The sequence below is a fragment of the Canis lupus genome, chromosome 15 (assembly GCF_048164855.1).
Source record: "Canis lupus baileyi chromosome 15, mCanLup2.hap1, whole genome shotgun sequence".
Classification (NCBI taxonomy): Eukaryota; Metazoa; Chordata; class Mammalia; order Carnivora; family Canidae; genus Canis; species Canis lupus.
In genome coordinates this window covers 20,627,495-20,871,287 of record NC_132852.1, presented here as the reverse complement: position 1 = coordinate 20,871,287, position 243,793 = coordinate 20,627,495, and the positions used below count along the sequence as shown (strand labels likewise).

The window sequence follows — 243,793 nt, the reverse complement described above, 5'->3', positions numbered from 1 at the left end:
AAAGCAAATAAGCAAGCAAAAATAAGAAATAAGGCTTGCTTATTATTATTGCAACCTATTAATAAGCAAGACTTACATGGAAAAAATAGAACTGTGAATTTAGCTATGTAAGTGTTTAGCTACATAGCTAAACACTCACACACACACACACACACTCACACATACATTTAGGTAGCCAACATTTAGCTAAAGATATAGGATACAAAATAAACCTGGAAATGCAGACTTTTAATATTGTTGTAATACCAGCATTAACCTTAACCGATTATAAAGTATAATAGGGACCTAAAAGTAGACTTTCTGAATAAGTTGAAAGCTATATTATAGCATTCCTGGATGGGAAGACTCAAATTGTAAATATGACCATTCTTCCCCCAAACATAAATCGAATGTAATCATTATCAAAATACAATAACGTTTTTATGGAGATTGACAAGCTAATTCCAAACTTCATCTGGAAGAGAAAAATGTACAATGATAAGTAACAGAAGAACAATGATGGAGACCAAAACAAATGACAGAACATACTAGGTCAGTACCAATTAAAGCAGTCTGGTATTTCCATAGGTGTAAATAAAGAGATCAATAGAATAAAACAGAACAGACCCATGTGCATATGTAATTTAATACACACTAAAGGTCTATTCAAAAAGATGGAAAAAGGACCAACCGTTTAACAAATGATAACGTGACGTTGACCATCCAACTGGCAACACATAAAATTAGATTTCTAACTTGTGATACTAAAAACAGGAAAAAATTACAGATGGTTTTAAAGACCAAACATGACAACAAAATTATGGTTTTAGGTGAAAATACAAAATAGTTGGAAAACTGGAGGCAGAGAAGACCTACCTTAGGAGATACAAAACTGAGAGGCCATGAGAGATGTTACTGAAAATGTAATTGCTTAAACATTGGTTGTAACTGTTTGAAGAAAGACACGATTAAACTAAAACACCAGCAAAGGATTAGAAGAAAATATCTGCAATATGTATAACACCCAAGAGCTAAAGAGCCAGAATATATTAAGATTCTACTATTATAAGACAATAATAAAAATAACTCAATTTTCAAAAATAGGCAAACACAAGTAGCTAATAAAAATATGATAAAAAGCTAATTCTCAATAGTAACAAAAGGAATGGGAATTAAAAGAACATAATGAGGGGCATCTGGGTGGCTCAGTTTGTTAAGTGTCAGCCTTTGGCTTAGGTCATGATCCTGGGGTGTGGGGAGCCCCCCCTGCTCAGCAGGAGAGTCTGCTTCTTCTCCCTCTTCCCCTCCAATCTCCCTCCTTCGCTCATGCTCTCTTTCTTTCTCAAATAAATAATAAATTAATTTTTTTTTTTAAAAAAGAGCATAATGAGACCTCCCCACCCCTCCCCAGGTTGTAAATACTGAAGAGCACGACTGCGGGGGTCAAGCTGCTCCCAAGGAAAGCGGAATTGGCTGTAAACAGGGACAGCTTTGTTGAATTGGCAGTGTTCACCAAAAATATGAAAGATCATGAACTTGGCTGAATGATTTCACTTCTAGGTGTCTATCTTATAGAATTTTCATGAGCATCAAGATATTTTGATCACAATAGTTACTGCAGCATTTTTTGTAAAAGAGTTTTTTAAACAACCAAACTAGCTATCAACAGAACAACTACTAAGCCATGGTGCATCTTGCCTATGGACTATTTCATAGCTAGTAGGAAGTAGGGGACATGAAAGGGTGTTTTTACTTTTATCATGTTCTGTCATATATAATTCCGTGGAGGTTTAAAATATTTTTAAGTGGGTTAATTGAGTAATTTGGGGGAGGAGAGGTTCTTTAAATAAAAGAAAACATATGTGGAGCAACTGAGTGCAGCTCTTCATTAACGCCAATTCTCTTCCTATGTGGTGCCATCTGGTCTCTCTTCTTTGTCAACACCACGTAGGGGCTGATGGGAAGAGCTCCTGAGTGATTCTGGACTCTCCTCATGTCTGAATGAAGATTGATGCTCAACCTTCATTTCAGTCTGCATGAGGTTTTTTTTTTAAACAATTCATTATAATTTTAGCTTTGTTCTTCAATGGCTGCTTTTATGGCAGCCATCTACTCTGCGGGCTCCTACAAAAGGAGGAGCAGAGTGTGTGTCTGCTGTCCCCGTGGAATGGTGTGCAATTCCACTCATCTGGTTCCCTTGCCATCTTGTACAACATTGAGGCAAGTCACAACTCATTTGCCTCTAGTCTCAGGAGCTTAAGAGGGACAATTTCATGGCATCTCCAGTTTATAGGTCAGGCAGGCCCTGTTTGACAGCTTTTATCCGTCGTGATTTCAGCCCTTCATTTTAACCAGTAGAGCGAGGGGTTAGATCTGCAGATTTGGAAGTCAGGCAAAACCTGTGTTATGATTCAGCTATAAGTTTACCTTTGGGCACTCTCATCTATAACATGGGGACAATACTAACGATACAGCCTACCTTATAGGCTTGTTGATTGGATGAACAAGAAATGGATGCTAAGGGTGCATCACATTGCCTGGAACACACTAAGTTCCTAACAAATAATTCTTTCTTTCCAGAAACCGGTGGTGGAATACAAAATTTAGTAAGATGCACTTCCCTGCCTTCGCACTCATAGAATAGTGTAGGAGAAAGGAGCATAACAGATTCACAGCTAAATTCTGCCTTTTGTTCTAAGTGCTGTGATAGAAAATTTCATTATCTGAGAAGTGCTAAGCCCAGCTGGGAGGAGGCAAGGTCTGAGCCAAGTCTTGGAGGGCAAGCGAGGCCAGGATTTAGGGTGTGGTGAGAGGGCAGGCAGGTGGTATAACAGGGGAGGGGGTTATGGGGTGCAGTTGAACCCACAGGATGACTAGGGGGTGGGCGAGGGCAGTGTGCTGTTGCTATGGAGGGCATGACAGAGTGGCACCTGGTGACTGTGTGGAATTGGGGAGAGGAGGTGTGGGTGGAACCCAAGCTCCAACATAGAGTAAGAGGTGAGGTTGTCAACTTCATGGAGTCAGAATGAAAAGGGATCTCAGTGGGGGCAGACCAGGCAGATTTAGCACAACTGTGTGTGCTCCATGACTGAGAAGCACCCCATTACGGTGGTTCAAGTGTTTGTCTTCAGGCTAGTAAACACTCCATGAAAGAGCAAGGATGGCTCCATCTTCATAAGAAACACCTGGTAAACACATGTTGCACTAATCCTCTCCTTTACCAAGGAGAGAGCCCAAATCCTGAAAGGTTGAGGGAATTGAGGGCTTGTGGTGGTACCAGGACCTGAACCTTGGTCTCCCATGTTCCCAGGCAACAGTTCTCTCCACTACACCAGAGCTGGGGACGGGAAGCCTTGGTTCCTCTGGCGTGAAGTGGCTGATAAGTACTGGTTTGTGTTCAGCTTGTTTTATTCAGTGTTGAGGGAGAAGCTCCTTTCCTGTCATTTTGAATTAAGCTCACTTTAAGAGTAATGTTTGAATGAAGGGGCTAGGAGTCCAGACCCTGCTCCTCACCTGGGGGAATGTATCTGCATGCCTGTACCTGCAAGCTGCTTTGGCCATGAGTCTGCAAGCTCAGAAACCTATGACCCTCTCTGCCAAGACCCACATGAAGGCCTAACTCCTCCACCGCACCACAGCCCCCAGACATTGCCCCAGTCTCCTTCCCACACTCCTCCCACAGTGAAGCTACCCTTCCAGCCTGGCCAGCCTGTGCCACCCGGCCAAGTCGTGCTTTGTGCCTCAGCCCATGCTCTCCTGACTACTGGCCAAGCAATTGGTAAGGACGCACTCCTGACCCCTCCAATCCCTCCTTTACTTTCCAGAGTCAAGCCCTAGCCTGCGACTTCCTCCAACTTCACTTTCTTTTCTTTCTTTTCTTTCTTTTCACTGATTTCTTACCTCTGTGAACTTCACTACTAATAGCCTACATCACACCATTTAGCTTTTAATTATATTTTGGTTTGCAAAACTATCTCCTTTTCCTTATTTTTAAAGATTTTATTTACTCATGAGAGACAGAGAGAGAGAGAGAGAGGCAGAGACACATGCAGAGGGAGAAGCAGGTTCCATGCAGGGAGGCTGACATGGGACTCGATTCCGGGTCTCCAGGATCACACCCTGGGCTGAAAGTGGCGCTAAACTGCTGAGCCACCAGGGCTGCCCTCTCCTTTTCCTTTTAATCACCACCTCCTCATGGTTCTATCGAATACAGAAGGGTCCATGCAGCACCATTTAACCTGTCTGGGTTTCCTAACCTGCAGGAGCTGGGCAAGTTTGCTAGAACTGAGGACCCTCCTGAGAGAACACAGATAGTACCTTGAAAAGAAACCCAGAGTGCTGATTTGGACTCAGAAGGAGGAAAGATGTGTTTGTACATGTTGGGGACCGGGGGGCCCTGATGGTGTTACTTGGAACTGCTTTCTGGCACAGTCCCTCCTCACACCTGAGTGTCACACAGGGCAGTGGGATTTCTTTCTTCCTTTCTTTTCTTTCTTTCTTTTCTTTCTTTTCATTCTTTTCTTTCTTTCTTTTCTTTCCTTTCTTTTTTAGGGGGGACTTCTGAATAAAAAGGACCAAGTCATTTCTCCAAACATGTGTGTGCTGGGGTCCTGAGGAAGCAGCTGGCCTGCGTGGGTCCCTCTGCTGGAAGGCCAGCCTCCCCCTCTGGGAGCCCCAGAGTTCTAGCATCCCCGTGGCCGTGGCCGGGGAGATGCCGGGGTCCAGCAGGAACAGAGCCGGGTGCAGAGCCCATCTCTGGCCACACACACAGGAACAGTAAGAAACAGCTGAGGGCCACGGCCTTGCTAGTGAGCGCGAAAAAATCGAAATATTTCGAGGGCGCTTTCCACAGAGCATTACGGCTCTGCCCGAGCGACAGGGGGGAAGAGCGCTGGTGATAGTAGGACAATTACGGCTACATACGACCCCATCGGGACCTGCAGGGCTTACACTGAGCCTCGCCAACGTTTTGAACTCGGTAAAACCCTCAGGGGGAGAAATTCAAGGGGGGACGGGCCGTCCCCGCGGTCCTGTTCTCTGCGCACCAAAGCGCCTCTCCCCGCTGGCCCGCCAGGGGGCAGGAGAGGTCACGGTACAGGTTTTTTTTTTTTTTTTTTTTTTTTTTTTTTTTTTTTTTAAAGAAAGAAGAGGAAGACCAGAAAAACTAAAGTTTTCCCCCAAACTGGTTTCCACTTCATGAAACCGAATCCTCCGGCTGCGGCGCCCGCCCCGCCCCGCCCCGCCCCTCGCCCGCCGCCCCCGCCCCCCCTGCGCCCCTGCCCGGGCCCTGCGCCTCTGCCCGCGCGCTGCGGCCCCCAAGATGAACGTGTGGCTGCTGCTCGGTCTTCTGCTCGTGCACGAAGCGCTGGAGGATGGTGAGCGACCCCGGGGGGGCGGGGGGGGGCTACCCAGCTTGTGCCCGCACTGAGCCCGGCTCCCCAACCAGGATGCTCCCGCGGCCAAGTCCTCCAGCCAGCTCTTCCCGGAACTTTTGACCCTGCCCTGTGCACCTGCCTCTTCCTAACCTCCCTCTCTCCACCTCCCCGGGGCTCCCCTGGGCGGCGACCCCGACCCCGACCCTGGGGGTCCCCACTAGGGCCGCCCCCGCGCTCCCGGAAAGCCCTTGGCGGGCCGAGCGAGCATCCCCCGCAGCGCCTGGGCCTGCCCCGAGTGTCAACGTGTCCTGGGAGGCGGCGGCGGGAGCGGGGCTCGCCTCCACCCTGCGCGGGTGGCCTCCCCGGGGCTCCTTCCGAGGGCGGGTGCCACCCAAGCAAGCCGTCGCCGATGCTTTGGCAAGATTTGAAGCCTCCTCCTCCTCCTCCCTCCTCCTCCCAGCTGCAGTCTTTGATTTGTTTCCTATACCACCTTGGGCTTCAATCCTGCAAGATCTACCTAAATCTCGGACCAGATATTCTATGTATTAAACCCCAAAATGAATCAAAACCCTGCAACTGTTAACCCCTCTTAACTGATTGGGGAAAGATGAAGAAAATAATGCATTTTTGTGCAGCATATGGGCGCCCTTGTGCCTCTTTACTTTTTTGAATGTGTGCTTGTCCTGGGTCCATCCTGTTGTTTAGACTCACAACCGCAGGCTCAGGCTTTGGGTGTGTGTATGTGTGTGTGTTGTTCTTGTATCTATATTTTTATATATGACTTTAGCATTTGTTTGGTTCCCCCTCTTTTTATCCAAACAATGTTATTTATTTGTACAGTACATTTGGCGCCTGGGTACATCTTGGTATTCTGGAACCTCCCTCGGAATTCCTCAGCTACAGCCACGATTTTTGCTTAGTTTTGCTTGAAAGCCGCTTCTGCTGTTATGCAATCTCACTCTGGAACCACCTCAACCTGGCTCACATTTTATCCACTATTCCATCCTGAGCAGTTCCTGTATTTCCCGTGAAACTGGAAGCATTCGCACCCCCCCCCCCAAAACCACATTCTAGTTAGCAAAGTCCAAAATGGTCATGGAGTTTGAAGCTGAGGTGAGGACACTCCAGCCTGGAGACTTGCTGAATCAAGTGTAGGCAGTCCTTCTGCACCAGGAGCAACAGGCACCCTTTCTCCAGAGAGGAGTTGGCATGAGGTCACATTATAAAATGCTCTGTTAAAAGGCTCCTGGCAGGTCCTGGTATATGACTGCTCAAATGAGAGAAATGCAGATTCTGGTATCTTTTTTTTTTCTTTCTTTCTTTCTTTTTTTTTTTTACTAAGGCAGGAGATAGCCAGACAAAATAACTTCAAATAGCTCACTCACTTGGCTGTACAGTTCACCCAAGATACCTCCCTCCAAGCATCAGGAGGCAGGTTCACCCACTGCCTCCCGGATCTTTCCTAGCCAATATGTGTCCAGACCCTGAGGATGATTACAAACATCTGCTTAAATCAATTAGCATCCATTTAAGTCAAATGTAATTTATACCAGCAATAAACCTTTGAGACAATCAGAGAAAACTGAGCACAAACGATATCTTATGAGAAATAATTGATACATTTTAGGTGTGATAATAATACCGTGGCTTTGTTTTCAGAAGTATAGGTATACTAGTTATCAAGAAAATATTGAATATATAATTAGAAAAGTATATCTGCTTCATTAAATTACATAACGGTTTTCCTAAACCCATTAAGAATGTTTGTTTTTGTTTTGTTTCTATTTTGAGTTAACATGCTGCTGGCTGGGCCAGGAACAGGCCAACGAGAGAGGCATATACAGAAGCCCTTCCAGCACCAATCTCCGATGGGCAGGCTGGAATATGCTACACCCTGTCCACCCCAAAACACACACTGCATGCATAAGGCCCATGACTCAGCTCATCCTTTTGTTGAGGTTTTTGTTTTTCTGATCATTTCTAGAAAAAAATCTTCTAATAGTAAAAGACTTCCCTGCAAGCACATATTGGTTCTATATCTCTTCTAAGTCAGTGAGGTTTGCCTTGCCTAAACCTAAAATGCTTTATTTACATTTTTAGAACTAGTGTTATTTCTTCTCGTGAAGAGCAGGAGGCAGGAGGGCACGTACTACTCAGGTGGCGTGAAAGTGAGGCATGAAAACAGTTAATAAACAGCCCAAGATCCCACTTAGAGGCAGGCATGACTTATAGCACAGGATTGTCAGCATTTGTATAGGAATAGGTACCACTGTGTTCTTCATGGGGTGCTGCTATTTTTACATAAAAATGTAGAAAACCACAAGCATTTACCAATTTTTCATTATTTACTTAAATAGTTTTAATATATAATATTTATTTACTAAATACATTAAAATGGATTTGTTACTGTTTTGCTGAATTTATCCCAGACCTTTGGTCAAGCTAATGTGATCTTCAGTCTAACGTGGGCTTATTTGGTATCCTGGGAAAGGTTCTCTCTCTGGGAGGACTGCAGAGATTTGTTGTGATGTGAGGGCAAAGCAGTCAGATGTCTAAGGGGTAGAGAAGGAAACACGGCCAGTGATTTTTCAACCAGGACTCTGCAGCATTTTTGTGTCTCAATGTATTCCTTGGAAAAGGAGTGTAAAAATTAGTCCAGAAATCCTTATAACGAAAAAAGAATTGTGAAAATTCTCATCATTTATGGGTGCAAATAATGTTTCTAAGCATGTGGGATCTTGGCTCCTATGTTTGAGATACAAAATAATTTTTGATCTTAAGAGCCAAAAATGAGAAAAATTTGAGGGTAACACAGAGAGACAGGGCAGCGTGCCGGCCAGAGGACTGAGTCCCGAGGATTAATGGACTTCCCTGGACAGGGTTGAAAAGCCCTGACTTTGTGATGCCCGTAATCTAGTGGAGAGGACAGACAGTAGACAAGATGAAATATCAAGAAGTGCTAAGAGGCATGAAGAATCAATAGCCAGGATGTATTAGTTTCCTATGGCCACTGATACAAAGTACCACAAACCAGGTGGCTTAGGACAACGGACATTCACTCTTGCCCAGCTTAGAGATCAGAAATCAGAAATCTATGTGTCAGCAGGATGATGCTGCCTCTGCAACACTGGTGGCTTCTTGCCTCTTCCTGGCTTTTGCTGGTGGCTTATCTGTCCTTGGTGCTCCTGGGCTTCCAGCTATACCACCCCAATGGTCACTTCTGTTGCCACATGGTGGTCTGTCTTCCCCCATTTGTCTTTGCCTTCACATGGCATTTTCTTCTCTCTCTCTCTCTCTGTCTCTCTCTCTCTCTCTCTCTCAAGATTTATTTATTTGAGAGCAAGTAAGCAGGGGGAAGGGGCAGAGGGAGATAATCTTGAAGCAACATCCCCTTACCTCCCCACAACCCCACTGAGCACGGACCCCTACCTGCGGCTTGATCTCACAATCCTGAGATCATGACCTGAGCCATATCAAGAGTCAGATGCTTAACCCACTGAGCCACCCGGGCACCCCATGTGTCTTTTTTTATAAGGACAGCAGCACATTGGATGGGAGCCTACCTGGTGACTTCATCTTAACTTGGATACAACTGCCGAGATCTATTTCCAAAAAGGTCACACTCAGCTGTACCAGGGGGGTAGGACTTGTGCCCTTTTGGTGGGCACAATTCAATGTGTAACACGGGGTACGAGGATGGAAGGAGCACAGAGGGGAGTGAGAACTTGATTTGGACAGCAGAGTCAGATGCCTGCCTGGAGAGAGCGAGCATGTACACAGCAGGTGTCACGAAGAGCCAAGGGCACAGGCTGGGGGTGGATGGGAGGTGGGAGGGGCAGCGGCTTCCAGGCAGTCCCGGGCTCAGGGCTGCCAAAGGACCCTTAGGTGGGAGACAGGAAATGGCAAAGCCTAGTAGGCACAGGAAGACTTAGGGCTTTATTCTACACTGCAGGGTCTTGAGCAGAGGAGTGCCCATGATGCGATTGATGTTTTCAAAGGTAGGAGCTCTAGGGAGGAAGTTGGGAGCTTACCCAGGGAATAATTTTAATAGTTTCTGTGCAAAATGGCTTGGTGAGCGCAGCCGCAGTGGATGTAGGCCGTACTTCCTCCAGACAAGGTTCTGGTTCTATTAAGCCAAAAGGATTTGCTGCTGGATTGGATGTGGCCTAGGAGAGAAAGGAAAGAACGATGTGGGACTCTGAGGTTTTTATCCTGAGCAGCTGGGTGAATAGAGTTGTCATCTATGGGTAAAGAGACGCTGGGGAAGGAGCCAGCCTGAAGGGGCATCCAGAGGTCAGTTTGGACACGTTCAATTTGAGATGCCTACTAGCTTTCCAAGTGGCAGTGCTGAGTAAGTGGCAGACTGTTCAGATCTGGGGTTTAGAGGCAAAGTCAGGACAGGACAAGGCAGCGGCTCTCAGCATATAAATACTGCTCTTACAGGGGGGCTGTGTGAGGCCACTTAAGAGAATGAGTGTCATAAATGATTGAGGTGAGTTGCAAGGATTAAGCCCTTGGGACTCAGGTCAGGCAGGAAAGGAAGATGAGGAAAGGATGCTGAACAGAATTGTCAGCAATGGAGGTAAAAATAAAACAAGCCCCAAGAGAGAGCTCTGTGTATTAGGAGGCAGGAAAATAGAGTGCTTCAAGAAGACAGTGATCATTTCATAACACATACAAATAGCAAATCATTATGTTGAACACCTGAAACTAATATATCAATTATTTTTTTAAAAAAGAGCACAATCTACTCTGTTCTAATGGATATAATAATGTTTCAAAGTAAAGTTTTTGTTATTGAAATATTAACATACAGTATTACAGTATTACATTGATTTCATGGGTACAACATAGTGATCCAACATTTATATCCTTTATGAAATGCTCACCACCATGACTATAGTTACCGCACAAAGTCATTACAATATTATTGACTATATTCCCTAGGCTGTACTTTATATCCCCGGGACTTACTTATTTTATAACTAGAAGCTTGTACCTCATATTCTTCTTCACCTATTTCACCTGTTCCCTGCCCCCACCCGCCCACCCCGGTGTTAGTAACCTGTAGATTATTTCTTGTATCTATGAGTCTGCTTATGTTTTGTTTTAGTTGTTCATTTGTTTTTTAGATTCCACATATAAGTGAAATCTTACAGAATTTTTCTGTCTGATATATTTTGCTTAGTATAATACCCCCTAGGTCCATCCATGTTGTCACAAATGGCAAAATTTCATTTTTTTGTGGCTGAGTACTATTCCGTTGTGTATGTATAACACAGCTTTATCCACTCATCTATCAGAGGACACTTTGGTTTTGCTTCCATATCTTGAGGCTGTTATAAATAATGCTTCAATGGATGTAGAAGTGTATATATATTTTAGGATTTAGTGTTTTAATTTTCTTCAGATAAATGCTCAGAAGTGGAATTGTAGCATCATATAGTATTTCTATTTTTAATATTTTGAGGAACTCACATATTGTTTTCAATAGTGGCTGCACCAATTTACATTTCTACCAGTGGTGCAGGAGGGTTCATTTTCCTCCACATTGTCGCCAATGCTTGTTGTTTCTTATATTGTTGATTTTAGCCATTCTGACAGGTGTGAGGTGATAGCTCACTGTGGTTGTGATTGGTATTTACCTGATGGTTAGTGATGCTGAACAGCTTTTCATGTGTTTGTTGGCCATCTGTATGTCATCTTTGGAAAAATGTCTATTCAGGTTCGGTGCCCATTTTCTAATCAGACTGGTTTTGTGGTGTTGAGTTGCACAACATCTTTATATATTTTGAATATTAATCCTTTTTTTAAATTTTTATTTATTTATTTGTTCGTTTGAGACGGGGTGGGGGGGCACAGGCAGAGGGAGAAGCAGGCTCCATGCAGGGATCCTGATGTGGGACTCAATCCTGTGTCTCCAGGATCACACTCTGGGCTGAAGGCTGCACTAAACCGCTGAGCCACTGGGGCTGCCCTTAATCCTTTTTTAGATACATCATTTGCAAATATCTTCTCCTATTCAGCAGATTGTCTTTGGTTTCCTTCGCTGTGCAAACCTTTTCAGTTTGATGTAGTCTCAATTGTTTGTTTTTTCATTTGTTGCCTTTGCCTATAGAGAGATCAAAAAAATATATTGGTAAGACTAATGTTTAATAAGTTACTGCCTATGTTTTCTTGTATGGTTTCAGGTCTTACATTTAGGTATTTCATCCATTCTGATTTTACATAATGATTTGTATATTGATTTTTGTAAATGGTGTAAGAAAGTGACCCAGTTTTATTCTTTTGCATGTAGCTCTCCAGTTTTCCCAACACTATTGTAGAGACTGTTTTTTCCCCCTTATATATTCTTACTCCCTTGTCATAGATTAATTGACCATAGAAGGGTTTACTGCTGGATTCTTTATTATGTTCCATGGAGCTGTATGTCTGTTTTTGCACCAGTACCACACTGTTTTGATTATTGTAGCTTTGTTGTGTACTTGTAATCTGGGAGCATGATACCTGAAGCTTTGTTCTTCTTTCTCAAGATTGCTTTAACGAGGTCTCTTGTGGTTCCATACAAATTTTAGAATTATTTGTTCTAGTTCTGTGAAAAATGCCATTGATATTTTGATAGGGATAGTATTGAATCTGTAAATTGCTTTGGGTAATATAGACATTTTAGTAATATAAACTCTTATAATCCATGAGCATTTCTTATAATCCATGATCCATTTCTTTATGTCATCTTCATTTTCTTTCATCAGTGTCAGTTTTCAGAATAGATCTTTCACCTTCTTGGTTAAATTTATTCTTAAATATTTTATTCTTGGTGAGGCAAATATAAATGAGATTGTTTTCTTAATTTACTTTCAGCTAGTTTATTATTAGTGTTACAGAAACACAACAAATGTCTGTATGTTAATATTGTATCCTGCAAACAAGTAAATAATCTCTTTTGTCTGAAATAAGTATTGTTACCCCAGGTCTTTTTTTTAAATCTCCATTTGCATGGATACTCTTTTTCTACCCTTTCACTTTTGGTCTATATGTGTGTCTTTAGTGCTGAACTGAGTCTCTTATAGTAAGCACAGAGGTGGGTCTTGTTGTTTATATGTTCACTCACCCTATGTCTTTTGATTGGAGCATTTATCAACATTTAAAGTAATTACTGACAGATATATACTTATTCATTGTTTTCTGGTTGCTTTTATAGTTCCTTCATCTCTTGCTCTCTTTTGTGATTCGATGACCTTCTTTAGTGCTATGTTTAGAAATCTTTGTTTTCGTTTTTTTTTTTTGTAAAACTATTATAGGTTTTTGGTTTCTGGTTACTATGAGGTTAATATAAAACATGCTATGTAGATAGCAATCTATTTTAAGTTAATGATTGCTTAAGTCTGAACACATTCTATAAGCACTACACTACATTTTTACCTTCTCCATGTTTTATGTATGTGACATCATATTACATTATTTTTTGTGTGTATCCATTAAATAATTATTGTAGATATAGTTGATTTTACTACTTTTGTCGTTTAACCTTCCCACTAGCTTCATAGGTGTTTTTGATCTACTCCCTTTACATTTGCTTTTATTGGTGAGAGTTTTTTCTTTCACGATTTTCTTCTTCCACTTATGGCTTTTTCATTTCCTCTTAAAGTCCTTTTAATGTTTCCTGTAAGGCCAATTTAGAGGTAATGAACTCTTTTAACTTTTGTTTGGGAAACTTTCTCTCTTTTTCAGTTTTGAATGATAATCTTGTGGGGTAGAGTATTCTTGATTGCAGTTTTTTCAGTCCGCATTTGGAAATATATTGTACCACTCCCTTCTGGCCTGTGGGGTTTCTGCTCAAAAACCATCTAATAGTCTTTTGGGTGTTCCCTTGTACACAACTAGTTGCTTTTCTCTTGCTGCTTTCAAGTTTCTCTCTTTATCTTTAATTTTTGACATTCAATTACAATTGAATTGAATGTCTTGGTATGGACATCTTTGTGTTTTCTGTTTTTGAAGGGTTTTTTTGTTTAATACATCTGAAAAGAATGCATATACAAAGAATTAAGACATGAGAAAGTATTGGTTCAACACTAATGAATCTACAAGAAATAGGATTTGGGGAAGGGGAAGAAGATTACCTAAATATTTTTTAAAATTGGAAACTGTGACAAAAATAAGTGAATAAAATCCCTATTAACGCTTATGAAGAGTCTTCATAAGACTCCATAATTTTTTTATTAAACTAGAGAGCCTTAACTAGCTACTCTAGGGTTCCTAATATGCAAAACAGAAAAAAGGGGATTCCCCTAACTGGTCCCCATGCTGTTAAATGTTCTCCTCACCCCTACTCCCCAGCTTATTCATGAAACAGGTCTCCATCCTCCCAACTTAAAAGAGGATGTGTACCATCCCCTAGACATCTGTCTCCTAGCGCCACCTCTCACATTTCTTCGATTTACCAGGTCTTCAGTTGTATTCTAGGAACACCATATCATACACTATTAAGCTGGATATCTATGCTAAGCATATAAGACAATGACAGGGAAAAAATGTTTTTTAATTACATACTCAATCCATTTGATGTATTTCAAAAGATGCAATACTTTTCTTCATTTATCAATGAAAGAAGTTAGAAATTAACTTCAAAAAAAAAATTCAGCAAATGGCAAACAAATTTCCTTGAAAATCACAGTCACATATATAGTGCATCCTAGAAAAGAGAAGGGGCAAGACAGGTTCCACCCACTTTCATGAGTTTCATCAAATACTGGACCTACCCAAGGGTGGAGAGAAAAGGCAACTTTCAAAAAGGAATATGTTATTAAATGAGGCATTTACTACTCCTTCCTAAGAGCACTAGGTGGGGAACAAGTTTTCTAAACTAGATCTAGGAAGTGGAATGTGGAATCAATCCATTCTCCTCCCCTTATGGGCTGTCCAATGGTTAATTAATTTAAAAAACATGACTAAATAAAAACAAACCCCCCCACACACACTCCCTGCACCACCAACCCACCCCTGCAAAAAAAAAAAAAAGGGAAAAAAAAACCCTAAATGTCCCAGATCATTCTCCAGAGTGAATGGAGCCCAGCAGCAGCTTCAACAACCCAAATTAGTCTGTTACAGAATCATCACAAGCATGCCTTGCTTTTAAACAACAAAAAAAATTTTTTTGAAACAACAGAATAACTAGTAGTAATCACTTTTCTGACAATACACAATTACTCAAATTAACTAGTACTGAGAGGGGGAAGGGGACCATACCTATGGGCCTTGTCTCACATGAATGTGGGTGGGTAGGTGCAGGGCATTTGTCATTATTGCAAAAACAAATTTTAATCTTTAATCTTTAGTTTGATTTAACACTGCTTTTAGTACAATGCTGACACCAGCTGTGTGGAAAGGGCTCTGGAGAGATGTTCATAGTAGCACACACCTGTGGCTTTCTTTGGCTCTAGAGGCTCCAGGGCAGCCAATATTGCTTCATCAAATACATTCTTTAGGCCTTTTGGTACTAGTGCAGAACACTCCACATACTTGATCGCCTTCAGGTCACAGGCCAGCTTTTCAGCAGTCTCTGGAGTGATAGGCTTCTGCTTGTTCTTGGCAAGTTTCTCAGTAGTAGAGGGGTCACCTCGGAGATCAATTTGGGTCCCAACAAGCAAGAAAGGAGTCTTTGGACAGTGGTGAGTTATCTCAGGCACCCACTTTTCCCTCACATTTTCAAATGAGGATGGAGAGACCACTGAAAAACAGACTAGAAATACATCTCTTTGTGGATAACTCAGCAGTCATAATCTATCATAATCCTCTTGCCTGCAGTATCAAAAAGTCCAAGGGCATATGGCTCTCCACCAATCATAACCATGACTACATAGTTGTCAAAAATAGTTGGTACATACTCTGAGGGAAATTTGTTTGTCATGTCAGGAGACATGTTTTACCAATGGCACCATCACCCACAACAATGTACTTAATTGTCTCCATTGCTGAAACAATTTTGTATCCACTTTAAATATCTCAAATTCGATGATGACCTCAGCTTCTCCCGGTAAGGACATCTTTGGGTTCATCTTATTTGGGGCTTTCTGTGCTTCTTGAATTTGAATGCCTGTTTCCATCCCAAGGTTAGGAATGTTTTTGGCCATTATATATATATTTTAAAGATTTTATTTATTTATTCATGAGACACACACACACACACAGGCAGAGACACAGGCAGAGGGAGAAGTAGGCCCCATGCAGGGAGCCTAATGTGGGCCCAATCCCGGGACTCCAGGATCAGGCCCTGGGCTAAAGGCAGGCACTAAGCCGCTGAGCCACCCAGGGATTCCATTGGCCATTATTTTCCAAATAAATTTTCTGTCCTTTTGTCTCTATTCCTTCTGGAAACTCTATAATGCAAATGTTAGTATGCTTAATCTTGTCCTAGAGGTTCCTTAAGCTATTCTCATTTTTTAAAATCTTGTGTTATTTCCAGTACCCTGTCTTCCATATCACTGATCCATTTTTCTGCATTTTCTTATCTGCTATTGATTCCCTTTAGTGTTTTTTTATTTCAGTTATACGCTTCATCTCTGATTGATTCTTTTTAATATTTTCTCTCTTTGTTGCAGTTCCCACTGTATTCATCCATTCTTTCCCTGAGTCCAGTGAGCATCTTTATGACCATGACTTTTACCTCTTTAGCAATAGATTGCTTATATATCCATTCTGTTTAATTCTCTATAAGGCTTTGTCTTATTCTTTGTTTGGAACATATTCCTCTGTCTCCTCCTTCTCTGACTCTCTGTGTTTCTATGTTTTAGGTAGATTAGTATATCTTCCAGTCTTGAAGAACATAGTGTCATGTAAATGGCATTCTGTGGGGCCTGGAAGTGCAGTCCTTCTGGGTTGCCAGAATCAGACATTCCAGGGTCACCTTGTGAGGGCTGCATATGCCTTCCTGCTGTGGCTGGGCCACAGCTGCTGTGGGCACACTCTTGGGTGAGACTGGTCATGGGGAGCCACTTTGGGGTTGCACTGGCCCCGGAAGAGGCCAGCGACCTAGTGCAAGTTGGGCAGGAGCTATCAAAGTAATATCTTTATCCTGTAATAGAAGTATTTATTCTTAGAAATACTTTAAGTAAATGATACTTTAAGAAATGGCAGGAGGGTATTTTGGAGTAGAGTTCTCAAAGGGAGTAAGGAAAGGAAAGCCTCTCATTTTTACATTTTCATTTCCCAGTTTGTCATTTCTTTCCCACCTTCTCAGAGTTGTTCTTGTATTTTTGTGAGGTATTTCATGAAGAAACAAAAAATTGGAGTAGGGCATGTTCATCAGTTTATATAACTTGCTGGGGAACCCTGAGCTATTCAATAAATTTATAGTGTGGTTATTTTCATGCTACCCTCACATTAGATCAGATCTTCACCCTTAACCGTCCATGAGGAAAAAAAGGCAAACAGCTACAGATCTTTGTATTAATGATTGTATTCGTATCGAGTCCTCATCTGAGCAGCTGTTAGTGATTCTGCTAGTGAATTTGGCTTTTTTTCTTTCTTAACTCATGCAACGTAATTCTCATCTACAGAATTAGGATAATGGTCAGGTCACCTTTGTTAAAGGTTTGATTGGAATCCTCAGTACTGAAGAATTACAATCTTTTGTCCTGCTTACTTCTCGTTTTATAACATTTATTCTTCTTTCTTTCTTTCTTTTCCTTTCCTTTTATTTTTTTGGCAGGCTTTTGACCAGTGTCTCTTCACTTAGGGATTCTAATGAATGCCTGGAAAAGCATAACCAGTCCTTCCAGGAAGGTTGTACTCTTCTCCCTGGCATCATGTTCTGTTTGATTTGGAACTTCTTGTCAAAGCCTGGGGCATATCACACAAAGAAACCACTTAGACAAGGGTACTACACATGAGGTTTGTGAAGAAAAAAAAGAAGCAAAGAAACTCTTACAATATGCTAATCTTTAAGTGAATCAAAAGACAATAGCATGAATTGGAGAAGACTCTAGACTTGGCATCCAAGGGTCTGTTTCTTCACTAGCTTCTTAGTAACCTGGGATGAGCTACTTGGCATCTGTGATCTCAATTATTTCCCGTAAATTAGGAAGAAGAATAACTGCTTTACTGCCATCACAAGTTTATCATGGAGATCACCATGAAACATTATCATGAGACAATCACAAAACAGTAAGCAGCACTTAACTAGCACTTACTTAAATGGGTCTGACACTATTCTCAGCATTTTAAATGTATTAACTCATTTAATTCCCACAACAGTCAATGAGATGGTCATTATTACCATATAATTCTCAATTTACAGATGAGCAAACTGAGAGGATAGATAACTTCCCAATGTCACACAACTACTAAGTGGCAGCTAGGTCCTGAAGTCAATAATATTTAATGATTTGTGAATTTTGCCACCTATTTCTCTGTAAAATATACTATACTGCTATAGTCTCAAAAATGCAATGGTAATGGGCTTTCGTTTATCTATAATACAATTTTTTAGTCCTTCGGAAAATAATTTACATAGTTAGGTAGAAAAGTCATATTCCTTAAGAAGTTAGACATGGAATTTGGGAATCACTCAATTTCAGGTCTGTCTGGGTATCTGTGGGACCAGTAGGCTGGCTCTACTAATTTAGTGTCATTGTTAGCAAACCGTGGATCCATTCCATTTTCAGGCAGCTGGACAAACTATACAGGTAGACGTGTTGATAGGTCTATTTGGTGAACAAGTCAGATTACTTTGCAGGGATAATACCACATATTTGGATGCATAATATCCAAAATTAAGTAATCTAATGTTCCTGAGTAGCAGAGTCCCACAGGATCTGAGAGCTTAGAAGTCAGGTGAGTTGCACTGGTTGTCTAAATTCCGTAGGATTTACAGACAGTTGTGGTCATTTCTGATAGCTTGGATTCCTGTTACATGATAAAGAAAACACGTCAAATTAGACTTCAACCCAGAGGTCCATGAATCCCATAGGCACAGTGTGATCAAAATGCCTGTGGGGCACAGATGATGGACATTATAATGGTACACTTTAATTTTCTGCCTTGAGTAAAGTACTGTGACTTTGACTCTATTGCAAACTTAAGGCTTCTGTTCACAATAGATGTTGCTGGATTAGTGTATTCATGTTCATCTGACATGTTCCCAATGATTACAGTGCTTCTCCTTCTGGAAGGTTGGGGAAATATGTGCATGTGTGCCACTGCCCACCCTCCTCTGTCCTTAGAACTTCAAGGGTAAATAAGCCAAATGTGCAGGATCAGGAGAAATCTTGGCAAACAGCAGATTCAATGGCAGGCACTGGGGACTCACCTTGGAGACTGGTGCTCAAGAACACGATTCTGTTCCCTGGAAGAACTGAGAAAGTTCAGCAGGGCCCGTGACCCAGAGCAGCCAGAGTAGAGGAAGAATGGGAAATAATAAGGGACTCAGGCCTAGGAAAAGAAGGATCCCAACTGAACCTGAAGTGGTAGAAAAGAGCAGGGCTCAAGGAGCAAGGCATACAAGAAGGCAGCATGTTGAGGTGTTGATGTTGATTGATACTGGGTTCAGAGTGAGATTAGTTCCAGACTCTGGGCTCAGCTGAACTAAAAGTGGAATCTGAATGGCTCCTATTTCAAAGGACAAAGGGCAACATGCAAAAGAAGCCAAATTTATCAGTACACAGTTGAGTCCAGATCAAGTGAACTTTTAGTATATAAGAGTATGTATGGTTCCATGAAATGCTCCCAAACTGCACACACCTGTAACTAGCCCAGATCAAGAGAGTGTTCCTGGAATCTCTCCCCATATCCCCTCCTGGTCATCTCACCCATCCAAGGAAAATTACTACCTGACTTCTAACCTCAGGATTCACATATGAAATTTCTAGAAATTGAGTTTCTGATATTTAACAATCAGGAAATCTACATTTCTACCATCCTTTGAGGCATCAGGTCCAGCAACAGCAGGTCATGGCCTTATCAGGCCCACTTGGTTTACTTTGGCCACCTACCTGGTCCACTGGTATAAGAGTTTGCAACACTTACTTTTTTCCATTTTTTTATCCTAATTTCAGTATCTTTGTACTTTTAACCATGCTAAATCTGAAGTATACCACTTATTAGATAAATACATACATCAAAAAGGAAAAGATTTTCTCCTGATTTGTCACTTCTCCCCATTTTATACAAATGCCCTGTAATTCCCTCAATTGGCCAAGATTTGTGTGGCTATCTATTCAAAATATATACAGGATATTTATCTACATATAGTGAAATAAGCACTTGGGAGAAGAGTCAGAAGACCTGAATTCTACTCTCACATTCTGCCACTAACCAACTGTGTGCAACTTACTTAACTTTTCAGTATCTTCTTAATTTTTTAAGTCTACAACATGAGAATTTTACCTAAATGGCCTCTCAGGACCCTATAAGTTTGGACATTTTGTAATTTTGTGGGTATATAATGAGGTTGCCCTTGAGTTCATGCAGACAGATGGGCAAACTGAAACTGCATGGTCTTCTTTTCATTGTTCTTGCTGGATGGACACAAGTCCATGGCTGTACAGGCATGTCGGACATTTCAGGTTTCTGGAGCCCAGAGGCATACTAAGGGAAGGGAAGTGGAAGCGATCTTCCCTGGGTGCAGGCAATAGGGTGAACTCTCTATAGAGAAAGGAAATACAGTAATAAAATGGACCCAAAGTAGGTCAGCTTTTTATCACCCTTTGCCAGCAATTATCAGCAATGTTGGTGATAAAATAATCCCCCAAATCCCCAAATATTTTGTGGGCTAAGTTCTAAACCATTGCTACAGTTACTGTTGAGCTTTTAATAACTTATGTGGAAGCCTTAAATGAGCACAGGTTTGGGACACCTGGGTGGCTCAGTCAGTTACGCCAACTCAGTTTTGGCTCACATCATGATCATGGTCTAGGGATGGAGCCCCCTGTTGGGTTCCTCATTCAGCAGGGAGTCTGCTTAAGATTCTGGGATCCCTGGGTGGCGCAGCGGTTTGGCGCCTGCCTTTGGCCCAGGGCGGGATCCTGGAGACCCGGGATCGAATCCCACATCGGGCTCCCGGTGCATGGAGCCTGCTTCTCCCTCTGCCTGTGTCTCTGCCTCATTCTCTCTCTCTCTCTCTGTGACTATCACAAATAAATAAAAATTAAAAATAAAAATAAAAATAAAAAATAAAAAAAATAAAAAATAAAAAAGATTCTCTCTCTCCTTCTGGCCCTCCCCTCACTCATGTGTGCGTGCACACTCTCTCTCTAAATTCTTTAAAAATTTTAAATTAAAAATTAAAACAATTATAAATGAGCACAAGTTTAGGTCCTATTCTTTCCTAAGCTTTGTATGCTGTGTGGATGTTGTCCACTCAGATACACCCAGACTCTGCTGTGCACACTCATTTGGGAGACAGTTCATAGTGGTTTGGCCTATTCTGAGTGTGCTTGTGCTGTAGTTTGTGTCTGCGCTCCCTGGAGGCTACCTATTTCTGCATTTAAACAGTAAATTCAGAATGAGCAATGATAGCCCTGACACTGCAAGGACAGGAAACAGCCTTGAGTAGCTTTGATGGTTCCATTCTCTGTGACCCCTTAGAGACTGTGAGACAGGGTGAATTACAGGAATAGTCTTGTTGTTTGGTAAGTGCAAGTTTTAGTTCATATGTGCAGTATTTTGCTAAATTTGAATAAAATCTTTGAAGCTGAAATGTATTCCCTCTCAGTGACTCATTGTTTTGCAACTAAAGAATGAATTGAGAAAATAAAGATTATTCCTGAAAATAATTTTCATGGATGAGAAGAGTATCAAAAAGTTACCTGCTTGAGATGTTGAATCCTCTGGTTCATTACTATTTGAGTGCATTGTTCTTTCCTAACATTTGTACTAGTTACTGGCCAGCATCCTCCCAAGAACAAGCATCCAAAGGAGCCGGGAGAGAATAGAATCAAGCCTACCAACAAAAAGGTGAAACCCAAAATTCCTAAAATAAAGGACAGGGATGCAGCTGATGCTCCACCAAAGACACAGTCAATAATGATACATATGATGGATAAAGGCCGCTTCCAGAAACCCGCTGCTACCTTGAGTCTGCCAGCAGGGCAAACTCTAGAGCTTCGATGTAAAGGGAACAAAATTGAATGGAGTTATCCTGCCTATCTTGACACCTTTAAGGACTCTCGCCTCAGGTGAGCATTTATTTATTTATTTTTACTTGTGTTGGTCAAGGGTTTAGTGTTAAATACTGCATTGTTTCTGCCATCTACCACTTCACCTTAATAGCTTATAAAAAATGAAAGCTCAAAGAGCAAAAGCCTTAGATTTTCTTTGACCACTTTAAAAAAAATTATTGCAAATACTCTCCACATGAGTTAAAAGGGTGAAATTTTATAGGAAGCCAAAAGACAAATAATTGAATATGATGTATAGATATTTAAGAATTCATACCGTTAAAAAAAATGAGCCCCATCACCGGTCTCTGTTATTTTTTATGTAATCATAATGAAAACTTGAAATGACCTACTTGGAGATGCCTATAAGCGAGTTGAGGAGAAGCCAATTTAAACTGATTTTGAACTTTTCAACTGCTTCTGGTTTGTGTTTAAGTTTCCTGAATATGTGAGGTTTATGTTCAGAGCTTCAGTTGGTGACAGGACCATATTTGAGTGTCTTCTGGAGGTTGCACGAAAAGTGGCCCAGGTGATGCTTAGGAAAAGTGTTAAAAAGCAAGAACATGGAGCATGCTTCAGTAGGTCCTAGGCGGGGCCCCGGGGCCTTAGGGCTGGGGGTCCAGTGCATCTTTGGGGGTCCCCCAAAATCCCTGAGCCTCCCTTTCCTCATGCACAGAATGAAGGGACTCAGACTGCATGATACCAGGATTCTTTCCAGCCTTTTCTTCATATGACTTAGGAAAAGGAAATGCAGGATATTGTCTATTTGGGATGACTTGACTGGAGTAAGAATGGGGATCTTGGGCATTAAAACTTCTCTGTATTGCTGACAGGTTCATTTTCCACACAAACTCCACCCTCGCACCTCTTCCCCTCCCTCCAGGACACCTGCACCCACTCAGCGGCTCAGATGCTAAACTGAGGAGTATCCCTATCTCCTCCATCTCCCCTCCCAATCCCACATCCTCTCAAACTGTAAACCCGTCTGACCACAGCCCCAGCCAGTGTTGTCCCTCACTCTGATCTTGAAATGCAGCAACGAACCACACCCCTGTCCTCCTGGGCTCCTTGACACTGCGGCTGGACAAAGGTCTTAAAAATGTGGATCTATCCATGCCCTTTCCCTGCTTAATGGGTGAGGCTCCACTGGGGATACAGTCCAGCATCTTCACCTGACCAATGAGACCCTCCCTTAACTCAGAATCTCTCTCGAGTTGCTTCTAATCTCTTGATTAGCATCTGATTTCACTGGCCTGGGCTCCCGGAAGATCATCAAATGTGCCTGGCCCCGTCTTCACGTGGCTAACTTCAGCCTGCCTGCCTGGCTTTCTCCTGGAGGCCGTGTCCCACTCCCGGGGGTGTGCTTTCCCATGGCCCTGGGTACCTTCTCTTTTAATCACTCTTCATACTTATGACTCCTTTTGTTAATCTGCATTTCTCACAGGGCTTACTGGAGTCCTTGGCATTTAGCTTTAGCTATTGAATGATTAGGTAGTCTTCTCCCCTTCTTACACACATACACCTCGGGGAATAAAGAAGTTAAAATATATACAAGTAATATCTCTTCATCTATCTTCCCTTTTGTATTAAGACTCTTTCACATTTTATTCTGAAGATACTCTTCTGGCTTCGGGGGATATAATAGTGTAGAGTTTTCCTTGAGGGATATTGGGTTGGAAGAAGAGTGGTATGTGTGGTGTGTGTATATTAAAGTATGTGCATACGTGCCCTGCTTGGGACAAATCTGGAAAGATTTACTACCGTATACCTTTTAAATGACTTAATTTTTCAAAGTGATATTTACACACTTAAAAAAAAACAATTAACTCTTTTAACTTATTATGAACAGTTAGTCTTTGATTTACACATAGTATTTTAAATCTACATGATTTGGCTCTTGAAAATATAGTATTTTCTAGAAGTATTTTCTTTTTTTTTTCTAGAAGTATTTTCAAAGTTGTATTAGTCATAGTATGTTTGAAAATATCTTAAGGACTCAAAGTAAAATGCACATGAATCTGAATTGAAGAGAAATATCTGAGAGCTAAAAAAAACCAACTTTGACTTTTTAACATTAAATTGTATTCATTCAAAATACAGTCAGGGCTTTATAAGAAAGTAAAGACAGATGTGAGCCCCCAAGGACTTTACCAAAAAATGTGAAAAATGTGAAAAACATCTAGTCATAACTTTATATCAAACAACAACAAAATCATGATTTATTTGACACCAGAGAATCCACAAATTAACTCTTGACATCTTTCCCAGAACATGGTACCCTTGGATAGAGAGGTATTCATCCTGTGTTTTCTTTCCCTGTGCAATGAGTTCTTACCAGTGTTCTGACAGCTTTGGGTTTGGAAGCTCCCCAGGTGTGCTTCCAACAAACCCAGGTCCCTTTAAGCAATTTTGGTAGATTTCTGAAACAAAGTTCACAACGCTGCCAGCTTTGTCCAAATTCAGAAGAGGGAACAGGTTATGGAACAGAGAGGTCAGACAGAGGCATAGTTAGATTCAAATCCTGCCTTTACCACCAACCAGCAAAGCGATCTTTGATCAGTAATTTGCCTAAAAACCCACTTTCCTCATCTGGAATATGGAGATTATATTATCTATTGTAAACACTGCCTGGCCAATGGCAAATGTTCTGCAAATTGCAACTAATTGTTACTAAGCAGTGTATATTTCTTAAGCACAACAATCAAGTGATCTTTTGGGACAGTCAATTCTGATCAAGACTCAAATGTCACACAGCCAATGTAACTTTTAATATAGAGGGTCCACAAAAGATTGTACACCTCTTTCCTTTTTCATTTAATTGATTAATTCTTTACAAACTGGAGCCTAAGTCCATCTTCCCCCATGAAAATGTAAACCTGTAACCATGTTTATTTGATTCATCATCAGATTCCTAGCACCTCCAACAGAGCCTGACATACACCTAAACTAAGGAAATAGATTTTGGTTTCTCCATGGGTTTAACGGTCATATCAGAAGCCAGTTCCTGGTCATGCATTTGTACACTCAACATTCAGAGATAAATACATGTGTGTACTATACATGTAGGGCAGAGGGTGACAACAAAATGTGAATATATTTTATATCTAGGGTGATATGCCACCTTGGATCCATCCACACTATCTCAGAGCCTGATGTTGCTTCCCATCATGGAGCCATTTTGTTAGCTGACTTACACACACACACACACACACACACACACCGCCCAGCAATTTCTCCCTCTTTATCCATCTAGTCCCCTTCTGTGCTCATTAGACTCCAGGGTCTGTTGTTTCTACCAACCTCTTGGTAAACCTAAGTAAATTATGTTGCCCTCTGTTTTTTGTTTATTCCTTCTTGGAAATTTCCAACCTGAAATGAACCTGTTCACCCACTTCTTCTTGTCCACACTTGGGCACTGAACACTGATAGAGGAAACCATGCAAGTAGGTGGATGGGTGCCATTAGATTATGATCACTTCACTTGTGTCTGGCAATGCTGGATAGATTTCTCTAGAGAGCTCACTTTTTCTCTCTTTCTAAACCTCTGATCTTTTCCATCTCTCTCACTTTGATCTAATTCATTTCTCACCTAACGTATTGAGAAGTTAGAGCCCTTGAATTGCCTTGACTTCATCTTATCTCATCTCTTCCTTCCCTACTCTGACAGTTACAGTGGAGGAAGGGTTTCTCTTCCTAAGGCCAAACTCTGCCTGTGTCCTGGATCTCACCCTTGTATGTTTTCTCAGAAGCCCTGAGATATCAGTTGTTGCCTCCCTCTTTGGCATTGTCAACCTCCCCCTTCTCAATGAGATCTCTCCCAAAATCCTTCTCCATATTAAGAAACCCCACCAACCTTGGCCCCCATGTGCCCTCCAGCCACCTTCCTCTCTCACCTTCAGAGCCAGGCCCCTTAGAAGAGTCTCTGTCTACCCTCATCATCTTCACTGTCCTCTCCTATCACCCTCCACCTAAAGCACCTGACTCCTGCCCTATTTCACATGCACTTCATCACCAAGGTCAAGGTCATTAAGTACAGTGTTTACTTTCCAGTCACCATGTGACTTGCCCTACCACATCCATTCCACAGAAAAGAACGATCTGCTCTTGGCTTCTACAATGTCATTTTTTGCCAGTTTTCTTCCTGGCTCTTAGCCTCTCCTTGAAGTTTGCTTTGGCAGCTCTGCATCATCTACTCTCCAAGACATAAAATATTAGTTCCGTGTCTTCTTCTCTTCTCATTACATGCTACCAAATGTCCTCCATTGATCATATGGCACACCTAGATGTTTCTGCTGAGTTCCAGATCTGACTCTCTGGTGGCCTGCTCAACTACCTGAGTCTTTCTCTGAACAGAACCATCTAAAACTGAGCTCATAAGCCTTTTCCACACCCAATGTCCTTCAGTTCAGTGATTAGCACTAATTCTACCCAGTTGCCCTTGGTCAAAGGTCTGGAATCACCTTGGATGCTTACCTTTTACTTCCACATCCAATCAACGACTACCGGATGTCCTGATGATGTCGCTATTTAATTATTTATTGAATCTTCCTTCTTCTTTCCATCATGGAAGCAATGACCCTCGTCTTGTACATGGACTACAGCATAATCTTGTAACTAGCTTTTCTGTACCCAATCTTGAACCTGACCTTAGTCTTCTGCAAGCAGTCAGATCTTTCAGAAGAGCATATCTGGTCCTGCCACCTTTCTGCCTCAAGCCCTTCTACAGAGTAATTCTGTTACTCTTAGAATTGAGTTGAGGGGCACCTGGGTGGCTCAGTTGGTTAAGCATCTGCCTTTGGCTCAGGTCATGATCCCATGGTCCTGGGATCAAGCCCTGTGTAGAGCTCCCTGCTCAGTGGGGAGTCTGCTTCTACCTCTCCTCCTGGGCTCGTGCTCTCTGTCCCTATCTCTGTCTATCAAATAAATAATTCATTTTTTTAAGATTTTATTTAAGTTGAAACTCCTGATACATAATGTGGCCTCTGCCTTCCCCTCCTGTGTTGTTTCACTTTCCTTCTCTTATTCATACTTCAGGCTCTGGGGATTCTTTCTGATGCCTGGATGTTCCAGTCTCCTTCTTGCCTGGGCCTTTGCCCATTTGAGTCTTACTGCTTGTAATGAACATACTGGAAAAGCTGCTCAGCAATCTTCAAACCCAGGCCTGTCCCATCCTTTCAGCCCCCTGCTAGGCTGAGTTACACACCCTCACTGAAACCCTCATCACCAATTGTGCAATCACTGTTTTATGTTTGTGTCCCTGACTTAGCTGTAGGCTTGACAGAGATGATCATAATTATTCATCGATACACTCATGCCCTCCATCAGTATCTCAGTATGAGTATGGTGCGGGGGACTGAGCATAGAGTGGGCCGAATGTCAGGCCTCTCTGGGGTCATGAGGCCTGTAACTCAGGAACAAGTTCATGGAACTTGAGGGATCAAAGGAAGCTTAGTAGTTGTTATGCCTAAGTGCCTCTTTTAAATATTTTTTAATTAATTTATTCATGAGAGACAGAGGCAGAGACACAGGCAGAGGGAGAAACAGGCTCCATGCAGGAAGCCCAATGTGGGACTCAACCCCGGGACTCCAGGATCACACCCCAAGTCAAAGGCAGGCACCAAACTGCTGAGCCACCCAGGTGTCCTCTAAGTGCCTCTTTTTAACAAATGAGGAAACTGAGGATCATAGAATGTAGATGGCTTGTCCCAAGTGACAATGGGTGAATAGCAGTGTGAGCCTTAGACCCCGGCCCCTTGGTCCCAACATGGAGCTGCTGTTCTGCTCAAGTGCTTTAAGCTATGTCACATGGGACACACTTAGACCAGAGACCACCCTTGGCCTTGTGGAGGTAGTAACTTCAAGGAAGATAGATTTGTTGTTGACTTCGTTTCCTCCTCTTCTTCTCCTCCTCTTTTTTTTTTTTTTTTTTTTTTGGTTGCTTTTTGGATACTTTGATTTCTACAGTTAGGACCCAAAACAGATATAAAACATGATTTTCCAAAGGGATACTCTGATTTCTTGCTAGGATAGCTTTGAATTGAAAGTGATCAAAATTTTACATTGATTTCCATTAACCTTTTGGAAATCAGAATGTGAAAACATTACATTGGGCTACTTGAAAAGAAGAGCTCTGTCAGAAGGCCGTAAAGGATCCCTTATCCTGAAAGGTAGACGTTGACCATCAGGGAAGACCCGAGATGATGCATGCATGCTCTTGGGCTTCTTCCAGGTCTTCCTCCTGTGATGTTTGCTTCCTTCACATTGGCGAGCTCATGTCATTAGAAGGCCCACTAGATGGCAGGTTTCAGCTGTGTTACACTTCTCTTCCTTTCACCAGTAAAAAAACATTTCAAAGGAAGGTGGGTGGGGTAAAATGATTGCATACTTGTGCTGATGGTTCTTTCATTCTTTTGGGCTACTCAGTGGTCACAGTTTCAAGTTATATTTTAAGCAGTCTAGAAATCAGTTTCCTAACAAATAAAAAAGGGCTGGGCATTTTTAACCTCATGTGCCCACCCTAGGATAAATTCATTGGTAGTGCCGAGTCCTCCTGAGTCTTCCCAGAGCTCTGGGCCCTTGAACAGCTTGGGCAGAGCTTCAGAAGCTAATAGTAAGAGTCTGAATTTTTAGGTGCTAAAGTTGATTCAGATCAACTGAATTCAGTCCATTCCAGATCACATATATCTCCACTCTCTTTTGAGATTGGAAACAGCAAGGATATTTTTCTGACTGTGTTTGGTACCATTTATTGACTGTTCTGTTTCCTGACTCCTCTTCTGGCCCCCCTCCTGCTTTCCTGCTTTTGTCCATTCATCTTCCCCCACCACTCTCCCTTAATTTTTTTTGTTCTTCTTTTCCAACAATTATTATTATTATTATTTAGTATGTATGATGTTCAAGGTCCTATGCTAGGTAGATGCTGGAGATATGATGATGAGCAAGATAAACACAAAGTCCGTGCCCATAGATCTTTTAATAATAGGGAAAGACACTATTAAATAAGCAATTTTAATATATAGCTGTGTGAAGCACAGGGTCAGAGGAGAGAAAACTCAAGGTAATAACCCGAAGGCTGGGAGTTAACCAGGTAAAGAAAGGGGTGGGAAAAGAATGTAAGAGAATTCCAGAAGGAGGGAACAGCATAAGGAGCTGCCTAGAGCTCAGAGAGTATAGCACCTGGAACATTGAGGATGTGGAGGGGAAGACGGGGTAGCTTGAGGTAGTAGAACAGAAAGGAGGTGACCATGGAGAAATGATGCTGGAAGGTAAGCAGGAGTCGGCCTGTAGAAGACTCTGTCGGTCATGCTGAGGAATTTAGAGTGAAATGTAAGGGCATTATGAGTTGTTGACTTAAAGCCTTCACAAATACACACACGTCGAAAGTACAGAGGGATCTATACACCACACTGTGAGGGTTATTACTCCTCACTGCCTTTAAGAGAAAGACAACGTCACTTCCTAGTGTCAGGTGTACCCACTCTCCCTCCATGTACCTCACACCCATCTTCTACAAACTGAGGTCTACAGAAATATTCTAGGCATAATGTTTCCATGCAAATTAAAAAAAAATTTAAAAACTTGCTTTTTTCTGTTGATACTATAAAAAAAAACATTAATATTCTGGACCATCTGATCAACCTCTACTGGGCAAATAACATAAGTCATTTCCATCTTTTCTAGAAACCTTTTATTCCTCTCATAACACACTTTCAGAGTTTAGAACAGAGGAATCTTGGCATAGTATTGAGCTGGGGAAGAAAATAAAAAACAGGAAAGGTGGCCCAGATGATGGCTTAAATATAAATCAATGTTGGGCAAGAACAGACAGATGCTGTAGATTTAGGCTAGTTTGTTAGGGTTGTCAAAACTGTAAAAAACAAGCTGGGCTGATGTGGTCATAAAGAAAACCTGGCTCTCCTCCCTAGAAAATCAGGGCCCAGACATTGTCTTTCAGGATGTTTCTGTGTGTCTGGTCGGATGTTAGCATTTTCCAGTCAAGAACTTTAAGTTGGGAGGAGTGGGTGGGGTACAGGAGATCTCTCTGATGGCTGGTTCCTCTGAAAACAATAAATAGCTTCCAGAAAGAAGGGAGGGCACCGGAGTTCTCTCTCCACCACAGTGGGCAACAGCTCACTCCACCCGCAGACAACACAAAGGGAGGGCAGGCCAAGAAGCAGACAGCTGGCTCCAGGCCAATCTAATCCTTCATGGCATCACAAGGGAGTGTGGTCTGGAGGACATTTTAAAAGAAAAAGAGAAGGAGGTTAAGAAGTGTTTATAAACAGAAGAATCCCACTGTCCAGATTTTGGTAAATATTGTGAATAATATTCTAGTGTTATTACCGAGCAAGATGTCTTTTTTTTTTCTTTGATATATTTTATGTTAGTCAAACGTAACACAAAATTGACTATTATAAGCATATTGACCATTTTTAAGTATACGGTTCAAAGGCAGTAAATACTTTCATATGGTTGTGCAGGTTTCTTTTTAATTCAAACTCATTTTCCTTCAAAGCTCATTTTGCTTTATTTTCTGAGCAGAACAAATGACGGGGTTTCATGAAAATTCTGGCGCTCTCCCTCGGCTTTGGGATTTACCTGGATGTGCCCCTCAGGATCAATTTGCAGCAGTAGGAAATAGAAGCTATATTGCAACCAAACTCTGATGCTTACCTTCAAATGGCTCTCTACTCCAGAAAACAGTTGAATTAAAAGTAAATAGTAGGGGCACCTGGGTGGCTCAGTTGGTTAAGTATCTCTTGATCTCAGCTCAGGTGTCTCAGGGTAGTGAGTTCAAGCCTCATATTGGGCTCCCGGCTAGGCATGGAGCCTACTTAAAAAAAAATAAAAAAATAAAAAGTAGCTTATTGAGCCCTAAAGGTACAGCTCTCTCTTCCCAGACTCAATGGCGCCGGTGTCAGGCCTTCCAGCATTTCCAGAGATGGATTGGCGTGGGTGGCAGGGTACAAGACTTCTCTAGGTGTACTAGATGTTCTTACGGTGTTCAGATTGCAGAAAAACACAGCTCTCTTCCGTTCAGGACTTGGGTGGGGGAGGACAATAATAGAACCAGCCGCATTGTGGTGTTGTCAGGATAAAATGAGGTCATGCAAGTAAAGCTTGGGATACACAGTAAGCCATCTCAGTAAAGATGAGCTATTTTTATTCAGAAGACTACCCCCAAAGAAGTAAATCATGAGAAAACAGCCAGTTTCTCAAGAATTGTTTTTAAAAATTGTTGTAGACATTTATCTCAATCTGTACAAACTCTAGATGGTCTGCAATGCTACCGAGTGCTTACTGATATGTAGACTAATAGTCCTTAGTACTTGAAGATAATGTATCCTATCTCCTAGGCATTTAAGGTGGAAGATTGGGTTGAAGTGAATTACACAATTTGGGGGGAAAATGCTTCCCGCACTTATTTAAAAAGAATTGTTTTGTTAGCCAAAACATTTCATTTCCTGAGCGTTCTCATAAGGCTGGATTTATCCCAGATATGTTGCACAGTATCAAAATATAGTAAGATTACAGTAAAGTCGAGTTAATGCCTCAAACCAAAGACACTATAGGAATATCACAACACGTTCTTTTATCATAATTTTGGAGACTCTTTGCAAAACGGGGGGATTGTTTATAGGATAGCATTAAGTGATTGCCTATATTTAACACATGAACCCTGCTTTAAAAAAGACGTATACCCACCACACGCAAAAATGTATATATGCGTGAGATGTGGGATGTAATGTACAAAAAAGTGAAAACGGGTGTTAACATAATATGATCACCTTCTGACGAGTACTTAAATATGCAAAATGTAAATAAAGCCATTTTGAAAGGTATGTCAGAGAGGAAGCAAGAAGAGAGGAATTAAGGATAAACTATAAAATGGGAAATTTTGGGTTCACTGGTATATAAGTGTATACAATGGCACATTATAAAAACCAGCTAAACTGAGATGTCAGAGCTTGGCTTCCTGGTTGTGGGCTCAGCTCCCCTTAACAGCAATATTCTCTAGCATGGCCCTGGCTGTGGGTGGGCTGGTGTGAAGTCACTGCCCTAGAGGAATATGCCCAGATGCTCGGCTGTCACCTTCTATCATCCTACATTTGCAAACTGTCCACTCTGCCCTGGGGCCTCTCCTCTTCTCTTGCTTGATGTTTTACAGTGCAAGCCCTTTTATTTAGATTATTTGGGGCTTGATCTTGACTTTGCCCTGGATTCCATCTTTCAGATCACTTCCTACTGTGTACTGCCTTAATTCCAACCTCACCCTGGCTACCTCATAGTAGCCAAGTCCCCTGATGCCTCACTTGCCTCAGGGGAGATCAGATGGTGCAGACTCATACCTCCCCATTAGAACCTTGCGCTTCCTTGTGAACTTGACATAGTAGCTGGGACAAAGCATGATGTGGGACCCTGTGTACCAACCAAAAATTATATGAGAGAATATGCCCTAATACATTTATTTACGTAGGTGGCTCACAAAATGGTACAAGATAAGCAGGCCACCCTGGGAGAAGAGGCAGGTGACCACAACCGTATGTATAAAAGCAGAAGGGGGGACAAGGGCATGTGTGTCGCAGCTTGAGACTAATAGGCATTCAGCTGAGCAGAGTGTGTGCCAGAGAGACTTACTGGTAGCTTAATTTATGTATAAAGATATCCACTATGTCAGGAAAGCATATGTGAGAAAAAAAAACAAAACAAAACAGAAATGGTCCAGACCACAGAAACTTTTGAACTAGTGGAATAAATGACACACATACCATATGTAATTACAGAGCAACTACGGACAACTTGTGGTCAAGCGCGAGTATGTGGGGGGCTCATGGGAAGGAGAGAAGGTGGCTGTCAGCAAGGGCTAGAGAGGCAGATCAATTTGTTGAGTGATTGATTATTTGATCACAGCAGACTGGCCTTGAGGATAAGATGGAGAGATGTGGAAAGAACATAAAAGTTCTCCAAGAGGTCAGCCTATGCCATCAGCTTGGGGAACCACAGCTTCAGCCTGGACCCTATGTTTTATAAGTGATTAGGTTAGACCCACAGAGGGTCTAAAAGGGTTTCTAAAGTTTGTGCAGCTTTTAGTAAAAGTAAACTAGGCTTGAATCTAAATTCCAATGCCCTTCTAGTCTCAAGAAGGTAGTCTGTTTCTTCAGGCTCGTTCAGATTTACCAACCAAGTGGTATTAGTGTGAGTGGACACCTTGAAAATGTCAGCAAGATGGGAGATTTGGTGGATCTTTCTCTGCTGTGTATTCCTTGTGCAGGGTGTGAATGGGGCCTGGCCCTCAGGCTCTGCATTCACTATTATAACTTGGCCATAATACACTCACTGTGGCTGTATGCCAGCAGATTAGTAACCCACAGCTTGTTTTCCTAACAAGGGTGGTGGAGGCTGGCTCCATTGTCTTCTGCCCCTCCTCTTCCAGGGTCTATTCTTCCCTGAAAATGTGGTCTTGAGCCTTTAGCTAAGCAGAGCTGGGGAAAGCTTTTTTTGTGTGTGTCACTCACAGAAGTGCTGATGGGCTTCCTCTACCTAATATGATTAGAATTGCCAGAAATATAGTAATGTGAATTGTTAACATAAATAACCCCTATGCCTCAGAATCCTATGGTTGCCAAGTCTGAAAGATGACCTGGTCAGAGTTACAAGACAACAATGATCTGTTATTTCTACGAGTGTCTCCACATGGTGAGTGCACATCTGCTACGTTTATCTCTTACCGTCACCTGTAAACTTCCTCTAAGTCACACATGACATCAGAATTTGGCTATGTTTTGGAAATAATACATAGGTTTCCATTCCAGTGTACAGTGGAAAGTATGCCAAGGGAGTCCATTCCCAGCTCTGGCTCCAACTGGCTGTGTGACCTTGGGTGAGCCACTTGCTCTCTGTAAAATGAAGGATCCAACTAGATGATTCCTAAGGTCCCTTCTAGTTCAAAAATGACTTTTGGCATTTGTACTTAATATAAGTCAGATGGTGTGGGACCAGTGAGTAAGAACCTTCAGCTCTGTTTCACACACTGAATTCTGTTCTCTTCTGCTCAGTCACCTATAACTCTCATCTGTATAGCATTATGCCAGGCAGAAGGCAATGGGTACAGACAAACATGGTTTCTGCTTGGGAAGGGATCATTTCACTAGAGAATAGAAATAATAGGGAGTTGAGAGTTACACACTGCAAAGCACTATGTGATAAAGGTATTTTAAATGTAGGGTGTAAGAAGCTTTGATCAGTGTTTACTGGGGCCGTACCCAATAGCATCTAACATTTGTGGGCTGTGCCCACCTAGGCTGTGCCAGCGTCCTTCTAGGACCTTGGTCATTTACTAGTTTAATTCTCATAAACCTACAAGGTAGGGACTATGATTATCTCCATGTCTCAAACGAGAATACTGAGCACAGTAAGATTAAGCAACTTGTTCATGGTCACAGAGCTCTTACCAGGTGAGTTAGGGAGATCCCGAACCTTAGGGACTCCACCCAGCCAGAGCTAAAGGAGTTGCCAAATTTTCTTGATCTTATCACAAGAATGAATTCAAGGGCAAACACTAGCATAGTGTAGAGGATAAATAACACAAACAGAAAAGTTTATTAAAGTGGAAAGTACACTTTCAAGATAGGAGAGCAGGCGAGCCAGAGGGTGTTCTTCCCCCAAGGTTTGGGTTTCTAGCTTTTATCAGGAGTTGTTGACTGGGAGCATAATAGTTATTATTTGGGGCAGGGAAGCAGGGTTTTGCACTTCTTCCCAATTAGGTTGGGGGTATCCTGCCATGGCATCTGCCATCTTAGGCCTGTCTGGTTTGATCCGGCTTCTTGTGGAGGGCTGCCAAGTCAGGTCTCTGATCTTCCCAATTGCTGGCCCTGACTTCCTCATTGCTGACCTGTAGGTATCCTGTTAGACCCCCGTCTATCCTAATAGAGCCAGTCATAAGTAGTGGAGGCAGGATCTGAACCAAGGAAATCTGAGTCCTGAATGCATGCTCTCAACCACTCCTTGAAGAACAAAAATTGCAGGCAGACTTTAATGAGCAGAAATGGGGTGAGACAGGAAGTCATTAGGAAAAGAAAAGAAAGGTTTGTTTCAGGCAAGGTCGACTTCCCTTAGGGGTTATGGCAGGAGATCTTATCATACAGCTGACATCACAAGTGCCCATCAGGAAATTCCAGATTCATTGGTTTAAAATTCTACTCCAAGAAGAGACTGAAACTGCAGTTAGATTAGATATTAAGTCTTGGTGGAACTTAACATAAGTGACTCCATCTTGAGCTTATTATTTCTCTTTAACAATTTCCCCCTTTTGATGAAACTCAGCCTGAGAGATGTGATAAAGATTTAAGGCATTAGCACCACTCTCAGCTACCAGGTTGTTCTCAAAGCTTTCATGGCTCCTATTTTTTCCTGAATCTCTGTGATATTCACAGGTCATGACTTAGGGCTCACAGCTTTTTAGTCAACCATCCTCTTTGTTCCTCTTTTGACATTCCAGGTTTAGGAAGACATTTGCTTGGTGCTTGGTGCAGACTTGCATTTAAAGCTTTTGAGAGAATACAACATGCCAGAGAGATTATTATTATGGTAACTAAGCAGGCTAATTCCCAATGTTTGGAGCACACTTTGGAGTCATGGTCCCCAGGACACAAACCAAACAGACCCATGTAGATCGAGTCCCCCTCTTAAACCTCGTGGCTTGCTCAGTGACCTTATATAACTGAGTTTCAGCTATCCCTGAAGTAATAGACTAGGTACTGCAGGTGCTTTTGGCCATTGCACGGGCATTTTTTGCTCAGCTGAAAGATAGTTATGTTTTCAAAAATAATTTTGGCCAGAGAACCTAAGGATCTTTGCTGGGCCGTTAGTATCTTGGCAATGGAATTTGAAGTGTCTCTGAGTTAAGGAGAGGTTTCTAACCATATTCTCATTTGTATTTATTCCTAAGCCAGGGGTCAGGGAGGTTTTTAGTGCACATGGGAAGAGAATCTCCTATCCTGAAATAAAAGTCATCCAAAGTGCCTCACAAAGGTTAGTGAGATCTTGTAGTCAGTGGAGGTAAATCAGATCTGAATAATCATGGGAATGTGGAGACACAAATGTACTCAGATTTCCAGGTGGAAATGTGTCTAATTGGACACATATTTCTAAGGTGGGTCAATTGTAGTTGCAGTGACGTTGGGAATAGAGAAAGTGGTCACAGGGGAGACCAGTGCATCTCTTACACTAGGACAAATCTAGCAATCTGAAAGTTTATCCCCTTAGTTGTGCCCTGGGAGATATAGATGAGGGCATTATCATTCCAGGCCAATGATAGAATGAAGAAAAGAAAAAAGGAGAGAAGGTTTCTTGAGTTTAAGTATGAAGTCTTGATTGGGCATCTCATGCAGAAGTAGTCTACTTCAGTGTCAGCTATTTCTCTTCCTTGTCAGTTTGAGTTGTAGCATCTGTTCAGGGCCAAATGTCAGGTGGAGGCTTCTATACCTCGAAGATGTGAATCCAAGGCTCAGTGCTTTCTAGTCCTGCAGCAATGTCGGTGGTCAGAAGCACTTGTTCCTTCCAACAAGGCTCAAAGACTGTCTTCCTCTGCTGACATTTCTAGACTACCCAGTCACCAGGCTCTAGAAGGTGAACAACAGGATCCTTTGAATTGGGTTCCAAGAAAGCCTCTTTAATCTGTTGATATTAGCTTGAACATAAAACATTAAGGATGTACACTAGCTGATCATACTAACATGAGAGAACAAGGAATTGGAAGAAGTTGCATATCAAGAGACATTGGTCTGCTAATGACTATCTTGTATGGAATGAGTTTGTTTCCAGAGGATGTTCTATGAACAGTCAGCAAGACCGAATGCAATACCGTAGGCCGGGGGAGTCCAGTAGCTTTGGAAAGTTTAGAAATTTTAAATTTAAGAATCCCATTAGTTCTCTTGACCGTGTCTGATGATTGAAGATAATACAGACGGTGATAATTCCAAGAAGTTTGCAAGATTTCCCTTAAGGCTTGTATGATTTTCCCAGTGAAGTGGATGCCTCAATCTCTGGAGATTGAGGAAAGTGTACCCCAAGTGGAAAATACATTTTCTAACAGTTTCTTTGGCACTGTGAGGGCATCAGCTTTACACTAGTGGAAGGCTTCAACCCATCTGGAAAACACATGTATGATAACATGTTGATAACCACACTAAGAGTACTTTGAATGAAGCCAGCTGAAGCTGTTCAAAGTGTCCAGAGAGAAGAGGTCTGAAGCCTCTGTAAGCAAAAATAATCTTTCCAGGATCATGAACCTTTCAGGTAGACTATTTTGGTAATTTTATAGAAATCTCCCTGTTCCAGATTTGTGTGGCGCCTCAGTGCCTGGGTTCTTGGTTCTGCCTTTCTGAAGGATGAAGAGGTAGACCAGACAAAGAGTGGTAGGCAGCAAAGCAAAGTTTATTGAGCAAGGATATAAAGCTCCCAGAGAGAGAGGGGATCTGAGTGGGTTGCCCTCAGAGTTTCTAAGTTTAGGGAGTTTTATGAGTTCTTTTGCGGAGCTATCTTAAGTGATCAGGGTGTGCTGAGTCGTGCCAATCGGGGCCTTGGTAACACATTTCTCTACCTATAGGTTAATGTCCATGTGCCTTTTTTTTGTTGTTGAAATCTGGGGGCTTAGGTCTTCATTGCCCCTTGCCCATGATATTGGCAAATGCTTCTGTGGTTCGTTCTCTTATTTTACGATATTTTGCAGAAGTCATTTCTGCAAAGGCTGCAAAGCAGAATGCTAGTGTGGTCCAGTCTAAGCTGCAACACAGGATGACAGTGCAGTTTGATTTTAGCTGTCCTGACTCTGTATCTTCTTGTCGGGGACTCTGGCCCTGACTACCTACCTGTCCAACTCAGTCCTAATATCCCTACTAGTGTTGATTCATAATTTGAGTCATCTAAATGCACTATGGTGGGTGAAGAAATGCACAAAGTGAAAAATGAGGTTTGCCAGGGAGCCAAGAAGAATCACGCAGCTGTCTTGAGGTTCCTGTAGTCCCAAGTGGTCATTTACTCAACAGTTATTGTTGGCCCATCTTAATTTCTGTGACTCAGGAACAGATAGTTGCCATTTTATGAGGACGTCAAGATGGCAAAACTCTGAGATGGAGGGCCATTTTTTTGTAAAAGCAGGACGGACTTGATCAACATGTACTACAATCTTATGGATTCTTTTGGTTCCACCTCTGTAGGAAAGTCCGCTGGGGCATTTCCCTGATACTCAGGTCCAGTCCCTTTAGTGTGAGCCTTTATTTTGATTACAGCAATTATAGAAAGTAAAAGTATAGCAGTAAGATTATTTACTTGGGTCACCTGGGTGGCTCAGTTTGAGCTCAGTTTGAGCATATGCCTTCAGCTCAGGTAGTGATCCTGGGGTCCTGGGATGGGGTCCCACACCAGGCTCACCGCAGGGAGCCTGCTTCTCCCCCTGCCTATGTTTCTGCCTCTCTCTTTGGGTCTCTCATGAATAAATAGATAAAATCTTTTTTTTTTTTTTTTAAAGATTATTTACTTGTTGCTCATTTTTCCCTGGGGTCCCAGGGAAGATGTAGGAAAACCCCTTTGCTGCCATAACATCCCCAAATCATGAATAATCCCAAAGGCATATAGGCTGTCGGTGTAAATATTAACCGTCTGTCCTGCCAATAACTGACATGCTTGGGTAAGGACACAGAGCCCTGCTTGTGGGGTGGCTTTAGCTTGGAGGAGTTTTCCGCTTTTGAGTAGGTCATAGTAATAGCATAACCATCTTGAAAATTCCCTTTTTCATTCCTACAGTTTGACCCATCAACAAACAAAATTAGATCAGGATTAGTTGGAGGGATATCTCGTAAATCAGCAGTCACAGAATGGGACACTATTACCTCACAGTTATGGGGCTTTCCTGCCTTGAGTGCAGGTCGTAACATAGCAGGAATATGGATATTGCAGTGAGCAGGATGTAGAGTAGATGGTGAAAGCAGAAGGATCTCATAGGAAGTTAATCTACATACAGAGAAATATTGGATGAATTCAGAGTTAAGACGTTGGAGCACATGTGGAATTTGCAATTAAATGCCATTTCCTAGGGTCAGATCTGCTGAGTCCTCCGTTATCTTGCAGCTGTGGCTATAGCCTTACAACAGCTGGGCTAGGTAGGAATGAACAACTTAATCAAGTTGTATGCTAGGATGGGCAACAAGTCTATGTTTATTACTATGTTCCTGCGTGAGCATTCTCAAGGCTTGAGTATCCCTTTCCCGCACAAATAAAGTGAAAGCTTTTGAATAGTAAGCCCCAAGGTGGGTGGTTCTTACAGCACTCCTATTAGCTTAGTAAAAGCCTGCTCATGTTTGTCTTCCCAAGAAAGGGACTCAGGGATGGAAATTTTAGTAAGTTCATATAGAGTAGGGAAGCTAATAGAGAAAAATTAGGAACGCCTTAGTCTACAATAAGCAGCCAGGCCCAGAAATCCATGAAGGTGTTGCCTGGTTGTGGATCGAGGAAATTCCTGGATTAGTTTAATTCTTTTTGGAGACAGCTGAATTTCTTCAGCACTGATATGATGACCTCAGTAATGAACAATGCGTGGAGATAATGGCAATTTTTCCTTAGAGGCGTTGTGTCCCTTTCAGCTATTTGCAGCAAGTAAATGCAGCCTCTTAAGGGTGCCCCTTTGGTAACTGAGCACGACAAAAGGCCATGTCCAAATTGTGAAAGGGTCAATTTTGCAGGGAACTAGAGAAGGCTTAAATTTTGGCTAGATACTTGAGAAAATAAGAAAGGCGTCACTGAACTCTTGAGGCATAACCGTCAGGGTAGATTGTCTGTTGTTCCAAGTAAAGGCCAACAGACATTAGCTCTTGGTGTCTGCAGGGATGCTGAGAAAGACTTCGCAAAAGTCTACAATAGTGAAGCATTTTAAGTCTGGTGGAATTTGTGACAGCAGGATATCCAGGTTTGGGACTATTAGGCGAGTAACCATGTTATCAATAGCTCTCAGATCCTAGACAAATTACCACCTTACCTATTAGGTTTCTGGGCCGGCAAAGTCTGCCTATTGCAGGGACTAGTACAGGGAATGATTAGCGCCTGGGTGATGAAGTCTCCTCTGTGGGTGAAGCCTTGTATGGCCTCAGGTTTCATGGATATTGAGGTACTTTCAGGAGAGGTTTAGTTATATCTTTTCTGAATCTTTAGAGATTCTGCACTTTTTATTCTTCCAATGCCCACATTAGAAGTAACCCACAGATTTGTGAGCACCTCAATTAAATTAGAGGACTTTTGTTGGAAACCTTCTTCCTCTTTCATTACAAAGACAGAATGTAGAGAACATAAAAGATCAGGTTGGTCAGGAAACTCGAAGGTGAGGTCTTCACTGAACATAAAACATACTATGTTTTAATTTAGAAAGATCTCTACCTAGCAGACTGGTTAGGGTTGTCTCACATAGCAGAAAGGAATGTTTTTCAGTCAAAGGTCCCAGAGTGATCTGTGCTGGTTGAGATAAAAATTCTCTCTGAATTTGAGATACCTCCACTATGGGAACCCCTGTTTTACTCTAAAGGATTTGTTGGCCTATGAGGGTGGGGTTTAAAGGAGAAAGCAAAGCTCGAGTATTAACTACAATTTGGCAAGCTTTCCCATTAGTTTTGATTTTAGTTTCCCCATGGTTGTGTAAAGGAATTACTATAGTCATCATTTACTGGCAAATTCCTCAGTCCCATTAATTGTGGGAGGTCCTCTATAAGAACCCTCCTTTACAAGTAGGGATGAGGGCATTAGAGATGAATTTGCATATGACCTTGAAGAACAATCTCTTTTAATGTTCCAGTAGATCATAGTGGAGGAATCAATCTTTGGACCAGAATTTTGAAGGACCCCTAACAGGGTGCATTGTGGGAGCCCCAGGTATTGTTTGAGTCTCTGGCCTTGGAGCTCTTGTGGCTGTAAAGCTAATCACTGGGGCAATTTTTGCTTGGAGTCTTATTCCAGGGTCCTTTTAAAATGCTTAACTTAGGAGCACCTGGATGACTTGAACAGTTGGGAGACCAATTCTTGATCTCCAGGTCCTGAGTTCAAGCCCCATGTTGGGTTCCATACTGGGTGTGGAACCTACTTAAAAATATAAAAAATAAAATGCTTTGCTGAGACATGAATTCAATCAGATGAGTGGCCTCCTATCCTATTTGCTGTCATTTTAGAGCCAGTGGGGTGAACTTATTGTATGGAATCCTGAATGGCTTTAGTAAAAGGATTCCAAATGGGCTTTAAAGTATGCCACGGATTTATCTTTTTTGTTTGTTTGCACATCTATATTTTATTTATTTATTTATTTATTTATTTATTTATTTATTTATTTATTTATTATGATAGTCACAGAGAGAGAGAGAGGCAGAGACACAGGCAGAGGGAGAAGCAGGCACCATGCACCGGGAGCCCGATGTGGGATTCGATCCCGGGTCTTCAGGATCGGGCCCTGGGCCAAAGGCAGGCGCCAAACCACTGCGCCACCCAGGGATCCTGCACATCTGTATTTTAGATCAATCAGTGTAGGCAGGGAGGACTCTAGGAATGGCTTGTAAGGGTTCTGTTGCTGTTTTTCGAGCTTTTCCTGGTCCCCAAGATGTTAAAGATTGAGGATCTCAGATATCATCCTCAGGGTTTTGCCATCTTGCTTCCTGCATCCATTTTGGGTGTTACCAGGTCCTGTTCACATGTGTATAGGTTGAGAAAAATCTGGCTCCCTGAAGACATAGCCCCCCCCCGCCCCAAATGACTCTAACTTCTTCAAAACACTTCAAAAAAATTTCTTCAAAAAACAAAAAACAAAAAAATTCCTCCCTAGGCTTAGAAATTTCTTTAACAATGGCCCTTAATTTGGTCTTTGACCAAGGAATGAAGGATAACTGAGGTGGTTTGTCTACAACCTCAAGTAGTTTTATTTTAAAAGGTAACTGTCTAATAGTCTCTTCAGAGTGAAAAGGCAGTTCGGACAGAGAATTAGTAAAATGTGAATACTCAGGTTAAAAAAAAAAAAAGATGCGAGAAAGTGGGAGTCACATCCACCCTATCATCTTTTGCTTTAAGTACCTCTTGTGTTTTTAATTTTTCATTAGCCTTTTATAATGGATCTTTCAATGGAGTTATTTTGGGATCCTGAAGACTTTTGGAAGCATACCAATTAAAGGAGGCATCCTTTCTGTTTGTTCCATTTGGGATCCCCTGCTGTCAAGTGCATTTCTTAAATGCCACATCCTAGGCCCTGTCCAGTTTTTAGGTTGGACCTAGTCCACCTGTGGCTGGTAACCACCAGCAGTTCCCTATAGTGAATCTGGGGGTCGGGGCAAGGATTGCACTAGCAGAATCCAAAAATGGGGACTGATTCCAAACACATTAGGAGTTGCAGCCGCCAACAGCAGTACTCAGTGTGGAATCTAGGGATAGAACCAAGGGCTCTAAAGGGAACTACTGGAAGCCAATGAGATCTGGAGCTGGACGCACAGTGAGTGGAGCTCAGAACCAAGAGGAGCTTACCCATAGGCCTCAGAGAGGGTGAGAAAGAGAACACAAAGTGTTTGCGGCTGCCACACCCATGTTCTTGTTGTCCACAAAGCTGCTAGGAGTAATGAAGGAGAGTCTGAAGAAACGCAGGCAGGACAAGGGGCCCCTGTCCTAAGAGGAAAGTTCCCTTGCAAAGGAAAAAGACCTCATCCTGTTATTCTCAACTTCACTCAGTGTCCTAGCTTTAGGTCTTCCTACTGGGGGAGGGCTTATGACTTGTGACCAAAAGGAAGGGAATGGCCTTGGAATGGCCTTGAGCATCCTAACCCAGGCCCCTGGGGCTAGCTCAACAGTCAGTGGGATATTTATTTAAACAAACAGCTTGGTCTGGTGGCTTGTAGCTGGCCGGCATGCCTAAGGGCAGTAGTAGCCATGAATTCTGGATTCCAGAGGCTAGGAAACCTTTGGAAGGAGCCTTCCACCCTTTCCCTTGTGAACAACTCTGATCAGTAGAGGAGCTCATGGACAGAAACCTGACTGGGTGACAGGTGCATGGGGAGTGGGTTGTCAATCAGATTAAAAGAGCCCATACCAAAGAGCCTATAGAAGCTCCTAGATTTGAATGCCAAATCAGCAGTCCTCTCAGGTCCCCTCCCTCTTTGGGAGCTTTGTACTATCACTCAATAAACTTTGCTGCCCACCGCTCTTCATCTGGTCTCCCTCTTCATTCTTCAAAGCAGTGTGATCAAGAGCCACAGGTGCTACATGGAAAGAAATCCCACAGCAGAAGTCTCTGGCAGTTCTATGACTGCCACTAAATCTGTTAAAGAATAAAAATCTGACCAGGAATATTCAAAGATCTAATTGGTTTCACTCAAAGATTCATAAATCGGGTAGCATCTCAAAAACAAAATAGAAGAGGCTCCCAAGAGCTATACAGAATGGAGGGCTCCTGTAAGCAGAAATTGGGGGAGGGGTGGGGACAAGGAAATTATTAGCAAAAGAAGAGAAAGGGTAGTTTCAAGCGTGGTCACTGGCTCAGGGGGTGTGGCAGGAGGTTTATCATACAGACGACCTCACTAAGGCTAATCAGGAAATTCCAGATTGATAGGTTTAAAATTCCACTCCTAGAAGAGGCTGAAATTACAGTTAGGTTAGGTATTAAGTCTTGGTGGGGCTTAACATAAGTGACACTATTTTGGGCCTATTCTTAATATCACCATTTTAGAAGTGTCCCTGAACACAAATGATCTTGCTTGCTTTCTTTCTTTCTTTTTTTTTTTTTTTGTGAAATGGGAAACACTCAAGTAGACAAAGGTGTCTTTTTGTGAGCACATCCTGTTCTGTTTAAAGATTTTATTTATTTATTCATGAGAGACACAGAGTGAGAGGCAGAGACACAGGCAGAGGAAGAAGCAGGCTTCCTCTGGGGAGCCTGATGCAGGACTTGATCCCAGGATCCTGGGATCATGCCCTGAGCCAAAGGCATGAGCTCAACCACTTAAGCCACCCAGGCACCCCGCAAATGATCTAAGAATACAACTCTGAAGAATAAACAGGTTTAGCCCAGATGGAAAATAAGAGAGGCTTTCAGTGGGAAAGAGATGGCTGGAAGACTGGGATGGAAATAAACCAGTGTGTCTGGGGTAGGAGGGGGTTTTGTTGTGTAGAGAGGGGGGTAAATGATGGAGGTTTTGGGAGACTTGAATACCAAGCATAGATGACCACAGTTGACTCTCTGTGCTCCTGTTATTATAAAGCTGGAGGTAATAATAAAACGGTTTCTAGGAAAGTATATCTGACAGTTTTGTAGAATATCTGAAGGGGATAGAGGAGGCGTTTTACTGGAAAGATCAATTTGTTGGTTGATAAAACGTAGGGAATGGAAACAGCATGGAGAGTCATTGATGTCATGACTCAGCTTGATAATCAAGATTCAGCCTGGGTGACAGATGGAATTGTGGCTCCATTAAAAAACAAAAACAAAACTGAGAGTGGGAACCAGGTGAGAGGGGAGGCTGAACAAGATCTGGGAGCCTGGGAAGCCAGGATTAAGTTCCAGGGAGGTGGCACAGCCTGGACAGGTTACATGTGCAAGAAGAGTAGGGCAGATTTGAGAACAAAGTCATACTGTATTCAATTACGTTTACACTCCAACTGGCAATATTTTTCTTAATCAGAACAAAATAATAGACTGGATTTTTCGGGCCTCCAAATGAATCTCTACTGCTCCTGCCTTTTGGAATCCACATGCTAGAAAGGCAACATAAAAAAAAAAAAAAAATGACTCACCTCCAGATTTTTAAACTACAAAAGAGTCAACCATGACCACATATTTATAGAATATCTGTTCTAAAGTTTTATAAATGGTTTTAAGTTGCTTTGCTTTTATTATAGTTTTTATTTTGTTATTACCAAATAATCAAGTTTATATAATTTAGAAAGTTAGAAATTATAGGTTAGTAAAAAGAAGAGGTTGCTAAAAAACCCCAAGATCCACTGTTAACACCGTAGCATAGAATCTTCCAGCTTTAGTTTTATTTTTATTAGGTTATAATTAACACATAATGTTATACTAGTTTCAAGTGTATAATGTAATTATTCATCAATTCAGTATGTTACTCAGTGCTCATCATGATAAGCATACTTTTAATCCCCTTTACTCTTTCACCTGTCCCCTTACCTACCTCCCTTCTAGCCAACCAGCAGTTCTCTGTATTTAAGAGTCTGGGTTTTTATTTGTTTGTTTGTCTCCTTTTTTCATTGTTCATTTGTTTTGTGTCTTAAATTCCACATACGAGTGAAATCATCTGCTATTTGTCTTTCTCTGACTTATTTCACTTAGCATTATACCCTCTAGGTTTATCCATGTTGTTGCAAATGGCAAGATCTTTCTACATTCTTTTTTTTATAGCTGAGTAATATTCCACTGTATATATACCACATCGCCTTTATCCACTCATTTCTTTTTTTTTTTTTTTTTTTTTTATATCCACTCATTTCTTGATAAAACACTTGGGTTGCTTCCATATCTTGGCTCTTGTAAATAATGCTGCGATAAACCTAGGGATGCATACATCTTAGCGAATTCGTGTTTTTGTTTTCTTTGGGTAAATAGTAGTGAAATTATTGGATCATCTGATAATTCTGTTTTTAATTTCTCGAGGAAATTCCATACTGTTTTCCATGGCGGCTATACCAATTTGCATTCCCACCAATGCTGCACGAGGGTTGCTTTCCCACCGCATCCTTGCCAAGATTTATTTCTTGTCTTTTTGATTGTAGCTGTTCTTACTGATGATACCTCATTGGGGTTTTGACTTGCATTTCCCTGATGATTAGTGATGCTGAGGATCTTTTCATGTGTCTGTTGGCCATCTGTATGTCTGGCTTTCTTGGAAAAATGTCTGTTTAGGTCATCCACTCATTTTTTAGTCAGGTTATTTGTTCTTTTGATGCTGAGTTATATAGGACTTTATATATTTTGAGTGCCAGTCCCTCATCAGATAGATCATTTGCAAATATCTTCTCTTGTTCAGTAGGTTGTTTACTTTTGTTGATGGTTATTTTGGTGTCGTCCCAATTGTTTACTTTTGTTTTTGTTTCAGGAGAAGACTTACCTAGAAAAATGTTTTTATGCCTGATATCAAAGAAATGACTGCCTATATTTTCTTCTGGGAGTTTGATGGTTTCAGGTCTCATATTTAGGTCTTTAATCCATTTTGAGTTTAGTTTTGTGTGTGATATAAGAAAGTGGTTCAGTTTCATTCCTATGGATGTAGCTTTCCAGTTTTTCCAGCACCATTTTTGAAGAGACTGTCTTTTACCCATTGGATAGTCTTACCTCCTTTGTCATAGATTAATTGACCACATAAGTGTGGATTTATTTCTGGGCTCTCTATGCTGTTCCAAAGACCTATGTGTCTATTTTTGTGCCAGTTCTATACTGACTTATTATAGCTACAGAGTGTATCTTGAAATTTGGGATTGGGATATCTCCAGCTTTGTTCTTGTTTCTCAAGATTGCTTTGGGTATTTGGGATCTTTTATGGTTCTATATGAATTTGAGGATTATTTGTTCTAGTTCTATGAAAAATGCTATTGTTATTCTGATAGGGATTACATTAAATCTGTAGATTGCTTTGGGTAATATGGACATTTAAAAAAATATTTATTTACTCATGAGACACACACACACACAGAGGCAGAGACACAGGCAGAGGGAGAAGCAGGCTCCATGCAGAGAGTCCGACGTGGGACCATCCCGGGTCTCCAGGATCACACCCTGGGCCGAAGGTGGCGCTAAACTGCTGAGCCACCCATGCTGCCCTAATATTAGGGCAATATTAATTCTTTTATTTTAACAATATTAATTCTTTCAATTCATGAGCATGGACTATCTTGCCATTTGTCCCATCTTCAATTTTTTTCATCTGTGTTCTATAATTTTGGAAATACAGGTCTCTCACCTTCTTGGTTACGTTTATTCCTAAGTATTTTATTATTTTTGGTGCAATTGTAAATGGGATTATTTTCTTAATTTCTCTTTCTGCAGATTTATTACTAGTTTAGAGAAATGCAACAGATTTCTGTATATTAATTTTCTATCCTGTGGCTTTACTGACTTTATCAATTCTTGTAGGTATTTTTGTGGAATCTTTAGGGTTTTCTTTTTCTTTTTTAAGATTTTATTTATTTATTCATGCGAGACACACACACACAGAGAGGCAGAGACACAGGCAGAGGGAGAAGCAGGGTCCATGCAGGGAGCCTGACGTGGGACTTGATCCCAGGTTCCCAGGATCACACCCTGGGCTGAAGATGGCACTAAACCGCTGAGCCATCGGAGCTGCCCTCTTTAGGGTTTTCAATATATAAGATCATGTCATCTGCAAATAGTGAAAATTTTACTTCTCCCTTACCAATTTTGATGCTTTTTATTTTTTCATCTGATTGCTATAGCTAGCATTTCTAGTACCATGATGAATAAAAGTGATAAGAATGGGCATCCTGCTCTTGTTCCTGATCTTATGGGAAAAGATCTCAGTTTTCACCACTGTGATGTTAGCTGTGTGTTTATTATATATGGCCTTTATTATGTTGAGATATGTTCCCTCCAAACCTACCTTGTTGAGAGTTTTATCATGAATGGATGTTGTACTTTTTCAAATGCTTTTTCTGACTCTATTGAGATGGTCAAATTTTTTATCCTTTCTTGTGTTGATGTGATGTGTCAGGTTGATTGATTTGCATATATTGAACCATCTTTGCATCCTAGAAATAAATCCCATTTGATGGTGAATGATTTTTTAAGTATATTGTTGGATTTGGTTTGCTCATATTTTGTTGAGGATTTTTACATTGATTCATCAGAGATATTGGTATTTGGTTTCCTTTTTTGGTAGTGATTGCCTGGTTTGGGTATCAGGGTAATGCTGGCCTTATAGAATGAATTTGGAAGCTTTCCTTCCTCTTGTGTTTTTTGAAATAAGTTGAGAAGAATAGGTATGGTTTCTTTAAATGTTAGGTAGAATTCAGCTGTGAAGATCTCTGGTCCTGGATTTGTGTTTGTTGGAAGTTTTTTGATTACTGATTCAATTTCATTGCTGGTAATTGGTCTGTTCAAATTCTCTATTTCTTTCTGATTCAGTTTTGGAAAGTTATATGCTTCTAAGAATTTATCCGTTTTTTTCTAGGGTGTCCAATTTGTCGGCATGTAATTTTTCATAATATTTTCTTATAATCTTTTGTGTGTCTGATGTGTTGGTTGTTACTTCTCTTTCATCTCTGATTTTGAGTTCTCTCTCTTTTTTTCTTAATGAGTCTGGCTGAAGACTTATTACTTTTGTTGATCCTTTCAAAAAACCAGCTCCTAATTTCATTGTTCTGTTGTATTGTTTTTTAGTCTTTATTTCATTTGTTTCTGCTGTCATCTTTTATTTACTTCTTCCTACTGACTTTGCACTTTGTTCTTTTTCTATCCCTGTTAGATATAAGGTTCCAGTTTTATTTTTATATATAAAATAATTGTATCAAAATGTACAAACTGTTTTATGATTAGTTTTTTCTCTAACATATCATGCATACTTTTCTATGTTATGCCTATAATGCCATACTATGTTTAACTAAATCCCTATTGTTAGAATTTCAGATTATTTCTCACTTTTCCTATCTGAGTCATTGCTGCAGTAAACATATAGGTAGCTATGATTTATTCCTACAGATGGAATTGCTGTATCATTCTTTTAAGGTATATTTGAATTTGGCTTGCTGATACTTGAGAATTTTTGCATCTGTGTTCATCAGGTATATTGGCCTATAATTTTCTTTTTTTAATAATATCTTTGTCTGGTTTAGTTTTTACGATAATGCTGGACTTGTAGAATGAATTTGGAAGCATTCCTTCTCTTTCATTTTTTGGACTAGTTTGAGAAGTATGCTGTTAACTCTTCTTTAAATGTTTAGCAGAATTCACCTCTGGAGCTGTCTGGTCTTGGACTTTGTTGGGAGGTTTTGTTTACAATCTTATTACTAATAATCATTCTGTGCAGGTATTTTATTTCTTTCTGATTTTAGTCTTGGAAGACTGTATATTTCCAGGAATTAATTTTTTTCTTCTGGACTCTTCAAGCTGCTGGTGTATAATTGTTCATAGCAGCATCTCTTACTCCTTTGTATTTCTGTAGTATCAGTTGTAACCTTTCCTTCATTTCTGATTTTTTTGGAGCCCTTTCTCTTTTTTCTCCTGATGAGTCTGGCTAAAGGTTTATCAATTTTGTTTCTTTTTTTCCCAAGAAACAGCTCTTGGTTTCATTGATCTTTTCACTTTTTTATAGTACATATTTTATTTATTTTTGTTCTCCTTTTATTATTTTCTTCCTTATACTACTTTGGTTTTGTTTGTTATGCTTCTTCTAGTTACTTTAAATGTATGGTTAGATTGTTTATTTTCTATCTTATTTCTTTAGGTGGTCTGTGTCACTATATACTGCTCCCTCCAATTATGGAGCATTGTGATTCCATTTTAATTTTTCTCAAGGTATTATAAAATTTCCTCTTGATTTCTTCATTGACCCAGATTATTTAGTAGCATGTTATTTAGCCTCATTTGTGTTTTTTCCTGTTTTATTCTTGTGAAATTTTCTAGTTTCAGATTGTTGTGATTAGAAAAGACCAACTGCTTGATAAGATTTATTGAGACTTGTTTTGTTACATAACATGTTACCTAATTTGGAGACTGTTCCCTGTGCACTTTAAAAAATGTGCATTCTGATGTTTTTTGATGAAATATTCTGTGTATATCTATGAGGTTTATGTAGTCTAATGTTTCATTTAAGGCCACTGTTTATTTTTATTTTATTTTTTATTAGAGAGAGAGTGCAAGCAGCGGGGAGCAACAAGTAGAGGGAGAGGGAGAGAGAGAAGCAGACTTCCCACTGACCAGGGACTCAGTGTGTTATGGGGTTCGATCCCAAGACCTTGGGATCATGACCTGAGCTGAAGGCAGACACTTCACTGACTAAGCCATCCACTCTTTTGTTATTAATGTTCTGTCTGGATAATCTATCCATTGATGTAAATGGAATGTTAAAAGTCACTTAATGTCATTGTATTACTCTCAATTTCTCCCTTTATGACTGCTATTATTTACTTTTTATGTTCAGGTGCTCCAATGTTGAGTGCATAGATATTTACAATCATTATATCCCCTTGGAGTGATCCATTTATCATTATATAATGCCCTTTTATGTCTCTTGTTATAGTCTTTGTTTTAAAGTCTGATATAAATATTGCTATGTCAGCTTTCTTTTCATTTCCATTTTTATGGGATGTGTTTTTAAAAATCTTTTCATTTTCAGTCTAAATGTGCTTTTAAGTCTGAAGTGAGTCTCTTGTAGGCAGCACATAAAGGAATCTTATTTTTTTTTTTTTTACCCATTCATTCACTATATGCCTAAAAAAAGATTTTGCCTATTTATTCATGAGAGACACAGAGAGGCAGAGACAGGCAGAGAGAGAAGCAGGCTCCCGGCAGGATCACTACCTGAGCCAAAGGCAGATGCTCAAACATTGAGCCACCCAGGTGCCCCTCACTGTATATGTTTTGACTGAATCATTTAGTACAGTAACATTTAAAGTAATTCTTTATAGGTATGTTTTTATTGCTATTTTTTTTTTCTGGTTGTTTTTTAGTTCTCTGTTACTTTTTTCTTGGTCTCTTCCCTTTGTGTTTTTTTTATCATGAAATTTGTATATAACAACCTATGTGTATAATAGCCTACTTTAAGTTGATGGTCACTGAAGTTTGAATGCATTCTAAAAGCATTAAATTTTATTCTCCCTTGCCATGTTTTATGTTTTTGACATCATATCTTACATATTTTTATTTTGTATACTCCTTAACTAATTATTGTAGGTATAGTTGATTTTACTACTTGTGTCTTTTAACCCTCATACTAGCTCTATAAATGGTTGATCCAGTAGCTTTACGTATACATTTACTTTTATCATTGATATTTTTTTCATTCTCCAGTGAATCCTTTTAACATTTCTTGTAAAGTCTATTTAGTGGTAATGAACTCCTCTAACTTTTCTTGGTCTGGGAAACTCTTTACTTCTCCAATTTCAAATTATAACCTGGGTGGAAAGAGTATTCTTGATTGCAAACTTTTTCTTTGGCATTCTGAATATGTCATTTTCTTCTGGCCTGCAAAGTTCCTACTGAAAAATCAGCTGATGTATATAACTTGTATGTAACTAGTTGCTTATTTGTTGCTGCTTTTAAGATTTTCTCTTTAATTTTTTTTATAGCTTAGTTATAATGTGTCTTGGTGTGGACCTTATTAGGTTCATCCTATTTGGTGCTTTTTCACTTCCTGGGCCTGGATGTTTAGTTCCTTTCCCAGGTTAGGGAAGTTTTCAGCTATTATTTCTTTACATAAGTTTTCTGTCCTTTTCTCTTTCTCTTTTCCTGGGATCCCTATAATGTGAATTTTATGCTTAACGTTGTCTAGAGGTCTTTTAAACCATCTTTATTAAAACAATTTTTTTCTGTTCCACTTGGATGACTTCCACTGCTCTGTCTTCCACATTACTGATTTGTTCTTCTGCATCCTCTAATCTGATGTTGATTCTCTCTAATGTGTTTTTAAAATACTGATGAGTTCTTTTTAATATTTCTCTGTGTTGAAGTTCTCACTGTGTTCATCCATTATTTTTCTGGGTTCAGTGAACACCTTCACTTAACCACCTGAGCCACCCAGGTACCCCAGTGAACACCTTCATAACTATTACTTTGAACTCTTTATTAGGTAGATTGCTTATCTCTCTTTCATTTAGTTCTTTTTTTTTCTGAGGTTTTGTCATATTCCTCTATCTCCTCATTTTGTCTGACTCTTTGTGTTTGTTTCTATTTATTAGGTAGATAAGTCTTGAAGGAATGGCCTTATGTAGTAGGTGTCCTCTGGGGCCCAGAGAAGCAATCCTCCCAGGGTCTGCAGAACCAGGCACTCCAGGGGTGTCCCCTGGGTGATCCATATACACCTTCTTGTGGCTGGGCAATAGGTGCTGCAGGGCTAGAGAGTAGGGATGGCCTCTGGTTCAGCTAGTTGTGAGGACCAGTTGGGATTTGTGGTAGTGCTGGTGTATGTGGTTGTCTGGAATATGTGGCAGGCTCCCCCTTCTCAGGATGTGATTCATTTGAGGGATAACCATCCATACCACAGTTGCCCACCAAGTATGGCAGTTGAACTGGGGAGTACCAGCCCTAGCCAAGACCACCTCCTGGGTGTGGCAGAGTGGCAGCCACTTTGGTGGGGCATCTGCTGGTCAGATGGGTCCACAGGAGAATTGTGGAGGTGGGGTGAATGGTGCTAGCAAGGTAGAGAGCATGTGTCAGAAATGGCACCCATCAGTGTTGGGCCCCCCTGCAGGTAGATAGAAGGAGAGCAAAATAAAATGATACCTGCCAGCACTTTCCTTCCTAGATGAAGTTCCTAGGGATCCCTGCCCCTCCAGCCCTCACAAAAATTAGTCAGTAAATCTCTCTGACATATGACTCAGACACTTTTTAAAAAGATATATATATATTTGAGAGAGAGAGAGAAAGAGAAAGCACAAGCTAGGGAAGCAGCAGAAGGAGAGGAAAAAGCAGGCTCCACACTGGGCATGGAGCTCGACATTGGAATCAATCCCAGGACCCCAGGATCATGACCTGAGCTGAAGGCAGATGCTTGATTGACTGAACCACCCAGGTGCCCTTCCCCACCCCACCCTCCAAGCACTTTTCAAACTCCTGCCTCTGTGCTAGGTCTTAGTGGGAGTAATTTGTGTGCAAGCCCTTTAAAAGTGGAATTTTGGTTTTCTATAGTCTCTGGCTTTCTTGGAGTTACACCTTGCTGGTTTTCAAAGCAAGACATTATTGGGGCTCATCTTCCTATTTTAGGTCCCCAGGGCTGGGGTTCCTGATGTGGGGCTTGAAGCTCTCACTCCTCAGGGAGTACCTCCTCATTGTTCCAGGGTTGTGTGTCCTGACTAGACCATGTCTTTGACCCTTCTCCCTATCTCAGTGTGGCTTTTTCTTTATATCTATAGTTGCTTTATATCTAGTGTTGCTTTTTCTTATATCTATAAAGCTGCTCTGCTAGCCTTCAAGGTGTTTCCAGAGATAAGTTGTTCTATATGTAATTATAGTTTTGTTGTGTTCTGGGAGGAGGTGAGCTCAGGGTCCTTCTATTACTTCTTTTTTTTAAAAAATATAGAAGAATCTGGCATAAGTCATTATAGTAGAAAAATCCTGAGTCCCATTCACATACATGAACATAACCTGTTGTTGGAATAGAAATATGGTAGTTATATTGCAAGAGTTTTGAGTAGGTCCTTGAATAGTCCTCAAACATACTATAGAATAGAGGGGAAGAATAGAGGGAAGGAGGTAGGGGAGAGAAAGGGGGCAGTGAGGGAGAGAAGGGGGGGAGAGACAGGGAAGGGAGGGAGAGAGGGAAGGAAGGAAAGAAAGGAGGGAAGGATGTTTCAGCTTAGTTTCTGATATTGAAACTATATTCACTTAGTTCCTCATTTTGCATATTTGGTTCTCTACTAGTTTCTCATACATGTTTCTTTTCATCATTTTTTTAAAATCATAAACTGTGAAACTTTGGTATGTTTTACCAGCTGTCTGTTTCCCAGGGTTGTACTTTGTTGATATGGCTCCATTCCCAGAGTATCGTGGAACAATTATTTTCTGACACATTCTTAAAAAGAAGCTTAAACACAAGCCCTGTACAAACACTTGAAATATGAACAAGCAAATATACATGAATCTTTATCTCCTTTGATACTTGGCATAGTTCCTTGCATGTGGTAGAAGATAAATAATTAATTTTTTGAAGTGAATGTTGAACGAGGATGATTCTGGATTGCATCTTTCCCCCTTACTCCTTATGCTTCTGTTTCATGTCAATAGAGGCAACACAGTCTCCATTGCAAAATATCTGGGTTCATATAGTTGAGTGGCCCTGGGAACGTTATTCAAACCAACCTTCTAATTCTTCTTCTGTGGTTCTAACACTTAACTCGGGAAAGCTACCTAGCCTCTTTGGCCTCAATTTGCTCACCTATAACTTGGGGCAGATAATAGCACCTACTTCACAAAGCTTTTATGAGGATGAAATTAGTCAAAATCTATAAAACGCTTAAACCAGGGCTTAACACTACTAAGCACTACCTATGTATTATTATTAGTTTGATCATCTCCATCTCATGGGATTGAGAAAAAGTAATGTGTGCCTTAGGTGCTGTCCATTATACAGTAGATTTTTTTTTTTAGATTTTATTTATTTATTCATGAGAGACAGAGGCAGAGACAGGCAGAGGGAGAAGCAGGCTTCCCTCAGGAAGTCCGATATGGGACTCATCCTAGGACCCTGGGATCATGACCTGAGCTGAAGGTGGGTGCTCAACCACTGAGCCACCCATTCATCCCTATACAGTAGATATTTAATGACTAGTTGTTTTCCTGCTCTTGTTCCCTTCAATTACTCACTGAACTGTTAATTGGCCATTTAAATAGAAAATAGGATAGAATATTACTCAGGTAATTTAATCAGATCTTTTATGTTTTTGTTTGAGGTGTGTGTCCATATTCAATAGGATTTGCAAGCTAGTTAGAGGCACCATCCCTCAGTCAAAATTCCTTTAGGTTGCTTCATTTCAGTATGATAGAAACCCATGCCCTTTTCATTTACAAACATTTTAAGCTGAGTCTTCATAACACTAAGATTAGAAGCTCTACTGTTCCCACTTTGAAAACAGTGGACAGGATACTTCTCTAAGTTTCAATGTCCTCATCAGTAAAAGAGGAAAAATAACGCCTCCATCCTAATTGGTCATGAGAACTAAAGGACCATAATAATTAGCAATATCCAAAATATATTAAGCTCTTACTCTGTGTCAGGCACTGTTCTAAGTCCTGAACTTATTCAAAGGGCTTAGTGCAATGCCCCACACTCCTAAGCGTTATCTATTGTTAATTCAAGTCTGAAGAAGTAGGTGTGGTCAGCCTGTGAAAGGCAGGAGCTCTAGCTAAGGAGTCTGAAGGTACTGGTGGAGCTAGGCTTTAAATCCCATCAATCTGGCTCCAGAGTCTATGATCTTAAGCCTCAGGTGACTGCTGCCTGTCACCATAGACCTCTGTCCACCTATGTTCCAGTTAACTATTTCTTTATCATACGAAAAAGTACCTTTTGTTTCTTTTCAGGGGATCTCCTTAACTTGGAATGCATGCCCTCCTACTCTATATGTTGAAATCTTTCTTTTCTCTCAAGACTTTCTCAGCCCAGAAGCTTTTCCTGGTTTCCCTTCTTGGACTTCCATGGCATTTTGTATATGGGAAACTTGAAAGGAAGAAGCTATTTAGATAACATTGTGTCCCTTACTGTCTACTTTGGAATCTCTCATTTAATTTGCACTCATTAAGTATTTATGGGACTGATAATTATTTTGTAATCCAGAGCTTACCTACTGCCCTTGGCTTATAGAGTCTTAGGGAAAGGTTAGAACATGGACCCCACCATCATTACCTGGTCACTGGCCAGGTGAGATCCACAGTGGTCCCTAACTTTGAGAGTTATCAACCTCCTTTTCTATCCCATGACATAGCCTTCTTACCCCTCCAGAAAAGAGTAGGCGGGGCAACATGCTAGAAGCTTCAAGCCTCTATTAATAGGAACAGACTGTTTGTAAAGGCCACATGTATACTCATGTGTGGATGCACATACACAGCCCTATATTTTATTTTTTATTTTATTAAAAGATTTTATTTATTTGAGAGAGAGAGCAGGGGGAGGGGCAGAGGGAGAAGCAGACTCTCCACCAGCAGGGTGCCCAACACAAGGCTCAATCCCAGGACCCGGAGATATGACCTGAGCCAAAGACAGATGCTGGGTGACTGAGTCAACCAGGTACCCCCACAGTCCTAAATATTAAATACCCTTAAATTTTAAATACTCTCTGAAACTTGGACTTGCCCATCACTGAGCTCATTGGGCCAGGTCTGGAAGAGAAAGACCTAGCAGAGGTGTGCTGGGATGTTCAGAGCTGCCTCTAATTAGTGCAAATTCTGTTTATCTTAAATATAATTTGGGGGGATACTTTGTCATGACACCTCTTTTTCTCCACTCAAACTTTACACCATCCACTGTTCCATTCCTGGGGATTTGTTAAATGGTTATAAGAGAAGGGGAAAGTCCTTATATGAAGTGTCTCCCAGTTCTTTGCAGGGCTCTGTGAATCCTAGTCTCCATTTCAGTGTGCAGACTCTGTCCCCAGAGTCCTTAGGTCATAGTCCACCCCTTTGGGTAGCCTCCTGCTTGGACTATGTGAGACCATTAAAAGAAATGGACATTTTAAATCCAGGCATTTAAACTGTAATCCTGCTAAATAATTTGTTTCCTGTTTTATATTGTTTGCATACAAGAGGGGGTGGAAAAATCCAGAAATGTTTTCCAGCGGATTTCCTTCCTTCCACCCCCAATCCTGCTAAAGATACAACATGTAGATTTCATGATGCTAGGGTTATTCCCAAGTGCTAAATTTTTATGTGCCCAATTACTTTCCTAGTAGGAATGGCATCTTCTACTTTCTATCACTACAGTGCTAGCAAGTGTTGGGTCTGTAGAAGGTGCTCAACATTTATCAACAAAATACTGATTTTATACCCCAGTTCTGAGCTCTACAGGGAGTGTGGTCAGATATTTTGGTCCACCTAGGAAGATAACCACCTCTGTTTTCTCTCTACCTTTCCATTTTTTATCTGCTGAATGCCAGCACTATCCTCCCAAATGAAAATACCCTTTTGGTCATTGCCAGAAACTATCATTCTGCCAAATGAAGTGTGTGTGTGTGTGTGTGTGTGTGTGTGTTCATGAATCTCTCTTAAAGGCATATGAAGCTTTCAAGCATCCATCTTTCCTTTTTAAAAAAAAATTTTATTGGGATTCAATTTGCCAACATATAGCTCAAGCATCCATTTCTTGACCCTTATCCTTGAAGATACTTTCTTGCTTCTTCTCTCTTCTATCTACATTTCCTTTTCCTGTTGGGCCCCCATTTTGGCTCTAGATTTGTCCTCAATCTTCTATTTCTTTTCTATGCTTTCTCTTGTTGAGTTCATTCTTTTAGCTTCACTTTTTACTCTGGAGATGACTCCCCCAAATACAAATCTAGTACTGTTTCATCTTTTCTGTGTCCCGGCTTGTGTTTCCAACTGTCACATCAACTGATATCCACACTTCAGTGACCCAAATTCATCACAAATTCAAAATCTCCAGTGGCTGATCTATTATTTTGCCCCCTAATCTCCTTTCTTTTCTCAATGATTCCATCTCAGTTGGTTAAAACTCCATTCTTGCCGACACATAGAAATACAAATTAAGTGGTCATGACTAATATATCTCTTTCTTCCACCTCTTATACCTGGTCTGTCATAAATGTCTCCCAAGAAAAAATGCCTTGAATTTGCTTCCATTCTTCTGCCAACACCCAGACTGGCCCCAGCACTTCCCTTGCTGTTCATCACAGTGACAGGCTCTCAGTCCTACCTCCCCCTCTTCCTCCTGCCTCTCCCACGTGTGTTCTCCTCACTCTTGCCCTGGCTAATGTGGGCCACCACTTAACACCTCCAAATCTGAGGATCTCTGCTGCCTGTTCTCAAGCAGATGCCTGGTGACTCCCAACCCCCTCCCACCATCTCCTCTGTGATAATATATTAAATCCCCAAATCAGTATTGAGTGCCTTCCACCCACCAGGCACTCAGGCCATGGCATTGAGGTAAAATGAGCAGACCAGGTCCATCCCAGCCCTGCTGGTGCTGTAATTTCCTGAGCAAGTGAGCTCATTTCCCTGCCACTCCACCCCCGGCCTTTAAAAGGCCAGTTTGTCTCACCTCCTCCTCAAAGCTGCCTTCAGCCTCTTCAACCCACGGGGATGAATCCCTTTTCAGAATTCCTATTGTTCTTGTTGTGAATTCCCCTTTTGTCATTCCCTGATCCTTTCATGTATATTAGTCTTAACCCCTTGCCTGGATTGTAGTATCTTTGAGATCTACTCTTATTTGCTGTGCTAATTATCTCCAGTGTTGGGTGTGTATTATTTGTCATTGACTACATCTGGTAGTCACAATAGTTACTACTAGTCTGCAATTATATGTAATTAAGCTATAATCAGAACAATACAATGAACCTGGTGTGGCATGCAGTGCTTTATATGCATTTGCTTATCTAATGAGTGGCTATTCAGTACATACTTAATTGATTCAAGTTTTTTACTTAGTGTCCTCCAGTTGTGGGTCTCAAGAAAGTCACTTCTCTCTGAGGCTCAGTTTCTTCATCCAGTTTCTTCACCCAGCTCTCCAGTACTTTCTTTTTTCCATATATCACTGAATGGATGCCTTTTTTTTTTTTTAAAGATTTTATTTATTTATTCATGAGAGATACAGAGAGAGAGAGAGAGAGGCAGAGACACAGGCAGAGGGAGAAGCAGGCTCCATGCAGGGAGCCTGATGTAGGACTCGATCCCGGGTCTCCAGGATCAGGCCCTGGGCTGAAGGCAGTGCTAAACCACTGAGCCACCCGGGCTGCCCAGGATGCCTTCTTTTTAAGAGTCTTTCCAGTTCTAACCCTGTGGTTCAATTCAATTTCAATGCCCTCATTTCTAGGGAATCTTTACAGTGTGCTCTGCACAGATTTATTGCTTAGGGAATATAAAGCAAATATGGCACAGTCCCAGCCCTCAGAAGTTTTTACCATCCATTGTAATAACAGGAAGCCATGGGTGTCTGAGGCACCCATGAGAGAGCAAGGGAGCTAATTACATCACTAGGAGAAATCCAGAGTTGATTCTAATTAAAAGCTTCCTGAAGGAGGAGAGATTTCCGTTCGGTTGAAAGGAGGCAGTTGATGGAGTGGGAGTACAGAGGCACCTCTTGGCAGAACTGGTGGGCAAAGCAGCCATTCAGTGGTGAACCAGAACAGGGCTGCATTTAGGACCAACCTGACGTTTTGTTGTGTGCTAAATTTAACATGGTGACCACACTGACGTTGCTGCAAAATACAAACAGGAGAATCTCAACTACATCACAAAAGCATATGGACCTCAGAGGGGTGAGCCATTTAGATATTTGAGATGCATCCTCAGATTAAAACCATTTCTTTTGGCATCCCTACATGCAGAGGCTCATAAGCCGCAGGGGAACATCTGTTCCATTGATGAAACATCTGGGCTCCTGTCACAATATCATATAATTAATTACCATTATGATCAGCTAATAAAAGTGTTCAATGTTAACATTTATGTCTCTCCTCATTTCAGAAGGAACTGAAGCAGTTTGCAAACATATTCACATGCAACAGGATAAAAATACAAGAGACAAAATGAAAAAAATTAAAGTAGAAATAATAGTGTGTGAGGCTAGAGGAAAAGTTAAATGCCCCAAAGTTCTAAATACTGTGTCAGAGGTGGGCTGCATCACTGGGGCTCAGGATCTTAGCAACCAAGCATTTTCCCCCCCAAACTTCCAAAGGGAAGTTTTAATTTTTATTATAATAATGTGGCATCTCAGAGATTCCAAGCTCATATTCAGAGATTTATGCTTGTTGATCCCAGAGATCTTGCATACTGGATAATGGTGTGTGCTTTCATTCATGTTGACTGCTGTTTAAACCAACTCCTGAGAAGCAACACCTGCCCAGAGCTCTTTGGTTTAGTGTCTCTGGGTGTGTGGCTAATGTACCAGTGATTTTACTTAAACTCCAGAATTTCCTCTAGTTGTAAACATAATTGTCATTTCTTCTTTTTAGAAGCTTCTCTGACTACCACCCTACCCCTACAAACACGTTTCCCCCAAGTCTGCTTTTCGTAGTTTGTGCCCTCTGAGAGGGCACGCTGCCTGGGCCACCAGGGATTTACGTATGGGAACAGTGTCGTGGAGAGTGGGGGCTGCAAGGCCCCAGCCCAGGTGAGCTGGCTTTGCTTTTATTGACAGCGTGAAGCAGCACGAGCGCTATGGCCAGCTGACCCTTGTCAACTCCACGGCGGCCGACACGGGCGAGTTCAGCTGTTGGGGGCAGCTCTGTCACGGGTACATCTGCAGGAAAGACGAGACCAAAACAGGCTCCACCTACATCTTCTTCACAGGTAAACTCTTTGGTGTATTGGTGGGATTCTTCAGAATTCTGGACTGGGCCAGAGTTTCTGAGTATCTAATGATGAGATATTGAGAACACTCCCTGTTTGCTGGGCTCTGTGGATTTATGTCCATCATTTCATGCAAGTCTCACACCAACCCTCCAGGGTAAGTACTAACAGCATTTCCATTGCTTCCACGGGAAGAGGGGGTTTAGAGAGATTAAATACTTCCTTGAGGTCATATGGGTAAGTGACAGTACCAGGATTTGAACCCAGTCTGATTCCAGAGTCTGTGCCTGCATTGTCCAATACGGCAGCCTCTAAACATGTGTGACTATTTATTATTCATTTATTTTTGAGAGAGAGAGAGAGAGAATGAATGTGTGCAAGCCAGAGGGGTAGAAGACCAGAGGGAGAGACGGGATCTTAAGCAGGCTCCATGCTCAGCACTTGATCTCATGATCCTGAGATCACAGCTTGAGCGAAAATCAAGAGTCGGCTGCTTAACCGCCTGAGCCACCCAGTCGCCCCCATGTGTGACTACTTAGATTTATATGGAAATTACTTAAAATCAAACAATTTAAAACTCAATTTCTGAGTGGCACTCACCTTGTTTGGAGTGCTCCATGGCCACATGTGGCTGGTGGCTCCTCCTGGCCACTGCAGAGAACATGCCCATCATCACACAAATCTCTATTGGACAGCATGGCTGCAGACTCTTAGTCACTGTGCTCTCAGGACCTATGATGACCTTTCTAGAGCTCCATAGTCATAGGATGCTCAGTCAAAGGCCTCCTCACATTTGTTCCTAGGAATACTGTGAGTGGAAATTTGGGGGCAAGATTCCCAAAGGTTGTGGCCCTAGTGGCTCCAGCCCCATCCCTGTGCCAAGTGAGGTCCCTAAAAATGCACAGGTCAGAGGGAAACCTCTTCTTGGGCAGCCTTGGGTGTGTTTCTGCCAGGTAAAATTTGCTTTTGGAGAAAGAGGCATTGCTAAATAGCTTGCCAGTCTCCTTTCTCTGCAGAGCTGTCTACACAATGACGTTTGGGGCACAATGTTCTCCAACAGGTTCAGAGGTAAGGAACAGCTTTCCAGAATCCTACAAATGCCACCCTCTGGTGCTACTGTTGTCCTTAGTACTTTGGATGAAGCCAGAAGGCTTTCTTTTATGGGCTTTGTCTACATCCTGAATCCTTCCACCTTTCAGACCTCCACTGACGTAGCCGCTGTGACCCAAATGATCTTAAGACCTGGCCATTAGTGAATACTTTAGCAGGATCTCATGTGTGTCCCCTTTCCTCCCACATAGCTCCTCTCTAGCAAGAAGATGCATTAGCAGAGCGCTCTGCGATTTGGGAGTCACATGTATCTCATTCCGTTATCACCACACCCCAGGAAATAAGTAGAAGTTACTTTACTGTCTCTATTTTAGAAATTATGATGCTCACACCAAGACTTGAAAGGGCAAGGTGACTCGTTCAGTGTTCCATGTCAGTAGTGGGGAGAAAGAGTCAACCCTTATTTTCCTGACCTGGGATCTAATGCTCTTGCTGCCCTGATCCATTTCTAGGACAAAGTGATAGGTAGATAGACAGGCAGAAGGACACTAGCTAGCATAAGTGGTGTTGTCAGGAGAATTGCTAACAGTTGTTCATAGGTAATCCCTTGTGAGCCTCGTTCTGGAATGTGCTGCACAGAAATGCCCATGTGCCCTTAGAGCCTGTTATCCTGGACAAGGACTGATGCCATATCTCAAATTGCAGAATGAAGATTCCCTGCCATGATTAGCACTAGCACATCTTCCTAAAATATTGGGTTTTGAATTGAGATTTTGAACTAAAGGCCCTCCCCCACCCCTTGAGCTGAACATCCCACTAGGGTTAAGGGCTGTCTGAGTTTCAGAGCCAGGTCCTCATTCTTAATTTATGGCAAGCTCTTTAGTGAATCCCAGGAAGGCTAAAATATTTACTTCAACTTTAAAGAAACCTGGATGAAAAAGGGACATGACCTTTGAGTTATATCATTTTCTCTTTTCTCCACACCAAGCCAAGAGACCAATTAGATTTTCAGTATAGGGTTTAGCATTTATCTTTTCAGGCATGGGTGGGTTTGTGAAACCAAGATGAGCTATTCTGGAAGCTGAGCTTCCCGCTGCTGGCTCTGATTCTTTCAGAACATATGCTGCCCCGCTACCCACATAGAGAAATGTCTGGCATTCATTATGTTTGTGTGTTTCCCAGAGTTTGATTGCAAACACTATGAAGCCTCTTTTTGACTGTTGTTGATTTGCACAATTTTTGATTAAGCGACTGCCACATGTTCTATTTAATCTTTATCTGGGGTGGGAGGCTCTCAGGGTTATTTTTCTCTCTCTCTAAGCTCTTATTGAAGTATATATAAAGAAAGCTACACAAAATATAAGTATACAGCTCAATAAATTATCCTCAAATGAGTATACGCATGTAACTACCACCCTGGTGGAGGTGAGAACATTACCAACAGGAGGGCTTTCTCCCGGCAAAGCCTTGGGCACCAATTATCATATGTACTAAAACCACATTAATGCGCACTTTACTAAATATGGAGTTTGTTGAAATCTGGATTTGAATTTATAGCCTATGTAGTTTTTCTTTTGAATATCTGAATTTCCATGTGTTTAGTTTTCTTAAAGTAATGCTTGCCATCTACTTGAGTAGCTGCAAATGTTTGCAGGGGTCATATGTCATCTAAAACTTTTTAGATGAACTTCAGCAAAGTTTTTGTTGGTGGTTGATGGAATCTGCTAATTACAAATATGTCTTTTTTTCTGTTAAAGCAACTGGTGTGGTTACTTCTTTCAGATATTTTTTTTCTGTATTTAAATTCAATTTGCCAGTATATAGTATAACACCCAGTGCTCATCACATCATATGTGCCCTCCTTAATCAAAGACTGTTTTATAGTACAAGATCATATTTTTATATTCTGGAATTCGGATTATTCACTTATTTTCCTGGCTTTGTTTACTGGTTCAGTTCCCTCTATAAAACCTTAAAATAAATGTCGCTTCTAAATCTCACAGTCAGAAATTCCACAAGTGCTTTTGCTCAAAAGCTATCTTTACTACTCCAGATTCTTCTCTGTGCAAATGGGATGTAGAAGCACAGAGATTATGGTGATACATCCAAGGATATAGACTTACTCTGTGTGAACACATGGGTTTTAGATACAACATTGACCAAAGTGCCCCTTAACTTTCAGCCAATTTATCATGAAAGTGGCACAAATCACTCAGTGTGATATAGAGCCTTACAAAGATGGAGATTCACTGAGCCATGACCTATTTCAATTCCTTCTCCATCTCAGAGCCAGGGAAAGACTTCCCTGTCATTGAACTTGGCACTCATAGCCAAAGAACTCTTGATCCATGAAGACATTTGATGTTGTGTCTAGGAATTCTGTCCCCAACCTAAAATATCATATAACTGACACAATGAGGGCTGGTGGAGGAGACAGCCAAGAAGAATTATTTGTTTCAGGAACATTGAGAGGGAAAAACAGGGAACAACTTAATAAATGTTGGAGTATGATTACGTTCAAAGATTTCTCTTAGCAAGAACTATAATATTCCCTCACAGAATCATCCAGAAAACAAAGGATTTAATGTGCCATGCCAAAAACAAAACCCTAACCCACAGTCCCTTGACTCTCCTCAGGAATAAATGTATGGGCAAGCCGGTTCTTGTTTCTCTCATTTCTGTAAGACCAAATGCCATCATCAGAATTTAAAGTACAGGGAGAGTGATTTCAGAGCAAACAGGAGGATATAAGAAATGGACTGAATTCCCCAGCCTAGAGTTAGACAAGCAGAGCTCAGAACCTGAGACTAGTGAACTGGCTGTCCTTACTTGATTCTCTTTCCACTGACCTTGGCAGGAAATGAGGTCCTCTGGGTTGTAAGGACATATGAGGATACCAGCACTCTTGCTGGGCTGGGCCTCTCAGAGGTTCTGCTGGGCTGGGAACCATTCCCACTGGGCCATTACGGAGCATGTGCTCTGGGGCTAACGTCTCCAGACTCACAGCAGATTGTTCAAGAGTTTTAAAATTTCTCTTAACCTCCTAAAGACATCAGTCTCTTTCCCTGCTTCCTCAGTGGGGTAATTCATGGGCCTGATTCGGGCTTGATCTCAAACCTCTTTGTTTCCTTTAAGGAGATGGGAAGTAAAATCTGTTTTATAAAAAAAAAAAAAAAAAAGGCGGGGGGGGAAGCATTAAAAAAATAGCTTTTTCTATGCATAAAAACTTAGTATCGGAGTATATTGGCATGTCCCTTTTTGTGCCCTAAGAATGTAAAAATCCTTAAAGTACTCTTGTTTCTCCAGAATAAATAAATCTCTATCTTTCCCTTTGCAGAGAAAGGAGAACTCTTTGTACCTTCTCCCAGTTACTTTGATGTTGTCTACCTGAACCCGGACAGGCAGGCTGTGGTTCCTTGTCGGGTGACTGTCCTGTCAGCCAAAGTCACCCTCCACAGGGAGTTCCCAGCCAAGGAAATCCCAGTCAATGGGACAGACATTGTTTATGATGTGAAGAGAGGCTTTGTGTATCTGCAACCTCGTTCCGACCACCAGGGGGTGCTCTACTGCAAGGCGGAGGCTGGGGGCAAGTCTCAGATCTCAGTCAAGTACCAGCTGCTCTACGTGGAAGGTGAGCCTGCTCCTACCAGTACGGAGACTTTAGTCTCTTCCGGCTGGTCAGTATCATGTACTGCTGTTCCCAACTGTGGATGGAAATTAGGAGGCACAGAATGCTGCTCTTAAAGGCTCCTCTGCTGTACCGCCATTTCTAGAATTGCCTGTGACCTGACCCAACATGCCTCAACTCCCTTCATCCACTCTTCACTCTGGTACTACCTCTGTGTGATGGATCAGCAATTCTCCAGTATTTCCAACCTCTTAGAACATCCTCTCTGATGAGAGCATCCTCTTTGTTGTAACCAAAATCCATGGTCTCCTAAGGGCACCATCCCTCCCCAACTCAAGGTCAAGTTTTTCTTGTGCTCATTCTCACTTCCTCACCCTCGCCCTCCCATCCTCTGTTAGGAACCTCTGCTACTCTGAGTCTCATGGCTTCACCACCTTTCTCGTCTCCTTTCCAGTCACTGCCTTTGTTCGCTCGTTGTCCTCCTTGTCACTTCACTTTCTGGGTGACATCAACATCCACTTGGAGTTCATCGCGCCTGCTTCACTGACCACTTCATCCCTTCCACCTCGGGAACACCTCCTTCAGCTGCAACTTCAGCCTGTCCTCAGCCACAGCTGCTCTAACTGGATAGTCACTCGCTGAGTCAGACGTCCAATTCACACACAGCCTCATCCCTGCTCAGATCGTTGCTCAGTCATCAGTGACTCCGCTGGGCCTGTCCTCACCTCTACCCTCCTCCCCACATTTCCCAGTGCCCTCCTGCCCTTCCTGCCCTTCCAGCTTGGGGTGCAGGCCTTGACATTGCTATGCTTTCTGTCAGTGCCCTCAACTCCTTGCCCATCTGTTGTCCTCCCACTGTCCATGGAAATACCACCCTGGAGAACATGATTCTAGCCTTTCCCGTGCCAAGAGCTACTGGCAAATGCTATGGATGGGTAAGTTCAGTCTCTTCCAGTTGGCCTCATTTCCCACTTCTTGACACAACTGAAGTATGCTCAAATCTCTCTGGTAAAAATGGAACTATTTTTTGAGTGATTTTAGTGAGTTCTGACTCAGTGAGTTCATTCATGTATGAAATACGTCTTTCTCCTCTTCTTCAACTCTGCCATATTGAAACCCACTTTCCTAAGGGACGTGGGTCCCTTAATGATCTCAGTTCAATTCGACATTCAACAGGCACTTTGATTAGTAAGACAGTCTCATTCCAGTTTCTAACACTGTTCATTTAAAATCTTTAACCCTACATTTGACATGAAGTCTGCTTCTGCTCTGTTCACCTGCATGCAGGCGGTACTGGTGACTCCAGCATCTCGGAGTCGGTGGGGGGGGGGGGGGTGGGAGGGTTGTAGTGGTGGAGGGGTTAGAAGGAGAGAGGCTGCAGTCCAGAGGCAGTTGTCTCTTGGTAGTATTTACTGACCTGGCTTATCCTTGAACCCAATGGGACAGATGGTGGCTCCAATATCTTGCCATGGATAAGGAATTCACCCCTAAGCAGCCCCTGTCGGGCATATGCCTGTGTCGGATTCAACCCGATTCTCCTTTTGGGTCCTCTGCTGAAGGCCCTGCTGTTCACATGTACTCTTTGGTCCATGATGTGGTGTGGTCTCAGAAAGGATATAGCCCCTGACATCTCTATGTCCTTCTGTTCCCCTAACTCTGGAACATGTCAGAATGAGAAACTTACAGCAGAGACACAATCTAGGCCCCCTGTCCCTGCCCCGGTGGCACAGGAGCAGCCAGCAGAGTTTCCTACTGCAGGATAACATGTTGTCCCCTTAACAACTGATTCTTTTGGGGTTCCCTCTCCTGACTTCCAGGACAGAAAGCACCCCCTGCCCACAGCCCCTGTAGGTGAGTTGAAGAAATGGTTCCTTTTCATGTACTTTTCCCCAAGAACTCTTCTTTGACCAAGGTGGGTGGTCTGTGTGTGCAATCCTGCTGCTTGAGCAGCCCTGAAGAGGCATGAGTGGCCCCAAGAACAAATGGTTCTCCGAAATGAGAATGTGGACTCCTTATTGCCTCTCGTTCTCAGCCATGGGATTTAGCAGGCAATGGACCCCCACACGCCACCGCCAAGTAAGTCTACACCCTCCTTGACCATCGTCAGCCATCCACTAAGGTCTTCTCTTTATCCCATCACAGCCAAATGCCCTGAGAGGGTGCTCCCCATTCTCCGTGTTTCCTTCTCTCCTACACGCTCCTCATCTCTCAACCCTGTGTCCCACCAAAGCAGCTCTTGCTCAGGGCCTTGGAACTCACAGGCTATTAAATCCAGTAGATAAGTGTCCGTCTTCATCCTATTAGATTACATGACACCTATGTGAAATGCCTTTTCCCTGGCTTCAAGTTTTCCTTTCCCCTGACTTTTCACATTCTCATTTGTCAGCATTTTGCTTCTCCCCAGCTTGTGAATGTTGGAGGTCCACAAGACACTCTTCTTATGCCTGTTCTCCTCCTGGCCAGCCTCGGCCATATCCACACTCTGCTTCATGTCTGCTCACCGGTAGCTCCCGAGTGTGTGTGGCCCAGCTCTGGGAGTGCCAGCTTCTGGTGTCCAACCCCCAATCTGGTATCTGCACTTGGTTGCTTCATGGGCCCTGCCTCGAACTGAGTCTTCCTCCAGGACCTGGCTCTTCAGTTTTCCCAGATTTAGCAATAGCACTAGTCACCCATGTGCTGGCCCAAAACTGGGAGTCACCCTGACAGTCCTGTCTCTTCCCTCCCAGTCCTTTTCACTTCTTCCATCAAATCCTTTTCACATCTTACTTTTCATGCCCTATTTCTCCCCATCCTTACTGAAAAAAAAGTTCAAACTGTCGTCATCTGCTCCTGGGACTAATACAACTACATTTTCAATTGATTTCCCCATTTCTCTCTGTCCTCCACATTGCAGCTGATTAGAATTAAAATTAAAGCCATTTAGTAGGTTCCTGCTTTTCTCAGGCCTCTAGTCAGAATCTTGCTCGTGGACTCAAGTGCTTGCTGGACCAGCCTCTGCACTCCTCCTCCTCCCTGACCTGCAGCCCACCTGGCTTTCATCCTCCTCACCTTGGAGGCTCTGCACACTGTGATTCCCAGGCTGCGGCTACCTCCTAGCTTCTCCCTCTGTTAGGGACACCTGTTAGGCTCACCCTTCAGGTTTTAGTTCAAACACTGCTCTCCCAATCATGGAGGCCTTCCTTGCTTTTCAGACTGTTCTGAACTTCTAGAACATACTGGGCTTCTCCATCATTCATAATACAGCTCAAGTTTTACATTTACTGTACAATTACTTGCTCAGTGTCTGCCTTCCCCAGACCACGACTAGAGGCTCCCAAGGGCTCAGAGACCACGTCTATGTTGTTTACTGCTACAGTCCCAGCTCCTAATCCATTGCCTTGCTCAAGGCTGCCATCAAAATGTCCTGGGGGAACGAACCCCTAGTGAAGAAACGTTTCTGCAGTGCTGTGAAGTAAAGGTACTATGAACAGATGTAGTATTTGTGCCCCTCCTGCAAACGTCTTTTTCCTCAGATTCAGACATTCTCCTCTTCCTTCTGAGGATGGGCAGCCCCACACTGGTCTGTTTTTCACCCCTTCAGCTGCCCTCCTCCCAGACTGCCCCTTTCTGATAGTCTGCTTGCTCTTTCCCCACACACTTTCTTCTCATGTTTCTTATTCCTCTTATTGCCAGAACTTTGAGCCTCCTCTCCTAGTGTAAATATAATGGCTGGGCCCAGGAGTCCTGGATGAGTACCCCATCCTGGACCATCAAGGTAGAGAGGTGGCATCCAAGGAAACCAGAAGTGGTGGGATAGCCTAGGCCTGAAGCTGGCTGGGAAAGCTGGAAGGCAGGCAGAAATGTTACAGTTCCGTTCAAAGAACTAAGCAGGTCTCAAGATTTTTTTTCCGTTAGAGACAAACTCATGGATTCCATCTCACTTTCCCTGTCTCCTTTCTTTCAGTTCCCAGAGGCCCTCCATCAACAACCATCTTGGCATCCTCAAACAAAGTGAGAAGTGGGGATGACCTCAGTGTTCTCTGCACTGTCCTAGGGGAACCTGATGTGGAGGTGGAATTCAGGTGGATCTATCCAGGACAGAAGGTAAGGGTGGGCTCTCTCCATTCACAGTTTTGTCCCCCATCCTCACCCCTAAATGAAGAGATAGGAACTTAAGAAGTGTGAGAAATATGTGGAACTATGGTAGAAGTGCAGGCTTATTGGTTTTCTAAGAGATTTCAGTATATTTAAAAGTATCTTTTTTTTTTTTTTTTTTTAAAGGACAGGGAAGAAGTGGATTCCATTAGGCACTTCAGCATACTCTCTCTATAGGTTTTCTTCATAACCTTTTTTTTTTTTTTTTTTTTTTTTGGTTTTCTTCATAACCTTTAAGCAAGGATGGGGCCTCCCTCTTTCCCCACCCCCAATGCTGGGTCAATTGGAGGCCAATTAGTTTCCAGCAGAGTGCTCTCCCCATACAAACTGTGCCCTGTGGTGAGGACATCCACCAAGTGGGCATATAAGCCTAGGCCATGGCAAAAAGGTGCTATGAGGCCAGAGATAATTTTAAAATAGACTTTCCAAAGAGCGATAACTACCCATTTAGCCTCTGTGCCTGTTTTGCTCACTAAAATAAACAGCTTTGCTACCAACATGGAATAATTCCTTCATTGCCAGAAGAGATTTGGCCTCCCAAGACAGACTCAGTAGCCAATACACTTCTGGCTTACGGGCTATGATTGGTGGAAAATAACTCTCCCCAGAGAAAAGTAGTTTCCTGGTAAAGGAAGTGTTGCCACACTTCAAAGACATCAATGATGCTCAACAGATTTTTTTTTTTTTTAATGAGCAGAAAGGGTATTTATTAACATTGGTAATATTACAGTTATGTTAAACTAATCCAGAACACACTACATTCTTATTACCAAAGTTGGATGAAGCATCTTAAAAGTGACCATCTTACTTTCTAGAAATAGGGAGTTATGTCATCAAGGGCATCATGTTACCTATCCTCGGTACAACTTTTCTCCCCACTGGAGTCCTTTGGCATATTTGACTAATTCTACTTCTCCCTCCCCCAAATCTGAATAGTTAGGAGCTCTTATTCATTCACATTTGGCTTTAAATTCTGAGACTAAGAACCAGTGAGTGAGCAATGTAAAGAGGAGAGCAGTGGAAACTTTTTCTTTTTTTTTTTTTTTTTGCCTAATACCAGTTCCACATTCTTGGGGTTCCAAAAGAATAAATTTTGTATTAAGTAGCCATTTACTGAAGAGCAGAAAGAACGTGCCAAACAGAATAATGTTTATACAGCATAAAAGCTCCCCTGTGCTACACATACCAAATAGTCTAAGTACGTATTTTACACTTTGAAAAGAACACCCAACGGTGTAGGGTGAATGGGAGCTGTTTATAGCAGCTTGTTGCTTGTGCTTCAGCGCATGGGGGTGTCATTCAACAGGATGAAAGGCCTGTGACAATTCAAGACACTTGGCGGCTGATCCATAGAGGCCTGGGGCACACCACAAGAATCTCCCAGAGCGTCATGACAATCGAAGATTTGGAGACCACTGATGTAGGATATTATATTTGCACTGCTCAGAATCTCCAAGGGGAGACTACAGTTGCCACCACTGTTGAGTTTTCCTGACTTGGAAAATGAAGTGTAATGAATTGATGGAAAGTTCATTCGTATATACATGACCCGCTTTGGGGTTCTTTTGACTCATGCTTTGCCAGAGGCTGATGTCAAGTGCCAAACCCCACCCCCGGCCCTGTGAGTCAGACCCAGACATCCAAACTAAAAGGAAGTCACTCGGTCTAATAATAGAAGTGTTAACTCCTCTGACAGAAAGCATGTATTCTGATTGCTTACCTATGTACATGCATTTTCTACTTTTTTATAATAAAAAAGCATTGATGTTAAAATTAAAACTCTATTAAATGAGCAAGTTTTTATAAAAAATATTAAATGAGCCAAGTATTTGTTTAGGAAGTACACCCAGAAGGACTTGTTGGCAGCATGCCTGGGTCAATACTTAAGATACTATTTGATAACACAACCATAATACATGAGGATCTAAAAATGGAACAGTACATGGTTCAACTATGTATCATGCTGCATATAAAGTTATCAAAAAAATGAATTTAATTTGCTTTTTTAAGCTGCTGCACTCCAAAGTACTAGCTCTAGATGGGTCATTCTAGAGTATGTGTTTTGAAAGATTTTCAATACAAGATAGATTTCTAGATCAAGGAGGATTCAACCTCATTTAGGCTTTTTTACCATCTTCAAAAATATTTAGAGCTTAGCTCTTCCCATTTTCTTACCTTATACAGCAAAATTGTTAAGATCAGTCAAAATTTCTCCAATACACACAGCTTAGAATTCAGAGAAACTTACCTGTAAGTCTGGCTCTCAGAGCCAGATTTCAGCCTGTGACCAATTTGGTCATTGCATTGGAAGCTCCTGGGAAACAAATGGTCACCTGGGTCTTGAGAAGGGTGAAAAATTGGGTTCTTTGGAGGGTGGAGTAGGTCAGAGGTTGCGGTTCTTATATTGAATATTCCAGCATTATTTATTTGATCAAAGTAAAATACATTTTCCATCACTACAAACTGAGCACAACTAGTTTACACATCCATATTTTTATGACGTGCCAACATTTTGCATCCTACGTGAAAAACATTTGGTTTGGAAAAAAATCTTAAAGTTCTCAGTCTCGTTTCCTATCTACTCTCCTGTTGTCTCCCATTATCTGAAGACATTTTGTACTAATTGTGTGAGATTGATTTCCCCAGACACCTAAACAGTATGGAGGACAGCAAGGAACAGCACAAGATTTCCCATGTGTAGGAGATGGCAAACCCAACTTTGGCTAATGGCATTGAAAACAACCCAGAAGGGCAGGCAGAGAGATATTCCAGGAGGCAGCAGTGAACCCAGATTCCCATTTATCAGAAGCAAACATAGAAGGTTATATACATAAGAAGCTGTTGGAGGTTCAAGGCTTCAGACACAGTCACTAATAAAACCACCATGCATCCCACCATGCACCATGAATATCAGTTCGCTATGTAGTGTGTGTGTGTAAATGAGGACTCAAATATCCACCTCTAGTATCCCGACTGTTACTACACTATAGGGGTCACTTGTACAGCCACTGGACCTCAGCAACACAGGTTAGTAAATACTGACTTGCAGGGAGAAGGAGATAAAGCCACAATTCTTCCTTCTACTTCCCTCCAAACTATTAGAACTGGGGGAGGTAATACGTTCTGAAAAGAAACTGAAATATAACTCGGTAATAAGTTCTGAAAAAAAACTGAAATATAACTCAGAGCTGTGTATACTACATATTTTCTATTCATTGACTATTCTGCTACTTTCTCATGGCAGGATTCCTCAAAGGGTACATGGAAACTTAGCATTATCTTCCTCCACCACCCCCCAATTTTTTATTTTATTTTTTAAATACTGCATCACTGCCTGAAACAGGCTGTTGCTACGCATCAGTAAGCGTGCAATCCTACCATAGCTAATGACTTATTCTTCATCCTCTCTAGGGTTTCCCAAAATGTGTTCTATGAGAGCCAGGCCTTGGTTTGTTTGGAAAGTGGTTTTGGCACTTTGATGACGAGCTGGCTCTGGAAAAGCATATTCCTTGTCCCAGAGAAAAGTAGGTAGGAGGTAGAAGGTTTGCCTTTGTGGCTCTGCTGAGAGGTGGGGTGGTGGGGGAGGAGGTGTGGAGAAGAGGAAGGGGGGGGATGAGGATGATGGGAGAGCAGATAGTTTCAATCTGTGGGCATAGATCAAAGTAAGGCAGAAGCAAATCCACTGGTGCTGCCGTTTTTCTTTATACAGATTTTTAGAAAAGTTAGGGTTCTATATTTGCTCATAGCCTGAGAAAATAGATTGTAGACTCGTTAGGTTCACATGGGTACGTTACAAATCTACAGAAAAAAAATCTAAGTAGCATCAATTGACATGGTTCAACACCAAAACACTGCCAAGTTACTCCAGAAGGATACAGAACTGTGTAGACGCGGACAAGTCAAAGCCTTTCCTGTCATTACTGCTCCCCACTGTCAAGGGCTTGAGCTGAGTTGGTGCTAGAGAATCTTGATCCAAGCAACTATTGCTCCTCCTTCTATGGCTTTTGCAGAAATGCGTACGCTATTATTTGATTAGTACATACCCAGATATACGCGTTTGACTTTGAGTACACAGCAAAGGAGACAGCGTCAGACACACGACACTCCGGGCATCCATTTCATTCATACATCCCCAGTCAGACCAAAGTAAAAATCACAAGAAGGTGTCTGTGGTGACGAACATTATAAAGGTTATAAATCTTAACAGGCCCCTGAGAGTTTTTTCCCCTTATGCTTAGGTGAAAAAGGCAATGAACAAGACCCTCTCATTCTTTAAGTGCTTTGTGCAACGGTGTCCATGTAGATCCGTTCGGAGATCTTTGGGGAGGAGGCTCTTGGGCTGGGTGCAAGTCTTCCTGCAGCATTCCAGTCTCCTATGGAGCCTCGGGGGTGGCGACCCTCCAGTCCCAGCGTGGGCATCACACGTCCACCACTGTAGCTCTTGCTCCCGTGAGCATGGTGAGGGTCAGTCCCGCAGACCTGTACAGATGCTTTCGGACAGTCTCCTGGTTTCCAGAAAGCGTCATCTGGGTGAGATGCTGGGGCTGGGGAAGGAGCCGGAGTTCCTTGGGGACTGGAAGGGGACAGCGGCAGACGTGGGGGACCGCTTGGGGCTGCACAGATCCCCATTATGCAGCTTCCACAGCAGCTCCTCGTTCTCCATGGACAGTCTCTTGTTGACTTTGGACTCCTTCTCCAGAGACTCCTGCAGAACGGCCTGCTCGGTGGACAGTTGCCTTGAAAACAAAAAACAAAAACAAAAACAAAAAAAACCACTTGAAAAAAAATGCTTAGCATTTAAAATTTGAGCCCCCGAAACAAGCCCTTGGGAACAAAAGGGGAGCCCTGCACAGAACTGCTGGGCAAGGGGGTGTGGCTGCTGGCCACACACCAGGAACCTGAGCCTGAGCCAAAGGTAAAGTACCTTTGTAGGGGGGTAGGCTGGGGAGGGGGTCATGGTTGGCTGGGTGACCCTCCCACAGCCTTTCTCCATGTCTTCTGACTCTCTTATGTCTGGGGCTGTTTCTTATTTGGACTTGGGATGCTCCTTCCCCAAAAGCACGCTCAGGATCAATAAGCCAGGGACCGCAGTGGCCCACACTGTGGTGGCAAATGCACAAAAGTGTTCCCATCTAATTTTCCATGGGGCCGTGAGCACTTGTTCAACCAACCACATGCTTCAGTCCCACTTGCAGAGGCGCATTGCTGGAGCATGGTTGAGAGAGCAACACTTGTCACTCAAGGAAGGGAGGAGCTCAGGAAACGCAGGACCGTTTTGTTTTTTGTTTTTTTCTTTTTTACCTTGAAATTGCCATATGCTTGTCCATCCGAGCTTTTAATTCCTCATTCTCCTGCTGGAATCGCTTCAGTTTGTCAACCAGCACGGTGTTGTTGTCCACCTTGGTGTAAACGAGAATGCCAATGTTTATAGGTTAAAAATAAAGCCCCTCCCCTTCAGCACATTCCTCACCCCAGAGCACTGGGGCAGATTTAATTAAGGCAGGTTTAGTAATAGACTGAAGTATCTGCATTCAAGAAGAATCTAAAGCAGCAACACAGAACATCTAGGGATAGATTTTTATTATTTTTTATTATTTTTTTATTTTTTTTAAAGATTTTATTTATTCATGAGAGACACAAAGAGATGCAGAGACATAGGCAGAGGGAGAAGCAGGCTCCCTGCAGGGAGCAGGATACGGGACTCGATCCCCGGACCCCAGGATCATGCTCTGAGCCAAAGGCAGATGCTCTACCACTGAGGCACCCAGGCATCCCTGGAGACAGATTTTTAAAAATATGTATGCCAGGCCACTGAGACACCCAGGGGGAACGGATTTGTTCCGGGTCACATTGTTTTAGATCCGCTCCTGAGAATCGGTGCTCTGCCCTGGGCAGCACTGGGGGCTGTGCGCCTCTTTCAGTTTCAAGGTGGTAAAAGGAGAACAGCAGCTCGCCTGCACTACAGCTTCCTACAGTAAATTCGGGAGAAAAAAAATTTCCCATGTTCGAAGAAAATTCCTAGCAGGCCAGCAGTTAACAGTTCTTGGCAATGTCTACTGTGGCCCTCCACATGGTTTCCAGGTTCTCTGGAGCCTTTACCTTGGGGTGGCTGCACAAAGTGCTGATTCTCAAAGCTCTGTAGAGCACCAACCGGGAAGAGGGGCATCAGAGAGAGCCTCCCTCTTCGGTTCAGTGAAGAGACATTTGTTCTCCTGCTGGCCTGCCCAGGCTAAGCTTTCAAGGAAAACAAATTGATCAGGGGAGAGATTAAAAGTTATAATCCCAGAAGACATCTAATTGCTTAACGTGACAAAGAGTTGATTACATCCCATGACTTTCTAAAGGTAAACTGTTATTACTTGCTTTGGTAGTGACATCACAGCTCTGACAGAATTAATTCTAATCCCTGTCTCTACAGCGTATGACTCATATGACTCATCTGCTCTGATTATGACTTTTGGTTGGGAGTCCTGGTGTTCTTACCATTTCCTATGATCCAGAAAATGCTCGGGACAAGCCTGTCAGGTGGAATAAATTTCCCCCAAATGAGACAATGTAAGAAAAAAAGGGAGCCTTGGAACTCCCAGTCATCACAAAGGAATTCAAGATAAAACATGAGCTGGTGAGATTTGGAATGAGAGACTGGGCAGGGACTGGCCTGATAGTATCATCTCATCCAATTCTTCTTTTTATAGAAGAGACTAGCCCCGGTGATGCCACACAGCTGACCACTGGCAAAGCTAGTCTTCATACCAAAATTTTTGTGCTGAGAAAGCCTCCTTGCTTTCTACGAGCCTTATTTCTACAGAGGCTTAGAGTTTACAAATACAAGCATACTTCATTTTATCATATTTCACTTCCTTGTGCTTTGCAGATATTGTATTTATTTATTTATTTATTTATTTATTTATTTATTTATTTATTTATTTATTTATTTACAAATCGAAGATCTGTGGCAACCCTGTGTCAAGAAAGTCTACTGGCACAATTTTTCCAATAACATTTGTTCTCTTCAACGTCTCTGACACATTTTGATAATTCTGGAAATATTTCAAACGTTTTCAGTATTATTACATTTGCTATGGTGACTTGTGATTACAGTGAGTACTGATTACAACTCACTGAAAGCTTAGATAGCATTTTTTATCTAAAGTATGTGCACTGAGGTTTTTTTGTTTGTTTTAACATATAAAGCTATTGCACACTTAATAGACTTTTATATGCACTGGGAAACCAAAAGTGCATTTGACTCACTTTATTGCAATACTGGCATTGTGGGGTCTGAAACCGAGCCCACAGTAACATTCACTGAGGTATACCTATAGATACAACAGGTAAACCCGTGACTACTTTATCAATCAACTCATTCTTCTGCATATGTGCATGCAATGCTAATACCATGATAACCTCTTGGACATGGCAAGAAACAAAAATACTTATGGATCAACAAAAATTATAATGTCTTGATAATTTTACAGCAGAGACTGTTCTTCATGTATATGGTATTTTAAAAAGTTTGGATGCATGAATGGCATATGGGGCAACAAATTATTAACAAGGTTAACTGTATCACCAGTGAGCGCCATGTTAGCTGAGGTATCAGGCTTGATGTTACAGGATGCCCTTTGGCAGGAACTGGGGTCTACACTAGATTAGGCATGTTAATAAATCCTAAGAGTTCTTCTTTCCTTCCTTTAAAAGAAAAAATCAAAACTTCCTGGCAATTCAAAGCACTCATATATCCAGATGGGGGCTTCACCTTTACCTTCCCCTCCACAGTGAGGTAATGGTGTCTCTAGAAGAAAACTGACCCAAACCAAACACCAAAACCCGAACAAACAAAAAAGTAAACAAAGAGTTGCCTCTAGACTCCCTGTTGTCCAGAGCTGGTTTGAGCTTGAACGAGGCACTCAGTTACTCAATAATGAATCACTCATAACTAGGGGACAGAGGACAAGGGACAAGCACCGTGAGGCAGCTGGCACAGTCAAGAGCAAAGTACAGCAATGGCTGGGATCACTGAGGCTGCCTTGTCAAACCCTGTCCACTTGGTGAGACTCCTGGCTACCAGCATCTGTGTTCCAGGGCTGGGCGAGCACGGACTTCCGGGGAGACTTGTCATGGGTTGACATCAGTGCTCTGGCCTAGGGGCCTCAAACTCAGCTTCATTCATATTTTTCATAACATTTGCATTTATCCAACCAGATTAATTTTCTGAGAGCACGACTTTTCTATCACATTCTACTTCACGAGAGAGATTAAGAATTTAGAAAGAAAGTTGAATTGCCCTAAGGTGGTTAGCTTACATATTCAACTGCTTTGGGCATAAAGACACCAGCCTAGAGTTGGTGATATATTCAAGTACTGATTTTTACATGATTTTAAAATTCTTCCTAGATGGGTCAAGATTCACAGATGCCTGAAACAGAAGCCTAATTAGTTTGTTGTGATTTTTCCAAGGACCCAAATGCTGCTTTATGTTCCTTGAAAAAAATGTTCCAGAAGGCAGCAACAGATAAGCCTCAAGCAAACCCACAGAAGAAAATGTAACCTCTTCTACTGTCTGCACATTTCCAAGTATCTTTAAGCAGCAGCTAAAACGACTCCACAGTTCTAGTTCAGAGCTCAGTTCCTATGCCACAGACATTGTTCTATTGGGTAAAACTCTGAAAGAAACATACCAGTTTCTCCATTTTCATTAACTTGATGTCCTGTTGATGTAGTTTCTCATTCTTGATCTCCAGCACGGCTTTCAGGCTTTCTAACTCTTGCTCCAGATACATGAGCTGAGGGTTCTTCTGGAACAGACACAACAGAACACAGCTCTGACTGACTGCTTAACACATGTTGTTAAATTCTTAATAGAAAGTGTATTTGATTAGATTTAGAAACTGGGCAAACAAGTAGCAAGAGACTTTCTTACAGCAGCTTCAGAGAAAGAAGTGGAAAAAAGGGTTAAGAACCGTAATCTCAAAGGCTTTGGTTATAGGAATGAAATTAAACATTTCATCTTTGAAAACAAACATTTCACTCATTCATCAGAACTGAACATGGAAAAATATTGGTCGTACCAAGTACTTTACTGGAAGAGAAAAAAACCCATTGCTCACAATACAAAACAACTTTGGCTAGAGATGAAGCTATTACAAGTCCTTTACTGGTGTTTGGAGGGAAAAAGGGAATCATTGTTCTCTCTCAACAAAGTCAGTAACTGATCAGGAATGAAAAGGCAGTCCATTTATAGGGTGCTCTGCAAAACAACAAAATGACAATAATGTCCTGTGTCTTTGGGACTTTTATTACGATGGGACTATATTGGCCTGGCCTATACTTCTTTTTTATTCTGTGACCTGACCCCTATACGGCATAGAGCACATGCACTGTGAAAATTCTGTCCAAAATAAACACCACATAAGGGGAGACATCCTCTTGGAGCACACCACCAGGGTGCAATCCTGACTCCTTGTTTTATTTATGGAAATCCAAGTGAACCATTCAAAACATACAAATTGATAGCATCAGATCTACTGATCAGCTGTTTAATAGGGATTTTCTCAGACAAGTGTCAATAGTGTTGATCATCCAAACTATCCTGCTGGGCAGTGGTTAATGCTCCGGATCAATCCTTAAGGAAGATCAGGGAATGGGTCCTCGCAGATTACTTATTCAAACCCCTCACTTCATGGGAGATAGTGAGTTCCACAACTCAGACGCCCAGATCTGGGAACATGCCAGAGCCAGAAAGTGCCAGAGCAGGCGTAACACCCAAGCCTGCAAATCCAGGGCTCGTTCCCAAATTTCAGAGGTCTCAAGTACTGCCATCCTTTTACATATGGTGTTCCGCCCTCCCCAGAGGTAGCAAAATCCCATCTTGTTTTTGTTAAAAGGGGACAGAATAATCACTCCATCCATTTCTAATATTGGGGCATTCACAGCCCTGTCCCCACAGCAGCTCTGCCGACTTCCCAGCCAGCCTGTGCCTGCTTCAGATGTGCTCCCACAGAGGTCAGGCATCAGGTAACCCTGCTTTCCTCAATCTGTTTCCGTTCATTTTCAAAAGCTGCTGCAGTTCCAGGAAGCTCTTTAAAATCTGCTTCTGGAACCACTTGAAGGTTTACACCCTGCATGTAAATCTAGAGATTTTTTTTTTTTAAATCGCTGCTTTGTCTAAGAATCTTCCAGAATAAATAGCTTTGAAGTTTCACTGGAGATGATCTCATCTAATCTAATTGTAATCAAGTGTCTAGAGGGTGTCCTCCAAAGACATCAGCAAAAGATTTCACTGAGAACCCACATAGACGTACTTTTCAAGCTGGCAGATTTTAAGTGGCAAAATAACTTTGCTTCTGCAGTTCCGTGCACAAATATATGGAATGGAAATGGTGGTGGAGATAGAAACAGAAAAGAATTTCTTTTTTCTCAAAAGTAAGGTGGGGGCGGGGGAGTAAGGATACAAGTTGCAAGAGAAAGTTGAGCTTATGAGATAAATTTGTACTTTTTCAAAAGTGAGGATTATCCATAGGACATACCGTTCAGACATAAATAGGAACACATATTACAATATGTATCAACCTAGAGAACATAAGCTGAGTGAAAGAAGCCAGACAAAAAGGCCACACAGAGCAGGATTCTATTTGTATGAAATGTCTAGAATAGGCAAATCCATGGAGATAGAAAGTAGACTGGTGGTTCCCTAGAGCTGGGGGCAGGGAGGACATGGGGTGTGGAGAGGAAGGGGTACAGGGTTTCTTTTGGGGATGGCAAAATGTTTTGAAAGTAGATAACAGGTGACTGATGCGCAGCTTGTGATCCAGAACTGCACATCTAAAGAGATGAATGTCCTGATATGTCAATTATATCTCAATATACCAGTTAGTTAAAAAAAAAAAAAAAAGTGTAGTTTTCCCATGATACCCTAACTCTCATTGTCAGTTTTCTTGTTTTCCTGTGGCTATCAGCTTAGGCCACTTGCAATGTACTGAGCTTCATCTGTATGTCAGTTCTGAGGCTTTCTAAAAAAGACACCAGTAAACAAAGAAGCCAGTTTAAAAAAGTCATTCTGCAAAATATGAAAAGGACCCCAAACCCATATCATTTCTCTAGCTACTGAACACTTAATTGACCCTCCAAGGCAGCTGAACAGAAGAAAACTCGGTAGTGATGGAGAAGCACACACAACTTACTAAATTTGCTTTCTCTCTTGATAGTCTTTTTTGTTCTTCTGATTTCAACTTTTCATTTAAAGCATCATTTTCACTCTTCAGATCATTGATTTGTTTCTAAAACAAACAATGAAATGTGGAGCACAAGTTAACAGGCAGAGACCAGAAACATAGCAAATGTACACAGAAACACTGCCCAAACCACACAAACCTCAGGAATGAGGGTATTTTGGGGAAGCAGGTGTAAATAAGATTTACCTACCTCCAGTGATTCCTGCTTTTCGTGAAGCATATCCTCAAGTGATTTCTTTTCCATTTCATGGCTTTTCTTGATTTCTGGAAAGAAGGGATTTTTTTGGAGGCAATGACATCCTATGAGATCATTGTATTCAATAGTTGTTAAAGCACGTAGATCTAAGAGTTGATTATGAGGCCGTATGACTATGTTACTTTATATTTGTAAGATGCTTTTAAATGAATTAAGCTAGCTATTCTCCAATTAGGCCTATGATGGGAGGAACACAGATACTTCCATTTTATGATGGAGAGCACAGAGGCCCAGAGGCCACAGGATACAGCATGTCCATCTCAGGTGTGTGGGCCTCAAACACTGGCCTTCACACTCCTGCACTCGAGTTCCTGTGCACTTTTCCATTTGCTCTTCATGAATCAAACACAAGTCTAAAGTTGAACCCAATTCTAGCAGGAAGGAAGAATGATAATGTTTACTAAATATCTACCCTGGGCCAGTCACTTTTACATATTATCATCTCTGACTTCATGTGACAACTCTATTTTTCTGATGAGAAAAGCCTTTGCCAAAGGCAGGCCAGCCAGTTCTTACCCCGTGTCTACAGGCTTCTTCTATGGGACAAGCAGAGCTAAGTGTAATAACTTCCACTACCCTCTGTGTTCTTAAAGAAGTGGCTCCTTCTATTCTACTTCAATCTTTCTAATTATGATAAAATAATTTTTTAAAAAATTATTTCTTAACTCAGCAAGTGCCATGTTCTTTTCACAGCATTGTCTGTTGTGCAAGACTACTGGCAAGCAAGTGTTGCTTAGCATGGGTCCTTTACCATGTCCAGGATATAAACTAACACTTTCAACTTCCCGCAACTTCAAGTGGTAAAGAACAACCACTGCCAAAAAGACCTTTATGTTCTATAAAAGTTAGTCTCACATCTTAAAAGGCATTTGTGATAAACTATTATTTGCATCCGAAGGGGGAAAGGGCATCTGCTTACAATGAACAGTGCAAAAAGAAAGCAAAAACATTCCCAACTGAATACCACAGGGTATTCTCTGGAAGGGAAAGTTATGAATCATTTCCATTTTAAAACATATCATGCTATTCCATTAGATCTGATTCTATTAAAAAAAAAAAAGAATTCTTGCCTGAAAGGGAGGTTTCATAGGCCTTCTTTAGTAATTCAATCTTCTCTGAGTGGCTAGCTTCAATCTCCAACTTAGAAGTTTCATGGGCAGCATTTAAGTTGTCGAACTAGAAGCGAAAAAAAAATAGTTTACCAGTAAAATTAAAAGTCTTAAGTTGAATAATAAGCAGCAGTATTAGGACACTTGACACATAAACTTGCGTTCAAATTAAAAGGCTGCCTGACAATATGGATAGAACAACCCAAGCTGGATCTGTCACTCCCAATTCTCCACTCTCTCCTCGCTCAGGAACACAAACACACAGGTTCTCCAGGGTTCACTGATGCAAAAGGCCAAGTTCATCATAATTAATGATATGTTTCACGGTGATAGGACCACAGAAGATCCATGCCTGTCATACTGGTCTTCATATCTGCAGTCCCTGGCACGTGCCCAGCATATAGTATGCACTCAGTAAATACTTACTAAATGGAGAATTGATTTTAAAAGGAAGTGAGAAAATTAAAGAGAAGCTTATGATATACTATTAAATGAAAAATGTGGGTTATTAAGTGTCAGTTTAAAAAAGAAGAAATGCAAACCAATCATGTAGCAGTATAACATCAAAAGGGATTACTTCCAGGTAGTAAGGAAGGTTTTTTTTTTTTTTAACTTTTCTTTTTTTCTTTCCTTCTTTCACTCAACATTGCTTTGATCCTAAGAAAAAATCGAAAAACCTCTTTTCACTTATTTAAATAAAAAGAAGTTCAAAGGAAGTTCTTCATCAAACAATTAGAATTCAAATAGTCATGACCAAGGACATGATCAGACTCCAAAGGCACAGACCTGCTCTTGCAATTGAGTTTTATACTTCTCTGCTTCTTCAATATAAATATTCTGGAACTTTTCACATTCCCCGGTGTAAAATTCTTTAAGCCGATTCTCTAGCTCTGATAGATCGGTCTGGTGCTGCTGGTTCAGCTTCTGGACAAATCCTTCATAAGCTATTTGCAACTCATTCTTGGCTTTTTCTAATTTCTCACAGGTAGATGAAGCAGTGACTAAAAGAGGGGAAAAAGGCAAAAAAAAAAAATTCATCTGCTGAATATCGTAAATTCACCACATTCTCACATAGTTGTGAGGACTCTGGAAACATTAGCACAGTACTCTGAGTACTTTGTTGTCTCTTGACCAGATTTTCAAATATAATGGTATAAAAGTGAACGATAAATAGGAACAAGAAGAAATGGTCACTGGCAGCAAAATAAAAGCCCCATAACCACAAAATAAAAACCAAAACCAATACCCCTTTTCGACCCCCTCACCCCGCCTAACACACAACCATCTAGCAAGTAGTAACGTTAGTACTTGAAAAGAACCAGGTTTCCAAGGGAGAAGCACCCTTTGTGTGTTGACCGATCAGTGCAGGGGCCATAAGGAGGGGAGGCTCTGACTGGCTGAGGCGTCTCTAAGGCTGAAGAGCCTGTAGGGAGAAGCTAAGACACAAGGGGCAAGGAAGATCGGAGATAAGAAATAAATGGATTTTAAGCTTCTACTTAATTTAAGCTGATTTCAAAAATACAGTAATAAAAACAAAGTATTAGAGTATGTTGAACACAAATCACCAGAGCATACCAACTTTAGAAAGAACACATTTTAAAAGCTACAACATAGGGGTGCCTGGGTGACTCAGTCCCATAAATGTCTGCCTTGGGCTCAGGTCATGATCTCAGGGTCCTGGGATGGGACACCGCATCCGGCTCCCAGCTCAGAGGAGCGCCTACTTCTCCCGCTCCCACTGCCTGTATTGTCTCTGTGTGTCAAATAAAATCTTTATTAAGCTGAGTGGGAAAAATTAGAGAGGAAGATAAACCATGAGAGATTCCTAACTCTGGGAAACAAATGAAAAAAAAAAAAAAAGGTTGCAGAAGAGGGGGTGGTTGGGGGGATGGGGTGACTGGGTGATGGCCACTAAGGAGGGCACTTGATGGCATGAACACTGGGTGTTCTATGTTGGCAAACTAAATTTAAATAAAAAATAAAATCTCCAAAAAAAAAGCTATATATAAACATATCAAAAGGGTATTATTTTTAAAGACAAAGTAATCTGAAAAACATAATTTAAAATCAGATCATCTTACCTCTTCATCACCACTACTGAAAACACATAAGGATTAACAATACATTGCAGAACTTGCACATAACTGCATACCCACTCACACTATAATAAATCCTGGAAGATCTCTATCATTTCCCAGGAAGCTTGACTTTTGATTTTCCGACCTTCCTTTACCGACATTCAATACAGGTGAAAGGAGTGCTACTCTGTCAGGAAGATGCAAGTTCTCAATATCCTAAAATACCCATGGACTAATATAAAATCAGTACCAGTAAGTCAGCTGTTAGTCCTCACCTCTCTTTTGGTAAGGATTATATATTTCTGCAGCTGTGGAAGGAGTAGGAGTTTTAGGGCAGAGAGAAGGATAGGTTAGCTTAATGATCATTCTACTTAAGTCATGTGAACTGGCTGGTTCCTGGGATGAATTTCCAACAACGAGGTAGACTTGTTTTCTGGGGAATATGCCATGTGGCAGTAGAAATATTAGTCATGTGTCCCCTACTGGGATTCTTTCAGAGGCAAAATGGACCGTCTTGAATAATGGCAAAGATAGTGTCTGCTGAAGAGAACCACTGAGATTCAAATAAATCTATAAATATTTATTGAAAGGGAAAGGAGCATTAAAAAAAAAAAAAGAATAAAACTACTACTCAGTGACTGGCACAGAATGAAGCTCCCTACACATTATACGATCCTCCCAGAAGTTCTGTGAGAACCTCATCACTAAATGAACAAGGGAGCCAACAAAGGTTAAGTAGTTCGCCTATAAGCACATAGCTAAGTAAGTGGCAGAAGCTGGACTGTGGTAAGCAGTTTGGATTCTGATGGTCTGCACCCAAAGCCTGTGCTTTCTCCCATCCCACCCAGCTGTTTTTTTGTGCTAGAAACTAGTGAGAAACAACATGGAGCTCACTGGGAAGCTCACAGTCTAATTGATAAGACAAGACATATACTTTTGAGAAGCAACAATACAGGGCAGTACCTAAGGATCCAATAAATGGCCCTCAAAGTGGTTTACATCCAGCTGGGATGGTCTGGAAGGTTTGGTAGCATATTAAAACAAATTTTTGTACAGTTGTGGCAAAATATATACAACATAAAATTTACCATTGCAAATCATTTTTAAGTGTATGGTTCAGTGGCATTAAGTACACTCACACTGTTGTGCAACCATTGCTGCTATCTCCAGAACTTTCTCCCTTCCCCCAAACTCAAACTCCCTACCACTTAAACAGTAACTCCTCAATCCCTCCTCCCATGGCAATTATTTCTACCTTGTCTCTGCGAATCTAAGCACCTCATATAAATGGAATCATACTGAATTTGTCCTTTTGTGCCTGGCTTATTTCACTCAGCATCACGTCTTCAAGGTTCATACATGTTGTAGTACATGTCAGTATTTCCTTCCTTTGTAAAGCTGGATAATATTCTATCATATGGATAGCTCACATGTTGTGTATTCATTCAGCTGTCAGTGGACAGTTGGGCTGCTTCCACCTCTTGGCTACTGTGAATGTTCCCGTTATAAACACGAGCACACAAATATCTGTTCAAGTCCCTGCTTTCAATTCTTTTGAGTATGTACCTGGAAGTGGAATTGCTGGGTCAGCTGGTAATTCTGTTACTTGAGGAACCACCATCCTGTTTTCCATAATGCCTACACCATTTTATGTTCCCACTAGCAATGCAAGACAGTTCCAGTTTCTCCACATTTTCACGAAACTTGCTTTCCTTTCTTCTGAGCCATCCTAATGGGTGTGAAATGTCATCTCTCTGCGGTTTTGATTACGTCAGCACTTTAAAAAACTGAGCCATAGGATTATAAATGCCATTCTGATACTGAGAGTGACAACTATTCTACCGTAAGCAACGGTGGGAGATGATGCAGTCAGTGTGCCTTGGGAACTAGAACGTTCATGAGGCAGAACAATGGGAGATGAGACCCAACAAGGTAGATGGGGGCCAAATTATAGAGGCAATCAAATGCACCATCACTGACAAGCAGTCCTGTGGAACTAAATTTTGGAAGTTCTTTCTTTTCTTGAAAAGAACTTAATGAAAGATAATGACTATGCTGATGGTCACACAAAACTCTTTCCACTTTTCTTTTTTATTGTATTATTCACAATGATTCAAGTAGGCAAATGTTTAGGGGCGTCTGCGTGGCTCAGTAGGTTAAGCATCTGCTTTGGGTTCAGGTCATGATCTCAGTGTCCTAAGATTGAGCCCTGCATTGGGCTCCCTCCTCAGCCGGGAGTCTGCTTCTCCCTCTCTATTTCTTCCTCCCCGCTTGTGTGTGCTCTCTCAAATCAATCAGTCAATCAATCAATCTTTGAAAAAAGTGTTTTAAAACTTAAAGACAAATGCTAGTCAAGCAAGTACACACAACACGAGCTTCCATTAACCTTCCACTAACCTTCCCAAGTACACAAACAAAATGACAGCCCCACATGCTTTTGTGTGTGAATTCCACACACTATATGAAAGTAGCCAATAGAAAAATATTCTGCAAGCAGTAAATACATCAAACAACTTTCTAGTCAGGGCACTCCTGGTTTCATACAGCCTTTTCACTTAATTCCATTGGAATTTCAAATGTCAAAAAATAAAAAGTTATAGTATGCTTCCAGCTGATTTGAATGTTCCTTAATAGAGACAGAATGTCTAAGGGAACCTAAAACTAGACGATCTTGTATGTGAAGTTAACAGTATGTTACTTCTGCTGAGTTTTAACAGATTTATTTGTAGTGAAACCACTGTCAGTTTGAATGTATACCTATGGTGCAGACTTCAAAATCAAATAGGATATATGGAAATCCTCTCACATGAGCCACTGTTAAAAAAAAAAAAAAAGGCGGGGGGCACCTGGGTGGCTCAGTCAGTTAGTTAAGTGTATGCCTTCAGTTTAGGTCGTGATCTCAGGGTCCTGGGAACGAGCCCCCTTGCATCACTGGGCTCCCCAGGGAGTCTGGGGAGTCTGCTTCTCCCTCTCCCACTCATGCCTGCTCTCTTTCTCAAATAAATAAAAATCTTTAAAAAAAAAAAAAAAAGAAAACAAAACTTAAAAGTGTTTACATTTGGTTGGCCACTGTGAGCTAAGTGAAGCTAAGTGAGCTAAGTGAAGGGAAGGGGAAGGAAAAATGGGTCAGAATGGGAAGCAGAGGATTTACTGCTGTTAGTACAACAATCCGAAGCGCAGGCCCAACCCCAAGCAGTGACATCAGCCCACAGCTGTGCACAGACCTTTGCTCTGCTACTGGCTTGGTGTGCCATGTGGACGACAGCTGGGCTGAAATCATCCCTCACACAAACAGCTTTACTTTGAATTAATTGGCCCCGGGCTCCTGAAGGATCATTTTTATTTGGCTTAAAGACTCATGAAGTACTTTTTTAAAGGACATCCATGTAAACATCACATCAAGGGGTCTGAGTGCTCCTTTGCTGCCAGACACACACTGTGCGGGGAACCAGGGGGTGATGGATGTGACCCTCTGGCTTTAGTCATGGACTTTTTTTTGTGCTTGTGACAGTTTAGGAGAGATTACTAATGCCACCCGTGCTTGCTCTTACCCCTTGTTCTCAGCCTTGTCTCTTCCTCAAATACTCTCCAGAATTCCACTCCCTTTCAGGCAATTTATCAGGTACCCAACAAAAGCCAAAACAAGAGGAGATCTTTCAGAATTTCCAGTAAGCAAGCAAGGAGTTTTCACAGTGTTAGGTAATACTGTTTCAAGAAGTTATTGCACAAATACAAAGTCCATATAGTACAAAGTATTCTTTTTGTCCTGATATTTAAACATTTCTATTAGGTGATTGTTAAAAAGCCTGTCTGTGATGAAGGATGCCTGGTGAAGAGCTGAGGAACTGTAACTTTTGTACACATGGGTCAACTACAAAAGCCCTCTCCAGCAGTCCACCTTAGAATGAGAAAGAATTTTCAGAATTAGGAAAGAAAGAAACTAACTCATTTACAAGATCAGCCCTAAAGCAGGAGGCCATGTGACAGAAGTTGACATTTTCACCCTGGGACAAACCAAGCCTGTAAAGAATTCTAGGCCAGCGACAAAACAGGAACAACAAGGTTTAAGCATATATAACTGATCAAGGAAAAAATATTTCAGAAAAAGTGAAGTGCTAAAAATTTTCTCTTTTCATATAATTATCTGGATGACCTCTAGAAAAGGCCCACTGTCATAGTCAATTATAACCACTGAAAAATAGAACTGGATTCATCCTGGGCCCTTTAGCTATTAGTCCTGAGGAGCAGAAGCACAGCCATTACCTAATTAGTCCTTTCTGACAGGGGAAGGTTAGATTTGTATTCTCTCCATTTCATAAAGACCAATTTCCCTTTGGAGATTGATAAATGTACTGTTTACAGAGAAAAGCATTACACAACCATGGCCCTGAAGTTGTAATATTCTTCTGCAATGATACAGAGCTTTCTTCACTTCTATATCTGGGTAGCATGCTTCATCATGAGACAACCCAAAATATTTTAATTCTCAAGAACATAAATAAATGACTTAATAGAGCTGGAATAATTAGGTTTAATTCTCAGTCACACCATTTACCTGCCATGTGATTTGAGCAAATTACTTAAGCTTCCTAAGCCTTTATTTCCTCATTTTTTTTTTTTTGAAAAAATGGAGATAATATTAGTACTTCCCCTGCAGGATTAGATAAAGTAATACATGTGAAGCACCTGACCCAGTGCCTGACCAGAGTCAGGACACCATAAATGGTGCTGTTATTATTATTCCTGGTCTTGCAAAAGTCCACCAGTTCAAATGTGTTTGAAGAGTCCTCAAAGGCATGCTTGAGGTTCCATAACAGAATGTGATAGTTAAAAAGCAGCCTTGCGGGTCCCTGGCTGGCTCAGTCAGTTAAGCATCTATACCTTTGGCTCAGGTCATGATCTGGGGGTCCTAGTTTGGAGTCCTGCATTGGACTGACTACTCAATGGGGAGACTGCTTCTCTCTCTGCCCCTATCCCCTTACTTGTGTACTCTCTCAAATAAATAAAATCTTTAAAATAAAAAAAAAGACTTGCTTGTCTAGTATTCAAATACACACACACATACACACACACAAATGCACACACGATAGAGCACTATAATACCCACCCCACTTCCAATCTTCACTTCCTATTGCTCTTAACATTGGGTATAATAGAACTTTGCCAACTTTTAGATGATTTTATCTAAGCTGGACATAAAATCTAAAAAAAAGGAAAAAAGGAAGAGGTAAGGTCATATGGAAATCATACCAATTTTCATGATGCCACATAGGAGGTTGTAACAGAAAAAAAATAAATAAATAAAGAGGAGAATAAAAGGACTTCATTCCCCAACTAGACAGTCACACATTCTCTAGGTGCTTCCGGCAGGCCTGCTATAGGTGCCACCTCTTCTTTGAGCCGCGTTCCCCTTCTCTGCACTAGCTATGAGAGAGATGAGATGCTTTTGTCCAGTGTTTCTTGCCTGCTTTGGGTCCCTCTCTCTTTCTGGCCACTCAGGACGTAAGGCACCTGCTTTAAGTGCTAGAGACCTTTACTCCTTTCAGCTGGACGACTTTCTTACATCGTATAAAAAAATAAATTCAAAATGGATGACAGACCTAAATGTGTGATAGAAAGCTATCAAAATCCTAGAAAAGAACACAGACAGGAATCTCTTTGACCTTGGCCATAGTGACTTCTTACTAGACATGTTGCCAGAAGCAAGGAAAACAAAAGCAAAAATGAACGACTAGGACTTCATCAAGATAAAAAGCTTCTGCACAGCAAAGGAAACAATCAACAAAACTAAAAGGCAGCCTACGGAGTGAGAAAATATTTGCAAATGAGCTATCTTATAGAGGGTTAGTATTCAAAATCAAGAACTTATGAAACTCAACACCCAAAAAAACAAATAATCCAGTTTAGAAATGGGCAGAAGATATGAATACATTTTTCCAAAGAAGACATCCAGATGGTTACACATGAAAAGGTGCTCAACATCACTGATCATCAGGGAAATACATATTAAAACAATGTTGAGATACCACCTCACACCTGTCAGAATGGCTAAAATTAGCAATACAGGAAGTAACAGATGTTGGTGAGGATGCAGAGAAAAGGGGAACCCTCTTGTGCTGTTGGTGGGAATGCAAACCAGTACAGCCACTCTGGGAAACAGTATGGATGTTCCTCAAAAAGTTAAAAATAGAACTACCCTATAATCCAGCAATTGCACTAACTAGATATTTACCCAGAGGATACAGAAATACAGATTTGAAGGGGTACATGCACCCCAATGTTTATAACAATATTATCAACAAGAGCCAAGTTATAGAAAGAGCCCAAATGTCCATAAACTGATGAATGGATAAAAGGAGTGGTGTGTATACACACACACACACAATGGATTATTACTCAGCCACCAAAAAGAATGAAATCTTGCCATTTGCAACAATGTGGATAGAACTAGAGGGTATTATGCTAAGCAAAATAAGTTAGCCAGAAAAAGACAAATACCATATGATTTCATTCATATGTGAAATTTAAGAAACAAAAAAGATAAACACAGGGGAAGGGGGGGGCAAAAGAGCAAGAGGCAAACCATAAGAGATTCTTAACTACAGAGAACTGAGTTTTGATGGAGGAAGGTGGGTGGGGGATGGGCTAGATGAGGGGTGGGCATTAAGGAGGGCACTTTCTATGATGAGCACTGGGTGTTGTATGTAAGTGATGAATCACTAAACTCTACCCTTGAAAAAATAAAAAAATAAAAAAATAAAAATAAACTCTACCCTTGAAACCAATAACACACTATGTTAACTAACTACGATTTAAATAAAAATTTGAAAAGAAAAAAAAGTACACACTTTTCAGGGAAATACAATTGCTTTTAAAAAACTTTTAATTGTGGAATAATTTTACATCTATAGAAAACTTACAAAGATAGTACACAGAGTTCCTATACACTCTCCACCTAACTGTCCTCAAATATTAGCATTTTACATAATCATGGGGACATTTGTCATAATTAAGGTTTTAACACTGGAACAATACTAGTAACTGTACTATAGACTTCATTTGGATTTCACGAGTTTTTCCACTAATGCTTTTTTTTAAGGAAAAAATTTTAGATTAATTTTAGATCTTCAGAGAAGCTGCAAAACGCAATAATTTCCAGATACCTCTCACCCATTCTTCCCTAATAACATTGCACGTTACCAAGGGACATGGTTGGAACTAAGAAACCAACCTCGGTACAATATTATGAACTCAACTCCAAATTCTGTCCCTTATTTCTATTCTAGGATCCCATCCAAGACACCACATCGCCTTTAGTTGTCATGTTTCCTGAGTCTTCCCTGGTCTGTGAGGTCTTTCCTTTTTTTCTTCCCCATAATGGAGTCAGGCGTCCCTCAATTTTGGCTTGTCACATTTTCTCTGCACAGTCCACTGACCCAGCAATTCCACCAGTAAGAATTTATCTTATATTCCCACATATATAAAATGAAGATGTTTGAGGTTTTTCACTGGAGTACTTCCATAACAGCAAAACATCAGAAACAACCTAATGTCCACTAGGAAGGAACTGGTTAAATTAACTGTAGTGTATCCATACAATGGAATGTTTTCCAAAAAATAAGATTATTTAATAGTTCTTTAGACTGGTAACAGTTCTTAAAGTTCAATATATAAAGAATGTTAAGTGTTGAGAAGCAAGGTGCAGAAATGGGTGGCTCAGTGGTTTAACGCCTGCCTTTGGCTCAGGGTGTGATCCTGGAGACCCGGGATCGAGTCCCGTATTGGGATCCCTGCATGGGGCCTGATTCTCCCTGTGCCTGTCTCTGCCTCTCTCTCTCTGTCTCTCATGAATAAATAAATAAATCTATAAAAAAAAAGAAATGCATGTATAATATGCTCCCAACTGTGTATAAAAGTAAAGGGGAAACAAATATGTAACTTATCTTACTTCTCCTGTACCCCAGCCCCAGAACCATGAATGGGAACACTATACTTTACCACAGTAGCATAATTACTTCAAAATATTATTCTTATTCTACCAAGGGCTATTTAGTCATGACGCACTCCCAGGAGAATGCCTATGTAGGTTACTCTCTTAAACCAGGGTCTCATCTGTTTAAAATTGAAGATAGTAATATAAGTGAATAAGGTCATCAGTATGCCATTTTTAAGTAGTAAATTGCTACTTAATAGAGGGGCAGTAGCTACTTAATAGAGGGGCAGTAGCCTACAAACCTCAGGGTAGGGACCTAGACTATCCAACAGTGGGAGATTCCAACTTCCCGCCTCTCAGTTCCCTGGGGAGCAAGGCAGGCGGAGCACATACCACCTGCTTTGCCAACCTTACTGTTTGGTGATGGTTTTGTAGTCTTCACAAACTGTCTGCAGAGTGATCAACTCACAAGAGCTCCAGTTTTGCTTTCCAAAAGGTACTACTTTTTCATATGATCAAGAAATTTGGCAGTCATGAGGCAGACCGTGGTCTCTTTCTAAATTTCGAAATGAGCCACAGATGGCTTTCTGATAGCTCTTGGGACTTCTATGAACCAACATGAACTGATTTCAAAAGCCCCTCACTAGTCATAACTTATGAGGAATTTGCTTTTACAAAATGCCTGCACTCTCAATTCTCCCATAACTCATACCAGTTTACTTTTAAAATTCAGTTCGTACTTTACAAAGTGCTCTCATGCCTATGATTTCATGTAATAGTGTTTTTGAAGTTAATAAGATATTTTCTTAAATCTCATTTTCCTGGAAAGGGAACTGAAGTAGCAAAGTGGCAGAACTGTGTCCAGGACTCCAATCCGTTCAACCTTTTCAATGCGGATTCCACAGCGCAGAGCCCAGAACCTGACCTGCATGGCTACTTTCTCAACTTTAGATGCGTAATAGAGAATTTAATCCATACATATTCTAAGCCTGAGAGTCTTAGGGCTTCATTCTCTTGTGCAAGCTAGAAAGACTGACTGCAAGATAAGGCAGGTAAACAAAACAAATCTTTTTTTACCCCCATTCGAATAAGATTAGTCCTGACAAAATCTTACTCGAATGGGGGAAGATGATCTGGCCCAGCCAGCTAATCTGGGTACATAGGAGCCAGCTGGGCCTCCATGGAGCCTCTGGTTCTTCCTGCCAATATGAGTCTGAAAAGGCTTTGCTGTTTTTCAACTTACCCACTAGCCAACAACATGCTGCAAAACAGATGCTCTCATAATCACAGCAGTAACATTCCATGGACCAATGAAAACATTTGAGCATGAAAGTGGATCAGAGATGCAAGCCTGGCTGCGTAATTGCAATAATGTTCTAAGCTTCAGGCCTGAGAAAAATCAGTTAGGACTTTAAAGAAATCGCATTGAAATAAAAATAATAAATGTAATGTTCATTTGGAAGCCTATGTACAAGAATGGACTCAGTTCAGCTGGTGTTATTTGGAATTACTGTTTACTCTCTCATTGTGCTTATTTGATTTGTATACACTTTAAATAAAAGAAACAACATTCTGGACAACCCGTGTGGTGTCAAAGTATAGCCCACAGAGCACCTACAAGATAATCACCTTCATGGTCATTAAAAGTAGGTTGCTGGGCTCCATTCCCAAGCCGCCTGAGTCAGAACTGTGAATCAGCATTCTAACCCAATCTATTTTATTACACAGTGAAGTCTGGGAACCACTGTTCTGGACAAATGACATTAAATTAGTCCAAACTGAACCTATCAAAACTGGACAAGGACAAGTTAGGACAAGGAAGAGAACAAGGAAGACGACTTCATAGGCTTTGAAAACAGATAACCTTGGGAATGCCGTGCATCTGTATAGGTGACTTGTACATGACCTTTTACTTACAGACACAGCCAGCCAAAGGCTGAGTTTGGGATAGATGGATATGGTTGGGGAAAAATGAGCTAAGTCTCAGGTGGTATCAAAACTATCCTCAATTGGGACACCTGGGTGGCTCAGCAGTTTGGCGCCTGCCTTCAGCCCAGGGTGTGATCCTGGAAGACCTGGGATCGAGTCCCTCATTGGGCTCCCTGCATGCAGCTACTTCTCTCTCTGCCTATATCTCTGACTCTCTGTGTCTCTCATGAATAAATAAATAAAATCTGAAAAAAAAAAAAAAAACCTATCCTCAACTCAGTGAGATAAAGAATTCTCTTTTGGTAGATGGTTGGTTTTCATTATATTAACCGTTTTTTCATTAAAGTCCACTTCAAAAATCACTTCTGGAATGCTGTAACTCTTAACTTTAAAGTTAAGTCACTGTAAAGAGTTCTAAAATTACTTTAAAATACACAGGCTGTTAGGCCAAGACATTAATTTTGTAAACAAAACTAATGAAAGAATTAACACATTCCACAAGGTGTATGGTAGCCTCAAGTTCATAGACACAAGTGTTGATTAGACAATTTATATACTGTTTCTGGCAGAATCAAGTCACTTTCCTCTGATAATAACAAGTCCTATTTTAATCTAACAGTACTTCTTGAACTCTTGAATCAAATAAAAAGATTCCAAAAGTTGCTACCAACACAAAGGAGGATTTATATCACATCATTTTCTGATCTTTCAAGTATTTGCATCATGCTTTTCCTGTTACCGTGAATAGGAGTTTGGACCTACCTATCCTAGGTCCTTATCCAGGCACTTTGCTCTCTAGCTGTTTGATCTTAGGTTACTTCACTTTCAAACCTCAGTTTCTTTTCCTTCCTCTTCCCTCCCTTCCCTGTCCTGTCTTTTAATAAAATACTAACCAGCAGGTTTAGAGCTGAATATTGCTGTCAGGAAAGAGTTGGCATTCAATAAATGTTACTGCCTACTCAGCTCATTATTTTTATATATACAGGAAAAAATCAACTGGTCTTTTATATAATTATTATGGGAATTACTGTAATTCTTAGTGAATTAAAGGTTCAAATCCCATTTGTGTCATTAAATAGAAACAATTAGGATAAATGTATAGAGAAGATGTGCATTGTCTGAACAGCTCAGTAAAAACCGTTCTAAGTTTATATGAATGCCTGGGAATAAAGGCATTTCAAAGTTTTGAAATCTAGTTCACTTGACCAGATATTTAAGTCTCAGTAGGATTTAGAAGAAAAAAACTTAAATAAAAATAGATGGAAGGCTCTAAAAGGGATATACATTAGCTATTAATTCTGATGGCTAAAGATTTTGAAAGAAAATACCTTTTCTTCATTAATTTAGATAAAAATAGGACTCTAATGATGAACATTACCAAAAAGCAGTAGGAACCTTCAAAGATCATAATTATGGTTCTCTATTATACTGGTTTTGATCCAATACAACTCCTAAAAAAATCATTGATGTGTTTATCCTCTATCTCAGAGGCCAAATGCTTGCTGTGCATAACAGACCATTAAACTGAACTGTTATCTATTTCAAGGGCTGACACTTTCAATATGATCTAACTGGGGTGCTCAGACATAATTATAAAATGTTTCCAAGAGAATTACAGCTTGCCTTACCTTATATTACTATTCATTCCTAAAAACATACATGTTATTTTTAAATGGTTTACAGGAAAACAATTGTACACAAAAACCACTATTAGAATATTATAAGGATAAAACCAACTTTCTTTGGTTACCATCTTTAATGTGAAAGTCATTCATTCACTGAGGTAGTTAAGTGCCAGGCACAAGGTATCGGCAGGTGGAGCAGCAAATGTGAGGGAGATGCTGCCTTTGCAGGGTTCATGGCTCTGGACTGTGAGAGGAGGTCTAGAAACAACCCTAAGAACAGAGCATCCTGAAGGACACAGAAGGCACAAGTAACTTGCTTGAAAGATGAGGTAAAACTCAACTGAAGATATGGTATTTTAATTAGGACTTAGCTAGGTATTGTAGCTAGTGAGGAGTTTAAGAGACAAAAATAGAAAGGCAGTGAAAAAGGAGAGAGCATTTCAAGCAGAGAGGATAACATGTGCCAAAGAGGTCCAAGGAGGTATGAATGGACTCATGGCTGGGGCATGAGGAGGGGAAAGAAGGTGTAAAGAAAGGCAAAAGAATGTCCTGACATCCTAAAGTTGGGCTGGCAGGTTCCAGTCAAATCATACATGGTGCCTATAGTATATCTGAACTTTTTGTCAAAGCCCAAATTAAATCATTTATGTTTGTTAAAAATGTCTAGTATAGGACAGATGTGAGATTTTAAATACAGTCCTGGTAGCACAGAGGACAGAAGCAGTCCTGGAGCAAGGTGACCTGCTGGGTGACCACTGGAATATATTTGGGGTGACAAATTATGAGGCTTAAATTAGAACAGCAGGAGCCAGAAGGCTGAGGAAGGAAAGATTCAGGCGATACTCAGAACACAGATCATTATCATGTAGAGGATGGAGGAGAAGGTGTGTGATACTTTAGGTGGTGAGTGAATTATCAGGTCACTGCAAATGATGATGAACAGACCTTGAGGAAGAGGTCTGAATCAGGAGACACTGCAGGGGTTCTAGGAAGCAAGGGGCTGGAGAGTCAGAAAGGTCTGATTACATTGAACTGGCTCTCCTGGAGGCAGCTCTTCACTAGGCAAAATGTATCTGCAGCTTGAGAAAGAGAGAACTAGAAAAATAAATCTGTACATCATCACCCTATAGGTTGTAGTTAAAACCAGGGGAATAGATGGGATAACAGCAGATGATGAAACCCTCGCTCTAACACTACAGGGGCAAGTGAAATTAAGCTACATCCACTCACTAAGACTTTCTCAAGTCATTCAGCATAATCTAATAAAGATTATAAGGCAACATGGCAAAGTGTTTGACACAAGCTAAACAGATCAGAATACACATAAAATAACATGGATAAATCTCAAAGCCATTTTGCTTATGAAAAAAGCCAGACACAAAAAGACGAGAATGCATGTTTGTTTATATGAAATTCTAAAATACACAAAACTAACCTATGTGATAAAAATCAGATCAATATTCGCTTCTGGGGAAGGAGGGGTGTCATCCTCATCTCATGAGGAGATTTTCTGAGAGGACAGAGACCTTTAATACCTTGATAAAGATGTAGGTTACAAGAGTATATGTGTCAATAAGTATTCTGTTGTTTGTAAGTCATACCTTCATAAAAAAAAAACTGAAGATATAAAGTCATAAATATTCATATAAATACCCAAGAGAATATGCAGAAATAAAAGCTCTGTCAGGGGTACTAAAACCATTGGCTATTTTCCTTTCACTTTGCAATTTTAATTTCTGCACAACGTCCTTAAATAAAAAGAAATTTTAAAACCCTCAAATACTTCAAATGCCCATAAATATTTATCAATTACTTATGAAAATGAAAAGCTTATATATACGGGTTTTTTTTTTTTTGCATAGGAAGAAGAAAAGAATCTCTGAAATTAAGCAATTTACTATCTGAAGACAACAAGAAAGCACAAGATTAAATAAATACATGATTGTAAAATACAGAGGACTCCTTGGAGGGAGGGGAGCCTTGCGGTTCTGTTCTGAGCTCAGTTGGGTGAACTTGGCCATAGAGGACACTTGTGAGACTAACGAGTGAGACAACAGAAAAGTCGGTCAATGGAGAGGACAGGTTGGAGGCAATTAGATTCTGAAGGTCACTATCACAGACTCTACTTGGGTTTCGTTGCTCCTAAGTTTCAGCTGTTTTGTGTTTTGTTTTGTAGTTCTTAGTTTGGGAACCTTGCCTCTGTTTTCATAGAGAAGCAGAAGAAACATTATTCAACGGGAGAGTGACACCAACAGCCCCCACCCCATTATTTTGGAGAGAAATGGTGGCTACTTGGATGACGGTGATGGTAGCAGCTTTCTCGAAGTGCCTGTGGTGGATGAGGCACTATGCCAGTTGCTTCATACAGACTATTATTTTACCAAGCTCCATGACAATCCAGCAAAATATATAATAACTTCGCATTCCCAGTGAGGAAACTAGGCTCAAAGAAGTCAAGCAACTCCTAGCTGGGGATACACAGACAGAAATCCTAGACTATGGACTCCATCCTTACTGCAAGCACTTCTACTGGGCGAGGAGAGAATCAATCTTGTCTCACTGCCATTGGAGTCTGAAGACAAAAAAACAAACAAAACAAAACAAAAAAACAAAACAACAACAAACAAAAACAAAACCCAACCCAACTCAAGGGATTTCTAATAATACTTGGTCTAATTTCAATTCCTTACTGCAGTAGTCACTGCCCACAAAATAGCAAATGTGGGCAATTGCTACACAGCTGTAAACTGCACACACGTTAATACCTACTGTTTACTAGTAGGTAACACTCGGTGCCAGGCACTTTACAGTGAGTTACTTCCTCATGAACACCCCTGAGCAGATAATTTTTAGTGCCATTTGATGGAGAATGAAATTGGGACTCAGGACCTGTAATGTCACTTGCTCTATGTCACTCAGCCACTGAAGCTTTGGACCTAGACAGTGTGGCCACACAGTCTAACCACTTTAAACTACTGCCTCAGGATCCCTGGGTGGCACAGCGGTTTGGCGCCTGCCTTTGGCCCAGGGTGCGATCCTGGAGACCCGGGATCAAATCCCACATCGGGCTCCCGGTGCATGGAGCCTGCTTCTCCCTCTGCCTATGTCTCTGCCTCTCTCTCTCTGTGTGACTATCATAAATAAATAAATAAATAAAAAATTTAAAAAAAATCTTACAAAAAAAAAATAAACTACTGCCTCAAATTATAAAACTGCATTTCCAACTTTGCTCTGTAACCTATAGTCTTCCATTTCAGCTGATGCTACACACAATCCCACCGGCAGCTTTCCGAGTATCTGTCCTGGATGGTTTCATCAGAAGAACTACATAAAGGCTTCTCTTCTCTCCCCTCACAGGACTGAAACCATTCCCAAAATGCTTTTCGTAGTTCCTTCAGCAGTTCTACCTCATGACCCTGGAGCATGGTCACATTCCCCCTTGTCCTTTCCACTGACAGACATTCCCACTGTTGTCTCACTCATCACCCTGACAAGAGTCCTCTACTCCTGGAGTCACCCAGCTCCCACCTGGGTGACTGAACAATAGGCATAGGCCACCCACTGCATCTGGATACTCCAGGGCACACTCTCCTTATCACAGATGAGGTACAAACTGATGGCTACTTCCTGTCAGGCTATGTGACCAACTGGAGGTGCTAAGGACCTGGGTCCCAATTCAAATCATTTAATTGAGCTGTCCACTAAAAGGTAAGAAGAGGATCCCCCATTCAAGCAGCATGAATGAGAACAGTGTTCTGCTGGCGTTTCTGCCTCATTCTGGGGAGAGGCTGAAATGTGAACCATCAGGTAGGCTCATCTCCACCTCCACTGGGCCATAATGAACTCTGAAACACATACACAAAAAGGCCTCTTTCCTGACCTGCTCACTCTATATCCATTACGTTATTTAAGGCACAGACAAAAGCAAATTAAGTTGCTCATCTGGGTAATCAAGTTAAGTAACATGGCAGAAAGCCTTGACCACTACAGCCAGGAGGCTGTTTCTCAGCTGTGGTTTCCTTGAACTGTATCCCCTAGAACTCACAAGTCTTTGGGGTCCCGAAGTTTCATTTGTATTAAAATTACTTTTCTATAAAGAGTTCTTCATTTCCATAGCCTAAAATAAGGTCAGGAGAAAATGAAGCCCCAGCTAGGTATTAAGAACCTGGAGGGTTAGCTAGGAGTTCAGGGCTGCCTCCTGTTGGAAGGTGAAGAGGGATGAGGAACAGGGACAGGCCTTGGGCCCACGTTCATGGCTATCTGATCTTTGCCTTGGTGAGGGTGGAGTGCTGCAGGGGCAGAAAGACCTCAAAACTTCAAGTCCAGCAAATTACATCTACAGTGCTGAAATTCTAGTCTCGTCCAAAGAAAAGTGAGCAGAGCTTCTTTTAGAACTGGACAAACACAATTTTCATCTCTGGCTGTTGCTTTTGCATTATTTATACACATCGCTACTCACACGTTAAGAGGAAGCTGCCAGCATACATAGAAATTGCAAAGGGCAAGGAACCCAGCCTTTTAATGAACAACTCCAGACCTGGCTGAGGCTAATGCAGGAAGCTGATTCTGTAGGGCTGAGGTGCCCGTGGCAGACAGGGGAATCCCAAGACAGCTGGCTCACTCCAGCACAGCAGCTGAGGTAGGAAAAGGCAGTCCTGAATCTGTTGCATGAGCCCTGAAGACCCCTCCAGGAGAGACCAGAACTCAAATGGAGCTCAGCCTGGGAAGAGCAGCAATGGGTGATGAGTGCCACAGACATCAGAGGCACAAGCCTACCAGTGCCCCTACTTGGGTCCTTATTCACCACCAGCGCTGTTCATATTGTGACATTAGCACAGAATAGGCCTTCTTTAGACAGGCAACCCTGGATGCATTGCATCCTTTTTTTCTATATACTCACTCCTAGCAAAGTGCCCTGAGCAAGTATAATGTGAGTGCCATAATCAGAGAAGGCATTTTCTCACCATCCTTCTATATGGACAGAGGTTCAGAAAAAAATATGATGGGATTATCTAACAGGAACCCACACAATCACAAAAATCACTCTGTCCCTGCCTTCAGGAAGAGCCATGTTTTGGTCATCAGAAGCTCTGCTAGGCTTAGTCAGATGAGTGCCAGGAATTCTGTGAACTTGAGGTCAAGCTGCCAAGATTCAAAAGAAATGTTGATATTAAGTGTTTGCACAGATACCAGAGTGGGACAGCTAACAACTGCCAGCATGCAACTCCAGCCACAATGCAGAGAGGAAAACCAAATTTTCCATTCGTCCCCTCATCTTATAAAACTTAGGCAGAAAAAAAAAAAAAAAAGGCTCTTACCTAGCTCTCCTCGAAGGTTAACAAGTTCTTGAGATAGGGTTTTGTGTTGTTTCAGTGCTTCCTCCCGCTGCAGAAAACACACATCAAGTTACTAATGTTTTCAAGAGGGTCCCTTTCAGTAAGGCACACATTTGTTATCACCAGGAAAATGAGACTCAGAACGGAGAAGCCAAGATATGAATCATTTAGGCTAACAGTTTGTGTTGTAAAAAAACACAGATGTCCCTTAGTTGTTAAGGAAATTCATGTTTCAAAAAATCTTTATTTTCTCAGGTCCCCATGAAACTTTCGTTTGAGGCACTTTTAAAAATATTTACTTTGAGCCATGCTTCATTGCTGATTCGCAGAACCTTTCAGCAAATGCATACTTAAGTCTTAATGCATTCTCCTCCTCCAAGGGCAATAAAGCACTAATCAGTTTAAGATAAATATTTAATGTTCTAAACATATGCACTTATATGCACTTTGTCCTGTATTTGCAAATAAAAAAGTTTCATTATAAGGTCAATCCTTCTAAAAAGAAGATAGAAGTTTGTGGTTAAGCTACAGCAAAAAAGGACCCTTTAAAAAAAAAGGCAAAATTAAACTAATTTTACCCCGTTCCACATTATTTTTCTAAGGATTATTATATTTGGGATCAGCTATGATTGTAAGGAGATGTTAGAGAAACAAATCAAAGAAAATCAGGCAACTGTTTCAGTATCAGAAAAAGCTATTTATCCTGCAAAAAAAGAACAATTTCCAAGTTACCACAACTCAAAGCAATCTCTCTCTCTCTCTCTCTCTCTCTCTCTCTCTCTCACACACACACACACACACACACACACACACACACACACACACACACGTATAGCAATAGATACAGTTTCTTAAAAGGTAGATTCCCTACCATCAGGGCATGACTGAGAAAAAAAGCAGGATTCAAAGCTCTTTGAAAATGCCCTTACTAGATCACCCAAGACGGAGCTCCCGCCGCATCTTGATCACACTATTGCAGAGATCATGAGACCCAAGTCTTTTGCGGGCAAAAGTTGCTTGTCATTCAAAGCATTCCCCCCCTAATTCCAGACAACCTCTGCCTCCGTCTCTGACATTCTTCCAGAAAAGCACTATAAGCAAATACTAATTACCCTTGTTGCTGCACATGGAGCATAGAGGCACATTTTGCTGCTGGAGCAGCCCATTTCCAGCTTCTGTCTCCAACTGCCCCCACCCCCCGCACTGTCCAAGAAGTGCACAGGTGGCCACACCACCCACTGGTCGGTCTGCCTACATTCAAAGCTCTACCAGGAGGAGCGCCATTGGTCCTCGGGAACCTTCCTTCCCGTCCTGCAGGTTACCGTATGCCTCTCTCCTGGCAGAAGCTGATTCTGCAGCCTCTGCCTTTGGCACGAGCAGCCTGCGATTACTTAAAGCCACAGCCCTTCATTTATGAAAAACGAGAGCCAGACATTAGACTGATCGATGGCCACTTACTTAAATATCAGCTGGTACAGTGGAAAGAAAAACTGACCTCCTCTGCCTGGATGATGGAGTTATTTTTAGATTTGTGAGCCTTTTTAGTCTCCTCTTTAATTGAGGACGTTAGATTATCACACTTACTAGGAGAAAAGAAAAACTTGTTCTCCAAAACCTGTGGACGAGAGGAGCCTATGAACTAGGTGAAGAGCAATCCAAGTGTGTGTTTTGTGACTTACAATTGAAAATGACATTAGGATGCAGCGCATGGTGTTTGCCACGAAATTTAATCAGGATGCTTTAGAACATGGTCCGCTGGTGTCTATAAAGGTAAAGTGTGAAATGCTGATTTGAGAGTTGGGGATCAGATAACCTTCTAAAGCTTTTACTTTGTGATGGTCTCTTACTAAAGACCTAAGGAGGTTAACAAACAGTCACCAACGCTGTCTTACGGATAATTAACAGTGATGAGATTTAAGGAACACTTCTTCATGAGTCCATTTTGCCATTCTTGGGATTCTAGATGCTTGATCTTTATTTATTTTTTTTTTATTTTTATTTTTTTTATTTATTTATGATAGTCACAGAGAGAGAGAGAGGCAGAGACACAGGCAGAGGGAGAAGCAGGCTCCATGCACCGGGAGCCTGACGTGGGATTCGATCCTGGGTCTCCAGCATCGCGCCCTGGGCCAAAGGCAGGCGCTAAACCACTGCGCCACCCAGGGATCCCATGATCTTTAAAGTGAAGTATTACATGGTTCTGAAATCCCAAATCAGTGAGTCCCAGTTTTTTAAAAATGAACAAGTCAGGAGTTTTCTAATGTAGAAATTAAACTGAGGAAAATCAAGCTGGATAAAATTGGAAGAAAAGTATAGAAAAATGCATACAATACACGTTTCTCCTGATCTCATAAACTTAAGCCTTAATTTTGTTTGCTTAGTAATCTAGGTCAAGTAAATATAAGCAAGTTTTGTCACTCAGTGTCAAGAAAACTAAAAGACAGTATAATACCCATAAACAATCCTGCAACACATTAAGAAACTTGCTTAAAATTCCCTTCCCAACGAGAGTTAATTTTCTAGTAGAAGGCAAAGCTGCAAGAAGCTAAATTACTTTTCAAACTTCCAGAAATGTGAAAAGTGAGGACTGGAAAATTAAGTTGGTATATCATTTCCAGGAGTAATTTTGTGAAAATGCTTACATCTTAGCCCAAATACATACCATGTGATCTCTTGGCTTATTAAAGAGATTTCTGGGGACAAGGAATTTCAATCCACATGAACATTTCCCCCCAGCTCTACTGTGCTCACCCTTCCTGTACTAAAGCCCAGAAGCCACTGATGTCTCTCTCCCAAGCTCTGTCAATCTGAGTACATGGTGGCAGGAAAGCCGGGAGGTCATCTCTGTCTCTTGTCTAAATGGGTTGTTCCAAACTCAGTCACGTCTTCCTAAGGTGTCATGAATCTATCACACTTTTTCTATTACTGCTACCTCCACCATTCATTCCTGTACTAGTGAAAGCAACCTTTCCCACGACCCTGCAGAGGGCTGCTAGATCAATGTCCCATATTCTTTGTACACATAAATGCCCTTCCTCACAAAGAGTATTCCATGGAGTACACGAAAAAGAAACTTTACCCTAGTTCCATGAACCTCAGTGTTCCACTACCTGTTTAGACTCACATCCCTTCCTGTTTTGGTCAAGTCATGCTTGCCATGCGTGTCCTATCTCCACAATCTTGGATGCATGGTCTTTATCTGACCTGTTATATAAACTTTCAGGGAATACTCCATGTCAACCATAGTCACCATCTCCTTCCCCCCAAAGCCTAGATAAGACATTTATCTTTCTGAATTGATTGGCAAGTTATTACTCTGTACCAATTAATCAAGGACCATTCCAAATGCTAGGGAAAACATGGAGGAAATTTAAGATCTGGTTCTCACCTTCAAGAAGCTTGGGATGGGGGTGCCTGGGTGGCTCAGTCAGTTAAGGGTCCTGAGATCCAGTACTCTGTTGGGCTCCCTGCTCAGTGAGGAGTCTACTTCTCCATCTCCCCCTCTGCTAGTTCTCTGCCTCTCACATCAATAAATGAGTGTTTTTTTTTTTTAATTTAAAAAAAGAAGCTTGAGACCTAGATAGAACTAAAATGTCCATACTCAATTCTTCAGTCATCACTCAAGGCAGATGACCTCATCTGGGGGGAAGCAGTACAGAATAATGGAAAAACCAAGGGCTTTATATATGATCCTATGTGAAATGCCACCTGCAGTGCCCACACCATAGTAAGTGTCAGCTTCTGCCTCTCTTTGGGAGCTTGCCCTTTAAGATACCTACCCTTCAGTTGTAGATGATAAAAACACATTTTGTCACTTAGGTACTGATTGCCTATTTCTTTTTATTCAGCTGCTCCTATATCAGTGTTTCTGCCTTAGATAATAAACTCTTTATAGTCTAGATAATAATTTTTTTTAATCCTCTTTGTATTTTAACCTACAGAATTCCACACAACGTGCAAAAAAGAGGGAGGTGGGAATCTGGATAGAAATATGCTTTCGTACGCATGCATTAAATATATTAAGTGCTCCAAGGAAAAAATGGATTCACCATAATTTAATTAGGAGGCCCTGGGACACAGGCACTTAATCTCTGGCTGCTGTCCCATCAGTGGGCCTGAATTTGTTGGCTATTGAAAAGCATCAACAGCACAGGGGATTTTGCAGAAAAGAGTCACGTCAGATGGCTCAGATGTGTGCTATCTCTGACCTCTCCTTCCTGCCACTCACACAATGAATTATATCCACTCTTTTGTTGTTGTTGTTCTGAGATATTTTTACTTATAGTAAACAGTGTCACTCCAAATTCACCTTATTTGGCTGCTACTTTACGTTGGATTTCACTTTGGCTGTTTGTACAGAACACTGCACAACTATGCAAGGATAAACCAAGAATGGGAACAAATTAAAACTAGCAATAGTGAGTACTCTGGGAGACAGAAAGCATGGTATTAGTTTCCAGATTGATGAGATACTTATCAGAACTTCTACGTAATGGGAATCCCTGGATGGTTCAGTGGTTTAGTGCCTGCCTTCGGCCCAGGGCGTGATCCTGGAGTCCCGGGATCAAGTCCCGCATTGGGCTCCCTGCATGGAGCCTGCTTCTCCCTCTGCCTGTGTCTCTGCCTCTCTCTCTCTGTCTCTCATGAATAAATAAATAAAATCTTAAAAAAAGAACTTCTATGTAATGAATTATGTCTGCCACAAAAGTGGAAAGTTATAGTTGTTAAACAGACTTGCAACAAAAAGATAAGTCTTGGTTCTAGGATTCCCTATAATCAATCTTTACCCATACTCTAATGTTCTAAAACCATTTAGAAAAACAATAAGATACATATGTATATATAGATCAGTCTACATCTACAATCTACATCTTGTCTATACATCAATCAATCACTTCTATAATGGGTATGAGAGAATCAAAGGGTTAAGAGGAAAATTGTTCTGCAGAATTACTTAACTTTTCCCCTGGTTATGTCTTTCCTTTCTAACTGTTTTATAATAGTGCCCTGTACATATTAGGCAATCAGTAAATATTTGTCGATTGGTTATAAAGAGCAAAGAACATTTACATAAAGACTTTACATGTTCATCTCACATCTGGGAGTTCACCCTGTCCATTCATTTGTTCATGCAGGCATACACTGCACATCTGTTATGTATAAAGCCCTACCATAGATGCTGGGTTGGTTTCCTAAGAAAGAACTAGACACAGATCCTGCTCTCAGTGAGCTTCTGGTCTTAAGCAAAATGATTACAGATGGCTATCTGTAATATATAGTAGAGAGCAACAGAGAAATATAAGTGCTCCTAGCATCCAGAAGGTGAACGGAATAGAGAAATAGAAGGACCAGGAAATAGGGAGGTTTTTTGTTTTATTTTGTTTTGAAGACTTGTTTTAGAGAGAGAATAAGAGACAGACTGTGAGAGAGTGTGCACGTGCATTCATGTGTGCAAGTGAGGGGAGGGGCAGAGGGAGAGAATCCTCAAGCAGACTCTGCTAAGCCTGGAGTCAGATGCATCCATGGCCGTAAGATCAAAACTGAGCCGAAACCAAGAGCCAGACGCTCAACAAGGCACCCAGGTACCCCTAAAAGAGAGTTTTTGATTTTAAGAAATGGAGTGGAGTTACAATTATGTGGGCATTAAAACCTAAATCAGATGCAAGATGAAATTCACATACAGTTAAAGTCTCCCAGAAACTCATTAAGAGTTTGCCCTGTTGGGGATCCCTGGGTGGCACAGCGGTTTAGCGCCTGCCTTTGGCCCAGGGCGCGATCCTGGAGACCCGGGATCGAGTCCCACGTCGGGCTCCCGGTACATGGAGCCTGCTTCTCCCTCTGCCTATGTCTCTGCCTCTCTCTCTCTCTCTCACTGTGTGCCTATCATAAATAAATTTAAAAAAAATTAAAAAAAAAAAGAGTTTGCCCTGTTGTGGACTGACAAAACATCTCTCAGTATGTCCAACCAAGCGAGGTTTTTCTTCTAGTGTTTGATCTACTCCTTCTCTAACTGAGTATCTGATAAAGTGTTTGGTTTGTATTTGGGGGCCAGGTTGTATAGGGGGAAAAAGTATTTTGAAACACTGGGATTACATGGATTGTGGAAGGTTCATGCCATGTGAGGGATTTAGGAACCAAAGGAAGAGCAGACACCTTTCATCTCACATTCACTTCTGGGCCTTTCCTCACTGAGAGGCCTTTCCTTGCCTGATCTATTTAATTTGCATTTTCTACTTGTTTGTATAATAAATTCATGTAAATTAAACATAGGTAGTGATGCGATGCCACTGAATATGTAGGTATTAGGGAGAAGGGCAATAGCCCAGCAATGGAATATGAACAAAGGATAAAAACATCCAGGAAGTAGGACACCTGGCTGGCTCAGCCATTGAGCATCTGTCTTCAGCTCAGGACGTGATACTGGGATCGAGTCTCACATCAGGCTCCTTGCAGGGAGTCGGCTTCTCCCTCTGCCTATGTCTCTGCCTGTGTGTCTCTCGTGAATAAATAAAATCTTTTTTTTAAAATGAAAATGTACAGGAAGTTCATAGGCAATTTTGAGTTTCTTGTATCCTAGACCCAAGTTCAAGTACTGGTCTTCCTCTAACCAGCTGTCTGCTGATAGTCAAGTTACTTAACAGCTCTACATCTCCATTTTCTTCCTAGTAAATTCCAACTTATGTTTTTGGACAAGACTTAATAAGAATGTCTATGATGTAGTAAATAAATATCCTAAGGAAGGTACATGATAAGATGAGCACTGGGTGTTATATTGGCAAATTTAATTTAAATAAAATACATTTAAAAACAAAACAAAACACAAAAATAAAAGTACCAATAGCCTCCCACACCCCCTAAAAAAACTTAGTAAATATTCAATAATATTAGATTCCTCTTGCTTCTCCTCTACCTCACTAATCATACTGCAGGAGCAGACAGGCAGTGAGGTGAGGCTAACAAGGGCAGCTTGTGCCAAATTAGAAACTTACATTCCAAGTTATACCCCAGAGTCATCCAGAGGAAATCTAATGTGAGCCATGTATATAACCTTAATTTCCACTAGCTACATTTCTTAAAAGTTTAAAAGATTAAATTTTATATATTTTATTTAACCCAGAATATCCAACATCTCACCATTTCAACATATAGTCAACAGAAAAGTTATTCACAAGGAATCCTACATCACCTCTTATCTACAGTCTTTGAAATCCATGTGTATTTTAACGCCTATCTGCATATCTTAATTCAGCCTCATTGCACTTCAAGTGCTTGGTAGCTTCATAAAGCTAGTAGCTTCCATATTGGACAGGTCAGCTGTAGACAATGGAGAACCACTGAAGGTTTTAATCAGTAGAGTGGAATGCTTTGGAAAGATAAATCTGTTAGCAGTACTTGGGGTAGATTATAGTGAAAAGAATGCAGGTCTAAAGACTAAGAAGTTATCATAATCTAGTGGACAGTTATCCAGAGTCTGAACAAGGTTGGCATCAGTATGAATGGAAAAGAGGGGATGAAGGAGAGCCACACTGTGGGAATGAGGGCTCACAGCACTTGGTGACTCATCTCATGTGAGAGGGAAAGGAGAGAAAGGGGTTGAACATGGGATCGTTCCAATTTTAGTATATGTGCTGCCGAAGCGAGCATTGAACATGGGATTGATTGGGCTAGATATAGTAAAAACAAAGTAATTGGTTTATTAGAAAATAGACAAATTATTTCCTACATTTGCTATTACATGGTTTCCAATTTAGCTTACTTGGTTATATAAACCAGCTTTCCAATTCCTTCCTTACATATTAAAGAGAAACAGAAAGACTATATACTACTATAATTTAAAAACTAGGTAAATGTTTACAACTCCTTCTCAAAAAAATATTTTTGGACAAAGCTGTAAAATGTTCATCAAATACCGATCTTACTATCTATTAGCTTGGTAACTTGCAAAGGCACAGAGCAAGTGCCTGGCTCTCCTGCCCCAGACCAGCAACCATATCATAGTAGCCTCTGCAGGAAATGAACATAGATTTGTTGAACTGAACTACAGAACAAGCAAATTGGACAGTTTTCTTCTTGAGATGTTATGTAATATGCCTCTTTTTAAACTGTGATTGAAAAATATCAAAAGAGGGGAGGGAGCCTTGGTAGCTCAGTCGGTTAAGCATGTCACTCTTGATTTTGGCTCAGGTACAATCTTAGGGTTATGAGATCAAGCCCTGGGTTGGGCTCTAAACTCAGCAGGGAGTCTGCTTGAGGTTCTTTCCCTCTGCCCCTCCCCCAGCTCAAGTGCACACACTCTCTCTAATATGCTGAGTGAAATAAGTCAATCGGAGAAGGACAAACATTATATGGTCTCATTCATTTGGGGAATATAAATAATAGTGAAAGGGAATAGAGGGGAAGGGAGAAGAAATGGGTAGGAAATATCAGAAAGGGAGACAGAACATGAGAGATTCCTAACTCTGGGAAATGAACTAGGGGTGGTGGAAGGGGAGGAGGGTGGGGGGTGGGGGTGACTGGGTGGCGGGCACTTAGGGGGGCACTTGACGGGATGAGCACTGGGTGTTATTCTGTATGTTGGCAAATTGAACACCAATAAAAAATAAATTTATTATTAAAAAATAAATAAATAAAATCTAAAGAGCTTAAGTATAATCTCATCCCAGTGGTTTTTTTTTTTTTTTTCCCCTTAGATATTTGTAGTTTTTGTTGCTAGGCCAGTAGCATATGTTCACAGAAACTTGGTTTTCTCAATGAATTTTAAGCAGTCTCTGAACTAATATCCTTGTAGAATGTCACAGAAGAATAAGTAAGCAAAGAAAACCTGTTTTGCATTTGTTGTACCAGAAACTGTACCAGAATTAGATGGAAATTCTGAAGAGTCCCCAGACCCATAATGGGGGTTACTTCAGAAGTGTTCTTTGACCCACAAATATAATAAATCTCGTTTTTCAAAGCATTAAATTAAAGGTGATATGGAAAGCTACATACAGTTAGACAACTGTAAAATAATGCCAATATAGGCTGGAGATGTACGTAACAATTACCTTATGTCATTGTTGGTCTAAATGATTCTGGAAAAGAAAAAATAGGGAGAAATGTTTCGATCCCAAATTTCTAGAGAATGACTCAGGTATCAAGTGAGTTGACAAAGCATAATTGCAAGAATTATATCTGGTCTTATCATTCATTAACTGAACAGTACTCACAAGACAAGAGCATGAACACTGGCCCCCCTCCTACACCCCTCAACTCAATCAGAAAAACTGTTTAGAGGGTAGACATCCTTACCTCAGAGAGTAGGTGCTGAATCACAACTGTTAATGCTTCAAACTTGATATTGCCACAGGAAAGAAGCTGCTTGAGATGCAGGATAAATCCACTTTGGTTTTCACATTTTGTTTTATACTGGGCCAACTCAAGTGTTTTTTCAGAGGATAGCACATCTGGAGATGTCTGTGTCTGGATACACAAACTTCTGGGATTCTTTTGCCTGCCCTTTTCAACTGTAAAGGGAATAAGTATACATAGGAAAATATGTGACTTTAATTTTTATAATCACTACCATCTGGGTTCAAAAACAACTAGATAAACCACAGAAATACATTTAAGTTATGTTTACGTAAGGAAAGCATATGGATCAGAACAGGAATTAATCAACTATCTAGATGTTTGGAACTTATAAACACAGACAATGTCTTTAGCTCCGACTTAAGATTTACGTGGGGCAGAGAATTATGTATATGAAACAATTAGATTTAGCAATCCAAAAACATGAAAATTATGTGCAAAATAATATTCATATCATAATTTCTAATTTTCTAGGTAAATTGGTATAGTACCCTGTGACAAGTTCCCTGACTATATTCTGATCACATATGCTGAAAGAAAAACATAAGTGATTGGCCTTTCAATGCCTCTCCCTCTTCCTACACATTTTCTACATCTTCCCATCTTTTCCTGCTGATGGCCAGGTTATTACAAAGATTTATACTGCTGATGAGTCATTTCCTAATCTCTAGTAAATCATTACATATATTGAAAAATCTACTCACATTTTGCTCCTTAAGTGCTAAAAGCACTTATACTCTTGACTATACTTTTCCGTTTTCTATGAAACACAACGTTTACTGTTTTTCCCTTCTCCAAGTAGTAGTAAGGGCCTATGTATTTTTTTTAAGCTCATACTAATACTCCAAATCCAACTAAGATGCTGTGCTGATTATTCATTTTCTATGCCCCAGTGTCCTGGGAATTAGTCTCCTTTAAATGAACAACTGTTCAGTGTTGGAACTATTCCAAATGTCCCAGTCACTTTAAATATCAAACAATTTTTTTAACGGAACACACAAAACAAGCTCCTTAGCTTCTTGAAATAAGTAGGCCAAGTAATCAAAACAAAACTAAATCTGAAAAAAAGATACAAGAAGCTGAGAGAGAAAAAAAATGTTCCCTTGTTCTCAGAGGCATTCCCTACAATATTCACATTCTGTGGTAGCAAACCTAAGAACATTTTATAGACAGGAATTATTTTCTATAATTCTTCAGAGGGCAGCCCCGGTGGCTTAGTGGTTTAGTGCCTGCCCTCAGCCCAGGGCGTGATCCTGGAGACCCGGGATTGAGTCCCACCATCAGGCTCCCTACATGGAGCCTGCTTTTCCCTCTCCCTGTGTCTCTGCCTGTCTCTCTCTCTGTCTCTGTCTCTCTCTCTCTCATGAATAAATAAAATCTTTAAAAAAAAAGAGAGAAATCTATCAGATTTCTTTAAAAAACATTCTTCAGAGGAGGAAAGCTATAGTAATTTCTTGAAGGAAAATAAACAATCCTCAGTATTTATGCTCCAAGAACCAGTGACAAAATACACTCAATATATTCTTTTTAAAATAGGAGATGGGGGGAGGCTCTCATTTTCTATGGTACTTTCTATGGTTAAAGAATTCGTATTTGTGTTAATACTTGATAACTCATGATTATAAGATGACTAAAATATCTATTGTGTTTTAAAAATACTTAAAGAGAAGGGGAAAGTATTTGCCTATTAGTCTTTCTCAGTAATCATTAACGGCTGTTTAGCACTAACCACCACTTCCAAAGCAGATGAAGAAAAGTGACCTAGTTCATAGTCATAATATTAAAATCCTGAAGGGAGAACTTTATAAGGTCCCATATTAATGAACTAATTAATGAAAAATAATCTAAATATTTTACAGTTTGTCAAAGTACTTGAAATTAGTAGTCCTTTATTTAAATCATTTCCTAAAATGTTCTTAGGTGTTCTATTTCTCATGTAACATATAATAATTACATAGTGTTTTATTGCTCATTGAGTGTTCTCACTTTTCCTCTCTTTCATCCACTCAGTAGCTCTCCACAGGGAAAGCAAGGTTCCAGGATGGGAAGGGTGTTGTCCATGCACGGATGGCATCCATAGGACAGGTTCAAAGTCAGAAGCTAGGCTTCCTCGCATTCTCTACTGTTCCCACCCACCTTGGAAAGTGGAGATAGGGTGGAGATGTCCTATAAAACCAAAAATAGGGGCACCTGGGTGGCTCAGTGGTTGAGAGTCTGCCTTTGGCTTAGGTCATGATCCAGGGATCCTGGGATCAAGTCCTACATCAGGCTTCCCACAGGGATCCTGCTTCTCCCTCTGCCTATGTCTCTGCCTCTCTCTGTGTCTCTCATGAATAAATAAAAGTCTTTAAAAACTAATTTAAAAAATAAAACTAGGGGATCCCTGGGTGGCACAGCGGTTTGGCGCCTGCCTTTGGCCCAGGGCGCGATCCTGGAGACCCGGGATCAAATCCCACATCGGGCTCCCGGTGCATGAAGCCTGCTTCTCCCTTTGCCTGTGTCTCTGCCTCTCTCTCTCTCTCTGTGACTATCATGAATAAATAAATAAATAAATAAATAAATAAATAAATAAATAAATAACAAAATTAAAAAAAACGAAAAATAACTATTTATGCTATAATTGTAACAAAATGTCATTTTAGTATATCAAGCCTGTTATTTGGATACTCTTCAATAAACCTACATATAGATAAACATCTGTGTTTTATTACAGTTTTACATAATTGTATACAAACAGCAAAAAATAGCCTTTAACTCTTTGGTAATCTAGAATTTCCCATAACCTATTGATATAAATTCATTCTTCTAATATCATTGCTATGTCCTACCAATATTTACTGAAATATTCTTTAATTTATTGATAGATTGCTTTATTATTTCTTGAATCCCTTAACAATGTTTGATTCTCTTTCTAGAATTTCTATGCTAATTATTTTTTTAATTTAACACAACATCAGAGTTTGAAAAATGTTAGGTTATAATTATTTATAAAATTTGAGATGTAAATATTTTATATTAACATTTTTGAAGAAAACATTCTTTAAAATTCTTGCCTACTGAGACTTCCAGATGAATTTCACTGGTCATATTCTAGTAAGTTATTTCATAGGGAGATACATTTAAATTAGTTTATTGAACATTCTTTTTCCACCTTCAGGTTCAAAATACAGGTACTCCTTTTGTAACACCAGATTTTATATCTTCCTTCAAATTTCTTATGCCAAAGTTAGGCAAGAGCTACATATCATGTTTGGTTTTTTCGTAAACTAAATTTCTCTCACTGTATGTTCTTACGATTTACTTAAAGTATTTGCTAGTAATATTGTTTGGATAAATCACTTGATATTGTTTATCTTTTTTCTTATTAAACACTTAATTCCATTTCTAATATTATTTTAAAAAAAGAATGATAGCTTTATTTTTCTCTGGTTTAAGATTAGCTATGTTTCTCAATGTACATAAAGTAGATTTTAAAATAATACATCTGTATCATGCCAAGAATCTGTCCATACTGTTTTTGAGGTGTTTAAAAAACGTAAGTTGGATTTGTCGACTGTATACCGGGCCTCTGAAACCATTATGGTTTTTACTAGCTTGTTTAATTTGATCAATTTTGTTAAGGTTTTTTTTTTTTTTTTTAAGATTATATTTATTTATTCATGAGAGATACAGAGAGAGACAGAGACCCAGGCAGAGGGAGAAGCAGGCTCCATGCAGGGAGCCCGATATGGGACTCGATCCTGGGACTCCAGGATCACGCCCTGGACCAAAGGCGGGTGCTAAACTGCTGAGCCACCCAGGGATCCCCCATTAAAGGTTTTCTTAAGCCATAGTGGCTTCAAATTCCTAAGACACATTCTTTCCTTTTTTAAATTAATTGCCCCCCTTTTACCATCTGAAATATAATTTCTCCCCATTTTTTGAGGTATAAATGACATTTAACATTATATTAGTTTCAGATGCGCAATGTAATGATTCACTATATACTGGGAAATGATGATGCTAATAGTCTAGTTAACATTTTATCAGACACAGTTACAACTTTTTTTTTCTTATGAGAACTTTAAATATTTACTCTCTTAACAAGTTTCAAATATACAATAGAATATTATCAACTCTAGTCCCATGCTGGATATTACATACTCACGGCCTGTTCATTTGAAAACTGAAAGTTTGCACCTTTTGACCTTATTCACCCATTTCACAACCCCACCCTACTCCCCAAGACAAACTCTTAATTTTTTCCAATATGTCAGTGGAACAGGATCAACCGTTCCCTAGTTTGCTGCTGAGAATTCAGATGGCTTAAGTCCATGAGTGAGACTGGCAACTATACATTTCCTTTATTATTTTGTTTGCTTTAGCTTCTCATAACAAAGTGGCATCTGTGCTTATAAAAGTCCTATTCTCCAATATTTTGGGACTGTGAACTGTTTTCAAGGGCACATAAACTCTGTGGAAGGGTAGAAAATTCTCTCGGACCCAACAATGTATTAGGAATGCTAAGATCACTCTAGAATGAACGTGAGTAGTTTTTGTTAAGGTACAGCCTGGAAAACATCAATTGCCCAAGTCTGACTACACCCCAGTGACACACATCTCTTGGTGCTTAGCTGTTTTTCATTTGTGCTTTGCCTGGTTCCGGCTTCACCTGCAGCTCTGGTGCTAAGGTGTTAACTCTAAGGATAGGAGGGGGGGAGCGATGACACCTGTGCTTCAATAAAAGCCAGCTGTTCACATGATAGCCACCTTTTCTTTCAGGCTTTCTTAATGGCTGGGGAACTGGCATTTTGAGAGTCAGGGAGCCCCTAGTATCAGCATCAGCTCTTACCTATCCAGTCACGAAGACCTCAGACGCAACCCCTGGAATGCAACACTGGTCTGCCTCTGGTAGTAATGAAATAGTCAGACCTGAGCATCATGAGGCCATTTTCAACATTACCCACCAAGAACTGCATTCAAACATTTAAAACACTTCTGATCATGTTGGTCTGCATAACTTTATACACTCATATTGATGTTTAAGAACTTAAAAGCTTTGTGATAAGCCTTCTCTACTACATTCTAACATCAACTGTTGACTTCATAGCTGGTCAGCAAGAACTTATCTTATTGTGAATCCTACACAGGAGTGCAATGACATAACTGAAGGATTGATGCTGCAAACTTGTTTGCAAAGACAAGATCAAGAAACAAGCCAACTGTCCATAAGTAGAGGACTGGCTAAACAAATTTATGGTACATTTACATAGTGAAATATCACAACTGTAATGAAGAACTAGGACAGATTCTGCAGTAAATGAGAAAACAGTACAGAGCAATGTAGATAATAAGCTCTGTTGTGTAAAGACAATGAAAATGTAAGAGTACATTTTCTATTTTGCTTATAAATTCCTAACAAAATTATTGCATAATACACATACAAGTACTGACAATGTTTACCTTTTCAGAAAAGAGAATAGGAACCAGACAGATACAAGGTGTTCTAGTATATTTTTTTATACTCTTTAATCATTGGGTAAACCTATCACCTTTTCAAAATTAAGAAGTATTTTTTAAAGGTGGTTAAACTGAATTCTGAGCCCTTTAATCATCAACACTTAGCCATAAAAAAAAATAGTCTGTGTTTCTTCCTTGGGGAATAGAGATGGGAATCTAAATAATACAGATTTTGTTGTTATATGTGACAACTCAAAATAGATTTACATTTAAGGAGGAAAGAAAACACTGATATATTAGTCTTCTAAGAGTAGATGTCTTCAAAATTTAACTTAAGAGCAAATAAACTGTAAACAGACTGCCCTCCACCTAGAGCTGGAAAATCAAGTTGTGACCTCAATCTTCTGCTCCATATACAGTACTCCCAAAGGATAAAATCGTACATGGTAGCTGATGACCTAGTTTGAGCATCTTTCCCCCCTCCTCACTCCTGGCCCAATTGAAGATCAGAGATGATGCAAAAATCTCCAGCGATGCTCAAAGCCCTAATGCTCATAAAGAGGGTACTTCATAATACTAAAAGAACAGTTTTGCTTAAATCCTATAGGAATCATGATTTATTGCAAATCAAAATATGAACCAAACTTGCCCTTGTGTCTTTTTTAACATGTTTCCATTTTTATAATGCAGCTGAATTTAAAAATGTAAAATCGTTTATTTTACCATTAACAGGACATGTGATTTCAAAGAATCAACTTAGAAACCCTTAAAGTTGCAGGTTACCTTCTACACAGATCTGGATATCCATCAACAAGATAGTTAGAATATCGTGTGTGATCCAATCTTCCTGGTACCGACTCTAATGAAATTGAAACCTCCATCAGGAAAACAAAAGTCGTGAATTTAAGACATGTGCTTACTTGAAAGCCAATTGGATAACACTGTTTGCTATCTTTGCTCCTTTCAATCCAAAATTTCAATTTAATAAAATTTCAGACTAGCCTAATGCATGTATTTATCACTGTCTTGAAGAAAGTAGTAGGGTAAAGAGAAATAGGCCCTCTTTTTAGGCTTCCAACATTCAGGCATATAGACCCCCATGACAAGACAAAAAGGTTTTTGAGAAAAGTTTAACCACTAAGACGTGGACCAACCTATTATCTCCTGAAGACACATTCACCTTAAGGTCAAACAAGCCATTTATTGAACATGCTGACTTTCCAAATATTAAAGTCAAGTAAGAGACAAGCCCTGAAAGAATAGTTTGCCTTGGCTTCCATGAAATGCAAAACTATACACTGTTTAGTAACCAACATTGCCTAGTTTTTTTGTATACCTATTGACCTAGTCATTTGTTCACCAAATATTTTTTTTTTCGAAATCTACCATGATAACCTTGCGGTGGTAGGAGGACCTGTCCTGGTGTCTTCTGGGGAAGAAGGAGGTGGTGGTATACAGGGATGCATGAAGACCCCCTCCCAGCATCTTGGCTGAATCATATTTCCTTAGTTTTGATATCTTCCTGTTCAGCTATCTTAGTATCTACCTATCTGCACTGAAAACTATTATGTGTGGGTTAACAAAATGTAGCTAATGAACTAATGGGCTGGTGAGGGTCCTGTCTCTGCTAGCAGCTTGGACAGACAACTAATTCCCTTCTTTCTGCCTTAACCTGACCCAGCACTCCCAAACCCTTTAAAGGGACCCCTATCTCTATGTAAGTTCTTTCAGTCCATTTCCTATGCATTGGGTCATGGGTGCTTACCCTGGGATAGCCCATGGAAACAAAGCACTAAATGGGAACTATTGGGAAATACATGTTCTAATAGGAGGGAGTATCCAGTTTGGAATTTTTAAATGCGTTCTTTTCTCTGACTTTTACATGCTGAGCTAGCCAGCTGACATGAGGTCACTGATGTGCCAATGAGGCCATCCCCTGTGGGTCAGTGCTCTGCAGCCACAGAGAGCATCCATAACCACTGTATCTCTGTTCCTGCAATCCTATGTTGCAAAATAGGGACCCTAGGAAAACTGCATGACTGAGCCCAGGCACATGTAGCGATAAGACCTGAATGTGGGGGAAAAATGTGCCCAAATGTGCCAGAGTGGGTCAAAGATGTGTATTACAGTACACACTGTCTTACAGTTGAAATGAAAAAGCCAATTAAAACAACCAACACTAGAAATTTTTATGACACAAATAATGAAAAAAGAGAAGGTTATTCTCAAAAATACTAACCAGTTAAGGAAAAGAAATTGAAAAGACAAGCACCTCAAACTCAGGTCCCTTTGTTCTCAGGGAACAAAGGGAAAAAGGGCAAGTCTCTCACCCAAAAGAAAGCTTTATTAGTCTTAATTTTCCCCCAAGAGCCAGACAAATGGTATTTATAAAGAGGACTCTCTTGTGCTAAAATAACAACATATCACCTAAGACAACCACAGAAAAATGATGTTCAACATTGGAAACATTTAAAGCCACATCTGATGTCTTTTTACATAATAAATAATGTGTATTTAAAATTCGTGTTTTTAGCTCTAAAACATGCTTTAGAGCTAACACAAAGTATTATAATCTGTATTGTTTTATTTATAGGATGATTTGCTGTTAACCAAAACTCAATCAGAATATTCTAATTGTTATAATTACGTATTTACTAAATTTTCTTGCCACACTCCTCCAGCTGTTCCTGGTGAAAAACACTGCTTATTCTTCCCATCCTGAATTCAACTCCAAACTGTAATGTATGATGTAGTTTCCACGTTTGTGAGAAAACAGATTACTACATTAAAACACAACTTAGAGTAGTAAAAGACTTCAGCTATGTGAAACTTGTGAGTTACATCTAACTTCTAAAAATTTATCAAAATATAACCTGTTATGAGTGAAAGTTGATTTAACACATCCTTGTCTTAAGTAGACCGCTCTAACTGCCTAAGGGTACATTTTAGCATCATACCAAAGCTGTAGCTCTAAGACTGCCCCAACTACAGGAGCTCAGTATGGATCACTGACAAATGTTTTTAGCATAATGTCATGCACAACGGTGAGTGGCCAGTGTGGCAAAAGGCCAGCAAGATCTTCAAGCCTGCTTTCAAGGAAGCCAAAAGAAGAATGTGGATTCACAGTACAGTAACAAAGGAGTGGTGGAAGGCTACATCTCTCACCTTTTATTCTTGAATTTGGTCCCTCTGATGTCTTCTGTAATCTACAAACGACTGAATCTTTTAACTTTTTACACACAAGTTCTAATACATAGCGTTTTTAATGGAAGCTTTCTAAAATGGCTTCATTGACTCCTTCATTTTGCCATGTGAGAGAGAAACACAAGAGAAATCCAAGTTTATTTAGGGTCACCTTGGCAATACCTACCGCAAATGTACTAATAAAAACATTAACCTTTCGTTAACATGTTTTACATATATAAAAGCCGTATGTCGAGTTGAGACGTTCTTTCTCAACATATTATTTTATCACTGAAAACTACTTCACTTAACATCAGAATCAAATAGAGTGACTTCAAAGTGTCTAACTGAAATAATGACAAAATAGCTAACCATAACCAAAACCCATCCATGTCACAAAACAAAAAAAAAATTAAGTCTGTTATAAGATCAGACTTGTTAAATGATATACTCCCCTTTTTTATAAGCAGCCAATATCAGCTTTGGAGAACTAAGGGTTTAACCCTCTCTGGGTCAGGTACTCTACTGAGGCTCTAATGCCTCTTACACCTGCATGCTCTAGAGACTGGATGAGTCACTGAGTTCCCTAGCCTACCTTGCAGGTCGCTAGCCAGGTGACTGAGAATTAGCCAATGAGATTAAGCTTTAGTGATTTGGCACCACCTCCAACCTTTTTTTCTGCCTAGAGCAGCATCCTGAGATCATGAGACAACGGTCACGAGGAGGAAGCTAAGAAAATAAGCAGAGATGTTGATACATTGCTGAGCCACTGGACAACATTTTAGCTGAGACAAACAAGTTAGGTGAAACAAATAACCTACTTCTTAGTCAAGCTGTCTTAAATCGCAGCTAAAAATTGTTCTTGACAGTCTCAAAAATGAATGCCAAACATAATTTAATGACTTCCATTCTAATAAACAGATTTATTCATATTCTACCTTGCTCTTACCATCTAGTCAAAATGTTTCTCTTTCGTGTGGCTTTAAGTAAATAGAATATTTTGTTCTATCAGGTAGACTTCTGTCCCTCCTCTGAAACTCCCAGGCAGCTCAGTGGTGAGTGCTCAGGTCATGATCTCAGGGTCAGATCACGCCTCAGCTCTCTGCTCAGTGGGAGTCTGCTTGACATTCTCTCTCCTCCTCCTCCTCCTGCCCCTCTTCTCGCTCTAAAAATAATATTTCAGGATCCCTGGGTGGCTCAGTGGTTTAGCACTGCCTTCAGCCCAGGGCGTGACCCTGGAGACCCAGGATTGAGTCCCACATTGGGCTCCCTGCATGGAGCCTGCTTCTCCCTCTGCCTATGTCCCTGCTTCTCTCATGAATAGATAAAATCTTTAAAAAATGATAAAAATAAAAAAATAGTATTTCTGCCCCTCTTAATATATATGTACTACACCCCTTCCCTTTGCTATGATAATTGCCTTTTTTTTTTTTTTTTTTTTTTTTTGGAGAAGAGGAGAGAGAATCTTAAGGAGGCTCCATACCCAGCACATAAGATGACCCAGGGCTAGATCTCACCACCCTGAGATCATGACCCCAGCTGAAATCAAGAGTTGGATGTTTAACCTTATTAAACCACCCAGAAACCCCTATAATAACTGCTTTTAATATCACTAGCTCAGCAAAATGAATTCTAAGTGCAGTAAACTGCTTTCACTTTAATAAAAACATATATTAACTCTTTGAGGTTCAAAATGGCATTTTTTTTTTATAATAACTAGTACAGGTATCTCCAGGTTCAAAGAAAAATTGAATTCTAATAAAACCAGTGGTAAGTAAGATTTCAACTGAGAAGATTCTTTTCCTTCCACAGACTCATTATAAAATCAGAACCAATATACAGAAGCAAAATTCTGAAATAGAGCTGACAATTTTAGCAAGAGAGACTATTGCCAGCATTTTGGCAAGTCACTGAAACCACTTATAGACTTCGTAGAAGATTAGCACCTTCCCTGACGCAGAGATCTTCATCCACGCTTGCCCTCCTGCAAGATCACTCAGAACTCTGACAAATTCACTCTTCCTTTTCTTGGCCCTATTTACAGACACCATGACATCCTGGATTCAACAACACATTCTGTGAATGGGTGCCACACGATAACAACATACTGGATGGTGCTCCTTATCTAAAGGTTCAATGAGAGGGCCTGGTCTACCTGGGTCCCTGTGATTACTTCCTTCTTGCTAACACCTCTGTCTATATTCTATGCTCACACCTATTAAAATTCTTTTGTTTCCTTGAAGGAGCCAACCTCTCCCTAAGCTCCAGGCTTTCGCCTCAAACACTGTTTCCTGGCTAACTCCACGTATGCTGAGATTTCAGCTTAACTAGCACTTTTTCTGGAAGGCCAGGATAAGGTTAGCTTCACCTGCTAGGAGCTGCCTGGGCATCTAGTCTATGCTCTATTGTAATCACTTGATGTTCTGTTTAATTATGTGCTGTGTGAAGGCAGGAGCCATGTGTGACTCAGTCCTGGTTAGATTATCAGCATCTAGCACTGAACCTGGCACACAGTCCATGTCTAAATAAGTATTTACTTATGAAATGAATGAATTAATCCTAGATTGTGAAAGACATTTGGGAAGAAGTCATAAGTGGGTGCCTGGCTGGCTCTGTCAGTAGAGCATGGAACTCCTGATCTCAGGGTCTTGAGTTCAAGCCCCATGCTGGTTTATTAAAGATTTAGAGCTTATTTAAAATAAATAAAAACTTAAGAAAATTGCTTGAAGTAATCTCTATACCAAATATGAGGCTCGAACTCATAACCCTAAGATGAAGAGTCACGTGTAGAGCTTACTTTTTTTAAAAAAATAAAAATAAAAATTAATCACTTAGAGAAATGGGGGAGGGGGGTGCTAGTGGCAAAGATCAAATACAAAATCCTTCAAATAACCCAAACATATGAAACTGCCAATATTTGGCCATTTTTCACTCACAAGAAAAGTAATTTCAAGTGCTTCCACCTAATAAAAAAGACAACCAGAGCAGTGGCAGAGTAAAACCAAATAGAGATTTCAGAGGACAGAGTCTTAGGTTCTTACAACCAATTAGTTGTGGTTAAATGAGGAAAAACAAGGATTCACCATGACTGATGTTATATGACAGGATAAAGGAAAAACATGGTGTCATAAAGAGACACCATGAAAAACATGGTGTCCTGAGTATTAACTGAGTTTGGGCAATAAGGAGAGAATTAGATAAGATTTAGATAAGATGCATTTTCAGATGTAATTCATCCAGGGTTTTTTAAATCTATAGCCAGCAAAATTTATAGCATGTGAGGTTAAAGGGACTTCAGAAATCATTTCATCTGATTCCTTTATTTTATAGCTCTGTATGTGTAAGTGATGAAGGTCATTCACTTGGTTACTAGCAGAACCAAGGCTACAACCCCAGGTTCCTGGAATCGAGGTCAGCACCACTGCCACTCTGACAACCAACAGCATTCACTTTATTAAGAATACAAACACAAGTTACAGCTTATAGACCCTAAGAATACATGTGGGGACTTTAGTACCCATTTCCTTGCAAGATTTCTCTGACCTTAAAGTTATGTAATACAGGATAAGCTCACAAAAGATTCTTACAGGGGCTAAGTAGAATTACATTCTTTACATAATTTTTAAATGCTTCTCACGCAGGGGGAAAAAATACAACCCTCTTATTCATCATGACTATTCACCAGATCTAACAGAATTACAGCAAAAGTCAGAGCCGGGAAAATCTAGAAGCCAAGAGTTCTAAACAGAGGTCTCAGTTTTCATCCCATGTCTGCTACTGTGTGCCCTTGAACACGTTAATCCACTTCTCTGGGCCTCTGACTTCCTGGCGTAAAAGAAGGTAAACTAGATCACTTTTTTTAAAAAAGGTTTTTTATTTATTCATGAGAGACACACACAGAGAGAGAGAGAAAGAGAGAGAGAGAGAGAGAGAGAGGCAGAGACACAGGCAGAGGGAGAAGCAGGCTCCATCCAAGGAGCTCAATGTGGGACTCGATCCCGGGTCTCCAGGATCACGTCCTGGGCCGAAGGCAGCACTAAACCGCTGAGCCACCTGGGCTGCCCAACTAGATCACTTCTAAGTACACCCAGGCTCTAAAAATTTCACTGCAGCCAAATTAATGTTGAAAAGTGTTTTTAGAGAAATTCCAAAATCAAAAGGTACCTAAAAATAGCAACAATTAGTCAAACTCTGATAACAAAAGCCTTTTGTTTTTTGCTTAAACTGCCTTGGAAATCTATCTGCTTCACAGAAATACAATAAACAACCTGAAATGTTCACTAGGAGAAAACTGGTAAAGGGTGTGCGGATGGCTCAGTAGGTTAAGTTTCTGCCTTTCACTTGGGTCATGATCTTGAGGTCCTGGGATTGAACCCCACATCGGGCTCCCTGCTCAAAGGGGGAGTCGGCTTCTCCCTCTACCCACCACCCCACCAAGCTCATGCTTACTCTCTCTCTCAAATAAATAAATATCTTTTTTTTATTTTTAAAGATTTATCTATTTATTCATTCATTCCTTCATGAGAGACACACAGAGAGAGAGAGAGAGAGAGAGAGAGAGGCAGAGGGAGAAGCAGGTTCCATGCAGGGAGCCCGATGTGGGACTCGATCCTGGGACTCCAGGATCACGCCCTGGGCTGAAGGCAGCACTAAACCACTGGGCCACCTGGGCCCCGAAAAATATCTTTTTTAAAAAAAACTGGTTAAATAGATCATGGTGCCCATAACTATTAAAAAGCAGGGATAAATGTGTTAACATGAAAATCTAAGTTATATTAACTTTAAAAAGCAATTTATAGAAAAATGCATATATATATATATATTATTTCTGTATAAGGAAAGAATCTATAAAAATTTACATAGGCTTACATATAATGAGCAAGTTACCAGAAGGCTTTGCAAGCACCCACGAGAGTGGTGGTCCCTGGAGAGAGGACAGGGGTCCCGGGCAAGACACAGACTCACTTTAAATTATATAACCTCTGTACAGTTTGACTTTCTCACTTGGAGCACAGATTTTTTTTTTTAACTTGGAGCTATTTTAGATCATACAGATTATTGCAAATACAAGGCAGCCTTTTTTCCTTTTTTTTTTTTTTTTTTATAAAGGCAGAAAAAAATGACAAAGGCATTTAGGCTGGGAGAGAGCAAGCCACTGTTCTGCCTCCTAACAGCTGTTTTACCTTCAGTTGCCAGCTCAGACCAAGGGAAAGGTTGGCAGACTTCAGTGACAGGTCAAGGGGAGTTATGAAACATGAGGAGAAGCTGCTGGAAAAAAATGAGAGATATCCCTCAGGGAAGGGAGATGCCTCTGGGAAAACTAAGAACAGTCAGCTGAAAAAAAAAATCACTAGGTATGGGATGGAAAACAAGACACATCAGGGCTGACACAAATATGAAAGAAGAAAAAAAATCTGTTTACATATTCAGACAGTCCTGTTACAGTCAATGCTAACCAGCCAGAGTAAATATACTACCACACCTGTTTTTACAGCATAAAACCAACATAATTTACCCATAGCTGCAGTTATTATGTGAACAAAAGGGAGCAATGTGAGGCAATTAATTGAATCCCATGCAGGTTTACGTATGCCTAAAATATACACTACATTTATTTCCATCTTAGGCACAGAGAATAAAAGACAGATACAAGCATAAATATCAAAGGCAGTCTTTTGCGATTGCAAACATTTTCACCAGGAAGCTAGGAAACTTACTTTTTTTTAGGGGTGGGGGGCTCACTTATTACCTCTCCACAACTACTAGGATGTTTTACTTTGGAAATATTTTGAATTTAGAAACCGTTTAGCATATTAAACTAACCTATCATAATCTCAGTGACACAGTATCTAATAAAAAACTATAGAAACCCTCTCCTTTCATCTCCTTTAAGGATCAGAGAAACGTCCATATGTCCCAGCTCCAAAATCATCTGAAGCAAAAAGTAATTTAACAGGTGTGGTTTTCTACAGATCTTAAGTGTCAGAAAGGAGCCAGGGAGCTCCAAGGCAACAATTCTGCTCTCTCCAAACAAAACGCACACACGTCTGCTTACACGGAATCAAAGTATCAGACGCTCATGTGTTGAAATGTTAAGAACAAAAATGCCTGTTTCTACCAAGAAAGCCCCATTCTCTCCCAGCTTTCTTTCCTCAATTAGGTATCTCCTTAGACTATTTCTGATAAGCAGCTGCAAGTTAATCAAGATGTCCCCCAAGCAACACTAAACCGACATGTATGCAAGACAAACCTGTATGGAAAATGACAGTGCTCTTCCTAAACCCTGAAGGAAGTCGAAGGTTTCGAAGCAGTCCTTTGGCGGTCAGTCGGACGTGAATGGTGGATAAGGAGAATTTGGGAGACAACAACATGTCTTCAGAGCAGGTAAAAAGATTTCACAGAAGAAACAGCTTCCAGAACTATCACATACTGTCTTTTTAAACTCAGTACTCTTCAAAGCCAAGAAATAACCGCAGGAGAAAACATGCCTACATAGCAAATGTCATTCCACTGTACAGACACAAAAGGGGGAAAAAAAAAAAAAGGCAACCCAGAGCTATCCAAGTGTTCCTGGCTTCCGTTTTCACTTCCAGATGTTGCCAAAACAATACCCGTCCTCTGACTAAAATCTCCTGTTAGCAGATCCAGCAGTAAGGAGCCTCCGAATGACATCACACTGTGCACGCTTAAGGGGTTGTTATGGTTTTCATCAGAGATGGTAAAGGGGAGGAGAAAGTGGGTGGTCTTAGGAGCTTTATATAACCACCAATAATGTCACGGATTCTCTCACTACTTGAAAGATGGATGAGGGAAATTAACTACTTTGAGTATTTCATGCTGATTTAGGAATTAGGAGAAAATTAAGATTTCTTTTCAGTAATCTATATTCTGATTTTAAAAATTTTAATTATATTCACACTAATAACACTGGGTATTTTTTCCCAATAAACATAAAACATATAACATATGTTTTTTGATCTCAAAAACCTAACACTTTTGAACATAAATCTCTATGTAAACCTGATACTTTGGATACACTTTTTTTTTTTTTAAATGCCTTCAGGTAATGGATGCTCCCAGGTACGGTTTTTAATAAAACTTCTATTATGACAGATTGACAAAAAGGTTAAAGTTCAACTTTAATAGGTTCTGAGGACTGCACTAATCTACAGAAGAGGTTAATGCAATTTTTCTCTATCGGATGTAATAGAATAGTTCCAGAGGAATAAAATTAATCAAGCCACATTCTTAAGACTACAGTTACTGCTTTATAAATTGCATTTATGGAAAATCAGGTGGCCTCTCATGGTGATGCTTTGAAACTAGGAACAAGCTAGGATCTGTTTTACTGGGATCTGTTCAGTGTTTATTTTGGTAGTTTGTAAAAGTACATTAAAATATGGTGGCAAAAACTAAAGGAAGATGAAGGTGGGAATATAAATAAAGTAGCCAGGCAACATGCTCACTTAAGCAAAGGTAATATTATTAATAACCAGGAATAACCCAACACTTAACCCTTTTTGATTTAAAAAAGAAAACAATGTATAAAAAAGGATCTATGCTTGTTTCCAAGATTTCCTAAGAAAACAAGACTTAGAAATAAATGTAGAAACTGTTAGTGATAAATTTTGAATAATTCCTTTTCCCTTCTCCTCCTCCACCCAGGAGCCTAACATCTTAAAAGCTGTCAACAAGGGACACAAACCCAATTTTCTATCAAGGGTTAGCTGTGGGAAAGATATAACTTGTTAACACACACAGGATGGATCTCAAAAAAACACCCTGTATCCATGGCAACAGAACCACAAATATCCAAGGAATTAAGGAAGAGCTACAGTTAGATGTTGTCTTTTCACTTTATCACAGTTTATTATTAAACAACTACCCTTTTCCCAGGTTCTGCATATTAATATGCTGTAACTACCTTTCCTCCTGCCAACATCCCTCAAAAACTTGTGACTAAAATATATCAATCAGGATTGCTTGCTTGGGAAACTCAGGTGAGACTTGAGGCTCAGAAGTCCTGTGCTGGTAGGTGGGCGCATGTGCAGCTACCTCTCGGCAGCTGGTCCAGGGCTAGTAGAGCTACCAGATACCTTTGCCATATGAAGTTGAACACGGCAGAAGAAGAGGACTATATGTCTGATTCCTTCATTAATGTCCAACAAGACATTAGACCAGGATTGCCAATGCTAAGGCAGATCCGAGAAGCCCGTCGGAAAGAAGAAAAGCAACAGGAAGCCAATTTGAAAAACAGGCAGAAGAGTTTAAAAGAAGAAGAACAAGAAAGACGTGACATTGGGTTGAAGAATGCTCTAGGCTGTGAAAACAAAGGGTTTACCTTGCTGCAAAAGATGGGATATAAAAGTGGTCAGCCCCTTGGCAAGAGTGGAGATGGTATTGTTGAGCCAATCCCCCTTAACGTCAAAACAGGAAAAAGCGGCCTTGGTCATGAGGCATTACTGAAACAGAAAGCAGAGGAAACACTAGAAAGTTGTAGGAGAAAGATTCACATGAAAAACCAAGCTGAAGAAACAGCTGCAGAGCAGTTTCGACTGCGACTTAAATATAAGCAAGATGAAGTGAAGCTGGGAGGGGACCTGAAAAGAAGCCAGCAAGCCTGCCGGCAGTTGGATACACAGAAGAACATTCAGGTTCCCAGGGAAGCATGGTACTGGTTAGGGCTTGAAGAGGAGACTGACGAAGAGGAGAAAAAAGAGCAAGATGAAGATGACTATAAAAGTGAAGACTTAAGTATACTGGAAAAATTACAAATACTGACTGGTTATTTAAGAGAAGAACATCTGTATTGTATTTGGTGTGGAACAGCCTCTGAAGATAAAGAAGACCTCTCTTCAAATTGCCCAGGACCAACTGCTGCAGATCACGACTAAGATTACTCTCAAGAAGTACAATCTTAGAAAATGTTATTGTTTGCTAAAAATAGATAGTTGAGCAGTTAGAATTCCCAAATTATGTCAGTAAAGAAAGATGGCCTTTTACATGTGGTGTTCCTTTTGTAACTTTGGAAATACTTTGTACTTTATGGTTGTTCATCAGTTTCAAGAAAATAATGGAATGCTATCTCAGAACTCAAGGGCAATTACAATTTATGACTCGATTGTGATGCTTATGGGACTTAAGGACACCAATAGGTAACTCTCTTATTCCCCTCTTTACTTTGGAACAAATTAAGAAATAAAACATGGGAGTCTGAGAGAGATCAAAATGTCAGCTTTATTATAAAAGGGAAGCCAAAGTAGAGAGCCAGGTTGTCTTGTTTTCCTATCAGGCTCCCTAAAATATCTCGCTGCCTGCATACAACTGCAAACCTCTGCCTTGCCAGAGATAGAGGCCACCTTGGCATTCTGAGACCATTTAGCTTTTAAGGTGAGAGAACCCACTGGGGGCTGGGCCACACGTGCTGAGTTCCTGCTCCCAAAACCACTCATCAGATGAGAGTCTTTTGAGAGGAAATGAATGAGGATTCACAGAGCTTGTTCCCACACTTCTGTCTCCCAGGGAGGAAGAAAAAGTCCCTTCTGTCCATTCGAGCAAGGGGAAAGGTATTCCCCTTGGTAAGACCAGTATAAGAGACAATGTTCCATTAACACTATTTCATTGATATTACTTCATTCTAGCCAGTTTTAGAAACAATATCATTATGATACTTCTGGAAAAATCATGAGTTTTCACAACAATGTGAACATCCATTGTAGGTGATCGATTGCAGGTTTTGGCTAAAGAAACTTAAGAATTGAGAGTAAACTTAGATATCAGGTGATCCAACTACTTACTAAATTTGAGGGCCTTTGGACAACATTCCCAGCAGGTGGTAATCCAACTTCTGCCTTTATTTTTCTAGCTATTGAGAGCTCACTGCCTTAAAATAGATTGTTCCATTGCTGGATAACTCTATGTGATTTTTTAAAGTTATTTTTCTAAAAATCAGCTTCCCTATAATTTAACCGAATACAGCTAAGCACATACCATGTGGCACACCTCTAAAGATCTTCAGCCAAAATTTGGCATCAAAAATCATGAACTTTTTTTAAAGTTTACAAGCTCAGGTGCCTCTCCTAATGATTTTGATTCAGCTGCTCTAGAATAATTTCTGGATATCTGTATTTCTTTTGAAGTTTGAAGAATGAGCCTGATAAGCACCTGTGGATGAAGACTAGTTCTACAGGTTAGAAATAGAGCACTGTTACATTCTTGGGGTACAATTTTATAGCTCACCTTTCAGTACCGTTGAGCAAAGGATCAGCTTCCTTCCTTTTATTAGAAACTGCACACACAAGAACACAGCAAAAGCTAAGCTATATTTGAGTTAAGATAATCAATAGTACAACTTGTGTCGGCCTCTGACCTAATAGGACCTAATTCATTTGTTCTCATGTTTAGCTTGGGGAACTTTAAAAAAGGAGAATACGAACATCCTACCCCAAGAGATTCAGATGTAATTGGTCGGTGTGGCCTGAACATTACTACCCTTGATTCTGAGACTCAGCAGAGCTTGTGAATCACCTAGTTAACTTCCAAGCCTCTGTTCTTCATCCAGAAAATGAATTATTATTTTTATAAATATAAATATGCATATTTATATATATAATACTAGAGTTTATACAGTTGGATAATAGTATTTAATATTTACTTTTTCACTTAAAAAATAAAATTGAATAGCTAAAACAAAGGAGTTCATCTTTCCTTGGAATTACAGTCAGATGTGTTGTTGTCATTTCAGCCAGTATGCTGACATTCATACAGCCATTCCCAAAGCCACATGGATTCTTCTAGATGGAACAGAGTTAGGTACCAGCTTCTTTTTCTCCAGTAACTGACAATTGGAACAACTTCCCACCTGCCTAGTGGTCAAGAATATTTTTAAGGTGTTCATGCGTAATTAGGCTGAGAATGTGCAAATAACCTTGATGGGATCTGGGACTCCACCAGAGTTATAGTCTGTGTTTCCAGGTCAAGGGCTAGAACTAGGCCTACCTTGGACAGCGGGAAACATCCCTCCAGTCTTATCCATCGACAATGAAAAACACAGGCTTTCAATATGAGTAAAAATGTATTTTTATTAATAAAAGTCTGTTGATATCATAATGACAATGAAAACCAAGGGAAGCAAAACATTAAAAAGAATTTTTAAATTTGAAAAAAAATAAATAAAATATCAATCAGCATGACAATCATAAATAGAATCAAATTAAATGTTGGTGTTAAAAACAGACCTGATACCACCCCATTTCAGATGTCATGCAGTTTTTTGTTTTGGATGGCTTTTTGTCTGTTAGTTAATAGTAAACTCTAGGTTATCCTGGTTAAAATGGAAATCTTTTGTAAGATTTTATTTACTTGAGAGAGAGAACAAGCATGAACTGGGGGCAGAGGGAGAGGGAGAAGCAGGCTGCCTACTGAGAAGGGAGCCCGATGCTCCACTCAGTCCCAGGACCCTGGAATCATGACCTGAGCAGAAGGCAGACGCTTCACCGACTGAGCAATCCAGGTGCAAAAGGGAAATCCTTTAGCCCAGACTATCCAAAAGGAGAAATTAGCAACATGCCACCAGCTCATCACATTCATTAAAATTTTGACTTCAACTGCACTAAGCTCCCACATCTATCAGAAGTAAATGTCGCTAATGATCTTTTTTAAACAGAACAAGAAACTATGAGAATAAAAAGCAGCAGCACTAGTCAGAAAGTCAAAAGTCAGAAAGCGGTTCTTGCTGGTGCAGTCAGGTGCACCACAGGCACACACGCACAGGAAAGGTGTTCCAGCTCCAGCTGGGTTTTCACTTCTTTCCCAGCACAGTCTGCCCCCTGGTGGCGATCACACGTGAGCCAAAGCAAAGGGATGCTCTTTTCATTCATACTAACAGCCAACTCTTAAAAAAATGTGCCAGGTACTCCCCTAAACACTTTATATGTATTTGTTTTTAAATAAGTGAATGAGAAGTTATTAAGGTGTTACAACTATTTTTATAACATATGAACTTTGGGGAGGGGTGGATAAGGAAGCATGGATTTAAAAACTGGCTCAAAAAGGTTCCTTGATTACTTATTTGGTCAGCTGTTATCACTTCTGCACTAGCGGTAGTTTCTGAAATTATGCCAAATATAGGAAGAGTACCTAAAGATAAGTGCCCATCTTGGTTACTATACAAAGACTTAACTGAAGAGAATGTCTAAAGATCACTGAGGACAGTAAAGAAAAACCTAAGGAACTTTTGTTACCTAAGAACAATGTTATTACAGTTATAAAAATTAGGAATAAGAGGAGTTTTTATGAAGGGGAGCAAAGCTTGTATTAGGATATCAAGCGGAAAAACAAAAACCATGATTTAAAATTGTATGAATAGTAAGATCTCAACTTTAAAGAATAAGGAAAAAAAATACCTGAAGCCAAGTATACAAAAATGTCAGCACCACCGAGAGTTGGAGTAGGTAGGATTTTTTCAATTTGTCTGCCATAGGTTTCTCTATTTTCCCATATTTAAAAACAAAAATTATAGGAGCCAAAGAAAAAATAGACTTTTAAATTAAGCAAACTGAAGTAACAGAACAGCTTTATTAAAAGGGTACAGAATAAGCTGAGTTTCTATTAATGGCACAAATAAAAAACTGTGGAGAGTCTTTAGGAAGGCTTAATATACAAACAAAAAAAGATGTGATATGAATGATACAAGTTTTTGGCAGGCCAATATGTTACAGTATCCTAGTACATTCAAGAGAATCGCAGATTCCACTGCAGTCTGCATGGAAGTGTATGTGCACATGTGTGTGTATGTGCAGGTACTTAATCAGACTCAGTTTAGAATACAGTGATGTTATGATTCTAGATGGGATTCAAGCATATGCTGTGCAGGGCTGCTTAGATGCTAGGAAATGCAACTACACCAGGGCTGATGTGTGTCCTGTTAATGATCATGAAGAATCTGCCGATTAATATTTAAACCAGGGATTCAAGCATCTCTATCCAATCTTCCCCCAAATTCTAACACCAAGTATATCCATCTTAATCTTTATTTCCTTACTTTCCCAACACGACACAACTGCCACACTCTTTTCATTTTTATACCTTGTAATCTTTACTGTCTTATGTTCACATCTCTGTTCCAATTGTAGGAAATTCAACTCAGGGTCCAATTTTTCCACAATGTCCTCTTCCTTAGTAGGAAGAGGAATGCCTATATTATGAATATTTTAAAATTCACATAAAACTATTAGAAAGAAAAATTAGTCTCTGTCTACCCATAAGACTATAAGTTCTCCAAGACCAGTGACATTGCCTTCTATTTCTTTGATCTCCAAAAAATGAAAGCTGTTATGTTTTATCCATGTAAAATGTTTTTAAAAACAAAAACCCGTCTTCACTGTAGAATATTTCTTAAAAAATAGAAGTGAAATTACCTATACATTATAGTGCTCTGTAACCAATTTTTGAACTTAACACAAACTTAATAAACTTAGTATATTTAAAAACTTCCTATCTTTCCAAGGCATTAGCTACCTCTTATATATTGCTTTAGTGGCTTCAAAAATGTCACTGAAATGTCAGTGAACATAATTTCAACAAGTGGTTTAACTTAAACAGGTGTTGCTGAAATCATTCAGGTTGTTTCCAATTCCCTCTCCCCTTCTAAACAACTTTGAAAGGCAATTTTAAAAAATCAGTATTTTCACTTTAAACAATTCTGATTAAAGGAATTCCTGGGTAGGAGCCTTTTTTAAAATTTTATTTATTTATTCATGAGAGACACAAGAGAGAAAGAGGCAGAGGGAAAAGCAGGCTCCATGCAGGGAGCCTGACATGGGACTCGATCCCAGGTCTCCAGGATTAGGCCCTGGGCTGAAGGCAGCGCAAAACCACTGAACCACCCAGGCTGCCCAGTAGAAGACTTTTTTATACCCCCATAGTACCTCCAGAAAGGCTGTTATAATTTATACAGCCTCAGTACTGTGTGTGTGGGACCTGGTCCTCACTCATACACCAAAACCAATATTAGTTTTAAAAACACACAAGCATTGTTAGCACATTATTTTAATTAGCCATTTGTAAACTTTTTCATGTTTTTTTCTTTTGTGTCTGTCCATTTATTTGTCTATTGCTGGGGTCATCTTTACTTGCTGGTTTGAAATATGGAATGTGTTACATGTGCCATCCCAGTTTGTTGTTTGCTATTATTGCTTATAATTTTTGTGATATAACCAACACAGAACATATTAGTTTCAAGTGTACAATATAATTCAATACCTGTATTGATTGAAAAATGATCACTACAATAAATTTACTTATGGTTAGCGTCCATCACTGTGTTTACAATGTTTTTGACAAAAGGGAAGTCTAAAACTTTTGTTGTCATAATTATTAATCTTTTCTTTTGTACTAATGTTCCTGGAAGAGGTCTTTTCTTCCAAGTCGATATTCTTAGTGTTTCTCGTCATCCTATTTTTTTGTTTAAAACTTCCATCAATATGGACTATATTTGTATGTAGTATGTAAAGTGGGAATCTAGCTCCTCCTGAAAAGAGACCCTTTGTGTCCCAACAAGAGTTGCTAAATAATCCACACTTTGATGTGAAACACTAAATTTATCACATATCAAAACAAAATCTGCTTTTTAAGTAGGATAAAAGTTATAATCATAAACCAACAGTGAAAGACAGGCTCATCCCTTTTCTCACCAGAGGAAATGCTGGCTATGTGAGTATTACCTCATCAGAGCAGGTTTCCAACTCTCAACTGTTTCCTAACACTTGGAAATAAGGGATACAAAAAAGCAACCTTATCCTCCTGTGCTGTATTTAGTAAATGGGTATGCAGAGAGCAGTGCATTTTCCAGTCTCCAAGGCAGACACTGTGGCTCCTGAGCCTGATGATCTTGTGTAAAACACTCAGGGGACTGGATAAATACATCTCTCATGCTTTGGTATCCCAAACAGCTTTAATGTGTGGTAGAACCAAGGTAATTATAGTATGTGGTATGTGGGACATCTTCCTTCTAAAACCATGTTTTATTTAGAATCAATGTTGGCTAAAATCTTTTAGCATCAGATTCTTTAAATAAATTACAGCAGCTAGATCCCAGGAGGATGGTTCTTGACTTTAGGTGTTTTTTCCTACTTGCTTTGAGAATAATTAAACATCTGCAAAAGAACTCAGAATAAGTCACTAGAACCCTAAGCAATGGAAAGGGTTATCATTATCACGATCCCTAGCCCCAGAAGCAGCTACCATTTGAGAGCTTTTTATACAAAAATTCTATGAAGCCAAAATTACTTTTATACTGGGAATTATTCCTATAACATTCTCATATTCCCAAATGAGAAATCTGAGACTTGGAGAGGCTTGGAAACCAGCCTAAGGTCAGGACACAAAAAGAATGTGACAGGACCAAGATTCAATCCAATATTCAATGCCTCAAAAGTTTATTCTCTTTCTGCTCCTCTTTATTGCCTAATGAGATAATGGAAGTGTCTGAAGTAACTGTTGAAAAGTTAAACTAAAACAGTGACATATAGCTTTCAATTATTACATTAGCCACAATTTAAAAATAATACCCAATGTTAACCAGAGTATAGTGAAGCCAACAGTCTTCTGTTGCAATCATGGTATACAGGTATATGGAGATTTTAGAAAGTAATTCACTTGAGTGAAATAACTATAAGATATGCAAAGGTATTGATTTGTTTAAACTACTTTTAAGAATCTATCTCAAGAAACTTCCCCAAACTTTGAAAGAGAGACTTGTCCATCATAGAATCATTTATGTGATAGAGGTGTCTCAAATATTCAAGAGGAATAGTTAAAAATTTCTGCATTTGCTAAATGTAATAGTCAATAGAAGTGATTACTCATGTTAAGTAACAAAACAGGACATAAAGTTATCTGGATTTATTTAAAATCACAAATTTAAAAAAACTATTGGGTTGATGTTTAAACCTCTACATGCTAAACTTTTTAGAATTTAGCAAACTTCTACAATTAAGTGACCATTTTACTAAAACAAAATATGAAGAGATGGCCAGATTAATCTTCACAACTATTTGTTGCTAAAAAAAAAAAAAACTATCTCAAAGCCATGGTATAATTATTTTAAATTTAATGCTCAGAGGAACATGTTTGCGTGTGGAACATTGTCTTCTGTATCATCTAAAAGAGCATTTGCAAGCAGAATATAAGGAAGGTCAAGGTGCTTTGTAGTCATAGAATACTATAGCAGAGAGAAACCTTAGTGATCATTCGTTTCAATTACACAGAAAACTATTATCAGAGAGGTTACATGATCCACCCAAAGTCATTGGCTACTTGGATACCACTTCTTAAAATCAAAGATGTTTCTCCAAAAGCCAAAACACTGACTTTTCCTCAGTGGGCTCATCATAATGCTAGGTTAGTCTTAAATAATAAGTAACCATCAGCCAGGGGGAAAAATGGAAAATCATGTTTATGAATTTTGAAAAATACATGTTTATACCACATAATATAGATTAAACTGCTATCCAGATACCTTAAAAAATCTTCCCCACTGCAATTATTATAACATTAGTTATTAAGGGTTAATTGGAGACAAGAATTCTCTATCATATCCCTCATTTCTACTCCATAGATAAAGGCTTTGCCAAAGAAAACCACAATCTGATTCCTATTTTCCACTTCCTTTCTCATTTAATCAGGAGTTAATTTGCCAATCTGATAACCACACTTGTCAAGGGTTACTGATACATCAAGGGTCAATGATATGCTTTGGAAATATGGCATGATATTAGTCCAACATTGTAAAAAGGAAAAACGCAAAGAGTTTATTGTAGAAAAGTCTAATGCAAATAGTTTATTGTAGAAAGGGAATAATATACTGGGATTATTTACTATGCCTCTCAGAAAAAAATATCCTTTATAACAGTTTACATATAGAATTGAGACATGAAGAATGTCTTTCCATATTTCAGATTTAATTGAGATTAAGATTAGCATATTACATTGATTTAACCAGCACTTTTATTGTGACCAATATCAATAGCACCTTCCAAAGCATAGGAAAGTTGCATACAAATATTCACAAAAGAACTTATTGAAAGAAACTAAAGAAGATCAAAACATGATATTGTAAAAATGATAACACTCCACAAATTCATCTACAGATCCAATGCAATGTCTCGCAAAATCCCAGCTGACTTCTTTGCAGAAATGGACACTGATTCAAAAGTTCACATAGAAATTCAAGGAACCCAGAATAACCAAAAGAATCTTGAAAAAGAACAAGTAAGAAAATTCACACTTCCTGATGTCAAAAGCTTATTATATACCACAGTAATCAACAGTGTGGTATTAGCAAAGAGAGACACATAGATCCATGGGATAGATTTGAGAATACAGAAATAAATCCTCACATTTACAGGCAACTATTTTTAACAAAAGTGCCAAGACATTTCAATGAGGGGAAGACTACTGTTTTCAACAAGTGGTGCTGGAACAACTGGATATCTATGTGTAAAAGAATGAAGATGGACCCTCCACTTCATTTACAAAAATTAACTTAAAATGGATCACAGTCCTAAGCTGAAGAGCTTAAAGTATAAAAATGTTATAAGAAAACATAGGCATAAACCTTGCATCAATCAATGGCTTCTTCCACAGAACATCAAAATCAGAGAGAGGATGAAGGTGGCCGAACGGGAGGATCCTGAGCTTACCTCCTCCCCCAGACACACCAAGGCTTCAACTACATGTACAACTTTCCAGAGAATGCCCTTAAGACTAGTAGAACAGCTCTTCCACAAAGATATAAAGGAAAAGCAAGATCAAGATGGGTAGGAGAGGCAGAGAGACAGTTTGTATGGGACCCATACCTCCAGCACAACAATACACAAGCAGGAGGGATTGCCCTAGAGATCCTCCCTGACGAGCAAGGCATTCAAGCCTCCAGCCCTGGAGCCTGGTACCAAGAAATGAGTCCCTCACTGAAAATCAATGAGGCTTAACTCTGAGAGAGCTGGAGGGCTGCAGAAAACCAAGACTCCATTCTTAAAAGGCCTGCACACAAACTTACTTGATCTGAGACACATCAAAGCAGCAGTTTGAGAAACACCTGGGCTATATATGAAAGAGATGTGCTGACTGATTTTAGGGCATGTGCCAAAGGTGCAGGGATCTGCAGGAACTTTCTCTGGGGCAGAAATGCTAGCAGGTACCATTTTTCTGCCCTCCTAACTAGCTAGCCTAACACTGGTGGGTACCATTTCTGACATTCTCCCTCTATATTACTAGCACCACTTGGCTACCCCAGCACCCCTCTGTGGATGTGCCCTGCTCAACATACCCATAACAGAAAACACACCTCCAGCCTACTAGGTCTACCTCACCCAGCAGGAGATCCCAGTTGGGACAACCGCCCCCCTCCCCCGCAATGTATCAAGGAGCTTTTATCTGCAACATCTAGCAAGTAGCCTCAGACAGCATGAAGCTAAAGCAGCTCCTGCCAGGAACTGGAGGGAGACCAGCTCCACCCACCAGTTTGTCCACAAGGGTAGTGATCCAGTGAAAGGGGAATGAACACATAGCCCAAAAAAGAAAACACCATGGAGCACCTGCTTCTGATGCTGGGGGACTTGGGGCGGTGGGATATTGTGTTTCCAGGCGCCAGAGGACACTTTTTATATAAAGCCAATCCTTCAAGATCAGGAGACATAGCTGATCTACTGAATACACAGAAACAAACACAGATAGACAAAATGAGACAGGAATAGGTTTTTAAACAAAAGAACAAGACAAAACCTCAGAAAAAGAACTAAATGAAACAAAGATAAGCCATCTACCTGATAAGAGATCACAGTCCTAAGCCTAAATAAAACTCATCTAACACCAGAGAAATATGGAGGAACAGAGTGAGGACTTCAATATGGAGATAGATAACATTTAAAAAAAAACCCACAATCATAGCTCAAAATACAATAACTGAAATGAAAATACACTAGAGAGAATCAGCAGCAGATTAGAGAATGCAGAAAAATGGATTGGTGTTCTGGAAGACAGATCTAGAAGACAGAGGAGTAGAAATGATCCAAGCTCACCAGCACAAAGAAAAAAATGTTTTTAATGAGGATAGTTTAAGAAACTTATGAGATAATATCAAGCAGACTAACATTTGTATTGTGGGGTCCCAGAAGGAGAAATAAATGGGAATATAGATTTTAAAAACAAAGGGAAAATTACTGAAAGTAAGAGCTGGTTCACTGAAAATATAAGAATTGATAAACCTTCAGCCAGACACTTCAAGAAAAACAAAGAGTACCCAGATAAAGTCAGAATGAATGAGAAATTACAACTGACACTACAATGAACAATTATATGCCAAAACACTGAATTATTTAGAAGAAATGGATAAATTCCTACAAATATACAATCTTCCAAGACTGAATCAGGAAGAAATAGAAAATCTGAATAAACCAATTACTACTAATGAAATTGAATCAGTAATCAAAAAGCTCCCAATAAAAGTTGAGGACGAGACAGCTTGGCATATGAATTCTACCAAAACCATGATGCCAAAACCAGACAAAAACACTGTAAGAAATTTACAGGCTAACATTCTTGGTGAAAATCAATGCAAAAATCCTCAACAATAGGTTAGGAAACCAAATTCAACAATACATTAAAAGGATCATACACCATGATCAAGTGAGATTTATTCCAGGGGTGCAATGATGGTTGAACATCCACAAATCAATCAACATGATACACCACCTTAACAAAATGAAAGATAAATATGATTATCCCAATAGATACAGAAAAAGCACCTGACAAAATTTAACAACGTTTTATGATAAAAATTCTCAACAAAATGAGTATACAGGGAATATACCTCACAAATAAAGGCCATATATGATAAACCTACAGGTAACATCATACTCAACAGTGAAAAGCTAAAAGCTTTTCCTCTAAGAGCATGAGTAAGACAAGAATGCTCATGGTCATCACTTCTATTCAACGTAGTTTTGGAAATTCTAGCCATGCCAACAGAAAAGATAAAGGCATCTAAATTGGTAAGGAAGAGACTGAGGACATATACTATGCACTGAAATCCCTAAAAATCCACCAAAAACAAAAAAACTACTAGAATTAATGAATTTAATAAAGTTGCAGAATACAAAATTGATACACAGAAATCTGTTGCACTTCTATATACTAAAAACTATCAGAAAAAGGAATGAAGGAGAAATTCCATTCATAATACCTAGAAATAAATTTAACCAGAGATAAAAAATTGGCACTCTGAAAATTGTAAGACACTGATGAAAGAAATCAAAGATGACACATATAAATAGAAAGATAAACCATACTCATGGATAGGAAGGATTTATATTGTTAAAATGCCCATGCCATCCAAAGCAATACACAGATTGAACGCAGTCCCTATCAAAACACCAATAGGATTTTCACAGCACTAGAACAAAGAATCCTAAAATTTTTTTGGAACCGGAAAAGACCCAAAATACCTTGCCAAAGCAATTTTGAGAAAGAAAAACAAAACTGGGTGTATCACACTCCCAGATTTCACACTATATTTCAAAGCTAGTAGTCAAACAGTATAGTATTGGCAAAAAATGAACATAGATCAAAAGAACAGAGAGCCCAGACTAAACCCATGTCTATAAGGTCAATACCTACAACAAAAGAAGCAAGAATATATAATGGAGAAAAGACAGTCTCTTCAATAAATGGTGTTGGGAAAATTGGATAACTACTAGCAAAAAGATAAAACTGGACCCCCTTTTTTTTTATATATCATACAGAAAAATCAACTCAAAATGGATTAAAGAACTAAATGTAAGGCCTGAAACAATAAAACTAAAAAATATATATATAGTGTAAACAGTATATATATATTTTTTGGATCTGTCTCCTCAGCAAAGGACAATAAAAGAAAAAATAAGCAATTAGGGCTGTATCAAACTAAAAAGCTTTTGTACAGCAAAGGAAACCATTAAAAAATTAAAAGACAACCCACTGAATGAGAGAAGATGCTTGCAAGTGATCTATCCAATAAAGGGTTAATATCCAAAATATATAAAGAACTTACACAACTCAACACCAAAAATGAAAACAAAATCAGAGTCCAATTAAAAAACGGGCAGATGATGGGATGAGCACTGGGTGTTATTCTACATGTTGGCAAATTGAACACCAATAAAAAATAAATTTATAAAAAAATTTTTAAAAATGGGCAGAGAAACTGGACATTTTCCCCCAAAGACATATTATAAATGGACAACAGATACATGAAAAAAATGCTCAATGTCACTAACCATCAGGGAAATACAAATCATAACCTCTATGAGACAGTATCTTACACCCATCAGAGTGGCTATTATCAAAAAGACAAGAAATAGCAAGTATAGGTGAGGATGTGAGTCAAAGGAAACCTTTATGCACCACTGGTGGGAATATAAACTGATGCAGCCACTATGGAAAATGGTATGGTGGACTCCTCAACAAATAAAAAATAGAAATACCATTATATATGTTGGCAAATTGAACTCCAATAAAAAAAAATTAAAAAAATAGAAATACCATACAATCTAGCAATTCCACCTTTGGATATTTATTTGAAGGACATAAAAACACTAATTTGAATAGATACATGCACCCTTATGTTCAGTACAGCATTATTTGCAATAGTCAAGTATGAAAGTAACCTACATGTCCATCAATAAATAAATGGCTAAAGAGTACATGGTATAGATATACAATGGAATATTAGCCATAAAACGAATGAAATTTTGCCATTTGCGACAACACAGATGGACCTAGAGGGTATTATGCTAAGAGAAACAAGTCAAACAGGTAGAGATGATTTCACTTATATGTGGAATCTAAAAAACAAGAATGAACAAAAGAGATAGATGGTAAATACAGTTGACCCTTAAGAAATCCAGGAGTTAGGAGTGCTGACAGTCTCCCAGGCAAAAATCTGTATACAACTTCTGACTCCCCTAAAACTTACCTATTAGCTTACTGTTGACTGGAAACCTTACCGATAACCTAAAGAGTTTATTAACACATATTTTGTATGCTATATTATATATTATATTCTTACAATGGAGTAAGCTAGAGAAAAAACGTTAATAAGAAAATCATAAGAAAACACATTTACACTACTATACTGTATTTATTGAAAAAAGTCTTAATTAAAGTGGACCCATGTAGTTCAGATCCATGTTGATCTGGGGTCAACTATAAAAGAACAAAATGGTGGTTGCCAGAGAATAGGGTGGTGGGGGGATGGGCAAATAAGGGAAGGAGATTAAAAGGTACAAACTTGCAGCTATAAAATAAATATGTCACAGGGATGTTAAGTACAGCATTGGGAATACAATCAATAATGCATTAATAATTTTGTATGGTGTTAGATGGTAATTAGACTTATCGTGGTGACCATTTGGCTATGTATATAAATGCTCATTCCATTATATACCTGAAACTAATATTGTATGTCCACTCTACTTCAATTTAAAAAATACAACAAAAGCCTAAGCAATAAAAGAAAAAATCAAGTAACTGGACCTCATCAAAATTGGAAATATTAGTGCTTCAAATGACACTATTGAAAAAGCCGAAAGAGTGGGGAAAAATATTTGCAAATCATTTTCTGATAAGGATCTGGTATCCAGAATATATAAAGAACTCCTACAATTCAACAGTGCAAGTAACTTTTAAATGGACAAAGGATTTGAATAAACATTTCTCCCAAAGAGGACATACAAATGGCTCAATACCATTAGCCATCAGGGAAATGCAAATAAACAAAACAAAAACCCCAAACCACAGTGAGATACCACCTCATACCCATTAAAATGGTTATAATAAAGAAAGATAAAAACAAGTGTTGGTAGGAATGTGAAGGAACTGGACCCCTCATACATGGTGGTGGAAATGTAAAATGGTGCAGTCACTTTGGGAAACATTCTGGAAGTTTCTCAGTTAAACAGAGTTATCATACCATCTAGCTTCCTATTAAAAGTTATCTGATTTTCTAACATAAAATCATTCTAAAGCACATTAGCTCTCTTTTTCTCCCAAATACCAGGATGTGCCAGAAATTTAAAACAAAAGAAAATAAAAATCTCAATGTATATAAGGATACTTTTTGTGTATTTTTAATTAGAAAAAGTTTAGTAAGAATATATTTGAACTCATGCCACTGGGGACCTTTAGAATTTAAATCACTCTGGATGGCTGAGTCTTCTCTAGCTTTAAGAAGTTACAAAAGGTTAACAAATTGTGATATAATTCCCTCACACATCCCTGTTTAAGCTGAGAAACTGGACACAATTTTGAAACATCAAGCATATTAGTTATTCCCTACATTAATAATATATCAATCCTATTTTCTTAAATTACTGCCTAAATACAGTGCCTCACAAATTTATACCTCCTGCCGAGCTTCCTGAAGAAAAGGGCCTTGTTCATTTCTGGCTCACCATTTTATCCGTAGCACTCAACACTGTCACAAGCATGGTAAACCATAGTCAGTGTACTACAAAACCTTTCTCTCTTTTAAATTGCTGTTCTAACCTTCAATGCATTTAGAAGTCACATAACTGTCTTATGAATAAATAATAAATTAGAGAATGCAGTAGTATATGGGGACCTGGTTAGCCTCGATCAAATATAGGAACTGTAGTAAAGACATTTTATGCGTTTTTAAGGCTTTTCAAGAGACAAAACTTTTAGATTCCCAGTAGTGCTTCAAATGGGTGAAGCTGTTTTAAGGACAGATGCAAGTTTGTTCAGAAGTATAAAAAAGAACAGAAAAATGTTAAGGTGAACTGTTAAAAGGTGTTAAAACCTGATGCTAAGGTTTAGCAATGGAAGACTATACAATTTTAAAAGAGCATTTATTGTGAAAAAGTATATTCTCCACTTTAGATCACATTTTTAAAAATAATTTTAAAAATCTAAAATTATCTGTTATTAATAAAATGTCCTTTTGCATCCAATAGCTGTTAATCATGTTGACCAAATTTTAAACTATTCTGGTCCAAGTCATCAGCAGTTAAATTCATGCCACAAGCCTGAAATTCTTTCAATTTTTAAGCAAAAATAGTGAAAATCATCACTGTAAATACACCTAAATACTTGCAACAATAACATGACTTTACAAAAAGATTCTTTTTTCTCCTTCCATATTTAAAGTTGTCACTTACCCACATTAAAAGCTGTAAATAGGTTTTTTCTTGCGGGACCTAAAAAATAAAAAAAAAAATGTAAAATACACATTTTAAGTAAAATATCACACAAAAATTAGCCATTTAAAAATATTTTCTAAAAAAATATTTTCTACACAAAAGACAAAACAAAAATATTTTCAAAACAAAGAAAGTATTTTCAAAAACAATCCATTGTCTACATTTTAGGTTCCAGATGAGAAATACCACTGAAATACAACCAACTTTATCAAGTACACTCTAGGTATAAAATGATATTCCAAATAACATCAGGATGTTAGTTTAAGGGTGATATGAATTCACTGTCACAAATTAAATATGATATGAAAACTAAAGTATTTTTTCAGTCAAGAACAGCTGGAGTACAAATGTTAACCGTACTGAATTTACACACATATTACACAGTTTATGCTATCCCACTGCTGACAGAGCAAAAAAGCAGGGTATTTATGAAAGACAGCGACTAGTGTGTGATTTCTAAAACTGCCAGCCATTAAATCCAATTCACCTGCTATTCAGCTATGAAGGAAAAAATACTGAAACTTTTTCTCCAAATTGACACAATATGAAACATAACTAGGGGATCCTTTTGCAATGTGTATGTCTATCAAACCACCATAAGTATTACAATTTTGTTAATTATACATTAACAAATATGGCAAAAAATACAAGTGGTGGTGGTAATACATACAGGGCTACAAAGATACGTCACTAGAAGAAAACTAGGAATGCTTCTACTTGACCAGAAATTGTCATTTCCAGAGCATAATCTGGAAATTATGTAAAATTATGTAACGAGTAATCTGTAGATTGTTAGAATAGCTGCCACATTCTATCTATAGAATTTTACAGAGACCATAATCTCTTAAATATGTGAATCTCTTAAATATGTGGCCATCAAGGGGCACCTGGGTGGCTCAGTTGGTTAAGTGTCTGACTCTTGGTTTCTTTTTTTTTTTTTTCTTTTTTGACTCTTGGTTTCAGATCAGGTTATGATCTCAGAGTCCCCGTGTCAGGCTCCATGCTTAGGAGCCTGTTGAGATTCTCTCTACCCCCCTCCCCCAGCCCCTCCCCTAGCATTTCTTTTTCTCAATCATCAATCTTCTAAAAAAAAATATGTGGCCATTATAAATAAAAATCATTCATTCTCAGTCAAGTAAAATCTTTGTGATTATATAAAAGCTTTCAAATTCAATAGCAAGACAAGCAACTCTATTCCATAAAGTTGTCAGTGGAATCAAAGTCCCAATTCTCTGAAGTTATTTAGCATCAAAGTATGACATCTCTTTTTAGTTACTGGTGTTTGTGTAAATATTAGGACTTTATTATTGTCAATAAAACCTGTAGATTCACATACTGATGTGATTCCAGGAAGAATGTCATCCCAGCAATGGGTCATCTGATGTACTAGAAACGTATTTAAGACCATGCACAGATAATAACCTGCTGGTACACTGAAGAATCTTTTTGCCAGTATTTATGCCTATTTTCTCTTCAATGGTGTAGAAAAGAGAAAGCACGGATATGTATTACTAGGTGATTAACCTCAAGTTATCATAGGATTCTTTACATAGATTCACACACGTGGAGAAGGATGAATAGCAATGGACACTCTCACACTGCCGTGAGAGATTAAACCTTTCTGGAAAAGTGCTGAGTAACATATTAACAATTTCAAAAAGATTCATACAGTTTAACCAGTAATTCCTCTTTCAGAGATATCCCATCAGAACTAACTAGAATCAGAAAGGAGGAATGCTTACACTCAAGAGATGTTTGTTCCTCTCAGTGTTATGTGCCACAGTAAAAGTCAGAAATAGTCCAGGAACTTATGGAATTGGAAAACAGAGTAGGTCATAGCCATCAAAAAGGAAGCAGCTTTTGTGATACGCCACACAATAAAAAGAGCAGAGTGTACACACTGCACCCTGAGAAAAGTGGAAGGAATGCAACAGCTATCTGTGGTTGATGGAATGAAAGAGGACTCTGTCTGCTTCTCTGTTTTCCTGGACATTAAAGTGAGCGAGTGTGTACCACTGTGGGTACTGACACATTCAGTCATTGTTAAAAGTAGAGGAATTGCCAAATCAAAAGGCTAATTCGTACAGGCTAAAAAAAGAGGGGGTCCTTAACTACAACTCAGGATCATAACCTGCTGACTTGTATTTCCCTTGAACATAAGGTAAAACTGAGATATATAAAAGTCTAATGACTTCTTGTACATGGTGTCATCGAGGCAGATATTCTTCAGTCATATTTGACAAGATGTTCTCTGTTCCAGGCTGGAATACTTCTCTTGCCTCCCTGTCAGCTCACTTACACAAACCACTGCATTGTTTTCATCAAACTGTTTTCTCATTGAAATTGTCTATTAAGAAAATATTTGCAATCTGTTTTTCCTTTGTTTTTATGACTAAGAGAAATCAAGAAAATTCATTAGATAGGTCTTAACCTAGATATCAGGGTAGGGTACGTACATATTTTAAACTCCTCCTCCCCAAAATCATTAATTGTTTCTTACTCTATAACTAAGCAATTTCGTCCTGTTAAAATTGGAATACTGGAAGATATTTTTCCTGTTACTGATAAGACATACATATCCTAGAGTAACTACAGTAGCTGAGATCTACTAAGTAGCATAAATAAAATACTTTTCTAAAAAAAAACTAATGAACCATTACCTATAATATGGGTCACATATCAGAGCTCAAGTTTGTCATCCATAATTCTTTCAGTTAAGCAGTCTTTCAATTCCCTAAGCATGAATCCAACTTCTAATGGGCTTCAGATGCACTTGAGATTTGGTGATAAAGCTGCACATTAAGTATATACCACATATTTTATAAACCTGAAAGTCCTTCATAGCCACGGCAGTTACCGAGTACTACACCAAGGGAAAGAACAGAAAAAAAAAAAAAAAAAAAAAAAACATGGCTTGGACCAAAGGTGGGAAGTAAATTATGCATTTCTATCTCACTGTTCAAGAGCACTAGCTTAGAATAATTTAATTCTGGAAGTCTCATTTATTTTTACCTTATACTTGTGTTCTATCTCTTAATTTATATATGTCAAGTTTTAACTACAAAACCTACCCACTCTCAGAAGAAGAGTTCCTTTGCTGTAAAAATGTATCGTGTCTTTTTTCAGAGAGACTCTGTAAATAACTGTTCAATATACCACGAACCTAGCTGTCAAAATTTAACTCTCTACAAGGTAAGGACTTAAAAGAGTCTTGTCTTCCCTTTTTTCACTGCAATGAGGAACATACCTTTCGGAGGAGTTTTTAGTAAGTGTGCATGAGCTCTGGATACCAAAGGCTTTAAATATAAGGATCCCGAGGAACCATTCTGAAATGCTGGTTTGGGAGGTTTTTCTTCGTACTTGATGACAGCGGCATTACCAGCTGCAACAAAACAGAAAAGTGCACTTTATTTATAGATAAATAGAGCATCAACTTTCCAAGATGTATTCCTTCCTCCATGAATCAACAAGTGTTCTCTAAGCATCTACAATGTGCCAGTCATTACTGCACCTTGGAAATGTAATGATTGATAATATGTAGCTCCTGTCCTCAGGGATGCAAGGTAAATGCTACAACCAAAGCAACCGTACATCCTGGCATAATCCAAGTTTGAAGTATATGTTGTCCAGTTGAGCTTTCATCCCCAATAAAAGTTGGAAGATAAATTATATGGCCATCCATGCCATGTAATAAGCATGCCCGAGGTACAGGTAGGAAGAGCATCTATCTTCAAGAAGACAAGGCAGATGTGCCAATAATCTAACATAATAAACACAGGCAGCCAACTGTGTTAATAATGTGGGAACAACTAAAAAATTAGTCTTTCCTTAAAACGCCATTCTAAACTCACCATTCTCTATAACTAAGTCATCTTTGAAAAAGTACACTGTCCAGAAGTTTAGCTTCTATAAGGATTTTTAACATTACCGTTTTGTTTTTCCTAAGGGATCACCATGTTACACAGTGCTCAAGCATAAACCCAGCACTTGGTCCTTTTCTCTCCATAGCCAAGAAAAAAAAAAATCCAAACCAAAATACTTGGGGAAAGTTTTCTGGTCCCCTTCTCCTATAAAAGTTGATCTTTTTATCCATGTTCTGTTACTAATCACACAAACCACTGGCATTTTCATATACCTATAGACTCACTGGGCCAGAGGGGAAATCTACAGGTGCACTCATTCACTACCTGGTTCTCAAGATTAAGCTCCCTGCCACCAACCCAGATTGGATTTTTTATCATCATTTTCAATGGTGTTCAAATCTTAGTTCTAAGCATCCAGTTCTATTCTAATATTCAACACATAATCATACATTTATCACCAACCTTGATTCTATTCTTCATCTCACATTAGAAAAGGGTAAGATTCTACTTTATTTATAACTGTTGTAAATTTGAAAGCAGAAATTTTCGCTAGGTTATACCATCCTAACTCCTACAATAGTGTTTATAGATGCCACAATTAAACCTGTAAAGACATCAAGTCACTCTACAATGAACCATCTGTCCCTTCTTCCTGTGACCATGTAACCTTTCCAATATTAGGTCATATCAACAGAGTCTTCCCTCCTACTGAGAGATCTGTCAACTTCCTATTTTGCTTTCCAGTTCTCTTTCTCCAGAACCCAAAGACTTGGTTTTTCTCAAGCTTAAAATTACAGGGAGCTAATATAAATGATAATAGTGAAGATACAACTACTATAAAATTCAACATACTTTTTAAAGGATGGATGGGATAGGACTTCACAGTCTTAACAGAAGCAAAATTTCATCAAAAACCTATCTTAAGGTTTTCATATAAAATGGATATTGGGTTTCAATAGCATTTAGCTTTTGCTAAATCAAAATTCCAGAAAGAAGTAAATCATGTTAAGGTCTTAACCATGTATTATAACAATCCGGATTTTGTCTTTCTTTTCTTGAAACTTGTTTTTTTTTTTAAAGATTTTATTTCTTCATGAGATACACAGAGAGAGGGCGAGAGAGGCAGAGACACAGGCAGGGGGAGAAGCAGGTTCAATGCAGGGAGCCCGACGTGGGACTCAACCCCGGGTCTCCAAGATCATGCCCTAAGCCGAAGGCAGGTGCTAAACCACTGAGCCACCCAGGGATCCCCTCTTGGAATGTTTTTTTTAATTCATCAGCTGCACTGATGATCATAATAAGCGACATCATAAGTCACTTCTTCAGATTTTGAAAAGTTTGAGTTTAATTTATAGACCTAATAAAAAATTGTATGATTCCCAAATTCATTCATACTTTTCATTTCTCAGCTTTAAAAACAAAGACCTCAGTTTCCAAAGAACAAACTAAAATGATTTTTACTAAAGCACAAATTTCTCAAGAGGCACAATACTCCTATCCCTGGACTCTGCCACACACAGAGACAGGAGGTGTTGTCCCAGAAACAAACTGCCACTCTTCAGGCTCAGCATGAATATTAGACCCAACAACAGATCTATCAATTTCATAACATGGGTCAAAATCCATACACAAGGATAAAATTTCTGAGTTTGACTAGGTACAATCACATACACACATACACACACACGTACTAACATACTCTTTCTGATCATCTACGGCACATACTTCCCACCTTCAGTCTTTCCCAGTTCACTAACGGTGGGGACATATTATACTGAGCTGCACACACTTTGATGACCAACAATTACACATCGTTTAATTCCCTAAATACTCTTTGTTTGTGCGTTGCTTTCTAGTAATCCCTACTTGAAAAATGTTATTTCTCTATGAGGCATAATATGCTGAAAATATTTCTCCTGCCTTCTCTTTCAGTTCCTAACATGACAGCTGGTTGGATATCCTGATGGTATCTAAATTTCCCCTTGTCCAGAGCTATTATATCCAAATGATAAACTCTAGTGGCAAAAGTTCCAACATAATAACTCATAATTTCAATCAATGGAATGGGATCTATGATATTTCAGTTCTGGCCCTGACTTGGCCACTGCCTAGTTATGAATCCCTTCATCTATGTATAATGAGTGGGTCTGAAAATCAAGTTTGGAAATGGTACATATGCTCTCACAGGGCCCTCATAAACAAATATGGTAGTCAGTACCTATGAGATAATAGAAAATATGTATCAGGCCTCTACCCCTAATTCCTAACACACATTTCCTGAAATCCTTGTAATTTCTTTGGTGACAGGAGTAGCTTTTGTCTAATGAGGTGACTCTGTGTAGGTTTCTGGACAGAGGCTGGTCACTGGAAAGATCAAGCCATGATTAGAATCTTAGAATTTTCGGTCCGGCTCTTCGTTTTTTTTAGAAGGGAAAAGGGCTAAAAATGAATTTAATGATCAATCATGCCCTTTTATGGAAGCCTTCAGAAAAATCCCCAACTATAGGGTTCAGAGAGCTTCTGAGCTGGTGGACATGCGCAGGTGCTGGGAGAGTAGCACACCTGTGGAGGGATGGACACTCTTCACCCTACCTGCATACCTTCCCCTAGCATCATTTCCATTCTGATGTTCATTTGTATCCTCTTGTTATATCCTTTTATAATACGTTGGTAAACGTAAATAAATGTGTACTTCAGTTTTGTAAGCCGCTCTAGCAAATTTATCATACCCAGATAGGAGTCATTGGAATCTTCCATCTACAGCTGGTTTGTGAGAAGTCCATGTTGTCACCTGGACTTCTGACTGGCATCTGAAGGGGGTGAGCCCTTAACTTGTGGAATCAGATGCCATCTCTGGTAGACGGTGTCAGGATAGCAGACCACCCAGCTGGTGTCTAATGACTTGCTTGTGGTGGTAAAAACTGCCACACATCTTGTGACCAGAGTGTTGTGAGTGGGGTAGCAGTGTGAAAGTCAAGGAGACACACATTAGGAAGGACTGGCTTTTCCTTATATGGGAAGGAAGAACTGTAGGTTTTCTATTATAGTCCCACTGAAGCCACATGCATCCTCAGAATTCTCAACACAGTGCTACACGGGCCACCACCCCTCGGTGACGGTTTGTCTGTAGAATCAATACATGATATCCCACGTGTGGTCACCCAGGCCCCAGCACCTGTGATAACAATTTAGAATTGCCCCTGTTCTGTTGTGAGCTTTGGTCCTAGCAGCCTCAATTACGGCAAAATAATAGATTCTCTGGAATCCTTAGTTTCATCTCCCCATGGTCGAAATGTGATTCAAACAAAATAAAAGAGTAAGGGAGATGATGGAATCTGAAGAGAACACAAAGAAATTCTCAGAGAAGTCTAGGCAAAAGAAATTATTTTCTTATTACAGAAGGGCTTCTCATTGTACCAGACTTATTTGCAAACTAACATTTCATAGTACATTCTAGCATCTGGTTAACATTAGCTTTTGTTTTGTTCGTTGAGTTATGTTTATACACAGAGCCAACATTCTGTTATTTCTTGAATTTTTTTTTTGTCAATCTGTGTAATGCTACCCACTGTGCCAGATCATCTGCCCACCTGGCTTGAAACCAAGTCGCTACTGAAATCTACACTTTCAAATTCTAAAAGCAAAGTTACTCAACTGTGTAGTAACAAGAATGTCTCATTTGCACCCCAGAAAAACACTGCAAAAATGAAAAAAAAATTAATGCCGGTCTAGATAATAGCATTTTCTTTTTAAGTAGTCCATTTGGATGGGGATAGTATCAAGCATGTAATACAGGGCCAGAGTACATCCACTGCCTCTCACCCCTTCCGCACCTATGGCAGACATCCCTAGTCAAACATAAACTTTTCAATGATCTACTCCAGGTACTTCTGACCAACTGACCTGTGTTGGCAGGTGAGACAATACTCACTTGCCATCAGACTGTGGGTAAATAAGAAGAACCCTTCTATCAGCTTGATCACTCCAACAAATCAAACACCCACCTTCCATACTACCAGACACCGTCTTATTGTAGTAAAGAAAATCGAAGTGGTCAGAAATATTTGTTGCTGCAAGGATTTTTAAGATGATGTAGTACTGCCCTCCCGTTCATCAGGTGAGGATCCCGAGGCTAAGGATAGTGGAAGATAATTCAACTTCCCAGGGGTGAGCAGAAAAACTAGGATGAGTCTGAGGTGAACGCCCTTTTCTATATAGCACACCTGCTAAGCCAGGGCTGGTGAAGGTAAAAGAATACTCCATTTCTTTAGCTATGCTTCTATTTGCCTCAATTCCAAGAGTACAAGCAGCTTTGGTGTGCATCTCTTGCAATTCCCCCCTCACCATCAACTGTCTCTCAAAAATAAGTGTTTTTGTTTTTGTTTTTTGCCAGCGTTGAAGAAGGAAGCCTTTGGATTTCACGTTCACAAAGCGGGCAAAATTACACATTTGCTAAAGACTGCTTCTACAATTATACAATAGCCCCAAACCTACAATATGTATTTTTAGCCAATGATCTTAATAATTGGACTTTAGTTGAATCTCGGAGAGCTTATCAATGTCTAAACTCTATCCATGAGCACATTTGACATAGAAACTACTGTGCAATATTTCAGGCTAATATCCAAAAGAAAACCATTAAATTTTAAATGTTCTATGCATAGAAGAATACACAGAAAGAACCTGCTAAAACCTCCAAAGAGAAATTTATTCTTATATATTTAGTCTTTTGTTTTATAACTCGGTAATTTCTAAAGGATTCCAAAGTACCAAGAACCAGCTGCTCATTTTACAACAGCACTGTGCAATCTCAGAAGTTCTTAAATGATGCCACTAGCAGTATCGCATCACAAAGAAATGAGCAGCAAAGCAAGAATACATTCTTGAAAGGGGTTTAAATGTTTAACCCAATATGTACCAAAAAACTGATCAAGAGATTATTTCCTCACATGACCCATCATTATCAGAAATAGAAAAAAGACCATTCAAAATGATTTTTTCATGTTTTAAGGTGATCTTTAAAAGGTACACATCTTTAAAATCTTTGCTTATAATGAGTAAAATCATCAAAGATGTGAGGTTTGAATTCTAGAAAAATATTTTTCTATACTCACACAACTGTAAGCAACACACGTAAAAGTACTGGTTATTTAATCAGAAATGAGGCCAAAGACTCTTTAATAATAAGGTAATTCCATGTGCCCAGCACATCGACAACACCACTGAATTATATTAACAGTCTAAAAACACAGAAAAATCTAGAATAAGATCGACTCTATTAGAACCATTCACAACTTAAATTTAAATACGCCCCACAATTATGGCCATCAACAAATCACAAGTCATAAAAAAAAAAAATAACAATCAAGAGATGCTAAATCCATTTATTGAATAAAATGCAAGCATGCTTACAAAGAAAAGAATCAAACCAGAAATCGGCGACCTACTTCTCTTCCCAGTAAGCGTGGCTAACAAAGGAACTATACAAAGGCTGTAGGATCCGAGGACCAGCAGTGTCAACAAGGTAGCATCATAGTGCCTCTCTGAGCCAGCCGGTGGGGTGAGTGTAGAATTGATAAATATTTTTGAAGAAATATCCGTCTCTGTACAACTGCGAAATCCTCCTGGTACAGTCATTTAAAAAGATCAAAGCGATCTTAAGCAGGAAAAACTGCAGCCATGTTCACTCCCCTACCCTCATGCTTGCTCTTAGTGAATTAGAGGGGGGGGGGGGGGTCTGTAAGCTCCAAGGCGCTACACAGAACAGATCAAACCAGCTAGCAAATCACACTCAGAAAGACTCATTGATTTCAATGCTTCATCTGCAACGGGGACACATCGCCACTAGACAGGCTCTGTGGGTGTAGGGTAAACTCCTTTGTCAGGAGACAAAAAGGAAGGGACAAAAGCATTTTACAACCGCCTTCGGAGAGTCAGACACAGAACTGGAACGGTGGCCAAGTCAACAGGGCTGTCCCTGGGAGGCGCCGGGCAGGGCACCGGGGACTGCAGCCAAGGGCCACGTCCCTCGGCCACCGGCTCCCCCGGAGCACACTGGGCGGCCCGCTTCGCCGGTTTGCTTTTAAAATTCACGCCGCACCCGGGGAAAGCTGCAAGGGGAAGTAACCTTAAGGTAACACGCGTGCGAGCGGCCTCGGCAAAGTCACAGAGCGTTGCTGGTTCCACGCAAACCTTTCTTAGGTTATGCCACAACTTTAAAGGTGAAATGATAAGCGGACAGTCACCTTTTTAAAATTTTAAGTGACCCATTTTAATATTCCCCAAGTTCCAGGACACGGCTCCTCACTATCCTGTGAGACAAGCTACTGCTGCCTCTCGGAAACGTGCTCAGGAACTCGCCATGAGTTGGATGCCTCGTCCTCCACACGCTCACATTCTTGTTTCTCTCACGCGCTGGCTGAGGGTCCCCCTGGACCATCGACAACCTCTCTGAGCCTCCCTTGCTCACCTCATGTATATAGTCAGGGCAGTGGTAGAAGTTATAGGAGAAGAAAAGAAAGAAAAGAAAGAAAAGAAAAGAAAAGAAAAGAAAAGAAAAGAAAAGAAAAGAAAAGAAAAGAAAAGAAAAGAAAAGAAAAGAAAAGAAAAGAAAAGAAAAGAAAAGAAAAGAAAAGAAAAGAAAAGAAAAGAAAAGAAAAGAAAAGAAAAGAAAAAGAAAAAGAAAAAGAAAAAGAAAAGAAAAGAAAAAAGAAAGGAGGGGAGGGGAGGGGAGGGGAGGGGAGGGGAGGGGAGGGGAGGGGAGGGGAGGGGAGGGGAGGGGAGGGGAGGGGAGGGGAGAGGAGAGGAGAGGAGAGGAGAGGAGAGGAGAGGAGAGGAGAGGAGAGGAGAGGAGAGGAGAGGAGAGGAGAGGAGAGAGAAAGAAAGAATGAATGTATGGCAACCCTGTAATAGCGCTCCACACCCAGAAGGTTCAAGAACTATGACCACTTTGTCCTTGTTCTTCCACCAGAAACAAACTGATGCCTCCTTAAAGCAGAGCGAATTGCCCTCCTCTCCAACCTCACTCCCAATAATCCTGTTTTATCCGGTATTCTAGTTACTCACGTGATGATCCTCTTCAACTACCTTTTAGATATGGACCAGTTCTTTGATATCCCATATCCCTCACAGCATCTGTCGTGGTGCCTGTACACTGACAGTCCACAACTGCTCAAATTAATAAATCTGTTAGTTGTTTGGTGAGGAAATTTTAAAGAGGAAATGAGCAAATAGATACTAATACCGAACAGGAAAAACATAGCTCAATTAAATCAATCATTTTATTAACACAGGAAACAGAATTCCTCATAGGCTTTCCTTGAGGTTAAAAAAAAAATTTCATTTTGAAAGCTTTAGGCTTATAAACTTAATCTCCTGTGCTAACTACTGAGTCAAAACACAAAATGAATACTCAGAATCATGAAATCTTCACACAGACGTGGTTTTTTAGTTTTGATTTAGAGGCAGAAGAGCAGAGGCGATGAGGAGACCATCAGGACATGTGAAGGGTAGATGTAACCCTGTAACCTGGAGTAATTAACTCAGTTTTGTGGGACAGAGCAATCGATCAAAAGAGCCATGTGACACAGGAGCTTCTGGCAAAGTTAAGATCAAAGCTATGACTTCTGCTCATACTGTTGATTAAAAAGTAAACAAACTAGTCCATTCACACACTAGGCTACTGTATAAATAGATGACAATTTAAAAACCCAAACAGAAAGAAAAATTTGAGGAAAAAAATTCATTAAAAAAGTTACCTATTGCCTACCACCAGGTGGTGCTGTACTATTTTTTTTCATTCCCCTTTCATCTTGACTTTATTTGTCACACTTAAAATGGTTTTCATTCAAAATTTCTTGCAGCCTGTGCAGCCCTGGTGGCCCAGCAGTTTAGCCCAGGGCGTGATCCTGGAGCCTCAGGATTGAGTCCCACATCAGGCTCTCTGTATGGAGCCTGCTTCTCCCTCTGCCTGTCTCTGCCCCTGTGTTTCTCTCATGAATAAATAAATAAAATCTTAAAACAATAACAACAACAACAACAACAAAATTTCTGGCAGCTATTGGGACTTCATCAGATAAAAAGCTCCTGCACAGCAAAAGAAACAGTCAACAAAACTAAAAGACAACCTACAGAATGGGAGAAGATATTTGCAAATGACAGATCAGATAAAGGGCTGGTATCGAAGATCTATAAAGTACTTATTAAACTCAATACCCAAGAAACAATCTGATCATGAGATGGACAAAAGACAGGAATAGAAATCTCACAAGAAGACATATAGACATGGCCAACATGCACATGAGAAAATGCTCCGCATCACTTGCCATCAGGGAAACACAAATCAAAACCACAATAAGATTTGTATTATTGTGGAAATAATCACACCAGTGAGAATGGGGAAAATTAACAAAGCAAGAAACAACAAATGTTGGAGAGGATGTGGAGAAAGGGGAACCCTCTTGCACTGCTGGTGGGAATGTGAACTGGTGCAGCCACTCTGGAAAACTGTGTGGAGGTTCCTCAAAGAGTTAAAAATAGAACTGCCCTGCGACCCAGCAATTGCACTGCTGGGGATTTACCCCAAAGATACAGATGCAGTGAAACGCCGGGACACCTGCACCCCGATGTTTCTAGCAGCAATGTCCACAATGGCCAAACTGTGGAAGGAGCCTCGGTGTCCATCGAAAGATGAATGGATAAAGAAGCTGTGGTCTATGTATACAATGGAATATTACTCAGCCATTAGAAACGACAAATACCCACCATTTGCTTTGACATGGATGGAACTGGAGGGTATTATGCTGAGTGAAATAAGTCAATCAGAGAAGGACAAAGATTATATGGTCTCATTCATACAGGGAATATAAGAAATAGTGAAAGGGAATAAAGGGGAAAGGAGAGAAAATGAGTGGGAAAAATTAGAGAGGAAGACAGAACATGAGAGACTCCTAACTCTGGGAAACGAACAGGGGTAGTGGAAGGGGAGGTGGGCGGGGGGTGGGGGTGACTGAGTGACGGGCACTGAGGGGGGCACTTGACGGGATGAGCACTGGGTTTTATACTATGTTGGCAAATCGAACTCCTATTTAAAAAATAGCAAAAAAAAAAAATTTCTTGCAGAAGCATTTCCACCTGGCAATGAAATATGTATGCTTCATATTCTCTGGCATATTTGAAACCACACAATCCTGATGCTCACACCTGCTACCTGATTATGGGCATTTCCCAAATTCAACCTTTACAACTTTCTTCTTTCCTATCTCTCACAGAATCTTCATTTATTTTACTCTAACCCTTGTCCATATGGATGCAGCCCAAATTCTCACCTGCAGCTTTATCCTTTCTGGATACTAATGCCACTCATATTTTAAATTCCTTGCTGAATGTTTCAATTTCAACACTTAGATGCCTTTCTCCCTATTTCTGCTAATTATAAATCCATTTTTCCTTTTTCCCAGCCTCAAAACCCTGGAATCATCCTTTCTTCCTCACATCCCCATATGATCTAACATGAAGATTCTCAATACTAAATAGTATTATGCCACTGAAAAATATGAAGAGCTGAAAAAACTTAGATGAAAAAGATGGTGTCATATATTCCTAATGGCCTCATAAGTGAGTGAAGTAGTATTTCTGGGAAGTGATGCTCATTGCTTTGTAGAAGTTCAGTGATTATGCTCATAAAAATTTCATCTTAATAGAGGAGCTTCAACTCCTTAGATCCAGCATTTAAAGTCACACACATTGAAGTTCTACATATCTCCAGTCATATCCTTGTGCTTAATAACTATAAAAATCAAATGGCCAGTTATTTTATTAGCAAAAGAAGAGTTTATTTGGTAATAGAGAATTGCAACTCAAGATCAGCAAGCCATGGTAAAGCCATATGCAGGTCCCTCGAACATAGGAGAGGGCAATGGGAAGTTGGGAAGGCTGTCATAAATAGTCTGCTGGAGTAAGTTGGGAGCTGGATGTATAAAGGCTTTTCACTGGCTGGGTTGTTTGTGGGGTGGGGGTGGAGGGCTTCCTCCTGCAGAGACGATAGTATCTGCTTGCAAGTTAGTCTTCTCATAGGTATTGCTACTGACAACAAAGTGGTGGTAGGGCTCCCCCTGCCCAAACCTCCAATTTCATTATAGTGAGGGTTCCCATTACTAATTTTATACATGCTATTCTTTTACAGGGGTATATGCTCTGCTCCGATCAATATAGTTTGCTGACACCAGGAAGTGCTATTTTTTTTTTAAGATTTTATTTATTTATTCATGAGACAGAGACACAGGCAGAGGGAGAAGCCAGCTCCATGCAGGGAGCCTGATGTGGGACTCAATCCCGGTACTCCAGGATCACACCCTGGGCTGAAGGCAGGTGCTAAACCACTGAGCCACCCAGGGATCCCCGAGGAAGTACTATTCTAATCTCATGAGGCACATCATTTCTTTTCGAGGAGGTCGTCTTCCTCTCTATCCAAATCCTACTAATCCTTATTCACCCCCTTAATGTTTTGCCTCAACAACTATATTAGACTCCTAAAGTTATGTCCATCCACTTTTTCCAAGTCCATAATGTTGATCTCCTGAACATGAAAAAAAGGTCATGACCCAGTCTAAAATTGGTGGCTCCCCATTATCTACAGGGTAATCTTATTTTTAACCTTAACATTTAATTTTAAAGGTGGAAATGGCAGTCCTAGGATTGATTCCAATCAACTTCTCCCCAATTATCCTTTGCCATGCTCCTATTCCTACACGTGCACACACACCACCTTATTTCCGCAGGCCTTTTTATTTTTACTCTATTCTTCAGCTATGCCCATCTTTGTGAATGAACTAGCCTCTTCTCCATCTGGTGCCCTCCGTTGCCTGATGAATACAAAGTTGACAGCTCTTTTAAATCCTTGCCACTCATTTGTAGCCCCTACTCCAGATCTACTGAATCACAACCTCCATTTTAACAAAATCTGGTGATTCAAATACACATAAGTATGAGAAACACTGTTGAGAATCCTAACTTCTTTGTAAAACCTCTCCTGCCAGGTCACCCTCCCACATGTGCCATGGGCCATACCTTCCTTTACCACACCAGCACTTGCTTCCACCACAGCATGTTTCAGTAGGGCTCTCAGACTACTCTCTAAGATCCCTGAGAACAGGAAAAAGACCCAATTCCATCTGTCTCTCAGGACCTAGCAAAGTGTCTAGTATGGGGTAAGACTTAATAAATATTCGCTGAATGAATTTTTTAAGGCCAAGAGCAAGGTTTGGGAAATAGGGAGAAGTTGGTGGAAGGAGACAAACTTTCAGCTATAAGAAGATAGTCTGAGGATCTAATGTAAAATGGTGACTATAGCTGATAACACTGTATTATATAATTGGAATTTGTTAAGAGTTGAACTTAAAGGACATCAACCAAAAAAAAAAAAAAAAAAGAAAAGAGAAATACATGAAGTGAGGGATAGGTTAATTAACTCCATAACTAAAGTCATTCTGTTATGTATGTCAAATCACCACAGTGTACACTTTAAATGTCTTACAATTTTAATTGTCAGTTAGACTTCAATCAAGTTAGAAAAAACTAGATGTAGAATTATACAGATGATAGTAATAGCTATTAATTTTTTTTCAAAAGCCAGGAGTAAATTCTGATAATACCTTCTGTCATCTACAATGAAGCATTAAACACTTAATTTTTACAAGCTTATTTGTCCTTTGTTAATACTAATAGACTCTTCAGTCTATTAACTAGATAAAAGGAAACATTTTCCTTTATAGTCCTTATAATAATTAGCAAGTAACAGATATTCAAATATTCATTTGATTTTTAAATATATATCTAGCCATCAGTTTTACTTGCTTTTGGAGATACAGAAACATATCTTTGAGAATATGCATTTAGTAAATTAGGGCCCCTTGAGAGCAAAAACATATGATGAGTCTGCATCATCACTGGAAATAGTAAGTAAGGTAGATACAGCAAGTAACAGATGAAAATCTCTGGGCTACAGCAACAGTATAGTTAAGGCCAAACAAGTTTGGGAACTCAACTTGTCTTTCAGAAAAGGATGTTTCATAGCATTGTTTCTGACAGCATCGTGAGTTTACAGACATTTCCCAGCGTGCCTCAGAATTACTACAGACCTGCATCCTTTCTGACTGTAACAAACAGCCAGGCACCAGAAGCAAGGTCACCCCGTCAGCCTGTGATTGCCATGACCTGCCCTACCACATTCACATGGCTCATTGTCCCTCCCACCCAGATCCACACCCTCCACTTAATAGCAACTTGTAGTCGTAGCAAAAGACTTCCCCATTGGGCCATTAGTCTGACTAGAGGACAGTAAGGGTACTAAACAACGCCTCCATCACCACAGATTCAGCACCTTTGAACCTCAGAATAATCCTAACAGTGCACTGCCATTACTATTTCCAGCTCACAGAGGAGAGAGCTACTTGGGTAGTTAAACGGCTTCCTCGGGTCGGACACCGAAGTAGTGACAGTGATGCCAGGAAGGCAGGCAACCTACCACCACCAGCCCAGAGTTCTCTCTACTCAGCAGCAGAGAAGAAGCATTAGGCTGGAGGCCTCCTGAGCTTCTCTTTCTAGAAGGGGGCTCCCCTAGTGCAATGGTAAACACAGTGGAGATACGACCAAGGTATTTCACTGTTTTACCAACAGTCCTAATGTTTAACTGTAGAGCAAAGTTGACCTCAGGTACCTGTAATTAGACTTCATCTAAAGAAGCAGTAAAACATATACACCATAACTAATATTAAAAGATGTGGCAATACTGGGCTGAGAGACTGAGTCACCTGCACACCAAATTCTTCAACAAGGAAATCCTTATAGGACTGCTCTTACAGTTCAGAGGGGTAGTATTTACCCTTTCACTTCACAGCATGTAACCCACCCTAGATGTAAACCATCAAGATTTAAGACCTACCTGCAGAGGTATCACTAGCCTCAGCGGTTTTTTTAAACTTAAGCTGTTAGCATAATCTTCCACAGAGACAACAGATTTGTTTTGACCCTGTAATTATTACCATCTTTTGTCTACGGGAAACACTGAAGGAACAGCATTTGCACTTAGCCTCAGACAGTAATACAGAGAGTCTATTGGGCTTAAAGTATGGCTTCATCAACAAGCAATGTACTTGGACATCCACCTTGGAAAATCCAATTAAACGTGCTGCATTTAACAGCAAAACATCATTAAGGGATGCCTTGTAAAACTAAAAATCTAATAAAATGATTTATTAAGTGGAAAAAAGATATTAATATTACCCTATTTTTTAAGCTCACACTTACCTATATATCCAAAAATTCCAGAAGATTTGCCAGGATCTTAGGAGGCGGTTATGAAATGCAGCACAGTGGCACACAGAGGAAAGAGGAAGGAAAGAGGCAGAAATAGGCAATTTTCCCTTCACACTTTATATGCTTATTACTCCATGTGTATTTTCTTTTGATAATAAGCATATTTTATCATAAAAGCTAACATAAAACATTAAAACACTAATAGATATTATTAAAGTCAGTGGAGTCAAATATTTAATCAGATAAATGATGTTCAAAACAGATAAACCAAGAAAAGATAAATTGGATCAACAATTAAAGTAAGGAGAGTCTAATCATTTTTTTATTCCTGTGCTTCTGCAAGCATCAGTATTCTTCACTCCCATTAATTTTACTAAGAAAAACACAACAAAGACATCAATGGCCTAATTGAGGCTTTTATATGGTTATGATGAAAACAGTCCCTTTGCTACTGGAAAGTTCTTCATGAGGCCATAATGGTGTGTTCCTAGGACTCAAAATTAAAGCCAAAGAAGGAACTCCTGAATGGTACTCCTTTGTTTCGACACTTCTATTAAAGGATTCATTGTCCAGGAGAAAGCTCCCAGGGCATTCACAGGTGTACAGTGTCCTCTCTCAGCTCCAGCCCGGCTTCCTCTGCTCTTGACAGGAAGGCTGGGAAAGAAGGTGGGTCCCAGAAGCTTGCAAAATGCCTTCAAAGTAAGAAGAGCAGTTTTCCAGGCCACAGAAGTATCTACCCGTCAAAGCAAGTTCTCCTCTCTGAACTCTCAACCAGACCAGGAGAATTCAGCTTTAATATATTTTTCACGAGATGATTCAGCAGTAAGCCAAATGACCTGTTCTTCACATTTGATTAAATTTAAGTGTTCTGAAGAAGTTTCAAGGAACTGACAATAATGAAAAAAAAATGAAACCTTAACTGCTATATAATCTCTATTAGAAGATACAGATCTTAATAAAAATCTGGACAACAGATTCACAAGGGGGTGATGCTATAGAAGCATTTACTTCTCTGCATAGTAAGGTAACTGGAAAGTAAGGTAATCCCAAAGCATAGATGTATAGTGTGCTAGAAACACCCGACATCTTTCTATAGAAATCACTGCCAAATATTTTCAGTAATAATTATGAATACTAGAGAATACATAGTATCTCATTAAAAATTTTTTAACAGGATTGTGGTTTACGTGGCATACTAGGTATGCAGGTATCATGGGGAAGAAGATGATGACATTGGAAAGGTAGACAGTTTACTGTTCAGGATGGCATGAAATACCAGGCTAAGAACTTCAGCGCTTAACTGTTGTGGGTGGGATATGGTGGGAAGACTGAGAGGGCAGGGGACTGCAGTTTTCTTGGCATTTGCCCTGGGGTTTGATCAAGGGGTGGTGGTGTGCTTAACCGACCAGCAGGAAGAGTTTGAATTCAAGTCTGAAATCAGAGAAGGGCTCGGGAGGCTAGCACACTTGCCAGCGCTGGAGGCCATGGAGATTTTCACTGGACAAGGCAACAATTGCCAAGGCCAGTCTAGAATACAGAAACTACACATTAACATATATAGTTTAAATAGAAGTTATTTTATAAAATATAATAAGTATCAATAAGGTAGGGCCATTAACTAGTCAGGAAGAGAAAGTGCCAAATAGACAGCTAAAAGATGAGAATATGTTTATAGCTATAATTATAACTTGGGCAGTTTTAGCACAAGTCTATAGAAAAAGTGACCTTTAGATAATTATCTACAGTAGCTGGGAATTATTATAAAGCTAAGATCAGTCTACCCAAAAGGATAAAAAAAAATAAGTTATGGGAGAAATGAATTATGTTCAAAACTGTGGCTGCAGGTTCATTTTTACTTAACCCAAAAGGACCATGTTTTCTCATTAATACTAATGTAGATGTTAGAAAAATTTAATTTCAATGGTAAGTGTTATTGTCTAAAAACTACATAAATAAACCTGATAAGTTGCTTATAAAAATCAATACTGTAAAACAGCTTTTCAATGTAGCAGCAAATGGAAAAAAGATCCTTTACTTTAGCAATAAAAATCCTTGCACACAGAGACATGTACATGTACACACTATTTCTATAAATTTATCAAAAAGTGCTATGACAGAAAACTATTTAAATGAGGGACATAAAAGATTTGAATAAGTGAATATCCATGTTAATTATTCCCTGAATTAATATATTAATTGAATCATATTCCAATCTAAATACATGTGGTTACTTTAAAGGGGGATTTGGGAAAATTTTTAGAAAACCATTTAAATTAGTTTAAAGTAACTAAGAATAGCTAAAAATTCTGGAATATAAACATGAGGGGATGACAGCTGAAGAACAGAAAACTCAGATTTAAAAAAAAAATTGGATAAAGTACTTGAATAGACCTTTCTCCAAAGAAAATATATATAATGGCCAACAACACTTGAAAAGATGCTCAGTGTGAAGAAGCTGGAATTCTGTGAATTGCTTAGAGAGTAAAATGGCAAAGTTGCTGTGGAAAATGGTATGGCCATTTGAAAAATGAAACGAAAAATATACTAGCATATGATCCACTAATTCCACCTCTAGGTATATACCAAGTTGTTCCAATGGACAACCCAAGTTGTCCACTGACAGAGGAATGGATAAACAAAATGTGGTACATATGTACTATGACATATTATTCCATCCTTTAAAAAGGAAAGAAATTCTGACACATATTAGGATATGGATGAAAGTTGAAGACATTATACTAAGTGAAATAAGTCCCTCACAAGGAACAGATATCACACGATTCTTCTTATATGAGGCACCTAGAGTAGTCAAATTCAGAGACATAGAATGGTGATTGCCAGAGACTAAGGGGGTGGTGAACGAGGAGTTAGTCTTTAATGCATAAAGAGGTTCAGTTGGGGAAGAAAAAGTTCTGGAGATGGGATGATGGTCACTCTTGCACAACAGAGGGAATCTATTTTATACCACTGAACTACAAGCTTAAAAATGATTAGAATGGTAAATTTTATGTGACAAATTTAATCACAATAAAAAAATTAAGAGGTTGTATTATTAGTTATTATAGGATGTTACAAAATAATAGTCTGTTGTTGGCACAAAACTATATTGACAGATTAATAAACTGCTGTATAAATCCCAGAAATATAAAAATTTAGAATAGGATAAGGGAGAGTTTTTCAAATAAGAGATTTGTAGTTTTAAGACAACTGAATTTTTAAAAATTACAATTTGAGAAGCATGTATGATGTAGTGATTAAAAGTGAACTTTCCAGAGCCAGAATGCCTAGGTTTTAAACCCAGTTCCAGCACACACCGGCTGTGAGCAGGTTAACTAGCCTCTCTGTGCTGTTATTTCACATATGAAAATAATGGGCATGATTATAGGTTACTTACTTTATGCCTTCTTTTAAAAGTTAAATAATTTTTATTTTTAAAATGCTTAGAACAATACTTGTAACATCTTAAGTGACCTAAATATTTAGCCACTAGTCTTATCACACACAAACACCACAAAAAATAAAATAGGATTATAAAGAGTTTAGAACAAAACCATACAAATTAGCTGTAATAACTCGATATAGATTAGTCTCTTTCAATAGAGAAGGTCTTGTTCAGCATAAAAACATAGGCAAAACTAAAGGAAAACATATTGGACCATATAAAAAAATTGAAAAATTTAAGTCACCATATACACAAAAAAAGGAAATTAATAACAAAGGACAATGAACAATATCAAAACAAAGAATCATATGCTTCCAAATGTAAGCGAGCAAAAGCTCTTAATGAAACAGTAAATAAAAATAGTCCATATAATTTTTAAAAATGTTTAACCTTACTGTGTCTAGCATCTTTCCTGGCTCCCCAACTGCCATCCCTCACCCCCATTTCCATTGCTCACACACTATAGAAAGATTTAAAAACCCTAATTCTTGCATTCCCAATCTTTCTTCAAGTTGGAGTGACCATGCATCTTGGTCTGTGCCAATACGACTTAAAGACACAAGGGTTAGACGTAAGGTGCTGAACAGGATTTTTCCTCCCCGATAGAGACAGGCACACATGCCGGGAGTAAGCTTCAACTCTAGGATGTTGTCCTTCACCTTTAGCCTTTTACATAGTAGCAGGAGGACTTAGAACTTGGAACTCGTAGCGACCACATTTTAACTGAAGTCACTGACAAAACGACATGCTGCATCAGGAAGATGACATTATTGAATCACCAAACCTAGACCTACCATCTCTAGACTTTCTGTTAAACACACAACCTCTGTTTTGAACCAAATGGCATCCTTAACTACCAAGTGTTCCTCTCTCAGCATCTGATGCAGTTGATTCCTCCTTCCTCCTTGAAAGGTTTTCTTTACTTGGCTTCCAGAACAACACTCTTAACTGACTCCCTCCTACCCTCCTGGCTGTTTCTTTTTGATCTCCTTTGTGATTCCTCCTTATCTCCCTAATCCTTTAAAATTTAGGAGTTCCCCAGTGATATCCTTGACCTGTTCTCTTCTGTGCATTCTCTTAGTGGTCTTATCCAGTCTGGCAGTTTTAAATACCATCTAAATATTGATGAATCCCAAATTTATACCTGTAGATCAGACTTCTATGCACTCTACACTTGTATATCTCACTTTCTACTCAAAATCTTCACTTATAAGTTATTCATCTCAATTTAGTATCTCTATAGCTTGGTTCTTGCTACCCATCTCCCAATATCTGTGTCACCACCATCTATACCTATCTCAGTGGATGGAAACATTGGCCTTCCACTGTTTGCACCCAAAGTGTGTAGAGTTACCACTTTTTAGTACTTTAGATTATCAAGCATCCTATATACTTTTACTTATGTATTTATTACCTGTCTCTCCCACCAGAATGTAACTTCAAAGAGGGCATGGTTTTATCTTGTATTCACTTCTGTACCTCAGCACTTTGATCACCAAGTCTACATTTACTCAAAAAAGACTTCGTGCCAAGCATATGACAATTAAAATAAGATACCATTTTGCACTTTCTGAAACAGTAAACATTTGAAAAGAGTGTTAGCAATGTCAAAATACTGCCAAGGGTGTTGGAAAACACTTATATACTCAGAGTAGGAGAACCGACTTGTATGCTGTTTCTGAAGGGCAATTTGGCAACATGTATCAAAAGTCTTAAAAATGCTCACACCCTCTGATTCCATCTAAAGGAATGTATCCAAGGAATTTATCTGACCAGCTCTATACTCATGTACAAAGTTCTTCAGTGTGGAATTGTTTCATGCACTATAAAAACAAAATAATGGGGCGCCTGGATGGCGCTGTCAGTTATGTCTAACTCTTGTTTTCAGCTCAGGTTGTGATCTCAGAGTCGTGAGATCGAGCCATACGTCTGGCTCTGAGCTGAGCATGGAGTCAGTTTGAAATTCTCTGTCTTCCCCTCTCTCTCACTATGCTCATTCACACTCTTTAAAATAAATCTTAAAAAAACCTGAAACAACCGGACGTTCAAAGAAGTCGAAGAAATACATGGCATTTCAATGATGAAATATTTTAAGGTCATTTAAAATCATGTTATTAAAGAATAAGAACTTAAGAATCTAGGAAAGTTGGCACTCCACCTCTTAAATGAAAAAAAATTCAATCAACTCATTAAGTGCCTATTAGGTGTGGGATTTCTGAAACAGTGGGAACTGTTTGTCTCCATTAAATATATTTAAGCACACATACAGGAGAGAATGCAAAAAGAAAAGGTATTGAATCATTTATTATGAAATTTAGAAGTATTTGGCATTAATGAAATCAAGAGTAATTTTTTTTTTCTTTCCCACTTTTCACTGAAAGAGTTATACTTTTAAAATAGCCTACTAGTAGGGGTGGGAGTGCCTGAGTGGCTCAGTCAGTTAAGCATCCAACTCTTGGTTTCAGCTCAGGTCATGATCTCAGGGTCCTGGGATCCAGCTTCATGCAGGGGTCTGCACTCAGCAGGGAGACTGCTTGAGATTCTCTCTCCTTCTGCCCCCCCTGCATGCTCTCACACATTTGCGCTCTCTTTTCTCACTCTCTCAAAAATAAACAAATCTTTAAAAAAAAAAAAAAAAAAAAGCCTACTAGGAAGGGGGCAGCAGAAACCTGATGAGCTATCCAAATTAACTGGTTAATTTCAAGATACAAGAGAGGTAAAATAAGATTTCCTTTGCTGAGACCATGTTTCTCCTTTCCTTACATTGATATTGAGCCCATTGACCTGGGCTCTGTCTGGACCCACTGACGGCCAGAACACCAATGGATTGGGGCCCAGCTGCCCTCCTCTGTATTTCCAATTACCTTTATTGACTTGGTCTTCAATCTCTACATTCTATACTCTGAACTCTAATTGTCCCTTCATTTCTACTTCCTAGTACATCAGTTAAGTCCTAAAAATTACCTCAATCCAGATGTATCCTTTTTAGTTGTATTTCTAGAGTCCTTTTTTTTTTATAAGACTTTTCCTTCCACTCCCTCCCCCCCACGAGAGAGACAGAGAGGCAGAGACATATGCAGAGGAAGAAGCAGGTTCCTTGCAGGGATCCCAATGTGGGACTCAATCCCAGGGCTCTGGGATCTGACCTGAGTGGAAGGCAGATGCTCAACCACTGAGTCACCCAGGCGTCCCTGTATTTCTAGAGTCTCAATGGCAAAAATTAAACAGCAGAAAGCATTAACACTAAACCAAGACTGGTACTTATATTTTAAGGGTATACTTCAATCATCTTATAGAATTATCTATATTCTAGCAAAAATTTTTCAGCAAACTTTGGTATTGATAATTTTACCCTATTCTGAAATCCTACAGTTTTCTTTAAAGTATCCTAAGGATACACGTGATAAGGAATGAACTCATCACCTCCTCTACCTGACTGGTCATAGCTGAGGGTAAACACCAAGTCTTACTTATCCCACAATTCCTCTGGGTCCCCAGTACGACTTACAGAGCACACACTCCCAAGCTGTCAGGTGAATGAATTATCTTCCAAAACACAGAATTTCAGTAGCCCTCTATATATATGTACTGCAAAATGTGACTTTCATAGTCCACACTCTTGAGTTAGCCAAGACGAGGTTGTATTAGTAAGGCATAAGAAACGACAGCTTAAACTCAAGAGTAAACGCAAAAACAAAGTCACAGTAGTACAGGTGAGTCATAATAAAAACACAGCAAGTATTAAGAGGGTGGTAATTTGACAGAGAAACAAGAACATCCCACAGAGCAAGGTTCTCACGAGGGCTTGAGTTGCATAGAAGCCCAGTGTTCATGGTGATACTGTCCGTACCTGCCTCTGCAAGTGTGCTCACAAGAGGTCTCTTGCTTCACGTGGAAATGAAACCAAAATAACTTCCATGGTCACGGGCCTGAGAATATGTGTCCCACAACTAAAGGTATAATAAACTTGAGAGTGTAATATACTCAAGGGAAACTTAAAAGAGTTGCATCCTTTCCCCCAGCTACCATACAAAGAGGATGAACAAGGGTCTTCATAGGTTTGTCAACAGATTTACTTATGTGGTGATGAATGAGCTCACTGGCACTCCAGTGGGAAAAGGCACATGGTGAGCATCCTGGCTCATCAGAAGCCAAGGCTCAGCAGCAGAGCTTCTTTTGATGAGGTCATGGAGACTCAAAAGCAAACATCATCTTCAGTTTACTTCCTTTTCAAAGGTTACAAAAATAAATATGTGAACAGATCTTACACAAACTCACTTCAAAGATATCACCTAACCTCAGAAAAGTGAGCTGGCCAATATGAAGGAGGAAACTGTCCGGTCCATTATCCACCACTGCTATTCTGACTCTTGACTCAAAATTCCCCACTTGATCTCCAGGTAGGTCTATACCGACACACTGCTGCATTCCCTTTATTTCTAAGGCTTAACTTGCCTGTACCCTGGACGCATTCCAATGCTTCAGTAGCTGACCATCAGCCATCCGCTCCCCACCCCCACCCCCGTTTTTTTTTAAAGATTTTATTTACATTCCAAGAGACAGAGAGGCAGAGACATAGGCAGAGGGAGAAGCAGGCTCCTCGCAGGGAGCCCAATGTGGGACATGATCCCCAGGACCCCAGGATCATGACCTGACCCAAAGGCAGATGCTCAACCGCTGAGCCACCCAGATGTCCCTGCTTTGATCTTTATCAGGTCTTTTCCTACATGCTTCCTTGCTCTCTACACATTTTTATCATCTTAAACCTGAAACATTCACACACTCTCTGAGGTGCTTCTCAGTCTCTTCATATTCAACATGTCCCCAACTAAACCCATTGTTCTTTCTCCTCCTGATAATCTCTTCTTACTATTTCTCCATCTTGCTTCATGGCCACCCAAAAAGCAAACAGAGGAGACATGTGGGACTATTTGCCACCCACAGAAGCTTAGCAGACCCTCTTCTTCCAAAACATTTTTGATATTTTCACCCTGCTTCCTATTCCCACATCCTGGCACGACTCTTACAAGTTTGTGTCTCAACTACGAAAGAACTGATCTGCTTCAACTATCTATGGGACTCATCCACCACTTACCCCAACACTCCATCTGTTCAAGGCATGCCAACCTGCCCTCGGTGTTTCCAGACGCACCATACCCTTTCATAACTCTCCACTTGCACCCTTGGGAATGCCAGCAACTTTCCACGTCTGGCATACTTCTATGGGCACATTCCAAGGCCAGTACAAATGTCATCACTATTCTCCTGCCTGCCCTTAGGCCCAGTCAGTGGTGTTCCCTTTACTGTGGACACACAGTATTTCAGAGATGTCTCCATTTGAATCAGGCCAGACAACATTTTTAAACACCTGTTGTGTAATAGGTCTGCTGTGCTGAGCACTGAAAAAAAAAAAAAAAAAAATAAGACCTGGACTCTCCTTATGGACCTCACAATTTAGGAGACAGACATGTACAAAAATAGTTACAGTACAGAATAAATGCAAGATATCAGGCCAGGTCAGCTGCAATTTGAAAAATTAGTTTACATTCAGATGATGTGATTTAATACCCCTTTCCACCTCAGCCTCCAACTAGTGAGATTATAAAGGCCTATTATTTCATGTTTGTATTCTCTGAATCTAGTAGACTGCCCAGTACACAGCAGGCTCTCAAGACTTTTCTTGAATTCATAAGGTAAGAGAAAGTTCATAGTGACCTATGAAGCCTCATTATGTGTCATTCTATAAAGCAATCTTCTCTGCAATTACTTGCCAAGTAAGAACTGAGTGGAATGCCTGTAAGATGGAGAATTTACAGTGAAAATGTCAGGAAGGAATAAAAGAGAAGACACTTGTCACCCAGGTGCCTGGAAGACCCTACTTGGTTGTCCTCATTGCTACTCCCGGCCCCCCCCCCCGGCCCCCCACTGCACACACTGGGCAGCTCTCTGTCCCTCAAGCACCCCAGTGCTCCCTCATCTACACCTCTGCATTTGCTGTTCGCTCTGCCCCGGAAGGCCTGTCATCTCATGTCCTAATGCCTCCCTCCTTCTGTGCCTTCAGGCACTGGTTCATTTGTCACCTGCTCAGTGAGGCCTTTTGTAACCACCTGATATTAAGATTTAACTCCCTTCACCACCTTTTTTCCTCAGCACTTATCATATTACATTCTAAATATTTTATTTAATTTTCTGTCACGCCTGACTAGAACTGAAGCTCCACAAAGTCCAGAATTTATCTGTTTTGTGCCTTTCTTCATGCCCAGCACAAGCAGGCACTCACTAGACACTTGCCAAGCGAGGAAGTCAGTGTGTCGGACTCCTGGATATATGCCACAGAGGCCAAGAGCGCCAACCCCAGCACCAGACTACTTGTTCGGTTTCCTGTCTCCACCAATTATTAACTGTGTAACTTTGTGTGAGTTACTAAGATTTCAAAACTTCAAATTCCTCATCTGCAGAAGAGGGATAAGTATACTGTCTATACCTCATGAATTGTGAGAGTAAATGAAGTGAGGCTTTAGAAAGCTTAGAACAGAGCATGGCACATCACTGGCCCTCAAAAACATTACTACTACTATTATTTTTATGCCAAGAAAATTTAGGATACATTTTTTACAAGGGGTTTTAATTACATGCAAACACAGAAACATCCAAACCAACACATTAGTTTTTAGAATAAGTTATTAGGTGATAATTTCTGGTTATTATGAATTTATAGTGAGTATCCCCCCTCATAATTTTGCTAGCTATTTCTCTCAAACTCTCACCTCACCATAAATGATATAAAATTGAAATAATTTTAAATTCCCTTTTAACACTAAAGAGACAAAATTAGTTCGCAAAACACAACTATGCAAAAAACAACGTAGCAAGAAAGCTCAGAAACCTATGATGCTAGGCAAGTCATTACAAGTTTGGGATGTACTCCCGGTTTGAGAAGAATCTATTTTATTAACCCACAATAAACTGAATTACAACAAAGGTTTATCCTTTTAAAAAGTTATTTTTCTTTCTCCAGAAGAAAAACTAAAGACTGTTTCTTTCATGAGGCCTTTCTTCAGGCTCTGGTATAATCAGACCAACCCCTGAACATTCTTCTTTTGCCCAAAGTCCTAAAGTACTTAGGGGCTTTTTCCCACACCCTTAATACACCCTTTTTATGCTGCTCTTTGGTTGCATCATAAGCATGCACTTACCCTCTCCAGGTGGGTTACAGGATCCACGGGGCAGGGAGTGTATTTTGTCTCACTTCCGTAATCCTACCTTGCCCAGGCTGGTCACTGGAAGGGCAATTACAGGTGTGTCTGAAGGAACACACACATTCATAATCTAAAACCTGATAAGAACTGGTACCGCCTTCACAAGAGGGTGGCAGGTAGGCCTGAAAATGCCTGAATGAATCATGAAGTATTTAACTGTGCGGTGATTTCCTTAGCAGCATTAATTTGCAATAATCATGTAACATCTTTTAAATTATGGTAAACTGACAGAACTTTAAGCCAAGGCCCTGAAAAGAGAAATGCCAATTTCTAAAGCACTCAGCTGAGTGTGAGAATTTTAATCTTTCAAAACTCAGAGTCCTACTACAGTAGGTTGTATTCTTTTTTTTTTAAGATTTTATTTATTTGAGAGAGTACAGGCACAGGGGAGGGGCAGAGGGAGAAGCAGACTCCACACTGAGCAGGAAGCCCAACGCAGGGCTCGATCCCAGAACCCCAAGATCATGACCTGAGCCGCAGGCAGACACTTAACCAATTGACCAATACAGGTGCCTCAAGAGTAGTTCTTTAGACCGATAATGTGAAGTTTAGGAGAATGGGCTCCAGAGCTCTACTGCATGGTTTGAATCTTACCTCTGCTACTTGCTAGCTGCACAACCTTGACAAGTTATTCAATTTCTGTGTGATGTTTTCCTCAATCTGTAAATGAGAATAAGCCTCACAAAACTACTGTGAGGATAAACACATCTATAAATGAAATGATTAGGACAGAGCCTAAAACTTGATAAGCATTTTGTAAGTGTGTTATCTCACTGGCATTATAATTATTATTATCCTAGTTTTCCTCACTACCTCATCTTATTTAATTGGAGTGGTTAAAACACATCCATATTTTAAACAAAGATACTTTGAATTTGGTCTGTTACTGGTCATAATCTGGTTTCATACAAATTTCCCGATTTTTAAAATTATTTTTCCAGTCTTATTGAGATCTAGTTGGCACACATCACTGTGTAAGTTGAAGGAGTAGAGCATAATGGCTTGACTTAACATGTACTGTGCATTGGTGACCTCAATAAGTTTAATTAGCATCCACAATCTCACACAGACACAATAAAAAGCAAAAAAAAAATTTTTCCCTTATGATGAGGATTTAACTCTCTTATTTTTCATACAGATCATACAGCAGCATTAGCTATGGTCATCATGCTGTACACATCACCATTTCCAGATACTGACAAGTAAAATGGAAGAGCTCCATTGGGTTTAATTATAATTCTTTGTCCTGCTCAGTTTAAAGCTTCAAGAAAATGGCTATTTCAATTCCAGATCTGGTTTTCTACTTAGTTCTCTGAAAGGATTTATTGAAAACCCCAGTCGGCTGGAACATTCCTGCTGCTTACCTTTCAGGAGAGTAACTTTGTATACAGAATACAGAGGATGTTCATTTGGTTTCAATTTTCTAATACACAAACACCACATTGTACAGTAAATGGCAACACACTCTCAATGATCTAAAGGCACATTGTTATTGCTCCTTGATCTTTTGCTCTACTTTTAACTCTGTGGTGATTAAATTTCCTGTCCCCCACGACAAACACCTCTCAATTTATCGTGAGCATCCACACAAGCTAGTTGTTGTTGTTTTTTTTTTTTTTTAAATACAGCATAATCAAGTTAGTCTTCAAACAGTTCACATAAAAACTCAAATGCAAATCCATGAAGTTTCTGGTTATATTAATTTTTTTTTCCATTTCTATACAGAAAACCACCAGGTAAAAGAAAACTTAGTTTTTAACTCAGACTGAAAACTTTGAATACATAACTTAGTTATCAAGTTTCTTTATACAGGTTAATCAAAGCTCAATAAATGTCCTTGTCTTTTCATAAGAGTAAACAGACCTACTTTCTCTTAAGGCATGATATTATATAATATACAGAAAAGGGACTCTTAAAATGCTTAACTTTTTGGTAGAACAGATCACCTACATAAATGAATCCTAGTTTTGAAAATATAGTTGGCCCTCCTTCTCCCCATCTTCCCATCCACAGGGGATAGGTTTCAAGACCACCAATGGATGGCTGAAATCACAGATAGTACCAAGCCCTATGTGTACTGTTTTTTTCCTATACATACCTACCTGTGATAAAGTTTAATTTACAAATGAGACACAGAAAGAATAAAAAAAGAATTATAAAGATTATAATAAAGAATTATAAAGAATTATAACAATATACTATAATAAGAGTTATGTGAATGTGGTCGGTCTCTCTCTCTTTTCAGCCTTCTTCCTGTGAAGGGGCGAGCTGATAAAATGCCTTCATGAGGAGCTGGATTGAGGTGAATGATCTAGGCATTACGATTCAGTGTTAGGCTACTCCTGACTTTGTAACAACACATTAGAAGGAGGGTCACCTGCCTCTGTGCCATGCATGACTATGGCTAACTGAAATCATTGAAAGCAGAACCCCAGATGGCTGGGGACCACTGTCTATCCTATCCTGGGTACCGGCCTAGTCTCCTGAAAGTATGTGTGCTTCCAGTTTTCTGAGTTTTGAGCATCCTGTGGCCTAGAGAATCATACTAGTTGTAGCCACTGCTCAGAAAATTTGGCAAGTCCTCAAACTTCACCCAGAAAGATAAGGACTGTGAAAGCTGACAGGTCCTTACATGCTCAAATCCTCGTATTTCACTATGCAAGGCTGAAGCCCAGGGTGGATAAACAACTTGCTTGTGCAGCTCACTGGTGCTGGAGTAGTACTAGAATATAGGGCTCCTAAACTACAGGCCATGGAGTGATTGGCCATGACTCTGCAGCGCCACCAAGCTATAGGTGCTCCTAATATCCAAACAGGAAGAGAACTCCCCATCATCGGGCAACCACCACTACGCTTACCTATCATCGATGATAAGAACCAAAGCTTTGATCTCCCTAACTGTGGCATATCTATAATCAGGATCATTGTTTCTCTTCTGTTTCTCTTCTTTTCTCTCCAATGAAGACGACTTCAAGTGAATTCTTTCCTCCTATGCAGCTCCTCCAGGGATGGGAATAGAAATGTGCTGCAGATCCTTCCTCCTCCCCCCGTACTGCTTCCTGGCTTTGCTCCTCAGAACCTCAAGATCTTAATGCTAGGTCTGAATCTAAATAAATCACCCTTAAAATACTTCTGCTCATTATAGGCTTCTCAAACAGGAGTTCTCAAAACAGAATTAGAAAAGAAAACCTAAAACTATCAAGGTGTAGAGTAGTATGGAGATCCTCTGGGATCTGCTTGGTTTTGTTAGTTTCTGCAAAATGTTCTCATGTGTGTTGACACATCAGTCTAGAGGCACTTTTTCTTCTCCCCAGATCATTCAACAGTAGTTGCTATTTTTATAAGGGAACTTACTTCTAAATCCATCAGGCTTGCCTTTAATTCGCTCAAGGTTGTACCTGTTAAAATAAAGGTTGTTCCCTGCAGAGTGTTCTCAATCAACTGGAATGGCTAGCAGTGTTTTTGTCTTAGTCTCTACAACATAGGCTGACTTTTCCATTTCCTGTTCTGATCTGCAACCCAGAGAAGTCTGTCCATCTGCCAAATTTCAGTAAGACACTTAACAGCTACTCTTAAAGTGCTCCAACTTCATAAACCTAGCAGGAATTTGAAATTACTGCTTCTAAAATATAAACATAAATAAATGTTCATCTTAGCGAAGTTTAACTTTTTAGTCACTCTTACATCCCTGCAAATTTATAATACATCTTTCAGTAAAAGTTAAGGAAAAACTAATCTCTTTCCACCACCATGAGTCCAGGATATAATACTTAAGTATTATTAAGCACGTAAACATTTACAAAAAAAAAAAAAAATTTCTAATTTTGAAATTATTTGTATGTAAGAGGGACCCAATTATTTGCTTATAATTTTTCTTAGTATTATAAGTTGGTTTATACACCTATATCTTTCACTGAACTAGCCTTTACATCACTCAAAGATCAGAGCTATGTCTATAACTTCTTTTTCTACCTTCCCTGTGTAAGATGCTGGTCAGCAAAAGCCTAAATGTTGTAGTGGATAGAATGTGTTAGTTTTATAACCAAAACCTGTCTTTCTGCTCTTTGACATGCCTATTCCTACATTCAAATAATTCATAAACTGCTATAAGGCACAGCTGATTTATTTTATTCTTACCAGAACTGGACACACGCCTGATCCTCTGTGGAGATAAGGCCCGATCAGAATTGAGATTTCTACTGTCACTATTCCGCCTCAAACAGGAAACAGAAGGCCCCACTTTGGCTTTTGAACCAGATGTTTTCCTTAAATTGGAGGAGTCAGGCTTGGATATGTTCCTACCTGATGTGGCTGCAGTTTTTGAAGCAGAACCCTGTGAAAAAAATAGTTAAGATTTTAATCCAGATCATACCTTCCTCCTACCATTTCCTCTTGGCACTACGTCAAAGCAACAATTTCTGTCTATGCAGATGTGCCAGATGGATGTTTAAATGTCATTTTTAGTATGAAGGAATTAAACCTCTTCATAGTTCTCTTTTAAATCCACCAAGATCTGTCTTTTGTGCCCATCCACAGAACTACTCCCAAGATGACCAGTGCCACGAACTAAAGTCAAGCTACAGCTTTCATCTTGTTCCCTGTAGCCCCTCCTGAGGCATAGGATTCTGATGGCAGGGTCTTCCTCTGACTTCTCCAACAGAGCACTTTCCTGGTTTTGTTTCTACCTGCCTGGTTATTTCTCCTCTGGATCCTGTCTCAATGTTAGTGGTCTCAAGGGTCCTAAACTTGACCCAGGTCTTTCCTTGCTATATTGCTCTCCCTTGGTGATCTTGTCGACTGTTCAACTGCCACCTACACCCTATTATATCTGAAGTCCACGTGTCCAAGTTAGCACTTCCTGCATTTCCCAGCTTTCTTTACCTTTCCATTTAGCATCCTTTAGGCACCTCTGCCTTCCCATATTTACCACAACATACCCAGGTACCCAACATACATAATAAAAGCTATTTCTAGGTGCTTCCTTTACTTCCTAAAGCTTGGTAAACTGCTTTCTCTTTTGCATCCACCTTAACATGAGCCTGAATTACTGAAACCGTAACCTCAGGATTTCTGGTTTCACCAGCTTCCACTTGAATCCATGTTTTACTCCATTGCTTAGGTAATCTCCTTAAAGGCCAAACTGGATTAGGCAGCTTTCCTCTGTCTTCCAGATAAAGTCAACCCTTAACAAGGCACACCCAACCCTTTTGGATCTAGCAACCTCTGCTATACCCTTCAGTTTAACCCTTAATGTTCACAGTCCTATACCCCTGGCTCCCATCATACTCACTACCCTGGAATCCCCTAAATGAGAGTATCTTCTCATATTTCTTCATCTTTGTATATTTTATTTCCTCTACCCAGAGTACTCTTCCAATTTATACATACCCTTTGAGTTCCAGCTAGTGGCTAATGTCATAGCTCCCCTAAAGCCTCCCTTGACAACTCTCCCCATTCCTCCCCCACCCCATCCTGCCTTCTGCATCTCAGTAGCTTATACATACTCCCAACTTAATATTTAACATCCCCTTTATCTTCTACTGTTACCTACCACACCAGGTATGAGGTTTGACCAGAGGTGGTAGCTTTCCTTTCTGTATCCCAACAGTCACCATAATATACAATAGGCAGTCAATAAATATTCCCATTCTACCCACAGGAAACGAGACCTTGAGCTTTATTCAAGGGCAAATTCCAACACCATAAGCTATTATTTGCATTCTCCCTTTACAAAAAGAACTGAGTCTCATAGAGACTAAGTAATTTGCCCAGTCATTCTCCCCTGAACGATGGAGCTAATCTGAAAGCCTATGTAACTCTAAATCCATACTCCTAATAACTATCCTGTGTATTCCCCATTGGTACCCTTCTTTAATAAGTCATAAGTAGATGATTTCTAACACAGATATGTAATTCATTCACTGACAGTTGAATTCATACACCAGGTGAATTAAAAATTTAGTAGGGCAAGACTTCTAGGGAAGATAGTGGAATAGCAGGACCCTAAGTTCATGTCCACCCACATATACTACTACATAACCCTCACATTATTGCAAATAACCTGGAAAAGGACCTGAAGACTAGCATAACAAGCTCCACAACTGAATGTGAAAAAGAGGTCACATTAAAGAGGGTGAGAAGGGCACACACATGGTGGAGAGCTAAACACAGAGGGTCTGGATACAGAAGAGAGGGAGCTTTAAGCACAGGAGAGCCACAAGAAACAATCACACCAGGGAAGCTGCATGGGGAAGACTAATCCCCATAACATTCTGCTTTGAAAATCAGAGCAGCTGATTTTCATACAACCAGTTGAATTTAAAAATCAGCAGGCTGCTCAGGGAAAGACTGGAGGGCCAACAGGAAGCTGAGTCCTTGCCCTTAAAGAGATAGCAGAAAGAACAGCCTGAGGAGATACAGTTTAGAAGCAGCAGTTTGAAAATGCCTGGGGTATACAAGAAGGAAAGTTAGTTACTAATCTCAGAGTTCCCTGAGGGACTTCTCCAGAAACAAAGGAGCTGGCAGGCACCATTTCCCTCCCCTACCTCCAGCATAATCACCAAGCCAACTGCAGGAAACAGCTAGCACTCACTACCAAACTTGCTTATCCCATGCCCTGCTCCCTCCAGCTGGGCCAACCCCTCTCCTGATGCCGTGGATTCCCTCCCCCATAAGACCCACCCAAACCCTGCCAACACTGCATCTCCGACCTCCCTCAGAAGAGGCATGCACCTTGTTAAAACTATACCTCTACCCAAATGCACTTCATGGAGCTGCCATGGGCAGCCCCACTCTCCAGTGTCCCCTGTGGAGAAGGAATGGTACCTACAGCTTGTGGCACCAAGACTTCACTTGCCATACTTCCCAGAGCTGCCCCAGCTGGCCTCCAGTCTCCACAGAGGCTGCATGATCCTGGTGGAAAAGGACCCACAGGAATAGCTTGCAGCACCCTGCCCCCACCTGCATGCACTTTATGAAGCAACCCTGGTAGGCCTGATCTTGTAGGCAGTGGCAAGTCCCCTGTGAAGAGGACCAACATGGCCTTATTATTTAAAGTGTGGTTTCACTGCTTTCAAGAGCAACAGACATAGCTGACTTTCACATCACACAGAAAACACACAGTTAGACAAAATGAGGAGACAGAGGAATGTGTCCCAAATCAAAGAGCAGGGCAAAATCACAGCAAGAGAAATAAGTGAAAGAGAGATAATAAACCTGATAGATAATTTAAACTAATGATTATGAAGATACTAGACAAGAGTGGAGGACATCAGTGAAACCCTTACACAGAACAAAAAAGAACCTATCAGAGATAAAGAATCCAATAATTGCAATTAAAAATATGTTTGCAGAATAAGAGACTAGAGGAAGCAGAGGAACAAATTAATGACCTAGAAGACAGAGTTATGGAAAGTAATCAGGCTGAACAAGTGAGAGAAAAAACAACTATGCAAAATAAAAACAGATTTGGGGAACTCAGGGAATCCATCAAGTATAATAATGTTCACAATACAGGGATCCCAGAAGAAAGGAAAAAGCAGAAAATTTATTTGAAGAAATAAGAGGTGAAAACTTCCCTAATCTGGGGGAGGAAATATATTCAATCTAGGAGTACAGAGATCCCCACAAAAAACATCAACCCAAGGAGGTCCACGCATCAAGACACACAGTAATTAAAATAGCAAAAAGTAGTGATAAAGAATGTTAAAAGCAATGAGAGAAGGTAGTTACGTACCAGGGAAACCCCATAAGGCTAGGAAAAAGTTTTCAGGCCAGAAAGGAGTGGTATGATATATTCAAAGCGCTGAAAGGAAAAAATCTGCAGCCAAGAATACTCTATTTTGCAAAGCTATCATTCAGAATAGGAGGAAAGATAAAGAGCTTCTTAAACAAAAACTAAAAGAGTTCATGACCACTAAACCAGTCCTATAAGAACTTCTAAAGAGAACTCTGAGTGGAAAAGAAAGATCATAAGTGAGAGTATGAAAAGTAGGAAACATAAAATAAGTAAAAGTAAATATTTCTGTAAAAAACAGTCTAGGGATTTATGAAAGGATGTAAAATATGACATCATATACCTAACACATGGTGGGAGGGGGATATGAAGAGTAAAGAATGGGTTCAACATAAGAATCCATCAACTTCATATAGATTGCTATTTGCCGAAGTTGTCATACAAACCTAATGTTAACCACGAATCAAAGCAAACCAGTAAAAGATCTGCAAAGAATCCAAGTATATCACTAAAGAAAACCAGCAAACACAGAGAAAGTGAAAGATCAGAAAATAGCTACAAGAACAAACACAAAACAAGTAATGAAACAGCAATACATATCAATAATTACTTTGAATGTAACTGGACCAAACTCGCGAATCAAAAGCCATAAGCTGACAGAGTGGATAAAAAAATAAGACCCATTTCTATGCTACCTACAAGAGACTCATTTCAGACCTAAAGACACATGCAGATTGAAAGTGAGAGGATGGAGAAACATTATGCAAATAGATGTCAAAAAGAAAAAGCCAGAGTAGCAATTGTTTCATTGGAAAAAAATAGATTTTAAAACAAAGACTAGAGATTCCCGGGTGGCTCAGTGGTTTAGCATCTGTCTTCAACTCAGGGCATGATCCTGGGGTCCTGGGATCAATTCTCACATCAGGTTCCTCACAGGGAGCCTGCTTCTTCTTCTGCCTGTGTCTCTGCCTCTTTGTGTCTCTCATGAATAAATAAAATCTTTAAAAAAAAAATTAAAAAAACAGACTGGAACAAGAGACAAAGAAGGACATATATAATAATAAAGGGGACAACCCAACAAGAAGAAATAATAATTGTAAATATTTGTGCACCCAACAAGGGAGCACCCGAATACATAAAAGTTAATAACAAAGGAACTAATTGATATCAATACAATAGTAGTAGTAGACTTTAACATCCCACTTACACTGATGCTCATATCATCCAAAGAGAAAATCAACAAGGAAACAATAGCTTTGAATGACACAATGCAACAGATGGATTTAACATATATTTAGAACATTCTACTCTAAAACAGAATACACATACTAATCAAGTGCATGTGGAACATTCTTGAGAATAGATCACATATTAAGACACAAAACAAGTCTCAACAAATTAAAAAAGACCAAGGTCATACCATTCATCTTGTATGACTACAACACTATGAAACTTGAAATTAACCACAAGGAAAAAAAAAAAACTAGAAAGAACACAAATACAAGGAGGTTAAATAACATGCTACTAAACAGTGAATGGGTCAACCAAGAAATCAAAGAAATAAATTGCATGGAAACAAATGAAAATGAAGATACCATGGTCCAGAATCTTTGAGATGTAGTAAAAGCTGTTCTAATGGGGAAGTGTACAGTAATACAGGCCTATCTCAACAAGAAAAATCTCAAATAAACAACCTAACAACCTAACCTTATGTCTGAAGGAGCTAGGAAACAAACAAACAAACAAACCCAAAACCACTAGAAAGAAGGAAATAATAAACACTAGGGCAAAAATAAATCATATTGAAACTAAAAATCCTATAAAACAGATCAATGAAGCCAAGTGCTATTTCTTTAAAAAAGATCAACCAAATTGATGAACCTCTAGACAAAGCCATCAAAAATGAGCAGAGTCAAATAAATAAAATCACTAATGAAAGAGGAGAAATAAGAACACCACAGAAATACAAACTATAAGAATACTATGAAAAACTATATGCCAATAAATTGGACAACTAGAAGAAATGGATAAATTTCTAGAAACTTATAAGCTATCAAAACTGAAGCAGGAACTAGAAAATTTGAACAGAGCAATGACTAGCAAAGAAACTGAATCAAACTCCCAATAAAGTCCAGGATGAGATGGCTTCACAGGTGAATTCTACCAAACATTTAAAGAGTTAATACCTATTATTCTCAAACTATTCAAAAAAAATAGAAGAGGGAAGAAAACTTCCAAATACATCCTATGAGGCCACATTACCTTGATACCAAAACTGGAAAGACCACCAAAAAAATTAATTGATTAAAATAAATTAAAAAATAAAAACACTACAGGCCAATATCTCCAGTGAATATAGATGCAGAAGCTCTCAACAAAATATTAGCAAACAAAATTCAATAATGCATTGAAAAAAAAAATAATGCATTGAAAAAATCATTCACCACAATCAAGTGGGATTTATTGCTTGGATGCAAGAGTGTGTCAATGTTCACAAAAATCAACATGATAGGGATCCCTGGGTGGCACAGCGGTTTGGCGCCTGCCTTTGGCCCAGGGCGTGATCCTGGAGACCTGGGATCGAATCCCACATCGGGCTTCTGGTGCATGGAGCCTGCTTCTCCCTCTGCCTGTGTCTCTGCCTCTCTCTCTTTCTCTCTCTGTGACTATCATAAATAAATAAACATTTAAAAAAAATTAAAAAAAAAATCAACATGATATATTACATCATGTAATCAAGAAGAGAAAGGGAATCAAAAGAGGATAAAAATCATATTTCTAAGATGCAGAAAAAGCTTCTGACAAAGTATAACATCCATTTATGATAAAACACCCCAAGCAAAGTAGGTTTAGAGGGAACATACCTCAACATAGTAAAGCCCATATATGAAAAACCTACAAGTAACATCATATTCAATGGAAAAAAAATGGAGACCTTCTCTCCCTGAGGTCAGGAACAAGGCAAGGATGTCCACTATTACCACTTTTATTCAATGTAGTACTGGAAATCCTAGCCACAACAATCAGACAAGAAATAAAAGGTATCCAGTTTGTAAAAAAGAAGTAAAACTTTCACTATTAGCAGATAACATGATACTATATATAGAAAGCTCTAAAGACTCAAAAAAAAAAAAAAACCCACAAAAACAAAAAACAAAAACCTACTGGAACTGATAAATGAATTAAGTCACAGGATGCAAAAATCATTGAACAGAAATCTGTTTCATTTCTGTACACTAATAATGAAGCAGCAAAAATAGAAATTAACAATCATGTCTACAACTGCACCAAAGATAATAAAGTATCTACGAATAAACCTAGCCAAGGAGGGGGAAGACTTACACTCTGGAAACTATAAATCACTGATGAAAGAAATTGAAGATGACTCCAAGTAAGAGAAAGACATTCCATGTTCATGGATTGTAAGAACAAATGTTAAAATGTTTATACTACCCAAAGCAATCTATAGACTAATGAAATCTCTATCAAAGTACCAAAAACAGGGTGCCTAAGTGGCATAGTCAAGTGTCAGACTCTTGGTTTTGGCTCAGGTCATAATCTCAGGGTCATGGGATCGAGCCCCACATCAGGCTCCATGCTCAGCACATAGTCCACCTGAGATTCTCTCTCCCTCTCTCTCTGCTCCTCTTGCTTATACTCACTCACCCTCAAATAAATAAATAAATCTTAAAAAAACAAAACATATACATACACAACAAAAGCGTTTTTCACAGTACCAGAAGAAAATGCTAAAATTTGTATGGAACAACAAAAGACCCTGAATACCCAAAGCAATCCTAAAACAAACAAACAAACAAACAAACAACTAGAAGTACCATAGTTCCAGACATCAAGTTATATTACAAAGCTATAGTGATCAAAACAGTATAGTACTGGTAAAAAAAAGAAAAAAATAGACACATTGAGATCAATAAAACAAAATAGAGGGCTCAGTCCAGAACCTGTATATTACAGGGAAATTTTATGACATAGATATACTAAACCTGAGCAATGTGGTTCAGAGCAGGCATCACAAAAATATCAATTCCTTCCCTGTTACTGTGTTAGCTAAAGGGGCGGTGAATCACTATCACCAATACATAACGTCTGTAATGGGTCGCTATGCTCAACTTGTATCAAATTAAAATCAAATTCCTTCTTCCAAATAAGCAGCCTTTCTGAAATTTCAGATAAACCCTGACCAAACAACTGAGACTGTAGGCAACTGAGGAATTCAATAAACTTAGGGGCCCCTGAGTGACTCAGTCGGTTAAGTGTTCCATCCTTGATTTTGGTTCAGGTCATGATCTGAGATCAAGCCCCATGGCAGGCTCCATGCTCAGCAGAGAGTCTTCTTGAGATTCTCACTCGCTTGTGCTCTCTCTCTGCCCCTCCTCCCACTCACGTGTGGGCGTGTTCTCTAAAATAAATAAATCTTAAAAAAAATTTTTTTAAACTCAAGGCCTGTTTTAGCCCCCAGACCAAAAGAACACAATGAAAATTAACATCCCTCCGTTACTATCTCATCATAGATCCAGGGTGTATTTAGAATCTCTGGGTACTGCTTAAGTGATCAAGAAATGGAAGTTTGAGTCAGCATGAAGCAAATTTTCACTAATTCAACTCTCTACAATAAGCACAGAATCTGTGGCCTGTGATGGTTTGTCCTCTCCCTTCAGCAGGATATATGAAAATACCTAAGAGGTGAACCAGTGCTATTGGAGGGAATTGAATTGAAGACATCAATAAAGAATAAGTTGGGTTTGCTTTGTTTTAGTACCATTTGATAAGTGTCTGTGCTGAAAATATGGGAATCCTAACTGCAAGATTCCAGAAACGGAATGTGCTTCTTCCCCAAGGTACTGGAATCCATTTTAACCCAATGATTCTATCACTTGACTCCATATGGAGTCTGAAAAACGGCTTTCTGTTTCCCATGTGTAGAATGAAAGCCTAAGATTTACTCAATGCACACAGAAAAACTTTTAATTTCAAAATTATACAATGAATTTATATTCATGGCAAATGTTCTTTAGAGAAACTTTATGCTGTTTTTTTTGGCAGTAAGATGTCAATACACAATGAAAGCCTACCATAAGTCAAGGAGGAATAAATGTATTTATTCAACTATGAATGTTGATTAGAATTACCAGAGGTTATAATTTAATTTGGCAAAACATCAAATTATCAATGATATAAGACAAGCTTCCTATGTTTCACCTGAAAAGAACTTAAAAATAAGACAAGTTTCAAAATACAGTTGCATTAGTTTAGACATCGTGGGGTATCATTGTTCCCCCAAAAAAGTTGGAAAAGCCAAAACATCTCTAACCTGATGTAGCTCAAGAATATCCAGTCTTTCCTAACTTCTCTCCTAAAGGGACCTAACAATTCCCTAACACACCCTAAAAACACTTCTAAAACAGCCCACTGACATTTCATTACACCACATGTGCTTCTTTGAGACATGAACCCTCCACGGTGAACACCCATGTCTCACATCCCTCCTACCTGGCACCCAGTTCCATTCCTGGCCCAGAGGACAGAAGCCAAGAAAAGCCTACGTGGGGCCAAAGATACATGTTAAGTCCCTATGGTGAAAAACAGGGCTCAGGACAAGTACACAAAGCTCAAAACTGGCCTGACAAACATTTTTAAAACTCAGAAACTAGTTTCTTCATGCTATTGACAAAAATATAGGTGTATTTAAAGAAAAATAATCTTCAAACTGCATGAATTTTTTGTTTAAATGATCTAGTCTCCTCCTCCCACCCCACAAACATCAGATATGCCACAAGTACTATAGACAACAGGCTGCTTTTTCACTGTACATGAATCAAAGGGGTTTATTTTAACGGACCAGGAATCAACATGTTAGGGCTACAAGAGACCTCAGACATCTACCAGGCCAACCCTTTCACATCTGGGTGTCCAAGATTTTTCCACCAAAGTCACACTGGCTGATCCAAGGCAGAATTTGCAATTACCTTGTTCACAGGAGAGGGCTCCGCTTCCCAGAGCAGCCTCCTCCACAAGAGACCAGGAGTTATTTTTATGTTGATACTGTTTACCAGCTCTCCCCAGCCATGCCATTTCTTAAATATGGCCCAACACATCTTAAAGTTCATGAACAAATCTTTCTTTTATTTTCGTATGTATAAAATATAATCAGATACTTAACTCCAAATAACTATTACACCAAAATATTAACTTATTGTTTCACCTTATTAAAAGGAACATTGGTATGCAATACAAAATATTGCACTTGATTATTTTCCCCATATGCAGTTTTCTGATGTTGTAATATACAGGAAACACTTCAGAATACCTTAACATTCTAAAGTGTGCAACCTATAAGACACTCTAAAGTGTGCACCTTACAAAACAAAGAATTACTGAATAATCAACACCTGAAAGCAAATATGCACAACTACGTCTGCAACATTTTTGATTACTTGTGATAATTGCTAATACATCTCTCAGCTTCCTCCACCCTTCCCTGAAGCAAGCAAAAAAATCTTACTTACCAAAAACATAGAACCGTATTCAAAGGTCTCATTCATAATTTCCTTTTTTAGCTCTTGTTTTTCCATAGGTGTCCCATTTTCTTTTTCACCCTTCTTTTCAGGGCTAATCCTATCAATGCTGGAGGCATATGTTATTTCCAAACATTCTGTGCTTTCCATTTTAACAGGGAGTATGTCTTTAATCTTCTGGAAAAAGGGAGCCACGGACCCGGTCTCACATGCTGAATTAGAACTTGCTTTGTCAACATCTTCCTGATTCGATTTCATGGCAGATGTTGTTCTTGGAACCTTGTGTGAAGCATTTTTAGAATGAGTTGTAACATGTACAGCCTGGCTAGTAATGAGTTTATTAAATTGCTGCTTATGCGTCTTGTTAATTAGGATTTCTGCTTTTGTATCTGCATTCAAGTCAGACCTTGGGGTTTTGCTCAAAGCTGTCAACTGTCTTGAAGAGAGAGATGAGGGTGGTGAGGCATTGGTTAACTGAGGACTGGGGGTGACCTTTGATAAAGCAGGGTCTTTGGACTGCAGCACTGGTCTAGACACAACTTTTGCTTTGACATTCTTGAAGTTTGGTCTTGGGTAACTTATAATTTCGGTTTTTCTAACTTTGCTCCCTATAGGGGTATTTATTTTAGATGTCAATTTTCCTAGATTAGGCTTAGACATGGTCATCGGTGCCCCCTTCAAGTTTGGTAAATTTCTAAGCTCTCGATGACTCTTCTCCATTTTACTACATTTCTTGGTCGCTTCAATAGGTGAAATAGAAAAGGTTGCATTTGGGGAATCTAAGATTGGCGTTGACATGCAATTTGTGTGATTTGTGCTAATGACCGTATCATTTGCATCCCAACTCAATTCAACTGATGAAGCCATCTTTTGTCCCGTTGGGCTACTCAAGATCAGTTCTGTGGTACGATTTTGGGTTTCCAAATCCTTTTCATTAGAGGCGTTTTGTGTGTCTTCAGCCACAGTGACTTTGCGTTCTGGGTTCAGTAGCTGGGCTTCATTTTTATCAAAAGCTGGCACCAGTAAAGGGCATTCATCATCCCTAAGAGAATTGGACACTGTTTCTCTTAGATTTTGGCCCATTTCCTTTTGCCCATATGAGCTCTGTGAATGTGTCTCACTATTTGGTTCATCTTTAGATAAACAAAAGAACTCTTGTAATACAGACCCATAGGGAACATCCATGCCCTCAGAAACTGGTGTTTGAGCTTGTATCTCTTTTTCGCCAACCACTCTTCTCTGTGACCCATCTGTGTAGTCACTGGTGACCTGTCCTGACGAATACTGACACTGATTGCCAGTATCTGGAACACCACTATCAGTTTGCATCACATCAGAAAACAATGTGTAAGTTGTGTCTTGGGCCTCTGCTGCTGGGGCTTGTGTGTTTTCAAAGCGGTCTTGATCATAATTCATTTCTCTCACATGTACCTCAGCAGAATGGGAAGATGTATGAATGGAACAGGATAAAGATGGATTTCCACTCCTTGTGCTGGTTGGCTGCAGATTTCCAGGGGTATGCAAAGACTGATCCTTTCCAATGGCATGACGTGTTATAAAGGTACAGTTAACATTATCCACTGTCATGTCAAATGTTTGGTTTAGCTCCAAGGCAGCAGGACAGTCTGCGTAGTACAAATCCTCGTTGTTGGGTTTCCACACGAAAGGCAGAGCTGTCTTAGCACTCTGGTCCTGAAAGGATTCTAGGGAATGACAACTGTTAGACAGGTACTTGGGCTCCTCTGTACTTACAACATGTGCGTAAGACTGAAGTGCCGAATCTTTATGGAGATCTAACACCTCCCTACCAATCAACTCACTTGAAGACTTCTGGCAATCAAGTACTTCCAAACACGGAGGGGTTAAAGCAACATTTTTGTCAATGTCTACAGCAGAGTTGGTTTCGTAATCAACCACCATGTCATCAGGCTTGGCGGAATTCCAATTCACATTACTGGCTGAAGAGTTTTGTGTATGTGGAGATTTTGGGTTGAATGCATATGCGTTTCCGTTTTTGTCACTCATAAATAAGGAATGCAGTTCATCTTCTGTCTTCTCATCTGAATTATCATCATTCATCCTGAATATTAACTTTAAACCTCTGCCATTTTATTCTCTTCGTTAAATCCTTTCAAATGAAAGGCAAGAAAAAATTGTCCATCTCCTAAGTTTTAGCACAGTTCAAAGTTTCTAAGATGCTTTGAAGTTATAATGATTTGCTGTTCCCTGGAAGAAACAAAATGATCAATTCAAATAAGTATTATTAAAATTAGTAAGTCACTGCTTGATTTCAATCACTTTATTTTTACATTTGGAACCTGTGGATACCTCTATCCACACTTGTGGATAGAGGTAAAAAAAAATATCTTTAGCTCAGTATCACCTCCTTTCAAAGATGCTTTTTTATGTGAGGAAATGGGGCAGAAGACAGAAACACTGCTAAAATTGTACCATGACTGCCTTTACATCTGAGATACCTTCTCTCCCCATATTCTCATTATTTGTCAGAAGAGAGAAGAAAATCTCAGAAGAGCCTTTCCTTCTTGTTGGTTAACCATTGATCCTAATTTGCTGAGGACAGTTCCAATTTATGCTTGTTGCCCCAACATAATTATAATAATATCCTTTCCATTTTCAGAAGGGTTCCTTATTGTGTCCATAAAGGGTGATTACCAGACAGACCTGTCAAACACAGCAAATGAGCTGAAGATCAATGAAGATTTAGGACATTTCTCTTTTCCCTGCTTTCATTTCTTAAACATACTTCAAAGTTGAAAAAAAAAAAAGTTGTTAATTCTTAATAGTTAAAGTGGTACTCTGTTGGAAGTCCCTAAAAGTGTTAAATTGCATGACACAGGATTTCTACTCTGAAGTACCTACTAAAGAGAAATGAAAACTTATGCCTACACAAACACTTGTACAAATGTACAGGATTAATAGAAGCATTAGTCATAAGAGGTAAGTAGAAGTCAATGTCAAACTGGTAAATAACAAAAAAAGACTGGTAAATACCAAAACATTGATACCCATTCAACAGAATAAACAATCAGCAAAAGAAAAAATGTAGTATTGACACAGCCACAACATGCATAGTGTTACAAATCAAAAATATTATACTAAGTGAAAAGCCAGTGGTAGACAACTACTTATTATATATTATATTTACATGAAATGTCCAGAATAGGAAAATCTATAGAGACAAAATAGATCAGTGATTCTCTAGAGCTGAGAAAGGGTAAGAGGGAAAGGAATGAGCATCAACTGCTAATCAGGATGATGTTTCTTTTGAGAGTCATGAAAATGTTCTAAAGACTATGATGATAGTTGCACAATACTATATATATATATATACACTATATATATACTATATATACCACTTAAAACTACTGAATTGAACACATAAAAGATCATTAAAAAACCCACTAAAGCTTTCCAATCCAAAGATTTCTGCAAATAACTAAGTTTATTATGCTTTTGGCCAAAGTTACGTGCCTAAAAAATGCATTCGATCAAAGACCCAATGTTCAAGAGAGGACTGCAAGTAAGTCACAGAGATATACATTCACTTGAATTGAATTTCTAATCCTGGTATTAAGGGTCAATCAGATGTCGCTGTTCTGACCTAAAGAAATAAAATATATATGAGGGGGGGAAATGACATTCCGTGACCTGTAAATTTGTGAATTAAGAGATCTCATTTTTCCATTTGGTAATCCTCTCTGTAATCAAACTTCAGTGACCTAAATACAACCAGAATTGGAACCATGGAAGAACTGAAAGGATCAGTATCTTCGCTAACAGTACTCTGTGTGTTTCTGGCCATGTATCCTGAAATCAGTTTCTACTGTGGGGAGAAAGAAAGGCTGCAATGTTCAGCACAATAGCATGCATGTGTGCGTATACAAGCACATACACATGCACACACTCAAAAGGACATTCTGAATCCTAAAATAAGGCCTATATGATTTATATATACTGATGGGAAATATAAATTACTGTTTTTCCACCATTAGGTTTTGTTTATTTTGTTTTTTGTTTAAGATTTTACTTCTTTGAGAGGGAGAGGGAGCCTGACTGGGGCTCAACCCCAGGACTCTAGCATCATGACCTGTACTGAAGGCAGATACTTAGCCAACTGAGTCACCCAGGAGCCCTTCCACCACAGTTCTGAAGTCAATAAATTCACTGAAGTAATAGTTGTTTGGCTAATACCCTAATAAAAGTTTTGCTAAGATGCATTAATTATGGGGAGTAGGAAATATGTTCAAGCTAAATATTTATTTTTTTAAAGATTTTTTATTTTATTTATTCATAGAGACACAGAAAGAGAGAGAGAGGCAGAGACACAGGCAGAGGGAGAAGCAGGCTCCATGCAGGGAGCCCGACGTAGGACTCGATCCCGATCCTGGGTCTCCAGGATCACGCCCCGGGCTGCAGGCGGCACTAAACCGCTGCGCCACCGGGGCTGCCCTCAAGCTAAATATTTAAACGAAGAAGTATATTTATTCACCTTTAGACTTATGTGTGTGGACTATAATTTCAAAAAGCAGTAAATACATTATAACTGTCTGTTTCCATGAAGGTCAATATTCATTTAAGAGATTCTAGTAGTAGTAGAAAATATGAGCACTATAAACAGAAGCTTTTAATGTAATTCAAAGAAATTTTTTGTCTACATAAACACAATCATTAGATTCAATTAAGGAGTTTTACTATCTGAGTTCCTTCTTCCAAAGTACGTAGAAAATTATGTTTTTAAAAAACTCTGATAAAAACCGAATAAATGATTCATATGTCAAGGCATTTCAAGTTACTTTTGAAATAAATGCATAATAGAATACAAATGTATAATAGGACACAGACATTCTATATTTAGTTTTTCCCCAGTTTTTCTCCTTTATAAATAACACTAAACATACTTGCAATCTTTGACTACCTATGCTTATTTCCTTTTGAACAACTTCCTAGAAATATAAGCATGTACCAAGGCAGGGCAGCCCAGGTGGCTCACTGGTTTAGTGCCGCCTTCAGCCCAGGGCCTGATCCTGGGGACCCAGGATCGAGTCCCACTTCGGGCTCCCTGCATGAAGCCTGCTTCTCCCTCTGCTTGTGTCTCTGCCTCTCTCTCTGTGTCTTTCATGAATAAAAAAAAAAAAAAAAAAAAAAAAATCCTTAAAAAAAAAAAAAAGCATGTATCAAGGCAAAGAATGTGATTTTTTTAAAGAGTCTTGATATAGTTCGCCAAATTGTTAGGTGGAAGGGGGGAGATTCTTTATTAAAAAAATATTCATATATATATATATATATATACACACACACATATATATATATGTAACAGATATAGGACCTGAGTTTTACTTTTAAAGTTCATGTATTTTATTCAGCATTCTCCCCCAAATATTTTTCCAAGTCATTATACTATAAAAACATTTCTAATGGTTGTTAAATTTCACTAAAGTTTAAATGTTTTACATTTATAAGTTAGTAGTTTACGAAGTGTAATGAAAAAACCCATCAACCATTCTAATCTTCACATGACTGCTTAATATATTTGTTGTTTTGTTGTGTTTTTTTTTAAATTCACAAACAACCAAACTAAGTGAGCAAAGCTATATAAAACACACACACACACACACACACACACAATGCATTGAGAAGTACTTCAGGAGAGTTTTGATAGGAAATGAATTTACAGAAGTATTTTCTACCTTTGTAGCTAAGAGTAAAGAATTTGCAGTACAAAGATTTGGATACTAAAAATTTCTTAAGATTATCAGTTATAGAATTAGTTGGAAGCTCAACTTTCTCTAAAGAAAACAAAAATTTCAAGTCATCACTATGAAGATAAATCCATGGTCAGGAAAGGATTCCCTCAGGAATTCTATCAAAAAAGCTGAAAGCTATTTTGCCTGAAGGCCAATTTCATTCCTTCCCTCCCACTTAAAGAACAGTACTACTACATGCTGGACTAAGTTTCTACTACATGCTGGACTCATGTTCTGTGATAATCTCACCTGATCCATGAATTTGTGTCTTTGTATTTCTATAACTCCAATGTCATTTGTGACACCTTCAAAGTTACTATTTGGGCAACGTTTATTATTAAGCAAAATCAAAAGTTAAAAAAAGGCAAAAAGGTTGAAATAAATTATTCTCCCCTAAAGAGTTCATTTCTCAAGTTGTCTTTCAGCAGCATTATCTATCAGAACAAACAGAATGGTCAAGTTTCCTTTTTAAGAATGTCATTTGGGAAAATAAAGAGATCTTTCTCAGAGAACATTTTGGATGAGGGAGAACAAATTCCCTACCTACTAAGATCTGAGAATATGATAGGCTAGCTCCTCTTGATTCAAGAGGAGTAAGGTTACCAAAATATATATTTTTATAATGATTTATAAGGTTAAAAACTATTTGTACTAAAAGAAAAGGTCAATGAAAATAACAGTGTAATATTTGAGCTATTTCAATACTTTTGGAAAGCATAAGATTACTTTCTAAATCTTAGTTTAAGAACAATGATTGTTGGGATCCCTGGGTGGCGCACCGGTTTGGCGCCCGCCTTTGGCCCAAGGCGCAATCCTGGAGACCCGGGATCGAATCCCACGTCGGGCTCCCGGTGCATGGAGCCTGCTTCTCCTTCTGCCTGTGTCTCTGCCTCTCTCACTCTCTCTCTCTGTGACTATCATAAATAAATAAAAATTTAAAAAATTTTTAAAAAAAAGAACAATGATTGTTTTCCAAAGGTAGAAATTCCATTTTTATTACACTGAACAGATACACCTAAAAAGATCATTTATATAAATGAAATCCTTGTGATTCAATTGAACTCACCATCATTATATTAATACTAGAAGATATTTCAAACATCTTACAAATAAGAAAACCACCTGTACGACAGAAACTACAGGACTCCGTCAAATGGGTTGCTAGAGGGATCCCTGGGTGGCGCAGCGGTTTGGCGCCTGCCTTTGGCCCAGGGCGCGATCCTGGAGACCCGGGATCGAATCCCACGTTGGGCTCCCGGTGCATGGAGCCTGCTTCTCCCTCTGCCTGTGTCTCTGCCTCTCTCTCTCTCTCTCTCTCTCTCTGTGACTATCATAAAAAATAAAAAAATAAAAAAAAATGGGGTGCTAGAACACTACTACTACGTTATGCAATAATTATGTGCTTTATTTGCCAACTGAACTATAAACTCGGTAGAGGCTTATACATCAGTACATATCTTCTACATCTTCCCATTACCTATAATATCTAACCTGGTAATTTGAACTTAGTACAGATAAACTTGCTACCTCATATGGTAATTAAGAAAGGTTTCCAGAAGTCATATACGGAAACTAGTTTCATTACTTTGTAACCATAAAGAACTTTAATTTTACTCCTTATTTATGTCTACATATGGCATACCAGCCTTAAGATTTGAATATAGTTATAATTTACAGCTTTCAAATCATGCAATCATGTCAGCTCTTATAGTTTTTATGAACTCACTAATCCTACCACTAAAGCTCCCTAGGCTTCAAAACCCAAAATATATCTGGTCTTGAACTTATTTTAGAACAAAAAAGACGATCTATGTACAATATCTGAGCTACCCATTTTATTTTATTCGAAAGTGAAAAATAAAGAAGTTGAACAAAAAATTATCAGCATGTGTTGCTGACATACTCATAAATCTCTCCTGTTGAAACCATTCAAGGTACTAAAAGTTTTACCCTTAAGCCTCATCATAGTATCATTTTTCACAGTTTCAGCTGGAATTCTTAAGTTAGCTCCTGCAACCTACCTTTTCACAAACTCGACCTCCTCCAGTAGAGTTTAGTAAAGCACATCTTACCCCTCAGAACCAAGAACAAGCGTACCAAATAGTCCATTTCCTAAGAGCAGGAGGGTTTCCGGTGAGGCCATTTAAACAGAAGGATGGCTAGCATTGGTTTAATGGATTTCAAAATGAAGGCTATGGAAGTTTCACAGCACAGCTGGTTTTACACACAACTGGACCTTTTGTGGAGAAAATGCAGATGGATTCAGTAGGTCTGGGTTGAGGCTTGAGATTCTGCATTTCTCTCCATCTCCTTGGTGATGGAGAAGCTCTAAATCCATGGACCACTGTTGGAGCAAGGAGGATGTAGCAGAGCCTTGAGGAAAAAATGTTCATCTAGACAAGCCAATCAATATGCTCTCTGTGGACTGTCAGAGCCAGTTACCTCCACACCCAACTATAAAACTTGTTACTCTGAAGATAGGCTTTCCTTACCTCTGAACCCTAATGTAGGCTTTTATACTTTCGTCTCTGAGCATGAATACTCCCGTTCATAGAAAACTGGAAATTTGTACAGTCATGGAGAATGTTGCTTCTAAATCCACCTGCAGAGGAAGTTCAGTTGGTATAATTCTCCTGCCCCATTCTGTCCTTTTACTTGCTCCACCCAGGAGAAATAGAGTGGATTAGTAGATTAGGTAAATTTGGGAAGACCTAGCTGGGCAAGGACTGGGGTGAGGGGAGTGTCCTTCACCCTAGGCACTAATTTTTTTTGAAGATTTTATTTATTTATTCATGAGAGACACAGAGAGAGAGGCAGAGACACAGGCAGAGGGAGAAGCAGGCTCCATGCAGGGAGTCCGATATGGGACTCGATCCCAGAATTCCGGGATTCCGCTGGCAGACGCTCAACCACTGAGCCACCCAGGCATCCCTCAGGCACTAAATTTAAGACAATAACTAACTGTGCCCCTTTGAGCCATATTGGAGCCTGAGGCAAAGAGAAAAGTCAGAATACCAACCCTACCTTGTAAGGGTATATATATATTTCATTATTATAAACAGAATTGATGGAAAAATCCATAATGTGTTAAGTATTACTTATCTTGATCACTGAAGGTTTCCTGGGACCCCTCACATTTGACTTGAGGCCAGGCCCTCACTCACCTGATCCTACCTTAGTCCCAATCCTGCTAACCACACAGTACAAACTCTCCCCTCCTCCCCCCGGAGCAGACCCTGTCCCTATGGCAGAGGGGTGCATGCGAGAACTGCCCTACTTCTGCTCTACAGTCAAGCCTAAGTGGGTCTTTCAAACATAGTCCAGCCCGTCAAACTACTTTTCATCTATAATTTGTCTATAATTGTGGCTAAAATTCTATAGTTATAGAATCTGCAATTATAATTCATCTACAATGTCATCCATAATAATTTATGGGCCTTATTCTTTTTGTTTCTCAAACATTCATAACCAGAAAAAAAAAAAAAAAGGCACGAACACTACTCCTAAGTCAACAGCCAATCCTGAACATGTACTGACCACAGCCCTGGAAGCCAGAGCCCTGGTGAGCCAGCCACACCCCTAAGGTGTAGGATCATGGAGGAGGTCCACGGAATCATCCAGAAAGGACTGCAGTGGCTGCAGCAACCCAAAGAAGCATATGGGGTTTTGGGAAGTGACTTTTCACAAATTGTTAAAATATTTTCTCCTGAAACAACCAATTCAGCCACTCCTAATAGCATTCTTGAAAAGGGGTTATTCTTGGGCAGCCCGGTGGCTCAGTGGTTTAGCGCAGCCTTCAGCCCAGGGCGTGATCCTGGAGACCCTGGATCGAGTCCCATGTCGGGCTCCCTGCATGGAGCCTGTTTCTCCCTCTGTGTCGCTGCCTCTCTCTCTCTCTCTCTCTCTCTCTGTATCTCTCATGAATAAATAAAATCTTTAAAAAAAAAAAAAAGGGAAAGAAAAGAAAAGGGGTTATTCTTCATTGCGCCCTCTCAGTACTGTAAAGATATTAACTGAAGGAACAAACCAGGAGAAAACAACAAGGAGTAACACCTACAGGAGCAAAACACGCGTAGAGTAATCCAGGCCTTTGCCATGAGCAACGTAGATGGCACTTTGGCTCAAAGCACAGGTCAGGTGTTTTTACATATTGGTGGTTTGCCACCTATATCTGGCTAATCCAGCTCACTTTTTCAGTGAGGAGGATGGTTTTAAATAGCACAGATTGAGGAAAAACTTTAAGCTTAAGACCATACATCTTTTTGATCTGAGTAGGAAACTCTAGCTCATGGCAACTCTATCGGTAGGTGGTGTGGCCGGTTCCATGGAAGGAACACTGCACAAGTCTGTAACTCAAAGAAAACAAGGCCCAGGCTGCATAGCTAAAACAAAACCATTCAGACCTCAGCACAAGCACTGGCTTTTAGCACGCTTTTTGTGCATGCCACACGGATACACCTTCAACTACCCTCCTGGCAGGTGTGTGCAGACAGCTGGTAGGCAGATACCAGTGTGACACAATTACTCTAGGCAAGAGCATCTTTACAGGCCCTTTTTGACATGAGTGGCCGACACGGTACTTATTGTTTTAAAATAGCAAAGCAGCTTTCTGTCCCCCCTACAGAAAACTAGATTGTTCCCAGCTTTAAATTGTTAATAATAGGTCTGATAGGCAATGCTAGGCTAGTAAGTCACTGAAATTCACTCTGTATTTGAGAACAAGAAGGTAGTGGTGGATGGGAGAAGCTGCAATCCATGTGTTGTTTTTTTTTAAGGACTCAAGAATCACAACTTCACATGTGCGCGTGTGCACACACACACTCACACCCCCACCACCACAGTGTTCCCAATAAGCACTTGATTGGATTGTTAGATATTAGAGATCAATCTTCCTCAGGAATCATGTTTCTTAGAAGTAGATTCAGAGCAAGAGGCAGTAGAAGTAGCTCTTGTGGCAGAAATCTGAAAATGCCTGTTCGTCAAAGAGTGAAAGGTAGGTCACTCACTAGGCAGGGCTCAGCTGGTGCCACAGCAGTCTTCATAAACACTATCAACTACATTCCAAGAATGTGATTTTTGCCCTGATTATTTCAGGATTAGAGGATTGGGTTGTTTTCAAAACGTGGTGATTTGGGGGCAGTGGGAAGGAGAGAAGACCATTCTGTGATCACCTGCATCCTCCTCACACACCAGGGGCTGAGAACCAGCACAACTTCAGACACCACGAGAAGACATACCTTCTTGTGAAGCAGCCCAGACTATGGCTTCCAGAACAATCAGACCACCGAGGCTTCTAGAATACTTTAGCCTGGTAAGCTAGGCTTATTGGAATTTGATTCTGGGGTTTTTGTTGTTGTTGTTTTGCTTCAAAGTCTCCAAAAAAAAAAAAAAAAAAAAAAAAAAAGATGTTGTGAGAAAGGGCACATGAGCAAGAAGGGGACAGAGAGAGGGAGGGAGGGAGGGAGGGAGAAGTAGGCTCCCCACTGAGCAGGGAGTCTGACACGGGGCTCCATCCTGGGACCCCAAGATCATGACTCAAGCTGAAGGCAGACACTTAACCAACTGAGCCCCCAGGCACCCCTATTTTGAACTTTTCACTCCATTGGATTTTAACATATTGGACTTGAACTTGCAAAGTTAGACCATCCTACAATTAATTTTTTTCCTGGGCATGTGACAGAAGTTTATTTTCAAATGTAGGCACCATTATGTCCCTGGCACCTTAACTTTGTCACAGGATCTCACTACACACTTCTAAAAAGCTATGCAAGACAACATGGCTGTAGATCATTTGAGATTGAAAAGAGGAAAGCAAACTTAAGCCCTGAGCACAGAGTGGGATTGATATAATTAATTATAATCTTGGGATTGATATAATTAATTGCCAGAGCCTTCCAAATCTCTACTGCTCTTCAGAAGTGCCAGGAAGGTGCCCAAAGGGACAATGGACTGAGAAGCAACCTCCTGAATAGGAGGCACTGATTAACCATGGACTAAATTGCAAGCATGGTATGTGAAGAGAACAAGAAGTAGGGATGTTGCAGGGGAATGCTTCTTCCAATGGGGGAGTTCAGTATATCCTTCTTTGCTTTAATCTGACCTTTTACTTTCATCCTGCCCAAAGTAGTACAGTAATGTATCTGATTTGAAAATTTGGGAGAATAAACAGAGCTCCTCCCACTGTCTTCCTGGGGATGTTTCAGCTCGTGGAGAGCACGGGAGCACTCTATCTTCAAGAGCAGCCCTGTGGTAACTGCGAGGACCAAATTCTGGGGTGTTCTGTTAGGGAGCTTCTTTTTTTTTTTTGTTAGGGAGCTCCCTGATCACTCACACTAAGCTATCCCCTTCCAAATAGCCTTCAACAAAGATTGTTTGATTCTTCATAGACCAGATACCTTACTCCATCTCATTTCTCCATTGCTCCTCAACAGAGGTGGAGAAGAGGGGTATTACTTATCAGACAAAAACTATGTAATACTTACTGACCTGTTTTTCTCTAATTCTTATCTTAAATCTATGACTTCTGTGAAGTCTACTTCTTATTCTGGTAAAAATCCACATAAGATTATTTTTAATTGTACCATTATATAGCATTAAGCACATTAACAATCCTGTGCAATCATCATCCATCTCCAGAATTTTTCATCTGAGATGAAACTCTGTACCCATTAAATGATAACCTCCCATTCTCTTACCCCACCCCTATCCACCACCATTCTACTGTTGTCTAAATAATCTGACTGCTCTAGGTAACTCAGAGGAATCACATCATATTTTGTCCTTTTGTGTCCATCTTAACTCCTTCAACATAAGGTTTGTCCATGTTGTAGCATGTGCTAGTATTTCTTTCCTTTTTAAGGCTGAGTAATATTTTATTGTATATGCCACATTGTTTATCCATTCATGCATTGATGGATACTTGGATTTCTTCCACCCTTTTACAGTTGTGAATAATGTTGCTATGAACATCAGTGAATGTCTAGCTCCAAAATCCTGCTCGTAATTCTTTTCAGTATGTACCCAAAGTGGAATTAGTAGATCATATGGTAATTCTAGGTTTAATTTTTCTGAGGAATCACAACTGGTTTCCATAGCATCCCACCAGCTATGGAGTATCATTGTACATCCCCACCAGCAATGCAGAGTTCTAATATATTTACATTTCACCAGCATTTTCTGGTTTGTTGTTTGTTTTTTGTTTGTTTGTTTGTTTGTTTTTATATAAGAGAGACCCTAATGTTTGTGACGTGGTATCTTCTTCTGGTTCTGATTTACATTTGCTTAAGGATTTCCTGATGCCAAGCATCTTCTAATGTACTTAATGGCCATTTGCTTACCTCTTTTAGAGATATGTCTATTCAAGTCCTTTGCCCATTTTTGAAATAATCTTTGTTATTGAATTAGTTAACTTTGTAAAAAAAAAAAATCATGATTTAGGGGCTTATTTTCCTCTTCTCTGGGAAGCAGGATGGACTTAAATAGTACACTGGAACAGAGATATTTTTCAACTCCTATTATGGGTTGAACTGTTTCTTCCAAAAAGATATGTTGACATCCTACCCCCGGTACTTATGAATGGAACCTTTTTTTGGAAATAAGATCTTCACTGATGTAATCAAGCCACGATAAGGTCATTGGGGTAGGTCTTAGTCCAGTAGGACTACAATCCTTATAGAAAGAGAAGAAACACAATAATGCCACATGGAGATGCAGACACACCCAGAAGATGGCAATGGGAAAGCAGAGACTGAAGTCACGCTGACAAGGCAGTGAATATGCAAAGCTACCAAGAGCTAGGAATAGGCAAAGAAGCATCCTCCCACAGAAGTTTCAGAGGGAGCAGGGACCTACTGACCCCTTGAATTTAGACTTCCCGTCTTCAGAACTGTAAGAATAAATCTCTGTTGTTTTAGGCCACCCATTTTGTGGTGCTTTGTCACAAACTAGCACAACTCCCTTCATAGAAAATTAATGCATTGTTCGAGTCCTTTTATGAATTGGTTGTTTAGAATTCAGAACACAGTTTCCATTATTTAAAAAAAAAATACACAAACAATTGTTAGGATTCCAGACAGCCTATACATGACATTTTAACCCATACTGGAACATAACTATTGCCCAGAAATACTGCTATTTCCCCCAGAATTATGGGAAATACAGCCAGGATTGCACATGTGGCCCCAAAGGTTAGAAACCACATATCCCTTGCTGCAGCCATAGCCCCGAGGAGACAGTAATTACTCTTCACCCATCCACTCAGAGAAAGTGATTTCTTGTTCTATGTTGCCCAGACAATGAGAAGATCTCCATCCTTGCTCCCCTTACCCACACCAGCTGTACAGGTAGTGACAGGAAAGATTAGACGACCTCCAGAACTCTCTCCCACCACTTGTAAAGGCAGAAGTCAAGAGTCTTTCCTGTTAAAGAGGAGTATCAGTGGAAAAGATATTTGGGGTGAAAATCTTGGTATAAATCCCAAAGTAGCTTTGTCCTTGAGAGAAGCCTACATGGGTAGCAACTAATAGTTCAAATGGTTAGCACTCTTAGAAATAATAGAAAAGGATTTTTTTAATTATAAATATAATGTGAGTTTAGAACCTTAAATGCTAGTGGGGTGAAGACCATGAGGCATGAACACTTGCCCTCTACCCCTCAGGACAGGTGCAGTGCAAAAGCCATCTGGAACTTTAGTGGCTTAAATGTCCAGGGGTTCCGGCAGGGAGCCCCACTCACACTCATGGTCAACCTGAAGTCAGCCTGCTGGAGTCTTCATCTCAAAAAACAAACAAACAAACAAAAAAATAACCACCACCAACAACAAAAACAAACTTCCATGATGTTCAGACACTAGGAAAGGACCACAACCAAGTGCCCCACTCACTCTTAAAGCCTCTGCCAAGAAGTGACACACATTACTTCTGCTCACAGTTCACCAAAGCAGGCCACAGGACAACACCGTCAGCCAAGTTGGAAAGTGCGATCTTACCCTTGCCAAGGAGTGAGAGAACTAGATATATTTATGCAGAGCTTTAGTGTAGTTTTAGAAGAATTTATCTCCACTACAGGTGTGAAAATCAGTAATGGAAATCTCACTACAATGAAGTCAAGAAGTTTTGATAGGGAGAGATCTCATGTCCTACTGCTGCAGACCCTACAGGAAGAGACACACTCGACCTTGCATACATGTACTACTCTAGACCACAGCCAGAGGAAGAGCTGCTTTCCCCATCCACCAAGAAATAGGTCAACCAATGAGAAACCATCATACTTTGAACTCCCAGTTTATTCTAATGGACTTGGCAGTTTTTGGTTTAAGATTTTATTTATTTATTCATGAGAGACACAGAGAGAGAGAGAGAGAGAGGCAGAGACACAGGCAGAGGGAGAAGCAGGCTCCATGCAGGGAGCCCGATGTGGGACTCAATTCCAGATCTCCAGGATCAGGCCCTTGGCTAAAGGCAGCCCTAAACCAGGGAGCCACTCGGGCTGCCCATGACTTCTTTTTTCTTTTTCTTTTTTTTTTTTTTTTTTTTGCCCATGACTTCTTAACAGCCTTCCCAACTGACCCCTTTTCTTCTTAAAAAAAGGATGCCTCAGGGGATCCCTGGGTGGCTTAGTGGTTTAGCACTGCCTTCAGCCCAGGGCCTGATCCTGGAGTCCCAGGATCAAGTCCCACATCGGGCTCCCTACATGGAGCCTGCTTCTCCCTCTGCCTGTGTCTCTGCCTCTCTCTCTCTCTTTCTCTCCCTCTCTCTCTCATGAATAAATAAATCTTTAAAAAAAGAGAAAAAAAGAAAAAAAGAAAAAAGGATGCCCCCTGGACTTGTCTACGGTTTTGACACAGCTTGTTTGCCTGGATTGCAATTCTCTCATTTCTGAACAGACCCATCTTCTGGTGGTAAAATAACAGGCAGTTTTAGTTTTAAGGTTAACATGGGGTAATTATGTCAATATTCAGTTTATGGCACATCATACAAACATAGGATCTTCACTAAAATCTGCCATGAGTGACACTACAATTCCTCTGCCCAAACTATACCACTTCAGCTGAGATAATTTATCAGGGATTCCCTGAAAGGGGAACAAAATGGAAAAAAGAAAAGATAAAAAAGTAAGTGAAGGCTTCTATCTCATCAGCATCTGAATGCTTTCAAAATGCAGATTTAGTGACAGTAAGTAAGGAATTGTGGCAGTGACTGGCTGGTCACCAAAACCCATTTCTTTCTTTTTCTTTTTTTTTTTTCCTGGCACACAGTATTTTCCTACCTCTCTTGCAGGTAAATGCCATATTCTCTAAACCAATATAATGTAAGCAGGAATTGTAGATACAACTTCTATTCCTGGACCATAAAACTCACAAATAATCCTTCCTAGGTTTTCCTCTTTATGTAGCTTGACACAGATGAACCAACTGGCACCACAGGATGGAAGAAGCCTGGATCTGTGAATCACTGCTTAGAGGATTATTGTCTACCCATCAGAATTGCCAATTCTGGACTGCAACAGAACAAGAATTAAATTATTATTTGAGTGTATTCTTATGAGGGTTTTTTTTGGGGGGGGGCAGGGCAGAGGAAAAGCAGATTATATTCTTAATACCATAACTACTTTGAAGGAAAGGTGTAATCATTACAAACTATATCATTTTAGTCAGCTCTTGTTTTGGCAAAATGGTAGATTTTATAGACAGCATTTCCAAAATATGAAAAAGCCATAAGATCTACAAATTCTTGTGGATACAAATTGAGTAGCTCATTCCAATCGCCCTTTTACTGATAATGTCCAGACATAAAAGATAGTGATATCTAAAAACAGGAAAAAAGTAGTCTTTATGCCTTGCATTGGTATGGAAGAAAATTATATACAAACAGTAATTCAAAATGCATCTCCTATGCACTGAAAAACTGCTTTGTCCCATTTTCCCCCCCTTTAATTCCTCTTAACTTTGATTCTTCTAAGAAGTCTTTCTATGTTAACCTAGTCCAAGGATTGGCAAACTATTTTCATAAAGGGCCTGACAGGAAGTATGTTAGGCTTTATGTTCCATACTATCTCTATTGCATTTATTCAACTCAAGTGTTGTAGGAAAAAAGCAGCCCTACACCATAAGTAAATGAGCATGGGTATGTCCTAATAGATAAAACAGAGGCAGTGGGCCAGATTTGGCCCTCAGGCCGCAGTATGATGACCTTTGCACTAGTCCTTTCTTTAATGCATCAGCATGAGCGGTCACCGGCACTATACCCTCATTAAAAAACTGTTTCTTTTTATTTCTTGACTCAGTAAGGTTAATTAGTGCAAAGACAGTACAGTCTCAACTCTTTAGGTACAGTCAATTAAGTATTTATCTTGATAAAGACACCTGATCACAAAACCAAGTACCACAGGACTCCTGGAATTACATACTGACACAAAAAATATCACTAAAAATTGGTTCCTGTTTGCACAAATCCTCCCTCATCAATTCTCATAAGATACTATATGATAATTTTGTCATAGGGTAAAAGTAAAGACATTTGTGCTAGCATTTGTGGAAACAAAAAACCCCAATTCTGAGTTTAGAGGCAATATGAGAATAGCTGACACTAGGTGCCATTTTAGTGAATTTATTCAACAAGTTTGAGATGCCCAACACCAGAAATTGAAAGCATATTTCATTAGCAAGAATAAATCTTACCAGTATCTGCACTTTAAGGACAATATCAGATACTTGGCAACTGGTGGGTGATTAAATGTCCCCAGAGTACCACACACAAGTACACCCAGTACACAAGTAATCACCTACCTTGATTGGACACGGAGGAAACGCGAAAATGTATCACTTCCACTCACCAAAGGCCACATACAGGCCCTATCCCTCTATTCAGCTTCTTCCTGCAGCTACAGCCTCCTGGGATCCCCTGCCTCCAAATTCCCGCAACTTCTACTCTTAACGGCAGTTACCACTAGGTGCTTCCCTTTTCCACATCCTGCCCTTCTTCCTTGCTCACAGAAACCTGGATTCATATAGGTGTCCATCTCATCGTAATTTAGAAGACTCCACCCAGCCCAGGGTACCTTCTGACTGGTCTAAGCCAATCATGAAAGTGCTGATAATCCATGGGGTCCAGCAAAAAATCAGTTAACACCCTGTGCCCTTAAGACTTCTTATATTCTCAAGAATACCTTTTAATAAAATCCTCAGCTTAGAGTTTCAATCGGTATAAGTTTAACCAAAAAAAAAAAAAAAAAAATCAAAACAGACTCCCATGTAGGCTCAAAGTTTCACAAATTCATTTAAAACTCACTAATTGCTATGAAAGATTCAAATACCAAATTTAACCTTGAGCATGATGGTAGTTTAGTGAGTGCAACGCACATACATAGTAACACAAAAGTGATACGGCAATCACAAAAGTGATTTTAACATTTATGATAAAAATGTTATAAACACAATAGCACTTCCAGGAATGTTTCATTCTGTAACTAAAATTGGACAGTAATACCTTTCCCTATACTTCCTAAAACAGGAAGGTCATCTTTCCACTTCTATGTCAAAACAACATGTGGCAAACATACTTATGCTTCCTAATTTGAAGCCGTTATAATAAATTTAAATATTTGTTTTCTTGCATAGGAAGAAAAAAGTAACAAAAAATGCAACAGTATACGACACTGTAATCACAAACCTCAATATCTGAAAGCAAGAATGATTTATTAGAGCACAGGGAGGTCAAACGAGGTCACAGAGAACATATCACACAGGATGGAAGGCAGGACACTCTGCAGAACCCCAGAATGACCCGGGTACTGGACACATGAGTAACAGAAGGTAGAGAGAGGCAGGGCCTCTACAGGTAGATCAACTGCAATTCTCTGTACGGATCCACGGGACATCCCTTCTCCCCCCCCGCCCCCAGACACCTACCAATACCCTGTACATTTAGACAACTACCCCCACTCAGTAAACAGCTATATAATCTTAGAAGAAATTGATTAGACATTCCAAATTTAGAGCTACTAGACCCAGGGGAGGCGAGGCACAGGGTGCATACTGGGAAATGTAATGACATTCCTCTGTACACTGAATTGTGGGACTACCAGCCTACTTCCTGTGCTCCACTCCACAATAAGCGTATAATCAGGCTGATAGCCCATAGGCAAAATAGGAGAGGATCGTTCTTGGCAGAAACTAAATTAAGTCCAGAGAACTCAATCTTAAAAAGGAAGTCAAGCATCAACCTAATATTTGAGGATATTCTTTGAAATGGAAAAGTAAACAAGAAAAAAAAACTCAGAAAATTGAGGCAAGGAGGATCGTTATCTTAAAAAATGTATCATATTCATACAAAAACAGGATGTTTAAAGTAATATAAGCAGAAAATTAGAATGCTCAGAAATTAACATGAAAATGGGGATCCCTGGGTGGCTCAGTGGTTTAGCCCCTGCCTTTGGCCCAGGGCATGATCCTGGAGTCCTGGGATGGAGTCCCACGTCATGCTCCCTGCATAGAGCCTGTGTCTCTGCCTCTCTCTGTGTCTGTCATGAATAAATAAATAAAATCTTTTTTAAAAAAATAGAAATTAACATGAAAGCCATGATTAAAATTTTTAGAAGACCCAGCTTAAGAATTTAAGCAAAAGACACACACAAGAGTACAAAAGGAGAAGGGCTTTTCTTTTTTCTTTTCTTTTTAATTAAGGCTTCATCCAAGAGATCCAGCATTCAACTGATAGAGTTAACTGAAAGAGGGGGGGTAAAAATCGCATGGTAAGAAATAATCAAAGAAATAATACAAGAATTCTTCCCAGAGTTGAAGGACAAAGTCTCCAAAATAAAGAGGTCCACTGTTTGTTCTACATAATAAACAAGATCTGACCACTGTTTATCACTGTGATATTTTAGAATAGCTTGATTACAGCAAATAGCAGCCAATATGTACCTCATGCACAAAAAAGCTTTAAGTGTTTTACATGAATTCTCCTACAATCCACAAACAACTGTTCAGAGGTATAAAGTACTTTTATCTTCACTGTACACACGAGAACCTGAGGCATAAGAGTTTGATAATATGCCATAGTTACATAGCTAGGAAGTGACAAAGCTAAGCAGTTGGGTCTTGTACTCATCTGTTAACTAATATGCTAAAAAATAATTCCAGAGGCCAAAAAAAAAAAAAAAAATGGGACATACAGAGACCAGATGTCAGAATTACAGACTTTGCTACAATACTGAAAGCTAGAAAATAATAGAGCATTATCTTCAAAGTTCTGAGAGAAAAATATTTTCAGACTGGAATTCCAATCCTGCCAAACCATACACCAGATATGAGGGCTGATAAAGGAATCTTTAGGCAAAGAAAGCCTCAATCTTACCTTTTACCTGCTTTCTCAGGAATTTAAGAATGAAAGCCAACAAAGTGAAGAATTTAAGCCAGGTCGGAGTGTCCTCCAGGAAACAGGAATAAACCAGGTATGAGTGTCATCCAGGAGGACAAGGGAAAAAGGAATACCCAGAAACACCTGGATGACCCTGTGTTCAACATCTGGATGGCAAGCAGCCCATATGGCAGCAGGAAGTCAGAGACCCAATAAGGATGTCTCTGGGAACAACATGGAACTAGTACACACTGAAAAGTTTTAACAATTGAAAAACAGAACTGAGAGAAATCTGAGGGTGCTTTTGGAGGATAGGAGCTATTTCTGCCAAGATATTCAAAGAAAACAAATAGGAAAAAAGATTAAATAAAAAATAGTACATTACTTCGGTCACAGAGACAATATTTACAGTCCTAGTTTTATTTAAAATATGGAAGTAAATAAGATAAGTAGTGGAGAGGAAAACTGCTTCTGAGAGTACAGGGTGGATTATTTTTTCTTACAATCCTTCTAGCACCATTTGTCTTAACTGAGCATAGGACACAAACTAAAGAATTCCGTAAGAGGATTATTTCAAACCTTTACTATCTTATTTCCTCCTTCCATAGAGAATCATCTTACCAAATCAGGCTGCTCTCTTAGTTCCTCCTTAAATCTTAAAGCAGCTCAGCTGTTCTTGGTCTGAACCTTAGGAAAAGCCAAGAGTGACCACCAAATGGGCTCCATGAAGAAACTACAAACTTAAGCTGCAAGTGGCCATCTTCTGAATGTAAGGTTAGTCACTTCTTCAGCTACTGCTCATACTATCAGTCCTGGTTGGTTACTGGAACCTGTTCATTTTAAGCCAGTATTCATGCTTCACTGTTTTTCTGCTAATTCTAGCTTCTCTGGGGGATGCCTATGTATCATCAAGTCAAATGTCAAATTCTGCTCTGATTTTATGCCAAAGCTAAGGGGCTGTCTTATAAAACATATCCTAATATCAGAAACATTCCGGTATGGAAATGTCCATTTTAGAAATGACGAAATATAGTAATTGACATAAAGCTGAACACATCAAAGTCATGGACTCTGAGGTTAGAGGAAGCCTTAAAAATGATCTATGGAATCTTAACACTACTCAGACCTTGAATCCTCTTAGACCATAATCAACCAAATCTCTGCCCACTCCAGAGAATGTACCACATTTCTAAGGCAGTTCCTACTTCCCTGGTCTAGACACTTCCCATCCAGAGTCATAAAGCATACTATAATATTTGGGATTCAAAGGCTAGCCACAGTAGACAAAAACCTCAAATGAAGTGGCAAAAGACCAAACTTTATTTCTGTCTCATGCAGAAGTCTGCATAGGTTGTCCAGGATTAAGTGACCCAGCTGTCAGAAGCCCCAGCTCCACCTTTCTCATTCCTCTGTTTTGCATGACCTCAACCTATGGCCCAAAATAGAACCTTCTGTATTTTGTTGAGCAGGATGGAAAGGCAGCAAGTATGGAAGCTACTTCCCTACGCTATTCCAGGATCCATAGCCTAACCACATGGCCACAGCTGTTTACAAGGCAGGGTGGGAAATGAACACCAATACCAGCTACTTGTACCCAGCTAAAGATCTTATAAACATGAAAGATAGGGAAAAATAGGGATTGAGAGGCAAATGGCCATCTCTGCCACACTCCCCACAGACCAAATGCCCTACTCCACAGATCACTGCTCTTCACCGTAAAGAAAATGGGTTTGAACCTAGATCTCCATGATTATCTATTGTACATTTTAATAGAGGTTTTCTAGAAACCAGAAAGCCTTCAACACAGATCTGTATTCTGAAAGTACGTGGCCAGATGTAGGGGAGAAGATGGTCCTTTCATAGTTAAGCCATAGATGCACTAGTTATGACAACCATGGTGGTAGGGTTGCTCATGGATCACTTTGAACTATTCTGATAACAGAACAGTTTAGTTGGTTTTCATAAAGATCATAAATCAAGCTCCTTTTACGTCTGGTTTTACTTATCAACGAATAAAACTCCTTGAACGGTTCACTTCTTACACGTGATAATAAATGGCGACTGTGCTTTTGGATCTTGGACTAAAGTTTGTATCCAAGCAAAAATTGTGCACTTTCAAATTACAAAATGAATACAACCAGGGATACTGTTTGAAACATGTATTTGATGTCAACCATGTGCTGGAGCACAGTTAAGGGCTAGGGCTGTTGTAGACGGTTAGGAACACTTGTGTCTGCATCGAGGCAAGTGTCTCATTAGAAAGACGACCCATATGTATACACAACAGAGGTAACCAACAGACCACCACTGAGAGGAGATTTACATGTGCCAAATGAAGTCAAAGGAAAATATCAAGTAGAGATGGAAAGACAGGCAATTCAGTCAGAAGGAATCATACTGGCTCTGATGTTTGAAATGACCACGATGATTGGAAAGAGTAAGAAGCTCAAAGTGGCCATGGGAGGATCAAGGACAGCAGTTGGGTAAGCTCAAGACTCTGCATTCTATTCTGGGAACAACGTGAGTCTGCCAACACTGTTAAAATGGATACTAACACTTTGGTTTGGCTGAAGTGTGAAAGACGTCCCAGTGAGGAAAGACCAAGGGCAGGAAATCGCTGGGATGGATCTGAACACAGTGATGGTAGGGAGACGAAATGCCAGACCAAGCTTAAAGGCTTACCTCTGTGTTCTGCACAGAGCGGCTGAGAGCTTGGCACACAGCGAGTGCCCAACACACAAGTGTTAAATAAAACATTATTTCACTTATGTTAATATTTTAAGAAGGAAACTACGACAGACAGTACAGGAAAGCTGCATAAATAATCATGTTAGGTAGATACGAAAGGGATTTAAGCTTTTAGTATAAATTACATGCGCTTTTGATTCTTTTTTTCTTTAGTTTGTTTACATTAAAAGGTGCTAAAAGGTTTTTATTTTCCCACTCCGAGCAATAAAGGAAAAATTCAAAGAACAAACAAGAGATCTAGGTTAAAGTTAATATTAAGCACAGAGGCAGATACTATGTAATCATCCAAGGAAAAGTAATTTGCTTCTTTCTAAAACACCCAGAATTAAGTGTTTTTAAGTGAAAATACTACTCAACGATGAACTCTATCAGAGAAACTTTGTTTATGCCATGGTAAAACAATTAAAACTACCCCCGTAATTTATCACTCTCTTTCCTCATCCGCCCTCAAAAGCACATGAGGTTTGTGTTTAAAACATCTTTATAGCTGCATTTCACTAGTTAGAATATTTTTGTAGGAACAATGGAATGTTGCCAAGAATCCTTAAAATAGATGGAATCCCCTCGCCTCGAAAAACAAAAACAAACAAACAACAAACAACAACAACAACAAAAAAAAAACAGGAAAATCACCCCAGTTACAAGACCACCAAGCAAGCGGTAAGAGATAGTGCTGGTGGACAGATGGCATACCAAAGTCCTCAAAACCATCATCAAGCATCCCAGAACAAAGATTCCTCCAAGGGAAAAACAACTTTTTATACTAGTAAAGATTAAGAAATTAACTGATATTGTTTAAACCTTGTGGGTAAATAAAGTTTGCTTTAAGCCTATGGATGCATTTTTATGAGAACTGGCATTTCAAAACAGACTTACTCTGTTAAACATGTAGTACAGTCTTAGGACATTCACATTGTGTAATTAAAAAGCCTTCCAGGGTGGTAGAGAGAGGCCCGGAGCTGATGACAAAGACACCACCACTGAAGAAAACTACCTAGCTAGAGTCTACTGAAAAGTCAACACAAAACCAACTAACTGACCTGCTGAGGCTCAAGAATTCTGATTCCTGGACTTTATTCCAAAAATATACTTTTATTCCAAGATTTTCTGTCTTAAGAATTTCCTAAAACCTCAAAACCAGCATGTGGAAGACCCCACACATTCACAAACTCTTAAAACCGCATTCCTGCAAGCTTAGTCAGTAATTTCCTTAAGTAAAATGTTTAAACATTTTCCTTTTACGAATAACTATGTTTCAGGACAGCCTATATTCTTTAAACACAAGGCAGCATAAATAACAAAGCTGTGTTACCCCAATTCTCCTATCTTGTTACTAAGATTGTTTGGCCTGGCAATTTGCCTTACACACTTTCTCAAAGCATTTTAAATATTCAGATAGCACTAGTTTCCTTCTACCCTCCCCTTCCCTTCTGCCTCATTCACTTATTCTTTATTCTTATACGTGATCCTCCCCTTCTGCCTCAGAGCTATAACCAAAAAACAATAACATAAACTAAACTACATATAATTTCCTGCCACACTCCATGCTACTGCAAATGTGACCATAAAATGACCACAGTCCATTTTAACAACAAACTTTTTTTTTTTTTTATGTGTTGCTTAGAGTTTTGGTATTTGACAACATAAGCCCAAAACACAGCACACTGTTAACTCTTCCTCTCCAAAAAATAGGTAAGAATGTCTCACATTTGTTCATAGTAATCTCTCCATTTTTACATATTTGAGAATTTATCCTGAAGTAGAGATTTTCATATTGATAAATAACACAAAATCTAAGGAGATGAAAAGTATAGATAAAAAGATTTTAAAAATAGCTTATTAAAAAAAAAAAACGATCATTTCTAAAACTTAACTCTGGAGTTTTTGCTTAATGTAAATGTCCTAATCAGTTGTATCAAGTAACTTGCCTACATTCCTCAAAGTATCAAAATCAACACCTGTGAAATAAAGAGAGGTCTTACTCAAGTTATTTGTTCAAAAAAAAATTGTGATTGTACAAAAGAAATTATCTTTTTCATAGAGCAGAAACTGCAAGCCGACTAAAAGAAATCCAAACACCAGACCATTCAATGAATCCTCTCAGGAGACCATGGTTATTCAAAGACCAGCTGGGTCTTGCAGAGTAATTCAACTGAGCGTTAATGCCTTTTACCCCCTCAAACTAAAGAATTTTCCTTGGACTCTTTGCCAACAAAACATCACAGCCTTGTCTGAAGCTTAAAAGGGGGGAAAACTTGTACACAGATGTCTCTTCATTATATTGCACGTCACTTACAGTAAGCCTGAAAACAAAACAAAAACGCAAAGTTCTGTACAACAAGCAACTTACTGGTCTATCTGGAACATCTCTGCAAATAGGAGGGACTTTTGCTTGTCAGATTAAATTAGCATTCACTGTTGCTGGGTGACTGCTTCTTAATTAAGGAACCCAGAATATTCCAGTGACTTAAAAAAGTTTTGAAGGAAACCCACTAAGTATGTATCTACATCACAACAGGAATTCAGATTTAAAGTATAATCTTTATTAATCTATGTACAATTTGATTTCTCATTTCCTACCAGTGCAGGAATACTATTTCCTATATTAAAAACTCTTATGATTTTCATAGCCTTTAAACTCAGGGAATTCTGAATGCTCACAGATTACCAAGCGATTTATGTGTAAGGGACCTTTGTAAAATTTGCCTCATAATTATTTAAATATTTATGATCTTGAGAATCTTATTGAAATACCAAAGTATTAAAAATATTTATGCTCCAATGGAATAAAACCCACTCTTTACAGATTGTACTTTGATTGATCAGCATTTCTTTGGTAGAAACTGAGATCAGAAGATTGAGATCATTTAATCAGAACCTTGAACCAGTAAAACCACTCTTTTTCATTATGAATAAGTAGTGTCACTAAAGCTGTGACTTCACCCAAGAATCAATATAGGCCCTAAAATAAATGCCTTTTAAATTCCAACAACAGATTGTCTAATTCAGTTCCTGAAAACCATGCCGAGAAATCTTGCAAGCAGGCAGTCTACACACGAGCTCTAACAGTGGGACTCGGGTGCAAACTTGGTGGTGCTGAAGCCTATACTCTGCCCCATGCCCCAGAGCCTGCACATGCAGGTCTCCTCCAGCCCCACACACATCACACACCATCCTGAGCTCTGCTCTGGCAGGGGCAGAGTGCAGTGTAGAAGTAGGTGATTTCTCAAAGTTCATTTGGAAATTTATCCTAACTCAAAATCATTTTCCTAGAGAAATGCTATTGTTAATGATTACATCAATTTTCTGGAACTATAACAAGATTTTTGGTAACAAAACTAATTTTACAATTCTCCTGGGAGAGGTTAACAGTGATGATGGATGCATCTTCCGGCGCTCAGAGCACTTGAGTTCATTTTACCCAACCTTATTCTGTATGTGAGAAAACGGTGGTCTATAGTGTAAATTATGATTTTTAGTAGTGCCTGTTGCCTTACTCCAGGGGTCACCATTCACACCACATTCTAGGGAAAAGAAACACAGGAGTACCATTTGAAGAGGATGGTAAGTGTTCTTAGAATTGTGAAGTGTAGTAGCCCTGAGGGCTTCTGAGTTCATACAGCTGCTTGGAGACAGGACTGGGATCAGAACCCTTATTTCTAGCTGCTCTTTAATGGTGCTATTCAGATATAAGCAAATTTTTATCTCTTTAAACACTATGCATTCAACTATGTTAAAGGAAATGGCATTAAGTTACAGACTAATCCTACAGTGAGATCAAATACACTAAAAGGAAAATCTGCACGAACTAGAGACAAATCTACAGAAAACAACTTGCTAAAAAAACAAATAATGACCAAAGACAACCTACACTAATGTAACACATTGCATAGACTGTGTCCCAAAGCTACAGACGTAAACAGGAGTAAATATTTCACTTGTATTACCTAAACCCAAACCCCTCTTGTTCTTTATCTCTCACTGACTACACCACAAAGGAGATAAAGTGATTCATAATTATGACTGCCATGTGCGTCCACGGAGACAAAACTATCTGGTCCTGAGGCCAGCTTCATCTGCATTAATGTCATACCAGGGAAGCACTGTGGCTACCATCATTGATGCCAATTAAGATAAGCAGCCAGGACATTCAGTCCTCTACTGGGTCTCAAAACAGATTACATTTTTCTACAAAGAGAACCTAGGCCCCCATCTAAACACCCTATGTTCCACATTTTTGCAACCCAGTATCTCTCAATGATAAAGATGATCTAGGCATGAAAACATTTCAGATTACTCAATGGAGTAAAGAAACAGAGCAGTTCTTCCAATTCCTGAAACTGCACAACTACTTGTTCATCAGCACAAATAATCAACGGGATAGAGTAGAAGGAAAAAAAAAAATCAACATAGGTCTTTGAAAAAGTAGTGGCATGAGAACTCTGAAGATTATAGGACAAGACAAATTAATCCACGTAAGAGAATCAAGAAGATTCAACCTCCAAAAATGTGTTCCTAAGAAAGACAAACCCCCTACTATAAACTAAATCATTCTTCTAGTTTCCTAGGCACGTGCAACACACACTCAGAACTTTCCTTCCTTTCTCCTACTTGATTTGAAAAGTTAACTTGGGGGTGCTTGGGTGGCTCAGTGGTTGAGCATCTGCCTTTGGCTCAGGTCGTGATCCAGGGGTCCTGGGATCGAGTCATGCATCGGGCTCCCTGAAGTGAGCCTGCTTCTCCCTCTGCCTATGTCTCTGCCTCTCTGTCTCTCATGAATAAATATTTTTTAAAAAGTTAACTTGTGTTGAGAAACTTATCTATTTCCTGACATGCTAGTGAGGATCCAAGAGAAAAAAGTTATGCAATAAAACAAAGACTTGAAACCATCCCCAAAGCAAAAGTAATACTGAATTAATCACCACTGGAAATTAACATCTCTGCACCAAACTTTGAAAATGTTTTATGATGCCACAGACCACAAGCCCAGGTGCGGTGGCGGGGGAAGGGTCTTCAAGGGTTCAGCCGACACCGGTTATCACAGACGGCCTGGAGGTGCTCTGAAGATGCCTAGAGGTGCTCTGAAGACGCTGGAAGCAAGTCAGAAGACCCAGTGCTTGCAGCAGTGGCCTCTCTGCACAAAGGAAAGCTTAGGTAAGATGCTGCAATTCGAATAGCACAAAAATGCTGCAGGGACTTTGAGGAAAAACTCTCACATCTCCCTCATCACTTTGGTTGGAGTCAACCCACATTCAGACACCGTATCTACATACACATGGAGCAACAGTACCATCTCCAAGACGGAAACTTAGGTGCAAAGCACACAACAGGGAAGTGGGGCTCCAATATAAATCTACTCATTCCAAAGCCCATGGTCTGACCCACTCCGCAGCCCCTGCACATACTCATCCTCCAAATCCCAGGCACCTCATCACACACCCTTGAGCTATACTGCTGGGATAGGCAGTCCCCAACTTACAAGTAATCCTCCAAAGCTTATTTGGAAATGTATTCTAGCTTAAATTCATTTTCCTAGAGAGATGCTATTAATGATGATTAGGTTCCAGGGCTAGTTCCCAAACTAAAGCACATTGAATCCATAATGTAAGAAAGACCCACCTAGCACTTAACAGCTGTATAAAGACCAAGGAGCAGAACAGCAGTTAGGTCATGGTGTCAATGCGGAAACACAGTTCTCACCGAGAAGAGAACGGAAGCAGCTGCTCTATTACGTGACTCCAGTGGCCATCATCTGCAGTCTCAGAAGTCAGAAGAGAGTAGAGGAAGGGGAGTGGGGGGCAAAGGAAAAAAAAAAGAGAAAGTTTTGCTTCAAAAGCTAAAATCTGTCAAGAGTGCCTGGGTGGCACAGTTGGTTAAGCAGCCAACTCTTAGTCCCAGCTCAGGTCTGATCTCAGGACCCTGAGATCAAGCCCTATGTTGGGCTCCACTCTCAGTGGGGAGTCTGCTTGGGATTCTCTCTCCCTCTACCCCTCTCCCTAACTTGGGCACATACACACACTCTCTCCAATAAATAAATGTTTAAAAAATGACATTTTTTTAAAAAAGACATCTTTCACCAAAACAGAAAACTTTCCCCTCTGAATTTTGAATCCAACTTTCTTCATACATAAGAAAACTAATATATAGGATCGTGAAGTGAAACCAAGGAACAGAAAATTTAATTCAAAAGGTTAACACTGCGTGGGAAATAAAGGGCTTGATGAGACATTACCCTTAAGCACATGTACAAATGACCAATAAGTGCATGAAAAGATGCTCAACATCAGAAGTCTTCTGGGAAAGGCAAATCAAAACCATGCGATACCATTTCACACCCATTAGCATGGCTATTATCAAAATGTTGTGAGGATGTGAAGAAACTGCAACCCTCTCAAATTCATAGTCAGAATGTAAAATGACATAGCAGCTGTGGAAAACAATCTGGTGGCTCCTCAAAAAGTTAAATATCGAACTACCATACAATCTGGTATTCCACTCCTAGGTATGTACCCAAGAGGACCGAAAGCAGGGGCTTGAACAGATATTTGCATTCCCATGTTCACAGCAGTATTATTCATAATAACCACAAAGTAAAAGCAGCCCAAGTGTCCATCAACACATGACTAGATAAGTAGGTGAGTAGATAAACAAGATGTGGTGCATAAATACAATGAATATTACTCAGTCATTAAAAGGAACAAAATTCTGACTCATGCTACAAATAGATGAACTCTGAAAACATGCTAAATAAAATAAACCAGACCAAAGGGACAAATACGGTAGAAGTCTTCTTACAGGAGGTACCAAAATAGGCAAATTCATACAGACAGTGGTTACCAGGGGCTGGTGGGAAAGTTGAATGGAAAATTATTCTTTAATGAGCTCAAAGTTTCTGTTTGCATTGATGGAAAATTCTGGAACTAGGCAGTGGTGATGGTTACACAACATTATAAATTCAGTTAATACCACTGATCTGTATACTTAAAAATAGTTAAAATGGTAAATTTTATGTTATGTATATTTTACCACAAATAAACCAAAAGCAAACCATAAACTAAAAGAGCCAGAGCTAATAGCATAACTTCACTGCAACCGCAACTTTCCCAGTCTACGGATAGGAGAAAAAACACACAATATTACGTATCTTAGAATTTTGAGCTGCCTCATGACTATCTGGTATCTGAAATACTAAACCCACAGAGGGAAGGGTCTACGCTATAGCATGCGTCATCATGCTGACCATTGTGGCACTACACAGCTGCCAAGGAAAAGCTGAGTTAGACCATCACATAGAAAAAAATCCACTTATACACACAGATACTTTAACTTGGCACATTTCATCATTAAAATCTTCATTTAGATTCTCCTAGATCAACAAAAAAAATCATTTAAAAAAGGATTTTAGAGAAGGGTAAGATTATGAGAGCAACCAGAATGCATTTGCTGACAAAGGTTTTTAGATGAAGTTGTTTAAAATTAAGGAGGTAGCACTGGGACAACCAGTGGGACCCATGGCCAATAGTCCCCAGGTGAGTCCAGCAGACTCCAGGTAAAGCAGCCTGGCCAGCCTAGGGGACACCAGCTAGGGCCTGAAACTCAAAGCAAGCATAAGACACTTAACCCAACAATGTGTCACAACTTAGGAACTGGCTTCTAGGCAAGCATTCCATAGTTAAAGCGCTTAGGTTCCTACTGGGCCCTCCAAACCACTTAGCACCATGTTGTTATTATTTCCAGACAAAGACTGACACGATTACCTGTATAGGAAACATTTCCACCATTTCCACTCCAGGCCCACTTAGTAATGAACGCCTCCTGTGTTAAACAAAAATCTACACTTGATTGCATGGTTCCAAGAATAAAAGCTGTCTGATAAACTTCCTGTATTTACAGAAGTCTCAGACACAATGCTTAACATAAAGCAAGCATTCAATAAATGCTAACAAATCAGATTTTCTTAGCTATCCATTAAACATCGTTCGTAGGGGACGGATCAAACCCAAGAAGAGGCAAACAACTCTTTTTTTCTCCTTGGGATGGGAACTTTTAAGAACTATTCTCTAAGCAACTTTTAAATGTTGCAATACAGTATTATTCGTTATAGTCACTATGCTGGACGTTACAGCCCCAGGACTTAAGAATACAGAGCGCTTCGTGAAGTTGTGTGTCATCCTTGGGAAGGAACCATGAGACTCTTTCTTTATATTGTTCCAATCTTAGCATGTGAACTGCTGAAACAGGTACCTAAATGATTGTTAATATCTAAATACGAACATAAAAAATAGATCTATATAACCCTCCCAACTCCCCCCTAAGATCATACTGTAACTACCCTTTTGAAAAGCAACTTAGCAGTCAGATAAAATGGATTTTGTGCAATCTTACTTAAATGGGAATCTCTGAGTGTGGGCTTAGTTTATAGCCACCCCTTTTCTCTAAGAATATCGCCTTTTTACTCACTGAGGTGGGCTCCACTACACGCACAACAGTGAATGGTCCTGCTATGAACAACTACCTCAAATGGGTCAGGCTGCCTCTCCCCCGGCATTTGGATTTGAAATAGCGAGTTAGGCACAGTGGATCTGCACAAGTCCTGGGAACTGGAAACCATAAATCCCAGCACTACAGAGTAGTGCCATGCACCCAGAATCAGGTGAACTAAGTCTCTGCAGAGAGAATGCTACCAGAGTCCCAAGAGAAGCAGATAGGAACAATGAGAAAGAATTAATGACCTGACAACTTTCTGGACACTAACTTCTGAGAAATATTTCATACCCTTTTGACCCCTACCCATTTTTTTTTTTTTTTTTTTTTTTTTTGCCCTGGTAGGTAGCTTGAATTGATTTCTATTACTTTAAGAGTCTTAAACTGTTGCCAAGAATTTATCATAGGAAAACTTCAGATGTTAGCACATTTGCTACAGCTGTGACGGCTTAGGAACAATCTGAGTTTCACCAAGGAACTGACTAGAAAGTTATAGTAACTCTGTGAAATGCAACCATTTTGAAACTATGCAATTTATAGAACTAGGAAAAAGGTTAGTGTGTTTTAGGATGATAGCCATGCAAAACACATAGAAAAAAACATGGGAAAATGAAAACAGACATGAAGAGGGGTATGTGGCTATGGGTCACTGATGCTGTTTTAATTTCCTATCTACTAATTAAAACCAGGAATAAAAAGCTAATAAATCACCAAAAACTAGAAAATGTAAATGTCCATCAGTGGTGGCTGAAAAAGAAAAATGGAAGTACATCCATACAACAAAATACCACTTGTCAATCAAAAGGTAGATCATTATACAACAGCCTAAGTGCTTGAGATAGCACTCTAAGTGAAAGATGTCAGACACAAAAGGCATGTACTGCTCTTGCAGAATATCTGGAAGGGCAAAACCATAAAGACAGATTAGTATTTGCCTTGGAGTCAAGGAACAGGCTGAAAAGGACAGAAAGAAACTGCATGATGGAAATTTCTAATTTTATTGTGGCTGATGATATTTGCTGAAGTTCAATGAACTATCCACCTAAATTTTTTGCCATGATTAAATGATACCTCAGCCAATCTGACTTAAAGATAGAGACACTGAGCTTGGAAACCAAACCAAAGCTACTGAAGCACCTCTTTTCTAATACTGGATGGCATTCAAATTTATCAGGTGCCCACATGTGCCCAACACTCTTCTAGGGGTTACTACAGAGTGAACAAAATAAACAAAACAACTATACAAACAAAAATTTTAGTCAGTGGGGATCCCTGGGTGGCGCAGTGGTTTGGCGCCTGCCTTTGGCCCAGGGCGCGATCCTGGAGACCCGGGATCGAATCCCACGTCGGGCTCCCTGCATGGAGCCTGCTTTTCCCTCTGCCTGTGTCTCTGCCTCTCTCTCTGCCTCTCTCTCTCTCTCTGTGTGACTATCATAAATAAATAAATAAAAAAAAAAAATTTTAGTCAGTGAAGAAAAAAGCACAGGCTTTTCTGGTTGCTATTATAGGTTGAAAGTCTCAGAACAAATCAGATGTTTAGCTGAGAGCTGAGGAATAAGTAACAGGGAAGACGAAAAGAATGGAAAGATTTCTATTATATTAACAGTTAATAACAACTGAATAGCAACTCAACTGTTTAAATATACGAAGTGGTTATATTTTAATATTTCGATATAATGCAGAATGAGGTTTCCTAGGTAAGCAAACAAAGCTCTCAAAACAGCACTATGGCCAGCAGCCAGATATTTAAAAATGTTGTGGATTTGGGGGGCCCTCAAAGAATATTATGGTTCCTGCATCCACTGTTGAGATTTCAATAGTGATTAATAGAATGCATACAGTTCCCTGAAAGGAGACTGCCTAAGGGTAATTAAATCTCCTGTTCTGGTATTTTCAAGAGAGGTACTGCACTTGTTTTAATTTTGGCTGACTTTGCCATGGTTTCCTCAAACTTATCAAGATTCTAAATAATCACTAAACATACATTTACTTACCAAAAAAGTGAACAGAAGTGTCCTTTGTCTGATAAACAAACTCTTCACACTATAGGGTTCAAGTTCCAAGACACCGCCTTTACTTGGCTTCAGAGGCACTCCTCTCCCTTTACCTCCTCAACTCACAGGCTGCTCCTTAGCCAAGTCCTCTGCTGACTTCTCTGACCAACCTCCTAACGTTGGGAGTAATTCATGGCTCAGCCCCTTACTCCTCCCCCCCTTTTTTTTTTCCTTACTCCCCTTCTCATGCTACACTCATCATCATCTTGTTTTAAAACATTCTGTTTGATGGCAAGCCCCACAAGCATTTCATTGCCCGGATCTTTCCCCAAAGCTCCAGATTTGAAGACTCAACTGTTAACCCAACATTTGCACCTGCCTATCTAACAGGCATCTCAAACTTCCTGCATCTAAAAGAACTTCGGGCTTCTAGACTCACATAAATTCTTTCTTGCCCCAGTGTTCCTTATTCGCAATAAAAGACATCTCTACGAGCCCAAGCTGACCATGCCAAATAACTAGCAGTCAGCCTTGATTCCTTTCTTTCCCCTCTTAAACTTGTGAGCAACCCAAATAGGCACCACATTCCAAATGCAACTATTTCTCACCTTCCCTATTACTCCAGGTCCAAGACACCCATCTCCCTCTCCTGAAGGCCTAAGTAAATCATTAGCCTCTTGCCTCCTTACAGTACATTATCCACAAAGCAATCAGAATGAGCTCTCTGCATTTTAATTCAGCTCATTGGAAATCCCCTCTCAAAGCCCTCTGTGGGCCCTCATGATGCAAAAAATATAGACCCACTCATATAGAAGTTAGCAACACATTAGCCTTTGCACTGAAGATAGTAAGAAATATCTTCAAAGTCAAGTGAGTCCAGTCCTTCTGCTACCCCTAAATCAGAGAATATTGCTTAAACTTAATAATCAACACTCAGATGCAGTGAAAGGATCCCTTTAATTAAAAAAAAAAAAAAAAAAAAAAAATCGGGAAGCCCGGATGGCTCAGCGGTTTAGTGTTGCCTTCAGTCCAGGGCCTGATCCTGGAGACCTAGGATCGAGTCCCACGTTGGGCTCCCTGCATGGAGCCTGCTTCTCCCTCTGCCTGTGTCTCTGCCTCCCTCCCTCTCTCTCTGTGTCTCTCATGAATAAATTAATAAAATCTTAAAAAAAAAAAAATCAATAACCATCCATCCCTAAATCAATGTGTTCAAACAAAATACTCTCTACTTCTTATCTCATCAGATCTCCCAGTCACCCTGAAGGCTGGGAGGGAAAACAAAGCTCTTGGTCTTTTGATCACAGATATTTTAAATTTCTGAAGTAATCTTGTTTCACCTTAAATAGAAAAGGATACTGGAAAATAAATACTAAAGTTTTGAATCTATTATACTCAATCAGAAAACAGCCACCATTTGAAAGAGATTGTCTATCACTTTCAGACAGAAATTTCTTCTAACCAATAGGGCTTCAACATAAAATGTGTACCAAAGGTATCTAAAGTGTTAGTAAGTAAAACAATCTTCCCAGAAACTTTAGTTCAAAATGTACAGGTCCAGACAGACTGGGTGGCTCAGCAGTTTAGCACCACCTTCAGCCCAAGGCATGATCCTGGAGTCCCAGGATCAAGTCCCATATTGGGCTCCCTGCATGGAGCCCGCTTCTCCCTCTGCCTGTGTCTCTGCCTCTATCTCTGTGTGTGTGTCTCATGAAGAAATAAATAAAATCTTAAATAAATAAATAAAATGTATAGGTCCACCACTGCATAAAAAAGAACAAAATACCTAGGAGTAAATGTAATCAAGGAGGTGAAAAACTTCTACTCTGAAATAAGACACTGATAAAAGAAATAGAAGTTGACACAAATAGATGGAAATCTATGCCATGCTTGGGCTTGAAAGAATTAATATTAATAAAATGTCCATACTACCCAAAGCAAAGCCACAGATTCAATGCAATCCCTATCAAAATACTAATAGCCATTTTTCCCAGAGTAGAATAATCCTAAAATTTATATTACAAAAGAACCCAAATAGCGAAAGCAATTTTGAGAAAGAACAACAAAGCTGAAGGCATAAGGTGCCCAGATTTCTATTATATTAACATATAATACCACATGTTCTTTGTACTACAAAGCTATGGTAATCAAAACAGTATGGTATTGGTACCAAAAAAACACATGGAACAGTGGAACAGAATGTGTTCAGAAATAAATGTACACTTGTATGGTTAATCTATGACAAAAAAGGCAAGGACATACAAGTGGGCAAAGTCTTCAAAATGGTGCTGGGAAAACTGGACAACTGAAAGAATGAAACTGGACCACTTTCTTACACCATACATAAAAATAAGCTCAAAATAGATTACACACATAAACATAAGACCCAAAACCATAAAAATCCTAGAAGAAAACATAAACATAATCTCTTTGACAAAAGCCTTAGCAATGTTTTTTTTTGGATCTGTCTCTTAGACAAGGGCAACAAAAACAAAAATAAGTGGGGCCACAGCAGGAGAAACCATCAACGAACTGAAAAGACAACCTATTGAATGGCAATGATATAGCCAATAAGGGATTAATATCCAAAATATATAAAGAACTCTTATCACTCAGCACTGGAAGAGCAAACTGATTTTAAAATGGGCAGAGGATTTGAATAGGGATTTTTCCAAAGAAGACACATAGAAGGCCAACAGACACATACAAAGATGCTCAACATCAATAATCATTAGGGAAATACAAACCAACACCACAAGGTATCACCTCACATCTGTTAGAATAACTAGTATCAAGAAGATATAACAAGTGTTGGTAAGGATGTAAAGAAAAGGGAATCCTGTACTGTTAGTGGGAATACAACCAGTACAGCCACTATAGAAAACAGTAGGGAGGTTCCTCAAAAAATTGAAATGAGAACTATCATATGGTCCAACAATTCCACTTCTGGCTATTTATCCAAAGAAAAAAACACCAATTTGAAAAGATATATGCACCCCTATGTTTACTGCAGCATATTTACAATAGATATGAAGCAACCTAAGTGTCCGCTAGTAGATGAACGGATAAAGAGGATATGGGGTATATACAATGGAATAGTACTTAGCCATAAAAAAGATGAAATCTTGCCCTTTGTGACAATACAGATGGACCTAGAGGGTATTATATCAAGTGAAATAAGCCATACTAAGACAATATCGTAACTTCACAATAAATGTGTTAACCTAAAAAACAAAAACAAAGGTAACTGAAACAGAATCAAATATGGAGAACTAGTGGGTGCTACAAGGAAGCAAGGCAGGGAGATGGGCAAAATGGGCAGAAGGGTTAAAAGGAACAAACTTCTAGTTATAAAATAAGACATGGAATACAATAGGTAATATAGTTAATGTTGCAAAAATTTTATATAGTGATAGATGTTAGCTAGATTTATTGTGATTGCTTCATAATACAAAAAGGTTGAATCACTGTTGTACATCTGAAACTAGTATACTAATGTATGTCAACTACACTTGAATCAGAAAAAAAATGTCTGTTTAAATGACCTGTCATCTTCAAGTTTTCAAACAATGCTTCACTCTGTGTTCTCAAGCACTTTAGGAAACAAGGCACATCACTGTTTCCATTCCTCAACAATCTGTGACCAACATTAAATACAAAATGTTTTCTTACAAATTAGAAACATCTAGAAATATATCCCACTAAGCCCAGTCTCATAAAAAGAACAGCCTCCCATATTTGCTTTTACTACTTCTAAAGCTTTTTGAAAGTCAATCTCTAAAAACATTTTATCTTCCTCTACAGAAGCCAGGAAGAAAACATTCACTCTCTTCTACATTTTTCACACCTGTCTTCAAACACACACACACACACACACAGACACACACACACTCTTCCCATTTGACGCTCTCCTTATGGCATCATCTTCTGGCAGCAGGAAGGGAACAGTGGCGCTGTGCCATTCAGGCCCTCCTCCCAAACTGTGACTATTTTTAGGCCAGCGGCCCCTCTCTGATTCCTAACTTGGCCCTAGGTAATCATGAAGCAGAGAGAAATCCTTCAGGAGCCAGGCAAGTCCCAGTAGGATTAACAACACTCCACTACAAGAATCTCCCAAAGGCTACAAAGGAGAATGACCTCCCAAGCATAGCAGGGTCATGATCTTTACAGCCCAACCCACCCACCACCCTCACTTGGCCCAATCAAGGCTGGGCTCCCATTCCAGACATGCAATCCATGGTATCCATAATTTCATCAGGCAAAAAACAACCAACCAAACACCAAAGCTGAGATTTTCTACTTTTCTGAAAGTTTTAACCCATGTGCTAAAAAATTTAAAGCAATTTGGTTTTGAGATTTATTTTTTCCCCAAAACATCATACAGTAGCAACACTGAAATTTTGGATTTATTAACCCTGGAAAGAGGTACATCTTGATAAAAATAATCAAAGAAAATTTTAGTTACCTTTCAAAAAAAAAAAAAAAAGGAATAATATACCAAGATGGTATAATAAAAGTTAAGTATCTCCTTGTGCTATTTATAAATATAACCACATACTATAACATCTATAATTGGTACAGGCCTACCAGAAACACTAAATATATCTGATGTTAAAACTCTACACCATCACTGCTACACCTCTATTAAAGACAACTATAGTAACACAAATTTCAAGTTAAGCGTTTTGTTGGTTTTTCCAGCTCACTACTAAAATGAAGAAGAACCTCAAACTAGGTTTGAATATTTGGTAACTGAAATTTCAAGGGAGAGCACATCTGAAAGAATAGGGTAAACTACATGTATATATTTCATTTTATACCTTTCCTCCAAGGATATCATATGACATCAAAATTCATCTCTTTCACTCATCCCCCATCTTGGATTTTGTAAAGAACTGTGCATCTTTTCTGAACCCATAGGTTGACAGCATCAAAAATGCTTGTTCTCCAGATTTCTCCTGATACCATCAAATGAAGACCTCATGAAAATGTTAAGGATAACACACACTGGGTTTTGTATTTGAAAGGACAAGCTTGAACCAATGAGTAAAGAAGATTTACTCATTGGTTCTGGCTGTGACATCTGCTCATTGGGAGTCTCTGGCCCTAAAGATGAGCACACCTCTGCTCCGATGTCCTTTCTCCATCCATTCTGGGGATGAAGGATTGCTGAATGTGGCAGTGTGCCAGGAGAACAAAGAAGTATAGCATGGACCTCAGGAAGCAAGAAACCCAGCCAAGTCCCCTCCCTTACCCTCATTAGCAGAACAAAAATCCCACTGCTCCAAAATTAGCTAATTTTTTTAAAATTTATTTCTCAGAAGGGAGAGTAGGAAGAGGGAGCCTATGGGATCTTAGAGTCTGTCCTCAACAGATTTGGAGGGATAGATGGTATAATTTTTTTAAAAGACATGGAATATGCATATGGTTGTGCTATAGAAAAATTTGGAAACTCACATATTGAGCTTTTTTTGGCTTTATATTTCTAAAGCTAATGTGTTTAATGCAAAATCTTTAGGTTCATGAGAAGGGTCCAAGTCTGGCTACCAATTATGATAGCCTGACTGCAATAGCCTTTAGTATCAATGGCACATAAAAGTCAATCAAAACAGAAGCTCCTAAGTAACTACCCTCAGCAATAAATTCTCAAAAGAAACAATTCAGTAATAGGATTCCATCCTTAACAGCAATCTGTGGCTCAGGTATGGTCAAGAAATCTCAAACTTACCAAACTCAGGAACACTGCTCTTATTTCACAGGTGTATGGGCCCTGATGGCATGACTGGCTGGCCCAGAGTTTAAAGGAAGAGATGTATGCAAGAAGATTCAAACTTAGAAATGGGAGGAAAAAGGTTGTACCCTTGTACCCATGCTCACTCAAATGATATTTGTGGAATTCAACAGTCTGATTTTTATTTTTAAATGAAGAATTTCAGGATCTACTCATGCCTTTCTCTAAAGGATTCTAACCCCTGTATAAAGTATTTTAATCAGACATTAAACAAAATAACATCTCTCATTTGGGATAAGAACTTTCTAAATTAGCTTTTATACCTAAAATGTGTGATTTAACTTAATCCACATTTACAATTTAGAAAAATTCTATTCCTACCATTACATAAATGCCAGATGTTATAGTTAGCTATCCAAACCTCACCGATTTTCTTATAATTATTTTCTTAATAATAAAGACTTTCAAGCAGCAGATAATGTTTCAGTATTTTTTTAAAAATATTCAGAACCTCCAATTAGCTACAAAAAGAGGAATCCCCTACAACAGGACTAGAGCAGTCCCAGAGAAGTTAAGTGGGGAGTCAGTCACTTCATGCACCACCGTGCCCATTTCCATACTCCTGATATAAAGTGACTTTTGCTAGAAGAATGTTCATTCATTCAACAAATACTGATGACTTGCCTACCACATGCCAGCTGCTGTGGTAGGGAGACAATGGTCAAAACAGTCCACGTGTTTAAGGAGCCTTCAAAGAGCCAATACTTAACACAAGAAAGTACAAGTAAGTAACTACAAAAGCTGCAAAAGTAGAGGTGGAACTCAGCATTAGGGAACCCAAAGGATGGATTCCACTGGTGTGGACAAGGAGAGAATGAGTGTAGCTCCCTGAAGACGAAGCTTGGACTGGGGGGTAAGAACAGGCAGGAGAGTGTTTCTGAGCCTTTCAGATTTTACCAACTAGTAACATTTTCCCTCCCAAAATCTGGAGAGACAACATGAGAAAGTCGGGTTTTAATTTTGCCAACTAAGGATACTTAAAATATTGTAGAGGTTGGCTGACATAATAGCGGAAACACTAAGGCTTTGAATGTCAGAGAGACCTGTGAGAGAAAAAGCTGAGTAAACACACTGTTCGGCCCATCAAGACTGTCAAGTGGGGACCATCTCTGTGACACACTGTCATTCCTCCCTGTCCGCCCGCAGTCTATGAAATATGTGAGGCTAGGATGGGCAAGCAGGCAGTGAATTCTTCCACAGAAGTAAGGATGCCAGCCCACAGCCCTTCAAAGTCCACAAAGTGCTTTCACAGTTGTCCTCCCAGGTGACAGCCCCATAACAGACAGGCTCCATGACAGTTACCTCCTTCCTACGCCTCTTCCCCTTTATAGATCTTTCCAGAAGTGGGAGATCTTGCCCAAGGAACATAGTTAATAAGTAACAATGGACATTAAAACCCAGTTCAAATGTGTATTCTTGGTCTCTACCCACCTTCCTTTCCACAGCTAATAAGGTTAACATTTGCTAGCCACAGCCCCAGCTCTGTAAACTGCCTAGACATGGAGGGCTCCCTCATGTGCTCAGTTACTGGGCTACCTGTCTTGCTTGGCCAAGCCAAAAATAACCTTGGCCTCATTTTCCTCCTCCTTAAAAACTGATGCAACAGTAACAATCCATTCCTTAGAGTTGTTTTAGGGGTGAAATGAAATTTCTGGAAACTTCCTAACAAGTACAATTGTTAGTTGCTACTGTTATACTGTCAACAACCTTGTTGTTATTATTACAGCTTTATTAACTACCTTCACTTTAGCACCATGACTTAGCAACTTGGTCATTCAGTCAAGGCAACTTTCTGGGTGGGGAGGGATGTACATGTTCTAGATCTCAACTGGTATGACCATTGCTCACATGGGAGATTATCTGTCAAGACCTAGGTACATTGTGTGATACTTAATTTTATATCAATCAAAATTTTTTTCACAGATCATGTGGCCAGTAAACAATGGCACAGATTCCCAAACATATCCATTAACCCATTCTGGAACCTACAGAGGTCTCCCCCCCCCCGCCCCCCCGTTCTTGTTCTATAATCTACTTTTCAACTAATCCTTCTGACCCTCTTGAAAATCTTGCATGTTGACTACATGAACTACCATATTTGTCTGATCTTGTGGAAATGAGACCTGCTTTACTTCTCCAGTTTTTCATTTTACTGTTAGCTCCAATACACGTTCACCTAAACCCTCCTAGAAGAGGAGGCTTTGTCCAGGACCCTATAGGGCACTATAGCCCCAGACTGGAAATCATCTTGAAAAGCAATTGAGGACCACATGCCAGGCACCTACAGTCTCAAATCAAGAGACCACTGAGACACTAAAATATTAAGTGCCTTAACAGAAGCACTATTCTAAGTACTCCTGACAGAGAGGTGAACAAAATTAAATTCTTCCTCCTGAAGAGATTACATCATACGGTCGACATGAATTCCATCACAAAGTAAGCTTTTTCACGAGAATCATTAAGAAGCAGGAGAGTCATAAACAGTAAAACCACATTCCAGGATGCCACAGAGCCCATATAGAAGGGGCTGGCTGTCCCTCTAAAAGTAAACCACTAAAACCATAGCATCACTTACACACAATGCCTGTCAAGGACCACTGCCAGGGACTGTACAGTTTGGCTAAAGATATAACTTGACGTGAAGACTCTGCATTCTTCTGTTTCCAAGTTGTACACAGTTATGTAAAGGAATTCCTCAAAAGGTAGCACAGCTTTTGTAGGGAAATGGGGCTAGACACAGTATGCAGGACAGAGTTTTAAGCTAAAATGAATTCTTTTGCCTGAAAGCGTTAAATGCCTATGAGCAGCTCCTTGTTTAGAATCATTCAGACAGTTGCCGCATCTCCTCAGAGTCCACTTGGCTAAAAGGAAATAATTTTCCATCTGAATCCTGCCAAGACCAGTTGAAAAATGTCAGCATGTGTGCGTGTGGTTATGCAAGTTGGCACTTCACACTATCTCCCAACCTTTATTAAACATCAACTTCCTGTACCTTTTACTTGGAAAATGATTACCTATGTTAGGCTTTCCATTGGCAAATAAGAGTTCTTTAACGGATCAGTGTAAGTACATCAAACTCATAGGGTCAGCCCCAAGGAAGAAAGAGCCAACCTCCCTAAAGAGACCTACTTGTCAAGTCCTAACACCATACATTCCATAGAAGTCATTTTGGTAACACAGAACTATTGACCTTTAGGGCTAAAAACCATGACTGATACTCAGGATGTAACTGGTTTTATGAGACATTCTCTTCCCCGTTCTGATGACACCAGGCCTCACCTCCTAGTTAAATTTCTACCTGGGATTAACTCCATCTGCCCAAGAATTACCTGCCCCCATGTAGCTTAAAATAAGGAAATAGGATTCAGTATTTCTATAGAAAAAAGTGTTTCACAAAAACAAGTATTAATCCCTATTCAACATACATGACCCTGGGCTGCTATCTGTAAAATGGGTACATTTTACAATGTATTATTGTACACAATCTAATGATTCAGATGACTGTTAGAATTTTATCTGGTTCTCTTTGAAGTGGTGTAAAAGCCGCAAAATATTATAGAACTATCAATTTTCCATTTGTGCTACAAATCTTAGTTGGTTACAGGATTTAACATTCTGTTTTATGTTCTGTAGTTAGTGGAAAAATAACAAGCCCTAATTCCAACCAATGTCAACTGAAATGTCACATACTCAAACCAGTGACGCTTTTGATCCCACTTCAGCACCTATATAAAGAAAATCCTAGCAACAGTGATTACTTCTTATGGCATTAAAAGTAGTCAAATATCAGTATTCTACCGGAAGTACAGAATAGACCAGGAGAGAAGACGCAGGTCCTGATCCTGGTTCTATAACTGACTCATCGTAATATAAAACATTTATCCAAGTAGTTCCAGTCAATCTTCTCCTGTAATAAAACAGACCTCTCATAACCTATACCGTCTACTTCAAATGTTGCTGTGCTAAATAAATTTAAAGGTCCTTAATGTCAAACTTATAAGGTACTCTCCCAAACCAGAGTTATTATTTCACTTTAATTTTAATCATATTTGTGTGTGTCACACACACACACAGGCACTTTGGGATTTTCATCTCTATTTCGATTTTTAAAAACTACAGCTCAAATATAACCAAATATCAGCAATCCCCTAAACTAGAACTCCAAAGAAAACCAAAAGGTAACAAAGCTGGAGTCCAAAAATAAATATTCTCAATCACTACTGGTATAAACCAGTTCTTTTTAAGCAAGAGGAAAAGTTATCAGGCTCCTGTGCCCGGAATTTAATTCCCAGCAGAGAGCACAAGCAGGCCTAAGCAACCATTCTCTCAAAATTCAACTGAGAAATTAAATCAGAAAAGGTGCCATATATTTGGCACTGTAGTGTGATAACCCCAAGCAATGGGTATTACCCCCACTGTCATGATGAGGGGGAAAGGGTGCAAAAGAGGAAAGTAACTTGCCAAACCCACATGGCTAACACAGAAGAGCTCAGACATGAGTCCAAATTGGTCATATTTTGAAGTCTGTGTACTCTCCATTATAATCCAATACCGAATGTACTGGATGCCAGTAACACTTTTTCCAATTCTATTAACAAAGTAGGTCTCCAAGGTTTCACACTGGATATTAGGGTGAACAAGATCTAGCCAAAATGATGAAATACCTCTTCTATTATTCCAATCTTAATAAAAGCAAGAGAAAGGAGGGGGAGGAAAAGGCAATACCCTGCCCTGGAGGCTAATAATTAAACTAAGTAGAAAATCGTTTTCCTTTGGTTACATATATTTAAGGTTTCAAATTTTAAGTGTTCGGCGTAACAAGATACAACCATTTTGTAACCTAACAGTCATACCTGCAATATAAAACCATTTCAACTTTTTTTATGAAAAGAGAAATGCAGGACTCTTCCTATGCCCATTCCCATTTTATTGACTAAACCCACTCCCCTCTTATATTGGAATTAAAATGTATTAGTAAATTCCTTTGCAGAGTTGCAATTAGCATCTCCATAAAGCACCATCAAGACTTTTTAAGCATTAAACAAAAAGTCAACTCTTAAAAGTACAGAATCAAATTCAATAACCAGGAAGTCTTGTGGGCCATAAAGAAGTTTTACAGAAAGGCGAAAAAAACTCTTGAAACAAATCTTATTAAATGCAATGAGAGAAAGAAGAATTCTAGACTGAAACTTCATCTGAATTACTCTTTAAAATGTAAGTACATATTTCTCTAAACAAGAAACAGCCCAAGTCTGAGAAGCTGTCAACTTGGGACTGCACAAATGGAGACTATAATAAATTAGCACAAGTGGAATTAATTCAGCTCAAGTATTTGCACACGGGCTTGCCAGATGTTTTGAGAATGGCACTTGGTAATAAAACAGAATTATAACTCCGAAGGAATACGAACCTCACACCTTCCAGCTCATGTTACCCTAACGCCTAAAGGCACAGGCTTTCAGAAGGAGGCAGGGCGAGCCACCTCTCTCTGCTCTCGCTGTCTCCCCTAGAGGGTGAGGGGAAGAGTGCGAGGGACAGGACAAAGAGGAAGGAGTCTAGAAAAGTAAACTATTGTGTCTGGCTTAAAAAAGACCTTCGAGGAGCTGTGGCTGTTGGAGGAAAGAATCTCAAATTCCTATGCCATTAGTGCTCTAGAGGATTTACCCCAGGCTACATCTGGTACAAATAATTATAAAACTGCAAATGTACCCCGACATCATAAGGTTCAGACCCTATCCTCAAGAAGCTTACAAGTTTTAACAAAATTATGTTGGAAGAGGTCACTGAAAAGATTGTCCAGAGCAAGCAGGTGAAACTAGACTACACTGCTAAGTATCCTGCTTCTCGACAATTCTAGGAGTAATCCTGATTCCTGATTAAGGACTAAGAGTCTTGAGGGGCACTTGGGTAGCTCTCTGGTTAAGCATCTGCCTTGGGCTCAGGCAATGATCCCAGGGTCCTAGGATCGAGTCCGGAGTCCCACATTGGGTTCCCTGCATGGAGCCTGCTTCTCCCTCTGCCTGTGTCTCTGGCTCTCTCTGTGTGTCTCTCACGAATAAACAAATCTTAAAACACACACACACACACACACACCAGATTAAGAGTCTTTAGATAACCAAAAGTGTCAAAACTGCCTTAGCTTTACCAAAGTTTAGTAAAAGTAGCAGGTAGAGTTTCCAACATAGGGCACAATGTTCAGGATCTGGGAGGGATATTTCTAGGACCCTCAACAGTAACATTTCCAAAACCTCACTCTGGGGACTTTTCTGCTGACTCCTTTGAAAACTAGAGCCAAAGTTTTTTCCACATCTGTGCCCTTCTACCTTGCCGTGTTTGCCCACAGGTAGTGCTCAATACATGGCCTGAGACTTAGCAAACTTCAAATTCTAACAGTAAGGATTCTCACTCATGCCATTTACCATTTAATGTGAAAACATAATCCTAACTATACACTCTCCATAAATGACTGCATTATATCCATGGAGTCTAGATTGAAGATCTAATAAAACAAGTGTATTTTTCTTGCAAGTGTAAAAATTTACCCTTTTTAACCCACTTCTCATTTCTCCAATTCTTTGGACTTTTTCACCAACAAGTAGGAATTCTGAAACCCTGGCTCACATGACAATTAGGTTAGTAGAAATATGCACATATGATTCAATTCCATAACTTGCCTAGATAAGAGGCCTATAGTATAGTAATTTATTATATAACTAAAGAACAGGATTTTTATAGCATGAGGTGATTTAACTGGTAGTATTCTGGTAAATATAGCTCAATTGACTTGACACAAAGGCTGGGAGAAGGAGGGGGCCCATGTTTCAATGTCAGCTCTTATGTGACCTGTATCTATAAAGGCTTCTATTTTTGTTCCATGCAGCTAGCCAAGTGAGCTAGGTTTTAAAAGAACATGCAGTTTTAACTTGATATTATTGTTAATAATCATGAAAACAGAGATAAACTTAAGAGAATTTTTCATTTGTCGCTGAATACTTCTAAACATGTATGAACCACTCACCTGAAATAAAGAAATAGTGACATTTTCTTCAATACTGGTATATATGTAAATAATCCCCAAGTTAAATATTACCAAGTTTTTCCAATGCAAAAAAAGTATAAAGCTAAACAACTCAACAGTCAAGACATAAGGAACACAGCCACAGACATTATATAAGCTCTACGCTTATTTAAACAGAATATATTTTTACACATCTCCTTCCTACTCTTCTCAAGAACTGCTTTCTCAATGCCAATTCAGGACACACATGTCCTGGAATGTTTTAATCATAGAAGATCAGCTGAATCATGGTTGATTAGCCCACGAACATAAGCACCAATTTTCTTTGCATTCAGTGTAAGTATAAATTGACAAGGTACAAATACTTATAAGAATGTAGAAGAGTGAAAATAAGGAATTTGATGGTTTTAAACCCCTCTTTCCATGGCATCTTGCCTCTAAGACTGGGGTCTCTAAGACTGGGGTCTCCTCAGTCTGTTTTCTTCCCAGTCTGCTCTTTCTCTTGCTGTGTGCACATGGTGGGAAGCTGGCCAGATCTGCTCTTCAGCTTAAGTGGAGCTGAACTCTTACTGAAACATGAAATCATTACAATTTCAGGCAAAATTCACATTACCTGGAAGTAATTTCCCAGCAACCATTTTGCCCTTTGCAGCTAGTCTGAGAAGCTTATGACCTGCATGTGATCTTCTTTTACTGCTCAAAATGAATGGAATCAAGCCTACTAAAAAGTAAACAGGTCTCCTCAAAAGAACTTTTAAGTGACTTTAAATCTACTTAGTTTTACAACTTCAAAATGAAATAAAACTTCTATGTGAGAATGGAGGGTTGTATGATTTTTCTTACTTTTACTCATGCAAGTAATACGTACACAGAACACTAAGTTTAGGAATAAGCCTATTAACAAGATGCGAGTACAGTTTAAGTATTTTCTCTTCAATATCGGGCTTCAACTGCAGGCTACAGAAAATCTACCAGCTTTAATACATAAAGTTGTTTTGGAATCAAAGATTCCAAAAATGGAATTCTGAAGTGATTGAAAGCTATTTACCTAACACCTCTAGAGTCAATCTTATTATTCTCTATTTGTTGAGCAAACCCTCTCTTCCTTGATTGTGATTACCCTGATGTATATTGTTTACGTAAATCGCAAAATACCTTATGGTATATGGGAATGAAGTTTTATTGTATTTATCTACACAGTAAAGATTAACCCCCAAATACGTCACCCTCAACTGTAAAAGTCTTTTCATCCTGAGTAAGAAAAAAGTCATGCATTAATATCATGGATAACTGCCCACACAGAAGAGTAAGAACTGCTGATTTCAAATAATATTGCTATCATTTCTTAAAAAAAAAAAAAATCAGAGATATCTTGTATAAACCGATTGAGAAAAATACATCTTTAGAAGTAGTTGCCAATTGAACTCAGCTACTGGTTATAACAGATTTCCCAAAGTATGGGGAAACCCTGGTAAAAGCAGGGTTTTCTGGAAAAAAAAAAATTTCAAGCCGGTGAAGTCCTACCCCATATGACCTAATTCTTTTCCTGCAGCATAGGATCACGCATCCTCAGTCACTCCTTACTTCTCCAAAGGCCAAAACCACCGCTGCCCAGGTCCCTGCCAGGCAAGTAGCAGTCATCTCCTAGGAGGCTCACCTGCCTCCAGAGATAGTTTGGGCTCATTTTTTTTTTTTTTTTTTACACGCCCTCAAACACAACACACACCAGCTTCATCTTCAAGGTTCCTACATGGTCTGGTGGCTTCTTTGGGGGCTATAAGAGATGGAGAATATGTTCAGCAAGGCTTTTAGAAGTTCTCAGGATATATTTAAGCTTCTTTAGTATGGAAAGGTAACTCAAGTTTGGAAAAATCAGGCTGCTTATCCCCACCTTCAAATAGTTTCATCTGTGAGTAGTGTTGGAAACTTGGGAAAAATTTTAAATATATACATTATCTAGACATCAAGAAAAGATGCATCAACAATTTAGTATGAACTGTAATGATTGTACAATCTAACAAAACACTACAAACGAATCCTACAAATCAATAAAAATGGTTTGTGAGCCTAATCACTATTTACATAATCACTGAACAACAGATCTGAAACATTTCCTGGGATTTAAAACTTTGTTCTGATTTTGAAGAATGTTATTCCTAATGGTCTATACCATGCACAACTATTTCTTATCAACAAACCTAATCTGGTTTGCAACAGTCTCTACTCCAGGACCTGGAGGTTGTTCTATTGGATTTGAAAAGTCTGACTCAGAATTTGACGGGGGGAGGTGGTGAGATTCTCCTAAAAGTCATCGCCCGCCATCATCACCCAATTCTGAAGCTATGATTCAGAAGTGTTGATTTTGTTGAGAAAGTCAACAGACTTGACTACATTATAGAACATCTCGAAGTCAAAACCACTATAAATACATGGTATTGGTCTTTAAAAGGCCAAGATATTATGGGGTAAAAATCTACAATAAGAACGCAAAACTTTATTATTAATCCATAAAAGTTCTTATAACTAGAAAAATACTAACAAACCAGCAGAAGAAATTTGGCACTACATTCAAAAAAGTGAATAAAAGTGAAAAATAACTAAATTCTCTGGATATTCATGATTTGTAATTAAATCACTGGAAATTTAGTAGGGGCACCTGGGTGGATCAGTCCATTAAGCACCTGCCTTCTGCTCAGGCCCTAATCCCGGGGTCCTGGGATTGAGCCCTACATTGGGCTCCCTGCTCAGCAGGTTGCCTGCATCTCCATCTCCCTCTGCCATTCCTCCTACCTGTGCCTGCTGTTCTCAAAACAAACCAACCAACCTGGAAATTTAGGTATCAAGAAAGCACTGTTTACTTATAAAGCTGTAAAAATTACTTTTCCTTTTAAGAATGATTCCCCCTTTATTAACAAGCATATAGTAACACAGGTACTCAGAGTGTTGGCGGGATCATACTTGGGTAAGACTTTTTTTTTTTTTGGCAAAGCAAATGGTCCCTCTATATCTTTGAGCCAAAAACTGTATTTCAAAGACTACATCCTAAGGAAATACGCCCTGTAGATAAAGTTTTATAAGGGATATTTGTTGCAACAGTGTATATTTAATAATAATTGGAAATAAAATTCAGCTTATAAATAATTTGTTACCTCATTATAATGTAACATTATGTAGCCACTAAAATAAGATTCCTGGAGAACTGTAGTGACCTGGAAACTTTTCCCTCATGCTAAGCAGGAAAAAAGTCAGCAGTGTTATTTGTATAAACTATATAACTGTAAAAAAAAAAAAAAAACTATGTTCTATTAACAAGCACAAAGAAAATAATGTGATATTTGGGTAGTGGAATTATTTAACTCCTACTTTTTCTGAATCTACCCATTTTTATACAACAAGCATACAGAGAACAAGGCCAACAGAAGAGGACAATGACATGACATGCTTCCTAAATGCTTCAGTCTAATAACTGAAATACTGAGAAAGAAATCTAGCTAGAACTTTATAACCTTATGAAATAATCCAAAACTGTAATCATGTATTACTGATACAGAATTAAAAGGTGCAGATCTTCTACAAGCACTATTTTCTCTACAATTCTGATTTTTAAAAGAGGGAAAAGTTGGCACAAGTTAAATAAATAGTACATATTAATTTAAACTCCATTCCACTAAGTTTGTTTTAAGGATAAGTAGTTCTAAGCATTTCTTTGTATAGCTTTCCTCATGGAATACTGTATTTAAGGGGAAAAAAAAAAGTCCATAAAAGCATTTTACACATTGCAAAGCACCATGTAAATAAGGCATCATTGTTTCAACTTAAGTTGTCCAATTCCTGCCCTAATTATCCCTGAAAAAGAAGCTGGTCTACTCTATTGCATTTCCAAACTCTTCAGTTTCTCTTCGGGTTAACCACACACTGCTCTCTGGTGTATCTAGACTCCTTAAGGAGGTCATAGGTTCCCAGGAAGCAGCGCCTTGTTTCCTTTTTATTCCCCTCCCTCCTGGAAGGTCCCCCCTCCTTCCCTCTCCTCCTAACACCTGCACCCCACCCTCCACGCCCAGGGATAAGGATTTAGCTTGCTGATGATTGAAATCCCATCACCTGGCAAAACGTGAACCCGGTCATTTCCCCACCCCCACCACCGTTTGGCATAAGACTTTGATTTTATTCAAACACGACACACTGGATTTCCTTTCTTAGCACACAAACTACGAAGTTCTCAGTAGTAGTTCCCAGAGTAGGTGAAACTTGATTGCAGGCTACGGCAGGATCTCTCCATTCCTACTCCAAGATCATGCTAAGTCAAAGTCAACAAATAACTTAGTCACACGTGCAGTGAGTCTTGAAAAAGGAGAATTTAAGGGGAGTCAACCCACAAGTCCAAGAATTAGTGCAGCGTAGCAGTCAATCGGGTGACTGGATTCAGGCGTAGATTTTTCTAGAGAGCTAGAAAAGCACCAGGCAGCTGCAGGAAGGGGGGAGGCACGGCACGAGGGGGCCCTGGGAGCTGCGGCAACCTCCTTGGAGCCCCACCGCAGCCCTGGGCGCCTATGCTGAGAACCGGCCCGAGCGACCCGCAGCGCCAGGAGGCTGGGGCGGCTGGGCCCGGGGGCGCGTGTGTGGCGGGCGGCCTCCAGCTGCCAGCACAGCCCGGCCAACTCCGCTGCAAGCCCCCCCCCCCCCCCCGCCCCGGTCACTTTCAAGGTGACAGCTCCGGGGCGCTCCGCATCCGCCCCCGCCGCGCCAGCTGCGCGGACCCGGCGAGACCGCCTTAGGCAGCGAGCCCCGGAGAGCCCCCCCGCCCCCCCAGCTGGGGCCGCCCGCCTCGCAGCGCCGCGCTCACGCCGTCCCCTCCGCCCCCGCCCCACACCCCGCCGCGCGCCGGCGGCCGGACGGGTCTCGACCCCGCACTCACCCGCAGCTCCTCCTCCTCCTCGGGGGCGGGGGGGCGTGCAGAGGCGCAGCCCCGGGGAGCCCTGGCCCGAGCGCCCCGGCGCCCTTGGGTCCCCCGCGGAGGCGCCCCGCGCGCGGCGTCCGCACCTGGGCGCGCACGGCCCGGCCCGCACCCCGCCCCGGGAGGCTGCAGCGGCCGGGCGGGAACCCCGAGTCCGGGGCGCCCCAGCCTCCCCGCCTCCCGAGCCGCGGGGGGTGGAGCCAGGGCGGGGAGTCGGGGAAACTTGTAAATAGAAAAGCTCCGCCGCCGCCCCCCCCCCCCAGCGGCCCCAGCCTGCGCCTCCGCTGCTGGAGACAGAGGCGGGCGGCGCGGAGGGGGCGCTGGGCCCCGGGAGGGGAGCCCCGGGAGGGAGCCGCGGAGGGGGCGCTGAGCCCCGGGAGGGAGCCGCGGAGGGCGCGGCGGCACCTCGGGAGGCGGGTTCGGGAGCTCCCGCCGCGCTCTGCCCCGCGGCTCGGCCGCTCCTCCCGCGCTCCCGCGTCCCCGTCCGGGTCCCCGAGCCCCGCACGCTCCCGGGCTACAGGCGGACGCGCCCCGAGCCCCCCCCCCCCCCCCCCCGCCCCCCGGCGCCAGCCCAGGGCCGCGCTGCACCTGTTGCCACGTGCACAACGCGGCGCCCGGCGGCTGCTGCCCGCGCACCTGGCTGAGCCGCGCGTCCCCGGGCCGCTCACGTCCCCGCGGGCGGTCGCAGCTGAGCTCGGCTCCGGCTCCTGCTCCGGCTCCCGGTCCGGCCCGCCGCGCTGTCCCCGCGAGCCTCCGGCTCCAGCGAGCCCCGGGGCACTGCAGCGGGGGCGGGGAGCCCGGAGGTTGCAGAATTATCCCGACCGAGGGCCGCTAGGAACAGGCACTGACTGTCTTTTGAGAGCGTCCGACTCCCGGTCTGCTTTATCTTCGTACCACTAAGAGGTTGACTAGCAAACGCCTATGAAAGGTTAAAGAAATGAGCCTTCAGCTGAAAGATCTTGGAAAAAGAAGTGGAAAGACTCTATAACACTTAGGGGGATCAACGAGGTCCGACCCACTTTTCTCTAAACACAGAGGCAGTCCTTCTTTGCTAAGCTGAATGAATTTCATCCATAGCTGTCTATTAGACTCATAAAATGTTTTCTTCTGTAGATATATCCTTCATTCAACGCTATTCCGCTTACGAGAGATGATGTATAATATGTATAATAATGTTGCTTCGCTATTGTCAGACAACCCAGACCCAAATTTAAAAAAAGAATGATAATTATAACCGTCTTGAATTTGCTAAAAGCTTTTTAAGAGAAGCTTTTTCAGGGAATTAATCTGAGGATATTGTATTTGACTAAGTTTTCTATACCAGCAACGTGGAATCAACTAACAGATGTATTGCCATTTAGAGTTGCAAAGCCTTTTCACATTACAATGTCCCAATATTTCCTCAATGAGACCCAGGGTAAATAGGTCAGATTATTATCTCCATTTTTCAGCTGAAGAAATGAAAGCTCAGAAGTCAAGTGACTTACTCAGGGTCACACAGCTAGTGAGAGGTGATGCAAACCCATCTAGCCTAACTCATGATCTTGTCTTTCTATTCTTTCGCGTGCCAACTTGCTTTGAATGTACCTATTGCAAAAACAGACATGTAACTAACATATTTGTGACTTTAAAAGGCGTGTGATTTTTTTTTCTTGGTGTGTGACTATTTTTAAAGAGAAGAGCATTAAACACCATTGAATGATTCTCCTGAATGCAAAAGCACCAAAACCAAAAAACACATCAATGCACTGATATAGTTATTACAAGTCATGAGGCAATTATGCTAATTAGCAACATGCTTCCTTCCTAAGCAGAATAGTCCTAGTGTTAAACATATCATTTAATCTTTATAACCCTCATGTGACCCAGATGATTTGGTCCAACCCCCCACAGTTCTATTGTGTGGCTTAGTTTTATCTATAAATATAGAACCTGTTTTACTTCATTTTTCCAAGAGATAGATTGAAGCAAAGGGGGGGGGAATGTCCCTCTCCTCAGCAATTAGAAGCAACTTTTGTGGTCCTCGGGGAATCTGAAACTTAGCTTCTAATTGCATGCACATAAAAACAGAAGTTACCTTCTAGGGACATCATCAGGGACTTTGTCAAGGCAAATGTGCTTGAAATGGGGCCTGTTGATTTTTTTTTTTTTTTTTTCCATCTTGGTTCTGGGCATTTTGCCACGTTCTTGATCTCTGAACTCCAATGTTAACCTGCTACAGGCTCCAGGAACAGTATTAAGGGTCAGATAATACTCCACATAACTTACAGGTCCTTTGTCCTTAAAAAAAAAAAAAAAGCATAAATTTTATCTCCACTAGAAAAATGCAAATTAAGTCTACACTGAGAAAACACCTTTTCATTTATCAGAACCACGAAGATTAGAAAGTTTGATTACCACTGTGTCTTAGCAAGAGGGTGGAGAAACAGGCAGTCACAATGCAGATGTGCATGTACATTAAAATGACTCCACTGAGGGCAATTCATACTACCTAACAAGATTATAAAAGCACATGTCTTTTGAGCCAGTAAGTCTAAACATAATTCATCTTACAACACACGAGAAATGGTAGATGTGTATAAGCTTATCCATTTCAGCATTGTTTACAATAACAAGAGATTGAAAAAAGTATAAATGTTCATTAATAATGGACTGGTAAGCTATGAAACAGCCGTGAATGGCATCCTATGAGGGCTTAAGAAAAGAGTCAAGAAAAAAAGAAAAGAGAAACTAAAAGAAAATTTGCATTTAAACAAATGTGTTACATGCCAACGTTAATAAGCACTGCTCTATGTTCTAGTAACCAAAAAATTTTTAAAAAGGGAAAGCTCTTTGTAGTCTTTTGAAATGATCTCCAAGACACATTATGTGCACAATTTTTAAAAATGTAAAACAACTACCTAATAGTATGCTACGTTTTCTATTAAAAGGGAAAAATCATATACACTTGTATGTAAACATATATATATATATATATATATATACGTTTGTTTGTATAAGCATAAAATATCTCTGAAAAGATATATCAGAAACTGCTGAGATTGATTGCACCTTGGGAAGGGAGTTGGACAGCTGGAGGGCAGGATTTGAAGAGAAACTTTTCACTAGATATAATTTTGTATTTTTTGAATTTTGAATCATAAATAATACCCATTCCAACATTTTAAAATGTTTACTTGACACATTTTAAGTTTCAAAACTTCAAAATGTGAAGTTTTGCCATCAAAAGTGACTAAAATTCTCTCCCTACTAATTTCACTTACAGATAAAATAGTCACATTTCTCATGCATTAATGAGGGGATAAAAAGAAAAATGCTTAATTGATGCTTTCAAACTATTCTCTATCTAAAAAGAAAGTATTCAGTACATAAAATTCTAACAGGCTGTGATTATGGTGAGAATGATGAGTTGGTATCATTTTATTAGAAATTAGCAAATTCCTTAGAATTTTATTAACGTTGACATCTCCCTAGGGTAGAGCTTTTTAGCTAATTTTTCCAATGTTGCATTCAATAAGAAATGGAAAAAAAAAAAAAAAAAGAGTTCCAAGCTTAATTCCCAAAGAGGAAACTCCAATACATTGATTTAAGTAGTGAGGAAGTAATTCCATGGGAATTCCACGGGGTCATTTTATTTTACTCCCAAACTTGATCCCTTTTTAAAAAGTTACTTATTTGTAATATTTGCTTATCCCACCACTTCATTAAATGAGGGGTTTGAATAGCTCCAAAAGACAGGCACAGTAAACTTTTAAAAATAAATATTTAGAAGCGTATAATAGGATCCAAGGAAAAACATACAGGTAAGAGTAAACATACTATTGAGAAACCAAATTAAACCACTGAGCTTCCTGCTAGTCAAGTGCCCCAACCAGTTACATAATTGCCATTTGCAAAAAGCGGCTGATAGTTCTTCAAGGGAAGCAAAGCTCTTCTTAGCACTAATTTCCAAAGGGAAAATTTTCGGACTCGTGTTTCAAATCAAGACTTCTGGAATGGAAAACAACTATCATAAATAAATAAATAAATAAATAAATAAATAAATAAATAAATAAATAAATAAATAAATAAATAAATAAATAAAAATTTTAAAAAAAGAAAGAAAACAATATATTGTATATAATACCATAAGAAACTTTATGTCGTTATTTTTCATAATGGCTTTCAATAAAACCAAAGTATTATTCAACTTGAAAATGTTTGCCCAGTCAGGGACCAAGCAAAGGCCAATCAAGCTTTATAACAGTACAGTGGTTCAAGGATTGACTGTAAACAGACATATATGTATATATATGGCAGTTCTTTCATATATGCTTTTGAAAGTCAAATATGCTCATAGTAAAATTCTAACATGTCCAAAAATCCCTTGGCTTCAGTAAGTGCTGAAGAACTGTAGGCGTGAGAAAGATCCAGAATGTTGGAATTATGTGGCACTGTTGATGACCTGTTTCCCTTTTCTGTTGAGAGAAAATAAATATTGCAAATAACCACATGATCTTTAATTCTTGTGTCCCAAGATGGTGAGACATACATGGTCAATTAATGCACTGACTCGCTGTAGCCATGATTGCAAGAAAACAGTATGAGAGCAGTCAATGGTCTTGATTTATTCACAAATAACTTCTCCTGGGTTTCTAATTATCCATCCATCCTCCCAGTGGACTTGGAGACTCAAGTAGACTCTCCCATCAATATTCCGGAAGGGCGACTAGCAGAATAAGATTGTTCTTGTGTAGAAGTCTGCAGATTTATAAATCAAGTATCTCAAGAAAGAAATTTCCTGTTGCAAGTTCAAAACAGAAGCAATAATAAGGAAGTACAGTTTCCTCTTACGAGAATGACCTGAGAGCATCTGAGAAACTTGTTCATCCTCCCATACCGTGGAAGGCATCTGCAGCAGTCCTCCTATTCCATTTATAGACTCTGGAGAAGGAACCATTCTTATAGCATGATGCCAAGATTATCTTAGCTCACACACAAATAACTTGTTCTGCAATTCTACTTTTGACCTCTTCATATTAGGAAGAAATTAAGAAAAATATAGCACTACCAGTTTGTTATGCAACCACTTTGAAAATGTTTACTTTGAGTGCTTAAAATGTCATGACTAAAGAAACTACTGGTGTGCGTAATCTGCTCTTGACAATGAATCATCACTGTGTCATGCTTGGAATCGGTTAATTTTTGCTCCAATCAGACAGAGTCTTCCCTTAAGAAAGGGGATGTATTTTCATTTTCAAAGTATTTATCGCTTCATGACAAATATAATAAGTCTGTGGCTTTGAAGTCGTATACCTTTGAGACTATCACAGTCTACTTAGATTTTTTTAATTTACTTTTAATTTATACCACTGGCCTTATTCTCTGGCCCATAGGGAGTTGGGGGCTGCCTTCCTTTTTGCCCCCGTCCACCGTGGACCCTGATAACTGATCAGTGATCCCCTGAAAAGAGTGCAAAGAATGCAAATCCATGAAGCCTAATGGGTTCGGTGTTGCTGCATTGTGGCTGGTAAACCAGCATCCACTCCTGATCTACTGATGGACTCTTCATGTGTTCATTTTGGAACTTTTGGTCTCAATTCATAGCTCCCCATCCATATTTGACACTGAAGATCTTACCCCTTGCAGATGGTATGCAGTCAAATGGGCTTAGTGCTCTAAATTCTTACAAATGTTTGCAAATCATGACTTAGGAAGAGCCATAAACTAAATGAACAATAGCAATTAGCCTTCATGCTGTTACACAAGCATTCCTCAGAATACAATCACTCTTCTAAACATAGGCTGGCAAATCAGAAAACAGCCGATGAGAATATTATCATCATTATTTTCTCCAAACAATGAGTAAGGCTAATACTATGTTTGCCTGAAACACATTGCAATGTGCCAACATTGTCAGTCAGTGCCCGATTAGTTACCAGAAAGTAAGACAATCTTACCTTTGGGTATCTAGAACACTGAGAAGTCAGGTTGCTGATCCAGGACAGTAATTTAACACCACCAAAGATTTATCTATTTTGGTTAAGTATACTTCTGATCTCTTTTTGAGTACCTACAAAATTATGGTTAATCCCCACTAATGTACAATTTGATTATCTGCTATAGAAACCTACAGCTAACTATTTGTTGTTTAACTCAGGAAAAAAATGTATTGTCTACAAATCTGATATAAGAATGTACATCTACTACAAACAAAAAAATACTGTTATCACCCCAAAACTGAGGATATCAATTGGAGTTAGAAGATTTAGTTTTGACACCTAGATATGTTTTAATTGATTCAACTTACCTGGATCTCTGTTTCTCTTTTATAAATTTAGTTCTTTGGATCTCCTGGGGATGTTGTAAGGATAAAATACGGATTTATTTTACATGTATTTATGATTTGTATATGATCTCACATTTGAAATTACTGAAAACACTCATTTCTCTTCCCGTTGGCTTATGAACTTAAGGCTACGGACAGACTTGCATTCCCAAGACATCATTTCCTCCAGGATACCAATGCCTGCCATCCCTCAGTTCATGCCTGAAGTGTTCAAGTGAGTAGACCAGTGGTCTCTAAATCATTCTGTTTATAATTCCCTATCTATTAAAAAAATGAGTATGCATGCCCAATATTCACTTAATTGTAAATTATATTTACACTTAACACTATTTACACTTAACACTAGAGTGCTAATATGGACTCAATAAACTATACACAAAAACAAAAAGAATAAGATTAAGAATATAGATGCACAGGCTGACAGCCAGATAAAAGTTCTTGTATTTTCTTCCCATACTAGAGAACACTAGTATGATAGACTCTGGTACCAAGAAATGATCCCATTTCTCTCAATGGCCTTTAGTGTAGAAAAATTTTCCATTGATAAAAAAATCAAAAGGCAAAAATAAATACCACTTTTAGTGTAAACACCTAGAGTTACCTATTTTAACAGTTTGGCAATTTAAGGAAACTTCAACAGGTTTTCATTTAAATACATATACCTGGAAACAACAGTTTAAACATTAATTTAACTATTTCAAACCTTGTGTCCAGAAAGACATGGCTGGATTTTTTTCAGTCTTCTCCAGTTGTTTTTCCCAGCACAAGCAATTCAGTTCTTCATGAACACTGACTGGGTACTCTACAAATTTAACTCAGTTCTTAGTGTCAGATTGCACAGGTTAAGGCCTCAGTCTCACAAGACTGCTTCCACTGCAGATGCCAAATCCAAGTCCAGGGTGTCACTTGCACTTCTGACCAGTGGGCTATAAATTGGAGATCCCGGTGACTTCTTCCTTGGGCTGGATCAATTTGTAAAGAGGCTCACAGAACTCAGAGAAACATTTACTTAACAGTTATTGGTTTATTATAAAAGATATAAAGGACACAGGAGAACAATCAGATAAAGAGATGAACCTCACTCTAGAGGTCTGGAAGTGTCCAGAATGGAATCCCACAAAAGTAACTAAATGGGTCACTGTTTTTGTTTCAGTTATGAACTCATGTATTTCAATACATTATAGTTATTAAATTTTCTCATCTTTGGCCTTTGAGAACCTCTTTAAGTTGGCTCCTAAGGCTTCATCATGTAGTATTAGTCACCTTTAAGAACTTCCTTGCTATCTGAGATGACAATATTTTCCAGGATTATCTTAAACACTTCCTGACCTAGACTTGGAATTAGCCATTTCTCTAAGAAGCTAGTTTCTTTTAATGGTAAAAGGTATTCCCAGAGGACAATCGGGATATTAAAGAAGTTCATTGATAGCAGGTTAGTCACTATTTCAAGGACAGAGTTTGGCAATATTTGAATATAGAATATATATAGAATATTTGGCAATATTCTATAAATGTATCTATTACATTTTGTCTAATATCTGTACCTGGACCCTATATAATTTTTCCATACTGAGAATTTTGGTTTCCAAGAACAAAAGAGATGATAGAATTAGAATATTATGCAATTATTAACTTACTTAATCACACAGGGTACACACACAAGGCTCCAGGATATAACGCCATTAATACCAACTCCAAAAAGATTACTGAAAACAACTAAAATTTTCTTTTGTATTTGCTTCCCCTATTATCTTTCCATGTTTTTAATAGTTGTATTTTATCTGCATTGTCAAGTGTGTTGCCATTCCAGATTGTACTCTCATATATCCTTACTTAGTCCATCTGTACTACTGTATTCAGACATATACCTACACATCTATACCTATGTGTATGTGTGTGTTTAATGCTTAATCCTTATTAATGTGTCAATATGTCTCAATATTACACATATTGGCTGTAAA

General features: G+C 39.7%; 3 protein-coding genes, 1 long non-coding RNA gene, 1 other non-coding gene and 1 pseudogene across 12 annotated transcripts; 2 read left to right on the top strand and 4 right to left on the bottom strand.

Moving 5' to 3' along the window:
• The first annotated feature begins 5,163 nt into the window (after positions 1–5,163).
• On the top strand, positions 5,164–70,299 carry PDGFRL (platelet derived growth factor receptor like). The gene is made up of 6 exons (XM_072776172.1): positions 5,164–5,354; positions 21,229–21,526; positions 59,557–59,708; positions 64,096–64,389; positions 68,330–68,469; positions 69,827–70,299. Exons 1-6 carry the CDS (start codon positions 5,300–5,302, stop codon positions 70,013–70,015), a joined length of 1,128 nt encoding a protein of 375 aa, XP_072632273.1. The 5' UTR covers positions 5,164–5,299; the 3' UTR covers positions 70,016–70,299.
• LOC140605355 (cell division control protein 42 homolog pseudogene) lies at positions 14,708–15,338 on the bottom strand (annotated as a pseudogene).
• Positions 69,546–236,280, bottom strand: MTUS1 (microtubule associated scaffold protein 1). 8 transcript variants are annotated; one of them, XM_072776164.1, is made up of 14 exons: positions 236,141–236,280; positions 184,388–186,622; positions 174,263–174,458; positions 145,495–145,629; positions 142,206–142,244; positions 109,309–109,523; positions 100,003–100,069; positions 81,906–82,120; positions 81,081–81,186; positions 79,945–80,018; positions 79,704–79,799; positions 77,202–77,318; positions 73,822–73,919; positions 70,917–73,256 (listed from the first exon to the last, which is right to left on the bottom strand). In XM_072776164.1, exons 2-14 carry the CDS (start codon positions 186,473–186,475, stop codon positions 73,043–73,045), a joined length of 3,660 nt encoding a protein of 1,219 aa, XP_072632265.1. In that variant the 5' UTR covers positions 186,476–186,622; positions 236,141–236,280; the 3' UTR covers positions 70,917–73,042. The 8 variants fall into 8 exon arrangements, with proteins under 8 accessions (XP_072632270.1, XP_072632271.1, XP_072632265.1 ...); XM_072776167.1 differs by having other exon boundaries at positions 77,202–77,315; XM_072776165.1 differs by lacking the exon at positions 236,141–236,280 and adding an exon at positions 235,466–235,608 and having other exon boundaries at positions 77,202–77,315.
• Positions 117,994–121,902, bottom strand: LOC140604720 (uncharacterized). Its single transcript, XR_012007520.1, has 2 exons — positions 118,586–121,902; positions 117,994–118,104 (listed from the first exon to the last, which is right to left on the bottom strand). It is a non-coding gene; the product is annotated as an uncharacterized lncRNA (long non-coding RNA).
• LOC140604719 (G patch domain-containing protein 11-like) lies at positions 125,345–127,194 on the top strand. The gene has a single exon (XM_072776173.1). It carries the CDS (start codon positions 126,096–126,098, stop codon positions 126,882–126,884), a length of 789 nt encoding a protein of 262 aa, XP_072632274.1. The 5' UTR covers positions 125,345–126,095; the 3' UTR covers positions 126,885–127,194.
• On the bottom strand, positions 215,403–215,510 carry LOC140605575 (U6 spliceosomal RNA). Its single transcript, XR_012008214.1, has one exon. It is a non-coding gene; the product is annotated as a U6 spliceosomal RNA (small nuclear RNA).
• Positions 236,281–243,793: the final 7,513 nt, after the last annotated feature.

What these genes read in the sequence shown, in the direction of transcription:
- LOC140604719 (XM_072776173.1), top strand. Translation starts at nt 126,096, where the DNA reads ATGAAGTTGAACACGGCAGAAGAAGAGGACTATATGTCTGATTCCTTC.
- MTUS1 (XM_072776171.1), bottom strand. Translation starts at nt 186,475, where the DNA reads ATGAATGATGATAATTCAGATGAGAAGACAGAAGATGAACTGCATTCC. An exon ending in AAACTCAATTGCAAGAGCAG is followed by an intron (nt 81,187 to 81,905) that starts GTCTGTGCCTTT and finishes TTTCGCTTCTAG; the next exon opens with TTCGACAACTTAAATGCTGC. An exon ending in CTATGAAACCTCCCTTTCAG is followed by an intron (nt 80,019 to 81,080) that starts GCAAGAATTCTT and finishes CCTTCTTTCCAG; the next exon opens with AAATCAAGAAAAGCCATGAA.
- PDGFRL (XM_072776172.1), top strand. Translation starts at nt 5,300, where the DNA reads ATGAACGTGTGGCTGCTGCTCGGTCTTCTGCTCGTGCACGAAGCGCTG. An exon ending in GCACGAAGCGCTGGAGGATG is followed by an intron (nt 5,355 to 21,228) that starts GTGAGCGACCCC and finishes CATTTGTACTAG; the next exon opens with TTACTGGCCAGCATCCTCCC. An exon ending in CACCTACATCTTCTTCACAG is followed by an intron (nt 59,709 to 64,095) that starts GTAAACTCTTTG and finishes TTCCCTTTGCAG; the next exon opens with AGAAAGGAGAACTCTTTGTA.